Source organism: Plectropomus leopardus, chromosome 6 (assembly GCF_008729295.1).
Source record: "Plectropomus leopardus isolate mb chromosome 6, YSFRI_Pleo_2.0, whole genome shotgun sequence".
NCBI lineage: Eukaryota > Metazoa > Chordata > Actinopteri > Perciformes > Serranidae > Plectropomus > Plectropomus leopardus.
Window position 1 is genome coordinate 11,653,857 of NC_056468.1, and position 275,478 is coordinate 11,929,334.

Sequence of the window (275,478 nt, forward strand, 5' to 3'; positions counted from 1 at the left end):
TCCTCCACATGTCAAAACTGTCAAATTGCATTAAAATCAACATTAAAGCACTTGACCCTCTGGGTCAGTTAATGTGAGCTGGGACAGAGGATCACATTCACAGACATGTTTACCTCGCTTAACTGCAACATGATTAATAGTGTTAAATCTATGGTAGCCTATATCCATTTGATATATTAACGATATTTGCTTTCTACAAGCTGTTTTTAGAGTTCTGATCAACAGAAAGGGGCAACATGTTTCATTTCTATATAAACAGTACAAGACAGAAAAAAATGTTTGGTGGCAAGTGGTCACGAGGGAGCATAAGAATGCAGTTAGTGCAATTAATGCATGCACATGTAATTAAATTGTATTAATGTAATGCAATTTTAAAAAATGTCAAGAGTCACACATAGAAGTAAAAAATATGTACGTATAAAAAAAACGAATATCTAATGCTACATTTATGATATAATGAAAAGAACGATGAAAATGATAAAACCCACCAGAGTTTGGACTAAAGCCACCAAGGTAGTGTCAACAGACACAGCTGAAACTGAAACAACCTCAGATTCTGTGTCAGTCCCATGCTTAAGTGCAGGAACTTTTGGGAGGAAGTAACCAGTGAGGCAACGCCCTTTATAATATAAAACCCTCTACATATCCAGCCTTAAGGCCAGGAAAGCAGAGCCATTATCCTAGTGGTTCTTCGATCTGCTGGGGATTGCCAAAACTTCCTTTTTTTCTATTCATCGCAGCTTCATTATTTTGACAGCAGATGGTACTGCTGTCCCATTGAGCAGTATTTTACATGAACCTTTTCAACTCTGTTACCTACAGTATACAAAACACCCTGAACAGACAGACCTTAGCATCATTTTAACATGAAATTTGTACAGAATGCAATATCACAAGCAACAGTACCAATATCCGTTATCCATGAAATTGTCTATGAAATTTTGATTCAGACATTTGACCGCCCTGCTGTCTTTAAAAGCATCTGCGATTAATTCAGAAAAATGTATCGTTAAACTAAAAAAAGGCACTGAAAGCCAGGTCATTTTAAGACGACCATTCAAATTGAATACAAATTCAAATAAGATCATATCTGATTTAAGTATTAGACTGTTATCTTTTCCAACACCGCTGAACTCATAACGACAAGCAGAAATACCACAAATTAAAAATCTATGACTCAAAAAGGCATAACTTAATGTTCTGCAATGTTTTGATCATTTCTTTTTGACATAGCGTTCTTATAGTTGCACTTTATCAAAATTTGACGTTATGATGCCCCTGTAAACAAATTAACAAGTGAACAATTTTATCCATGCTATCCCCATCATCCATTAATGGAAATAAATTGACATCTATGATGCTTTGTGCACAGACCAGTCAAAAGTTATGGACAATATTTCCCTCATGTCAAATTTTTAATGTTAACACTTTAGAATTTCTTTTAAGTAATGTGGAAAACTTAGTTGGTACAAACGTATTTGTATGGTTTTTTTTTTTTTTTTTTTTTTTTTTTACATTATTTAAAAGAAAGTGTTATAATGCCGGTCATATTATCTGCCCATAGACCTCTAGTGGCGGAAATAAATACAAATACATTGCTGTTTTTGTTTTCTTGTGTAGCATAAAGGAACTATAACTGCATTTAGTTTGCAACAGTGTTGTGATTGACAATAAAATAACATTGAACCCTAATTAGGTATCAGTGTTATTCACAGTTCTTTCAGCATTTATTCTATTTTGCAACAAATAAATCAGCACTCTCATTTCAATTAGGTAGAGTTGAACAAGGACCCAGAGGGCCACATGTTGATCTACTGAGGTTTAATATTACAATGGGGTTTTTTTTTCATACTTTTAGCTCTTCGGAAGACATATCAACACAAAAAATAAAAAGAAATGGTGTGTATCTAATGTGAAGGCTATAGCCTATAGCCAAAATACCTAAACCGAATCATGTCTCCTTGATTATCTATTGTGAAAATTTTAAAAAAGGGTATTTCCCCTCTAATATGGTCACAATATGTAAGTTATTTATTTTCTTCTTCTTCTACTTTTTTTTTTCCTTGTGTTTATATTAGTAGGTTACCGTAATCAGCAACTCCTCATTTAGTATCAGCAGTTGTTCCATGAAATCATGTGTTAGAGGGGATTTTATTTTGAAATTAGTCACCGGAAGTCGTTTAATTTTATTTTGATATAATTAACGCTTTTGGAGATTTTCAACGGCAATCCATACAGGTGCGCCTGGACATTTTCGCGTAATTTGCGGGCGGCATGAAATGCGTGTTTACTATGTGAATGCACGTTATTTGGCGTTCCAGGCAGAAATGCGCGTGGACAGCGGAATGGCTCCGCACCTCACACACTGAAAACCGTGCAACTGGGACATGCATTCACTTTAACACAGCGGACCAACAAGCTGGTGTAGTCTGTGTAGCAGATTCACGGGGAATAAAACGACGTCTTGGTTTCCCTGCAATAACATTGAATTACTGGAGCTGCGGGAGGTGGCTCTGACGGAAGATTTTAGTTTAAAGGATAAGGGAAAACATACAAAATCAGATGTGAGAAGACAGGTGCGTTTCGCGATTTGCACTCGTTTTTTTTTTCTTTTTGCAGTCTGATTTTCGGCCGGAGCCTGTCAAATGCAGCCTCTACCTGACAGATGTGTGGCACCACAACTGCAGCCTACAGGTCTGTATCGTCAGAATGAATTTTGCATGCCGTGAAAAACAATCAGTACTAGCGTTAAGATCTAATACTCGTGAGAAATCATAGAAGCAACAGAGACAGTGATCCTTGCTCTGCATCCACTGCACCTGAACAGCTTTCTGTGTGGAAAATGTCTGAGTGATATTCTGTCTGCTAGGATTATGATAGCATCTGTCTGTTTATGCACACTGCTCTGTCCCCTCCGCACAAATCTGATGACAACCACAATTATTTTGCTGCTGAACCAGCTCATATACATTTTTTTTGTCCCTGCACTTTAAGTAAACAGTATTGCCAAGAGGCACAGGCCACACTGGGACTATAGCACAGATTTGGTTATTGTTATTTCCTCTGAAACAGAGCCTGACTGTTCAGAAATAACTCACAGGATAGGCTAAATCACAGCTTACAATTGTGTTTCTGCTCTTCATCTTTTGTTCAGAGAGCGTCTCTTGTCTATCTGCTGCTGATCTGCTGTGGTCGGCTGTGGAGGACTGAGACTGCCACAGCTGCAAATCTCATCATCATCATCCTCAACGTCTGCCACTTCAAACACGACAGGACACAAGAGGACAGAGGCTGCTTTTGGCTAATCAAAGAGCCAGCGGTCACAAAGCACCTGTGGACGATGACTCCAGCAGAGCTGCATGCATGAAAGCAGCATGAGATAACTGAGGAGTACCACACTAAACGCTGATTGAAGCTTTTTCTGTTTGGCGCTGATGAAAATGTTCCAGCTGACTGACAGGGTTGCAGTGCTGTTCTAGCCCGGGACATAGCCAGCAGCTGAAGCACAGACACCACAGAGGAGATGGCTCGTCCAGGATCAGGGTTGCTGGTGCCTGTCAATGGGCTGGGGTACCCCCCTCAGAACCTGGCCAGGGTGGTGGTCTGGGAGTGGCTGAACGAACATGGACGCTGGAGGCCCTACAGTGCTGCGGTTTGCCACCATATCGAGAATGTACTGAAGGGGGATGCCCGGGGTACTGTGGTTCTGGGGCAGGTGGATGCCCAGCTCTCTCCTTACATCATCGACCTGCAGTCCATGCACCAGTTTCGACAGGACACGGGTAAGAGAAATGTCAATTTCTTGTTTACTGACACAGATGTCAGGGAAAAAACACATGACGTAAATAGAAAACAACAGTCATCACTACATTATGGGGATGTTTACACAGTAGTTCTATCATCTGAAATAGGTAACTGAATGAATCATTTCTGACTGTCCTCACCACACATGATGTCATATTATCACACTGGGACCGATTAAAACAGAGCCAGCCTTGATCTGGTTGCTACACAAATCTTATGTAACTTCCAGGGGAATAAATGAGAGTCCTGAATGCCCTGTCTGCTTTGGGACTCATGTAGATGAGCCACAGGTTGAGCTTAGAGATGTTGCAACAAACAGGACACAAAGATGACAAGTGTTGCGATGATTTATTCATTCAGGAGCGCCTTTATGCGGCTGCTGGAATGCCATGACCTTCCCAAAGGTCACCATGTTGGAAGAGCTGTGCATTCATCAGGCAAATGAGTGCTGGAGCTCAGAGTGGTGCTCCTCACTCTTCTCGGCTGATTGTATCTATCAAATGTGGTGTCATTTAGATGTAAGAATGGCAATCAAAATAGCGCTTGGTGATACAATAACTATACACAGTTCTCACAGTGCTCTTTAACCATTAATTCACCTCAACTGATTTCACGCCATATGATGGACAGATACAGTAAGTGGTTATACATGAGACGCTAAAGCAGTAACCTCACAGTGTATAAACTACTGAGTGGTAATTTAAAAAGTTTTGATGTTAAACGTGGGTTCTACAAAACAGCATGGGATCAACATTATGTACAGTGAGCGATTGGTTACCTCAGACCCTAATGTGCTAACGGTAGTATAATAATAGTGAAAATAATCTTTGTAATAATATGCCCTTTTTAGTAAAATCCACCCGGCACAGCCTCTGTTTGGTTGACTGTAATTCTCTCTGATGACTGCTACCTTTTTAAACAAGACCAGATGTTTTTGTGCTCCACCAAGGCTCAACAGACTCTCTGTGTTCATCTGTGTGTGTGCATTCACCTTCCTGCTGTCCCAGTGTTTGAAGCAAAGATATGGGGGAGGTTCTAGACATCTGTTAGAAGCAGCCTTGTAGAAATTTCAGCTGCCTGAATTATTCTTCTCCTCTGATTCAGCTACACCGTGCTAGAGCTAGTAATAAATCAAGCCACTGATTGTGACTTCTGTGTCAGATGCTCCAGGGACATGTTGGGTACACAAGAAAAAAACATGTCATCACCTCATTGATTAATATTAACAATGAGAAAAACTCACTGTAAGTCAGTGACAAGTCTCCTATTTGAAGGCGTTATGTAACATCGGAGCATTACAAGTGGTACAGGGAAATGATACAGAAGGTGACCTCTCTGCATGCGGATTTGCATTATGTCACCTCTCATTAATTTTCAATGCGTCTTTCATATTTCCATACATGCATATTTGTGGATTTATTTGACACTGCTACTCAGAATACAGAATAATAAGGAATAGAGCTCAAATTTTAAAGGTCACTGGAGTAACTGTTAGTCTGCCTGATTATGGAAAAAAAAAAAAATAATGTAATGAAACGTTTCTGTAACTGGTTAAAAACTGCAAAAATACCAACAGCTGTGATGAGTTGTAGTCATGTATGCACTTTCTACATGTGTTTTTGTAATAACCCAGCTACAGATGGGCGTTTTTAACAAGCCCTGGCAATACATTTTGTGGTATGTGTCACTGGGCGAAGCCATGTACTTGCCCCTTTAAAAATAAATGTGAACATTAAGTAATGAGAAAAAACAAAACAAATGGGCAGATTGTTTTTAACTGAGGTTTTTTAAAAAAAAAAAAAAATCTCATCCTGTCCTCCTGATATCACGAGTGGTGTACTAAAGGGTATATACAGAATTATGTGGTATACCCATCTCCTCTGGCAGTGTACCTTTTACCCACCTATCAGCCAAAAAGCTATTGGAATATATCCACAGTTTACACACTTCCTCCACAGTAACCCACCAATCTACCGAGTAATACACTCACCTCATCAACTACCACTACACCACTGGATATCACCCGTGACGCCATTGTTGAAATATTAAAGGTTCCCTATTATGCTTATCTTCAGGTCCATGCTCGTACTTTGGGTTTGATTGGTGATTGTTGCTGGGTCTTACACCTCTTGGCGTCTCTGCATTGTTATCGCAGTTGGGGAGATGACTGTAACGGCACAATATTGGCACTTTCTATCTTAATCGATAGATCTATCTTTCACTGAAATTGCTTTGTTAGGCAACAGCTTGAGTCTATGTTTACTTCCTGTCAGCTGATGTCATTCATATCCACTCCAAAACAGTCTATGTAGTATATTTCTGACATCACAAATTTGCAGAGGCCTTGCAGCTTTTAAGGGCACAATTTCTTAATTCAGACTGTGTGCATTTCTCTGCAGATTGAACATTTTGATTCTTTCAGTTTTTTTTTTATATAGTTCCTTCTTTATATATGAAATAGAAACAGAAAACTCAGTTTTTACAATACGGGACCTTTAATGCCGCACACACAGGAAACAGGCTTTATTACTCACTAGGCTGATAAAGCATTTTTTAAAGTGCTTTTTATAATTACATCATCAGAAAAATCCCAACATGTAGACACCACCAGCACTATTTTAATCACTACAATATCCATACATAACAGAAGGACTATGAAGTAGTCAAAACTGAGTGTGAAGGCTATAGAAGGGATTGAAAAAGCCACAAACCCCACATGACAAATATATTCTGTATTTATTGTCTATATATAGCATTTAGTGTACATAGCACTTGATATATTAAGAGTTTTTTTTTTAAATTTTGTATTGTAGAGTAATTTTCTTTAATGTTTGAAATGCTGAATAAGAGAGCAGCATTTCTGCCTGACTGTCAGGAGGGTTGTGGAGATGCCGGGCTGGACCTCTGCTCTCCTAGTTGGTGTCTTCCCTTCTGATAGAACATAACACAGAGCAGCACGCGTGTCTGAGGTTGACTGGCTGCGAGATGAGCCACTGAGCCGTTTGTCAGCCATTACCACAGCGCTGGGGCTAGGCCTGACGTTTATCGGTCCTCATTGTGCAGGTCGGTGTGTTACCTTCCCCCTTGGCTGGGATAAACCTGTCACAGTGTTGCCTGACGGACAGCAGCCTGCACGCCCGCTGCCTCCTCTCCCCCCTCTCTCCCCCTCCTCGGCATGATCCGGTCCTGTCCCCAAACATGGGCAAACCACTGCCGGACCACAGCCATCGATCCGTGCTCCCATGAGGCCTCGCTTCCAGGCTGCTGTGATGTTGTTGCTCACACAAAGGGCCTCAGTGAGTTTGTTTCAACATGGATTGTGATGCATCTGTTTCACATCGGATGTTTGCTATATTTGTAGCTCAGCAGGTCACCCGCAGCCACTTGCTCTGTTGCAGGCTTATGGAGTGTCCCTGTGGGGAAACCCCATTTTGTCGTGGAGCCAGTGAGCTCGTCCTCTGAGGCTGTTTTTTTGGCAAGAGTTGGAAAGAGAGTCGAGAGTGTTTGGTGTCCCCTGTGTGTTGATATGTCCTTGTTTCTGTACATCAGTGAGTTTGCTGATGACGGTGCACTCTGCCAGCTGTGGCAGCTGTGGTGTTTGTGTCCTGTCCCTACAGGCTTTGTGGGGGTGCCCTGCTCCTCATGTGGGTTTGGGAGGAGCTCCTGTGGGTGGGAACCAGGCAGAGTTACTCCAACTAATGAGACAGCAGCTATAGTTTATCTCCATGGCTCCCTTTAATCAGAGCATCATGACGACAACACATGCACCACAGGCGATGTGGCAGGGCCCCTCTCTGTGGAGAGCAGCCTAAACACATCTGTGTTTAGTTGGCATTCAGAAACACAGGGCACAAAGTTCATAATACAACTGCTGGTGAAGAACACCAGTCTGTGGTGAAGTCCTGAACCCCAGTGCTTTATATATACAGCATGACTGAAGACTTAGAGGCTTATATATAGTGTAGATGAATATCTGACTGAAGGCAGGGAGAGGATTGGCTCCCAGCCAGGGAGGATCGATCTGTTCTCCTCCCCAGAGGGGCGTTTGAACCTCTAAACACTGCTGTGGACTGATCCCCTTTCACTACACCCACTCCCATAGCCAAACACATAGGCTTATCTGCCATCTCCATCATATACCAACACTTGTGGTCTGTCAGATGGATTTCACACTGCAGCTATTGCTTCTGCTGCCTGGCTTTTAAGCATTTACTACTGTATTTTCTCTTATGATGGAGAGGTGGCACAAAGCAGAGAGACCATTAAGTGAGCATTAGTGAGAGATAGTTGAATCAGTGATGTAACATCAGCACCTTTCAAAACTTGAATATTTTCCATAAATGAAGACAGATTCTGTTGGTTACCATGGTCATATCACTGCAAGAGGATTTTACCTTGTAGCAGGTAGTCATTAAAGGCACAGTTAACAGGTTTAAAAACCTATCACAACAGCAGAAACATGACATTGTCTTACAAGGTGATGTTTTTATTAATGAACTGACTGGCAGGAGTAAGAAACTCAACCATTTTCTCTATAATTCAACCATGACAAATAATTATTAATATCACTAACAATACAAGTTACATGATAAATACATATAGTGTTATCAGTGTTATCAATAAACACATTTCACCTTTTCACCTGATATCCCATCCCTGCAGTTATTGGTGCAATGAAAATGGTGCAATTGAAGCTCGAGCACCATTTTTGCAATAACTGCAGGGGGGAGGGGTCAGATGTGCAGAACACACATGTGCTGCTAAAGTAAAGGTGTAAAACAAACATCAGCCTGACTGGCTAAGGCAAAATGTCTCACAAAAAGTTATGAGCCCCCCAAAAAAGAAGCCAGAGTACAGGTAGAAAAAGAAAATGAAAGGAGCAGAGAGGCAATGGCCATATTTCTGGCCAAAACAAAGCACCAGTTATGACAGGTGAAGCTGAATGTGGCAGCCTAGCAAATACAACCTGCTGTAGCGAGTTCAGTTTTAAGCTACAGACAAGAACTAGTATCATATAAAACTAGACACTAAGGCATCCTTCCGTAATTGCTGGATGCAAATGCATGCAGACAAGTTTGCCATAATAACTTAAAAAGTGAAAAATGTCAGGAGTGCTTTTATTTCCCCTTAGTGTCCCAAAAAATGAGTATTTGCAGGTTTAAATGGTTAATAGTTGATGAAGGGGAAACATTGCTGTTCATAGGTTATACAGGGCTGTGGCGTGTAGTAGCGCACCACAGAAGTTGATCTCCTAGCAACACAGGCCTGCAGATGTCAGTCAGCCATTGCCAAGGGAAACACCCACCCAGAGGCTCAAAGATGAGTTTTTTTTTTATCATAAATATGCTGAAGAACTTTTTAATCCTCATTTAAAGAAATGCAAAAGCATCTGCAGCATCATTGCAGCTCATAGGTCCATCAACAAAATTTCAGTTCAACTTAGATCAAAGAGACAGCATGGTGTGTGCAATTTATGTCTGAGTCTATTATCTTTGTGCTCCTGACGTTGCAAAGGCCATTACAGTTGCTCGGTGCTCACTGTTGTTAGATGGCCCATGTGTGACTGCAGAGATAACCCCTATCAGCGGCTGCTGGCTGCTGTGTTGCCGGAGCAGGCTTTTGTTTGTATTGGTTCCACAGGCGTGAGAACCTCCTCTCCTCTGGCATATTTCCCTCAGCTAACAGCCCTCCCTGACTAATTACGGTGAAAAACACCAGAAAACAAAGACGAGATGGTCATGTTCTCATGTCTGTTTTGTGTTAAGCTGACAAACAGCAGTAGCTGTGGTTGTGGTTTGGACACTGCCTGTAAACTTGCAGTGTGTGTAACACTGCAGATTGTCAAAGAGGGCGGCGCTTCAGGTTTTTGTCTTTAATGCAGTTTTGTATGTAGTAAATGTGTGTGGGAACTGTTTTGGTGGTCTGTGGGAGGAAGCTGTAAAAAGGATTCCCGCTATGTACGTGCTAAAGGTCAGGTGCTGTATGCATCAGCTCTGACTGTGAAATCCCACTTGCGTCAGAAGAAAGCAGAATGAGGAAAGAGTGGCGCCCGAAGGCTCAAAAGTGTACATTTAGAACAGAGACGTCAAGAAACAAATAGGAATGCAAAACAAGACGGAACCAGGGGCTTTTATACGTGTCTACAATTGGAGCACATGTGCACACATCAGCAGCACTGTGATGTTTGCTGACACGCTGAGTTGTTTCGCAGTGTATGCTGTATGCTTTAAAGGCCTGGATTTTGTAGGACTCCTGTTTGTCATTATTCTAGATCTTAGGAGGTACCATGTTCAGCAGGCCTGTGCCCGACTCAGAATTCTGCCAGTCCAACTGGATGTGTATTCGACGATTCGTTTTGTTTTCCATACAAAGTTTAAAGCCTGAACGGGATCCATGGGGCATTCAGTGACAGAGGCATTCATGTAAACAAGCTAACGGTGCCAACGATAAGTCGAAAATGTGCAACAACATTTTTTGCTGACATTAGATATCAAACAAAGCCAGAGATTGCATTGTATTAAGTTGCTATGAGCTTTAAATTCACCACTTCTTGAGAATGAGGTGCATTTTTTGTTTTACTGTCCTGCATACAAAGATATAAGGGATGTACTTTTCAGTAAAACAACCTCCATTTATGTTGCTTTCTTTTGGTTGGATGATTATGAAAAATTGAATTATGTTTTTGTGTGGCAGAATTTGTTTATCGGGCTTGGGATAGAAGACACAGTTTTGTTTGGTGACTGAGCAGTGCTGGATTGATCACTGCAATGATATTGTAATGGTGTCTTATAAACCCATAAGGGCTGGGCACATGTTTGTGTGCATGACACAGGGTAAAGAAATCAGTAAAATCAATTAAACTAAGCAGACGGTCTCTCCTCTCTCTTCCTTTGTGTCGCTGCCTGCATGTCCGCAACTTTTTGTCAAAGAGTAGAGTGAAAGTCAAGAGCACTAACTCTGCAGCAAAATCTGGCGACCACAACGTCCCCAGAGGTACACTGCAGAGCAAACTGACTAGCAGTCGACTGAGGGGTCTCCAAGTGATGATTCATATCTCCGACTTTAAAGGGGGAGCTCTGATATCTTTAGATATTCAGCAAGTCACCTTCCGACTGCACTTTCAGTCATGTGAACTGTAGACAGACATATTGTGTAATAACCAAGTTCTTTTCTGTTCGACGTTTCTGTAACCTTCATCTGTCAGTGAAGGTGTTTAGCAAATTCAAAATGTTGCTTATCCAAGGCGACTTTAAGGTGTCACTGTACACAGGGGTTCATTATAGCTCGAACCAGCTGGCTGAATTCCACTCAGATGTCGGCAGGAAAGGGATTGGAGTGGCGCTGGGGTGAGGGAGGAGGAGCGGGGGGGCTGACAGAGGTGAGGAGAGAAGGGGAACAGAGGGAGAGGTGGAGCGTTTTCCTGATGGAAAGTGACAGTCAGGGTGGAGGGAGGGATAATAACACTGAAAAGACCCTCAGCTGTGCACATTCCCCTGCTCTTTCGCTCACACATACAGCTTTTGTTTCAGCGCTGCAAAGTCTCAAATATAAGGCCTCAAAGTGTGCCGATTTTAATTATCTATTTAACATATTTTTGTCAACTGTCCGACTGCATGTCATATATTGTAGTAAAGAACAAAGGCAGATGCCAGAGTCCAAAGTGGGTTTTTTTTTTACCAGCAACCATCACAAGAAATATTACAAGATTCTTTGTTTATACTGACACAAAATGTAGAAAATTAAAGGGATACTCTGCCGATTTTCAACTAGCTTTGTATCATAACAATGGGAGTATGTACTGTGGTAACCCCCCCCCCCCCCCCCCCCCCCCCCCCCCCCCCCCCCCCCCCCCCGACACACACAACAAACACACACTGAGCAAAAGTCTGACTGATGATGCAAAACATGTAATTTGGTGCTATTTTAGTGTACTGTTTAGTTGTAAGAATGTTTGTGACCGAGCCGCTGTGTTGGAGAAACGACTCAAACTTGCGACCAACTAGCTCAAAAAAACAAACAAAAAAAAAAAAAAAAACTCAGATCAAATTAAAAAATGAAGTAAACTAGATAAAACTAGGCAGTGGTGATAGAATATAAACCAATATATTGTCACTACACTGCCTATTTCTTTCCAATAATGTTTTTCAAAAACATATTTTAATGTCCTGTTTTGCTACAAGCAAGAGTTTGTAAACAGGAAGCGGGCACCATGATTTTTTCTGTGTGGTAAAAACGGATGCTGAAAATAATGTGATCAAACAGTAAAAAAAAAAGTGCTGACAAAATATAAACCAAGATTCTGCATTGCCTATTTCTCACCTCGGATGTTTTCAGAAACATCTTGTAGCTTAAGGTTGCTTTAAGATGAGATTGTTTGTCAACAGCCAACCACAATATTGTTTCCTGTCAAATTACATTACCTCACCCACCAGTGGGAACGTTTATTAGTCTGTCATGGTGCAATGCATTTGGGTAGTCGTAATGTTTTTACCTCTTGAGCAAAAAAATTGCCACAGTCACTTTTCTCTGGTCATGTAGCACCAGTTTCAAAAGCCTTTGCTTCTGCATAGACATCCCAATCTCATGAAAAAAACCCACATGGTTCTACCTGTGAAACACTTCTTTTAGTAAATTTCAGCATTTGAAGTTCAAATGCACCAATTTTTAAAAGTATACATTTACTTTCAGCGCTGCAAGTTGAAGTTGCAAGTTATTTTCCTTTTTCTTTTTTTTTAAACCTGGCTGTCAATCATTCTTTTGATTTTCAACATTTAGTCTGTGTAAAAAATTGTTAAATATACCCACCTTAATTATCCAGAGCCTATTTGACATCTTGAATTCACATGTTTTGTCAGATAGTCAACAGTCCAAACCCAAAGATATTTGATTTACAGTAACCCAAACAGACAAAAGGAGCAAATCCTCAGATTTTAGAAGCTGGTAAGAACAAATGTTGAGTAAACAGTCGTCGGAATGAATCTTCTGCGCATTCATAAATTGAATAATAATTTTAGCACCATACTTACTTACTAAATACTTTGTAAAACATCAGTCAGGGGACTATTTCAACTTCAGAGCAACCTTTGTTCCCAAGGTTGTAGTGCTTTGGTCGGCTCTGTCCACATCCTTATTGCGTTGCAGTGATGAGCAGGCTGTGCAGCTTCTGGCAGCCTGCGGCAATAGTAGCAGAAGCGTCTCTTCACATCTCCTTTTAACTTCTGATCCAGTGAGTCACCACTTTTAACTTCTAAAGTGGATATCATACTCCTTTATCAGGGAAGCAGCTTTAAAGCTGCTCTCTGCGCCGCTTGCTTATCAGGCTGGTCTGGGAGGTCAGTCAGATTGTGGCCTGTCGTCTGCCTCGGTCCAGTCTGCTGCTCTAGAATAGGAATGAGGCATCATCCCTAAACTCTTGCTCACATGTCTTGACAGATTGCTATTTGAAACATGTCTAGGATGTTAATCAAAATTTCAAAAGTATTCAAAAGCATTCTCACACTCCTCTCCCAGTAATGTGATTCACTCAGGAAATGTTGACCCAACTCTTGTGCTGAAAGAAAAAAAAATAGCTTCATGGCACACAAGCTCTTCAGTATACAAACCAGATGTTTGGGAGCTGTCATACTGCAAAGGGACAGAGTGTTCCTACTGTAACAAATGTGGTGTCTTTGATCTACAGGAGTGTGTGGTCTAACATTTACAGAAAGCATCATTTGACTGAGACCAGAGCTGCACTGATGCAACTCGGGCTGCCAGCAGTTGCAGCGAGCTCCCTTGATCAGTCTCGGTGAAACGCATAAACACAGCGCGGGACTTTTTTGTTTTGGTCTCAGCATTTTCACTCATTTTATAAAAAAACGCACCCTTAGCCTACTTTAGCACAGCAGCGGCAGCATGACAAATCGCTAAAGCTGAAACTGGGATGGCTTTCTCAAAAGCATCTTACTGGTAAGACAGTCGTCATTGTTCCAGTGTAAGCCACTGTAATGGCCAAGAAAGATCTTCCTACAGTCTGAACACACAGGCAGGAGTCACAACTCTGCTGTGATCCAGTTACTCAAACACTCTGAGGGAACAACAGAGTCACTTTTCCTGTCATTAGCCTACATATGGTTTTTCACAGACTAAACTGACTGTATTCAATACAGCTTTATTTTTTTCGCGCAGTGCCATTTAAAATTAACATATTATACACACAAACCACATGCTAAATGACAAAGGAAAGGAAAATATAAACACTAATTGACCACGTGAACATGCACATTTTTACTTATCCTTATTAATGCACAGGGTTTAAAAAAAAAAAAAAGAAGACATTTTTAGCCACGCTTGTGTCATGGCTCTAAGGATAGCGACCCCCTGACTTTCCATCTGTTACTATTTTAGGCAGCACGAGGTAGAGTGGGTGGTCCACTAATATGAAGATTGGCAGTATAATCCTTGGGTGAGATACTGAACCCCAAATTGCTCCTGATTGCTCCTGCTGCTGTTCCATTTGTGTGTGATTCTGTTTAAGCTCAGTAGCAGGTGGCACCTTGCACGGTAGCCTCGGTCACCAGTGTGTGAATGGGTGAATGTGACTTGTAGTGTGAAAGTGCTTTGAGTGTCCTGAAGATAACTAAGGCACTCTGCAAGTGTAGGTCCATTTACTGTAGTGTATCATTATTTAAGAACTGTTGTGTTGATGTTCCCATTAGCCTCAGCTGTATTTTATATTTAGTGCTATATAGCAAATGTAAGCATGCTAACACCAAGATGGTGAACAGGGTAAATATTAAACCTGCAGCATGTTAACATTGTCAGTAGTAGTAGTAAGTATATAGCATGCTGACTTAAGCCTCCTTTGCGCAAAGCACCGCCTTAGTATAGCCGCTATTATGGCTGTTGACTCCTTTAGTAGTTTCAAAACATATTGGTTAGTGCTGCTGGAAGGATTAGTTGATCAACAGTATATCTTAACAACAATTTAAATCAGCATTTTTAAATAAATAAAAAAACATTTAAGTTGTTATATCAATAAATGTGAAGATTTGTGAGTTATTACAGGCCTGTCACTGTGTATTGAGTATCCATGGGCTTGTACATTGATCCATATTTTTTGTATGCTTTTAAAAATTGAATGTAAAAAAAAAAACAAAACCCAGTTACACATAGCAATCTTGTAAACTAACTCCAGTTTGTTTCATTCATTGCAAAAATGTGCATTACAAGGCGAAATAGAGAGACTTCCTTGGCTTACCTTCACTGGAGGTACCTCCCTGGCTGTTGCTGGTCACTACCTGCATCTCGCTTTTGGCATTATGGCTACCTGAAGGGGCTGAGCTGTCTTCCCTTCTTGTCTCCACATTGTCACTCTGTCTTTGTCTGGTCCTCATTCTCTATTACATCCTCTTCCGCATCATCAGCATCCGCCTGAATATTACTATGTGATCGGTTGAAATAGGTTATCTGAGTCAGCACTGGGCAATATATCAATATTATATCCATCTCGTCATATGCGACTAAGTATTGTGTTAGATTTTGGATTTTTTAATATTGTAAGTGTCGTGTTTTCCTGGTTTTAATGGGTGCATTGCAGTAAAGTGATGTATTATCCTGAACTTGCAGACTGGTCTAGCTGTTCAATTATTTGCCTTTGCCCACTTTGTCATTTTATTCATGTTACTTATGATTATTTATCAAAATTGTCATGGTCATATATTGATATTGAGATATTTGTTCAAAAAATATTGTGATATTTAATTTTCTCCATATTGCCCAGCCCAAAAAGCTACTGTGCGCCCTGCCTTCACTGCCTCTTAGTCAAACAGCTTTTGACGAATGAAGGTTTCTGCGTCAGTTTGTAAACATGATTGACACAAGAGGTCATATTTATTATTAAATGTGTGACAATTTTGGATGAAAAATACAAGCTCTGTGTGCACAGGACTTCTGATGTCTGACTAAAGAAGCCATTTGAGGACTACACCTTGTGCCCTTGTAACTTGTAATGGACATTTTTTTCCACTGTTTTCTGAAGTTCTATGGTAAAAAAAAATTAAACATTTACTAGTTAAAACTAATTCTAATTAATAAAAAAAACTATTCTAACTAACTATAAAACGATCACTTGCAGTCCTAATATCAACTGCACTGTAATGAATAAATGGTCGAGTAACTTCAGCTGTAGATTATGATATGGCAATATCATAGATAATGCTTGTGGTTGTTTGTTCTGCTTGTAGTACAGAGTGACTTGCGTTCTGAATGCGCAGTCATTGGCCGTTCAGTTTAATGGAAATGAGAGGAGGAATTACTGCGACAAGGCACGGGACGAGCACACGCATGCACATACCAGGCTGACATTCCCTCACACTCCTACTTTGAGCCATACAAAAACAATCACTTATTTTGATTGTTTGCAGCCCAGGCGCTCAGCTGAATATCAATGTGAGTCTCTCTCACTCACCCTCCTCTACTCTGCTCTGTTCTTCGTGTCACCTGTAAGTGCTTCTAAATCATGGTTCCTTGGGAGAGTCCAGGCGCTGTGACTGTTCAGCGTGAGGAACGTCCCGCAGTAACCTGTGAGGTGAATAATACTTGAGGCCCCTGTAACCTCCACTGTTGCCTTCCAACAGAGCTACTAACACACCATCGCTTTTTTAAATTCTTTTTTAGACATTTACTTATTAATGAGAACTTGCAAACTCTCTAGGGATTTATATCACTGGTGCCTCAAGGTGAATTTTTATCAGACTTCAATGGTAATTGCTCCTACTCTGTTCTGTCCTTTGTATGGATGCTCTCAGTCAGAGAGACATTTGTCAATTCAAAAGGAGATGAAAGTCATTACAACAATGTCTTAGGTAAAATGAATGTTTTTTTTAAGGCTATTTATTTAGTACTTTAGATGGAAGTCCAAAGCTTTAAAGAACCAATCAATTAAAAAAAGCCACCAATACCATTGATACTTTCATCAGAAAAAAACGATACTTGGAATGGCAGGAAAAAAGTTTAAAAAGAAATAGAAGAAGAAAAATAGCAGAAGAAAAAAAACTCGGGGAGAAAAGGGAAAGCATGAGATGGAGGATAACAGGTATGTAATTTAGCTAATATGTAAAGGTGAAAAACAAAGAAAATGTAATGTGAAAATGATGGATGTGTAGCCCAAGTTGTCACTTTCATCCATCTTTAGATTATGTTAAAAGAACAGACGATAGAAAAGCTTAAAATGAATTGAGTGAGCAATTATGTCAAATGAGCTCAATAAACGCATGAAAGCTAATGTGGGTAAATAGCAAGCTCCATCACGGTCTGCGCTCAGCAGCTGTCATGTGAGACATTCAGGTGGACATTGAGAGCAGTTGCAGAGTACAGTGTCTCAAATTATTAACTAAAAAGTTCCCCAAAATATTATCTAAGTCCTGCTGTGAGAATTTCACTCATTATATGAGATTAAGCAGCTCCAGAAGATGTTGTATGTGATACAGTAGGTATAAAAAAGGGCTTAAAAAGGTTGTGGGGTTTGTTTAGACTGAAAGTACAACTTCGATATAGCATGCTTTGTGTCTAATACAGGACCCCAGAAAAAAATAGATGAGTGAGTAAAATAATAGATAAATACATTTGCTTTTTCCAGAGAAACCTTTGCGTTATCTTGCAAATATTTTGCACTCAAGAAATATAATTGTGGTACTCAGTCATAAGCTGTTTATTAATAAACCATGGTCAAGCCAGCAGGCAGCCACCGTCCATCTGAATTATTATTGTAATTATTAGTATTGTTGTTGTTGTTGTTGTTATTATTATTACTATTATAATATTATATTATTATAACATGAAAGAAAAGTCTCTCCCCCATAGTCTGATACAATTAAAATTTAAATAAAAAATGTAAAATTAAATAAGTCGATTACCTTTTTGAAATTGAATCCACTCCTCCCTTATTGAAAAATCCAGAATTTTGAAATATACAAATATTTTTTCATTTCTAAAGTTTAAGTGCTGGACAGACGATATCTCCTGCTGAATAATAACCCATTCTCTGTGTATATTCTCTGGAGGTTTCAAGTTTCCACATCAGTTTGTACATCTGTGTTGACTCAGATTTAAAGTGAGCATGGCACATTTTTTAGTGAGGGAGGACTTGAAAGTAACAAACACTCTAGTTGGCTTGAAAGGTGGGTGTTAAAGTAGATTCTATTAGTGACCAGATTTAACACGGTACTTCGAATTCTCCAACTACTACTGCGGGATATTCTGTGCTTTCTAGTTTTATGGTCAATATGTTCCAAAGTGTGATCATTTTTTCCAAAGTACGGTTAAATACACTGCCTCCAGCTGAGCTTCAGATCTTTAAAGGTAGCTCTTAGCACGTCTTTTGGGTAGTGTATCACGTTAATACCAATAATCCCACTCCTTACACCCTCTATGTGTGCAGCATAAATTGAATTTCAAAGTTGACCCTCATCTGTTCTAGAGTAATTAAGCATTTCCAGAAAATCATTAATGATTTATTCACCATAGCTCCATATATATTATGTATGTCTCTTGCAGCTATTAGAGCCTCGAGAGCATGAAGTCATACGCTTGATCTGATTCTATGCTGTAAACAACCTTTCATTATGACGCAGTATCAGAGTGACAAAAGTGAGGGTTTTACTTACAATACCTGATTTCCAGGAACAGTATCATTTCAGCAGCTCTCTTCCACCTCTCTCTCACCGCAACCAAACTGATGACTCCTGAAAAGTGGATTTGTGAAATGAATTTCTCCACAGACTTTGACCCTCAAAGTCAATGTACCCCTGTTACACCTCTGTAGGCTTTGATAAAGCCCATCGGACTTGTGTTCAGGCTTTAAGCTCAATAAAAGCTTTTAGTGATACAACAGCAACTTTCCAACGAGGACATGACCCTGATTTTATTCCAGCCACTGACATTTAGCCTCGAAAAGCAAGAGTCGGCTCCCTGAATATCCTGTGTTCCTCTTTGAATAGACTTTGTAGTGAAATTTATGAAAAGTGCACATGATACAAATATTGCAGTAAAAAATAATTGAGCTATTAAGATGAGCTATTAATGCTAATAAAATGAGCGCCTCTACATTAATTTTGTAGCATGAACACAGAGAAGATGTGATTACACTTGTGATTCACCAGGGAAAAGGTGTGGGACTAATAATAAAAACTCCTTTGGAAAGTAGGCTGCTTAAGGAGAAGTTGTGTTTGTTACAATATATGGATAAATCATTTCTGTCCCCGTAGGGTGGTCAGATGCCCTCTGACCTCTCTCACACTGTGTCCACTTTAGTGCTGATCAAAGCTGACCAGTGTAGTCTGGCACAGAGACAATTTACTGTAATGTAGCCAGACGTTTCCTCTGATAAGACCTGACTGTGTCTGACAGCCATGAAGTAGGTTATAAAAGCCTGTCTCAGCAAACTCATTTACTGCATGCTGTTCATCTCAATGAGTCAGACTCCTTTTATTTGTCAAATGTAATATTCTGAGCAGTTTTTCCCCTCTAGGTGCCTCCCACGAACAGCCTTGACGTTATGATGTCATTTGGTAGAAAATGGTATCTTTGTTTTTCTATATCTGGGTATAATATGTGGTATTTCTGGCTTTTTCCAGAAGATTCTTTACGATCTAATGCTCACATTTTTGTGTATGATAAGTATAGAGTATGCACACAATTGCCCACAGGTCATATAGAAGTGAGTCAGAAGTGTGTGACGTTCTGACAGTGTGATAAGAGATGAGCTGGTGGTTATGCATGCATGAACATATCTTCCTTTTTTCTAGAATCTGACCTCACTCTGCCATCATTTGCTAAGTTCAGTTTGTGTGCAGTGATGGTGCAGTGTACATAAACCTCATCAAGTGTGATTGATTCATGATTCAGTCATGTAGCAGTTAGTGTTGCATGTACAGAGTGGCAGAGGTCACCTCATGAAGAACTGCGTGAGCTCTTTCTCAAAGCCTCCGCTGATGTCGTGCCGCCATCAATCAGCTTTCCGCTGAGCAGGCAAAATGGTTTCACTGATGTACAGTCTGTCGTGCTGGTGTGACGGCTGACATGAAATATCGTGTTGTCACAGATGAATACTGCACCATGTTGGGGTGTGGGTTTTTTGTAGATGTGTGCGTGTGCATGTGTGTGTGTATGTGTCACCTTCTCTTGTGTTAAATAGAGGGAGGGAGCGATGCAGTCTGCGGTACAAGGTTAGCTGTAGGTCTAAGTGATGTGTTGGTAATGAAACATCATGATATTTATACTGACATATTAATGCCGCACCACAATATATTTATATGTTAGCGATAGAAATTGTGTACTTTTTGATGTTGATATATGTTACGATATGTCAAATATACACATAAATCATAATTTCATTGTTTTGTTAAAAGTTAAATGCTAACTAAGTAAAACTAGGTTTTCAGCAAGAATACAGGATTGGTGTAATGTTATTTGTAGTCAATCTGAAGAAGCTCTTTACGAGGATTCAGAGGTTGATTGTACATGGCTCCCAAGCCGCCATGGGGGCAGAGCCCACAGCTAATGGTGCTAATCGTGTGAACGTTGCTAACCGCACGAATGGTGCTAACTGCACGAATGGTGCTAACTGCACGAATGGTGCTAACCGTATGAACGGTGCTAACAGTGTGAATGGTGCTAACAATGGCATCAGTGCTGAGAGCAAGCCTTTTTGACCTGGGGGGGAATAAGGGGGGTGGGTACTACACTTCTGGGACAACACCATCACAATATTGGCGATAACCAATAACCGATAACCGTTTGGGGACATTTCAGCCCAGCGGTGATTGTCTAGCCATTTGGACACATTCACAGGAACTCACATGCACTAACATGCACATGCTGCTGAACCTGCTGCTACGACAGTGAATAGAGAAACTTGGATTACAACACACACAAGGATGATGTTACTTATAGTTGTTTACTGCTATACGACTCCTCTGAATGTCATACAGAGCTCCACAAATAGGATGCAGTATCCTCTTGCTCCAGAAGTTCAAAATGAAACATAAAAATGAAAATTTGGCCCAAATGAAAACACCCTGGCAGATTTCCACTTTTCAAATGAAATGTTCACAAAGTCTGAAGAATTGCAGCTGACAGTTACAGCTCAGTGATACATGGTAAATACAAAAGTTACATAGTCTTTCTCCAGTAATTTTGGCATAGTAAACATCCGTGTGCAAATGTCGTTTTTACGATAGAAACCTCAGCTTCATGTGACTTGTATAGTACACTCCACAATATTTGCGTTTTGAATGCTTCATATAACATATTGGTTTGTTTTGTCAATCTGGTTCATGCTACAGGCATTGCATTTTCACGTTTGAGAAACAGTCTTTAGTTTTTTAATATGTTGTGCTGTGCAGTATTACTTGGCAGACCTGTGTTCACATTGGACTGATGCCAGGATAAGAAAGCTCTGTAGCGCCCAGGCATAAGAAGTCATCAGTTGGCAGCTGTCGGGGATGGGAAGAAATGTTGTGATAACATTAAAAAGCCTCTGTAGTGCACGGGGGATAAGCAGGCAAGAATCCCAGAAAATTAGCAAATGTCATACCTCAGAAGAAAATGTTGAAATGTTGTCAAGAGCTACATCGACCAAATAAGCTGTCGCTGTTTTCAGTTTTGTCATACTACGAGCCAGTTCTGCTGTCTTTAACTGGAAAAATTAACAACGCAGAATTTTGTTTTCCATGTGTGAAAGTGACTCTATGTGCTAACAAGAAACCTGTTTCACTGTAACCCTGACACTGCTGCTTGGCATTGCTGGCCTGTGTCATGTGTAGCCAAAGCTGCAGGTTTGGGAGTGTGTGTATGTGTGTGTTATAGCCAGTGCCTGGAGCCGTGCCTCCTACTCCCTTGCCGTGGTGACGGCACGGCATGGTGCTGACACACTAACGAGGTTCCTGCTGGACGTGATGAGGCTAAAGTGGTGTGAAGTGTATGCGATTGCAGTGAAACACACAAACGCGGACACACTTACCTCTTCAGTTTGTACCACTTCTGGTACACACACATACACACACACGTGCACGGAGTGATTACACACACAAAGTGAGTCAGAGAGCATCCTTGGCAGAGCTGAAGCTCCTCAGCTGAGGACGGTCACGACATCCACCGAGTCAGAAGGTTGTTTCAGGGTCTGTTGCTTCACTGCGGTAGAGTTGCTGGCAGGTGGACAGGACTATAACTTCATTTTCTGAAGATTTTTTTATCCTCTGTATCTTTTTTTTATGTTACCCCAGTAACTGCAAACTCTGCACAAGTGCACGGTAACTGGCCAGCTCCCCAGGCCGGGCTGTGGGAGAGTCTGGAGTTTGAAGGGGCTGAGGATGAGGACGGTTGCAGTGGGAGTTAAGCCACTTTTCCTCACCACTTTGTCTTGCTGGCAGCAAAACTGTATTAGCGGGGCCTGTTTTACTGCAGTGTTCACTTTCTAAGCTTGGGCAGAAGTGAGACATCCTCTTTTTTTTCTTGTTATTTGGCAGAAAACCGCCACTCATCACATGCCTCCTTCAGTATCTACTCCCTCCCTCCTTACACACTCACGTAGCATTTCTTCTCCTTCGTTTTCTTCCTCCTCTCCTTCACCTGGCCCTTCTCCATCAACCCCCTCCATCTTCATTTCCTTCTCCCCTCCTTCCTCCATGTCTTTTCTTCCTTTTTTCACCCTTTCCTCTACCTTCATCCCTCCTTTCCAATCGTCTTTTCCCATCACTTTCCTTTCCTACCCTCTTTTCCTCCCTCCTCCATCAGTGTCTCCCCCTGCCTCGCGACCAGCGGCAACTTTCCCACTTTTGTTCATCCATCACGTTTGCCGACAAAGAGGACAAGGACGCTTAAGGGAATCCACGTCGCTATTCACCAGTGTAGCTCATCATAAAGAACTGCATTCTGGGAAAAAAATGAAAGTGTCATCTCAGTATAGAAAATGAGCTTTAACGTGTGATTTTGTGAGAAAAGAGCAGGGGAGCTGCAAGATTGTAACGTATAATGCTGTTAAACCAGCTTTATGCCAGACTGTCATCCTCATTATTATGGTCTCTGATCTCGGGGTATTTGTTAATGAGCAGATAATGCTCTTACAGATCTCTCCGACTTTGATGTACAGGTATGACAACGCCTTTTGAGCAAGAGCGTTTTTACATCTGAAGCCTCTGATACAAGCGTTCAAATGAAAAGTTCACTTCTTATCATATTCATAGTATGAGATCTTTTTCAGCCAGATGTTTTCTCTCAGTCTGTGATGCATTTTTAACGGCTCTGCAGTATTCTGTCTCTTCATCATCTCTAATAGCCAGCTTGGATGTATTGTTTGTGAAGGCCTTTTTGGGAGATGAAAGTCCTTTTTTTTCCCAAGCTGTGCTCTGGGGTTTATGTGAAAACATCAAACGTGCTTCAGTTATTTTATTTCCCCCATACTGTAGAATGTATTAGCATATTCATCATGTGATCACTATTCATATGTAGGATATTATGAAAGATGTATGATGATAATTCATGGCCTGTGCATGCACTGACGCTGTGCTGCTCACATCCTGTAGGTCTTTTGTTTGAACAAAAGTTGATTATCTGTTAAAATAAATGAAGAGCACTTTCCGCTGCCTGAAAAATCTGATACTTGTGCACCAAATCACAGTTTGACAGAGGAGGGCTTATATGGAAGCCTGTATTTATGTGTGTTACCAAGTTGAGGAGGAGGTGCAGCCAATATATATATAATACTAACATAACATAATACTGAGAAATTTTTCAACAAGTCTTAGCGGGGATTCAGACTGAAAACAACCCTCCGTCACAACAGTGCAGGGTTGGGGCGTCTTCTTTAAGGTACCACTGAGACAATTGAAATCTAATCCAGGAAGTACAGTCTGGGATTTATTTTAGAATATGTCATCAATTTTCAGTTTGCAGTACAAAGTAATCTACCTATTTAAGGAATTTGTGCATGCATGTATTTGATTGTCCGACGCAGCACTTTAATGGATGATGTCACTTTGCTGCCAAATTTGATCTGAATGAATAAGAAAGGATGACTTCAGGATGTTTCATGTCTCTGATAAATCAGAGAGGTGTCCACTTTACATAGTTTTTCCACGGAAGCACAGACAAGTGTTGATTTTTACACTGTAAAATGTTCTGCTGCTGTATCTTCGTCACAATTTAAAATAAAAATGAGCCAGAGGATCCATATCAAGATTGCTTCTTTATGTAATGTGTTGTTAAAAGAATACAATCGGCCAATATATAGCGCTGGATTTTTTAACTTTCAAATATTTGTATCTGTATCAGCCTCAAAAGTCCAGTATTGGTCCGGCTATAAAATGCACCCAGTAGTTTAGATATTTATATCTGGATGATGTTGTCAACTGATTGAGTAACAGACCATTGGTGCCATCCATAAAGTTTTGCTGCAGCATGGAGGAAAAAATGCTTCATTCAATGTACATATGAGCATCTAAGTATACTTTAAGGCAGACTTGAAAAACTGAGATTTCCCTAATAAGGAGAAGCCCACCTTGGATACAATTAAACTCATTGTCACTTATCTGTTCACCATATTTATGCTTTACATTTTCTCTGCTATACAAAACCTTGGAGGGGTCCACTTCTAATCTCACAAACTACTGGATCAACTAGCCTAATTTTTTGTCTGCACATTTATGACCCTTTATGTTCAAGAGTCTCTTGTGGTGAGACAAGAAATTTGTATAATTGACTGTTTTCTTAAACAATTTTGCAGTCTTTGCAGTCTTGCTGCAACTGGGTATTGGTCCGTACCGCACAGTCATACCACACTGGGTTCGTTCAGATGAAGAGCATTTTGCATGCCCAAGTTTATAGACTTGCAAATTTTGTTGATTTTGTAATTTCTCCTTGATATTTGTGCCTCTACCATGAGAAAGCAAGCAGACTATTTGGTAATTTGATTTTTTATGTGTTGCTTTTATTGTTATTTCCTACTTTGTTGTGCTATAGCTGTAATGATGGACATAGCCACCATAATGCCATAATGTCACGCATTGGTTTGTTGACTGCCTTTTTTAAATTTGATTTCACGGACATCTGGCGGAATACTGAGTGCATTTTTCCATTTGATGTACAGTATTTTTTTTAGTTGTATTCTTGTAACTTCACCTGTCTCGTCACAGTAGCAATTTTCTATTTTACTTTTAACAGGCCTTCAGAGAACCTCTCTGCTTTATGTAGCTTTAGTGAGAGCAGTGACAGCCTAACAAACAACATAAAAGGTTTTCTGGTGAAGTAAAAGTGAGAGTAGGGTGAGAACAATGCTGTGGTGTTCCGTGCATTGTTGTTCAAGTAACTAAAAGCCACTGAAAAGAGATTTGTCTTTCACACAAGCAACAAGCTGTGGCTGCATGTCTGTGGCTAGAGCTCAAGCAGAAATGGATGTTCCTGTCTCTGCTGTCATAAATCTCTCATTGTGCGAATGTTGAGAAGTGTTGCAAATTAGTGAGTTTAGTCTGGAAAGAAGACCTCAAGTGTTGTTGTTTCTCCTTACTGTTGCTCTAAGTTTAACTGAAACTACCTACTGGCTTGAAACAGACCTCTTGTCATCTTTTTGACTACTTGTCTGTGAGAAAAGGAGAAATATACCATCAAGAACAAAAAGTGAAATAATTCAACAGTTTAAATACAGGGTGAACAAAAATTAGAACACAAATAATTAAACTGCTGATTCCCTGTGCCGTCGGACTGAAGCCAACCTCATCAACCCAGGTGTCACATCTGTTAGGGGTGTTTCGGTGTGTACCACTGGGCCTGAAAAACATTGTAGGGGAAACATTGAAAAATATTGTCTGTGTAGGTTCTCAGTCATCCAGGTCATGGTAATCCGAGGTTCTTTCTGTTTGGTTGCCACTTTAAAAGAAACCTCGGACTGAAAAATATTGATTTTTTTTTCTTTAAAGGAAAAGGCAGTTAGTTGTTCGTTCATTATAAGGGACCTTAGACTGTCTTTTTTTCTCCACTGGCCATGCTGTTGACAATGCAATGCATTGAGTACCAACTTTTAATTGTGGAAATTCAGTAGATATAGCAAGCAGGAAACTTTGCAGCAGCGCTGTCACGTGCAGCTCATGTAGGCAGTGTGTCTCGGAGCCAAAATAACTGATTACCTCATTAGGGATTGCCATCATATAACTGTTTTTATAGGCTAATATTAGGCTACTCTCTGTGATGAGTAAACGGAAATTGAGGTGTAAAATTGACTGCGTGCACATTTAATTAGTTAAATGATGGAATAAAAGTTAAACAGGAATTTTGATTATTGAAAAAAAAAAGTCATTTCAACAACAATATAAAATATTCCCTGGTTCAAGCTTCTGAAATGTGAGGATTTCCTTTTCTCCTCTGTTTTCTTGTTTTATGTTATTTTAGACTGTTGGCGGACACAGCAAGCCGTCTGAAGCTGTCACGTTGGTCTCTGCACACTTGCAGAGGGTATTTTAACTATTTTTTGTACATTTTATAGATCAAGCGTTTAATTGATTAGAAGGACAAAGTCATTGACAGTAATGTTTTAATGACAGAGGAGTTTTCTTCACTACTCAAACAGTTTTTTTCTGTTCTGTATAAGCTGTGTCTCTTCCCTGTCATGGATCCGCCTGTTCTCCAGCAGAGACCACAGATTAGCTAGCTTTAAATACCTCTCAGACAACATTGAGCCGTATGATGCTGGACCTGTTACTGGCCTCTCTCCTCCTGTAGTTAAAAGGAAAAATGCAGCACTATGTTTTAATAGGATCAACGCAGCCCCGGGGAAATTGATGAGGCTTGCCAATTTTAAGTATATATTATAGAGCTTAAACCGGGCCGCTTCTCCTCCGCCTTTCCTCCCACAGCAGCAGCATGAGAAGGAGTATTAACTACAAGGTGATGTGGGCCCTAATTCAATGACACAGATTCCTGCTTCCTGTCCAAGTGTTGAGCGTCGTGTGAGAGCAGGATGGGGTCCAGTGAGTGACAGAGTGGAAAATGTGAAGAATGGCTCAGCGAGACAGTGTTTGGTGAGGAGCCAGGAGAGACGGTGGAGAGCGAAGGGAAAGCTGGCGTCAGCAGCAGATGAGATGAGTGAGCGGAGGAGGAGTTGACTCTGATGGCGCTGTGCTCAGGGAAAGGAATAGTAGGAACGTTCACATACGGGCAACCCCCCCGCCTCTCTCCCAGCCCTAGGGACGGCTTCCATGACAACAAAACCTTTCCTCAGTGTTTCTGTGACAACAAAAGCCTGAAACTCATACATTTTGCAGCAGCTGTTCAGGTGTTACCTGAAGTAATCAGGTGCATGAATCTTTCCATTAAGAGCTCTTTCATCACGCTTTCCTATGTGACCGCAGGTGTTGGCGTGAGAAGAACACATACATCAATAGCCTCTGTGACAGATTTAAATAGGGTTTACTCCCTAGATCAATTTTAGCTGAAGAAAAGTGAATTAGGTCCTTCAATGTCACAGTTTCGCTCCTATTTTTATGTTAGTTATTTGATTATTTAAATCAGGTGTGTTCAAAGTCTGGCCCTGGGGCCAATCATGGCCCTCAGACCAATTTTAAAAAGCCCTTGACTTGTTGTTCAAAATAAACTATATGTGGCTCCATTATTTGTTCATAAAACCGGTTCACTTTTTCCGTTTACCTCATGATGGCAGGGCTATCCACGCAGTTCGTAGGAACTACGCAGGGGGAAAGAATGTGTTGTCATTAACAGACAACAAACAAGCAAACAAACAATGACCTAACAGCACAGACATTTCCTATTAGGTAGCAGACATGACCACGGCAAAGTAGGGGTGTAAGAAAATATCGAAACACTTGAGTATCACGATTTTTGAAATACCATAATCTATCGCCTTGCCTCCAGTATTTCAACATAACATTGAATCGTAACTTACGTTGTGTATTGTTTCGCTAGATTCTTGCCAACACAGAGCCCTACAGCAAAGACTTGTTAAGTTGACAGTAAATTATTTTTTATTGAAAGATAAAACAGTTGTATTTGTCTCATTTGTACACTTTATTTTTTCATATAACCCACATGATGCAAGAGGCAGCTGCCCCCCTGATATTTTCACATTTACTACGTAATGCAGCAAACAAGAGAACATAATGATATATAACAAAAATGTCAGAATTATTATTTTTGATTAATAAAAGGAGTCTGCAGTTCTGGTTTGAAGTTAAATTACATCTCCAGGTCACACTGTTTATATTTTTAAAGATACAACATGTGCATTATTGTGTTGTGATAAAAACATCCACAAAAAGGAGCTACAGAGCATCAGTTTGCCAATCTGCTCCCTCTCCCTGCAGCAGGCCTCTGAGGGCTGTCAAGGATGTTGCAATTTAATGTTGCATGTCCTTCCATTTAAAAGAGTGATTCAGACATGCCTTCCTTCACTTCCAGAGCAAAAACAAAACTGTCAAGGATGAAGAGTGGCACGGCCTCATGTGGCGAACAGACTGCAGGGAGTTTTACCCCCAGCTAAGATGTGAGAGCGCAGCCAAGCTCACCCTGAACCCACCTGGCCCTGTGCGGCAGTGGGGTTAGAGTCCCACTGTGAGGCCTGATGTGACTATACATCACACGGCTATAGCTCACCCGAGGGGAACCACGCTGGCGTTGGGCAAAGACAGTTGGAGGACATCGTGGGAGAGAGGACAAGGGAAGTGAGAGGAGGGCAGGAAAGATGGCTGCCAAAGGCACACAGGGTCAGACAGGAAGTGGCCACTCTCGCTTAGTTTCCTGATAGGAAGAGCGTAAAGGGTCACAGAGAGAACACCAACAACTCAGGCCTGGTTTTTGGCAGAGGCGGGTGTATATACAGCAGAATGGGAAGCGGAGTGCAGAGTTTCAGGCTGTATGTTTTGAATTAAACTTCCCATGTGAGGTCCAGGACTTGTGTGTTGTTGTGGACTCTGCTCTTTCCTCTCAAGGTGTCAAAGAATGCAAATATATAAAGAATTATTCTGTGTTGTTTTAACTTGTTTCTTTTTATAGTTTTTGGCAATATTTTTAGTTGGTATCAATAGTTGTGCTTATAAAGTGAGAAGATTTGGGAATGCAGCAATATCTCTAAAAAGGAGTCAAACAAGGCAATAAAGGAGCGGTCAGGTCTGAAAGAAACAACCAGATTCACCAAAGTTATTAAGAAGTGAAAACAAAGGTGCAAAGTAGCATTTACATTCAGCAAAGCTCGATGAGGAACAAGATGACTTTGTAATTCAAACTTTAAAGGAAAAGTCCGACATTTTGGAAATTTGTTTGGACCTGGAGATGATTAGCTTAGTTTAACCAGCCCGTTTTCAGTCTCAAGTCGTCAAATAGTTTTTGGCATAAGTGCACTACGCCAAAAGGCACCTTTTTCGTGCACACAGAATTTTGCTGAGCGGCGTCATGTTAGAACATGGCCATGTAGTCAGATATTCAATTTTTCATTTTATTTGAATGGTTTTAAGCCTTTATTTGCTGGGAAAATTTAGCAGTAGCATTAGCATTATCACAGTCAACCATAGCTGTAAATGCACCACGCAAACTAAAAGAAACATGCAACCATATTTGGACCCTATAGTCCAAATATGGTCCAAACCTGGTTCCAAAGAAACCAGGAAGGCAACCGCCAAAATGCCAAAGTCGAGGCTTTCGAGTTGAGGCACAAAAGCAGTCCACAAACCAATGGGTGATATCATGGTGGCTATGTCCAATATTTATACAGTCAGCGATAAATGATGGAGACAAATGGAAACAGCTAACTTCAGCACCTCTGAAAACTCACTCACTTACTTGTAAAAAGCCTGCGATGAAAATTTTGCGTAAGAAAAAGTAAGTGTTCAGGAAAAAGTACTTGGAGTATTAAAGTAAAAGTACACAATGCAGAAAAATCTAAAATCTCAAAATGAATGAAAATCTTACTTTTTTGTAATCTTTAAAAACCTGAGTATGTTTTTAATGTTTTAAATGTGCAACAGGTTCATTTTTAACCAGATGGAATACTTTCAGAACCACAGTAAGTGTTGTTAAACAACCCTCTAAACTTTCTAGGTTTTTCAAAAATCACTGGGTATTTATTTTTTGGAAAACTGGTTGTTAAGCTCTGCGACTTAAATTAATACTACATGAGAGTCCCAGACTGGGGGTAGGTCTTCAAATGCAGAGCAAAGCTCTGTCCTTCCTCACTTTAACTACAGTGAAGAAATCTGACTGCCAAACAGCCATCCCTCAGAGCCCACTGAACTCTTTATAGAAAATCTTTCAGCTGAGCACATTTCATGCAGCAGCCTCCACCAGAGCTCTCATGAACAATTATCAGCACTAATAGGCTTTTAAAGAGAGATACTGTTTATCTCTCCACACCAAAGTTGAGATGTTTAAACTGATGCCTGGTAATATCACATCTGCATATGTTCAAGCATTTATGAAGCTTGTGTTAAACCTACCACTGAGCAAGACTGTGTGGAGCTGTCACTAATCATGGCCAGAAACACAAAGCCATGCTGAAAGTGTCAGGCCTAATGTATCCCCCAGGAGCCGCAGAAATAAAGGGTTTGGACGTGTGGCTCGCTTTCCACCGCTACACTAAAAGTACAGATAAAATTATTGGCTTTCAGAAAATGAGTTAGTCTTTTATAATGAAATCCATTAAGGTGAAATCATTGTTATTTTCAGTATTATCCTCAGAGAAAATGCAAGAAATCAAGCAAGCAAGCAAGCTGTGAGCAGGCACGGACGCAACTGGCAGAAAACGTTGTGCATAGCTGACTGAGTGAAGACGTGAGAGACACAGGCAGCTGGCTCACGGAGCAGTCATCTGTGAGTGTGTGTGTGTGTGTGTGTGTGTGTGTGTGTGTATGAGAGAGAGAGAATCTCAGCAGCTCCAAATGAAATTAGCCGTCAAGCCAAGTCCTTTAGCAGCAGTCTGCAGCAGAGACTCAAGGTCAGACTTGCTGATTCTGCTGATGCATTTTACTCTCCGGAGCCAAAACGGGGCTGCCGGATGAGGGGTTACCGCTGCCCACCAACCCCTCTACTCGCTCCCACATCCATTCATCCTCTGCACACACTTCCTTCCCTCCATTATCACCCTGGTCCTCACTGGCAGGGGAGTGTGCATTTACCCGTTAAATTAGGTGTGGGGGGGGTGGTGACGGTCTCTGTCGGAGTGCCTGGATACCCTTGCCGACGTGCAGCGGGGAGATGGATAGGCTAAGGTGTCCTGATTTCCCATGTGACTACAGTAATTGTGTTATAATGGAGGTGGGAGCTGAGTGGCCATCAGCAGAGGTACAGAGGTACAAAGCTACCGGCTTCACGCCCCCATCCTTCCTGTCGCCATACAGAACAGTAGACTGCAGACTGAGACAGCAGGGGATTGTGGGTATGATGTCTGTGTTCCTGAAAGGCCATGCACGCAGTTTAATACACAGTCAGAGCTTCCTGGCAGGAGGGATCTCACTAGCTTGTGCACCCTAGCTTGTTGCAATTCTGTTTGTATCTTTAGCTGCTGACTTAATGCTACAGTATGCAACCACATCCCCGCAGGCAGGTAGTGAAGTGTTACACCTGATCCCCATCAGTTGGTCATGTTGCTTTCTCAACACTTGTTAGCTCCCTTGATGAGCTAGAAACTGAAGCAGCATTAAAACTGCATCCTGCCTCGGGCTGATGTCGCCAGAGATTAATCCACTGATGCTTTTTTTTCTTGTTATCATTTACACAATTATTCATTTACTTAATTAATTGTCAGAGAAAATGACAAATTCTCAGCACAAGTTAACAGAGTTTAATGTCATGAAATGGGGAAAAAGCAAGCAATGTACCCAGATATCTGAAATATCTGGCATTTTTACTTATTAAATTAGCGTCATCTCATTTTCCACCAATAGACCAATAAATAAAATTAATTAAAAAAATGAATTGGGTACTCAATCAATTTTACACATGGAATTAATGCAGTTTACTACCTCAGCTTGAGCTAGAGACTTAAAGAAACAATGTAAGATTTAGTGGAGTTTAATGGTGAAGATTGCAGATAGCAACCAGCTGAAACTTCTGCGGGTTAGGATTCCATAAGTGTTCATTGTTTAGGAGGTTTTTACCAGGAGCCGAATTATCTGCAGGGGTCTCTTACTTGGAACAGGAGATTAAAACCAGTAAAATAAAGCAGTTTCACGTAAAAAAAGAAAACCCTCAAAAATCTGTGTTTTTCCAACATACTTGTCACAGAGGGGCTGCTAACTAAGGTGGCCAATGCAAATTATGAATGTCCTTATCTAGAGCTAGCATTTGATTTGTCCGTTCTGGGCTACTGTAGAAACATGGCGGTACAACACTGCACTCTCTATAAACAAGAACCAGCTCCCTATAAACAGCTCATTCTAAGGTAACAAAAACATAAGGACTATTATTTTCAGGTGATTATACACTGAAGAAAACCTACTTACATGCTAAACATTTGAAGTCTGATGAAAGATGCTTTCCAGTTGCATTAAAATATAGAATTTTGGATTTTCTTGGAGCTTGACCAATATTAGAGACTAGAAGTCAGTTCCTTTGTTTTACTCTCTCTTGCAATTCCCCCAACTTTATGAAAGTGACACACCATATTGCTGTAGTAAACTTTTAATGACACTTTTAATTAATTTTCAAGCAGCTTTCAAAATGAGAACAGTTTTTTGTGGACAAATCAGTTAATTGACCTGAATCTATAATGCTAAGAGAGGTGTCAAAGATGCAGAACATAGACAGTCAGTTAAAAAAATGCAATGACTTAAAGTCTTCTGCACTTCTATCATGAGTGATGTTTTTTTTCAGTACTTTCTTCAGAGCCCTGCTCATATAAAAATGCAGAGTAGCTGACTATAAAAAATGTTTTAGTGATTATCCTCATGTTCCTTCTTTTCTGTTCTTTAGGCACCATGAGGCCAGTGCAGAGGAACTTCTATGAGCCGTCGTCCGCCCCGGGGAAAGGTGTGGTGTGGGAGTGGGAGAACGACAATGGCTCGTGGACGCCGTATGACATGGAGATCTGCGTGACCATCCAGAACGCCTACGAGAAGCAGCACCCCTGGCTCGACCTGACTTCTCTGGGCTTCTGCTACCTCATTGACTTCAACAGCATGTGTCAGACAAACAGGCAGAGCCAGCGCAAGCGACGCCTCCGAAGACGCATGGACCTGGCCTACCCGCTCATCATGGGCTCCATCCCCAAGTCGCAGTCGTGGCCCGTGGGAGCCAGCTCTGGCCAGCCTTGCTCCTGCCAGCAGTGCATCCTGGTCAACAGCACGAGGGCCGCCTCTAATGCTATCCTGGCCTCGCAGCGGCGTAAGCTCTACGGAGGGACAGCGGGCAACCCGGGCGCCACAGGAACCCTCTCTGTAGTGCGACAGAGCAACACCTTTGCTGGAACCTCCCTCTGGTCTCCGACATCCGCCTCCTCCGGCCCCAACAACAATAACATTAGTATGGGAGGTGGGCAAGCCAAAGCTGAACAGGTGCAGTTGCCTCTGTCCTCTGCCAACTTCCCATGTTCCCCCGTGATGCCATCTCTTTCATCCGCCCATGGCCACCACGCTCTCACCATCAACGGACAGAACAACCTGAACCGGCCGGGCACGCAGCGCATTTCCATGGGCACTGCCAGAGGAGCCATCCCACCAGGGTAACGATGTTTGCAAACACAATCATTCATCCCCCCTCATTTTCTAATTTGGATTTTCTAGAGTCTGCAGCAGCCTGTTACTTGTTATAGCGCGGGGATAATGCTCCGATTCGGTTGAATTTACAGTTCAGCTGAGGCAATAGGAGGATATAAAAAGCAAAGAGCCAATATCCGTTTCTGCTTGTCTGCTTCACAAAGCTTCAGCCTGCATGTGTGTCTTGTATTGTACTGTCATTTTCCGTCTTTTTCTCTCCATCTCTACTGATTTATGAATGCTTTCTTAAACATGCTGATCAGTGGATCTGTCGAAAAAGCCTTGGGTCCAGCTGATTTTACTAAGGAAGAAACCCTCTCTTTCATATGTGTGTCTGCCATGGTTACTGCTCCATAATGAGCTTATGTTGGCCCCAATAGGCGTGAAATACTGCAGCTCTTCTGGATCGTTCTGTTGCCTCTGCTTTGAACTAATTTGTTACTATCACTCCACGCTGTGGTTGTTGTGTCATGGGAAGTGAAAAGAATCTGACGCTGTATGTGGAATTTCCGTGTGTGTGTGTGTGTGTGTGTGTGTGTGTGTGTGTGAGAGAGAGAGAAACCGCATCTTTGTTTCATGGTGTGTGTGTGTGCACGGTCAGGCATGTGAAGCGGGCTCTGGTGTAGCCGTGGAAACCTATTTGCCATGGAGGCAGAGCTCCACTGGGGAAGAATGAATAATGGATCAAGGAAAAATGGGAGCTTCAACTGAGCGCTCTGACCTCAGAGCGATTCAGCGAAAGGAGCTGAGGAAAAGAAGTGTGTCTAGCGTTGTAACCGATACTTCAGTCCCCTATCCTGCTTTCTTTTACTAAAATAAACCCGCTCCTGATCTAATTTGATTCCATTTTGTTCTCGCCGCTCATGGGGGGAGACACACTTACTGCATGTTTGAATAATGCCGTCCTTCACCAAGGCACACATGCTTTAACTTTCTGTGGCCTAATTTTATGTCACTGAAAGGAAACGTATAGGCTCATCATAGCAGGCTATGACCTTGTTTTATACAGAGAGCAGGTGGGGTATGATGGGTCCCAGTGCAAAAGTATATGTGATAGAAAAAGCCAGCATGCTATGACATATTCAGGGTCATTTTCTCCATATTTTGAAGAATTCAGTGAAAGCTCAGGTGGACTTGTGGATGAAATGTGACTTTTTCACCTGGCAGCACAAAAGGGGTTTGGCAGAGACAGAGCGAGTGAGAGAGCAAGAGAGGAAGAGGCAGGAGGTGAGGTGGAGTGCGCTGATTCTCAGGCGAGTGGCTCGACACAGGATGAGTGTGGTTAACATACACACAGCAGGACACAAGAGCTCACATATTCACACACACACAAAAAGTGAAATGTGAACTCGCTCGCGCATTCCCACAGGCGTGCTACAGACAGATAACAGAGGAACCCACACAGAATGTAAAACATCGAATTTGTGTTTCACACACCCACACCCTAATAGAAGTGGTGCTGGGTGCAAGGAAGGTATTTGGCATGCTGTGGTTTGTTTACATGAGTTTATGTTGCTGTTTTACGTTCACAAACAGCCATACTCAAGTCTAATTTTGCTACATTAATATACAATCACTAATGATTTAAAAATGATGGATTTCATTTGTTCCAAAGATAACACAGCACAGTGTGTGTTTTTTATGACCTGGGTATCATTGAAGACAAGGTCTGTAGTTCAAATATTGATCTTCTGTTGTCTGAAAAAAAAACCAACAATGCTGGTTGTTGGCTATAAATGGTGGTGGTGGTAGGGGGGGAGGGGGATTGTGTTGCTCTATGCATCTGTCTTGCGTGCACAAATATTAGAAGTGGCACCATCTGCTGGTTTGTGTAAACACATCAGTTTGTCTTATCACTCGTTTGACACAATGCGCTATATCACCACCTGCCTTTACATGTTGCCTGCTATAAACTGACAACCCATTGTGAAACAAGGCCATGTATAGTGATGACAGATACAGTCTGATATAGATTTTTTTGAATTATTGAGCTCACACATTGTTGCATGTGCCAAACACAGGCAAAAGGGTCTTGTGTCTTAGTTACTTACTCCTGGCTTTACTGTTAAACATAAATAGAGCTTCAATTTCAGATAATTTTTTATTAGAAAAGCAGCAAATTTTCACATTTTAGAAGCTAAAATGATTTGATGAAGATTTCATGGATTTAATGCCTTTATGAAAGTAGTGGTGGAATGTAACTAAGTACGTTTACTCAAGTACTATACTATTATACTAAGTATAAATTCAAGGAACTTGTATTGTACTTGAGTATTTAATTTTCATGCTACGTTATACTTTTACTCCACTACATTAATTCAGATTTTGTAGGGCAAGTTCTTTTTAATAAGTTTCAAGTTTTGGTTGTTTTTTTTCCTACTTTTTACAACTTTGAGTTTGTTGAGATTTTTAATTTTATTTTACTCTTATTAATAATAATTTTGAGTTTGGGGGTGTTTTTTTTCTATTAAGTTGAGTTTGGGGGTCTTTTTTCCTTTTTTATATAATTTTGAGGGTTTTTTGTGTGTTCTTTCTTTAGCTTTTTATTAATCTTTTCGGGTGTGTTATTTTTTGTTTTTAAGGAATTTTCCACAATGGGTACTTTTACTTTTATACTTTTAAAACATTCACTTGACTATATTTACTTACTTTTACTTAAGTACCATTTTCAATGCAGGACCTTTACTTGTAACAGAGTATTTTGACAGGGGGGTATTAGTACTTTTACTTAAGTGAAGGATCTGAATACTTCTTCTACCACTGTATATAAGATAAGAAATATTATAGGGTGGAATGAGCACAGAAAGAGCGTCACAAGTTCTCTTTGGTTTTTTTCTCTTTTCTATTCAGCACAACCACTTCCTCTTGTGCACTTTCTTTGCGCACATTGCCATGAAACTGAGTTAAGACACAGCTGCATTGTCATCCGACAAAAGGAATAAGTGTGTGTGTTTGCATGTGCACGCTGCTGCGGGCTGTGTTTACGAGCTCCACTCTGCTTGTGTTAAGACTGCTCTTCTTGAGTGGTGGCTGGAGGGCTCTGTGTGGAGTGCAGAGATCATTATCCCTCAGTGAGCTGCTGCACCGCTCTGTTTCAGCGCTCACCACAGGATCAAAATTAATATTGAAATTAATGAATAAATCATGAGCGCTCATCTGGACCAAACTGATGCAATTTGGAAATTCCTGGTGTCATTATCACTTGTTCCCATGGCATTCAGGTGCAGTGTTAAGTGCATTATTTCACGTTGTAACCCTTTCTCAGCATAACAGGGATAGGGCTTGCCTCTGCCTCCCGCTTCTCACATCAATATGCAATTAAGCACTCCTGGAGTTTGCTCCCCCCAACCCCCCTCTCAATGTCTTTATGGTGCATAATAAACAGATGAGGAGATATTAGTCCTCCGTCAGCACTTTCCTAACTAGGCCTAATGTGGTCTCTCTATTTGGGGAATCACATCGCTCTCAGTCTGATTAAGTCCTTGAGGCAGGCTGGAGATTCCCCCAGGAAAGGAAGGATGATACTGAACAGGAGACAGAAGAGGGACGGCAACCTCTGTGCCCTGACCTGACAGGGGCCATAATTAATGTGATGTTAATGGGCGAAGTACGTAGAGGCTGGATTTATCACATAATTGCATCAGTTTTAGGTCAGAAATTACAGTACTAGACGGGAAAATGTACTACTATAGGAAATGGAAATTCCTCAGCAGCACAGTACAGTCCTCTGTCAATGGTATGAGTGTAGCCAGGCGTGATTGACAGAAGGGAGCGAAAACGTGATAATGGGTCATGAGGAAGAGAAAAATTAGAGTTGGCAGTGCGAAAGAAATGCAGAGGTGACAAGGTTCAGCCTGGTTCGTGGAACGTGCCTTGTCAAAACTTGAGTGCTGGAAAGAACAGTGTTGTGGTGGAAAGGCCAAAGGCGTGATCTTGTTTACACTGACAATGAGGTGTAATTGCTTGTAAGATGTGAGCGCAAGCCAACATGGGATCATTGGATACTCTCTGCATTGACTTTTTTAGCATAGAAGTAAAAGAGTAGTAAGGGACTGTATTTAGTGGCTGGGGTGTGTGTGCTTTTTTCTTGTTCTTCTTTTTTTAAGTTTGTTTTATCTTGACTTATCTTGACTACAAATATTTGTCCTTGAGCTTCTTCGAGTGACTGGAGGGAAATTTGATTGGATCGAGTTAGTTCAAGCAGTCTAATTTTGTTGAAATTTTAAATGAGATATGTAGTTCCCAACCTGGAGGTACTATAAACTGTACATATATACAGTAAGCCTATATCTCAGCATTTCATTTAATTCTGTGGAGAAAACGACATTAAATTGTTAGTTTTTAAAGTTTAGATTATTATTAAAGATATAAACTTTATAAAAACTCACAAGATACGGGCACAGTGAAGACATGAACAAATATTCACAGAGCCTTCACTCTCTGCTCAACGAACTCCTTTTGCATTAGAAAAGTTTGCCGTTAACACAACCATAGAGGTAACAGAACAATGGCCAAGCATCAGGGAGAAGAAAACACTGAGTTTGTCAAAGAGAAGTCTGTTAACTAAGTATGATTGACAGATGGAGAATTGTATAAAAAACATCCTAAAAATATCAGAAAAAAACTCATATCTGATGTATTATTCACAGGAAATCTGTTCCAAATTAATCCAAATCTCCTTTTACACAAACTTCCTGTAGTTACCGTGTTCACTATTTGTGTTATTTGTACAGTTTATCAGTTATTCTGCAGTGTTATTGTTATGCACCGATGTAATAGGAAATATCCACAAAATATGTCACTTAGTCTGGGGTCGTCAATTTAGTCAATGATAGAAAAGGGGTCCCTTAAGGAAAATGGTTGGGAACCACTGATAGATAGACTGGTAAAATTAAATGGTTTTGATTCGGAAATTTAAAAATCCAGTGATGATTTATGTTTACCAGTTTATTGCTGTGATAAATAGTAGAACTTTGGCAATTTCTAATGATAACATGCCTCTCAGACCCAGCAGCTGAATTAAGGGTTCGAAGAGTATTTGAAATTAATGCAGAATTTAAAGATGCCCCTCCCCTAAGCTAAAAAAACAAAACAAAACAAAAAAAAGCACCGACCCTTCTCCCCTCATAAATAAAGAACAGTCCTTAATGTCTGGATTTTGATGCACTCCGAATCATGATGATGGTGTTTTTAAAGACAAATGTGACGTGAGAGAGGGAGAGGAGTAAGGTGCAATAGGAAAAAGTTAGAGCCAGAGTTAAACCCTTGAAATCATCCAGCATTAGGGATTGTCAGCAGAGTGTGAGAAGGTGGCATATGTCTTAAACCTCTGCCGCTCCAGACGCAGCCGGGACAGACGGGGTCATTGCATCCAGAGGTGCACAGAAAAGAGCTTAGCAGCATGTCGAAGAATGAGATGAAGGGTGGCAGCTGCACACGGGCCACAGGTTGACTGGCTGGTTAAGAGTTCAGCCTTGTATAAGAACAATTTCTGCAGTGCATAGAGAGGCAATCACATGCTTTGCAGAAATAACGAAGTACAGCAAAGTGGGAAATAGTGTGCAAGATGTGTATCTATCTGTCTCTGTAAAACTAAACCATAAACAGAGTTAAGATAAGTGTGTTAGCTTGTTTCTTTCCATCTAGTTGATAGCGATCATCAGAAGCTGCTGTGGGTTGTTTTTTGGTGACTGTGCAATCACACAGCGTGCAGCTGTTTCACCCACATTGTTTATTTAATTTGTAATGCAGTTTCTGGCTGATGGTTGAGATATTTGCTAGAATTGGAGAGCAATGGAGATGAAAAGCATTTCTAATTAATGTTATGTTATGGATCTTTGACAGATTCTCCGTAGGCTTACTGTACGCTTATAGGAGTGTGTCGTTTGTGCAGAGTGTGCAGACGGCACACAATGAGAGGGTTTTAAGGGCTCTCATGGTGTGCTGTCTCATTTCTTCCCCTAATGAAAATTATTTGTTTGATCACAGCGCTCTCACTGAACAGCCTAAATTATACATGCACTCATAAATGGAGGCGACTTGTTCACGGTGTGTTTTGATTCAATTTAGGCTTAAGTGCATTTGTAAATGAAGGAGGAACTCTCCCACTGGGCGGCACCTTATTTGGTTTATTGAGTATCAGATTGTGCTTCAGCCAATCAAATTCTACTTTTCATATTTGCATTTGATACTGTGTTTGTCACTTTAAACATTTGCCTCAGCGACGAAACAAACAGAAAAGCTGAAACTGTTCCTTTTACTCAGTGATGGGAAGCTGAGGGCCATGAATTATCGACTGGTTAGCACTTGTTGCTGCAGAGAAGAGTTCACCTATTAATTCCTCTGCTGCGGTTGAAGGTGTGAAATCACTCGCTGTAGTCTTTGCTTGAAACTAAATCCTGCACCTAAAACGAAACCTTCCTCGGTTTCACACCCCTGAATCCAGCATGCTGACATCAGATGTTCAGCACAGCAGCACATCACTGTCCTGTCACTTATTTCGACTCACATCTGTCTAGTAAGTTACAGGAGTTATTTGATCCTGGTCTCTGGTGTGAGACACGGTGGATCTGAGTCCACTACCAGAGATGCGATAGGACACATCAGGCTCAGCCGGGCCTCGCGTCCTTTTTCGTTATTGCACTCAGCTTACTGAAGGGCTTCCCCTGGCACAGGAACAGAGGCTCGCGCTAATATCAAAGCAGTCTCTTTGATGCGGATTTGTGAAACGCCTGAGAGCTGCAGGGCCAAAGATCTCAGTTGCTTCATAGTCCAGAGATTTAGAAGTATATGTACAGTAGTTTGTGCCTGTGTGTGTTTGTGTGTGTGTGTGTGTGTGTGTGTGTGTGTGTGTGTGTGTGTGTGTGGTTGATAAACTGAGATAACAAACAAGTGGCTTAGTGAGCAGTGTCCCCTTTAACCGGGTTATTTCCCATAACCTTTATCTAGAGCTGGGTAGACACTGACTAGACAAAAACATAGAAGCCACTGTGACCTCACCAGTTGGTTTGTTGGCTCCCATTTTAAAGCCTTGAGTTTGTCATTTTGGGCATTGCCATCTTGTGTTTTTGGAGCCAGAACCTAAGGTTACAATATTTGGGTGAAAGGTGGGGCTTGGAAGAAGCGAAGGGGGGTTGAGCGACTTGAAGTAGCTGAGGTTACACCTATAGCAGTCAGCCTGTCACTCAAAGTGGCAATGCCCTAATTATGCATAACTTTAAGCCTTAATAAAATGTAAATTTGTTAAAAATTTGTAAAATTTAACCCCCGTACAGTTGTTACAAAGGGGGAATGTAGCTATAGAGACCAAAATTGTTTTTCTACCAGGCTGTAAACATGTTTATTTCTGCTGTAAAGTTGGGAATTTTATCGTGGGGGTCTATGAGGAGTGACTTGCTTTAGGTGCTATGCTCAATTGGCCATCGGAGGCAGTCGTGTGCTTCATTTTCCAGCCCTTGAGGTTGCCACTTGATCAGAATGTATCTAAGAAAATCCACTAAAGTTATTTAGTCCATTTGTAATTTGTTGTTAAGGTTGAGGTGTTAAGGTAGCCCTTTTATGCTAAAGCAGACTTTTCTTCTGGGGCTGTCTCACATCAAACTCATACATGGTGCAATTTATTTGTTGCTTCTCTGTTAAACTGTAATGTGTTTTCAAAACAAGATATTGATTGCAATTACAGTTTTATCAACCAAATATTTCCATCCCATGGTTAAAATTACTTTGTTGTTAGTTAAGTTGTCTTGTCATGTCACAGGCTTTTAACCTAAGGGAAGGAAACTTGTGCTGAGTTCTGCAGCTCTGTGGCCCTTGCTTTTGGGTGCTGGTTGAAGTGAGGCTCCGGCCTTCTGAAAAGAGTCTCACTGACTTGTATGCTCATATTAATGCCTTAAGTGCTTTTGTGCGCTCTGCTCCACAGATCTGGAAGAGTGCGCAAGTCAACTGTCTTTGTCGTCTGTGTTTGCCGTGAACTCCAGCCTCTCCAAATGTCACCCTGAATCAGACTCTGCTGCAGTGCTTTGTACATGAGTCAAGCTGTCTCATCCCATCGCAGTTGTCTCTGTCTCTGTGGTGAAGCACATGTGACATTTTAACTTGAGTGTTTTTTGTGGCATGCAGAGCAGAACGAGCTGCTGTTCTCACTTTTCTCAGCTGCGGCATCAAGGGCAGTGGTGCAAGAGCAGGACGATTTATGTTCATTTTAGAGGTCACAGAGCCATTTAAAGGAATAGGTCATCTCCAAAGTGAAAATTTGTGTATCATTTATTCACCTATTGTTACCCTGAATTTGTGGAGAGAACTGTTTTTCTCACATGCCGCTGTGTCCTGCACAGACCAGTAATGCAACTGGGCAAAGGCATGTCTTTGAACTCCATTAGATTGAAATACTTCCTCCCAGCTTGTTGATTGTCCAGGAGTTCTGCTGTCAATCACCCATGCCTGTCACTTCCTGACCATTGAACAAACTTGAAGACAGGATTTCAATGGATGCACAAACAGAATTCAAATGCAGGCACATGCCCAGGCATGCACCATGCATGAGTTTGTTCATGCCAAATTGTTTTAAATACTGCATTTTCAGCGAAAAAGCGTTTGTTTGGGTACTGAGCATACGACTGGATAAAGGAGACGTGGATTACAGTTGACCTCAACTCTTCAAGAATTTTGTCTGTTATTGGTTTCTTTGTCCTCTGTGGAGGCATGCAAAAATAAATTCTTTTTTTTCACAGTTTCAGCATAACACAGGGTGAGTCACTGATACACAGATGATAATTTTAAGGGTGAACTGGTCCAACATGAAGCAGCCATAGCCACACAGAGGAGATTATCAAGGTTTCCTAAACATCACAATGTATCCAAATAACCATGAGAGGTGTTAATACAACTCTGAATGAATGTATAATGAGAGACAGTCACTTTCTGTGGCCGCGAGGTGCTTTTAAAAACATTTGTCCTGAAAGTCTTTTTTGATCTTTCCTTTTGTAGGGTTCCTGCCCTCCCAGTAAAGAATCTAACTGGATCTGGACCAGTGCACCCAGCACTAGCAGGTCAGTCAGCATTCATTGTTAAAATCTTAGAAGACAATTAAAAAAAGAGTGCTTTTTGTGGTCAAACACTTGAAAAACATTTCAAATCAGTGCTTTTCCCACTCTTCTGTGTGTGTATGTGTGTGTCTGTTGTCCATATGCATCAGGTATGACAGGTATCCTGATGTGCGCTGCAGGTCTGCCGGTTTGTCTGACTCGAGCCCCCAAGCCCATACTGCACCCACCACCCATCAACAAGAGCGACATGAAGCCTGTGCCAGGGATCAACGGCATGCGCCGCAAAACCAAGAAAAAGCACCTGAGGAGAGGTAAAATGAAGAGAATCACTGAGAGGACGAAATTATATGAAAAGAACAAAATGAAAATGCCACCATTGCATTGTGTCTGTGAAAACACTCAACATACACTGAGAGGAATAGACCAACCACTGACAGACGTCCTCTGTCCTGCCAAGCTTTGCAGGATGTTTCTGTATCAGCTGTCAATTAGTCTGTTGTTCAGCATGCAAACTAAACCAAAGCTGTTTTTTATTGTGACCAAGGCTCCATAATTATTCTTCAGATGCCTCCCATTTAATCTCCATGAGGGTGTTTAAATAAGTCTACCCTCACCCAAGGTCACTGATGATGAGTAAGGAAAGCGTTCCTGTACCTTTCAAAAATCACCTATTAAATGTAATTATGATTGCTAGTTCAGATTTACGAGCAAATGCAGTGCAAGTGTTAGTGTAACAAATTTATAGGTGTTACACCACATGCAGATTGACAGAGGCAGTCGTAAGGAAAGTAATTAACAAGGGACTGTTGTACTGAGCTGGTGTGTGAGGGGATCCGGTGTGTAGTTGGACGGCTTTGTGCTTGAATAAGTGCTGGTCGATGGAAGCCGTGGAAACTGCCGGCCTCCCAAGGGAGTCTTTGTCCTAATTGATCAGTGAGGCTGCTGGGTTTCCATCTCTGCACTGTAGTTGTCCGCTCAAACCCTTCAGAGCAGATGATGCAGCGACACTTTATTTTATGGAGGAACTGATATGTGACTGTTAATTTAAAAGAAGGTTCCTGCAGAGGATTATGCCTCTGATTCAATGATAATTTAATAATGACTAAATGTTTAGCAGGCTTAAAATGGAGACATTCATCAGTGGAATCTCATCTAAAAAAATCAATACATTCTGAAGAACGCAATACTACTTAAAGGAGAGCTGTGCCCATTTTCAAAATATATACATGTTATTTCTATGGTCTAAGACAATCCCAAATCCAAAAATTAGAGTGCTAAAACTCAAATCTGTGATGCCATAGGGTATACGGTCTGGAACAGCTTCATAGACAATGTCTTTGTCTTCTTTGAGAAAGATTAGCTCATGGTCACAAATATTGATTTAACTTTCCCAGGCCATTAAGAAAACGTACAGGATTTCTTAATATAGGTGGTGTTTCCCTTTAATGCTAATAACACTTGGTCTATAGCCCTGTTAGCTGCTCTGTTAGGCTTAAAGGGCCCTGACACACCTAGTTTTTGTGGTGTGTCCCTCACCATCTGCACCAGTGTGCCCTTGCCAGCTGTCTTTTAGCTGAGTCAGCATGTTGAATTTGCGTCAGACAAGGCGGGGAATGAAATCTCTCTGATTGGCAGTTCAACTCTGTGCACGGGAAGAGACAGCTCAAGTCAAAACAGTATGGGGTCTAAACAAACTTGTTATACTAGGTAAGATTATTTTTTTAGCCACTGAGATCTTCAATAGAAACAGTTGGGAACTATTTGTATTATTGTTTGCTAGCACATGGTAGATATCCTTTGTTCTTTTAGTGTCAGGTTGTGTTGCTAATGTCCTGACTGGCTAACAAGCATCTCAGATCCATCCTGTCAGTCTTCCATTTTCCCTTTTTGAATGACAAATAAGAACCACCACCGCCTGCTGGTATAGAGCATTATTTCCTTCCACACAGGCGCAGAACTTGATGCTAATTGGCTGATGACTTTAGTTTTGCGTTGTATTTAAGTTTAAACATTTTGGCAGAAACAGAGGCCACATAAGGCAATACAAAACAGGGTTCCCGTGGGTCCTTAAAAAGTCTCAAAAGCCATTGAATTACTTAATATAAAAATAATCCTTAATTGGTATTAAAATGTCTTAATTTCTCAGTATTCTAGTCTTAAAAAAATAGTCTTAAAATTGCTCAGACATGGCAAGTATTATTTTATGAGTCAATTGTTTTTTTGTTGTTTTTTTGCCATTGCATTGTAATATATCAAAATAAATAGTCACATCATTTTGGAAAATAAAAAATCGAGAAAACTTGCCAACAAAAGCCAGAAATTTCCCAGTTTTAATCAGTTCTAACTTTTTTTGGCTGTTTTATGCAACAATAAACATTTTGGCAAAACTGTCCTTAACCTCAAGTTTAAAAAGTGGTTACATTTTTAAACAGTCTTAAACAGTCTTGAATCTGACTTGCCGTAAGCTGAAGGAACCCTGCAAAAGTTGGCCTTCATCTCCACTAGTTCTTTGATGTCAGTTTGGTGTGTCAGGGCCTTGAAATTACGCCGGCTCAGCAGTGGTTTTTTTCTAAAACCATGCTGCTTGCACTTTGTCTCCATTTTTCCTTATAGTTAGTGTCAAATAACACAGTGTATTTTTTACAGGAAAATAAGCTGTAAGTGATTCAGAAATTGTGGATCTTTAAAAATGTGTTACCAGTATAGACTGAGATTGAATGAAGCAGCTGCCAAAAGTACAACCTGTATGTGCTGTCTGCAGACAGACTGTGAACTCAGAGATACTGGACGGCTGTAATGGAGATGTGTTTTATTTCGCGTGCAGGGAGATTTGGACTTATCCTGCTCTGCTTCCTGTACAGAAAAAGGTCAGAAAGGCTCTTGATCCGGCTAATGAAGCCATCAAATAGCAATAGCGTAAAATGCTTAATTGAGTCTCCTCTGTCTTTTCTCCTCCTTTTTTTCTTGTTTTCTCTCCTTCCTCTCTTCACAGCTCTCTGCCTCTTGTCTTTCTTTCCCTTTATACCTTTTCTTTTCTTTTCTTTTTTTTGTACTCGGTCTGTCTCCCTCCACTGCTCTCCCTCCCTCTGTTCGCTGCCTGTCCCTCAAATGAACAAACAAAGGCTGCGGGGGAAAAGAGGTTGCCTGTAAGCGTATTAGGGGTGTAAGCTGTGGGTGTGCTCTCAGCCATGCTAGCCTGGTTGCACACGGGGATTATCAGAGAGTGTGGGGATGGCTGGGTTGTTGTGAGCCAGTTTGAAGGTGACCTCCTCTTCAGCATCACAGACATGTATACTGCATTCACATGCACACTCACACTTTTACCAGGAAAAAAAGTGGAGCTGTAGTCACGCTCAGGCCAAAGAGCCTGCTGAAACTGATGAAAGTTTGTCATCCATCAAGATCTAGCTGTTATTCTCTTGTGTTCATATGACAAGCAAATGCCATCCAGTGGTCCATCATCCCCCTTTTCATATTTACTTTCGTGATATGTGGGTGTAAGTTAGTGGCAAAATTGGCGTTTCTTCAATGGTCATCTCATCATTTTTATGCTTTATTCCATGACAAGGCAAAAACCCTGAGGACGTGGTGCGAAGATACACAGAGAAGATTAAAGTGGTGCCAGATGAGGTAGGAAAAAGACATACACACACACGCGCGCGCACACAAATGACTTAAAAGTTTTGTGCCCACCGAGAGATGCACTCTGTGACCGTTTGATGTCCCAACCGAGTGTGAAAGTCTCAGTCATGTAGAATGGCAGCTGAAGTATTTTGGTTGGATATTCCAGGACTGTACCATCTGCATGGAGAGGCTGGTCATGTCGTCAGGCTATGAAGGCGTCCTGCAGCACAAAGGCATCAAGCCAGAGCTGGTGGGCAAACTTGGCAAGTGTGGGCACATGTACCATCTGCTGTGCCTGGTGGCCATGTACAACAATGGCAATAAGGTGGGTAAAAGCTTGTGAGCCAGACGCTGTTCTGATGTCACTCTAGGCTCAAATTATAAACCCGCCATGTCTTAGTGGATGGCATGGCACTGGCAGATGATCAGGGTTCAATGTTGTTGTACACAGATGGGGATCTTATACAGTCTTATCAGATCAGTCATGTCGGTCTTGACATCTCAGTTCTTTGTAAAATCGTCATACATTCTACTCCAGTTCAGTTTATTTTCATGAAATACAAATGTAAAATTGCCACCGCAGAAGAGGCAAAAGCAAGCTGGCTTAATGAGCAGTCATAACAAAATTTTGAATAAGAGGGTGCGCCTCAACGATGGGATTCTCAGTGGTGAGCTCAACACAAAATTCAGTGAACTTACTCCCAAAAATGTCATTCTAATGAAGGTTTTGTGCTGCAATGCGTGAACATTTGTTTATTTTGACGTGAGCCAAAAAAAGTGTTATGTGAGTATTTTTTCTACCTTAACTTGCAGCTGTAACAATAGTTGGTATTATGATATTGAATTGATTTATCGGTTAAAAGGCTGGATCACACTGGATTTATTTGTCCTAGTTTTGAAATGTCTGTCTTTGAGATTTCTGCTTTCACTCTTTTTGTTTTGGTCATAGCATTGAAAGACTACAGCAACGTCAAGGATCAATGTCCCTATTGCTCCCAATAACACCCTGTCAAATGAATTTAGGGACTGTTGTTTCTGTAGGAAGTAACGTCTTGGAAAGAAGTGGTACTAGGGCTGCAACAAAGAATTGATAAAATCGATTGCAATCCATGAAATTTGTTGGCAACTAATAAAATTATTGATTCGTTGTGTCGCGCGATTATTACGTCACTCGCTGTGTCGCAGTGTTTTGAAGAGGCATGGCGGAGGCAGAGAGGACGCTTCGTAGGAAAACTTCAAAGTTTTGGGAGCACTTCACGTTATGCAAAACAAGGAAGTGTGTTAGCCGCAAAATATGCAAAAGTGACACGACAGGGCACACGAGCACGACGGTTATGATGCAGCATCTAAAACGAAAGTGAGGAGGAGGAGAGCTCAACGGCAGAGTAAGTCTCGACAAGAAAACATGTATGTTCAGTTTTAAAGTAAGGAAAGGTGACAGTATGATGTAAAAGCTGTCAACATTTAGTTTTTGAATTGGGTCATTTCATTTAGTAGTTATTTGTTATTTAATATTATTTTGACAGCTCAGGGATGTTCAAGCAACTGCCTGTTTATGCACTGAACTTTTTGCACTGTTGTCAATGATAATCTGTTTTGAACAGAGTGATGGGACGAAGAAAAGAAAGGCTTTTTTTTAGTATTATTTCTATTTTATTTTTTTAAATTCAGTTAATCGAAAAATAATCGACCGATTAATCAATTATCAGAATGAACGTTAGTTGCAGCTCTAAATGGTATTCATTTATTTATGGCCACTTGGGGACAGCATTTACATATTATCACTTCAGAAATTTGATATATCCAAAGTAGTTGCAGACAGGTACCTGTTTATCCAGCAGTTAGCCTACAGAGCAATATTTTTAGTTGTGTTTCAATCGAACAAAATTTCTTTTGCTGCTACATTTTCCACTTGGTTTGCTGGTTAGTTGATAACTTTTGTCTTTCTGCTGTTTGGTACTTGGTGTAGTGTGTGTTTATTTTTATTTTTTTTATTTTTTTTACTGAAAACAGCTGCCTTTGGCTAGACATGAGGTTGACAAGACCAATGAGAGTGAACCAAAACATTGCATTTGCAGAAACCTTTGTTTTTCTCTCATGCATCCACTGTGAACAAAGAATCCAAAGACGGAAGCAATTTTTGGAGTCATAGGGAACCGTGTAATTGAGTGAGTAATTAATATTCAAATTATCATCTGAAGGGTAAAGTATTCCTTTAGGCACCAGAACCTAAATGTCATTCATATCCGTTGTTTTGGGTTGAAGGCAGAAATCTCAGACACAGATATGTAAGTACGCAAATAAAACAGCAAACTTTATGCATGAATAACAGGTGAAGTAAAAAAAAAATTCTGACCATTTAGAGCAATATGACACTACGCAATAAATGTCAGCTTATTATGTTGTTAATGTCACAGTATGACAGTCATCTTTTCATCAAACCAGGATGGCAGTCTTCAGTGTCCAACATGCAAAACCATTTATGGAGAGAAAACAGGCACCCAGCCTCCTGGGAAGATGGAGTACCACGTCATCCCCCACTGCCTGCCCGGGTACTCAGACTCCAAGACCATCCGCATTGTCTACGACATTCCTGCCGGGATCCAGGTCAGGACTCTGTCACTTCACTAAATCCACCATGCTGCCTTTATGCCCTGATCCACTGTCTTTCCTCTCAAAATCTGTGCCCTTTCTACAACTGCAGCTTATCCACTTTAGTTTGACAGACGGTTGTCAGTGCAAGAAGGTGAGGTGTTGTCGATTTAAGTCACTGACGAAACAGATCTCTCAGAGATAACACAGTGCTTCTGGGCAGATATAGGCTCTTTACCAGCATTGATTAATTTGCAGGGCTTCTTTTTTTATAAGTAATTTGGTCATGATTTAGTATATATTAAAAGAACAAATAGATTTCAAAAATAAAACCAGTTGTATAAAGGTCATTTTGAATTTCCATCACATTTCAGGTGGAGGCGAGAGCTTGTTTTTGCAGCCTGGGTTTGGGTAGGTGAGATAAAAAGGTTTCGTATTTCATCCTGACTGCTGAGAGGAGCTTTAATAGAGTCAATAAACTGACCTTTTTCCACTAAAGGAACAGGCTTTAGTGTCCCAGGGGACAGAGAATACTGGGGGTGACCTGACCACTCAGGTCAGCACAGCAGCACAATCGCCAGGGAGCATTTCTATTGGTCTCCTGCTTCTATTTCTCCTCTCGCTCTGCAGTCCACACTCTAAATATCCTGACTATTTTAGTCTGGTTAAGCAAGGTAATACACAACTCTGTAATAGACTTAAGTGACAATCTTGAAGGTTTCAGTCCTGGTTATTTAGTGACACCTGCAGTTGCTGGTGGTAGCAACAAATATGGTTTAATACTACAGGTCACAGAATCCTGGGGGCAGCAAAACAAGCTATTGTCGTTTTAATGAAGAAGTCGGGCAATAATTGGCCTTTTCCATCATTCTGTGAGCAACCGTTTGGTTTTACGCTGCACATGGCATGAGCCTGCAGACAACAGGGCACAGTGAAATGAGCTGGTTATGTTGCTGTGTTGGAGGTTTGGAGTTGGGCTGGGCGATATGATATTTTTTTCAATATCGATATTGTGATATCAGACTAGATATCATTTTAGATTTTGGATATTGTAATATTGGTAGTTTTTCCTGGCTTTAAAGGCTGCATTACAATACAGTGACATGATATAATGAACATACCAGACTGTTCTAGCTGTTCTCTTATTTGCTTTTACTCACTTATTCATTATATCTACATTACTAGTGATTTTACATCAGATATCTCATTATGTAAATATTTGGTGAAAGCACCATTAGTCAACCCTACAATATCGTTGCAATATCAGTATCGAGGAATTTGGTCAATATGTGATATTTGACTTTCTCCATATTGCCCAGACCTAGGTTGAAGGTGTGCAGGTTTTTATTGCGACTCTTCTTCTAAAAGATGGCTATCACCCTTTCTTAAACACAGATTGCTCTTTACGGCTGCTACAAAGTCCCGCCTTTGCATTTTTACACAGCACTAAACAGTGGCGACATCATGCCATTCCTGTGTGTGATTTAAGATAGCATGCCGGCATTGTGGATCCAAATCTGCCTCTAGTGTGGCATATAACATTTGTGTCAGCAGCGCTTTCTAAACAATAATAATGGCATTAAAATGGCAATAGGAATCATTTACCGTCTCTGTTATCTCTGTGATCTCGTCCTCTGCTTAGAGGGTAATTAGCTCCCAAATGTCATAGTTTTCTCAATATGTGGACATTTACAGCTGCTGTTAATCTTCTTTGAGTTTGCCGCTAACTGCTGCTAGCTGATTTTTAAATCTCCCACAGTGGGTCACATACTTGGCCATTCCTGCCCATGATCCCTTCATAATAAAAGTCAACACATTTCACCATTTAAATGCTTTTATCATAGAGCTGCTGCAGCAGGAAATGTTTGTATTAGCAGTAACTTTATAAAGCATATTTCCATGAATGTTGCCACAGACACACAGTTTATAATACTGCAGATATATAAAAAAATACAATACTTTTATCAGTAGGCCATCGATTTAATCAACACTGTGTTACCTCATTCGGTGATAGATATTGACTTAGATATTATTACTTAAAGGGATAACAGCAAAAAATACTAGTTACAATCCCCAAATATCTCCTCATGTGTAATTTAAGTATCTTTTCAGTATCTGCTTTGCATTCACATTGTTTTGTTGGTCTGTCTCATTGTACCATTCATACTTCCCAGTGAAAAGAAAGAGGAAGGCAGTCATTTTTAAAAAGTGACATTTTAATCTGCCCCAACTAGTAGGCCTATTACAGGCTGAAAAAAAATCACAAAAAGGCTTGGAAGAGCTTGTTTGCAACAAAATGTAAACCTCACTAGAAATAAGTATCATGATGTGACTAATTTGATATGACAAATCAACTGTAACCATAAATAATCCTTCGTAAATAAGGGTGGGGCATAATCTGGTGGGGATGCGGGAAGAGTTGCCAAGCAGATGTTGGTGGTGACCAGTGCTTCCTCTGCCACGATTCACACACTCCTGTGAACTTATTAGGATTTAGCTTATTCCTAAATCGGAGCCTTGAGAACAAATTTCTAAAATATCATACTGAAAGAAATAATTGTAAATTTACAGTAGCATGCCTCTCTAATGATGAGGGTCGTTGTAAGCAACATTAACAATAAAGCCCTTCCTGTGGGTGCTGTTGACATTTTCTACACAATTAAGCCTTAATGGGAAGATAAGGAGTTGTTACTTTTGTTTTTGCTCTTGACATTTTTCACCAGACCAATGAGCACCCCAGCCCCGGGAAGAAGTTCAGTGCAAGAGGGTTCCCTCGACACTGCTACCTCCCTGACAACGAGAAAGGCAGGAAGGTAAGCTCCGACACTGGTCCAGAAAACAATGATGTAATACTAAAAGCTTGACAAGCATTAAAAGCGTGCTGGTTTCAGTACATTCAATTTCTCTCTTCACAGGGCAAAGCTTTTTTGCTTTTTCTGCAATCTGTGCTTGTAGATTTTGTTTAACTAAAACTTTAGAGCTACTTGTGTAACCTTGGTTCTTTGAGGAGCATGAGTGAGCTGTCTGACATTTGTTTTTAGAAAAAATGATATTATGAAAGAAGACCAATATTATTATTACTTTCTTCTTGCTGCATAGGGAGAATAACTTCCTGCTCCACCTTCTGTTGTGTCTCCAGGTCCTGAAACTGCTGATCATGGCCTGGGACCGACGCCTCATCTTCACCATCGGCACGTCCAGCACTACGGGTGAGTCTGACACAGTGGTGTGGAACGAGATTCACCACAAGACAGAATTTGGCTCCAACCTGACTGGCCACGGCTACCCTGACCCCAACTACCTGGACAACGTCCTGACAGAGCTGTCAGCCCAGGGGGTAGGCGAGGACAACCTGAAGGACTGATGTCCAGCTGAGCTGGTACACAGGAACACAACCCACCATGCCCTGCTGTCTCTCAGAGAACAGGACGCTGCATGACGGGCCAACAAGAAGCCGACAACTCTTTACTCCCCACAAACAAAAGTACCCCGCAGAAGTGGTGGCACAAGAGCAACAGAAGCAAAATAAATGACGTGGTTATGGTCAATATTTTGGTTTATAAAACCTAAGATTTCCCCCCTGCTGTCTCTAAATACATGCCTTGAGCATGTTGTGTTCATGCCAGATTTACTCAGAGGGTTGAAGAATGTGAAGACAAGGTGAGATTTCCATCTTGATATGGTATTTAAGTCCTTTCAGATTTAAACTGAAGCTGTTCAAGGCATATTTGTAAAATGCTCAACTCCAGAATGCATGGCCCAGACTAACGCTTCATAATTAAGGTTGGCTAAATATCAATAGCAATAGGGTGAGATGTCAATAGACCGGTTGTTGCGTGATATTGTGAAGAGAATTTTAAGAGAATATCAGCACTCTGGATTAATCTAAATGAGTTGATTATTTACATCCCTTTTTTTCTCAAATAATTAATTGTCCTGTAACAAGTGGTGACATTTGGTTTTGTGATGTGAAGGAGAGGATTTGGGGACGTGACTGTAAAGTTGCACGGGGCATCTGTGACATTTTTCTGGTACCTGAGGTCAGTTGTTCTGTAAAATGGAAGTGTGCTCTGTTGTGCATGAAGTCGATTCCAGAGAGATACAGGCTATGAAATATTAGTGTTTGGTAATAAACGTATGTTGTATGGTTAACCTTGTGGACCGTAAAGGAGGCAATGTGAAATAGATGAAACAGGCATCTTACCAGTCAGTTTGATGCTTGTTACGAGGCGTTGTAACTTGACAGGCTGAGGTTGTGAAGCGGGATTTGCTACGCTCCAAGGTTAAACTCATTTGTTTTGTTGACACACTGATGACGCTGACCTCTGTGAATATAAAGACTGCATTATTTTTCTCCCTGTTGGAGGCAAACCCAGGCGTCGGCACGATCCATCATGCTGACCATACATGAGGGGCGAGTGTGTGATTGCGTGCTCTGCAGCAATAATATGCTGGCTTGAGGTCCTTGAGGGGAAAACCTGAACACGCTCCTCGCACAAGGACACTCCTCTTTCAACAGTTCTCCCTTGGAGATCCATCTTGGGTTCGCCTGCAATCCACAAGTCTCTTGTGAGCTTGTTTGCTGCTGGGCAGTGCACTGGGCTCCACTGCTTGAACAGCGAGCAGTGAAACATCTTATTCCCTGTGTGCGCTCAGAGTTGTAAGGGACGATTCTGATGTATGGCCCTGCCCTCAATCTCCTCCTCAGCAGCAGCAGTTAATTTGAGGAACCATGAAAGTGTTGGTCTGGTATGTTGTTCGCTGGGAACTATTTTCTTCCTACGCTCCTCTCTCCCTCTCAGACTTTATGCCTGTGAGGTAAAGACTTTGTGATGGTCCTTGCTGGAGATCTTGTGCTGTTTCTTTAGAGATAAAAGATAACCCAGTGCTGCATTAATCTCCATAAATATATCTGATCAATTTTAATGAGCGGGGGTGTTGATATAAGGTTTATCGCGTGGGCACCCAGCTGTGAGCTTCATTTTGGAGTGAATCATAGTCTTCCATAGAACTTTGAGGCAACAGTATTGTTTAATCAGTCGTTTAATTTTTAGGAAAACGTCTTAAATTGCGACTAAATCTGTCTTTTTTTTTTATAATTTGTTGTTTATAAAGCGGCTTGCGATGCTTTGAGAAAATATATATGATATACATTTGCAGATGTGAAATACCTTTAAATTCAAGCTCAATTTGAGTCAATGGTGTAAGTTTAATTTATTTTTATACTCTTATATATAGAAAATATAAAGATACAGACTGGCCCACATATCTATACACAGGCACATGTTAACATGAATACATAAAATCTGGCAAAGATTAATTTGTCAGTATGTCAGGGACTGTTGAAATATGTACGACATGTTATGGACGTCTTATATTACAAGTAGTCTTAGCGTATGCTGCTGTCGTTACCTTAATGTAGAATCTGTGTAGTTGACCCCCTGGGGGACTCCAATAAATACAGTAAATGTGTCTTTATTATTGGTGGGGGAGCTTTAGCAGCATGACGATGTCCCTTCCCCCCAAACGGGCCATTTCTGTTTTTGTACTTGTCCAGAATGTGGGAATGGATGTAGTCAGCGATCTTTGTTTAGTTCGAAGGTGAAAACGGCACACCTGGGTTAATTAGAAATTACAAATAATTCTTGGTGTTTGTTTTAGCTAACTGGAGCAATAGTTTGGTGCGATTGACCAGTCAGTTGATAGTCTAAGTGCACTGATCAACATTTTTATAAATGCCCTGAAAACCAGTTGTCTCAATCATCTTACACCAATACACAATACAATTTAACCCCCTACTTTCTGGCGCCTGCTCTGGCTAAAACAGACCACAGAAGTATTTGTGATTTTGACCCAGGTGCTGAAAACAATTGTAATTTGGCCTGTTCCATCTTTAGTTTTCTCCTTCACAACGTTTTTGACTCCCTTTATAATATGGGACAGCAAGAGAGAATGCTTCCAACCTATCAGGGAATTTTTTCCATGTTAAGTGGATTTTCATTAACCAGAGAAATCCAAATGTTTGCTTCTTTGACTTTTCCTTTCCATTTGTCGGCCTTGTAGTGTGAACGATTGCAGGCCCTTTAGACTTTTCAGGTGTGTACAGACTTATAATGATGAATAAAACCTGGTTTGGTAGGCTTTTTGTCTGATTAAAAAAGAGAGAAAGAGATGGTGTTTATGCAATTTACTATTTTTAAGATCTAATACATGATTTATGTGTAGCAAGAAGGCAGATTTTTTTTTTTTTTTTTTTTTAATGACAATGGATGTTTTCTGTGTGGGGTGCCTACCTCCAGGATTCTAAATAAAAGGGGTCGCGATCTGAAGATGTTCACATGCTATGTATTAGAAAACATATATTTTTGATGTCTTTTTTTGAATGATGATTGTCTACAAGAACTATTACATAACATTGCTGTATAACTCTTATTAAGATTCATTCCATACTATTTTCCATTTGATTAGAAGTGGGATGAAGTCACTTAAATCCCAACATATGAAGTATTTAAAGTTGTACTCTCTAATGGTGTCAACTGCAAACTGTACTTCTCTCTCTAAATGATACCTTAACATTTATACATATACTGTGTGTTTCTATCTGTTTGTCTGTGCGAGTGTGTGTGAATGTGTGTCGAAACAAATCTTAGGTTCATGTCCTTTAAAGACACAGTAATGTTCTCCTAGAGGTGCATGTTAACCAAACTATGAGTGAGTTTGTCAACAACGACATAGCTTTCTTGCGTATGAAAACATCATAGCTTCTTTAGAGATATCACCCAGGTCTCCTGGTGATTTAGCACTGTGGTTTTGCATCTTACTCCAGTTAGTTAGAAAGTTTTTTTTTTTCCTCTGTCAAATTTGATTTATACAAATGGGGACGAGGCAGCGTTTGGCTGCTCTCCTCACTCTTTTTGACAACATGTAAAACATCAGAATGTTTTGCATTTGAAGTGCCCATTTTAATTGACATTTAAAAATCATGATTTCTGTGGTTTGATTTCTCTTAAGCCGTGTCTACATATTGCTATTTAAAATGGTTCACAAAGAGAAACTAAAAGCAAGACATAGAGACATTGATTAAACTATAAAGGGCTTCTTAATCTATTGGTCTTTATTGAATTGTGATGACCTTGTTGCATGTTTGTGTGTTTCTTGTGGAAAAATAAATGTGCCCTGGACAGGGGTAGTTTGTTTGACCTTTTGTCACCTTGGCTCTTTGTCGTTTTCTCCTCCACTCGGTAGCATGTCCTCTGTCATTTACCTCCACCATTTCCTTCTCCCTGAGCAGCCTCGTGCTCCACACCTCTTTATATGGTTAGAAATGAGCTTTGCTGGAGCCGTGGAGTGCAGCAGGAACAGTTCTCACTAGCAGTAAATTTTCTTTTACTGGCTGCTGTATGTTGGAGCTGTGTCGAAGAGCTGTGGTTGGTTCATACTAAAGCAGATTGTTCACCAAGGGCCTGTGGGAGATCAGCTTCCACGTCAACACACCCCTCTTCCCCTTCAGCACTGACCCAGCAGCTCTGGGGTCAGTCTCCTCTTAGCCCCCCCCAACCCCCACACCTCCTCCCATTGCTCACCTCTCAGAATGAGAAAGCTGGAAGGGATACGCTGCTGCATCACTGCAGGTAGATCATCTCTAATTAACATTTAAATAATGCTGGAGAAGAAATGGCTGAAAACATTCTAAGTGTGGCATAATTTAGCCATTTTTAGATGTCAGAATTTGAAGCTTTTCAACATACTATATAATGGCATTTTTTGGCCTTTGTTTGTATACTATGATGCATCTCTAACAGCTGTAATACTGTTGCTTTTAACCATTTTTTGAGATGCCAAAATTTGATGTTTTGGGCCCATTATGATACTTTATGTGCTATGGCTTGTCTTGGCAGGCTATTCTAAGTTGTTTTCAGTTATTTACAGCTGTTTTAAGCTGTTTTTGCAACATGTCAAATTTTGCCATTTTCGCCTTACTATAGTCTTGGATTTTTGGTCATTTTTTTGACATGCCAAATTATGGTGTTTTTGGCAATATTTGCAACTTTCTGTACTATGGCTCATCTTGGCAAGTTATTCTAAGTTATTTCCAGTGGGTTGGACCTGTTTTTGGGACACGTCAAACTTTTGACATTTTGACATTTTCTTGGATTTTTGGTCATTTTTTTGCCAAATTATGGTGATTTTGGCCATTTTTGCAACTTTCTCTACTATAGCTCATCTTAGCAGGCTATTCTAACCTCTTTCCAGTCATTTTGAGTTATTTTTGGGACATGTTAAATTTTGTAATTTTTGCCTCACGATAGTCTTGGATTTTTGGTCATTTTTTCGACATGCCAAATTTTGGTGTTTTTGTCCAATTTTGCAAATTTCAATGCTATGGCGTGTCTTGGCAGGCTGATCTTAGTTATTTCCAGTGGTTTTGAGCAGTTTTTGGGAGATGTCAAATTTTGACATTTTTGCCTTACTATAGTCTTGGATTTTTGGTCATTTTTTCGACATGCAAATTATGGTGATTTTTGACATTTCTGCAACTTTCTTTGCTATAGGCTCATCTTGGCACGCTCTACAGAGCTTTTTCCAGTGGTTTTGAGCAGTTTTTGGGACATGTCTTATTTTGACATTTTTGCCTTACTATAGTCTTGGATTTTTGGTCATTTTTTCGACATGCCAAATTATGGTGATTTTCGACATTTCTGCAACTTTCTTTGCTATAGCTCATCTTGGCACGCTCTACAGAGCTTTTTCCAGCTATTTTTGAGCAGTTTTTGGGACATGTCAAATTTTGACATTTTTGCCTTACTATAGTCTTGGATTTTTGGTCATTTTTTCGACATGCCAAATTTTGGTGTTTTTGTCCAATTTTGCAAATTTCAATGCTATGGCGTGTCTTGGCAGGCTGATCTTAGTTATTTCCAGTGGTTTTGAGCAGTTTTTGGGAGATGTCAAATTTTGACATTTTTGCCTTACTATAGTCTTGGATTTTTGGTCATTTTTTCGACATGCCAAATTTTGGTGTTTTTGTCCATTTTGCAAATTTCAATGCTATGGCGTGTCTTGGCAGGCTCTGATCTTAGCTTTTTCCAGTGGTTTTGAGCAGTTTTTGGGACATGTCAAATTTTGACATTTTTGCCTTACTATAGTCTTGGATTTTTGGTCATTTTTTCGACATGCCAAATTATGGTGATTTTTCGACATTTCTGCAACTTTCTTTGCTATAGCTCATCTTGGCACGCTCTACAGAGCTTTTTCCAGCTATTTTGAGCAGTTTTTGGGAGATGTCAAATTTTTGACATTTTTGCCTTACTATAGTCTTGGATTTTTGGTCATTTTTTCGACATGCCAAATTTTGGTGTTTTTGTCCAATTTTGCAAATTTCAATGCTATGGCGTGTCTTGGCAGGCTGATCTTAGTTTATTTCCAGTGGTTTTGAGCAGTTTTTGGGACATGTCAAATTTTGACATTTTTGCCTTACTATAGTCTTGGATTTTTGGTCATTTTTTCGACATGCCAAATTATGGTGATTTTTGACATTTCTGCAACTTTCTTTGCTATAGCTCATCTTGGCACGCTCTACAGAGCTTTTTCCAGCTGGTTTTGAGCAGTTTTTGGGACATGTCTTTATTTTGACATTTTTGCCTTACTATAGTCTTGGATTTTTGGTCATTTTTTCGACATGCCAAATTATGGTGATTTTCGACATTTCTGCAACTTTCTTTGCTATAGCTCATCTTGGCACGCTCTACAGAGCTTTTTCCAGCTATTTTGAGCAGTTTTTGGGAGATGTCAAATTTTTTGACATTTTTGCCTTACTATAGTCTTGGATTTTTGGTCATTTTTTGACATGCCAAATTTGGTGTTTTTGTCCATTTTTTGCAAATTTCAATGCTATGGCGTGTCTTGGCAGGCTGATCTTAGTTTTTCCAGTGGTTTTGAGCAGTTTTTTGGGAGATGTCAAATTTTGACATTTTTGCCTTACTATAGTCTTGGATTTTTGGTCATTTTTTCGACATGCCAAATTTGGTGTTTTTGTCCAATTTTGCAACTTTCTTGCTATGGCGTGTCTTGGCAGGCTGATCTTAGCTATTTTCCAGTGGTTTTGAGCAGTTTTTGGGAGATGTCAAATTTTGACATTTTTGCCTTACTATAGTCTTGGATTTTTGGTCATTTTTTCGACATGCCAAATTATGGTGATTTTCGACATTTCTGCAACTTTCTTTGCTATAGCTCATCTTGGCACGCTCTACAGAGCTTTTTCCAGCTATTTTTGAGCAGTTTTTGGGACATGTCAAATTTTGACATTTTTGCCTTACTATAGTCTTGGATTTTTGGTCATTTTTTCGACATGCCAAATTTTGGTGTTTTTGTCCATTTTTGCAAATTTCTTTGCTATGGCGTGTCTTGGCAGGCTATTCTTAGCTTTTTTCCAGCTGGTTTTGAGCAGTTTTTGGGACATGTCAAATTTTGACATTTTTGCCTTACTATAGTCTTGGATTTTTGGTCATTTTTTTCGACATGCCAAATTTTGGTGTTTTTTGTCCATTTTTGCAACTTTCTATGCTATGGCGTGTCTTGGCAGGCTGATCTTAGCTAATTTCCAGTGGTTTTGAGCAGTTTTTGGGAGATGTCAAATTTGACATTTTTTGCCTTACTATAGTCTTGGATTTTTGGTCATTTTTTCGACATGCCAAATTATGGTGTTTTTGACATTTCTGCAACTTTCTTTGCTATAGCTCATCTTGGCACGCTCTACAGAGCTTTTTCCAGCTGTTTTGAGCAGTTTTTGGGACATGTCTTATTTTGACATTTTTGCCTTACTATAGTCTTGGATTTTTGGTCATTTTTTCGACATGCCAAATTATGGTGATTTTCGACATTTCTGCAACTTTCTTTGCTATAGCTCATCTTGGCACGCTCTACAGAGCTTTTTCCAGCTATTTTGAGCAGTTTTTGGGACATGTCTCATTTTGACATTTTTGCCTTACTATAGTCTTGGATTTTTGGTCATTTTTTCGACATGCCAAATTTGGTGTTTTTGTCCAATTTTGCAAATTTCAATGCTATGGCGTGTCTTGGCAGGCTGATCTTAGCTATTTCCAGTGGTTTTGAGCAGTTTTTTTGGGAGATGTCAAATTTTGACATTTTTGCCTTACTATAGTCTTGGATTTTTGGTCATTTTTTCGACATGCCAAATTATGGTGATTTTTGACATTTCTGCAACTTTCTTTGCTATAGCTCATCTTGGCACGCTCTACAGAGCTTTTTCCAGCTATTTTGAGCAGTTTTTGGGACATGTCTTATTTTGACATTTTTGCCTTACTATAGTCTTGGATTTTTGGTCATTTTTTCGACATGCCAAATTTGGTGTTTTTGTCCAATTTTGCAACTTTCTTTGCTATGGCGTGTCTTGGCAGGCTGATCTTAAGCTATTTTCCAGTGGTTTTGAGCAGTTTTTGGGAGATGTCAAATTTTGACATTTTTGCCTTACTATAGTCTTGGATTTTTGGTCATTTTTTCGACATGCCAAATTTTGGTGTTTTTGTCCAATTTTGCAAATTTCAATGCTATGGCGTGTCTTGGCAGGCTGATCTTAGTTTTTTTCCAGTGGTTTTGAGCAGTTTTTGGGGAGATGTCAAATTTTGACATTTTTGCCTTACTATAGTCTTGGATTTTTGGTCATTTTTTCGACATGCCAAATTATGGTGATTTTCGACATTTTGCAACTTTCTTTGCTATAGCTCATCTTGGCACGCTCTACAGAGCTTTTTCCAGCTATTTTGAGCAGTTTTTGGGACATGTCAAATTTTGACATTTTTGCCTTACTATAGTCTTGGATTTTTGGTCATTTTTTTCGACATGCCAAATTATGGTGTTTTTGACCATTTTGCAACTTTCTTTGCTATGGCTCATCTTGGCACAGCTGATCTTACAGAGCTTTTTCCAGCTTTTTTGAGCAGTTTTTGGGAGATGTCAAATTTTGACATTTTTGCCTTACTATAGTCTTGGATTTTTGGTCATTTTTTCGACATGCCAAATTTTGGTGTTTTTGTCCAATTTTGCAAATTTCAATGCTATGGCGTGTCTTGGCAGGCTGATCTTAGTTATTTCCAGTGGTTTTGAGCAGTTTTTGGGAGATGTCAAATTTTGACATTTTTGCCTTACTATAGTCTTGGATTTTTGGTCATTTTTTTCGACATGCCAAATTATGGTGATTTTCGACATTTTCTGCAACTTTCTTTGCTATAGCTCATCTTGGCACGCTCTACAGAGCTTTTCCAGTGGTTTTGAGCAGTTTTTGGGACATGTCTTATTTTGACATTTTTGCCTACTATAGTCTTGGATTTTTGGTCATTTTTTCGACATGCCAAATTATGGTGATTTTCGACATTTCTGCAACTTTCTTTGCTATAGCTCATCTTGGCACGCTCTACAGAGCTTTTTCCAGCTATTTTGAGCAGTTTTTGGGAGATGTCAAATTTTGACATTTTTGCCTTACTATAGTCTTGGATTTTTGGTCATTTTTTCGACATGCCAAATTATGGTGTTTTTGTCCATTTTGCAAATTTCTTTGCTATGGCGTGTCTTGGCAGGCTCTTAGAGCTTTTCCAGTGGTTTTGAGCAGTTTTTGGGAGATGTCAAATTTTGACATTTTTGCCTTACTATAGTCTTGGATTTTTGGTCATTTTTTCGACATGCCAAATTTTGGTGTTTTTGTCCAATTTTGCAAATTTCAATGCTATGGCGTGTCTTGGCAGGCTGATCTTAGTTATTTCCAGTGGTTTTTTGAGCAGTTTTTGGGAGATGTCAAATTTTGACATTTTTGCCTTACTATAGTCTTGGATTTTTGGTCATTTTTTCGACATGCTAAATTATGGTGATTTTCGACATTTTCTGCAACTTTCTTTGCTATAGCTCATCTTGGCACGCTCTACAGAGCTTTTTCCAGCTATTTTGAGCAGTTTTTGGGACATGTCAAATTTTGACATTTTTGCCTTACTATAGTCTTGGATTTTTGGTCATTTTTTCGACATGCCAAATTTTGGTGTTTTTGTCCATTTTGCAAATTTCAATGCTATGGCGTGTCTTGGCAGGCTGATCTTAGTTATTTCCAGTGGTTTTGAGCAGTTTTTGGGAGATGTCAAATTTTGACATTTTTGCCTTACTATAGTCTTGGATTTTTGGTCATTTTTTTCGACATGCTAAATTATGGTGATTTTCGACATTTCTGCAACTTTCTTTGCTATAGCTCATCTTGGCACGCTTTACAGAGCTTTTTCCAGCTATTTTGAGCAGTTTTTGGGAGATGTCAAATTTTGACATTTTTGCCTTACTATAGTCTTGGATTTTTGGTCATTTTTTCGACATGCCAAATTTGGTGTTTTTGTCCAATTTTGCAAATTTCAATGCTATGGCGTGTCTTGGCAGGCTGATCTTAGTTATTTCCAGTGGTTTTGAGCAGTTTTTGGGAGATGTCAAATTTTGACATTTTTGCCTTACTATAGTCTTGGATTTTTGGTCATTTTTTCGACATGCCAAATTTTGGTGTTTTTGTCCAATTTTGCAAATTTCAATGCTATGGCGTGTCTTGGCAGGCTGATCTTAGTTATTTTCAGTGGTTTTGAGCAGTTTTTGGGAGATGTCAAATTTTGACATTTTTGCCTTACTATAGTCTTGGATTTTTGGTCATTTTTTCGACATGCCAAATTATGGTGATTTTCGACATTTCTGCAACTTTCTTTGCTATAGCTCATCTTGGCACGCTCTACAGAGCTTTTTCCAGCTATTTTGAGCAGTTTTTGGGACATGTCTTATTTTGACATTTTTGCCTTACTATAGTCTTGGATTTTTGGTCATTTTTTCGACATGCTAAATTATGGTGATTTTCGACATTTCTGCAACTTTCTTTGCTATAGCTCATCTTGGCACGCTCTACAGAGCTTTTTCAGCTGGTTTTGAGCAGTTTTTGGGACATGTCTCATTTTTGACATTTTTGCCTTACTATAGTCTTGGATTTTTGGTCATTTTTTCGACATGCCAAATTTTTGGTGTTTTTGTCCAATTTTGCAAATTTCAATGCTATGGCGTGTCTTGGCAGGCTGATCTTAGTTATTTCCAGTGGTTTTGAGCAGTTTTTTGGGAGATGTCAAATTTTGACATTTTTGCCTTACTATAGTCTTGGATTTTTGGTCATTTTTTCGACATGCTAAAATTATGGTGATTTTCGACATTTCTGCAACTTTCTTTGCTATAGCTCATCTTGGCACGCTCTACAGAGCTTTTTCCAGCTATTTTGAGCAGTTTTTTGGACATGTCTTATTTTGACATTTTTGCCTTACTATAGTCTTGGATTTTTGGTCATTTTTTTCGACATGCCAAATTATGGTGATTTTCGACATTTCTGCAACTTTCTTTGCCTATAGCTCATCTTGGCACGTTCTACAGAGCTTTTTTCCAGCTATTTTGAGCAGTTTTTGGGGAGATGTCAAATTTTGACATTTTTGCCTTACTATAGTCTTGGATTTTTGGTCATTTTTTCGACATGCCAAATTTTGGTGTTTTTGTCCAATTTTGCAAATTTCAATGCTATGGCGTGTCTTGGCAGGCTGATCTTAGTTATTTCCAGTGGTTTTGAGCAGTTTTTGGGAGATGTCAAATTTTGACATTTTTGCCTTACTATAGTCTTGGATTTTTGGTCATTTTTTCGACATGCCAAATTATGGTGATTTTCGACATTTCTGCAACTTTCTTTGCTATAGCTCATCTTGGCACGCTCTACAGAGTTTTTTTCCAGCTATTTTGAGCAGTTTTTGGCACATGTCTTATTTTGACATTTTTGCCTTACTATAGTCTTGGATTTTTTGGTCATTTTTTCGACATGCCAAATTATGGTGATTTTTGACATTTCTGCAACTTTCTTTGCTATAGCTCATCTTGGCACGCTCTACAGAGCTTTTTCCAGCTATTTTGAGCAGTTTTTGGGACATGTCTTATTTTGACATTTTTGCCTTACTATAGTCTTGGATTTTTGGTCATTTTTTCGACATGCCAAATTATGGTGATTTTTGACATTTTGCAACTTTCTTTGCTATGCTCATCTTGGCAGGTGATCTAGAGCTTTTTCCAGCTATTTTGAGCAGTTTTTGGGAGATGTCAAATTTTGACATTTTTGCCTTACTATAGTCTTGGATTTTTGGTCATTTTTTCGACATGCCAAATTTTGGTGATTTTCGACATTTTTGCAAATTTTCTTTGCTATGCTCATCTTGGCACGGCTACAGAGCTTTTTCCAGTGGTTTTGAGCAGTTTTTGGGACATGTCAAATTTTGACATTTTTGCCTTACTATAGTCTTGGATTTTTGGTCATTTTTTCGACATGCCAAATTATGGTGTTTTTCCAATTTTGCAACTTTCTTTGCTATGGCGTCATCTTGGCACGCTGATACTTAGCTTTTTCCAGTGGTTTTGAGCAGTTTTTGGGAGATGTCAAATTTTGACATTTTTGCCTTACTATAGTCTTGGATTTTTGGTCATTTTTTCGACATGCCAAATTATGGTGATTTTCGACATTTCTGCAACTTTCTTTGCTATAGCTCATCTGGCACGCTCTACAGAGCTTTTTCCAGCTATTTTGAGCAGTTTTTGGGACATGTCTTATTTTGACATTTTTGCCTTACTATAGTCTTGGATTTTTGGTCATTTTTTCGACATGCCAAATTATGGTGATTTTCGACATTTCTGCAACTTTCTTTGCTATAGCTCATCTTGGCACGCTCTACAGAGCTTTTTCCAGTGGTTTTGAGCAGTTTTTGGGAGATGTCAAATTTGACATTTTTGCCTTACTATAGTCTTGGATTTTTGGTCATTTTTTCGACATGCCAAATTTTGGTGTTTTTGTCCATTTTTGCAAATTTCAATGCTATGGTGTCACTGGCACGTGTCTTGGCAGGCTGATCTTAGTTATTTCCAGTGGTTTTGAGCAGTTTTTGGGAGATGTCAAATTTTGACATTTTTACCTTACTATAGTCTTGGATTTTTGGTCATTTTTTCGACATGTTAAATTATGGTGATTTTCGACATTTCTGCAACTTTCTTTGCTATAGCTCATCTTGGCACGCTCTACAGAGCCTTTTCCAGCTATTTTGAGCAGTTTTTGGGACATGTCTTATTTTGACATTTTTGCCTTACTATAGTCTTGGATTTTTGGTCATTTTTTCGACATGCCAAATTATGGTGATTTTCGACATTTCTGCAACTTTCTTTGCTATAGCTCATCTTGGCACGCTCTACAGAGCTTTTTCCAGCTATTTGAGCAGTTTTTGGCACATGTCTTATTTTGACATTTTTGCCTTACTATAGTCTTGGATTTTTGGTCATTTTTTCGACATGCCAAATTTTGGTGTTTTTGTCCAATTTTGCAAACTTTCAATGCTCATGATGGCATGCTCTTGGCAGGCTGATCTCAGTTATTTCCAGTGGTTTTGAGCAGTTTTTGGGAGATATCAAATTTTGACATTTTTGCCTTACTATAGTCCTGGATTTTTGGTCATTTTTTCGACATGCAAAACTATGGTCATTTTGGCCATTTTTGCAATTTTCTTTGCCATGGCTCGTCTAGGCAGCCCATTATATGTTTTCTCCAGATGTTTTGAGCTGTTTTTGGGACATGTCAAATATTGACATTATCGCCTTACTATAGTCTTGGATTTTTGTTCATTTTTTCAACATGCCAAATTATGGTGTTGTCCATTTTTTGCAACTTTCTTTTCTTTTTGCCATATTTTTCGTCTTTATTTGAGATTGGATAGTATGACATGTTCCTATAACCTATAATTTGTTTTTTTCAGACATTTTTTTAACAGGTCAAAATTTGACGTTTTTTCAACATACAATGCTATGGTGTTTTTCGTCACGCTCAATTCTCATGTGTGTCTCTACAAGATATGATATGTCTTTTTTAGTCTTTTTTTTTAAACGTCAAAATTTGATGTTTTTCGACAAACTATACCATGTTGTTTTCACAGATTTTTTGACATACTATACTATGTGATATTCAGGCATTTTTTCGTAATGCTATAGTAAGAGGTTTATTGCCTTTTTTTCCTCAACATTGTACACAATGACGTGTCTGTACAAGCTATTATATGATTTTTACATCCAAAGTTGACGTTTTTCGACATACTATATGTCTTTTTCAGGCATTTTTTCAACATCCTGTATTATGATGTTTTTGGCCTTTACTATACTATACTATGATGTGACTGTACAAGCTATTATTTGTCCTTTTCAGCTTTTTTTTTTTGACATGTAAAAATTTGACACTTTTCAGGCATACTATACATATCGTCTTCAGCCGTTTTTTTCAACATGATATATCAGGCTTTTGGCCTTTTTTAACGACTTAGTATACCATGACGTGTTTGTACAAGCTATAACATGACGTTTACAGCCACTTTTTTCGACATGTCAAAATTTGATGTTTTTTTTCAAAATGTTGTTTACAGCCATTTTTTCAGCATGCTAGATTATTATGTTTTTGGCCTGTTTTTTTGACTTTGTATACTTAGACATGTCTGTACAAGCTTTTATATGACATTAACAGCCACCTTTTCAACATGTCAATATTTTTCGACTTACTATATGTCGTCCTACATAGCACCTTGAGTGTGCTTTTTTTGAGCCTAAGTAGTGGGTGGAATTTGCAACCAATTTTGCTAGTTTTTTTGAGTTTTTGTCCAACAGTTTTTAAAACACTGAGAAAAACAGAGGAAAAAAAATAAGAAGAAGGAGGAGGAAAGAAGAATCTGTGCAAAAAACAATGGGGCTCCAGCAGCGAGCAGAGTGAATGTCATTGTCTGCGTTGAAATACTTAGTATAACTTCTGCCCTTAATGCATTTGTAATGAGGTATCATTTGTGTTTTCCTGTGTAAAAAATTTGACGCAAGACTTCTTAGCTGAAATAATAGTTTACTGAATAATACAGTTGTGTTTAGTTCACAGTAACAATTTCACTTGGAACACACCATCATGGTGTATATTTGCAAAATAAAATACAGGCAGTTGTGTGTTTTTTTCTTTTTTTCCAAAAATAAAAGCCCTCATTCAGGAAATACATCAAGTTCACAAGCAACATGTTTACTCTACTTCTGATGGTGTATGAATATCAGTTGTGCACTATAGTGTTATATCCTAAGGGCCGGAAGATTGTTAACCCCAAACATAAATATTGAGTGGCTTCTCCTCCAAAAAGAAAGACAGACACTGTGGTGTCTGTACCAGGATATATAATGTAAACACTGCTCCAGAGGCGGGGTGGCCTGCTGAGGCTATCTGATAGATCACAGATCTGATCTCCATTAGGCTTGCTAACCTTCTCTGTTTAAGGGAAACACACGAACACTCTTCGCTCTCAGGAAATAGCTTTACAACATGTCCATGTACAGTTCGTGTTTCTCATGGATACGGTAAGAAATTGTGTGATTTGAGTGCTTCAAAATAATTTAAAAAAAATCATTTTTAAATATTATTTTTACATGTATCTTTTTTTTTTTCAAACAAAATTGGCATCTCAAACATGTCCTGACATCTATGAGCCAAACTTAGTGGCACCAAACTCAAGAAAATGTAAACTTAACAAATGGTAATGTAATTCACATAATTGTTATTTTCTATTGTCTCAGTAAAGGACATTTATTGGTGAGAACCAAAGGGGCATAAGTGACACTAGACCAATTTTAAGGGCAAAACCAAAAAACACAAAAAATTAATGTATTTTGTTTCCAACTTTGTTTATTGATATTTAAGCTTGATCTTTACTATTAATACTTCATACACATGTGGATGATAATATACTTGATTTTATGTGAGTAAGTGCACTTATGTTCTTTTTGGCCCCAAACAATTTAGTGTTAAGTCGTTTGGTTTTTGATCAGGGATTATTTATGGAGGGGAGGGGGAGTTGCAAAACATAGAAAGGACATATTTTTTCAAGCACAAGGGAGGGAATTGTTTCATTGTGGGTATGGGGGGGGGGGGGCAATCGACTTTGAATGGTTGTGTTTTGTATTTTTTGTATTTTTTTTATATATCAGAGTTCAAGTGATCCCTATTAAATGGGCATGCCGTTTAACCACCACAAAATGTAGCCTAAGTTTGGAGCGCTATTGCGTCCCTTTACTGAGAAGCTAGCATGACATGAAAGTACCACTGGATTCTTTAAGTCTTCTAGTTTCATATGATACCAGTGTCATCACTGATTCATCACTGAAACTGATTCACTCAAAACTCATTCTTAAAGACAGGAATGTTGGCCAGAGATTAATGCGATTATTTATATATATATTTTATATATATATATTATATGTACAGTCCTTTCTAACTCTGGTTTTGTATATGGCCTACACACACACACAACACACACACACACACACACACACACACACAATACATTTATATATATATATATATATATATTATATACACAACTCTCTTTCCCCCCAAAATGTCACTTAAGCCCCTCTGGTTCTCACGCCTCATATTAAGAGGTGAATAGTGAATATTACCCTAAGGAATTTAGGTGTGGCTACATCAAGTGTAAGGACATTTTAAATATCCAAATGACACCAGAACCATTTAAGATTAAACATTTAAGTTGACTGGCCATAGCACCAAACAAAAGCACATTGTTTTGTATAAAGGGACCAAAGCAACAATTAAATTAAATTAAAATTAATTTAGCTCACTGTACAGGCATCATTACACTGTGGCATGTGCACCAGCGTTTCATAAACTTATAATAGTATGACCTTTAGCATTAATTTCACTGCTACATTGCGACCATGGTGACAAATTTTCTCAATAAAATACAAAACATTGATAAAAGCAATATCAAAACATCTTACATTCAGGTACTGTATATTACACTACAACAAGCTTTTTGCATAAAAATGTGTGACCCTGACTGAAGTCCTGTACAGTATCTCAAAAATATAAAAGCTTCTTTTCACATTTCACAAGTGGATGCAGGTCATGCAAGTGATTGCTTGTTATCTACATTAAAAAAAAAATCATGCTTCAAAGTCACCACCTCCAATCGCCAGTGTCAGCTGGTTGTCAGTTGGTGAAGTTGGTGGCACTCAGAGAATACAAAAAGACTCAAAAGTGGCTGAATTCCCTCTACTTTGGGAAATGTACTAAAAAGCTAGAAGAGGTTGCACCCTGTGGCCACTTTCTCTCTGATTATCAAGAGAGTGAATATGTGGTGTTTGCTCATGTTGGTTCAGGATGCCCCCCCCACCCCCCCCCCCCGTTTCAGGCATAAGTAGTGCATCCCAGTCTATGTGAAGTCTAAGGATTCAGAATGACACTGGTACCGTCCTCTTTTTCTCTGCGCTGGAAGGTGGCGTGAGCCTGTTCCAGATCCTCTATCACAGCTAGCAGCCGAGCAGCAACAGTCTGACCTGGCTTTATTAGCTGAGCATTGCACTCTGCACCACCTATGAGACAGAAAGTGTACCATGCCATCAAACAAAAATAGACCATGTCGATAACATAAGGACATGAACATGAAAAGCAATCCCTCCACCATGGCAGAATATAAAGTTTAGATGCAGCCTCACCTAGGTGAGAACTTTCTTGACTGCCGGACGTCTGATCAGCATCTGGCATCTCCATATACTTTTTCCTACAGTATCAGTCAGAAACATAATCATATCAAGGGCATAAGTTTTGTGTTAACATGGGGGTGTGGGGTCCTCTGCCAAGAAATTTTGAGCATCAAAAACTTTGTGTCCTGCATTCTGATACAGTTTTACATACCAATTTATGATGAAAATATATTTCTTTTTGTCCAAATAAGAGTCCTCTGCTACGCTGATGTTTTTATTGAGGGGGATGAATGCACATGTTCTAAATACTGAGTGTTCAAAAATCTATGCCTATGAATTCTACGATCATCTAAAAGCTGCTTTGTCTTTTGACAAAGTCAACATTTGATTGTATTGTCAAGCAGCAGCAGCAGAGCGGTGACTTCCTGTGCTGCAACATTGACCTCTAGTGTACAGGGAGTGAACTGCATCCAGGCTGAGGATGACTACAGCATATTTTCTTTACCTACCTGAGTTTGTCTTTGCCCTGGAGCAGCTGCTTGAATATGGTCTGTGCCTCTACGTCGGGATCCAGCGGGTCGCTCCAGTCACCCAGAGTCACAGCTGAGTGTGTTCTGCTGCAGCCTGTAACTGAGAACCAGCCTTGTATTTAACAGTGATGCTCTATATATGAACCTCACACAGGTAAACTTAACATATACGTCAACTTCACAATTTAGAGCAAGTCTTATAGTACCACAAGTTTGTACATTTTAATGCAAATAGCAGCAATCAGATCCCAAAACCTGGTATTACCCTGGGAACACACATCATATAAATAATGTCTGATGAAACAATTCTGTTGTTTACAACTGTGAAAAAGCACACAAGAAATGTAATCAGACGTAGCCTTCAGACAGTGACTAAATGTAATTGGTCAGAGAAAATTACATTATGACGCAACAAAAACATGGCAGCTACAAATTGAGGGTTTAGTCATTAAATATGGATCGCCAGAAGCTCAGTTGCTCTTTGAAGCAAGCTAGCTACAAGTCAGTCAAACCAAAAGTGAAGTTAAAGCATGTTGAGGGACAGCAAGACTTATGACTTGGATGCTGTTGATTCCTGATGATCCTTCAGGGGGTGTCCTGGGAGTTATTCAACACATTTTTTGTAAATCTAAGCTGCATGTTTTTACATGTAGTGTACAATTTTAAAAAGTTAGATAGTTACACTACATCTTCAGTCGTAATAATAGAATTTTTAAGTTTGTGCAGCTAAAAACAAAAGCACGCATTACCAGCACGGTCCGCCTGCAGGCAGCAGGTCCACTTTCCACTGCGATGAGCCCCTGGGTGGAAAGAGGGCAGCATGCGCTCATTGTAGATGCTGACTTTCCTGATTGCCGACAGCCACTGGTTCAGCTCATTCACATTCTACATAGACACAAATGAACCATGAAACATTTAAATCTGTGGTCTATTAACCATCTGAAACCTGAGAAAATTGGTTTGATTTGGAGAAGGCAATGAACAACTTACCGAGACAATGTCAAAAACAAACAAGAAAAATGACATTAAAAAGTACAGAAAATTGAAATTATAAATATATATTTTTCTGGACAATTTCCCTAGTTTTAAAATAATTTTCATTCAATTTTCTTTTTCTGCCCTCTTTTTTTAAACTATTTTTAGGTAATTTTCTTGTCCCTTATTACTAATTTCTTGCAATTTGTGGGATATTTCTTGCAAAGTTGATCATTGCCTTCAAATCATTTTAAAAGGGTCATACAGCTTGTAAAAGGTGCCTGAGCTCAAGAAAACTGGTGTCAATCCAGGTTTCAAAAGATTTAGGTCATTTTGAAATCAAAGAAGGAAAAATGTTTCTGTTTAAAAGTTAACCGATAATCCTTCAAAAATTAAGGTATATGAATCTATGTTTTGCAATATTATGCCTAAATCTTCTTAGAGTGTTAGGTGAATTAAATGAGATTCTATTTTTTCAGTAAAATTATTGTCAGCAAAATTGTAATTAATCTCAACAACAAAATGTCAACTGGAAAAATAAAACAATTTTATGTCTGTGCCAACACAAGTCACACATTTACACTGCAAACTGCAAAAGGGAGAGAAGTTTGTTGGTGACTGGCTGGTGTCAGTACCAAAGCACCTTGCACTGGATGTACATGGTGAGCAGCTGCCCGTCGTTGTCCTGGGTGATGACCTGCATTACATTCTGCTGCTGAAAGGCATTTTCATCCACCCTCTCCACGGCACACACACACTGAATAGGGATCGAGGAGCGCACCTGCAACAATTCAGCCACAAACCACCGCACCAATTAACACAAGTATGCAGGCTGGTAATGATGGATCATGCTTTTGCCTAAGGCGGTGCAGACTACTGTAAGGTTTAAGTAAAAAAAAAAGTCGTATTTAATCACAAAAAAAATGATGGAGCAGTGTCTAATACTGAGATATTTTTGTCACATTAGGCCAAGAGGAACTGTGTGAGACAAGGAGGAAGTGAAGATGAGATCAGCGTCGCAGGAAAGGCCACTTTAAAGTGTAAATCAGCCACTTCCATTGGGAGCTCGCTTCTCTGAGACCAGAGCGCTCCAACATTGAGGAAAGGGGCCAGGACATTGTCTGCAATCTGATTTGCAATGTTAGCATGAATATCCACAGCCTTCAATTACCCCTCGCCTTTATTCCAGTCACACAAAGCCGAGACTGGCTCAAAGAGGGAGCTTTTTACTGGGCGAGAGAGAGCCTGCTCCCTTCTCTTAGTCTCTGGCTGGTGAATGAGAGGAGATCATTATCACAAGGTTAGGCACCACATGGTTATACCACTAATGATGTTCTCACAAGGAGATCAACAAAAACACAATACAGTGAACTGGGGATGACTGAAATGTTTCCTCTTTTTCTGAGCCAAGTTGATAAACGTCCGTAGAAGAGTAGACACGCTGACTAATTCATCAACAGAGAGCATATCAGCCTCTAATAGTGGATGAGTCACTTTCACATGACTTTTATTCGAAGTTTACTCATCTATTTTTGTCTTGTTTATAAGACAAGACAGAATAAATAGGCATTTATCTGGCGGATATTATGTTTTGATCCAGATGTCACAGCAAAAGACAAATTAAAGAACATTACTTAGCCTTCTGGCCAAGTGATAAAATCTTGAAACAGCAGCTGGTTGCCAAAATGGCGAAATATAAGCAATATAAAGCTGTGACTCACTGGTTCAGTACCAACCTGCCAATCAGGCGTCTTGGCGTAGGACAGCGTCTCACTCGTCAACCAGAAGTAGCGCTTTTTAAACGCAAAGCGGGATAGCAGTTGGGGTCCTTCTGCCTTGTGTTTGTGGAGGTACCCCTCTTTAACTGTGACGGAGGGCATGAACACAGCTCTCTGAGGCACCTCAGACACTGCAAGATGTTAAAAGAAGTTAAAAGAGTTAAAGAGTTGTTTTTTTTAACAGCGAATGCAGAGACACACTTTGTAATGCACACTTTATGGTAGGGCTGGTCAATAAATCAATGTTACATTGATTTCATGATATGAGAATAGGTTTTGTCTTAGAGTTTGGATATCATAATATCATAAGTGCTGTGTTTTTCTGTGTTTTAAAGGCAAATGTAGTAAGCAGCCCCTCCGCAATAAGATTAACAGTTTTGTAAAAACATTTATTTTTAACAAGATAGTGCTTTCTTTGGGGTTTTTTACCAGTTTATATTACTGGATTTGCTTGTTTTGGAGAGGAAGAGACCTCTGCTGATAATATGGTTCTCGGTAAAAATCTCGCTAGTGGTCCTATCTGTGATGAACCAAACAGCGTCAGAGAAACACTGATTCACAAGGTGAAACTGCTTAATTCAGAGTTTTTCTAATTTCTAAATAACCTGGTCCATTTGCCTTGAAGAGATAGAAACCTTTGTGGATAACCTGGCTCCTCATAGAAAATTTCCTGAACAATGAATGCTCAAAGAATCCTACCCGAGTTCATGCTTCAGCATACAGAAGTTTCAGCTGGTTGTAATCTGTAATCCACCATTAGAGGACACTGCTCCTACAAAGGCTGCATTACGGTAAAGTGATGCAATTTTCTGAACTTAGACTGTTCTAGCTGTTCTATTATTTGCCTTCATCCACTTGGTTCTTATATCTACATTATTACTGATAATTATTTATCAAAAATCTCACTGTGTGACATCACCAACAGTCAATACAATACAACAATATAATATTGTTGTAATATCAATATCAAGGTCTTTGTTCAGAAATATTTTTCTAAATAACCTGGTCCATTATATATATATATATATATGGAGAGCTTCAATATTCTCCATATCACCCAGCCCTGTGTTATGGTATGTTCATCAATATACACACAAGGTGGTGCTGCAACAATAAACAGTGTGCTTTATTGTTAAACTACAGTCCACGTCTTCATTTTCAGCCTCCTTCATCACCATGTGAAGGAGAGCTTCAAAGAGGCATAACAAGCATCCATGTCTGTCCAACAAATCCACCTGAAGAGCACTAAATGTCAAACTGGCCTTTAAGAGAAAAGGGTGGGTGTGAAGTGCAAGAGGCGGCTGAAACATGATATATCAGAGGGGGAAGAAGTTTCACAACAACAGACTCACTGACACATGACGGTAAGAAAGCAGCCCAGACATGTTGGGTAACCAGTGTGGCGTGTACAAACGCCTGCAGGTTCTCACTCCAGCTCCCCGCCAGCTCGTTAACCATGTCATCTCTCTTCTAGGCTTGCAGCTAGTTATGAATATTTCACCACTACGGTATTGTTTTGCGAGGTCCTGATGTCAGCTGGGAGCTTCTACGCTAGCAGCTGGCCTGTGTCTGATTAGCTCAACACCGTGACCTGCTGTCCTTTATAAGTTATGTGGTGTGTTTGCTATTGTCAGCCTTACCGATGTCATGATCTATGTCGATCAACTTGTCCAGGAAGTCTTTGACGGAGGACACACTGCGCAGGATGATTGGATGAAGAGGCTCCATCCACTGCTCCTTTCCGTGACCCAGCTGAAGGCCCAAGTTCCCGACACTTTGCAACGCCTGGCGACCATAAAGACACAACGACCAGTACACACTCACATCTTCAGCACATCAAATCCCTCAGTAACTGACAGAACTCAGTGTGAGTGACTGCACATCTCAAAGTCGGAGATCAAAAGGGTCCCTGAGGCCAAGCATGCTGTGAGGCCCTTTGTCCAGCCCACACCTGGCTTAGGGCGAGGAGGAAGTCCCTCTCTACACCCCTCTCTGATGCTTGGCTTTGAACCGCAGTCTGGTCGCTGCACACACTGAGGTAAAAATAGCCTGTTGCCTTTCTCTTTAGAGGACCCATGGCAACAGCACTTCAGCACCATGGACAGCAACCACTGAACCCACACGTGTGAGAACGAGGTTTCACTTTTCTTCTGACTATGACACCCCTACTTTTAATGATATCGAAGGTGTTTATGCTGGTGATAATCAGGGGTCACTTCCACTCAAAAGCATGGTGAGCTGTCAGCTTCCGGTTACAGGAAAAGGATTTTTGATTTCTTTGATATTTTGATTATCAGAAGCTGAAGATCTGAATCATCAGTCGGTGACCCCTAAGTCGACTGATATTCTTCAAATCAAGCAGTCAGGGTTTTTTTTGTCAGTCAGTGTACTTGGGGACATTTTGGCCCCCAGAATAAGCCGCAGAGCGGGCGCTCCTCGCTCTCACAGCATGGGAAGCTGCAGGCTCAGACCCAGGGGGGTGTCTGAGTGAGATGGAGGCAGCTGCCTGAAGAGAGGAGAGAGAGGCTTTGCCTGGTCGGGTCTGAGATAACGCTATCCTTTGCTTTCTGCTGAGAAGTGGTGAATTTGCAGCTAACAGCAACTTTTTATAATACAGTCTCTGGCTTTTGTTTGATATGTAGTGTAAAAAATGTTGCGCATTAACATTTACACTTTAGGGTAGTTAGTATGCATTAGCATGGAGGGCTAACTTGGCTTGGCTTGGTTGTTATAAGAACATTACTCTCACTTTAACTGTCCGGCAAAACCCTGTTCAAACTCTCAAACTCTATATGGAATATAAGGAATGAACAGTTGAATATTCTTATTAAACAGAAACATTTGATTGGCTGGCATAATGCGTTGGATATGGCCCTAGATTTTTTTTTTTTTTTCGATTATATTTTTGGGCTTTTAATGCCTTAAATTGATAGGACAGAGTCAGCGTGAAGTTGGGAGAGAGAGAGGGGGCGACATGCAGCAAAGGGCCGAGTACGGAATCAAACCCGTGGCCACTGCGGCAAGGACACAGCATGGGGCGCCCGCTATAGCCACTGAGCTACCAGGCACCCCAAATATGATTTGATCTATTTCCACATGAAACATGATGATTGAGTGGGGCATTATGTGAGACGGTATTGTTTAAAGTTAACGGCACACAACGGCATTGAAAACCACTGGATACATTGTATAGTTAATAAAGCAATCCAGTGTGAGATGTGCTGTAATGGATCTTGAGTTGGCGCAATTTTTATTTCTACAAAATAAATCAATCCCAACTTTCGACACAATGAGGCAATGTTAAAAGGAAACAGGATATTTTTAGGTTAATATTTATTGTTAGAATTGATTGTATGAATATTCATAGTTTACCAAATAAATCTCTATTTATATTGATATAAAAATAACTTAGTTACTTGTTGATTTAACAGCATCGTGTATTGTAATTACCTCACAAGGTATTAAAGCAAGGCGCAGCTCAGTGCTATATCTGCAGTTATTGGGCATTACTACATAGAAAAGCTCTGCTGCCTGCACATATAGTACAAACACAGCATGTTACATTCCTGCTTCATATTTATTTGTTACACTTGCAAATTCAGATTCCTCACTGTTGACAGGCAGCATGTGGCCCCGCATCTTGTGCATCCCTCTCTTCACAGTTTTTTTGTGCTTAAGTGTGATGTCTTGAATAAGTTATTCATAGCAATGTCTATGAGTATGTCCGTGTTGTGAATTTTACCTTGGCCAACAGTAGAAGCGTTCTGCTTGTACGCGTATCAGCGTGCTGATCCCTCAGCTGGAACAGTTTAGGTGTGAGGATGGCAGGAGCAAAGAAACGCAGGAAAAAAAATCCACTGATAGCCAGATACTTCACATCCTGTAGAAATAAAGTGAAGAGCTGTAGCTGAGTATATAACAGGTAAAGATAACATAAAAATGTTTACAGGTCCAGTGTGAAGGATTTGGTGGCATTTAGTGATGAGTGCCTAGTGCGTTTGAGAACTACTGTGACCAATGCAAAGATGCAAAAATGCAAAAATTGAATGACCCTATCTAGAGCCAGGGTTTGATTTGTCCATTCTGGGCTACTGTAGAACAACATGGCAGACACTGGGGAAGAGGACCCACTCCCTATGCAGATATAAACTGCTTATCCTCAGGTAACAAACAAAAAAAAGATACCCCTATTTCCAACACACTGGACCTTTAAATCTCAAAGACAAAAGCTGTCCAGATACATTAAAAAATGTGTTTCCAGTAGTTTATCTTCCATGTGTTTTGGGGACTGACCTCATTTTCAGGTTCAGCAAATTGTTCCTCTACTCTCTTGTGTAGCTGTTTGAAGGCCACTCTCATGACAGAAGGACACTGATCAACTGAGCCCACGATTGATTCAATGATGCTGGTTAAGTAGCTCTGCAGCATCTCCACGCTGCTGTCCCGCACCTCTGCCTCTGACACTGCACCCTTAAATGAAATTCGTCTTTGAAGAAGAAGAACAATAGTGTAAATGACTGAATCCCTCTGTCAGACATCTATAGAATATACACAATCTAAGGACAAAGCACCCCGTTGTGTGTATAGATTTTGCTAAAATATGGTCAAGTTTACAATACCTCTTGTAATATAACTGATAACTCTCTGTTCTTGGTTATGTCATTACATGCGAGCGCATGCTGTGAGATTGAAGATGTCCGCAGAGATATATAAATAGAAAGCGGATACAACAAACAAGGTGACGGCAGGCAGATCTACAGCAGACACAGAGCACATTAGATCCTTGATCTCCCTCTATGTCAAAGATAGACATCTCAGGGGGCTCATAGCAGTTGCCAAGCAACAGCCCTCCCCCTTTTTAAATTCCTTTTTTTCCATTTTCTCACATTGATGTCTTCCTCTCAGGGGTGAAGTATAGAGGAAGTGGAGAGTCTCATGTGACAGCTTTTCCATTTGACCATTTTAACACAGTGATTGTGAACTACGCACATGGACCCACGACCCCCACTTGTCATATGTGGCTTAAGACAATCACCTGTGAAGCAGATCTGTACTATTATTATGATCATAGTATTTTGAGATCCAGCAGTCTCAGGTCTGTTTTACCTTGTGCGGTTCAGGTCGATCTTACACGGGTCCAGCTCAATATACTTCTTCTCATCAAAGATACGGTTAATGATGGGTTTTAGCACCTCGTGCAGATACAGCATGCCGACAGCCTGACAGCAAAACAATACCATATGCTGAGTACATCTCATTTGCATCCACACTACAGAGATTCTTTTCTAAATTTGTAAATCTGCAGGCTACAAAGAGTAAGCAAGGTACAGTGTGATGCAGCGAGGGGACCATAGTAAGCACAAGTACATTTAATAGGATTAGGGAATGTTCAGGGAGAAATGATTGACTAAAAGGTTAGAAATAATTACCAGTGAAATCATGTGAAGACACAGTAGACAAAGAACAATCTGTTACTTACAATTTCTTTTAAAATAGAACAACGCACCTTCATGAACTGTTCCATGGCCTTGGAGGAAAGTGAGTTGGAGCGAAACAAAGTGTTTGGATCAGCTTCGAGAGGAGAAAGGAGATTGATTAGGTTTACAGTCAATAATAACCTAAATAATACCGATATAAAATAGCATCCTTACATAGTTTTTAATTTAAGAAAATGTAAATTAAAGGAAAAAAAACACAGGAGCTTACCACAATGTCCCTAATATAAATGTTTGTGTGTCTTTCTCCATTTCTTTCACCTCTCATTTCCTGTCTTTCTCTACGGTCTGTCTGATAATGCCTCAAAAATGCCTAAAAATAGACAGTTTAATGTGTATCTGAGAGCAGAGATAGAAAAAGGATCCAATCTCTCTATTAAAAGATCCCAGTGAATGTAATGAGGCAACATTTAAGCATTCAGAGACCCTCATCAAGCACATAATCATGCTTGATGAAAATCTCAGACGTTGCTTCATTAAATTCACTGAAAGTTATTACTACAATGTGTGGATCCTTTGTCTGTTGCTGCCCTCAATTCAGGCCTTTGGTCTGGAGTGTTCATGCTTTCTGTCTATTTGTTTTATGTTTATCTGCCAAGAATTTATTTGCTATGGAAACACAGAGCTCAGTGTCACAAATAAAGGCTAACTGACCTTGCTGCAACATCACTTTAATCCTTCAAGGTGGAAATACTGAAACATCCACAGTGACAAGAATGAGAAGTCAGGTAGAATTTTGGTTTTAAAGATCAGGATGTGTGGAGAAATGCTGGCTGGGTTTTGATTGCAGCCCAGTGGGAGTACAGTTCATTTCTTTACCCCTGTGCCCAACTTTAAAGTCTGGCTGCTTGCACCATCTATTCCTGATCAAGCAGTTACAGTTCGGCTCGTGTGGAGTTGCTATGGAAACATAGGCACTATGCTTATTATCTCAAACTACACCAACAGAACCCAAAGACCAGAGCACAACTCTGTGTGAATTAGCAACGGGGATGTGGTGCGGAGGCAAAAACATGACTAATACAGACCACAGAGAAGCCATGAAAAGACCGCTGGGTGAGTAAATAATTGGCATCGGGGACGTAAATATAGTGCTGGTAGACTTAAACTGCCCACATACAGAACGTGATTGTTCAGGGACCTTGATGTCAGTTCACACTTTTAATAGAAGCAGCTCTCATAAGGTCTCTGGAGATAAACTGACATGTCCAAACTCTGACTAATACGAATACTGACTAATGGGGATAAACTTAGGCCTTACGCACACTGTGTATTATGTAATCACAGTCTATATATGTAAAATGTTTTGAGCTAATATCTGATAAAACACTTTAAACAGTGCTAATCGTTCAATCTTACTGGTGTGGTTGACCTCGCGGGTGTTGAGGTAATCCAGAAATGGCACCACCAGGCCCTGGCCAAGGTAGATCTTCACCAGAGTCATTGCCACATCCTGCCGGCTCTCAACCGTGTTCACCTCCTCCAGCATGGTCAGAGCACTGCTATCTTCCACCTGGTGAGCCAAAGTGCCAAAAATGTAGTTCCTTGAATGGCCACTTGAGGCTGGCTCCAAAACAGAGTCAGTGCCCATAGAAGGGCTGTCCCTTCAAAGTTAAAGATTCGAATCAACTGACATTGCTTTAAGTCAAGCGGTGGTATTTTGTTTTTTTTTTTCATTAGTCAGTGTGCTGTACAGTGTACTTCTGAGGACCTTTGGGGTCCCAGGTTTTGCTGCAGAGTGAGCGCTCTGGACTTTGACGCTACTTTTAAGTACAGGCTGCTGGGGACATGCAGGCAGTGACATGGAGGAAAAGAGAAGGGAGAAAACATCATCTTCTCTCTTTTCCTGCGAAGTGGTAAATTTATAGATCACAGCAATTCAATAGGACACAGTCTTGGGATTTTGTTTGTTATCTAGTGACTGCAAAAAGTGTTGTTGGATATTTCCGACCCACCGTTAGCATAGTTAGCGTCTTTAAAGCTTTATAAATCTTTATATGGGTGAAAAGGGTTAACGTTGAATATTCGTATTTGTCTCTTAAGCTTATTTCCATATTCATGACAACTGTACATGGCATTAATTGTTTATAGAACTCAACTGTTTACAGTTTACTAAGACTAAAAATGATGTATATTTAAGGGCAGGGCCGACTGAGTAACTGTTGGCAAGACGTCGCTACAGTCCATGAGTCTCCTTCATAGTGCCACCCTCTCGTCAAAATAGTCACTTCTGGCTAACAAAACCAACAGTGACGGCCAAAATGCCACACTTCAGGTCAAAAACAAGTGGGTGCCATTGTAGTAACTACATTTATTATTCTATACAGTCTATGGTCATGACAAGCTGCTGACACAGGCAAAGAATTGTTTTAAGCCATCTGAATGCCAACACAGCATTTATGTACTAGATGGAGACAAAAAAATGTTAGTAGTGTAGAAAAACGGCAATACTTACCTCTGTAGGGGAGATGACTGACTCCACCAGAAGGTGAATGAGGGGCTGATAGTACACAGACGGCAAGATCCGATCCTCCACCAGACGCACCTTCAGACGCAGCGCTCCCAGCTTGCCACTGGCAACAGAGAAAAATACCACAGAATCAAAAAAAAAAGAAGCAATTTCAGCACACCTTGATCTAATCGTTATGTAAGCTCCTATTAAACATAACCTGGCAAAGAAAAAAAAGGGTCTATAACAGCAACCAGAATATTTATGAGGAAAAAATGAATATTTCAGAGAAACATGAGCTTCTGGATTACTTTGTTTTTCTCTAAGGGAGGACAAACAAGGATACCTGATTTTCTGTGGTTTTGTTTGAAAATTGCAGGATCAAATGCACTGTTTGTGCACTAGACTTTGTTAGAAATGTAGCCACTACGTAGACTGTTATAATACATATAACTGCATATAATTCCTTCTCTTAATTATCTTAAAGAATAACTATATTCTTGTAAAGTGAAACACTGAATCAATAGTACATTAATAATAAATTGTGCGACTGATCGTTTAGGAAATATCTGGTTTACCACTGGATGAATGATGTTAACTGTCAATGGGTGGTTTTAACATGTAGTCCCCGAGGAAATATCTCGGCCTGACTTTTTTTTTTTTTTTTATTGTGGCGAAAGCAGATCTTTTACCAGCTTCTGCTCAGTAGTATGCTCCCCTCACAAAACCTTTACTGTAACACATTTCCTTGTGAACCTCTTTGACACTCTATGCTTTGGCATTTCACTGAGTTTTCTTTGTTCTAAAATTATCTCAAAGAGCGGGTGCTATCAGACACCCGATAATATTCATTTAAATGCATGAAGGGAAGCACAAAGGGGAAAGGAACAAATACTTTCCTTTAGAGCATGTTAAAACGATAATGGCTGCTCCATTTGAGTCTTAAGAAACTCCAGAAGCACAATGCTTATCTCAGTCATATACAAACACACAAAGTTACTACATTAGACAAACAAGCACACCCATAATCCTCACCCAGCATCAACCTCATTGTTTCCCAAGGGAAGCAAACGAAACCAGCCTTCTATCGGAGGTGTCTTGTGCAAACAAGCAAAAGGGATTTCCACCTACGGAAAGAAAGAACAAACAAGATACAGTATCAGACAAAAATCGTAACACATTAAGGACTGATACGGTGGGAAATACTGTACTTCCAGATGAGGCATGATCTGTAGTGATCAGAAAATGAACTTGTAATTAAGTCTGACACATTATTATAATGATGGGATCCTCACCTTTCCCAGAAAGTCATTCTTGCCAACCATGTCCCAGTCCCAGACCTCCACAGTGACAGTGCCCTCCTCTCTCAGCTCCTCTGGATCCAACTCCAGCTCCAGGGTCTCTCCCCAGTGGGGGAAACGGGTCTTCTTAATAATCTAAAACCCAGCAGGTTGAGGTGTCAGGAAATCAGTGGTATCGAATAAAATGTCAGACAACGAAAAAAACATTAATAACAATGACAGAATATGCACCTCTGGCTCCACTGACACCAATACAAACGCATGCACATAGAGCTCACCGAGGTCTCTGCACTGTGGTTGTTGAAAATAACTCTTGTAAATGGATCAGAGGTTCCAGAGATGTCTCTTGGAGCCAAGTCCCTGTGGGTATATCGCCACACCAAAAGACAACCGAACTGATCAATGCAATAAAATGCTTAACAAATTCCTATTAACCTGCTCTGCAAATTAAATTAGTCAACAAATAAAAACAGCAAAAAAAACCCACAGTTTTTCACTTGACCTTATTCCTTCAGACTTGATTCACATTCATCCAAGCATGTTTGAATAACACAGTGTCAAGCTCTGATTGACATGCTCATTAGTGCCCTGCCTGAGAGGAAGAGATTGTAGCCTGGGACCCACAGATGGGGCAGTGAGTGGTGTGATAGTGACAGTATGACTCAGGAAGAGAGTGTGGAGGCCTGCGGGGTGATGGTGATAAGATTTCAGCACAGAGAATAGTGATGACACTGTCAAGTTTGGCTACAGTAATTTAACTTCTGACTGATGACCAGTTTAATCATCCTAAAACTACATATAAACATGCCTTCAGAGTCTACATAAGTTTCTGGCAGCACTCCTGCTACTGTAATGCTGTTGTCCATTGTTACAGTATCTTTAAATGATCTAATCTCCCTCTCTCTTTTTTTTTAAAGCTGTTACAGGATTCAAAGCTCACAATTACGTTACCTGGCTTCAAAGACTTGACACCGCAGGCTGATCTTCTCTGTGTCTTTCAGGAGCTCTAGACTCAGATGGATCTCTCCCTGGACTTCTTCATCAGGGTCGACCCTCGTCAAATTCAGCCAACAATCTATCCCTGACCATGCCGTACAGAGAGACATTAATTATTAAAAAAACACTCCTGTCAACTCTAAAGCATGAAACATTAAAGGGAAAATTCTGTATAATCCAACCTGGACGGTGTGTTCCCATGTTGTTGTGTCTGAGTGACTAAAAGGAGCAACAATTTTTGAAATCCAACTGATCCAGTATTGAGGAGATTGCTGCAGAAGGTAGCAGCAAAACAGGCTGCAATATAACCACAAGGGGCATTTGTTCACTGTCAATTTATGTCCTCTAACAGTGCTTGCTTTTGCCACTGACAGGCTCAGATTACTGTTATGAGTATCTGACAATTTATGGAAAGGAGGGAAAGAGATACACAGTTTTGTTAAAGAGTAAAATCATTTTTGTTTCACCAGACACAGCGTCAAAATTGCTTTTGCCAGCCTCCCCAGACTCCATTTAAACAAACCATATAGCATATAGAGCTAGCATGTTTTCACATCTAACTGGGTGAATTGATGGTTTATTTCAACCAAACTTGTCAATGACAAAAACAAATACTTTTAGAGGACTAAAATTGACAGCGCACAAATACCCCAAGTGGTTACAATGCAGCCTGTTTTGCCACTGATGGCTGCAGCGCTCTCTCTCAATACTGGACCAATTTCAAAAAATGTTGCTCTGATTGGTCAGTTAGACACGAAAAAATGGGAAAATAGGATTAAGGTTGAAAATTATAGAAATTATCCTTTAGGAGTAAATAAGAATAAACCAAAGATGCAAATCAGAGTAAAACAAGAAAGGTCTGAAAAATCTAGAGCAGATATTAATGTAGAGCTGACACTTTAATGGATTAGACAGTAAGTTGATTGTCAGAAAAATAACTGAACAAGTACTTTGATAATCTATTCATTTTTGAGGCAAAAAATGTCAAAATTTTCTAGTTCCAACTTATTAGTTGCTATTTCATTTTATTTTTTTTTATAGTATTTCTAGGATATGGAGTGTAAAAACAAGCAATTTGATAACACTGCCTTGGGCTTTATTTGTTTTGTTTTGTTTTTTTTTCGTTTCTTATGTAATGATCCAATTAATTAACTAATTGACAAACATGTATTTGAGTGAGTACATATGCTATTATATTATAGCAAATGTTGGGCAAAAATGTTTACAAGGCTGAAGATTACAAGATAAGGTGAAGGCATGCAAGGTCAAACAGAAACAACAATATAGTCCTTGATAGTCGTAGCAACATGTAAATGATGTGTTAATGTTTTAACAGTTCTATCACATTCAATGTGTTGTGTTTTACCATTTCAGAAATATCACACATAAGCGAGGGCACAATGTCAAGGCCAGACTGTGAGAATAATACTGTGAGGGAGTAACTGACTCAGTGTACCACCATGTAGCAATGAATCACATGAGTGAAGGCCGTGCCAGGTGGCTCTCCAGAGAGACACATCAGTATGCAGCAAACATACCCCGGTAAACACTTTGGGCAATTTAATAAGACTACAACATCATCACGACGTACCATATTTAAAATGCCGTATGTGTGGCCAAAAGAGTACAGAAAGGGTGAGGGTTCATGCTGAGGTAAACAGCGTGACTAATTTCTTGAATGTGAAAGCTTCTGTAAGAGAGCCAGACATTAAATGGTTTGAAGCTATTTGAAATGCTTTGGTTGTTTTTTCTTTCACAGCACTGCAGGTCTCCACACAAAAGGATAGTTTGTGATGCACACAGTGAGAAAGAAAACAGAGTTTATGCAGACGAGCACCAGGAGAGACATCATAAGAGCACATGTATCAATGTGAATGCTGATTTCATTGCTTGTTAGTTTAGTCAACTAGCAAGTAAATGTAAGCAAATAAAACTGAATGTGTGAGAGAGTACTGAGAAACATTCCCAGAGTCTCCGTCTCTTCATCACTCTGACCTTTGACTCGGTCATGGGACACCATGTATGTTTAACCTCTGAACTTTGCTCATGCACCCATCCTGTGACAGATTTTTCCATCATACCTTTAGCTTGAGATCCAATGGCTTCTTTGGTCAGAGTTATCTTTCCAATAACATCATCATGGCTGTAGAGCAAGAGATAAAAGACCAGGTTATCAGATCAGGAGTTATTGAAAATCCTATCAAAGTTTTTTGATCTTGCTAATGTTAAATGAGGTGAATTTGAAGACAAACTGATTAGAGTACTGCAGGTCACGAAATGAGGAGAAAAACAGCGTTTAATCACTCAGTCTGGGCGACCATCTGTCTGGTGATGTTTGTTTACTCAAAGCTTGGAATTTTGTTTTTCCCAAAACATTTAAACTGTACATGATGCTCGTGTTGGCTCATTCAGAAGCCAAGGTAAGCAGTCATGGCTTAGAGGACTATATATCAACTCTGTCAGTCAAGAGTAATGGCTGAATATGGAATCATTTTGATACAGCTATGGATGACAGCGTTACCCAATCGTGTCCTCGTCCATGACAAGAAAGGAGAGTGAGTGAAACCCCATCGGGAGGTGCAGTGTGTACTCTTCACCCCAGAAGGGACTGAGGTTCTTCCACACTGTGGCGGTCCTGAAAGGAGAAGTTTAATTTGCTTAATAACCACCTTACGCAGAAGCGTCACACAAATGTATGCAATAATAATAAAAAAAACAGTGGAGTAATGGCAGAAGTCAGAAATCACTGTAAATGTGTTTTTTTTCTACCCACATTCAAAGTGCACCGAAGGGTAGACAATTATACACTTGTCAAGCAATATTTTAAAAACACTGTTGGAATCCCTCCAAGGGATAACAAGATGATTATCAGCAGTAGAAAGAAGAAAAACATAGGGTTCCTTTTTTAGTCATCTAAATTTGGCTCTTTTGTGAAATACTGGATACTTTTGCTCGTTTGGGCCCTTAAAATTATTTTAATGAAACAATCTGTGAAATTCCTTTTGGTGGAATGCTCAAAACATCATGACATATTCCCCGTTGCAAACAGGCATTGCTTCATTTTAAGAGATCATATAAAAAAACTGCTCTTTACCAGTGAACACCAGGTTAAAATGTCCTGTTTGAAAGTTATAGCAGGCTCCAGGCAGGAATCAATCAGTTTTCTGGATATATCATTTAAATAGTTCTTAAAGGGATACTTCAACCACAAAAATCAGCATTTGTATATCAATTACTCACTGCATGTTACCTTGAATATGTGAAGAAAACATTGTTTTTCTCAAATATAATGGTGAACAAACAATACAAAAAAAGAAAACAATCTCCATAAATGTAGGTAACTGGGGCCCACATTTGACGACAGCAAAGCAATCTCAAAACATCTACAAACTCTTACACAACTAATGCAAGATAATCCAAGTCTCATTTATCCAGTCATATGCTGTTCTTCCAAAATGTGCATTTTTTGCAAAAACCATACAATATAAAACACTTTCGCCTTTGAGAAGCACACCCCAAATGTGCATGGGCATGCCCAATTTGTTAAATGCTGCTTAAAACGGACTTGTGTGTATGACCAGGCACACTTGTTCATGCATTCCAACTATTATACTAACCTTTTTAAAAGTCTTAGTAAAAATATATGTGTTAAGGAAGTACTACGCATACAACTGTATGAAAGAAACTTGGATAGTACTGCAAGAGTTGTGTGAGTTTGTAATCGACGTTTTGATATAGTTCTGCTGAAGTTAAACGGACTTTGAATACTTAAATGAATGTTTGCTTTTTTGGATTCACCATGAAGGCATGCAATTACAACAATGATTTCTTCACAATTTCAAGATAACATGCAGTAAGTAAGTGATTAACAAATGGTCACTTTGCAGGTGTTTGCAAGTATTCCTTTAAAGCCGAAAAGGGTTCTTCTATGAGGACAAGCCGGACTATGTATCAGATCTAAATACCTTTTCTGATGTCAACTGAGATGTGTCAAAAACACCAAGTATCAAAAGATGTCATGTACTGAAAGTTGCCGTTGAATGCCTGGTCAGATATGTGGTACTGGTTCTAGTTCCTGATTTAAATCATTATTTTCCCTGTTTTATATCATCTAAACATTTAAGGAATGTAGAGAAAAACAGGCATATATTCCTTAGAAAAGTACCAAAAAAGTGATGTTTTAGTAGCAACATCAATCATATACCATGTTGTTAATAGGGTCAAAAGATTTTTTTTTTAAAAATAGCCTACTACAATTTTGGAATCCTGTATTTAAACCCCCTTTGTTTCTAAGATTAAATTGCACTGATTATTTCCCACTATAATCTACCAGCCACATCATCCATGAACATCACACTCGAGGAGTCAGTTGGCCAGTAACACTACAAGTGCCAGATAATTAGTGTGAGTGTCTGCAGTGAATCACTGTGCTGTTTTCCCCAATGTGCCAGATGGAACAATGGCAACTAAATTCACCCCATGCTCTTGCACACAACTTTTTTTTCTAAATAAATCACGGCTACTGTCAAACAGCACCATTTAGAAATAATATTAAGCATCCATTGAAAATGTGTCTCTTTTATTTGAATACTTTGGAGGATGAAATCATTTGCACTCTTGCACTCAAACTGGGAACACCTCTGAACCAGCTCAGGAGCTCCCTGTAATAATTGATGCACCCTCTCCATGGTTACCTGCGGGTGTTTTAAAGGCCAGACCAGTATCAGGTTTTCTGTGTTGGAGGAGCCACGCTGTGGGCATCACCACCCTGATCATACACACTCCGCTCGGGTTTACATGCAGAGTAGCGGGAGCTCAGCCAGAAAACTAACCTACTGCAAATATCCCAACTGTGATGAAAGGTATTCACATATGAGCACTTAGACTCTAGGCAATAGATAGCTTACTCAACAAGTGGAGCTCTTGTCATGCAAATATTGTGCACATCTTTATTTATAATCAAACTCACCTGGCCACAACTTCATTGTCAACTTTTACAATGCAGTATGGATCACTGGTTCCGGAGCTATAAAATAACAAGAAAAAAAGATATGACTGCGTGAGACAAATTAGCATGGTCAATTTGCCTGGTGATAAGCTTAATTTAATTCTCTGTCTTCACTTATGCTGAGGTCAATTGGAGTAGACAGACCATCTCACCACCAATCCCTTCAATTAATTTACAGAAGACACCGTACCAGAAATTGGCGTTTCACATGTAAACGGAACTTTTCTCGCCCCTAATTAGCCTGATATTAGCTATTAAACAATGTTGAGGCTGTATATATTCCAACAGATGAGACTTGAGTACAGAAGCACATGCCATTCAGAGATTACTTACACGTCTTTGGCCGGGAGGTTCCTGCCCTCGACGATTCTAAAATAAAGAGATGTGTTTCTGGCCATTTTCAGTCGAGTAAGATAATCCTCCTATGGTCCCATACGCGCTCTTATAAATAATGCCCTTCCCCTCTGTGACTGAGTTTTCTTCATTTCATGGCACCTTCGGCGCGCGTGACAGCGCACAGCCCACCAGTAGCGCGCGACACAGGCGCGCATGCAGCCCAGCCAGTCCAGCAGGTCGAGCACAGTGGGCCACACTGTGGGCAGTCGGACTCTGCTCAGGTGTTGTCAGTCTTGTCCCAGCTCTTCTTTTAAACGAGCCCAATTGATGAAGTGTCAGAAATTCCGGAATAAATATCATCGAATAAACTGCAGTCACAACGACGGCGCGAGATATTTTAGGTTTTCACATCTGACATCGTCCAAAATCTGTTTAGAATTCACGTTATTTCCCTTTTTAAGATACGCCGTACAGCTAATTTATATTGGCAGTAGGCTAAATGTATGGTCATACCTGATAGGTATCAGGTCCCCAGGAGCGTCCTTTCTGTGATACTATGCGCCACCTGGCGGACGAATTGAGGTACTGCACGTGATATTTTTTCGACAGGCATCTTGACAGCCAGCAACTTGGGGTCCTCTTCGGGAGTAAACGTAAGCTAATGGCTAAAAACAATCATTTTCTTTGAATAAAGTTGATATACTAACTCTGACCGAGTTTTATTAACTTAAAAACAACTTAAGATGCTGGCTAGATTCCGACAGATAACCTACACATCTGGTTTCTGTGAACGTCTGATTGTAAAATAGTCAAGTTAGTCCAGCTTGGCACTTGTAGCTAACGTTAGCTTAGCTGAATGTGTTGACCAGTGTCCAGTTGCTGTGTTCATCTTTCCAGTTAAGGAAATGGATGGTTATCCCGGAGTCGTTGGCAGCGATTCTACAAAACATCAAGAAAGACATTACTACCTGTTATCTGAACTGCAAACATTAGTCAAAGATCTTCCCAGGTGATGTTACATCGTCCTCAGGGGAGCCCTCTTTCACTGAGGACTGGTTATCACTTTTAGCTGAAACAATGGAGCGATTTAAAACTACATCTCAATGACTAGTGTTTCGTTTTTCTCTGTGCTTAGCTCCTTCCAGCAACGCCTGTCCTACAGCACGCTGGGTGACCTGGCTCTGGCACTCATTGATGGGACGGTCTACGAGATTGTGCAAGGGCTGCTGGATATTCAGCATCTGACAGAGAAAAACCTGTACAACCAGAGGCAAAAACTGCACTGTGAACACCAAGGTCGGTGCTCTGCTCTCTCTGTGGGTAATTATGCAGTGCCTAATGGGGCCTGTTCCAAGAAGCAAGCCCATGTTACCTGGATAATTGCTGATTAAGATCAGGAATCCTTAAAATCAGAAACTATGTCAAGTACTAACCCTATGTCTTGGAACAGGCCCTCAGTTTGAGGTTTAAAGTTCAAATTTCAGTGCCACACTTTACCGTTTTTTTTCTTTTTGCGTATGTAGGACTCAAACAAGACCTTGTACGAAAACACAAAGATGCCCTGCAGTCATGCAAGTCTCACAATCTTGCGCTTCTCAAATCTAACCAACAAGCAGAACTAGAGGTAAGGCATTGAAATCCCAATACTGCTGATGACTCAAAGGGCTATGATTGTTGCTTTATGCTTTTTCGTGCACCAATAGCTGTGTGTTCTGTTTTCAGGCTTTGGAAATCCGTGTGCGAGAGGAACAAAGAATGATGGATAAGAAAATTGTAGCAGAAATGGATCAAAAAGTGATAGACCAGCAGAACACTCTGGAGAAAGCAGGAGTCCCTGGATTTTATATCACCACTAATCCTCAGGTTAATGTCTGCACCTGCTTAATTAGTGAAGTTGAAATGCATACTGCCACCACAAATGGTGGAGTAGCAGAGAAAATATGCACACTGAGATGCAGACAAATGTCCAGCAGGTGGTGTTGTAGGTCTTAACTAATGACTTTTCCTCTTTATATGCCATTTCAGGAGCTGACAATGCAGATGAACCTGCTCGAATTGATCCTCAAACTTCAACAGAAGGAGTCACAATCTGGGATCCTTTGACAAAAGGCTTCACTTTGTCAAAATATGGGGGATTAATAATGCAAAGGCCACAGAATGCTCATGCTCACATTTCAATAATTGTGACATTCAGCATCGTTGATTAAGGAGTGGCATTGCTGTCTTTAACAACTTGTGCACCACAGGTTGTTATAGGGGTAACATTTACCAGAAAAACCTGTCGGGGAAGGCTAGTTCTCAAGTGTACAAGTAAGATGTTTCCAGTTCTGGAGGAGAGCCGTAGCAGGTCGTGACACCATATATGACATCATATATTGTAAAACAATTAACTGCTGTCACACTTTGTTAAATTAAGAAGTTAATGTGTTGCAAATCCTTTATAAACACGTTTAAGCAGAGTTGTGAGAGAGCAGACTGCCAGAAAACAAATAGTAGATGGTTAATATGTCGCTAAGGGATACAGAGACCGCTGTAACTGGAATTACTTTCGCGACCCCTCTGCGGTGAGATATTCTCTCCATAAAGGACTCCTGATGCCTTTGACTGAAATGTTTTGGGTCTGCTTTGGCCATGTTATTGTTTATTTATTTGAACAATATTGTAATACATTTACTCCATTTTTTTTCTCATATTTTTTTCTACTTTTTTGCGTGTAATATGTTTTATCTGTTCATTTTGTTTAGTTGTGTCAGTACTAGGGCTGCTCATGAGATCCTTAGCTAAACCTGTCACATTTATGTTGATATTTATTTAAATGTCAGTGTCAGTTAATGTTTGCTGTCACACATAAATAAACAAATAAGCAACAATGAACAACTGAATTAATGACATTATATACATATGAGCAAAACCAGTATGGACAGTAGCATTAAGTATTTGTATTGATGTTTTCATTACATAAACATTTGTTTTCATAAAACAGAATTGAATTATTGCTGTAATCTTGTGTAACAGAGTTCCAAATTATTTTACTGCTTATCACTCCACATAGAGCCAATTAAAACATGCACCTGTTCACCTACCGAGTAATACTGGCATTCTCTGGCCTGTTCTGTCTTTGGCTCAGATGGATAGGATAATGTATGGGTTTATTTCATTTATAATACTTTCTTTATTATATCAATCATTGCATCATAGTTGAGCCATAAGAGGTCCATAATGCTGCTGCTGCTAAGCCCCTGTCCCAACAACAGCTGTAATACATTATCCATCCTCTTTCCACCAGCCACTTCCCAATTATGAGAGTTTTCTGTTCACCTATAAAGGCTCTTTAGCCAGATACCTGATTTGTGATTTACAGTGCCCGATATTTCTGGTTGACCTCGTGGTTTTCCTAACAGGGATTTATGGCTCACGGGGGGCCAAAATGCAGGGTCAAAGAGACAGTGGGCTCTCATCAATGTGATAAGCAGAAACTGGGCCTTTGTATGTGATTGAGATTGCCACCTTGGAAATAAACTTGTTTTACTGAGAATTTAGATGAAATTAAAAATGATGCAATTTGCCGTGCTCATCTCTTCATGATTTTTATTTTGTTTGGTATAATGGAAGCAGTCTATAACAGACTTATGTGCTCTTTTGATATCTAGAAAAAATACAAATTTACTATAAAAACGATTCAATTAAATTAATAAATAGAATTATTTTCGTTGATACGTTTGTTACACATGCAATGATGATAGCTGGATAATAGGTTTGTTGATGTTGTCCTATGTCAAGTGTTTAAACGATGGCTAGTTTAATCACAATCTGCGTCATAACTAGTTGCGCTGCATGCACTTATAATAGCATGCACACGAGCCTATATCGTGATTTCCTGACGCCACTGCTTACCTTTGGTCATGGACATTGAGGACACATCTGTCCGAGCTAGCACTTTTACCCTGTTTTGTGTTGCATTCGCACTGTTTGATATTATTTTTGTTCATATGATATTCATATGTCACTTGAACTACATACTTAATATATTAACTTACATACTTACCTACGTATGATTCTCAAAAAATATATATATTGAGCGACCGCATACAGCGAGGGTCCAAGGAGCCCCTCTGGGACCACCGGCTCCCATCCTGCTGTAATATGGGTGGGGCGCAGCGGGGAAGCCCTCTCAGTATGCAGGTGACTGTGCCTTTAAGAAGCAGCCAGGCAGCGCATGTTGGTTTTATTCCTCGGTGCACCTTCTGCTCCATCACCAGACGATGCAGCCCGGCAACTTCTCAGCACCGGACCTGCAGCACAAATGAGACACTGTCATCATCATCACCATCAACAACAACAACAACGGTAAAGCATTGATTAAAGCCTATTTCTTATGTTGTTCCTGAGGTTTCCTTATTACGGTAACAAAGGGAATCGCGTTAAATTATTATACCTGCTCATGCACGAATTGAGAGTGCGATGTCGCGGTGCGTATCTAGTACATCCAGGAGAGGAAATGCACTAACGATCCTCTGTTTGCGCCTGTTTCCATTTTGTTTTAAATTATTAATTTGGCATTAAAACAACGTTTACTCGCGTCATTGCCCGTTCTTTCCACGGTACAGTTTGTGGCCGCGGATGTATCCTGAGAATGACCATGTAGTGGAAACGAATCGTGTAGTTTATTGCGGGGTTTTATTTCTAGAGGGGAATAAAGCGTTACGTAATTACAACGGAGGCGTCCTGTAGTCGCCATATGCCCATCGAGGGCAGGAATCGGATGTTGCACCGCCCAGACCGGGAGGATGAAGACTGGGTCTCACTGATGAAAAGCCTGGACACGTTGTTGGCAGTCAAGCAAATCAAACATATATCATCTACGTCCTCAGTTACAGCATTTAAAGCTATTGTTTTACACATCAGCGCACCGGCTGCTCTTTAGATGACGTGGACAGGCTGGCCTCGTACTCATTGATGAGTGTGCCTCACATGCAGGCCTCGTTGCCAAATCTAGATAAAATACTTGATTTAAGTGCTAAAACGCCAAGTAGACTATTTCTTTTAAATGGCATTTTGAGTCGTGTGGGATTAGTTTATTATTTTCTTATTTCTATTATATTATCTGCAGAGTAAATATATTGCTTTTAAAGCAAAATATTACACTGCAAAAATAAAAATAAAAAACAGTATCAGGGCATTAAAATTCTAAGTTGACTGAATTTGAGAAGACAAGTAGAGGAAGTTTTGTGAAGATTCCATCTTGTGTCCTCATCTTTTGCCAATTAAAAATTAAGGCAGTCTGTACACAAAGTTTTTTTAAAGTTAAAACATTTTTTTACACTGTACTATGATACTGCTATCATATCAGAAATGTAACATTTGGGTTTACTGCATAATAACAGTTCATGGGGTCCTATTTAACCAGTTTATTATTTTCAGTATAGCTATCACTAACATTTTACAAAATGCATGTTTATTTCTCCACGCTACATAAATAAAACAGTCTGTCCAGCTAAAATATGAACATAAAATGCCCTCAGTTGAACCATCATTCTGTGTCTCCTGAGGTGACCTGAATGTGGAATAAACAGTGTAAAGGAAAACATGTCAGACCACAAATCTGCAGTAGTTTTTCCTGTTTTAAGGTATACTGTGTTTGTCCTCTGTCTTGCAGGTCAGCTTCATTGTGAGGTAATGGATCCAGTGTGACTGTTTCATTGCCATCCTGCCCAGCTGGCCTGTCTATCTCTGTAGCTATGGCAACTTGTCCGAGAGGCTGCACCCCAGCGGTGCGCCTTTGTCAGAAACTGAACCGACTCAAGACACTAGAAGATGACATGATGGCCACGTCGCTGAAACGTTGCCTCTCCACCCTGGACCTGACTCTGTTGGGAGTTGGTGGCATGGTGGGCTCTGGCCTTTATGTCCTGACAGGAACAGTGGCTAAAGACTTGGTTGGGCCTGCTGTCATCATATCCTTCCTTTTTGCAGGTATTGCTTCTCTACTGGCCGCCTTTTGTTATGCAGAGTTTGGAGCACGCATTCCCAAAACAGGATCTGCATACATGTTTACCTATGTCTCTGTGGGAGAGGTCTGGGCCTTTCTCATTGGTTGGAATGTGATTCTGGAGAACATGATTGGTGGCGCTGCAGTGGCACGTGCTTGGAGCGGTTATCTGGACTCCATTTTCAACCATGCCATCCAGAACTTCACGGAGACACACATTATGCAGTGGAACGTGCCCTTCCTTGCCCATTACCCTGACCTCCTTGCAGCAGGGATTCTAATAGTTGCCTCGTTCTTCATTTCCTTTGGAGTTCAAGTGTCTTCTTACCTCAACCATATCTTTTCCACTATCAGCATGGGTGTCATCATCTTCATCCTGGTATTTGGCTTTATACTGGCTGAGCCAGCCAACTGGAGCCAGAAAGAGGGAGGTTTTGCGCCTTTCGGGCTATCTGGAATATTGGCAGGGTCAGCCACATGCTTCTACGCATTTGTGGGCTTTGATGTGATTGCATCCTCAAGTGAGGAGGCGAAGAACCCACAGAAAGCTGTTCCCATTGCCACTGCGATCTCCCTTGGACTTGCAGCCACAGCTTACATCCTGGTCTCCACAGTGCTCACGCTAATGGTACCCTGGCATTCACTGGACCCCAACTCAGCTCTGGCAGATGCTTTTTTCCGCCGGGGTTACAGTTGGGCCGGAATAGTTGTCGCAGTGGGATCCATTTGCGGTAAGTGACAACCTTTAACTGAGGAGTATAATTCAAATGGCTGTTAGACTAAGTTTAATAATGGTAATGCATTATGTTTAGCAGTAATATTGACTTTACAGCAGAGGTGGGGCCTCAGGTCATCTGACTTGGACTTGAGTCAGACCTGTGTCACAAATAAGTCAAGACTCAACTTGACAAAATCAAAAACAGACTTGCAACTCGATTTGGTGTTTAACTCCAATAACTAGTGGCTTCACTTGGACTTGGGCCTTTTGACTTGAAAATACCTGTTACCCTCTCCCATGCCCAAAGATTATAGAGTATGCTATTTAAAAAGTTTGTCACAAATCAGTTAATTTCCCTTCATTCCCTGGATCAACCGACGTTAACGCTATTAACTCTTAACAAGTCTGTATTTGACTCTCCGGATCCACTTCGTTTGAACCAATCTGACAGCGTCTAATCAAGTTTCAGGAGAGATACATGAAGAATTAACATTATGCTGCTAAGCGCCAGTTGGAAAACGTTCTACCAAACTTTGTTCATATACAAAAACTATGCATTGGTCAATGAACAAATGAATTGCAATATGCAAAACCTGCAGATTGAAAACATAAAAGTAACAACTTCTTTCTTTCGTTTCAACAATTTCTTTTGTCCTTTGAAGGTGCATAAAGAATGGTAAGTCAAAGGTACTGCTTAGCTAACATTACTCTGTTGTTAAAATGGCAGTACATTTGGTAAAGAGCGCGTTATGACTTGTTTGGGACTCAAAACTCAAAGTTTCTCAAAAGGACTTAGAACTTGCCTGTCTTGACTTTGGACTTGACTTAAGACTTGAGTTCAAAATATGCAAAACAATGGCTTGGTCCTACCTCTGCTTCAGAGTGCCATATTCTGACTAATGTTTGGATAATGACTCTGTGTTCCCATTTTTAGCCATGAACACTGTGCTGCTCTGTAATCTCTTCTCCCTCCCTCGGATCGTCTATGCCATGGCGGAGGATGGGTTGTTCTTCTCCATTTTCGCACGGGTCAACCCCGTCACCAAAGTCCCCGTCAATGCTATATTGGTGTTTGGGATCCTAATGGCCACCATGGCTCTCATCTTTGACCTTGAGGCCCTGGTTCAGTTCTTGTCCATTGGCACACTCCTGGCATACACCTTTGTGGCAGCAAGTATTATTGTGCTGCGCTTCCAGCCTGAAAAAAACAACTCCAAGGGAAGCACTTCCACAACCCCCAATCCAAACGCTGAGCCTTCCCCTGCTCCCTCAGAGTCTCAGACCATAACAGAGGACAGTGGGGAGCTGAAGCAGTATGAATCCTTCTCTGACAAACTCCAGTTGGTGGAGAGGCAGGCAACAAGAGAGCGGCGTGGGGTTGGGCAGCTGAAGGCCTACTGCGAACCGTACCTGGGCAGGCTGCTGGGGGACTGTGAGCCAGGCGAGGTGGTGGCCTTCTGCGTGCTGATTCTGATAGTGAGCTCAGTCTCCTTGTGTGCCGTGCTCGAATTTGGAACCAAACAGCTGCAGCTGCCACTCTGGAGCTTCACAATGCTGCTGGTGATTTTTAGCTTGGCGTATGTCCTCAGCCTGGCAATCATATGGATTCACGAGCCACAAACTGAGAGCAAAACATTCCAGGTGAGCAGCTGTAGCAAAACTATGTATACTGTGGTGATTGAATCCCGCTGTCGTTCACTTTTTATTGGCCCTCAAATAAACTTGTGTTTGCTCCCCATTTTACTGTCCTGGCAGTCACATACATTTATTTAATGCTCAACAGACAATCTCAAGTGAATTGATACATTTATTTGACATCAGATGTTAATACCACGAAAACTACATTAATTATGAATTGATTTTGTTTTATTATTGTACAGGTACCTTTGGTTCCATTGACTCCAGCTGCCAGTATCCTCATTAATGTATTCCTCATGATGAAGCTCAGCCCTCTAACCTGGATTCGATTCACCGTATGGATTGCAGTAGGTAAGAAGGCACCAGCGGAAAACAGCTGACGAAAATCTTCTCCCCTCTATTGTGTGGTGTGTCAAACATATTCCTGCAAAAAAAGTCTTTTTTTTTTCTCAATTTAAATGGTGACACTGTAGATTTATTGTAGGTATTAAAACCTCCTCCCTACACAAACACTACCTTGCATTTAGTTTGGTTCATGTTTGTTACTTAATCAGGGTAATCCACAGTACACACAAGTGCTGACTTTGACTGCACTGTCATAAAACCCCAACAGCTGTTGCTACTGACCTTAATGTACACAAGTGTTACATCAACACATAAGACAAACATTTTCTGCACTCTGAGGGAAGAGAGAAAGTTTTCCTTTTTGTCAGCAACCCTCTGAGGATTTAGATGGTGGTCAAACAGTGTTAATGCCCTGACAGTAAGAGGGGATCACTGGGGAAACATGATTAGCTCCATTAGGTTAAGGCTTCTCTGGAGCAGTAAACCGTTTAAATACTGCTGTCAGACTGCTGCAAGTTAACAAGATGCACACACATGGAATATTACACTTGACAGGGTCTTAGGCCGGGCTCTCTCTCAGATAGCATTTCCCCAGTGAAATTAACGGCCACTTGCTTTCTACAGCAGCCAGTGAAGGCAAAAAATGTGGGATTTTTTTTTTCATTTGACTCAGAATTTAGATGGATTTAAAGCCAAGTGATCCATATAACATCTAAGAGATGAGACAAATTGCTAAAAGTACAGGCTTTATAAACATATTAGTGGCCTGACTTTTTATCTAGCACCATCATCAGTCAATCTAAGTTGTAATTTGTGTTTACAGCTCATTAGCAAATGTTAGAAAGCTAGCACACTAAATGGGATTGTGAACGCTGTAAAGATAATACCTCCCTAACATCAGCATGTTTGTCATTGTGAGTCGGTTAGTATGTTGACTTTAGTTTATTTATCTTGAAGTGCTGCTACGCCACTAGCATGGCTGTAGGCTCTTAGTCTTGTTGTTTAAAGGGGCAGTACCCCCCAAAATCAAAAATACATCTGTTTTTGGCTCTTACCTGTGGTGTTTTTTATCAGTCTAACGTGTTTTGGTGCAAGTTCCCAAGTGCTGGAGATATAGGCCGTAGAGATATCTGCCTTCTCTCGAATGGATCTAGATGCCACTCAGTTTGTGGTGCGCAAAGCAGAAAAAATAAATAAATAAAAAAAATAGCAATGTCATTTTGCAGAAATCATGACCAGATTACTCAAGATAATCCACAGACCTTGTTGTGAGCAGTTTCTTGTTGAAACTATTTTCTTTCTATAAAACTACACCCACCAACTGGTTCACTGTGCAGGAGGAAGCGTGCATCTACTGCTGTCCCACCTACCAGCACTGGGTTAGCTACTACTTATGGACAAGAGGCTCATGCTCATGACAGCGCAAAAGATGGACATTATTGGCGTTCTCCGTGGCTGAGCTGTAACTTTCAGATAGCCTGGTGTTGCCATGTGAGCTGGGGGTGAACTGTCCCTTTAGCGTATAATAAAAAACAAAGTAACCTAAAAAATGTGACATCAAACCTATAATAACAGTCTGTTTATGGTGTTTTGGAACGAAAATACATTGATTTTGCCCATAGAGAATAAAATATGAAAGCCATCAATATTTCATAAACCGAGAACACTTTTCTCACAACTCACCTGTATACAGCGTGCCATGTCTTTATTGTTGAGTCATTACTGTTACAGATGTTTTGTGCTGTCCCTTTCCCAGGTCTCCTTGTGTATTTTGGCTATGGAATCTGGCACAGCAAGGAGGGCATGCGGGAGCTGCAGCCCACAGACATGGCTGCCCGGTATGTGGTGTTACCCAGCGGCAGCCTGGTAGAAACAGTGCAGTCTGTCCAGCCTGATGGACAGGTGGACAGCTCGACGCACCACGTCACGCCCTCCACTGCCTCGACAGCTGAAGAGAGCACAGGAAAGAGATGATGTGTGACCAAACACAGTTATTACTACTGCCTGGTATTGTCTGTTGTCTCCCACTCATACGCTTTATTATTACTAGTGTCCTCTCTGTGTCTCACTTCCTTTAGCGTGTGACTGGCCTGCCACAGTCTGTACTCGTTGCTCTGCAAATGTAAGCACACCACAGGATGGGATGCACGCTCTCGTCTCGTTGTGAAACATATTTGTATATCTTGTAATACTCGAATGTACAATAGAGAGCTTTATTACTGTCTGGTAAAATCCTAGCATCAAAGTTGTTTTAAATCCTTTAAGACCAGCTCCTCTCTTGCAACCTTGCCAGTTTGTCAGAATTCAAGTGGTTATAGGTTATATATGGTGCTTTCTTTGTGACACACTTTTAGTTAAGTATACTCAGCAAATGACTTTTATATGCTATCACGGATCAAAAATCAACAGTCACCAAAACCTTGCTCTTTTTTTCCATCATTTTGAGCATATTAGCAATCATATGTTGTTGTTTTTTTTATTTCACGAAGCAGAGGAATGCACAGGTTTTTGTGAGTTCACATTTTCTTTTTTTTTCTCATATTCTTCTCTCCAAAGCCTCAGGAGAAACTACAAACTTTTTGGATCCTCTTAGTCCATCACCTCCTTTAGGTACTCATAGACTGCACTAAATATAGTAGTTTCTGGGGAATTATTTAATCCCTTATTCTAAGATATGTCTTTATTTTTCTAGTATTACCATTGATATTTTGCTTTTATCGAGATTTCTGAGTTTCCTGTTTCTGCCTCTGTGTCACAGTATCAGTGTTATATATATTTTGCATGTACCTCTATTAGTCTCCAATCTGTGTTCACCTTTTAAGTGGCTGATAACACTCCAGTGCTTCATTTAATCCTCTGAATCTCATCCCATGACCCTGTTCTTTTTTTGTGTCACTGATTTCGCTCTTGTGCAGTCTTTTCTCACGCATACTGAGACAGCAGACCTTTACCCTTCCTCCCTGTTGGTATGAGATTAGAAATGAGAGCACATTTCATATCGAATTTTATCATGATTTCCTGAGATAAATTTAGAGATTATTGGATATATAAATATATATATATGGCAAGCACAAACCTTCTGAATGGGAATCTTCACACACAGGGTAGAATATTGGCCGGCAGGGCAGTCTCTGGTTGTTCTGTTAAACCTGGGCTGTGCTCCATCTTTCTGAGGCCTCCGTAATCCCAACAGATTTGCATTAGTCCCTGTCGCCAGTCTGCAGTTTGACCTAGATTAGAGAAAGGCACACATGTGAGCACACTCCTATTATACAGATAACATTCCCACAGACTACATTTGTAAACAACAGTGTCAATAAGTGAACGTGAGGCTTTATTTTTTTTTACATAATGTATTTAAAACGATCCCAATGATTTTTAAAATTCATTTGTTTATGTTTGCATGTGTTACATAAGAAACCGATGGCCTTAAATGTTTCTGATCCACAGATTTAGTAGTTAAATTTATTTGTCTGTTTGATAAAGAAAAAACACTTACATGCAACTCCTAATTATTAAACCAAAACACAAATTATGGAAGAGAATGTAGAGTAGGAGGCATTCTGGCATATGGTAACATCAGATATATATATTTTTTTTTTTTTTACAATTTTGCACACTGAAAACTATTGTCTCAAAATTTTCTGTTTCACAGTTATGCTTTGGATGTCAGGGCCAGTGACAGATGTCGATACTGTGGTGCTTTTCTAAGCTCAACGTTCTCTCACCTCTTTCTCTGTATTTTTTTGTGCCAGGAAGCACAGTGAAAGGATCCAATTTGTTTCTCACTTCTGAATATTATCGTACTCTGTACTTGCACATTAAGTTCTGGAATCTTTCTGTTATAGTGTATGTATTAAATGCAAACGACTGTGTTATAAATTAAAAATAAATGTTTTGAAGCAGCATTTACAAAAAAAATAAATTGTGGAATAATTTGACTGCAGTATCACCTTGCGGAATAACCTCCTTCAAAATTTTGAAAACATAAATTGTGAAAATTGTTTCTAAATTTCATAAAGTCTCATATATCACACCTATCTTAATATTCACATGAAGGGGAAGAAAACTAAAACAAAAGAAACAAATTATTCAACTTGGAACATGGACATACACAGAGGTAATGGAAGTTATGCATAACACTCAAAAATGACACAGGAGAAAACCTGACTAAATAAATGATGTGTTTGACTCCAACAGCTCTGACACAAGTTAAGTCTCTTGGGATCCATATAAGACTCAGTTTACACGACTGAGCTGAAGGCATCTCAAATTACCACTGCAAAACAAACCCCATGACGTGTGGTGCAAAGATGACAAGGGTGTAGCGTTTACTCACATCGATCATATGTGTTATCTTGACTAATAAGCACTAAAAAGGACTTACTGACAGAATATCTTGGACTGAAATAAAGTTCAGTAATGATTCAGCAGAGCATGAATCCTCTGAATCATGTGAGCAATTGTGTTTCCATGGAAACGTCCCATTCCCCACCTTTGCCAGATGGCACTTAAAAAGCTAAAAACACATTTGTCTGCGTGTCATTGTCTGTGTTCCACTTAAGGTTGTACAATCCACCCATTTACTCGCCATGTCACTCATCTGCTTTCAAGGCTACCTATTCATATACATTCAGGTCTCTTTGAAAAGCATCATGTATCCAGAAACTTAATATGCAACAGCCACCAATGCCCTATTTAAATAGCAGTAAAGCGGCAGTCCTCCTTCTATAGATCCACAGTAATTTTATTCATTTATCTATTAATTCAACTTAACATACTGTACATAGTAAGACAAGACAATGTAAAACTACAAAAAAAAACGTGCATGGTAGAATTTACAATAAGACATCATGACATATAAATTTAGGAATGCGCCTTTTATAGGTCGTGTAGTTGTTGCCACATATCCTCAGCTGAAGCAGCATCTTTTCTCTTTCCAACTGCAAAAGGGCCTTTTGTTTGAGTGCTTTACACGTTCATGGTTTCATTTTTTTCCTCTGATTTGAGCTTCTGGAGTGAGACAAGAGAAAACCAATGCGTGTTTTTGCATGGCTTTTAGCAGTGGTGGAGCCCATGTTGAGATGGAGGGTTTGCAGGTGAAGTTGCAGGGATGAGGGGGAGGCGACAGCAAAGGACACACGATCCTCTGACCCCACTGGCACCAAACCACTTTCCCCTTGTCTTGCTTCCTTCCCTCTGTTTCCCAGCCCTGTTGCACTGCAGCTCTGCCTGTGACACAAAGAAGAAGTAAGGCAACACGAGGCAATTATGGCAACAGGTACACTTAAAGGTCCATGGTGTAGGATTTAGGGGGATATATGGACAGAAATACAATAAAATAAAATAAGTGCTTTCTTTAGTGTATAATCACCTGAAAATATTACTTGTGTTTTTGTTACTTTAGAGAATGAGACGTTGATATCTACATAGGGACTAGGTCCTCGCCTCCTATCCCGCCATGTTGCACCACCGTGATTTTACAGTAGCCCAGAATGGACAAGCCATAGGTCCATTTGTGTTTTCACATTTTGTCACTGCAGTTAGCAGCCCCCCCTCTGTGGTGAAAGCATTGGAAAAACACTGTTTTTTGTTTAATCACGAAACTGCTCTTTTTAGTGTTTTTATTGGCTTTAATTACTTGGGCTGTTTGTTTTGGAGAGACGAAGACCTCTACGGATAATATGGCTCCTGATAAAAACCTCCTGAACAATTAAAACCAATTAAATATTAAACAGGAGAAGTTTCAGCTGAAAGATGCAATCTGCAATCGCCACTAGTAAATGCCCCAAAATGTAACACACTGTTTCCTTAATGCTAACTGTGTTTGGGAGTAAAAATCTACAAATCTAACTTACAAAGAACTCTCCTGCATTTCTACTGGTGTGCTGGGCAGGGAGGGGCTCTGCTGAGGTGAGGTTTCCTGTTGATAAAAACACATGGTTTTAATATAATATTCTACATCTACAAAACCACCATCTAGCAGCTGAATGTGCTAGATGTTTATTCATGTGTAATACACATCAATTCACATATTTTCACTCATCTTACTCTGATGGCATTATTCTGTGCTCTTTCCCTCAGTTTCACAAGGCTGGTGTGCAGTGTTGTGTTTTCCTGCTCCAGAACTTTTATACGAATGCTATTTGCCTGCAGTTGTTGCTCCATATCCAAAAGCACGTTTCCTGTACCTTGGAAACATGAAGTGAACAACATGTAAACACTTGAGTGCAGCACTCAAAAAGGAAGCAGCCGGGAAATAAATGACTGCATACACTTTTCCTAGTAATGCATTTGGGTTCTGTGTGTATTCCAGAGACAGAGCTGATGTGCTAGAGGAGTACTAACAGTGCTATGTACATCAGTTAAGTAATGACGGTCAATTGATGATTTGTGCAACACAATAATATTGTACAGACACATATTTAATAACTGCTTACTCTGTGGTTGTGCCTGAGCAAGAGGGCTGAGTTCTGGGAAAGCTACCAACAGCTTCTCCCTCTCTCTTAAAGCTGCAATGTGTTCCTTCAGCTCAGCCGTGCTGTTATTCAGCTCGCCTACACACGTTTCTAGTGTCTGCTTGTCCTTTTGGAGCTCCAAACACAGATCCTGTTGGGAAGAAGCATCGCAGCATGAGCTACTGGGTTAAAATGTCTATTATGAAATGCTCAGTATGGGTGCCAAAGAACTCCAATATACCTGCTGTTGAGCGAGCTGAGCCTGCACCTGTTCCCTCTCCTCTGACATCTGCTGCAGCTGACTGTGAAGGTCGATGTGTCTCTCCTGCCTCTCTCCCAACTGCCTCTGCAGCTCTTCACACTCTTCGTCGAGAGTGTCAACTCTCTCTAACAAAGATTTCTGTTTTGCTTGCATTGACTGGATGCACAAAAACAGTATAACTCTATCTGAATACTTTGACTGATTCATGGGTGAAAAACAAGCAAAAAAAAGGTGTTTGTCCTGACACTGACCTCTTGCTGACGACAGGCGCTGTGGTACTTGGCGTTCTCTTTGTCAAGACGGAGTTGAGTTTCAGAGATTTGGCTCTCTAACTGCTGGACCGTTTGCTGTAGTTTACAACATGCCTCTTGCTCCAAGTGCAAGGTTCTCACTTTCTCCTGCAGCTCGTTCTTTTTACATTCTAACACAAAATTAAATAAACCATCATTCAGCTTATCGGGTTATTCCATGTGTGTAGAATAAGTGTATGTCATGTAATTCTGCAAAAATATGAATATCATGTCCTTACCAAGTGCCTGTAATGAATCTTGCTGTGCTGATAGTTTCTCTTTCAGTCTGGAATTACTCTCCTCCAAGCACATCATTTCTGTAACAAAGATATTAAACATATAGAAGTAAATTCAATATCAGTGAGTTCCCATCATATTTAGTTGTGAATTTTCTGCACCTCTCTTGAGCTGTTGTAGCTCCTCATGTAGCCTTTGCTCAGTTTCCTTCGTGGATCTCTGTTCTTTTCGCAGTGAAAACTCCAGCTGTACTATGTTCGCTTGGTGTTTTTCCATTTCTTGCTTGAACTCTTTTTGCGTTCTTTCAAGCTGAGACCGGAATTTATCCCGCTCTGCTTCGGTTTCTTCCAGCTTGTCTTTAAGAGGCTGCACAGTACTCCGCACATCCTGAAGATGCTTTGCCAGCCGTCGCATGTCTCTGAGCTGCTCACTGGCCCACTGGGCAACATCGCCTGCTGTCATATGTCCCAACTCCAGGGTCTCCTCCACAGCTACCAAGAGCGGCTGCAGAGATGAGGGCAGACCCTCACTCTGAAGCAGTTCTACCAAAGCATGTCCTGTTCTTCTCAAAGTGGACTGCACTCTGTGACATGCATCGCAAGGAGCAAGGGAGGATTCAAAAGTCTGGCAGCCAACATTGTGGCTGCCAACTTTAGGAGAGCATGTTGTGGCACTGGAAGGTGAATGATTCTGTGGCAAAGACTTTAAGGAGGTTGTTGAAGACCAAGCAGATAGGAAATATCTGCTTGTGCTCATCTGGGGGGAGACCAATGACTCTGTCTGTGTCTCATCACAGTCAAATGTCTTTGTTGTCGTCTGTTTCTTGATGTCTTTGCAGGTCCCCTTACAGAAAAAAACAAGCAGGTAATCAGATATACACGTTTTTGTGTGTTGTTGTCAATATGTTTCCATTTCTTTTACATGTTTTTACTTAAAGTAATTTTCCTACCTTAGGGTTGGCAAAATTAACTAAATTACTCCAATAGCTTCTAACGACAAGACCCACTGACAGGCATCCTCTCTGCTGGGTTTGTTCTCTCATGTGGCTGCACCTAATTTGCTCAACATAAGCATTGAAGCTTTGTAGAAGAAGCAGTAGTCTTGTGCGTTGAGAGGAGAGAGAAAAAACAAGCCTTATTTCACTCTTTGAGAAATAGGCTGCCTCTTAAAGTGATATAACTTTAGGCTGCGCATTACCTGTCAATCACCAGCTCCAATAGCACAATGTGGGAGTGCTGATTGAACGCAACCTCCCCATCCACAAAGTCATACTGCTCCAGTAGAGCTACCATGTCCAGATTACATGAGAGTTTATCAGGGAACTTCCAGGAGGAAAAGCGGACTGGTCCGGTTCTGGAAAAGACGTCCAGGATCGCACCTTGAAGGTCGACGAGGTCTTTGCGGAGGCTTTCGATACAGTCCTGACGACCCAACAACTGACTCATGTCTGACAAACTCACTTATATTTTTTTCTGCCTGACAAAGCTCCGAGAGCGGGTGGGTGCAGCTTGTTGACATCACGTCTCCTTGGAAACTTGCAAAAAAAAAAGTACTCGAAGTTCCATAATGCTTTGCGGCTTGTATCCGGAAGTAGTACATCTCCATTGAATTAACGAAAGCACGACGCAGTAAGTGTTGAACCACAGTAAATCCTGACTTGTAGCTGTTATAGATCTTATTCCTAGAATAATATGTGGTAGTATATATGTTCTTTAAATACATAAACTGTTCTTGTTGGCTGGGTATTTGCAGGTTACCTCCAGTTTTTCCTAAGAAGACGTAGCCATGCCGCCTGGGCCTGTTCAGATTGTTCAGCCGGAGCCCAACAACAAGGTGACGATACCGCCGCTAGTTAGCTAATGTTAGCAGTGTAGCTAACATACTGTTCCTGTGGGAGGAAACTAATGAGCAGTTAACTTAGATTTTCTTTTACTGTGAAATTTGTCTACGACTAGGTAACGTGAATGTGTTTTGTTGTTGTAATTGAAAGAGCTCATGGTTAGCATGCAGTACCAGCTCACCGAAGTAGCAAAAACCGCAGTTTCATGTTTTGAGATAGCCACTGAGACTTAAGACATCCTTCAGTAAGTTTCATCGGAGGAGCAGCGGGATTTGGTTTGTTGGGTAAATGTTGTGGAAATTCACATTTGGAAAAACTCACAGTAACGTTTGTTTCTCTAAATAACGTATTTCACAGTTTCAACTACACGCAGTTGTCACTATTTTTTTTACTTTACCTAGACAGTAATCCTCAATGAGGACTGTGAGCGAAATCTGATTATTTTCTATAACAAATATTCCATCGGGGTTTCGAAATGATAATGATGGTTTGAATGCCTCAAGTTCCATTTTTCTCAATCGTATTGGGATGATGGCAGAAGCATTGTCGAGTTGGCTTAAAACATCTGCAAATCGATATAAACCTAAATGCATATCATAGTAATGCAAGGGCTAAAAGGGATTGGTTTGCAATTTTGGCGTATCTGCATTTTAATTAGATACCAGCTATTGTGTTCATTCTGTTCAATGACTCAGGAATAATGGATATGATTTGTAATGCTTTTTGATACTGCTGCCTAACAAATGTGAACTTTGCCAACAGAATGATGCTCCAGCAGAAGAAACCCCAGCCACTAAACCCATCGTGGGTATCATATATCCACCTCCTGAGGTCCGAAACATAGTTGACAAGACAGCCAGCTTTGTTGCCAGGTTGGTTGCTACACATACAGATCCACATCACTGCAACACTGCTGTCAGGCAAAGCTCCCATGCTGATGAAATCATTGTCATAATTGCATTTTTTTCAGCTGATTTAATACATTTTAAAATATGCTACTTCGACTCAGATGCAACCCCTCTGTCTGCAGTCACCACTCTGTAGCCTTGTTCAATGTCTTGCCCACCGCTCTCTCTGATTGGGTTGCCGTTGCTAGTAATAGTCTGTCACTATCGAAGGCTGCCATACCACAGATGGCAAAGATGAGCAGTAAACTACCAAATCATGATAATACTTTGCCTTTTCATTGCATTAAGAAAAAAGATCCACACTGTCACAGCCCTTTTTGTCAATAATCTTTACAACAGCTGCAACCTGAACTGGATATTGCCAATGATTCAACTTATTTTTTTGTCATTTCACAGAAATGGACCTGAGTTTGAAGCAAGAATCCGTCAGAATGAGATCAACAATCCAAAGTTTAATTTCCTCAACCCTAATGACCCCTACCATGCCTACTACCGCCACAAGGTCAATGAATTCAAGGAGGGCAAAGCGCAGGAACCGTCTGCAGCAGTGCCTAAGGTTATGCAGCAGGCCATGCAGCAGTCCCAACAGCTTCCTCAAAAAGTAAGATATGGCATTTCAGTCTACTCTTTTTTATCAATTTCTTGGTAATAGTATTTGTTCATAATGACTAATATTTTTGTCTGCCAACAGGTGCAGTCACAGGTAATTCAAGAGACAGTTGTCCCCAAAGAACCACCTCCTGAGTACGAGTTCATTGCTGATCCTCCATCTATCTCAGCATTTGACCTGGATGTTGTCAAGCTCACTGCCCAGTTTGTTGCTCGCAATGGCCGCCAGTTTCTTACCCAGCTTATGCAGAAAGAACAGAGGAACTACCAGTTTGACTTTCTGCGGCCACAGCACAGCCTTTTCAACTACTTCACCAAGCTGGTGGAGCAGTACACTAAGGTGACCTGACAAATTGTACCTCTCTGTTATTATTGTTATTTTTTATTTAGGCGGCGATGCTAAACTGTATCTCAATATTGTCTCACAACATGTAGATTCTGATCCCTCCCAAAGGCCTTCTGACCAAGCTGAAAAGAGAGGCTGAGAATCCAAGAGAGGTTATGGACCAGGTAATACCCTTAAACTGTAACTGAGTTCTCAGAGTGAACATTTAATAGCATGTTTCCTTTGCTTATCAGCTGTCTGTCTGCACAACCATCAGGTGAGATACCGTGTCGAGTGGGCAAAGTTTCAGGAGCGTGAGAGAAAGAAGGAGGAGGAGGAAAGAGAGAAAGAACGAGTAGCATATGCCCAAATTGACTGGCATGACTTTGTAGTGGTAGAGACGGTGGATTTCCAGCCCAACGAACAAGGTAATATAACCCCAATTATTCGCATCTTCAAATGTGTAAGCCCCTAAATGTACCGAGAATAATTTACCTTTTTTGGCATCTCTATTTTCCCAGGCCACTTCCCCCCACCCACCACACCAGAGGAGCTTGGCGCTCGCATCCTAATCCAAGAGCGTTATGAGAAGTATGGAGAGAGTGAGGAGGTGGAGATGGAGGTTGAGAGTGAGGATGAAGACGATGAACGGGACGTTCGGGGCGAAGGCCAGCCCTCACAACCTGATCAAGACACACAAGTGCAGGACATGGATGAGGTAAGAATGGATTAAATAATTCATCGCTGCAACTTGTAAACTGTCCCATCCTGACCAAATGCAGGCTGATTTATTGGTTTGCTTAAATTCATAGCGATGTTACTGGTTGCCTCCTTTTGGATTATTTATTTTATTCATCTATCCAGCTAAACTGGCAACCTATGTTTGCTGACTTTTGCTTGAAAAGACATAAAATAATAAGTGCTGATACCAACGTATCGTCATATGCCACCTCCCCTCGTCTCTTCAGGGATCTGATGATGATGATGAAGGCTTAAAGGCTCCACTGCCCCCAGACAACCCAATGCCACCCCCCCTGCCCCCAACTCCAGACCAGGTTATTATTCGCAAAGACTACGATCCCAAAGGTAAAACACGCTTTCTTAGAAGAGAAAATACAACGTGCATAACAAGCTATTACTCTGTGCAGTGTGTGTTACTCTCATGCCATCTTTTCCCTCACAGCTTCCAAGCCTCAGCCCACAATTGCTGCTCCAGATGAGTACCTCATCTCACCAATTACCGGTGAGAAGATCCAAGCCAGCAAGATGCAAGAGCACATGCGTATTGGTCTGCTGGATCCGCGCTGGCTGGAGCAAAGGGACCGCAGCATCAGAGAGAGGCAGACCGAGGATGAAGTCTACGCTCCTGGTTTGGACATCGAGAGCAGCTTGAAACAGCTGGCTGAGAGGCGTACTGATATCTTCGGTGTGGAAGAGACGGCCATCGGTAAGAAGATTGGTGAAGAGGAAATCCAGAAGCCCGAGGAGAAGGTGAGCTCAGTCGTGGGTTTATATTACAGAGTTTGGAGTTAAAAGAATTTCTGAGCTGAAGTCTGTACATTTTTCGTTTTTTTTCCTGTTAACAGGTTACTTGGGACGGCCATTCAGGAAGTATGGCTCGTACTCAGCAGGCAGCACAGGCCAACATCACCCTGCAAGAGCAGATCGAAGCAATTCACAAGGCTAAAGGACTGGTGGGAGAAGACGACACCAAAGAGAAAATTGGTCCAAGCAAGCCAAGTGAAATTCATCACCAGCCTCCTATGCCCACTCAAATCAATCTGCCTAAACCCACTCCCCCAATGGCAGTGCCTCGCCCACCCCCCTCTGTGAGTTACCTAAAAAAAACTGTTCATTGGCAATTAAATTAACAAAACAATCCACTAACATGTTCTTTCAAAACAGGTGGCTCCAGTGCGCACCACTCTGCTGTCTGCTGTACCTGTAATTCCAAGACCGCCCGTGGCTCCTGTGGTCCGCCTTGCACCAGGACAAGTCATAGCATCGATGCCTCCTATGATTCCTGCTCCCCGCATCAATGTGGTCCCCATGCCACCATCAGCACCACACATTATGGCCCCGAGACCGCCTCCCATGGTTGTTCCAGCTGGTAAGGAGGTTTCCAAACACCTATTGCAAACATTCAAAATAAATATTCAATTTTTCTTGAAATTAACTAAAACTCTCACACAGTTCTCATTTAAAGTTGAAATAACTGCTTTTTCTTCCAGCATTTGTCCCTGCCCCTCCTGTGCCACAACCCCCCAGCTCTGCCCCCCCCCCACCATCCCACCCCCCCCCACCGCATGAGGATGAGCCAGTCAGCAAGAAGATGAAGACGGAGGACAACCTTATTCCAGAGGAGGAGTTCCTTCGTAGAAATAAGGTTTGTTAGTGCAGTGAAATATGTATTTGGTTTTCTTCTAATAGTTAATGGAGTAATCTGAAGACAAAATACTAAATGCGCATTCAAACTTTTTTGTCAGGTCTTAAAATATCAGACTACAGGCTAACAATCAAATAGAAGTTATGGATTGTTCCTGGTTTGTTCATAAGTAATGTTTGAACACATGAGTAAAGTAGGCTTATGCAGATTTTAATTGTTTTGGCTGAAAAACACAATATATCCTTAGATTTCATTGATAAACCAACCTCTTTAATGACAAATGTAGGTTGACCGTTATATACATGGTCATATTACTGACTGGGCCTGTAACACCAAGTTCTTTCACTCTCTTAAGTTGCTCTGTCTAAACTTGAGCCATGTTTTTTTTCTCTTCAGGGTCCTGTGGCAGTTAAAGTACAGGTTCCTAACATGCAGGACAAGACCGAATGGAAGCTGAATGGCCAAGTGCTGAATTTCACCGTCCCCCTCACAGATCAGGTATGCAAATGTCTTATATTTCCCTTCTTTTTATTGAGCGTAATTCTACCACATTGTTATGGATCTAAAAATGCAATGTCTTCACAGGTGTCTGTTATTAAAGTCAAAATCCATGAAGCTACAGGCATGCCAGCAGGGAAACAGAAGTTGCAGTACGAGGTAAACTTACATTTCACATCTTTTAACTTTCCCTTTAACCTTTTGACCTGACTGATTGAATAATGCTGTGTGGGTTTTTTTTGTTCCTTTTTAGGGCATTTTCATTAAGGATTCCAACTCTCTGGCTTATTACAACATGAACAATGGTTCAGTCATTCACTTGGCACTGAAAGAGAGAGGTGGAAGAAAGAAGTGAGCCATGCAGCAAGAAGGAAAATATTTTACTTGTGCATGTTTTGTTGCTCACGTCACGTCATTTTAGTTTTACAACAACTTTCAGAATTATAAAGTGTTTTTCATACAGTACTGTGTGAAGAGTATGTTATGTTTTTTTCTTATGTTTACTCAGAATGCTAAATGTAACACCAGTTATGGTGTCACACTAACAGTTCAACTCTTGATTTGTTTATGATAATATGCTGTATTTGGTAACTTGTAACAACATGTAGAGCCCCCCCCACCCCATCCACTGGTGAATAAATGAAATAAAGAATAAGAATATACTTTTTATGGCTTCATCGTGATATATAAGGTTAGCAACTGGTTTATTAATAACTGATTGCTGCAGGCTGCATGCTCTGATGCACAGGGGATTACAAATGTAGATTAAATACCACAGTAATTAGTCTAGAACAAAACAATGGTGTACTTGAAAATAGCAGGACTGTGCAAAAGCCATAAGCTACCATAGATTTGTTTTTAGCAAAGTTGTAATGAGGATATATATGCTTTTAGTTCTGTCCCTTTATTAAGATACAAAGAATACAGAGAACATGTGCAATGCATTAAAACAGTGTAAACAAAATGGCCTCTTAAGACTGAAGTCAATATTTAATGAGAAATATGAAATTGTACAACCACAACAAAAATGGTAGCTCAAACAATCTATGTTGAGCTTTTGACATGTCTTGAATGCAGCCTGGTGTAAATAAAGCAGAAGATTAGTATTGAAAATCTCATATTGTCTGCCAAGAGAGTTGTAGATATGCGGAGTGAAAAGGGACGTCACTGTAAACACTAGTTAGCCTGTTAAAGTCGTTAAATTCTGAGCTAAATGCATTTTTAGTACTGTACACATTTTTCCTGTATGTCCTGGTGTATTTTTGTAAAGAGACTACTGAGAAATAAATGTGCATGATTATTATATCCTTGCTAAAATAAACTTAAGGTGGCCTAAGACTTTTGCACAGTATTGTGGGTTTGTAGTAAACCCTTTGATGGATTGCAGCACAGGACAGATGTGTAGTGCATTTTTTCCAGACATAAGATTAACTTCCTACAGCAGCCACTAGGGGTAACCGTGACATGAAGACGGTAAAATCAACCGAGGACGGCAGACAGGGTCGAGACAAAATCTGTCCTGCACACTCGGGATGACAGGACAGCGAACAGACACCGTTTGCTGAGTATGATAAACTAGTCGGTTTACAACTTAACATAGTTAGTTAATGGCTGACTATGACATACAAGCTGACAATATAGCGTCAGTTTGTTGAAGGTAGGGTCACTATAGAAATAGTTTTGGCTTGTGTTTGCACTAGCAGTTAAGGCTAACTTCACGTTAGCAACCCACCATTAGCTAGCTAATGTTAAATCTGGATAAGCACTAACCAAGCTAGCTACCGCAAGACGTTTTTGATGCGGCTTTACAGTTGTAACGTAATATTGAGTAACATTTACGCAGAGAACAGGAGTCTGAAAGTTTAACTCACATCGAGAAATCATGGCGTCGATGCAGTTTAGTTCGCCAACATATGCAAAGGAGCAGTTTTGACTTTGGGCTGTCAACAAGCTCGCTGACGTTAGCTGTCGTGGTTAGCCAGCTAGCTCTCTCGCTACAATGGCCAAAATAGAAAACGGCCGTCAATCAGTGGACACAAGGAGTATCCGGACGATTAGCAGCAGTCACATCGACGATGAAAGCTCTTTGGGATCAGACTCAGAGATCAATGGATTCACCAGCGACAGACAGACCGATAAATATGGATTCATTGGTGGGGCTCAGCAGCATACGGAGGAATCGTAAGTTTGTCTCAACTCCACAGTGACTGTCATTGATTTCAGCTGTGTTGTCTTGCGGTGAACTCTCTGCTAACAAAATATGAGCTGTGTGTGTGTGTGTGTGTGTGTGTATGTCTTAATCCATTGGAGCAAAATTGTAGAGCAGGGCTGGAAGTAAATCTAGTTATTATTACATACCACACGTTGTGTTGGTGTTGTCTTGGTGCCTCTGCACAACACAGCTCCCAACCAGCTGCGTGGCACAATGTGTTTTTATGTCCAGTTTGCCTCACCCAATATGTCAGTTATAAAAGCTCGCAGCAAGCAGATGAAGATATACTATATGCATACATTTTCTTCATTTTGTCATATAAATTTTTTTTCTTATACAGATGTAGAGAACTGTGCAAAAGTCTTATACCACCTTAAAGTTAGTTTTAGTAAGGTTATAATGATCATACATATGTGTTTCTCCGTAGTCGCTTTACTTAAATACAGTCAGAACATACAGGAAATACAGATTTAGTATTAAAAACGCAAATATTTAAAAAATAAAACACCAAGTGTTTAATGTAACCTTCCTTTCCACACAACATGTCTTGGACTTTCTTGGACAGACAATACAGGATTTACTCTAATCTTCTGGTGTATTTACACCAGGTTGCATTAAAGACATGTCCCAAAGCCCAATATTGGTTATTTGATCTACCTTTTTGTTATGATTGTATGAGTTCATGTTTCACACTAAATATTGACTTCAGTCTGAAGAAGCCATTTTGTGCTGGCTTTTTTTTGGGTGTTTTAATGCATTGTACATGTTCTTTGTATTCTTTGTTGGTATCTTAATAAAGAAAGCGAGCAATTAATATATAAATATCCTCATTACAACTTTCCTAAAACAAAAAAAACTATGGTGGCCTATGACTTTAAGAACAGTACTGTATACTACCCAGTTCTTCTATAGGAAAAGCTGAAATAGCAATTCACACTATCTTGTTGTTTGTTGTTTTGATATGAATCAATTTATTCATAGCCTTTCAGGCAAGTTGCAGTGTTTTTTTGTTTTTTTTTCTAAGAGGGCCTTTCTTTCTTCCCTTTTTACTGGGGGCCCTAAGCCTACATTACAGCACTGAAATAGTGGAAGGAGTGAGTGAAAGTTGTGCCAAGCACTGGCTGGCTGGCTCAGAGCTTCCTGTTCTGAAGTTTTGGCAGACTTGGAGCCACAGCTCTGGTGCCCCGTTACTAGAGGGCCTCTTTTGGCTCACAGCTTTATAGGTGGTCACAAACCCTAGATTTAACTTACACTGTTTGGCAATGATTGAAAGTAACTAATCATTGCTTTAAGTCTTTAGAAGCTGAGGCTGGTATATCACATATTGTTGATCCCCAACATATAGCCTACAACTTTTATTTAACTGAAACAGGGCTGTCCCAAGTTTATAAAAAGCAGTCTTTGAAAATGTTTGAAGCCTACAATTACAGGCTTGTCCCTATGAGTTAATTACATACCTTAGTAAAGCATCAGACCTCATTCATAATGTAGGTTGCCTACGTTTTCTTTTTCTGCTGGAGAATATTTTGTGCACTCCCTAATTTTTCTTGCCTATAAACGTTTTGAAGTTGAATTACATCATAAGACAATCAAATCTTCACTTCATCTCTTCAAGCTTAAACAGGCTTTGCCATTAAATCAACCAGATCTGAGTTTGTGTCTTTTATAGTCTCCTCTAAACAAGGTTGGTAGTTGTTATTTTTGACTCAGTGCACAGCTTACTGACTGCACATGAGCGATGGCCACCCAGGCAGATGTGATGGTACACGCAGAAAGATGAACAGCCTTTCTGACAATGTTTTTGTCACACATAACAAACGGCTTTTAACAACTGCCCTTTTTATGTTTATCCAATTAAGAAGTTTATTTCAGACTCACCTTATTGGAAAACGCACCTTTTTTAAGCTGTTGTTAAGTCTCATTTGGAGAAACAGTGAATTCATCTCTACCTTCTTCTTCGTTGTGTCCCCAGAGCTCAAGATTTACCTCCACAAGTGCTCAGGCAAAGGGAGGTGAAGTGGCTGGACATGCTCGGACACTGGGACAAGTGGATGATCAAAAGATTCAATAAGGTCAGCACCAAGTATTACCTTTGATAACATAAAATGCCAACTTGTTTATATGTTTTGTATGGTGCAAGTCATGTGGATAGGTCAGATCTGTTTTTTTTTTTTTTATTTTCCTCTTTTTTACTGCAAGTTTTCTAAAGTCAGTGTCTCAGCTTTACCACCACTGTCTCCAGGCTGCAGCTTTTCCATGAGTGGTTTGCATACATGATCAGACAAGGCAAATTACATTGCTCAAGTATTTGACTGCACAAAGACAAGTCTTTTGCAGAGGCATTGTTTGCTGCTTCACTTGTCAAGCTGGTTCCGTGTGAAGCAACTCAAAGCTGCAACTTCACTTCATTTCCATGAGTCAGCAGCAGGGCAGGACACGACCCATCCCTTTCTCGCCTCATGCACCATGTGACAAATTGACCGTCTCAGATTCAGGGTGGGGCTGTTGTGACTTCCTATGATACAGCAACCATGTAATAAAGGTGCTGTGAGAAGTGTAACTTCACTCAAATGCAAGGCAGAGCCCCTTATGAAATGAAGAAGAAAAAGCAGTGTGTTTGAGCTGCAAGACTTTCAAATACCTGAAAATGTCAGGGTTTCTGATCCCTTATTGTGCTTTTGTTATTACAACAGATGTTCTTTGGGGAAGTGTGCCAGCTTCATATCGTAAAACAAACAAACAAAAGAAACCAGAAATGCTGATGCAAGTCAAAGCACATCAGTGTCAGTTCAATCGATCTATTGTGCTCCAGGTATCTCGTGACTCCTTATGAAAGATTATAGCTGCATCACTACGTAGGCACACTACACAAGTTATGAAGATGATGTGCAATTGCACATTACTGTACACAGTTACTACACACAGTGTGAGTTCATAAAGGCCACTATATTCACCTTTCACTTAGATTCAAAGCCAAATGCCGATTATGGGTCTCAGTATTTCAGTAGTTATAATGTGTACATGATTGATGCAGGCAATGTCCAAGTATCTTTTGCCAAAACAGTTTCCCTCCTAACTACTACAATAAATAAAAAATCCTACCTTACCTCAGCTGTGAGGCCTTGGCAGGGTAAAATTTTCCTTTGGGACTAGAAAAGGATGTTGTCATTTGAATCTAGAATTGTGACAGATGTAACTGGTCTTTGATCAAATAGTGGTCACATAAAAAGGGATAAACTTTACTTATTCCACACTGGGTAAATTCACCTGTTACTGCAGCTCAAATGTCAAAAGCAAAGGAAAAAATAAAACAAATGGCCACAAAAAGAGATAAAAACATGGCAAAATAACAAATATGATAAAATAATATGATATAAAATCTGTATACACTGTATATACCTTTCACTTACACAGATATGTCCACGATAAATACTGTGCGGCATAATTGTGATACACACCTGTGTAGCATTGTACTGGAAAACATAAAGTATGGGAAGATTACACATTAATGTAGGTGTCAAATACATTTCCAGTGACCTCAGTAAATACTTTCAGTGGGTGTTTTTCACAGCAGAAAGGCAACTGTTACCCAGTGATTTCAACAGATAACTGCATTTAACGTGTTCAAAAAAAGGAACCAATACCAAGTGATGGCTTCAGCGATTTTACCACTGGCTATACATATTGTTCCAGCCTTTTTTGCCTTTACCAAGTCATTATCACACTAGTTCTCCTTGTGTCTTACTGTTTGGTGATCCCTTGTTCCTGTGTGACTCAGGTAAGGCTGCGGTGCCAGAAAGGAATCCCTCCTGCCCTCCGAGGCCGTGCCTGGCTCTACCTGTCAGGGGGGAAGGTTAAGAAAGAGCAGAACCAAGGAAAGTTTCAGGTCAGACAGATTTCACTTACACTTCCCCCTCACAGCTGCTTTTAAGCTCAGTTCATTTTTAAATTTCAGAAATTGTTATTGAAACTGTGGCCATGCATGACACCAGTGTTACTTGTTTGTCTCAGACCATAATCTGCTCTTAAGTGGGCATGCTACACAAGTTATGGCTGCACCCAGTAAGTTCAAACTATGTCTCATAAAGAGGTTTCACAGTCTCCTCCATGTGCTTTGTCAGGAGCTGGATAGCCAGCCTGGGGACACCAAATGGGTCGATGTGATTGAGAAAGACCTCCATCGACAGTTTCCTTTCCATGAGATGTTTGTGTCACGGGGAGGACACGGGTACGCTGTCTGACATGATGTCACATTACACACTGCGACTGATGACACAGTCCTCCTGTTTGAATGCATTTGGTTGTTAAACTGCTCTGTGTTTGTGTTTGACACTCTGCAGGCAGCAGGACCTGTTCCGTGTCCTTAAGGCCTACACTCTGTACAGACCAGAGGAGGGATACTGCCAGGCTCAGGCTCCCATAGCCGCTGTGTTGTTAATGCACATGCCTGCTGAGGTACGTCCACGCACCACAAACACCACACAAACTGCCCTGCTGGGTGTGAGTGTACTGTCACCATATGCCGGTGTGGTTTGTTCTGAAGGCTTGTTAATATCTTGGCCTGTGAAAGTGAAATCCACCCATAAATAGGAATCACACATGCTGTTTCTATCACAGTTTACGGCTCCACTTTAATTTCTGACCTTGGATAAGTCTATTTTTAAACTGAACAGCTCAGAGACAGACTGTACAGATGATGTCATCGAGAGATAAATCCCGGAGCTGCTTCAGAGACTGAATAATAGTTTAGCTCTTAGAACATTATGACTGCAGTCATGGTGACTTTTCTGGGGTAGATGTTTAGATTTTCTCTGCAGTTCTCACTTTGACTCCTAAAGAGGCAAGTTTACTGGTCTTATAAAAAAGGAGAAATCATTTAAAATGCCAAAAGGGAAGTTCTCTGAAACCTTGTTAATAATTCAAAGATTGCAGGCATCATTGGAGAATATAATTAGTCACAAGTTAGGGGAGCTGTGTGCAAAATTGAACTCATTACTGTGAGTCAGATTCCTGATGTGAGATAGTCTGCACACAGTTGTCAACATGGAGTTGGATGAGCCGGCAGCTAGCGGCTAACGGTTCTAACGCAAGCAACAAGAGAAATAGTGCTTCCTGTGCTAAAATTGTTAACCGGCGGGAAACTGAAGAGTGGACCTTATGCTTACTCAGCGATGCTGCTGCAATATCAGCAGTAACTGCTGCATGAGCATAGAGGAACGCAGTGGTGATTAGCTAACCAGTGGGATAAACACACAGCTCACGCCCTAATGTATGTAATGTAATGATTTAGTTTCTCATAGTAACTTCATAACTCTTGTCTATGAGGTGTTAACAGTATTCTCTTATACCTACTGTATATGTTGTGTTATGCATCCAAAGTGCTTTTTATGGCAGATTAAAACAAGTGGCTGATTTTTAACTTTGATTATAAAAGTCAACATTTCCAGTATTTACCTGCCTCCCATGTGAACACGCGGAAATGTCCTGTGAACTGAACGGTTGCACCGAGTTTCCTGACATCATCTATGTGTGTTTCCACAGGATGCCTTCTGGGGACTGGTCCAGATTTGTGAGAAGTACCTTCCTGGCTACTACAGTCCTGGCCTGGTGAGACTGAAGCACATACAAGCATGCATGATGACATCACCAGGTGTTGGAAATAAATAGAGAGAGAGGGAATGTTACTGTACCTGACTTTGCTGTTATGACAACTGTAATTCAGATGAACTAACTGGCCTTTGGCTGTGGTTATGGTTAAACTGGAATGTGTTTTTGTTGCTGCAGAGTGCACAGTGCAAGTGTTGTAACTTACTGATGAAACCAGTGGGGCGTTGTCAGTCTTTTCATAATGTAATGGATTACTTTCTGCTTACACATTTTGCCTGGTTGTTACTGTTCAACATTGTTTTGTTGTTTGATCATTTATTTTAAATGGAAACCAGCCTTACTAATGAAGTGTTTCCTTAGAAAAACAAACAGCAACATAATGCATTTGGACCGTTTTTTTTTTTTTTTCTAATACTTATCAAGTTTCAGCCCTGACAGAGCACAATGGCTTTTGTTTTCTCTGTTAATACTTTCCTACCTGTGTCTCTTTCAGGAAGCTATACAGTTGGATGGAGAGATCCTGTTCGCTCTGCTGCGACGCGTCTCCCCGCTAGCCTTCCGCCATCTGGAGAAACATAAGATCGACCCCATCCTCTACATGACTGAATGGTTTATGTGTGCCTTCTCCAGGACACTGCCCTGGGCCTCTGTGCTGCGGGTCTGGGACATGTTCCTCTGTGACGGTAAACAGTGGCTTTATAGCACTGTAGATGCACTGGTACCATATGTTGTAGTTCTTCTTCACACTGGTACTCAATCACCGGGCTCTTCTACCTCTACCCAGGAGTGAAGATAATCTTTCGTGTGGGTTTGGTGCTGCTGAAGTGCATGCTGGGGACCCGGGAGAAGCTGAAGGCCTGCCAGGGACAGTATGAAACCATGGAGCTTCTCAGGGCCATAGAGCCTCGATACATGCAGGAGGGCTTCCTTGTCCGAGAGGTAATGGCAGAGGAGCAGCAATATGGTGTAGCGACCAGGGAGACAGCCCTTTAATCAGAATGCAGAATGGTTTTTCAACAATAATAGCATTACATTTTGCAAGGTGACATGTACAAAAGCATCAACTAAGGTTTCCAAGGACATGAACAGTCAATGACAAGAAGTCATTTTACACTGGGATAATCCTTAAATGATCTAGTGGTGTTGCTCATGAACAGTGGGTGTTCAGCAGTGCAGCCGAGGAAACAGCAGAGACTCTTAGAGCATGAATTGAAGTGATACAGAGACAAATTGAGCAGAGGGCTGGCTGGTCAGTGTCTGGTTTCCCTGCCAAGCTTTGTGTGAGTCTCTGTCCAGGCTAACAATAAGGCTCTTATATGAAGGGTTATCTTGACTGCGGGTGATCATGCATCTACATCAGTCCTGAGGCCCTTTGGCATTTACTGACAGAGTTCACATTTGAACACAATGTCAAAACATGGAAGGAACTCACTGTATTTTCCAGCAAGAGCTGGTCTTTTTCTATCAATTTCCTTAGAATCTGAATATGAATGTGACCTGGTGAAATGTCTCTTTACGTTACAGATTCTTGAGGTTCCAGTGACGCCGCAAGACGTGGAAAGGGAGCATCACACCCAGCTGAAGCGCTGGAAGAAGAACCGTGGAGAGCTGAATTTCAAATCACCCCCAAGGATGCATGGCGCTCGGATCGTCATGTTGGCTGAGCCGCCGAGGCGCCAGGACCTGCAGCAGAACCCCACCATTGTACTCGAGGTGCCTCAGCCGACCCCGCAGCTGAAAAAGGGCAAGGAGGAAAAGAAAAGCAAGAAGAAGAAGAGCATGAAGAAATCCCAGCCCATTGAGGAGATCCCTAATCCTTACTCCCTTCCCACTGACCTTCCACCGCCACCCTCAGAGCCACCAGCTCCACCTCCAGTCATCACTGAGACGCCACAGACTGTGCCACAGACTGTGCTACAGACTGAAACAGACCCACTTCACCAGCACCTAGCGCCTCCGACAGACCTTCCTCCTGCCAAAGAATCTCCTCTTCAGAGATCCACACAAAGCCTTAGCAGCACAGAGCAGGATACATATCTGTAACTCCACAGCAGTCTGTGTGTGTGTGTGTGTGTGCGCGCGCGTGTGCACATGTGTGCATGAGAGTGTGGATAGAGCACCAGCACGGTTCAGCCAACAACCAGCCAGCCTTGCCAAGGTCTATTATTCTAATGTTGGACTGTTTTGTATTCATTCATCATATGCATTTTAGACACCATTTTGCCTATGATACTATTGATATACACTAAGGCATCATTGCTAAGTGTAAAACTAGTTTGATGCTTACGCCATTTTTCCACATGAAGCTGATGTTACTTCCTGTTGATGCTTGACGCCCTTATTCAGACCTTTAAGGTGCAGATGGCGATTCTAATCCACTTCATTTTTGTCAAATCCATCAAATATCTTCTCATGGCCTGCTAGTTGTCTGTTCTGTGTTCGGGCTGAAAGAAAAAAAAAATCAGTGTTCGTACATAGCTCTGGCTCTGTTAATGGGAAACAAACCCAATGGCCCAGACTGAGTCACACAACACCATTCCAGCCAATCAGCAACAGAGCTTGTGCACAGAACAGGGGAAAGGCCATGGGATGTATAAAAAGAAAGCCACTGGGAGCATAAGGGATGGTGAATTTATCACGTTAATGTGCTGAACTCCACTCCTCAAATAACAATCTTTCTCTAGAATCGCTAACTCCACCTTCAAGTCTGATGCATAATTTATACTTTTGAGACTGTAAGCCTATACATTTTGTGTGGTGTAAGGGAGGGACCTCTTGTGCACACAGGGCATACATGATCTCACACATGCGTGTTAGGACCACAACTGTGTGGACATCTGACCTCCCAGCTCTGATGTCAAATCTTACTTCTGCAGCATCTGCAGTGCGCAGCGCATCTCTGCAGCTCTCACAAACCATTGCTGTGGAAGTTTTTCCGCAGAAGTATAAATTAAACATTAGTATTCCGTTTGCAAAGGAGACATGTTACTGAGTAATTGGGAGCAAAGTCATTTCTTCAGAGCACTGTGGTTTTAAGGTTTAAATGGGACTTAAGGAACACTGAGGTGTCACAGCTTATGCAGTCTTTTTATACATTTCCTCTCAAATTCAAACTTCTTAGTTCACTAGTAATACTGTGCAGTAGTGGATGGAAACTCCTACGTTTCAGTGTCCTCAGCCATTATATTTTATGAGGGGTTTTGTCCACTGGAGGGCAGCATGGCAGAGGTTTCATCTGTTACATTCCCTGTTAGTAAGGCTAATCACAGCAGGGATGGGATTCACTAACTTTGGGAGGTATTATTCTAAGATTGAGCTTCTGTTTTGTCCTGGACGAAACCTTGTGCATTTCATGTTTGACATATATTCTTATACTTTCAAAAGAGAATCATTAAGTCACACCACACTGTGTTCATGCCACTCTTTTCCTACAAAAGCTATTTACTTAGTTTAAACATTTAATTTGTTTCTTTTTTGTGCAGACCGCGCCAATGCACAAATGCACACTTTTTTGCCGAACCCACTGAATTTATGTGGTTTAACTCTGTCTTAACTCCGTCATTCACTGTGCCAGGCACTTCCAGCCACTTTAGAGCAGCAGTAATTCACGCTACTTTGGCAGCAGAGAGGAGAACGCTGGACATCCCTCACTGTATGACACATTCCTGCCTTGTTAAAAGCTAATCACTCTGACAACTGTCTCTTGCCAAATGCAAATCTGTAAAATGTATGTGTTTGTGCATGTGTTTCTTTTGACATCTTGGACAGCGATTGCAAATCACCTAGTGGTGCTGACCCACTTCTTAAATATCCAGTTGGTACCAAGAAGATATTATAACATTGTTGGGTCTGTTTTTTTTTAATATTTTGCTAGAATTTCCAAAGCTGATCAAGACTGTTGTTTTGAGATGACCTATGACCGCTACCTGTGACCCGGCTTATTCCGTTAGTACAGTCAAGAGGGAGCAAGTGATTTCAAGATTTTGGGGGGGGGGGGGCTCATTCCTTCCTGGCTCATTTCTTTGGGAAATATGGAGACATGCAGGCGATGTGAGCCTTTCTTTTCTTCTTCTTTTTTTCAAAACATATCGGACAATCTTTTTCGTCACAGTCCAAGTCTTTTTTCTAACTTTCATCACAATGATAAACAGTAAAGGGAGTTGCGACAAGCATAAGCGCACATGTAAGTTGTGTTAGTGTATTATTAAAAAAAAAAAAAAGTCTGCTAAAAATGCATGTGTTGGGTCAGTTATAAAAAGCAGTGGGGTTCAAAAGGATAACACATTGTCAAGCAGCCACTTTCCTGTATGCAATAGTTTTTTAGTTGCTTATATTACACACGTCACATTTCGCTGATATCTTAATTTAATGCTCTTTGTGTAGATACGACATGTAAAATAACAATTTGTTTTGTAATGAAATCTATTTTTCAATGTGTAATGCTATATATTATTAAGCAGTAACAGAAACTGCAGATGGGGCATCTCTAAATCAACTGAAGTGTAGGAGAATTCATTTTAGATCCACATTTGTAACACTAGAAAAATCTGAATTTTTTAGGTAACATTTGCCAGTGAAAATGTTTTTCTTACTCTAAAGACGGGCTGGTATTATCTTACGATCACATTAGGAATATAAAGGAGATCTTTGACAACCATGGAGCAGTATGCATCATCATGAGTTTAAATTTTACAAATAAATATTTGTTTAAAGCCAACTTTTGTTTCATGTTTTGTTGATTACCATGATGCAGGGAAATGTGTTGTATCACCAGTAGGTGGAGTTCCAGAGTCATCACTTTGCTTGCACAGTACTGTGGCATCCAGGGGTGTCTAAAGAAAGGTATAAAAGTGTGTTTACTTGCATTTTCTTCATATATGTTAATTCATAAAAAATGAGTAGACAGTTACATCGATTACATTTTTTGCAGTACATTTTCAAATGTATAAAAAATGGAGGACAGCAATAGTATGGAGTCATAAGCTTAAAAAACAAGTTAGACACCCAGTACGTCCACAGTTAAGACTGGTAACATAAGAGATCTACATTTCATCAGAATTCTAGACATAACCTATATTTCACCAATTAGTATGGTCTATATCATTGTTGTTCATTGCTTATGTTAAGTTCAATAGTTATCTGCACTGCAAATTGTACATAAAACAGCTGGCTTCATTTATTGTCCTTTAAGGCAAATATACACTGCATTTATATAATGTTTAATCTAAAGCGCTGAAAAAATTGCTTCTCATTCACCCATTCTCACACATACAGCACACACACACACACACACACATACACACACACGCGGTAGCGAGCTACCACACCAAGGTCTGACCATCTGGAGCACATATTGACATATGCATTAATGTTATTTGTGATATTAGTTTGTTAAAATAAATTCTTATAACAATACACAGTGTTGCACATGTTTATTGTGTGTGTAGGGGTATTGGGGTACCATGATTTAAAGAAACAAGTATAGAGAGTTAGATGAGAATATTTTCTCTTGAGCACTTTTATATTTGTACAGTAAATATGAAACTACAGCCAGCAGCCAGTTAACTTAACTTAGCACAAAGAGCTGTTGGGAGAAGTTTACCTGCAGAGCTTATCAGCCAGAATGGAATTTCGTGGTTAAGGTCAGGAAAAAATGGGGTTTGGGTTAAAATGAATAGATTTCTGCCAGGAAGGGCCTTCTGACAGAAGGCTCTTTTGCCAAACTTCTCACATTTGCATAGACACTACAGGACATGCCAGTCTAAAACTCAGGTAAATTCTCAGTTATTAAAAAATGAAAAATTAATTGAAGATTTTAAAAAATTAACAAAAAATAATAATAAATAAATAAAAAACAATGAGTTTGTGGTGGAGCGGGAATATTTCTTCACCTTTATTAGTGAGCAGGGAAGCTGGTAAGTAGATTTCATTACCCTTGGACCAAGTGGATATTCCTCAGGTTTCTAGTCTTTATGTTTAGTTAAGCTAACCATCTGCTACCTTCAATTAGCTACACATTTAGCGCACTGGTATTAGAGTTATATCTATTTTCCTTGTACAACTCTTGACAGAAAAAATAATTATGATATTTCCCAGGGATGTTGTGGAATGTTGAGAACCGCTGATAGTTTGATACAGTAGTATTTACCAAAATAGGGTCTGGGATTTTTTAGCTTCCCCAATACATAATGGTTTATTCAATTTCACTTTCACTGTTTTTGTAATGACTTGCACTGACTTTGTAGTGATCAATTTTGGTTTCTTCTACTGTGTAATTCTGCTCTGTCAAATCTACAACATGAGGAAATGACTTCGTAGGACTACATGGTACAGAATGGAAGTGCAGGCTATTATGACGGGCCCTTGGGCCCCTTGGTTAGGAAGCACATAGGCACACACGTAGATATGCACACACAATTAGGCGTACATATAGGCTACTGTACCAACTATGTGTTGGATTTTACAGTGGAACCGTATTACCTGGGCTATTGTATTGGCAGAGTACAGAGGTCAAAGAGAAAGTGATCAGAAGCATGGACAGTGCTGTGACAGCCAAAGTTCACAAACATGACAACTAGCAGCTGAGAGCAGAGGAGCTGTCCATTTAACTGTCTGCTGAAATGACTGCAGACTTTTTAGTAAATTAGGCATTTTTAGTACTACAACCTCATGACAACTGCACTCCTCTTGGACATGGAGGCAAGAGATTATGGTAAATAAGAAAGAAGAGAGCTGCTATACTTATAAACTAACAGCAACATGCCCTCAAGATTGGCCAGCTACAGTTGCATGCATACAGTTTACCCCCAAAAGTATAAACACACAATGAAACAGGTTGCTTGGCGACGACCTGACTCCAAAATAATAACATCCTTTGAAATAGGGGAACAGCAGCCTAACAGATACCCCAAATCCCACTGAAAAAGCACTCACCTGCTTGACTGGTTCTGTCTCTGACTGGTTAGACCTGCAACCAGAAATATATCACAGTTATCTAATGCAAGGAACAGCTAGCAGCTACTAGGCTATTAATTCGCTTTCCATAATAAATCATAGGCTGGTTATCCACCTGGTAGAGACATTAGTTTATTAGCAGCCTTACAATTTAGCCTAAATAATACACATATGCCTTGTCTTAAAATTTACATCTAACACAAAAGCCAAATATTAATAATAATTTACACGCTTGTTATCTAGCTTGCTGCTAACATTAGCCTACCTACTGTTTGTTTGTTGACACACACCTGAAGGCAGCAGTGAGGGGCTTGTCTTTGGGCTGGTGACTGTTTGTAAAAAAAAAAAAAAAAAAAAGAAGAAGCTAATTTAGGGATCTTTGTGACCTTCTCTTCCTGTTTTTTTTCCTCTCACCTGTCTTTTCTTGCAACTACTATTGTGTTTGAATGGCCTGACTGCTCCCTTAGCTTGCCTTGGTGTGCTCAGTGTTGACAGATTTTGCTTTACCTAGCCCGAAGTCTCATTGTCTTGTCACGTGATCAAATATAGACTTACGATCAGACAACAATATACAGATATTACCCAGCAATCATCATTACATCTCTTTAGAAATACCAAAGAAATTCATTTATTCATTTGATTGAGTAGTTTTTAATAGTTTGTTGATAGTTTGAAAGTATATGTAGAATAAACATATAATTTCTATATAGTTTGATGGTACTGACTTTTGTCCAAGTTCACCATGATAGATATAGGTCTGCATATTTGAGGGTGTGTACACACACACACACACACATATATATGTGTGTGTGTGTGTGTGTATACATACATGCATAGATAAAATTGGCTTTTCATTGCAGACTGCAAAAATGTCTTGAATAGAATCTATATTTTGCCACATTCATAAAACAATTTTGCCAGGGGCCCTCTCTCCATATGATGGGGCCTACTTGCACCACAGGTCCAATTGCAATACGGGCCCCAGCACAGTTGCACTGTACTTTCCCCACTGTGTTAGATGTGACCCTTGTGGGTACATGTATTACTAACCTTGACATCTTAAAGTGTAGTTAACTGTGTATCTTGTATTTCTCATTGTTTTGTGCTGTGTGCACTTATGGTTTAAACTGTATAAGGCATCTGCACTGGGGTGGTCCAAGTGGGGCACTGACTTACGCAGGTGTAGCATGAAGTATGACCGTTGCTTCAGGCATACGTGTTGGTATAGCTTTAATTTATCATTTTTGTCTCCACTACCAATAGCTACTTAACTACTCACATTGTGGTGTCTTACATTCCTGTTTATAGTTTACTTTAAAAAATTGACCACACAACAGAGTGACACCACACAAATAACGCTTTCATACTTAATTGAAGAAATTGTTCCTCCAAAAGTGAATAGTATATATATCAAGAATGAGTTGCCAACAAAATTAAATGACTAAATAAATTAAAATAAATATGCAGGTGTGAACAAAGGTTTTAACAGTTGTATCAATTTAATTGTAAAATTAGACAGGCTCTGGCACATTACCACCTCTCAGGTTTAAGAATGAATTGCACCTATAAACAAAAATTGAGTTTACTCATGAAACAGTTCAGGCTAACTGGGCAAATAGCCAATCATAATGGGGTGGCCAATCAGATTTCAGGGGTGGCCCATGCCACCCCAGGTCACTTCCTAGTCATGTCCCTGGTTAATTGCATGTCACTAAATCTGGTACATATAATTTTTTATTTCTTGTAAATGATCAATGTCATTGCTCGCTGTCCTTTTGATAAACTGAACTAAATCTTATCAAATGGGAGTCCATGGTCTGTTGTATATCTGTCTGGGCATTTTGCAAATGAGAAAAGATAGTGAAGCCACGGCAGGAGTGTAACTATTCACACCAAAAATATCTGACCTCTAAGGCTTTTCCTTCAGCTTAAACTCCCCCCCAAAGAGGTCATTCCTGGCCTCTCTGCTCATTTAGACTAATAACAGGTTGCTATTTTTCTCTTAATTCACTGTTTGAACTGCCAAATGCCTCTATTCTCCACCTTGAGGTGTGAAATATGTGAAGGTTTTGCCTCAGGCTTGAAAGAATTCATTGCAAATTGCTACCTTGACAACCTCGGAGGGCCTGCTAACTCGTTTCTAATCGTCCAGCAAGCTGCAGCTGTTGACCTCTGGTCAGCAGGGGCTCTGAAGAGGGATTGCAAGAGAACGCAGCAAGTTGTGATTTGGAAAGTGTTTTTTCAAATAGTGTTTGTTTTATATTATCATTCTAACTGCAGGTTGGCTGGGTGTGTTGTTATGATTAATATCTCAGTTGAAAGAGAATACTTGTCGATAGCTATTAATCACACTTATCCACTGTGTCATTCCACTGAGGCCATTATGGTCCATTATGGGATCTGTTGATGTTTGCCCACATGAGGCACAGCAACAGTTAACGGTCTAGGTCTCAGAGGAATGCATGCACCGTCACGCTTTCCCTCTTTGCATCGGACACCTGGCCCTCTTTCAGTGCCACCGTGCCATTTACATCTCAAAGGGGGACGACCAAGAAGGCTCTCTCTGTGCTCCCTTCCTTACTCCAGAAATGATCTGATTTATCTCTTCATCAACGGAAATATATGCCTTTAGAGGGCCATCCCGCCTCTCTCATCCCCAGCTCACTGAGATGGGAGAGGGAGCAGTAAAAAGAGAGACTTGTGGCCCTCCGTGTGATCCCAGACCCAACGGACCCCTGTCACAGTGCTTGATTCATGTGATGCGGGTGACTTTCTCTCTGCTCCCAGGCTCAGTGTGTTAAGGCGCAGAGGGGGTGGATGGCATAACGCAAAAGCAAAGGCGCCTGTGTTCCTGAGGTATCCGATTCCCACGTTTGATGGAGCATGACAGGTTGGCTCAGGTCAAATTAAAAGGCCGCAGTAACAAATATGAGGGCAGACATTGTGATTGTCCATGCAGGTGAACTTTCCATGGCAGTGGGAATAAAAAGTAATTTATTGCAGTGGGGGAAAACATTAGTCTTTGTGGCATTAAGGGAGGGAGGGGGATCCCTGTGCGAGAGCCGGGGTGGATAATTGAATCATCCCTGTTGTTCTTTCAGTGTGGACCTCTTATGTTCATCTGCCAAAGGTAAAGCCCTCGCTTATACTCTCCCCTCTTAGCATTATGGATGACCGTGCTCTTTTCCCCATTATAACTGCCCTTTATTTCTACAGCACTGCATATCATGAATACTACTTGTCTCCAGTCTCTCAGCCTTGTCATTATAGCACTCTTTCCAGACATAGCTTTGTAAATATTCTCCATCCTCTGGTTCCTGTCAACTATGTCTGACCACCCTAAACAAAGAAGACTGTTAAAACATTAGCAGGTATTTATAACATTAAGTCTGGAGCAGTGCCTTCAGGCTGCAGCTATTCAATCAAGCGATATACAAGGCTCTGTGTACCTTGGAAATGTAGTTTTGGCACCTATGCTGTTTCCACTGTGTAATTTTGCGTCCATTTATGGTCTACTTATATAAACGGCTAATACTTACCTGGTAAATTTAACACAGAATAACAACCAAATCCTCATGGGTGCATTTAGCAAAGTACTTGAAATATCATCACAGTTCTCATTCCAGCTTCTCCCAGTGAACACACGCCCAACATTAGGGACTGTGCCAAAATTATTTAGGGCTGAACTTTATGTTTGACTCTGACCTTCTTCAGGGTTATTATTATTTTCTTGCACTATCCCCTTAAATAGGGAAAATACAACACCCTAACCCCTACTTTCTCAACTCACCACTGATTTTAGGTGTAATACATTAATGGAACAACCATTTTTTTTAAGATCCCAAATCACAGACAGGTGTGAAATCAATGATTGCCAAAATGTTGGAAACACCTAACATGTTCTGTTGCTGCTCTCTTTTTTATTTTGGAACCAAGAGCTACTTAATGATAAGTAATCACCATTGCTGATGAGTAACAGGGCACTGTCTGAGGGGCTTAAGCATTGTCAAACTTTCACCTCATTCAACAGTAAAACAAGAGTTGAGTCATTAAATCGCCAGTGGTGCTCTTTAGGCTAATAACGAAGTTTTTGCTGCGTGTCCCAAAGTTTTGGTACTAGTGAACTTTTTTCTTGGCCAATTCTGCATGTTAAATCAGTGTCTGAGACAGCAGAGCCCATCTGATTGGCTGTTTAGCTTAATTCACAAGAAGAGAAACAGAAGAAACAGAAGCAAACTCTTAACAAAATTCAAAAGGGAGTGAGGTTGAAACAAGTTTTATGAGATTTTTTTTTAGCCCTGGAGCTCTTTGGCAGAAACAGTTTCCAAATGTTTGTTTTATTGTATTGTTCTCCAGGGCAGGGTAAACATAATTTGTTCTTCAACATGAGGTTGTGCTGCTGATGTACTAACTGTCTAACTAGCATCTTGAATCTGCATATTTGTGGCATAATTACATTTATGTAACTATTCAATCTTGTGATAGATCTCACAAGAAAAGTTAATGAAACACAAATCCAAGACATGCAAAAAAAAAAAAAAAACATGTTTCCTTTTGCATCATCCCACCCTCCCTCCCTTACTATTTTCATAGAGTCCCTTAGCAGAAGTTAAAAACTACAGCCATTTAGTGGTTTTTAGTGGGTTCAATTCACATGAAGCAACAAGGCCGCCTCTGTAAAGTAAGATCCAAACATGCGGGTGAGTGGTAAAAAGCTAAGTGAGGCATAGTAATTGTGTCTGCTAATCACCTGCCTGCTGCTACGCCTACAGGTCATTTTAGCTCCAAACGACGGGTGTGTGGGGGTTATGTGGGGGTAAGCGCTGCACACCTGCGTGGTTGTCATACACCTTGAGCAGTTTTTAGGCATTTCATTTAATCTCCATCAGTTGCCCCCCCCCAACCCACCCATCCTCCTGACCTCTTAACCCTTTACATCCCCTGGCTCAGTATTGCCAGAGGCATGCGCAATTACAGCTGTGAAGTCTTGTCAGGTAAATGAGGCATAGAAGCAGCAGCTACTTTTTTCCGAACACTTGTGAAGTCTGTTGACTTGACTCAGTCTTCATTCCCTGCTGGTGGTAATTAAACATATCATGCATTTTTTCATAACCTTCTGAGTGAGCTATTTCCATAATGAGGACAATGACACAACCTGAAGTTACTGGGCCCCAGTTCACAGCTGGCTCCTCATTATCCCCTTTTACCTCTCTCCACTGGCTCCTGTCTCTGCATTTTGGGTGGCACTGATAATCAGTAATTAACGGAGCCAGGTAGAGTATTAGCTGCTAAATGGCTCTCTCTCTGTTTGTTTACTTGTGTGTGTGCCTGCGGAGGCTCCTGGCCAGTGGGTGATGAGTTACAGACACAGATGGTGGGCATCAGGAGGCTGGCTGGGGGCAGATTAGCAGCCTCCCATGTCTGAGCAGCCCCGTCCCAGCCCGCTCCCACTCCCACTGAGCCCCAGAGGAGTGCCTGTCTGTAATTCTACTCGCTTTGGCAAGCCTCATGTGTTGATGGAGGCCGACCATGGGCTTATCTCGTCTCATTCCACCGTCAGTGGGACTAGCAGGCTCGGGGCTCCCAGAGAGAAGGGGTGTGTGTGTGTGTGTGTGTGTGTGTGTGTGTGTTTGGGGGGGGTGTCTGGTGGGGATGTCTGTGTGAAAACAGCCTTGTTTTGAAAAGGTAATGCTATTGCCTTTAAGTGGCAAAGATTTTGTAATTAGAAGTAACTTTACACCACTAAATGGAGCCTTATCCAAACCATTTACACACTGTAAAATCGCGGACTAGTTGGTTTTACTTCATAAAAAAAAAGAAAATCATCTCGAAAGTGAAAGTAAATATAACTATTAATCTTAATTTATATTCAATTTATATCTAATTGTTAAATGTATTTAATACTGAGTTATATTAACTTAATTTTGAGGCGTTATTGCAACTTAAAATTGTCAAGTTTAATTAAATCAATCTTTCTAAGTTTCCGCACCTTCAGTAAACCAAGTCTGTGCTATATATCTGTATTCTGCCAGTTGCAAACTAGTCAGTCATATTTGTAGTTTCTTAAACATGTTAACAAAACAGGACAAGCAGATCTCCTAACTTCATCACTGGCAAAATCCTCTTTGTGCTGATCAAATTAAGTCAAACTAACTTGGTTTACTAAAGTGGCTAACACTTAGAAAGAAAGAAAGAAAGGTAATTTCACTTGTCACTTTAAAGTTGCAACAACTTCTCAAAATTAATTAAATACAGCAAAATTTTAATTTAACTTAGAACTTAGATATAAAGTAAACGGTAGTTTTACAATAGTTACACTTACGTCCCCTCTTCAAGGCAATTAGCTTTCCATGATTATTTTAAGCAACATCAACTTGTCAGATTTTACTGCGCAGCATGGTATCTAGGTGGTGAGCCTTCTTTTTTTTAATTAACTACAAAGCCTTTAACTGATTCATAATCAAAGGTCTAAGCTTTAACCCTCTATGTGCTCATGTGTGGGATGGCCACATGTGCCACCTCCATGGAGATGTGCTGGTAATCCCCTCTTCTGCTGCATGAAAAATGCCTACAGTGCAGATTTTGCCATGATGCCACATGTATGTTACACTGGACAGGAAACACAGTTCAAACAGTCCAGGTCAAAGGTCAACCAGATGCGATGTAGAGGGCGCAGGAGGGGGGGAAACCGGGCAGCCTGTAGGTTAGCGTTCGGGGGCCTGTTTATTTTATAAACAGTGGGAGCAGATTAGTATTGGAGCCAGGCTCCCTCAGCCATATGGGGAGGATGTCCTCTGCATTTGGAGGCTCTCGACAAACTATTGTGTTCAGAGTTGTAGACATACAGTCACTGGCATCATTTCTGGTCACCACTAATGATGAGATGTTGTTCCCGACACACGTGTAGACGCAAGGATGCATGGTCGGCACCGCTTCCATTCTGGGCATAATAGAGTATCGAATGATTGTATTAGTAGCGCCTTGCAAGTTTTGAGTCATTAGTGGTGTTGGCACATGCAGCCTCTCATCACTGCTTAGCTGGGAGGTAAAAACAGGAAATGGAAGGCCCCCCCCCCCCCCCCCCCAACCTCAGCACCAGTCTAATGAATTCTGCTTGAAGATGTTTGTGTGTGGCTCATCTCCTGAAGACTCACAGCCCCTTCCTGCCATTGTTTTGGGTTTTTGTAAGATGCAGTGGCAGTAAAGTCTTTTTGATGACTCCAACTATCATCACTCAGCTGGAGCGACGGATCTCTCTCGACACTTGAGGATTTACACAAACACCCTGTTGTTTGATGGTTTAAATGCTCTCACTCAAATCACCTAACTGTTCCACAAGTAAATATTTTTTAGGATTGAAACCCCCATTGGGAAATCAAACATAAAACCTGGACAACTCAGACCCATCGACCAGCATACCATTGCCTTTCTATCAAAATCTAAATAAAAGCAACAATTTCAAAACACCATTCACATAATTTATCAACATTCCAGCTGAGAAATGTTTTCTCGGCTGGTTGCTGAAAACTGCTCCCGACAGTGATGCTGTCAGCCAGATGATCTATTTAACTGTGCCAGGACACTGCTGTGCTGCTGACAAGCCTGCTGCAGGGAAATATAAAGGGAAACAACACCCACAATCAAGATTCATGCATGTTGTTCCTATAGCCTAAGATAGTCCAGAAATATTAGTTAATGTGAACAACTCTCTTCCAAATCCAAATACTAGAGTGCTAAAACTCAAATTTATGATGTCTTATGAAGTCCTGAGATGCTCCATAAACAATAATTGGGGAAAGATGTTCTGGACGACAGTGAGAGCACGCACTGGAAATGTTCAGAGTATATGGGTACATTTTCTGTCTCTGCACTGAAAATTCTACAGTAGAACAAAGATCATTTTGGCATATAACGAAAACATGATGTGGGTACACAGAATCAAACTGCTATTCATTGTCTATGGAGCAGCTCTAGACTTATACCCCATTACATCACTAGTTTGAGACTTACTTTCCTGGTTTTCTGACTTTGAGAGAGAGTAGCTCACATTCACAAATGTTGATTGAACTCTCCAAGGCCATGAAAATGACATATTGATATTCTCTTGGTGGTACTCCCCTTTAAATGTGTGTGTGTTTGTGTGTGCGTGCATATTATTCTGTGGTAGCAGCGCCATTAAAATTCCTTGCCGAAGCATCAGTGGTTTCCAAACCAGTTCATTCTCATTCACAGGTCATCAAAAACTAACACTGTAGCCTCATTCCCACTGCACAAAAAATCTGCTAACAACCGCTAACATCTGGCTTTTTTTTAAAGATTTTTTCTGTGCTTTTGTTGCCTTTATTGGATAGGACTGATGTAGTGTGAAAGGGGGAGGGAGAGAGAGAGGGAATGACATGCAGCAAAGGGCTGAGATTGGTCTCCAAGCCAAGACGAGACTTGATCCTGCGACCGCTGCGGCAAGGACACAGCCTCTGTACATGGGGCGCCTGCTCTACCAACTGAGCCATCGGGCACCCCAACATATCTGGCTTCTTAATGCATCGAGAATGCATATGATCGGCATTCACACTAAGGTCAAATGACTCTGCAGTAGACATAGGTTTTTATCGCCTCCAGCTTCAATCAGCATTGATGGACAGCACAGTACCTGGGTGAACACGATAATTTCAGCTCCTAACCAGCAAGATGCGATGACACGCCATCACTGAACACCGTCCATCTCCTCCTAAGCAGCTAAAACACCGATCCAAATACATTTGCACCGAGACTGAAAGATGGACTGAATAAGTAAGAAATGTATAAAGAGAAGAAACCACTGAAGAGTTTTCAAAGACCTCTGTTCCTGCTGCTGTTTACTGTTCACCTGTTCTCTGGCCCGTCCCTGACATTGCACAGACACACTCACAAAGCAACCCACACACATGCACAAAAGCTGACAGAGAGGCCAACTCATGCAGTGTGTTCACTGGCAACAGGAATAGAGTCAAGTGCTTATATTTAGCGGCCTTACCCATGTTTGGAAAACCCACATGCACACACTAATTTTGGTGGTAAAAGGGTATTTGTCACACCCCTCAGCATGTGATATGCTGAAAGCACCCTTTAGTAGCTCTATAATATGCATCAGGCTTTTATCTAATTACCATGTAAACCCATCAGCAGCAATATTTGACGCTGAAGTCGTACAAAGACCAAGAAAGTTTGTGTCTGGTGGGTGTGGTGGTAGGTGGGTCAAACAAACGCTGACATTCAGCCAGGAGAGCACTTTACCTGTATTGTGTAAAACCATGGGTCAGTGCTGTTTTAATGTAACATTATGTAACTTAAGTCCATGACGTACTTAAATCACTCATGTGACACACAGTATGTATGACAACTTACGTACTTAGTTAAACCACAAAACATAATGTTTTTTCTAAACCAAATCAATTAGTTTTGTGGCCTAAATCTAACCACAACTGTTTCACAACTTTAACCATGTGTTACAACCAGAGAGTTTCACCCAGGAGACAGCTGTGGGTCACATACAGATGTTAAAGGCCTCACGGAGACACAAAGGAGTGCTTTTGTTGTGGAGCCACTCTTTAGTTTGTCCTAAATCAGACATTACAGATTCCCCTGTTGGAGCTGAGGATACCCCCTCACAGCTTGTGTGTTATAAAGACCAGATGAGCAGAAACCTGAGCGTCATCGAGCAGGGACCATAAACCAAACCAATAATTTTGATGTTTAGTTATGTAGATGGGGCCTCTCTAAAAGAACCTGGAGTCCAGTACTGAGATGAAGACAGGCATACCGTACATGAGTAGTGTACATGAGCACACACTGAAGAACACAAAGCAGGTTTTCTTTCCCATGGAAAGAGCTCGAGTTTGGCTTTTCTGTTATTTACAATGAGCTGTGGGGATGAAACAGCAGCTCGTGTATCAGCACAGAGCGTGTTGTGTCTTCAGAGCTGCGTGGACAAAGCCCCTTCATCTCCGCGCCGGGGTATGATTGAGGAGGATCAGGGTGCAGCGGTGGGACTTGTTAACACTGCTGTTATTGAATGCTGGATGTAGGTTTCCGTTTTAGCCCGCAGGCTGGATCTCGTTGCTAAATATTATTGGTTTATACTGGATTATGACTCACAAGGATTGATTGTTGATTAATTCTGTTATGCGAGCTCGTTCTCTATGCACACTGTGGCATTAGCAGAGGGTTCAGCTACAGGACAATTTCCAACTCTTTAAAACTCCTAATCCTAAATATATGCACAAGTCTTACAGGTGAAGCTACAAGCAACACAGGTTTCTTTATGTAGTACAAAACGTGTCAGTTGAGATGGAGATTCAGAGAGGCATGAGGCTTGAAAGCAATAATTAGAGGGATTTAACGAGAGTAAATGCACCTACATTCAGTTCACCCTCACTGTTATTTACTCACTAGCTATTCAGTACATCATATTAAGCAGTCGATACCAGAGGTGGGACCAAATCATTGTTTTGCAAGTCACTTTTAAGTCTTAAGTCCCAAGTCCTAAATTTTGAGTTTTGAGTACTCAACAAGTCATAATGAAACGGCAATATTAAATTTACAAAAATCATGAACGCTTTCATAATTTTCAAATATTTGTGAAAACAATATTGTTAAAAAGTGACTTAGCTGTTCAGCTAATGTTAGATAAGCATTAGCCCGCTAATTTTGTAAATAATGGCCTTGACTTACTGTTCCTTGTGAAATTTTGTCAATAAAGTTAGAAGTGTTTGCATCCTCGTCACTTTCGACCTGCACGTTTACCTATGCAATTTGTTCTTTGCTGACCACAGTGTAGTTCTGTACACAGACAAAATTATCTTTGGTATCATTTTTTTTCAAACTGGCACTCAATGACATAACTTTACTTCTCCATGGTTCTCACATGTAGCTTGATTGGATGTTGTTGGATTGGTTGAAACAAAAAGGGTCAGGGGAATTAAATGCTGACTTGCAGGCAAATAATGAATGAATTCATGATAGTAGATTGAGGAAATGAAGCGAAATTAACATATTAGTGGCATACTTTTTAAATAATATACTTTGCCATCTTTGTGCTTGGAAGGAGGTATCAAGTATTTTCAAGTCAAATGACTGAAGTCAGAGTACAGTCACAGGTCATTGTCGGTAAAGTCCGAGTCAAGTTGCAAATTTTTTGATTTTGTGACGTTTCCTCTGAAGTCAAGCAATTTGGGACTCAAGTCTGACTTGAGTCCAAGTCATGTGACTTGAAGCGACACCTCTGGTCAATCATGCTAAGATGCTTTAACATATATTCATTCCAAAAGGAAACAGAAGAAAATAATTAACTGCCTACTAATAAAGTTGACCAATTATCTAATTAGTGAAACTTTGTGTTGGTACAATATTTGATTCCCCTTGATACAGTAATTCCTGACTGGAAGTAGTTCATAGTTCACCCACTTTTAACTTAATTTTAACATACCACATCAGTGACTTTTGAACTTTACTGTAATGAAAATAAACAGCCGCCTCACAGGACAAAATGTCTTAGATGTAACTGGAGTCACTGAAGCCGTATAAGAAGCACATCTGGAGTTTGGGCTTCAGCTAAGGTTTTGTTCGTGCATTAATATGAACTCATTATGCCATATCATAAATCTTGCTGCGGCAGTGATTGCATGTGTGTGCTGTTGTCACCTGAACTCAACCCCAGACTTACATCTGCTCCGGGCCTCAGATCATGATAGATGTAAGAACATGATTGCTGCAGATGAGAGGAACATACTAATTCTTAATCACTAAGAAACACATGAGCAGAAGACTCAGAGTCAGAGATGCTTTCTTGAGTTTGAACTTTGCATTTAACTGCAATTGCAAGGAGCCCTAACAAGTAGATACGGCACATTTCTTTAATTAACTAGCAGCTGAGCGGGTTCAGATGCACTTTTTCAACGTCCATCATTTCTGCTATCTGATCTGTGCTATTTTTTTTTTCAAAGATTTTTGGGGGCCTTTTTGCCTTTAACGTATAGGAAAGACTTGTTGTGAAAGGGGGAGAAAGGGGACAACATGCAGCAAATGGCCAAGGCTGGAATCGAACCTGCGGCCGCTGCAGCGGACACACTCTGTACATGGGGTGCCTGCTCTAGCCACTGAGTCACCGGATGTCCCTGATCTGTGCTTTTGAGTGAAGGTTATGTGTGGAGGTTGGCCCTGGAAGAAGGATGCATGAGGGAGTGGGGCCCTGAGAAAGAGGAGTTATGTCGGGATGGCGTGCAGGCCGTGTCGGCCATGGAGATTAGAAAGGAGAGGAGAGAGCAAGCAGGCGCTGCCAGCGATAACAGCAGGAAAGATAATAAAAGAGAAGGTGTTTCCTGTGAGTGTTCCCTCAGGAAAAGTCCTCCTCAGTCCACTACCATGGGTTTATTGTGGACTAGATGCCGGCTAAATCCTCGGTTGCCATCTTGAACTGATTTGCCGTAGGCTTTCAAATCAAATAAAACTTTACTGATCTTTTCTATCACAGGAAGGGAGGGGACTGCAGTCCATTTAAAACACATACTGTACATACAGATGCACATACAAGCATATAAACATGCACAGGCACACACATCTAAGCTCTCAAGATCCTGTTGCGTATGCTATCCTTCACCCCAGTCAAGACAAACAATGGTCTTGGCTCCTCACACATGGCCTCACTGACTCAGATGGTTGTTGTCCCTCTCCTGATGCTATTAGCTATTGTCCTGATGTTCCGCTCGTCTCGCTGTGAAGATGAACCCATGTCTGACTCAGCTTTGGCCTCTCCAGATGTCACAGGTGCTCTCAATTTCAACTCAAATTAGATGCTTAATCACGTTACTTCTAACTTCTGTGAACCCCCATCACAGAGAAACGCCACCACCAATATGGTCTTTTAAGTCTCAGCCCCGACCAGAGCATGCTGAAGTAAGCTTTGTTTGGTGGTGCCGTGTTTCCAAGCTGTTGGTTCCAGCTGAAAGAGCCGCGAGGAACCAAAGCATGCCCCAGCTGACTTTTAATCACACTCACCCAGGCACTAGCTCAGTCACAGAGAGTAGTCGGCCTTTAATTAGATGACAATGGGCCCCTCTCTGGTGCACATATTGATGGCTGATGGGTGGCCACAGAATTATTGATCAAAGACACAGGCACAGGAAGAGTAGGGGGAGCAACAGGCCTGGTATAGATGTCTGGCTGTGTGAACAACAGGTGACATTTTACAGGCTCATATCTACTCTGGCCTGCTGTGAATAATTATATCTTAGAGAGAATTTGCCAACCAGAGAAACTATGCTGGAAGAAAGAAGTCTAATGAAAAGTTCCTTTGAGATTATAGCCTATCACTACTAGTCATTATTAAGTAGTTGTGGTGGAACCGAATAGAGCCAATAGGCTACTAAATATAAGTTGCTGATACTAGAAAGTATACCCAACACTGACCAATGCTTCTACAACTGTTAGGCTGAAGGTTTTCATTCTTGCACAGTATACAGGCTAGTTCAGTATACATTAAAAGTAGTAGATTTACCACAAAATGTTATTTTTGGAACAGTATATGTCCTTGATGTTTATTTTTTAGCTGGTAATATGACTTGAAATGATGTTAGCAGGTTTTATCAGCTGCTGCTAGCTAGCTAATTGACGTTTTCTCCATGAGTTAGTTTCAAACATCATGTCCTGCTGACTTAATAACGTTTTAGTCTTATTAGTTTCAAAATGTGAATCTTGTAAAAGCCATCGGAAATTTACCTTCGGTGCTAAATTCAATGTAGTTTGTTTGACGTGTACTTAGAGGTTTTAGTTAGGTCCACGTCCCATCTCCTAACGTGGAGGGGGTGGACTTTGACATCATCACAGTGTGTGATGTGTTTAGAGATGAGGCCAAAACAGTCTTTTACGACAAGGCCGGACATCTGATACGAGAAGCCAAGCCAAGACAAAACAAGACAGCAGTCAGTCCGGGAGTGACGGCCGGGATTACTGCAGCCGCGCACTGTGAAGGCAGCCTGGCTACAAGTGCTCGAGGTTTAATGGTGCAGTACACACAGTGGGAGGATGGTGTGCCAATGGAGTGTGTTTCATCGGAGGGTCTGAAAAAACAGAATACAGTTGCGAGATAACAAACATGCTGTAAACAACTGAGTAGACAGGTGTCAGTCCCATTACAAACCCCAAACATCGGCAGCGGAGGAACGGCAACGGGGCATACCTGAAATATGGACCACAAAGAGAACAAAGACGCCACAGGCCATGCTCACGCCAAACTGTCTGCACACCGCCAACATGGGGTCAGGCCCCGGATGAAAGGAAGTCCCATCCGGGTGAAGGACATGAAGCTAAATATAGCCTTATGCATACCAGAGCACTGTCCAACAATTACGCAGGAGGGAGGAAATAAATATCTACCCTGCTACATTAACAATTTCTAACCTAGGACTACTTTCCATATTCAGAGGGCCATATACCACGGAAGTAAACCTGGCAGCTAGAAACTTTTTCGGCACATGTGCCAGGCAAGCAGTTCCGTTGGGGTCTGGCATCCACTTATTAGGCTATTATACATTTATGGCTTGACTGCATTATGGTTACTAAGCTATGATGCTTCTTTTGGGGAGGGGTTTAGCAAGCGATCAGTAGACCAATCAATTCTTTAGATAGGATAAGATACATAAACTGTGGTCACGAGTCATAACTTGAGTTCCTTTTTGCACAAGATTAACTGCAAGGAGAAAAAAAGCAATAACATTTAGCTGTGTGTTATCTGATACTTGGAAGGATTTACTTAATTGGCCTTTAACTATTATAAATCCTACTTAGAGTTATATCAACATGACCTCTAACTTGTCTAGCCAAATCTCATCAGTTACAACTTGTTCCGCAGTCATACACAGGCTAGAATATGTACAATACAGTAGCTCATTCAAGTATGAAGTAATCCAGTGTTGGTTGGATGGATGCAGCAGCGGCTGCCACACACGTGCGTTAATGCTGTGTAACAAGGCCCAGGTGAAGTGGAAGTGGTCCAGCTGAGGCTTCAGCTCTCTAAAAACTCTGCTGGACTGTCTGCATCAGATATCACTTTGACTTCATGGGAGAGGCTGCGATGGTCAGACCAGAGGGCCCCTCCTCACCTCTCACTGGAGGTGAAAATGTCATGTGTTGTAGATAGTTGAGCGGGGGAGAATAATAAATATGAGCCAGGGCTCTTTGTCCCAGCCCTCCTCCCCAATTTCAAATTCATACATCCAGCATTCATGAAAAAAGAGGGCCCAGGTTATGAAACAGTTTTTTTTTTTTTGCTCCAACATTCCCCTAAATCATTTACATTCCTTCTGGATGTCTTGAGAGAACTATGATATAAATTATGTCTCCACATGAATTGCATCATGTGAGAGACTGTGTGTCTGGTGGGTGTGCTTTCAGCTGAATGTGTAATAATAAGTGGTTGTGTGTCATATAGCTTTGCTCTACAGACCCGGGGCCCCTCAGGAAGTCATAGGAACTGGGAATCCACTCTGTGTGACGACAGGAGCGGCCTGTCCTGCTGCTCACACTGTACTCTGCTGATTACTCCTCTGTTTGGAGCTTCAGTTTACAGTAGTGAAACAGTAGTGACTCTTCTCAAGGTCCAGGAAGAGACTTTATGGCTCTTCTGATTCAAGCCGTGACTAATCCAGTGTTTGTCAGGAGAGGAGCTAACAGTCTTTGGCAAAGAGGGAGAGTTTTTTTCTGGAGCGACCGGCAACACAGAGACACAGCGTCTCACGTGAAAGCCTTTTGAAGTGTCCCTGCCTTCACCTCCCCACACTGTGGGACAGCATATACTGTAATGCCTCTCATATATACATACATGCACTTCAGCTTGCACGGCTTTACATGCTGACACAATTATCCCCCGGTAATTCCCCTGCTTGGTAAAATACTTGTTGTTTTGGTTGATGCTTGCTGTCTGCACGCCTTGTGCCTGCAGATAAAAGCCAGTGGTTTGTTCTTTTTCTGCTTTTATGTGGGAAAACCATGTGTTTAGATCATGCGACCTCTGGCTCGAGCGCATTGGGACCATTACTCATGCATTATGTTATGTGTTTTGTTCATGAATGGTATCTCCATATCAATGCACACTCACACACTAGTGGTTTACACATCCCTCCCATGCCTTCTTTTATCTTTGAGGTATTTTTGGGTCATAAAAAGTCATTACCACCCACATCTGTTTTATCTTTGTTAACACTTTGCATTGATTTTCATGTTGGGCAGTTTGCAGTTTACTGGCAAATGATGGTTAAAAGTAAGAACTCATAACTCAGTTCATAACTTAAAGGAGAGTGGTAAAGTTGCTGCTGGCAGGGGTGTACCATCAAATTCTGGGCCCTATGTAGACTCTGTGGGCCCCTCCATCTTTCCTCTCTTGGTCCATGTCTCTCTCAGGCATCTTTTTTTTCTTTACAAAGTCAGTTTGTCTTCTTTCTCTTTCTGTTCTTTCTTTTCTTTCTGGAACCATTATTTTTTTCTGCAGGGGAAACACATGACATGGTGCTCCAGCAGCGTAAGCAGTAACTCACTCAGCTTTAGCTGCATTTAGAGACAAATTTTATAGTGCCAGAACAGACTAAACCATTTTGTGCCCCCGTATTAAAACGCCCCTGGCCACAGAGTTAGTTGTACTCTGCACCTGGATGTCCTGGGTGTCTGCACTGGCTGCAACAAATTGATGTTTTCATTACTGTACAATCTGCAAAACTTTGTCAATAATATTTTGACAAAAAATCAATTACCTATCATATATGACACAGACGACGAACAAATCTCCTGATTAGAGAAGCTGGAACCATTTTTGCAGGATAAATAACTGATATGATTACTTGATCATTAGAATAATTGCAGATTGATTTTTCATTGATCTCAAATTACGTTAGCTCTAATTAAAACAGACATAATGCACCACACAGGCTTGTGTCCTGTTGAGTAATAATATCACAGTCTATCCTTCACCCTGCTGTGTCTCTCCTCTCTTCCTCTCCATTGCTGCTCCCATTTTCCCCTTATGAAAACAGGAAGAGGGTGTGTTTGGAGAACCAGAGCCGGAGGAGTCAAGCCGTTCACCACTGACTGACCGTGTTCTTTGTGTGTGTGTGTGTGTGTGTGTGTGTGCGTGCGTATGCATGCCAGGATAATTGCTTTCAGGGAGCCCCTGAATGCCTTCTTCTTGTTTCTCCAACTCTTCAGAGAGCTGCAGTATTTGCTTTGGGCATTGTGCCCCAAAGGCAACATATTAAGCCTTGTGTGTGTGTGACATGTTACCTGAAACATGCCGCTGCTCGTGGGCCTTGCACACTTGACCGTTTTACCAACTCACAAAGCAAAGTGTGAGCAAATATTGCATGGGCATTTATCATAGTTTAATTCTCTGTACGAGGCTCAACAGGTGCTCTTCCTCTGGTCTGGCGGGGACTACTGCACTGTTGGGATGTGCAGAAATGTGAGTGCAGCTTCGCAGGCGGGGTACCAGCCTGGTGAAGCCCGATCTGGTGGGGATTAGAAGTGAGCTGTTCCTCACCAGTTCTCCTCCCAGCAGGAGCTGTCATGTCGGCCGTGGCATCCTGCCGCTGAGCTCCGCTCCCATTGGGTGTGAGTCAGGGGCCAGCGTCGGGTCACACTGCTGGCTTCTGCAGCTTTTACTGAACATGCCCTCTTATTGCACAATGTACGTCAGCCAGCGTACATGCGATCTGACAACCCACGCCTGAGCAACAAAAGAAAAGAGGAAGGCTGAGGCTCGGGGCATTCTCTGCATGTACAGTGCTGTTGGACCGTATCAGTCTGGCTATGTAATTAAAATCTGGAGGGTTTTTTATAACTAGATTTTTTGTGATTCTGAAATATTTAACCGCAAATGTTACAAATTACATTTAGCATCTCAGAGTTGCAGCAAAGTTGCACATTTCCATAGAGTATGGAATGTGCATGAGTTTTATCAAGAAAATTAACTTTGTACGAACTACATTCAGAGTTTAAATGACCTAGCTTGGTAGATAATTGCATGCTTGTGGTATTTCGTCTGATAAGATGTTTCTCTGTGAAAAGTCAACAGGCCTCCCTCCTTGTCTGCCCCATGGTGCTTGTTAGCTGAGGAATTTAGTGGGTCTGTCCACAAACAATCCAGGTCAGATACGCTGAAGTGGAACGAAAGATATGCGGTAACTTAGAGTCATGCATGGGAGGTGGAGATATATGGAGAAGAGGAGTCAGTGTGCAAGATGAGGACATACATCTGAGGGTTGTTGCGCAGTATTTTCTGGTAAATTACGATTTGTTTCTGTGCACTCCCTTTCCAGCAGTATTTGGAGCATTAAAATTTCATTGACAAATTTAGCATTTCTCTTTTTGTGCTTTTGTGTGTAATTTACTGTTTCAAATCCAGCTGTACGGATGGCTGTAGTGAGAATGAGTTGATCTGCAGGGGCAGCTGGCTGTAACTTCAGAGGCTCTCAGTCATGACAGACAGCAGCTGGATGGCAGAAAGGAAATCTAAGCGTCTGCCTTGGAGACTCGCTGTATCTGATCTAAAGTGGAGTCTCTCTGGCGTAGCGTCTCCAGAACAATAACAGCAGCAGTGGCCAGGCTATTAACAGAACCGTCCCTGCCTGGGCCAAGTGCTGCCTGCTCCTCCTCTACTATATCCACACTTACAATGTAGTGCTGTAATCCTTCCTGTTAAATTTATTATGAAGACTATAAATCTTTCCAATCCTGCCTCTCATTTCCCCCTTTAGCAGCGCAGCTGGGAAGACCCAAGTTCCTCTTTCCCTTTTTCCTTTGCCAGAACAGCAAAAATGTTTTCTCTGATGCCCATGGTGGCCTCCATTGCTCTTCTGCCGCTAAATGAGTCCAAGAAGCCAAGTTCCTCCAACATACTGTATCGCACTCTTGACCCCATACTCTGCCAGCCTGAAGGTAAACTCTAACCAAGAGGCTGACGGGGACGAAAATCTGCATGCAGATGGATATTTACTCGAGACTTTTACAGACGTTTTAGCCATGCTAGCAGCTATGGGGATGGCCGTGTCAGTTGATCAGTCTACCACTTTGCCCAGACTGAAATATTGTGACAATACTTGAAGGATTTTCTTGAATATTTTTCTCTCTAATTTATCCATGACTGATGTTTTTGGCGCTCTTTCCACTTTTTTTTAATGTTATTTTGACACTCCCTCAAAGGTCAAAGGTCACACCTGAGTAATGAAAGCTATTGCCTGCATTGATTGCAGAGTGGACCTGTTGACCTGGGCATTGTCTACGTCAGCCTCAGGTTCAATAGCCTGACAGGTTGAGGTGAGTACGGTCAGTGGTGCTCTGTCACTTACCACTCTCTGAGGAATTTTACATCCGCACAAACTCATGCCTGAAGGGGCCCTAAAAGTGATAGAGTCTAAAGTCAAAGCGTGGCATAAATTTTACTTAATTCCTTCACCTGACATGGCCAATTATGTCGTTGTTGTACTACAAAGGAATTTGTGTTACGACAAGTGTCATGACACAGTCACGTTAGAGCCAGACTGTGAGTAACCTACAGCATGTCTGCATAATAAACAGTAATTTCTACTGATTTAGATAGTGCTGAAAGGAAAGGCATAAAAGGAAAGCGCTGTTTTTTTCTTATATATGCAAGCACAATTTATCACCTCAGGGATTTCTCTATGCAAGGGAAGTTCTGAGTACTGAGACAGCAGTGCTGATGATTGCCTCACCAGCTGAGACATTTACGGCTCTTGAGCTCACTTGTTAATTCAAATCTTTCCTGTTTGTGTCTTGATGCCTTGAACTGATCCCTATTGGGGTTTCTTCCATTTTTTTTGTTAATGGCAATGACTTTAAGAGTGCCAACACAGGAGCAAAGTTTTATCTTCGTGCAAGGTCACGCTGTTTTCGACATCTATCCACAAACAAGGTCCAACACAATAGACTGTTTGACACAGTTTCTAAAACTCGGGAGTTCACAGAACTGCCTTCCAGTTGACCAGCTGACCACAGGAGAGTTCAATCTCCAGACCCTGTGTAGTTTCCTCCTTCTGACCAGGGAGAATGCTTCACTACCTCCTGTTTACACTTCACACTGGAGGCTAAAGAAAGTGATGGGGACTGGGGAGAAAAATGCCTCAACGCAGCAGGGGACACGCACGGCAGCCTGTTTTTAGACTGAAGTCATCCTGCTATTGTGGGTGTTTTACCCAAGAGTGGTATTGAGGTCCACAGAGGAAGAAACCGAGCGCAATGCTGCATGGAGCAATCAGCGCCTGCACACCAGAGCTGATGAAGGATCACGTCTGCAAAGGAGAAAGAAAGCCACTCTGACCTCTATGTGCCTGCAGGCAGCCGCTCTGCACTGTAAAACACTCCCAGTAAGACTGTTAATTTAACATATGCATGGGTTAATTTCAGTGTGTTTAGTAGCCTTTTATTTGATCCAAGTTGACCGATTAGAGTGTTGAAAATTCAGATGTTTATGAAAGAAATTAAGATAAGAGTCACTTGCAGATTTTGGCACAGGCTCCTGCATTGTTTATTGTGTGCACTTCCAAATTTGATTCAGTGAGTGCCAACTGAGGAGTTTGTCTGGCTGTGTTGTCTGAGGTGGAGGCTCAGGGCGGGGACCTACTGTAGCCCTATGTCTAAAATATGAGAGGCTAGTGAGACTGGGAGACACAGTTGACCAGTGCCCTCCTCTCTGCTCCAAGGAGGTCCAGCTGATGGATGGGCTCTAATCAGCAGCAGACAGACCTGCCACAGGAAACATCTCCCCATCACGTTTACGGAAACCAGCACTTCTCCAGAGACCTGCTGATAGCCACAGAGGGAGAGGGGGAGGGAGCCAAAAAACAATTGGATTCTCCCTCATTTTCTGCTGAAAAAAAATCAGCAGATTGTCTACTGTGCACTGACCAGAATATGATTTACAGGCCAGCTGCCAAATCATATCTTTGAACAATACAGCAGCACAGAGCTTAATTAGCTTGGAAACGATTGCCAAAATCTTATTTTGGGAATATGAGACTTGTTGATTTCCCACTGCATTGTGTGTAATATTCCTGCAACTTGCTTTCTCAACAATAGAGCAAATTTGCTTATTTGGTTTCTTATCAAGAATGAGATGAGAGGATCATTACCGCTTATATGTCCGGATGTATAGTCTATGGCCAGTGCAGCAAATATACCTCCAGCAGCTGTTAGCTTAGCCTAGCATAGATACAGGGGGGAAACAGCTAGCTTGGCAATATCATGTATCAATTTGTGAGCGTTAGAGGTGCTAGTAAGAGAATTTTATTGCCTTGGACAGAGCTAGGATAGGTGTTTCCCCTGTTTTCAGAATTTATGTAAAGTTCAGCTAACCAGCTGCTGGCTACAGATCCTTATTCACTGAGCTGACATGAGAGTGGCAACAACCTACAACTGTTGGCAAGAAAGGAAATAGGGTAATTCCCAAAATATGTATAATAAGTAATCATCTCAATCTTTTAGAGGTAATGCAAATATTACACTCGCCAAAGGTCTATTATTTATACCCTCCTCTACACTGCCTGTTCACGGCAGGACTGTTGCGTCATTATTATGCCTCAACGTTCTGTATAACTGGTATGATGGGAGAACAAAGTTGTCTCGCCTATAAGCCAGCAGCAGTTAGCAGCTAACTCGCAGAAGGAGAACCAGTGATGGGCAAAACATGAAGAAACAAATCTTTCAAAACAACTCTTTTAGTGTCCAGTATGCACCGCATCAGCAAATGCTCTATTTTTCCCACTTGCTGTTGGTGTAGAGTATTTTTCACACTGCCTACTATAGTGAGTGAACGAGAAGCCATTGAATAGGACTCAAGTTCAGACAGCCGGGCAGCTACACTCATTCAACAAGAACGAATGAACCACTCCCCCGAAGTGGGACGTCTGTTGTTTGCCCAGGGATAAAAACAAATTCACTCAGTCAAATGACATTTCTGTAACATCTATTGGGCTTACTTGGCCTGCCTTCATTTAATGGGCTTGTTACTAATACATATAAAATACACAGCTTTTTGAAGATCGGATGTTTTATTGTATATTCCAAAACATTATTTTATGGCAACACTCACCCCCTGTTGCCTTGAATACCCTATGAAAGAACTTTAGGCAATGTTTAGTGAATAGCATTAGAGCAGTTAACCTACCATTTAAACTAGAATGACGTTCTACCAGAATAGCACTCCTTTTTTCTGCTGCTCATTTTGTTGTTTTGCAGTAACCTAGTGCAGCAACAGTACAAATGAGACCAATTAAATCGGATTCAAGTAACGACTTCAAGCAAAGGCCAAGGGTGCATTCAGGTGCTACTCAACTGTTCGTCCAATAAGACTTTTATAAGTCTTGAAGTAACTGTTCAGAAAGTGTGTGAATCTCACAGAAGAGGCCAACACTACACTTGTAGCCCATCACCCCTCTTTTGCATTATGCCATTGTTGTTTGATTCTATATAAAAAAAGCAGGACAGCATAATGACGAGTCCTTGTTAGGGCCCTATCACAGGATCTCCATCAAAAAAGGGTTTATGTCATTTTAAGTTAAGCAGCAGCTTTTAATGTATGGGACAGGAAGGATGTTAAAGCCAAGAGAGGGATCATTTAGAGGCTTAAGCATAATAAAGGGAGTTTCTCCTACATAGATACAGTAGTGCATAAATCTCAGTAGAATCTTCCTGCCTCAATGTTTGCTGTAAGTGTCACAAAATAATAACCTAAACAAGGGTTGAATGTATAGCATGTGCTACTTCAGGTGAGGTTTAAGTGTATTTTTCCTGCTAAACCCCTCCGCTTCATGTGTCTACAGGAAGCACCTGACCTGTCGGATTTTGTTTTGCGCTTTGTATCCTGGCCAAAGGGCTTTTCTACCTCTGACAGGTGAAGCTTCTCTCCTGCAAGACAAATCCCCCCAAAATCCCCCCTCATTGCATGTCAGGATGCACAAGGCGATGAGTCGCCATTCACTTTGTGTATGAATAGACCGATCAGTCTGCCATGTTGGAATGCTGAGAGCTGTTTGCCTTTTGGGCCCGTGAAAGCTTGTCACTCCGTATTGTGGTAGCAAGAGATTATCCCTGAAAAGAGCACGGGTGTCCCCCACGCTCTTCTCTCTTCTCAAACTCTCTGACCTTGATCTTGCTGTCAAGCCGTCTCCTGCCCTCTGCATGGACCCGTGCAGTCACACTCGCACAGATGAGAGGGGGAGGATCTCCAGCTCTTTAATCATGGAGGTTTCAGTGTGACCACGATTAAAAGGTTTTCATCTTTTTTTAGGTCATCATGACTAAATTTTGTAATTAGGTGGTTTGTTCAGTCAGATATCACCTGTTTTTCCTTCAGCACAATTTTGCACAGAGAAGTCTGTGCAGGCTCATGAAGGAAGGTAAGAAAGCAGGTTTTGGCTTGCCCTGTCAGCCTCATTCCTAAAGGCCCTAAGGCCCTTGTACCCACTTCAACAATATGTTTAAAAAACACCCAGTTTCCATGATACTCATAAAAACAGGTACATATGTCCCTACGGGTTCTGCTCAATATACACAAGAAACACCTTAAACTTCAAGAGAAATGCAACTTACAGTGTGATCTTTCGGGAGGAACCTGTAGAGCAAGGGTCACACACAAGGGCACCCCTGGTTCATGAAAGCGCACCACCCTAAACAAAGACCAACAAAGGCAGGAAGGGCTGAGTTGCTGAACCTTACACCCATAGCATCAATCGTATGCATAGTGTGTCAGTGCAGTATGATGGGTAACGCCAAATGTTTTTCCTGTTTTAGTCTTCTCTCTCAGGGGATTCTCCCTCTGAGATCACAGGCTCACTCGAGGTCTGTGGTGAAATGTAAACACTCTCAAATCACTGCTGTGATGTGGATGTTTAGACATAAAAAATGTGAAGGTGTGAAAGTTGTGGGGGGCTGCTTATTGGATGGAGGCCATTGTCACACACTTTGTTCTTTTTGAATGCAATTGAAGGAAGACATTGGTCAAACACAGGAGGGAGGGTCCTGGTTTTAAGTCACACTAACTGCATGGCTCTAAGGTTGACAGTGTTGAATGGTTGGTCAGTTCACTACTTTGGTCCAAGTCTAAAGTGTTATCATGGTCCACAGAGGATGAATCCTAATGTATTTGGTGATCTGCAGACTTTTCATCAGGTGCCATCATGAGTGTAACATCTCAAGTTTTACGTGAAATGTCTTGACAACTATTGCCATTTCCATTAAAGGTGGTGCAGATTTCCATGTTGTCACCAGGGATGAATCGTAATGATTCAGTGGCACCCTGACTTTTCAACTGGCACCACCATGATGTCAAATTTGGACTTTCATAGGCTTCTTTGTTTTATGACCTAACAGGTAACCTGAAAAGGCTACATGGTTTAGTGCTAACTAGCTAACTCAAGAGTGCTGATCCACTGTTTTCAAATGCGCCTGTCTGTCACAGTTAGACAGCAGAGATCACATTTCGAGATGGTTCTTCCAGATTGTCCAACACGGCCATATGGAAGTCATGCGTGTAACAACATAGCTGCAAAGATTTCTGGCGAGGCATGAGATCAAATTATATTTCATATACAGGTCATTGTTAGCCATAGTTATTACGTCTGTTCCTTAGCAGCACTATCCACTACTGAGTTGTGTGCAGTATCAGTTTGATCATGTATATGAATAAGTGGAAGGTTGTCACTTCTGAGTGATTTTAAATTAAATGCTGAGAGTGTTTTTTTGTGGTGGTTAGCAGTTGATTAAAAGAGGGACGGTGTTGGGGCGGGAGAGATGTGGTCTGCAGCTGTTTGTTTCAGCTAAATCAGCTGGGCGGTGTGGGGTGCAATTATTTAGCTTCACAAGAGATCTTGGGGCCATCTAACGCATATGCTGGCATCATGGCTACCCAGACACTCAGGTTGTAGAACATCTTGGGAGCTCAAAGGATTACAGGCCACGCAGGTGCTGTCGTAAGAGTGAGAATCCGAATTTTGGCCTAATCATAGGTTATACTGCCACTGTCATGGGTAGATCATGAGACAATAGGCCCCGGGGCACCAAAATGCAGGTTGTCCTGTGTCTTTTTGTCATCATTTTGTGTCTGTTGTTTTGTCATTTGTGTCTCTTTATAATCATTATGTGCTTCTTTAAGATCCTTTGTCTTCTTCTGTCATTTTGTGTCTCTCTGAAGTCATTTTGTGTCTTTGGTCATTGATGTTTCCTTGTAATAATTTTGTGTCTCTTTTAGATCATTTGTGTCTTTTTTGATCATTTTAAGTCTCTTTGTAGTTGTCTTCTTTCTCTTTGAGGTCATTTTGTGTGTCTTTTAGGTAATTTTGTGTCTCTTTGATGTCATTTAATGTGTCTATGCAGTTATTTTGTGTCTCTTTGTGGTTGTTGTGCATTGTTTTTTGCATTTTGGAAGTTCCCTTTCATCTCCTTATTGTCATTTTGAGGGGCTGATACTTTTGGCCCCTAGGCCTGTGCCCAGTAGGCCAGTTCAGTAATGCATCCACTGTCACCTGTTTTTCAGGTGAAAACTGTGTTCTTACAAAGTTGGAAGTGTCTTCTCTATTCATTAATAATGCAAAAGGTCTTGCTAAATCCCTCAGCTGTGTTTTGAAGTCCTCAATCCTTGAGCAAGATGAAGTGCAACAACATGTGCTGAGTTCTGGGTATGTGGATCAACCCATTTTGGAGACTTAGACGGTGCAGGGCTTTGTCCAAATATTTTCTTAGAGTCCCAGCTTCTTTTTGGAGGCACTTAGCCTTCCCACACAAGGCTCAGAAGAGTGACACATGGCTTTGACATTGACTTTAGGCCTGTTTTGGGATCGTTAAAGGCCAATTTGTCAGCATTCAACACGAGGTAGACAGTGAGATGTGTTTCACGGGGCCTCACATCTGGACCTTTTGTGTTTTAACAGTGTCCCACTTCCTCTTTTAGAAACCTGAAGTACGTGTATAATGGGAAGGCCACGTTCCACAGCCAGTTGGTCTCGTTTCATTAGCGCGCTTTTGGCCGCAGACTCTTATTCAAATGCACCCTATCGCTGCTGGCCCGATCCTACCCTTCTTCCTCCAGTCACATTCAATGATGATAATCATCAGTTGTAATGAGTTAATGCAATCATCAGCTGTCTCAAACGGAAAAGAATCATATTATTGAGTGGAAAGGCTTGCTGAGTTTAAAATCAGTTCTACAGTAAGCAGAGATGGAGAGACAGGCGAGCCGAGGCCAAAGGCTGCTCTGGCAATCAGTCACTGTGAGGGCAGCTTGATTAAAGGAAACAGACAGAGTGGAAACTTTGGATGTGTGTTTTCAGTAGTGTTTTCGGCCTGTCTGGATGATAGCAACAGCAAAACAGATGCTGAAACAATTAGGGCAAGTGGGAGGATGTTTTTACTCCTAGTCTGCCCCCCCCGCCCCCCCCTCCTCGCCTTGTGATTGCACATCAAAGTTGTCGACAGAGTGTTAAAGTTGATTTTATTGTTTGACTCCTTAAAGCAGTTGTCAGAAGAGCAGGAGCTTCTGGCTGCAGATCAGCTGAGAACCCAGAAAGCCTCAGAACAGATCGTTCCCTGCAAAAGCGCAATGTCAAGTGATGGGAACTACTCAGGCCCAAACACAAACTGTTTCAGGTCCTAAAATTTTTCTATGATTATCCTTCCTTGTTTTCTTTAAAAAAAACAAGGAAGGATGACAAACAACTTTCAGTTTGAGACTGTCATTTTTTTGCATAACAGCAACAAGAGATAATTGACTAGACAATGGCACATGGAACTTGCCTGCATTTCTAAAGCTTACCTTAATTTAGTTGCTTTAAATGTCTTTTATAGTCAGGTTTCCATCCAACTGTAATGCAAATTTAAAGAGAATTTCCAGCAAGTCTGCAAAACAAAAGGCAAAATAATGCAGGTTTCAGTCAACTATGCAGATATCAGGAGTTGGACACATCAAGATAAGCATCTGGTGTCATTCTCTTTTAATATGACAAACTTGACATCCCTTGAAATGGGATAGCTCAGACAAAGGTTTTCAAATTTTCAGTGTTGGACGAAAAAGCATCATATGTTTAAAGCAACGTTTAGCTGTTCAAGGTCACCAAATTGTCAAACCAGACCAAGTGGGCTTATAGCGGCAATGCCTCACTAAGTATATCAAATTTACCTAAAACGCATAGATGTAGATTTTATCTTGACAGAGACATTTACACCATAAATGAATGCAAACAAGGCACATTTGGTGCATTAAAAAAACACTATAATGCAGGAAATTCTGGTAATGTGAAATGAAACCTACGCCCTTGCAAAGATGCAAATTTGGCCCCACTTGACCTACCTGATAGCATTGTCAGCACCACATGAAACGCATAAAGGAAGCGGACAGTGCACTGTCAAGGCAAATTCACACACACCCACACACAAACACATGCACACACACCCCCTATAGTTTGTTTGCTCTGAGCAGGGAGAGGGCCGGCTGCGTCTCAGAGGTGACTGATTTACAGTTTGTTGCTGTCTGTCAAACAGCTGACAGATGGGGAAAACAGTGCTGCCACCGCCACACTGTCGCCACTATCAGATGCTTCACAGTTTCAGCAGTGGCAAGAATGCTGAAGACCGCTCCTTAAGTTTGATGGGAAGGTTAACAGCCACCATAAAAGTGTAACAGTAGAGCATACATTTTATTGTTTTGTACCTGTGATGACCATTGAACCTGCTAAATGTCCCGTTAAAGGACGTTAAGGCATTGAATATAAACTACATGGTAAATAAACGCAGCTGCTGGGCTTTGAAAGGGCTTTTTAAAACTCTTGGAAAAACAGTTTCCTTAAATATGAACAAAAATATAACACAGTGCTTGTTTGTGATGAAGTGGCAGTAGTAGACGTCATTTTGGCTATAAATCTTCTGAGATATAAATAGTCTAGATATTCTGGACATGCTGGTATGGGACACAACTTACTTCTTATTTTAGCAGTTTTCATAAAAGGCTCCAGTGTTTGGTTGGACTTTCGGGACCTGCCATAAACCTGTTTGAGTTTTTTTGTGCCCTGCTACATAGAGCACATTTTAAAATCATATGAAGAGTAATTTGGGGTAAAAACATAACCTCTAGAGCACAATTATTGTCTGAGATTTGACGTTTATGGTTTTGGTCACCAAGCATATTTTCCATGGACTCTGTCCTGGTCTTTCTCAGTGCCAGTGAGGTCTGTGACAGCTCTTTCATTCCTGTCCTGAAGGAAATGACGGGATAACAGTCAAAAAGTTCCACTCAGACGTTGTAAGAAAAGTCTGTGGCACACCTGGTTTTCACATAGGTTGCTGTTTGGGTTTTTACTCTGACTTCTCATAACAGGGACAGGATTTAAGTTTCTGTGTGTCTAGTTTAAAGGAAAACAGGCAAGAATCAGACTGGTGTGGGTGCTTATTGATTATGGGAGCCAGACATTTCCTGTGACTTCAGAATAAATCTTCCGGTTGAAAAATGAAAAACAAGCATGAAAATTTAAAGAAATACTCATGTGATCTTAAAAAACAGGCCAGATATTATGATTCTGAATATCATATTAACACATGCAGTGAAGAAGCACTGAAACTACTGTAGCAGAGTAAGCAAAATGTGAGTGTGGAAAGACAGACTAATTTCCTCCTAATTGAGCAACGGGGTTTTTGTTTTGTCAGGAGATTTTGGGCCAAATGGAGTCAGATTCCCACAGATCTCCTGGGATGATGGGAGGGCCAGGCTGGAGTCTAACAGAGCCTGGAGATCCCAGCAGCCCCCCCGGCTCCTTAATCCCTGTCATTAACTCTACTACACAGAGAAAAGCGGCCGGCCTGCCAGACACTACCCTCTCATCAGAACTGTCCTTTGTCCCTTTATTTCTCCCCTCACATCCTCTCTTTCATTAGACTTATCTGCCGCTTAATTATTTTCTCCTGTGTTATTGTTTCCTACGGTTTCTACAGGATTTCCTTCCTATCTTTCCCAGTGAGCGCAGGTGACACATAAATCTTAAGCGTTTCACCTACACTCCTTCTTAAAAAAAAAAAAAAAAAAAAAAAAGTTTCTGATAGAAACAATTAGTTTGTCAAGTAACAACTGACAAGCTAAAAGGAGCTATCTTGTCACATCTTTTCATATAACCACCAATCTGACCTATTTTTACAAGCAATAACGAGACCAAAAAATATTTATCTTATCATTCAATCATGCCATCTCCTAAATAAATAGCTTACCTTACGCAGCTATAAAACAAAAGTCTGACACAAGCATCTCAGTTGGAGTGGACAAACTGTCCTTTTATAGCACATCCTGTGGTGCTTGCTGTTTTGTCTATTGACACACGCACAGTATAGTAAGAGAGGATGGGTTCGGGGGTGGTCCAGGGTCCTGAGAAGGGAGAGGGGAAACACCTTGTGACCCTGTTGTTCCTGACCGAGCTACTGGAAGAGACAACAAGGATGGACGAGCAAAAAAAAGCACAGCTGGACAGCTGCCTCGATGTGGGTCAATCAGTTGTTGGCTCAGATTTAATATCATGATTACCTCCTTAAATCTGTTGCATCCGCAAAGTGCTTAAAGCAATCTTATCAGCAGGTTAAGTGTCAGAAAAGTGCAGATTTAAGCTAAGCAGGGGCTCAAATGTTACAATAGCCTCATCCTCATTGTGCGCATATTGTTTTTTTTCTTTTTTTTTCTTGGCAGACGTGCTGTAAGGAAGGTAGATAAGTAATAAATAAACATTCAGGATTTTGTTTCTGGTGGCAACAACAGTAATCAGTTTGCAAACACTGCTGTAGTTTGGTCTGGCCGGGTTATGTTTGGGTTTTGATATGGGTGTCACACACAGACAGCACGACTTGTGCTTCAGATAAAGCCTCCATTTGAGGGATCCAAGGAAAACTTTGCTTCAGAGTGCAAAGCACGCACATGTTCTGTTTACTGACACAGAATAAATGTTAAAATACTGTAAAACTTCCAATTAAAAGCAGAGCCCCAATTAAACACTTTTACTAGATGTGACTACACGTTTTGACAAATCAACACCACCCTCAATTAGATGCTGGGTTTGCTTGTCATTGATGCTGCAAACAGTTCACTTTTATAGAAGTTCTTTAGAAACCTTTTCCACAGGGTCCACCGGGTCTTCAGCTACCCGACTGAGCCAATGTTAGTTAGCTGCTTAGAGTGCACATACAAATATAACTAAATGTTTAAACTTTTATCAATATGAACATGCTACACATCCTTAGCTCGGTTAGATTCCCTACAGGTAAATTAGTCATTTCATTTTACAGATGAACCATGAGAACCAAAGTATATATTTTTTTTAGATATAACAGCATGGTTAACAAGAGAGATGTTTTTTTCAAAAAAGTAATCCAACTTATGAAAACTGTGATTTGAAGTCCATTACTCCCTGACTGCTAACGTTGTTTGTCAAACGAAGACTGCGTTGAAGCTCTCCAATGATTATGCTTTGCATTCCAATAACATTTTCAGACTCACAACAGCCAAAAGATGTGTCTAAATCGATGTAGCAGAACCAGAGATAGTGCCTTGCTTATTCCACACGTGTTCTTCCTTGTTAAGAACCTGGTGCCTGCATCACCCACAATGCAACTTGACAAATGACAATTTGGGTATTTTTGATTCCACACCCCAAGTGACATCATTCAAGGCCAGAAAAGACAACACAACTTTTTTCACATACACAGTAGTACTCCATAACACCTATAAACAGACAAAATCCTGTCATAATCTTAACAGTTGGTGGCTGTGTGAAAATTGCTGTTCCGGTAATATATCATATTACATTATTGATCAATGGGGGAAAATTATATTATTTTGAGATATTATACAAATGCATTTTATAGTATTATAAAATAGTATAGTATAGTATTTTTTTCTCTTATGCAAGGATTACGTGCAAAACAAATGTATTAACACTGCACCTTGCTTATTTACTAAGAGGAACATTAAGTCCAATGCATCCACGCTCAATTGCACTTTACTGCAGCTGGCTGGTCCAAATAACCCCCTGACTCTGCCATGTGTTGAAAATGTCCAACAGGAGGCTTGTTTTTCTCTCTTAAGCTGCTATTTATTCTCGGAACAGGAATGAAAGATGCACTGGTCATTCATACAGTTGGCTCGTTGTGGGCAGCTCACACACAGCACACTTTAGGGCACGTCCCCGTTAACTGGCAACATTCAAATATAACAAAATAACAAAACAGTGAAAATAATATAGAAATATGTACCTGAATAGAAACAGGATAAGTACTGGTCAGTCATACTGTTGGCTTGTTGTAGGCATAGATATTTATACGTAGACGCCCCTTTGACTGTGTTTGTCGTTGCTGCGACATGTCAGCACGTCTGCCATAGTGGATGTGGCCCTGTAAACAAATGCAAGTAGAAGTAAAAACTGTGGGTTTAATGAATAAAGAGCACTTACATTTAAATTTAACTTATTTGGATGAATCATTTTTAAATTCAATGATTTATATTAATTTTAGAATTAATAAGGTAGATCATTGAGACAAAAAATGAAAAAAGTCTGCAAATCAAAATAAGCCATTGCAACTGGCAGTGAGTCTGCTTTCCTTTCTTTTAGTAGTGAAGTGATATAATCCATGACAGAAAATTACAGACCCTTGCAGTATTAGCCCCTATGCTTGCAGAATTGCTACTACCATAAACATGCACAATATATTATGCAAGTCAATTGTCCATATTTAGTTTGGAATAAGTTAAGTGCTTTTTTTTTTTAAAAAAAAAAAATTGAACTCGATTGCAAGACAGCAAATGCAATATAAAACAGTAAACAAAAGCACAGTGAACAACCACACAAACATGCAAAGCCACAGGTTAATTTTTAAAAAGGTTTGACACAAATATAAACTGAAAATTGAGCAATTATATATACATATATACATATTTTGAGCACAGATTTGTGGTCTTCACAGCTTTTAAACTTTTACACTAGTATTCAGCTTCCCTTTTTAATGGAATTAAAAGAGGGTTTCATTCTCAACACCCCACATTTGTGGATATGAAACTTAAGCTTATTAAGAAATATGATAAGGTTACTAAGTGCTTGAGACATTTTGACCTGTTAAACAAGTTTCCTCTTAAAAGTATGAGATGAAAAGTACTGGTGTAATTCAAACTAAACACACTAAACTGATTCAAAATTCAAGATTACTTTATTTGTCTCCATTAAGCAGACGTAACATTTGTTGCACACAGGTAGGAAGCCCTGCTAATGGTGATACGTCAAAATTAGACTGCTATGGTCCTTTAACAAAAGATTTTCTAGATAATATTTGTAAATATGTAAATAAATAAATAAATAAATGCTATCACCTCCAACATGGTGGGGACGTCGACACACGCACGAGCGTAAACAACCAGTTCACTTAGCACAGAGGCTAACTAGCTAGCTTAGCAAGCGCGTCATGGTGTTTGAACATTTTAGCACTGAAAAAGAACAGCAACCCACTCGTGACTCTCCTCGTGAACATGTCTCTGAATCACAGTGCATTTATATTCACACAGCGGTAAACTGCTTCACTCAGCAACTCACCTCCAGTACACCCCTCCTTACCTGGCAACATCCAAACACAGCCAGCGGCACACAGCAACTACCTTTAAGGGGGGCGCCATTGAGCCACACTGTTAAAAAAGGGGAAAAAAACAGTTGTTTTTACAAAAATAAAACTGTCAGTTGTGGTAGCCAGAAAAATTCTGTAAAAAATACAGTGAAGACGTAAACAATTTTACAAGAAACCCTCCAAATTTTGCAAATTAAAGCTGTGGTAACTGTCTGCAACATTTTTAAACTGTAAAATGTACACTGTCCATTTAGAAAACAAAAATAAAATTTCTGCAATTCCATCACCAGTCACCTTATATATAAAAACCCTTAACTTGAATTTAACAATTGAACAATTTTCATTTGAAAATACATTTTTTTAAATTAAATTTTAAAAAGCTGTTATTGGCCTGGCAAGGCAAGTTTATTTATATAGCACCCTTCAGACACAAAGCAATTCAAAGTGCTTTACAGAGGCACGGAAATTCATGAGATACAACACAATAAGAAAATAAGAAGAAAAATAAGAAAACATTAAAATTACATTCAAATGTAACACTCAGGTGTTTTAAAAGCTGTTGTAAAATCCATTTGTATGTTGCAAATTTATCTGTAAAGCATGACATATAAATCTGTAAAATGCAATACGCTTTCTTTCTGTAAAAAACTACTGCAATCTGTAAATTTCTCAAAGAAATATCATTATTTCAACATATTTGTCAGTTTTCTTTGGTGCAGTGCTTTAGAAAATAGTACTGTAAACTGAACACTGTTTCATTGTTTTTCTATTTATAGTTTCATGATGTCATGATTTTACAGCACTTCGCTGTTAATTTTATGGACATTTTAACAGTGCACATACACATCATATCATGGCAATTATAGCAAGCAGAATCACACACTACTGAAACACTGTTACACCTGCTCCTGTGCTCACCCCAATTATTTTTCACCAGTCTCTAAAAAATGTATAACAAGAAAACTACACAATACAGATGCACACAAAAACAACCAAATTGCTGAAAAACAGAAATGATCTCTGTAATTTGCATCAGTAGTTTCAACCCATTCTGGGTAAGTGAAGACATTTTAAAAAGCACTCTAACTACAGGTGCAATGCTCATTAAGAGAAAAGTGCTTAGAGCGACAAAAAACAAAACAATAGAGCAGCCTTATCAGCACAAACATTTCTTATGATTGGCTGGAGGTCTGTCTTCAGTTCAATGCTGAAGTCAAGAGCAGGCAGATGTGGGGGAAAGATAGCTGCTGGTGATGTGGCTGACCTCAAGCTTAAGGGTTTAATTAGGGCATACATCACAGCACAATGCCCTCTGGAAGTTATTTACAGAACTTTCCATTTCACTCTGTGTGCTTCAGCCGTGTGCTTTCTTGTGATGTTAAATTTCTTATTGCACTGAAAATGCAGACACACAGAAGCAAATTGCCATGTGGGAGTAGCACACACACGACGGCCAGTGATCCTCAGATAACCTGCAGTTTGACAAGATGCTCTGCCAAGTAGCAAAGCCCTCAGCAGGAGCGGTGCCCTCGCACATCTGAGGCTGTGGCACTGGCTCCATGGCACTGGAGTGTGACGTCGTCTGACTCAGCAGAGTCGGCACTTAGCAGGCCGACGTGAAAGGTGGCTCACAGTTAGCTGTAAGATTTGACTTGATGGAAACACAAATTGAAGTACAAAATAGTATTCATAATCAACATAAAGTGTTTTTTTGTAGGGACAGTGTGCACCAAGGGATCTGCATCTCTCAAATAACATCACATTATGACCCTAGATCCACTGTGGCCCTTGCCCCCAGGGGCCCCCAGAATGATTTGTGGGGCTTGCTGTATTGGCCACAAATCAAGGAATGGGGGTTGATCTGTGTTCCACCATCAATTTTTACACTTCAAACAAACCTCAGGTCACAGATTACACCTTCAATCACTTATCTCCACCTCTGACCAGACTGGAGCTGACACGCACCAATTACAAATGTAGCCTGTCAGACTCCAGTGAACTCTGTGGAGATGAATATCACAAACCTCCCTCTCTTTAGAATATATCGCCTGCTGCAAATCATATGATAGCAGCAACTTTGCATTGAAGGGCTGCTAAGCGTCCGTGATATCCCTCAGCTGATATGAGGCTTTTGGTCAGAACGGGACAGAAACAGTCGTATCACAGCAGCAGGGTCATTACAGCAGCAGATCAAAAGCAGTCACAGCTGTGGCTGAGACGCATGTGTGGTCCAGGCCAAACAGAGAAAACCCTGTAACACAATGCAGCTATAGATGGTGAGTTAGCTGGAAAGAATATGTGATGCAAAATAACAGCATGCCATAACTTCTGCTCAAAACTGACATTGTCTATATTTCACTTGTATTTTATTTGGAAAGTAAATCCTCACTCGCAGCTGAAGATCATCCTCCCACCCCCCGTAAAACTGAGGACTTTATCTTGGCACCTATAAAAAGCTCCGATTAACATGTGAGGAGGTCCTCTGAAGATATCCAAGACGATGGTCTAATCTGACCATCTGTTTCTTATCTACCTGCCTTTATTTTTTAAATTTGCTAATTTATTTGTCTAAGGGATACCGGGTCTGCAAGCAGCAGGCGGCCAATCCTCTCCCCGGGGAATGAGGTAGAGGTGGGACCCACCTGGTATGTGCGTGTGTGTGTGTGTGTATGTGTGAGTGCTTGTGTGTGGTTTTCTGAGAGACTAAGAGCAAGCAGAATAAACAGTTTATTTTTGTTTTATAATAATTCATTTGAGAAGTATCATCAATTTATCTCTTAAACACGTTAACAGACGCGGGGCAACAGTTGTGTCTGAGCCTCAATGTTTCCTCACCATCAAAATAAAAAGGATAAAGTCTCTGTCATGTTGGACTCCCCTCAACAGGCTCTGCTCTGTGCTTACTTGCTGCAGGCAGATAAACTGTGATCCAGAGAGTCTTTCCTTTCACCAAAGACATTTGTCAATGTCAGTGCATTTACAGTGTAATGATCTACTGTCAGGATTTATGTAGTAGCTTCCCATTATCACCACTAGGAGGCCTGTTTTGGACAGTTGATCTAAAATAGACCTCAGCATTGTCCACTCTTTGTTTCAGCAAAGGTGATTCATGCTGGTGTCATTGCTGGTATGCCAATCACAGATTTTGTGAGCTGAAGAGTAAAGTTAAATTTCCATAATGCAAAACGGTATCTTTTGGTTGGGTGTTAATGATTCTTAAAAAAAAAAAAAGTTTCTCTTTTATTTATTTATTTACTTGGTGGTGGTTTATTTTATGGTTTAACTGATAACATAAATATTATCTCATTCCTTGCCTTGTACTGCATTAACTCATTACATGATGCAATCAGCAATTAAATGAACATGTATTAACCATCAGGCTCGATGAAAAGGATTTCGAAATGGACATTGTTAACACAATGATGGTGTCAGTGCGAGGTGTCGCTTTTGTTTTTGTTTTGCGTTTGCTCGTGCTTTTATCATGGAAATAAATCCCCAGACTTGAGAATTGAATTCACACTTCCCTCGAGCTGTCCACTGACATTTAATCTAATCTTCAAACAGTTTGAGATTCACGATCTAATTACGTTGTCATCTCAAGGCGACTCGCCTGACTTGGTGATATTTCTGATGTGGAGGCTGCGGCTCATTTAAATGAGAAGGTAAAGTGGATTTTATTATCAATTAGCGTGAAAAAGAGACAAAATGTGCAGTTTTCAACAGCTTTTTTTAAGTGTTATTGTGATGTAAAACGAGGTAAGTTGAGATGTCCAGACCTGTTCTACACATAAGCATGTCCACCTTCTGTGGCCACATCTCTGGAGAACTAACGCAGCGCTGAAAAGTCAGTTTTCAAGGTAGAAGTGAGTGAGGGCGGTGCAACCTGACAGGCTGGTCTGCTTTGTTTACATGATCACACTTATTCACTAACGGTCATTAACAGATTAAATCTCGTTTTTCTAAATTTTGATTCACAAACATGAGCTCTTCAAGTCACTTCCTAGATGCGTGTCTTTCCTGCTACAAATAAAAGCTCTCACTGAGTTTACTACAAAACAAAAAAAAAAAGGTATCAAGCTTTTGGAAAACTGGAACTTCCTTCCTTCTATCCTCTGACTGAATACACTTTAAAAAAATTTTTTATGTCTGCCCCGTTTATCCTTTTATATATAAATATAATTTTATGGACATTGTTCCCATTTTATCTGTTTAATTTTTGCCATATATACTCATCCATATATGTATCTTACCTGTACTGTATTATTTACCTAATGTTTTCTACATGTTCACTTTGTCAACATTATGACCATTTATGTTTTATTTTTCTATTATTATTAGCCTACTCATACTATAAAAGCGCACTTACGATTGCTAATTGAAATGTACATTAAATACTTGATCTTTCAGCACTAAAAAAAAGTAAGAAAAAAACTGCATCGATTTAGTCTATTAATTGATTGGTGTGCAACAACCTTATGCTGAGATTCTGTGTCATTAAAGTGGAATGCCATCTTAATTAAGAATATACATGCTATTTCCATGGTTTAAAGGTCAATTACTACACATGAGCTACTCTCTCACAAAGCCACAAATCAAAGAAGTCCTACACTTGTTTTGTCATCAGATAGAAAGTCTGGAGCTGCTCCATAGACAACGAATGGAAGCCTGATTTTGTGAATCTACACACTTTTTTATACTCAAATGAGCTGTATTATACTATAGTGTTCTCAGCTGCGAAACAGAAAATGTACACATATCCCTGGCTGCTCTGAGTGTCATCTACAACATCTTTATCCACTTATTGTCTAGGGAGCAGCTCAGGTCTTTATACTTGGTTTTTTTTTTTAGTTTTAGCTCTTGAGTAAATTGCTCATATTCATATTTTTGGACTGTCTTTGAAAAAAATGAAACTGAAATTGGCCATAGTTCCCCTTCAATATGTGGAAGTGATTGAATTGATTCTGTCACTGTTTTTAGTTTCTCCCTCAAAAAGCGGATTGGCCTGACTACAAGGGGAACCCTCGTCCTCCAGGCAGAGGGACTGGCCCTGCCAGGAGAGGTGAGAGAGAGGAGGAGGGGAGAGGGCTGAGAGATGTTTTACTGGGGGGAAAAGAAGGAGGAGGGGGAGGAGGAGGGGGTCGTCCTGGGAGGGAACCAGGGGTGTGGAGGGCTGAGTTTAAAAAGGCAGACAGCGCCAACAGTCACTCACTCTCACACACAATCTGCTCTCTCCTCCGACTCCCACCAGCTCAGCAGACCCTGCAGCTCCTGTGATTCTCCGATTTTTGCTTTGATTCACCTCAGACACCTTGGAACTGTACAGGACTTAATCTTTTTTTCTAAAAAGAAAGGATTTTTTTCCCCACTGCAGCATGGAGAGCACCACTGGGGAATATGTTGATAACTATGACTATTATGATGACAATGAGACTGCCTGTGACTTCTCGGAGTGGGAGCCCTCATACTCCCTCATCCCGGTCCTCTACATGCTCATCTTCATCCTGGGCCTGTCAGGTAACGGTGTGGTCATCTTCACTGTCTGGAGATCCAAATCTAAGCGTCGGGCTGCAGATGTCTACATAGGAAACCTGGCCCTTGCTGACCTCACCTTTGTTATAACCCTGCCTCTCTGGGCCGTGTACACGGCCCTGGGCTACCACTGGCCCTTTGGTGTGGCTCTGTGCAAGATCAGCAGCTATGTTGTTCTGGTTAACATGTACGCAAGCGTTTTCTGCCTCACCTGCCTCAGCTTTGACCGCTACCTAGCCATCGTGCACTCTCTGTCCAGCAGCAGGCTGCGCTCTCGGGGCACCATGCTGGCGTCCTTGGGTGCAATTTGGTTCCTGTCCGGCCTGCTGGCTGTGCCCACGCTGCTCTTCCGCACCACGGTGAACGACCAGAACAGCAACAGGACAACATGCGCCATGGACTTCAGCCTGGTGACCATGAACCAGAGGCATGAGTACCTCTGGATTGCTGGGCTCAGCCTCTCCTCCTCTGCCTTGGGTTTCCTCCTACCTTTCTTGGCCATGACCATCTTCTACTGCTTCATTGGCTGCACCGTCACACGCCACTTCAACAACCTGCGCAAGGAGGACCAGAAGAAGAAACGGCTGCTGAAGATCATCACCACACTGGTGGTGGTATTTGCAATCTGCTGGACTCCCTTTCACGTCCTAAAGAGCATGGACGCCCTCTCTTACCTGAATCTGGCCCCAAGCTCCTGCGGGTTCCTCCGCTTCCTACTGCTGGCTCACCCTTATGCAACCTGCCTGGCCTACGTCAACAGCTGCCTCAACCCGTTCTTGTACGCCTTCTTTGACCTGCGTTTTCGTTCCCAATGCCTGTGCCTGCTCAACCTGAAGAAGGCTATGCATGGTCAGATGAGCTCCATGTCGTCCACGCTGAGCGCCCAGACTCAGAAGTCAGAGATTCAGTCTCTGGCCACCAAGGTGTAGAGTGTAAAAGGAAAGGTGGAGCGAGGCTGCGGGCCGGTCTCAGCTCCAACCACTGGAACACTTGTAAAAAAAGACTTTACGTGTCCATTTTTCAAAGCTGAGATGATGAACTTCCACTGCTCACAGTCATGAAATCCATAATATGTTCCTGCTACTCTACAGCGAGAGATGTGGATGCTCTGCGTGGACTTGAAGCAGGAGCCGGCTGGCTGAGCTCCTCCGCTGCTTTGTTCCTCAAATTCTCAGAGAAGAAAAGTTTAATTTTGTCTTTGCAAAAGTTCTAATTTCTACCTAGAAAGAGGGCAAAATTATTTTAGACACACACACTGATGTTGGTAATTGTAAATGAATTTACATGGAAATCTGTTTACACTGGATGAAACATAAAGCTGTACAGTATTTTCATACCATAGCATTTTTTTTTCTTGTTCGGAGATATTGCTGTTTTGTTTTAGAAGCACTTGTTGAAAAGATGTGCGAGCAGGGAAATCAAACAGAGCAGCGTGTCCTCTTTGTTGTTTGTGAAGGTAGAAGTCTGCAGGAGGGAGGGAGGTGGGTGTAAGAGGAGAAAAGGTGTTGTGGCTTAATTATATAGTTTGTGGAGAGGAGACAGGGGGCAGACAAGCAGATGGCAGTTGACAAATGTTGTTGGGGAACGGGGTGGGGTGGGGTGAAGGCGTTTCACAGTGTAGTCACAGCACTAAAGGGGGACAAAGGAACTCTGTAAATAAATGTTCCAATCTGATGTACATGTTTTATTTTTTTGACATCACTGTAACTAACTACTGTATTAAAGATGTGTTCTATGAACCTGATCTCTTAGATTCATTGAGAGTGTGTGAATGCGTGTGTGAAAACCAAATTCTACTTTTGTCAACAGCTTTAAAAATGCAATTTTAAAAGGTGGGAAAGAGAAAGTTCTAAATGTAAATATTAACACAAAGGGAGTCCCAAAAAGTCTTTTAAAATGTGTAGTTTCACATCAGTTTCATTACAGCATCCTGTTGTTTCTGTGTCAAGTATCTCCAGGGGCTTTGTCATGAATGCTTTGCATTTGGTTTACACCTTCAGACTAATAGATCTCTAATCTCTATTGACTCACAGCCAGTATCCAGACTGTAACCAGATTATGCAAAGTGGCCGTCATCCTGAGTGTGTATTCGATACTCAGTTGTGACTTCCATCATCTGTTTGATGACATGTTCATGTGTCTTACAATCAAAGCTTTTCACATTTGAAAAGCTGTATTTATTGATTACCAACAGAAAGAGTACTTTAAGTCACGTGTGTTTAGTAAATAGGCAAGTTAAGTTGGTTTTAAAGTATGATTCATGTAAAACAATGCCACAAAAAAAGACTATCTATCTGTAGGAGGTAAAGCCAACTGAGCCCCACATGTTCACTGAATAATAGGGTCATTACCAATGAGTGACTCTTCTGAGGGATCCTTTTATTTGACAGTAATGAGCTCTGTTGGACATAATCACCGTTTAGAGATGGCGACGGCGGGGGGAAGTGGGGCTCTAATCCTGGCAGAAGTCGGGCCACCGAACAAGTCAATATTTGTCCCCGCTGACAAGTGATTGCAGTTAGAGCGGTTGTTGGGGTGCGGGGCGGGGCTGGGAGGCGGGGGTTGATGGGAGGAAGGCGTCTGACTGCAGATGCTCCAACATACTGAGTGGAGGATTTTGTTCAGAAAGAAAGGAAAAATAGTGAAAGAGTTGATAAAGTTGGGAAAAATCTATATGATTTTTGCCTCGGATCACACTATAAAGTAACAACATGTGTGAAAGGACTTTTGGTGTGAGAGATCATATGTTAGTTATTGTCTTTCCTGCAGCAGATTTGACAGCTGCAGAGCTTGAAGCAGTTCAAAAGATGGTCATTGTGATAGATGTGAGGGCCAGACCGAAACAGGATTGCTTTAACATGCAGTAATTCTTCATATAGTTCGGTCAGATGCCATTTGGAAGGATTTATAACACAGGCTTTTACAGTGTCATTAGAAGGACCATAATAAAAGCGTTCATCCATCATCTGCGTCATCTTTAAACATATGAGTTTGACAGTAAGACTCAGGACTCAGGGTGGAGTCAATCATGCATGGCAGACTGGCCAGACTTGTTGTTGTTATTGAGATGAGCTGGGCTGACAGCTTGTCTGATGCTGTTAGCCAGCAAGTCCACTTTGGGATAACTCACCCAGAATACCAGCTGAGCAAAGCACCGGGGGTGCATGGGGGGACACCGCCGCCACAAAAACAACAGTTGTGTAGACCTCTGAATGCACATAAATGTTGTCTGAGTTCGTGTGTGGCCTGTGTGACCTGTTAGCGTGTTTGGATGTTTGGGTGTGTGGGCTTTACAGTGCCCCTAAAGTATTCTTAGAGGGAGTTCAACCATGTTAACCCACTGGCCCCTTACAATGTTTTTTCCTCATCAGGAGAACAGAGCATGAACATCAACACATAAATGTTTTGTTTTTGTTTTTTTTGTGACCAGCGGCAGCTTCAAAAATATACACATTACACACTGTGCAGGTAATTTTATCACATAAATAAAGTGCATTCACAACTCAATTCTTCTAGAATAAAAATAAACTTGTTTGAGTTTTTGAAGTGACAGATTTGTTTCAAGGTTCATACTAATGAAGGAACATGTCACCTGGAGCAACAGTGTGGTTCATTAGTGTGTTTGTAATAGTTTTTGGACAATGATAGAGCTCTGTGGCACAGAGGAGTGAGCTATATAAGGCTTTGGCTGCACAAACAGTCAAATTAATAGTTTTTTCTTTTTGGATCTGTTGAAAATAAGTATTATAAGGACTATCACCAGACTAATCTAAGTGGTATCACCATCACTCTGCATCTCCAGTCCAAGGGAAACACATTACAGCAGTGGACACAGGTGCCTGCTCCGAGTGTTGCTGTCAGTGTGAGCCGCCACACCCATATGGGACATCTGAACCAAAACACAACTGCTCGCAACTCCTCAGATCTCCCTGCTGTTCCATCCCACCCAAGCAGTAACAAATGCACTCTGCGGTGTGTGTGTGTGTGTGTGTGTGTGTGTGTGTGTGTGTGTGTGTGTGCTGTGTTCATACGCACATGTAAACAGAGATCTGACACATTCCATGGGTTGTCAGCACGAACCCTACTTTCTCTATCGCATTTGTCCACCTGTTGCCAGACCATAACACACACACAAGCACACATAATGAGCACCCCATCCCTTTAATCCCTCCCAAGGTTAACAAAATTAGCTCAAGAAATGTATCACAAAAGATGCAGTTAGGGAAAGTATCTCTCCATACAATCCATCTATTAGTTGTATTAACAAGGGCAGAGAGCGGGACAAGGTGGAGGGGGGAGAAGGAGGTGAGAGCATCACTTATCTGCCCAAACGTTCTGCCTGAAAGATCAAAAGGATCTTTGGGTGTCCCTCTGCCTGCCTGCCTGTTCATTTCACCTGTGAATCTGAAGCTCAAAGGGGTCAACTGCAGCTCCAAAAATCAGGAAAGAGGGCCTCGGGGTGGAGGGAGGAGGGGGTGAGAGTGTTGAAGTGTGGACTACATTTGTTCCCATTTGGGTGTTTGGGTGGGTTTTTCGTGGTTGGGAAATGGCCTCTACTATAAAGCCAGTTCAACATATCCAGGATATTTTTTAGTTATCTGGCTTAACTATATATGATGTAGCAGGATTTTAGGACAAATTTAAAAAAAACGACTGATAAATCTACCTTGTACCTTGTTAAGTAACTCTTACATTGCCAGACTGGATAACTGGTACAAGAAGCTGGTTATCAACTCTGTCATTCAACTCTTGGTTTTCCCATCCTGTCATGAGCATGTTCACATAAAAGAAGCAGGGTTGTTAATTACGTGTACCATCTTAAGAACTATGAAGTATGTCTTATAATATGATAAACTATGAAATGGTAATACTCTCAGCGATGTCCTGTTTCTGGGACGGCAAAAAGTCATATTGGTGGAAAATGTAAATGACAGCCAATAACCTTACAGAAGAAAAATTAGATGTACAAACACTGAAAATAATTTCCAAGTGCAAATACTAGGCCAAGACGTAAAATACATGACAGTGAATTTTTTTTTCTTCTGCTTTTGCTATAGTCAGATAATGATGAATCCACCTTAATATTTCACAGAAAACTGTTAGAGAAATGATGATGTGATTTTCACAAAGGTGTCTCCTGTTATTCGAGCTGCAGTGATGAATCAGAGCATAAAAAACAGCCACACTGTCAGATATCACTGCAGGGTTAAAACAGACTTTGCACAATCAAAATGCAGCAAAAAGCATCGCCATGTTTTTAGTGTCCTAAATGATCGCTCTGATTGTTAGAGGGTTTTAAAACCAGTGGACATAAAAAGTCTGGAACAATAAAGTGATACAACAAACCAAATAAAAATAGTATAAACACTTTTTATCTGTCAGTTTCATCACTCTGGACTTTTGTTCATGTGGGGACACTTTTTTTCAGTGATGTGATTGGTCAGAGGTGGGGGATTTGACAGGCTGTTATCTGATACTCTTAAATTAACCTGCTATCTGCTAAAATGTGAAAAATCTTCATAGTACTGAAAAACCCAGAGTAAACCCTGAAGTTACCTCGCTAACCCCAAATCCGGCTAAATAGTGCAGGCCTTGAAAGTGTGTGGTAAATGTGTGTGTGTCTTCTTTATTCCCTCTTTGAATTATGTGTAATTTCTCTAAAGGTCCTTAACGAAATTTTCTCAATATTTTTTTTTTACGATAAGCAATGGGGGTGGTACACGAACACAACATGTTCTGTCAATGTTTGAACTATTTTGTTTATTTCTCTTGACAGACTTTCAGATTTTAAATGTTTGGGTTTTTTTGTGCTTTTCTAACTGGTTTGATGTGGGTGGGGTTCAATTGGAAAAAGGTGATGTCACACATGTCCATGTACCAATCAGAGTTTGACAGCATTTAAATCAAAACTTCCTGGCAGTCGTGGGGTTGCATGTTTATCTTGTCAGCGCTTATCAAACCACACCCACCCAGTCTTCAGTTGGCTGATTGGCTGATTGTTTTAGTGTTTTTTTTTAAATCAATAATGAATTTAATTGTTATAATATAAGTATAAATATAATATATATATAGTATAAATATAATAAGTATAAGTTATAAAGAAATACTTTTCTTCATAATGTTGCCTAAACAGGTCACCATGTCACCATGTACCATTCCCATTTTACCCGCTTTATATCTGCAGGGTGGTGTTTTCTCCCTTTTGGTTGACAATATATTGCTTTTCCTTTTGTATGTAATAAGAAGCATCAATCTTAATGCCAATTGCATGTTAGAAGCATTTTATCTGCACTGGGTAGATACCAGTTTTCATGACAAACTAATTTTTTTTCTCTGTAGAAAACTAACATAAGTGAACAGGTGGGATTTTGTTTGAAGAATCGTCTTTTAAGCTCGGGATTGACAGCTTTGTGACAAGGAACTGTCGAGAGGATTAAGGCTCACACTGTACTGTTAATAACATAAAGTGTCTGAGTATGAACCCAGCACCAGTCTAGACAGCAGAGCCCCTGATCCACCAAAACAAGCCAGTTTAACCTGCTGCAGAAACCTGGAAAGAAGCAGTTTACCTCTATCAGAACTGACCCCCAACCCCTCCCACTAATGCCATGTGTCACTGCTTGTTTACAGTGTACACACCTTCAACATAAAGGATTTCTTTTTTCAGTCTTTTCTTACTCACTGATGTTACATTTCCCCTCCCAAATCCTTACAATGAAAAAACAATTTCCTGAACTGTGATGGATTGTAAGCTTCAAGACAAGCTAACATGTTACACAGCGACCCAGATCTTAAATGTCTATTACAAAAAAAACACAGTACGGTTTTAAGAATTACGATATTAAACTGGAAATCTGTAGCCATAAAAAACAATATGTATAAATGAGAAAACATATTTGATTGTTTGATTAATTGAACCAGAGATAATTAATCAGCAAGTGTTTTAATAATCGACCAAAGTCTAACAATTTTTTAAAAGTGAAAATGTTAACATTTTGCTGGTTCCACCCTCTAACATTTAAACTCTCTATTTTTCTTAGTCTTTTACAGCGTATAAGCTAAATGTTTTTGGGTTTAGGACTGTTGGTAAGACAAAACTATTCATCTTGGACTCTGGTAAACTGTAATTTTTTGACATTTCAACAGCAAACAATCAGGAGCGCAGGACTGGGGGACTGGCTGAGTATACTGGGCCCTCTGAGAGGGGCCCACAGAACACACCCATGTACAGGGTCGAGAATTTTGATAATGAATTTTTTGTTGTTGTTGTTGCAGTTCCTTCTTCAATAGAAGATATTTTCTTAAGAAATGTAATGGAGTAAAAATAAAAAGTACCCCAAAATGGAAGTATGCAGTTTCATGAGTTTCACTCCTGTCCATTACCTTGTACTCTGGTTTTCCACCTGTGCACAGAGCTGGTCTTGTGATCTATTTGCAGTTTGTGCTTCTGAATGTAAACTTAAATAAGTAAAAGCTCATTTTTTCTGCACTCAAAATAACATCACTTCCCCTTTTTTCTTGACTATGCTGATAGTGATCAATGGCATACCACAGCCCATGGAAACAGAGCCAAATCACCACAAATCATAAATAATGGGGCATTACATGTCTAATCATGCCTCAGAAAAGTGGCCGCCTGAGCATCCAATACACACAGATGCTACAATCTCCCTGCTTGACTTCTCCCCCTGTTTGATGGCTGTAAATTGTTACCACGTCTGCTCAGGAATCACTATTGAAATCAGCTTGTCTCAGTAATCTGTCTGGTTTAACCTGGAAGTGGCCTCTCACTGTAATTGTCCCGACCTTGAGAACAATGGCCTAGAAAAATACAGCATTTACATGAGATCAGTGTTTTCATGGTAATGTTGTTATCTTTTGGCACGTTTCAGGAGGTGATTAGGAAATCTGGGCTTTCAAATGGATCTCTCCCATCGTCGCCTCCCTGTCATTGTTATTCACTGTAGTTCAGGGTCACATCCACTCCACCCGTTACGCCACTAACTACATCTGAGAGGATTTGAGTCAGCTGAGAAAATATATAAGAGGATATACAGTGCACTGTAAAGACTGGGGTTAAACTTGTAACATATGTGGCTCATATGTGGCCGTGTGTGTGCACATTTCTATCCATCCATCCATCTACGCAGGAAGATCATGAACGGGCTGTGTGCTGCATAGTAATGAGCCCTGCTGCTGGTGGATATCGTTAGGCGAGAGATGCTGCTTCCGAGGACAGCGTGGCTTGGCCAGACCTGAATGTGCTGGGCTCTCGTCCCCTCCGGATATGGTCGCTCAGGGCCCATCATCCCTTAGACACAAAGCTCCTCTTCACATCCTTCTCTATCCCGTCCATTGTGAAGGGCCCGCCTTGAGGCACACGGCTCCTGTGGCTGCTTCAGGGCTAAATGCATCTCCTGTCACTGGCTGGTCCCTGTGCCAGATCAGCTGCTGGAGGCACTCAGGTGCTCAGGTCTCCATGAGTAAATATCAAAAGGTAAACGACTGGGTTCAGCTCACCTTACTCGCACAAGGAACACTTATACCTCACATAAACAGCACACTTTCTGGTGTGTCTCTCATCAGAAGATAGATGTGGCACATTTTTGCAAATGGACAGATTTCAAAACATCTAAAAGCTTTGGCTGTCCATAAGACACATTTTACTTTAGTACCAGATACTTTTTTATTTATTTTCATTTAGCCTTTATTTAACCAGATAAGAAGCCCAGATCAAAATCCCAAGCCCAAGATCTCTTTTACAAGGGTCACCTGGCCGAGAGGTCAGCAACACATGCTAGACGTGCTATGTTGAATCAGCGTCATGGTGACAATATACTTAAATAATTGGGAGGTTGGGGGGGAGTAATTTGCTCAAAGAAATCAAAAATCTTGAATCTGAGATTGTTTTGAGAAGTCACATCTAAAACAACAAGGAGTCAAATGGTGTTGCAGATTCTGCACGCTCCCCTCCATCTTTTCATCATCGCTACACATCTTTCCTGGGAGCTGATAGAGCAGCAACAGTCATCTGCTGTTTGGCCACTGGGGGGCAGCAGACTGCAGAGTTTAGTACGAGAGGGGCTAACTAACCATCCAGGTGGTGTCTAACTTCAAACTGGTGACTTCATGGGTCAGATACTCTGCACTGTCCCATCACAATTTTAAGATACTCTGATATAGTATTTCCAATTATCATCCTGTTTCATGTATATATATATATATATATATATATATATGTATGTGTGTAATATATATATATATATATATATATATATATATATAATACACACACACACACTAATACATTTTATATACTATTGTTTAAATGACTGCTGCAAAGGACAAAGATTAATGCAAACGAAAAGTTTATGTTTATGTATTAACAGTTATTCAGTTAAATATCTGCTTCATCACTCTGTTTAAAGAAGAGAAGTTCCATTCACATGGATGGGATAATTATGAGCCCATATAAATGAACTGCTGCCATCTGTTGGTCATATTGTACAATTACCAAAATATTTTCCCTCAAACCACCACCACCACCACCACCAACAACAACAACAACAAACTGAACCATTAATTAATGTACACAATATTGTTTACAGGCTCCCTGTTACCCATGAATCATTGAATCTATTGAATCTGTCAGTTATTTTAGTAAGTTAGTATTGTATGTACCCCATCAAGGTATGTGTATACATGGTACGTTAGGCTGCTCTACATGTTATTGTAGGCCCAGTTGAATATGTAACTCGTTTTGATGTATGTTGTCAGGGATCCTTCCTCAATCTCTCTTTCAGGTCAGGGGTCCTTGACCCGAAAAAAAACGCTGAGGACCCTTGATCTAAGCAAATTTCCTTCAGTCCTTTTGTGTTATAACCTAGGATCACAATTATTTCATGTTAAGATAAAGTCTTTGTTGAGACCTGAGGGATACAGACCCCCTACTGAAAGCCCCCCAGCTGAACTTGATTGAAGGGAAAAACAATGGCACAAAAATGCAATTGACTGTATTGAAGTGAATGGGAAATGCCTCTAAACTAACACAAGACGCTTCACTATTTTTGACCATTAAAATAACAATTTCTAAACTTACTTTTTACCTCTACATAAAATTAGAATTACAGCCAAAAGTGCTGTTATGGTAACAGCCCCCTCAGCAAATCCTGAACATTTGTGTAGCAGGTACAGCGATGGTGGCAACAAGCGACAACAGAGTTTCTGTTCATAAATGTGACAACTGTGACCCCAATGCTTATGATCCCGGTTTGTTCTCAGTTACAAGCAATTAAGATTTCCTTTGTCATCCAAGTTAAGTCAGTTTCCCGCTTTAGCTTTTGGCCGGACAGGCTTTTTGCGCTGATGCAGCGGTGGGCAGGCAGGGGGGAGCGGCTTGCGGCTGTGGCATGGCTTGTTGCCTGGTATGGAGAGCACTGGATCTCTCAGAAGGATTCGGGAGCCTTCACTCTTCGAGTAGGTTGTTGTCTCTGATTTGGCGCGTGGCCCAATGATGACAGGGGCGCATGTCTTAGGGATGATGGTGGTCATGGTTCGAGTCAGGACTCTTCCTCTCCTGGCCGCCAGAGAAGGAGCTGCTGAAGGCTTCAGTTTCTTGTCTGGACCTTGATTGTGGGATTGCTGGCTCTGCATCTTACACTCCAAGTCTTTCAGAGCCTGATCAGTGTAGGCTTGCATTTCTTTACGCACTTTAGAAATCTGCACCTCAAACGCATCCTTTAAGGCCTTTGCACTAGCCTCAAGCTTTATATCAAAAGCTGCACACAGCTCCTCATCTTTTAGATCCATCTCATCTTGTCGCTCATCTGTCTGCACCTCAGCTTGTTTCTTCTCCTCACTGCTGTCATCCTTGCCTTCGGGTTCACTATTCACCTGTGCAAACTGTGTTTCTCTGTCTTTGACCCTTTGCACCAGCTCCAGTATGCTGCTCTTTGGGGCCTTCATGCCCGCTTGTGATCTGATCTGGTTACGTACCTGCTGGAAAACAGACTGCACCTTTGCTTGTGCCTCCTTTTCTGCAGCTACATTGTCCTCCGAACATTCATCCCCCAGACCGTCAGTGGAGATCTGCCCCTCCACTGTAGCAGCGTCATCCTGCTGTTGTTCCCCATTCACCAGTATTTTTGGATTTGTTTCAGATGACGATTCACTCATTTTTAGTTCTTGTCTTGACAGCTGTTGTGCTTCCTTGGACTGAGCTACTACGATTGTGTGAGGAGTGCTGGCGTGGGAAGCACCTGATTCACTGAGGTATAGGTCCCTCAGGGAGACTGAATACCAGGGGATTTTTAGGCCTGTTGCGTGAGATCACGTTTTAGACTTCATGGTGAGGCAACAGCAATGCAAGTCAAACTAATTAAAATATAAAATCTATCCCAAAACAGCATTTTCAAATACATGAGTCCATTAAAAGCCTGGAAGAAAGTAAAGCAGCTCCTAAGTGTAAGTGCAACTCTCTGCGGTGCCAATAGAAATGATAAGAGCAGTAGTTATGCAAATCAGCTGATATTGTTTAATCCAACATGTTGTGTTCCTCTGTCTGCAGGTGTGTAGTTGCTTCCCATGACAACAGTAAGCCTCCTGGTAACCACATGAAAAACAAAGATCATCAGGGATGGTCGCACTGGGAGCGCTGAGGGGCGGGCTCCAAATTCTCATTAGTGAGGTGTTACCGGAATGTGAAGTGGTAACACACAACTAACAAATATGCAGTGTTCTTGTAAAGCTGTTCAGCATGTTTTCTTTGAAGGACTTGACTAATAGCGGCAACAATTCAGTTTCTGTAACAATTTTAGTTTATTTTTTAGACTATATATTTATTTGCAAGATGCTTGGATGTTGTAAATATGTAAATAGTTAATACACTTTGTGAATGCAGCTTGCGTTTGGAGTTATTGCTTTTTTTTCACAGCACCATGGTCAAATCTTTAAGTTTACTTACTTGAAATCATGAAGCAATGAAGGACTATTTAGTTAATACAGAGTAAGATAATATAATATGATTTGTTTGGGTAAATTTGAACTTTTAGCAATTTTCAATACTTTACTGAATACTAAATTTAATGATAAAAAATATATATGCATAATCCCTTCATACAGATGCAAAGGGTATATAAGCCATCACAGTGGCTGGTGCTTTGAGATCACAAAGTGCTCTGTTTGTTTGGTTTGTTGATTTAAAGGTAATCATTGTTGCAGGATGACTTTAGGTAAAAAGAGTTTTATTGCCTGGTGTTGAGATTGACGAGAAACTCATTTTTGTCCATGACTGCACTGCAATTTTAGCCGGTCTTGTCTCAGACTCATAAAAAAAAGGCTCTGGATTTTTATATTTTTTGCTAAGAAAAACTAAGATAATTTCCAACACATATAATTCACCACTGCAATGCCTTTTAATTATTTTGTAAAGACAGTTCTCACTGTACACTTAAACACGTATACACAGTGTGGCAATGAAAGAGGTGAATGAAGAGAAATCTTATTTTTATTTCTGTGGATGTTTTTATGGGAATGTGGATGTTTCAGATTGATTTGATGAATGCCTATGGTTTGCATTTAGCATTGATCTTGACTTGATCTCAACTCTTGAAAGTCTGAGTGTTGTCGCAGTCTCAACACACTCTGGTATTGGCCATGATGTGATTTCAGTTTTGGTGGTCCTTGACTACGACACTGAGGCCTTCCCCTATGTTACACACATATAGAATTGTTACATTCAATTTAAAATTATTGTTTTATCATAGAAACAAATGAAAGCAACAACTGAACATACCAACACTGTTGTGTTGCTGTATTTGTTTCTCAGGCTATAATACTGCAGCTAGAATCTGTAATTGTAAAGTTATTTGATGCACCAAACATATGGTCTAGTTTTCAAGTTAAAAATCAGCCTAGCCTTTCATAATATCTTTTGTTCTCTTATGTCACAACGTATATAGTGTAATAAATTGATATACATATAACCATGTACATTTTTAGATTAATCAGATTTTTAAAAATGTGTCATATGACAGCTTTGCATCCTCTTTTGTAACTCTTAAACTGGAGTAATCATAATTATTGGAAGACTACATGTGGAGAAAGATCAATGGGGTGGGGGCATTTTTTGGAGGGTTCACTCAGCTCCACTCCAGTGAGCCAATGAGAGTCCTGCATGAGTGAGCCTCCTCTCACCACTAAACACTAACATATGGCCTCCTTATGAAAAACAAAAAAAAAAAGAAAAGAAAAAAAAGCTGTAATTTTAAGCCTGTTTTAACAAAAAGATTTACATCCCTTTGCAGAAAAATGTGTTGTTTTGCATTTAGGTTGTATTATGAAAGATATACATTTGCAAAACACCCCAAGTCTGTAGGCAGAGGCATATTTTCAATATGATATTTAGGGTAGCATCATAATCAGCAGCTTCAAACTGACAGTGAATTAAGCAATAATGAGGTTAAATCTTAAATCTGTGGTATGTGATGTGTTTCTCCAACTACTAATCACACCGTAATCATAATCACACTATGCATCAATCATCCCTCCTCCTCTTTCCCCTCTCCTCCTCAAATATCTCCTCCTCACCGGTGGGTGTGGATTTAGGAACTTCCTTCTCAGCTTTAAAATTCAGAGGTTCACCACAGATTTCATTCTGACAGTCAGGTCAGGTCACGACGAGTAAGATGGTGAGTTACCTTTCACTGCTGAATAATTTCATATGGCTTATTTCTATTTTAAACCTTTGATAACGAGACATTTGTCAGTGTAGTTCAGTATTGCACTTCTTTTTTTTGTATAATGACTTTGTGATGTTCTTTTTGATTATAGACAACATACACGGATAAAGGCGAAAAGGTAGGTAATCTTGTCGTATGCATTGTACAACTAAGCAGAGGTTATAACGTAATGTTGCAGTAATTTATTAGTGTATTTTTGCTACAGGTTGTCTTTTCCGATAAAAATGCGTTTAAACTGATTATAAAAAAGCTTAAAATATATCAGCATGATTTCTTCTTGTCTTTAGCACGAGCAGGGCAGGTTCCTCTGCTTTGATCACCTCACATTCTGGGTTGGAAATGCAAAGCAAGTAAGTTAACTTATAACTGAGTTTTTTGAGCATATCATTATCATTTTTTTCTGACTTACTTTTCACACAGATGGAAGGGTAGACTATACACTCAGCAAGGCTATTGGTTCTCTCGAGGGGTGGAGGGGACATAGCAAGAAAACCTTCAGACCACATACTACATGTCCCGCAGCACAAACTGTGTCAGGCCTCAGTAATCACCAGGAGATGGAGCTGTCAGAGAGTTTAAGGCCAAACTTTTGCAACCATATCCATGTTAAACTTTGTATAACATTTAACATGAAACCTCTTTGTGAATTTCTGTTGCTTTCAAAAGGCTGCATCATATTACTGTAACAAGCTGGGATTTGAGCCTTTGGCTTACCAGGGTTTGGAGACAGGCAGTCGTGAAGTGGTGTCCCATGCAGTCAAACAAGGCAAGGTAAGTGATCCTCATCACCGGAAGTAACTGCACACATCACTCTTGAGATCTGAACAGTGAGAAAATGATCGGTAACGTCAGAGCAAAACTGAAACACTTCTCTATGCAGGCTGAATAAGAGTTTGACTTAGTGAGTAGACTTCAGAGAACTTACTTTAATAGAATAACAAGACTTACCTCATAATGTTTTCTTTACTAATTAAGACTGTAACACTAGATTTCAATAAATAACTTCATAGCTTTGTTCAGAGTTCATCAAATGATAGATGCAGGAGGATTTAACGTTTTTACTTTGTGTTTCTCAGATCGTTTATGTGTTCCAATCTGCCCTCAATCCTGGGAACAAAGGTAAAGCCCTGTATTGGAGCTATTTGTGTTTGCGCAAAAATTGTTGCAATTTTAAAAAATAAATAAGAAACCTGCATTTTTTTAAAATTCTACATGGAAGGTAAACTACTTGGTCATTCTGGTCATTCTTACAAAAAAAATATTTTTAAGATGTTACAATGCAGATCACAATATCTTATTCTTGCTTATATTTTGGGAAAGCAGTTTGCACTTTTATGGCTTTTGACATCTTAGATGTGCTGCTGGAAGAACATTTGGCTAATTACAATTATTCCAGTCATTCTTACAGATTTGGCAAAAAGTAAATTTATATAACATACATAAATATTTTTAAATCATTATTTTAGACAGTTAAAGAGTTGAAGATAATACTAATCATTATAGTAGTAACACCATGGTTGACTCTGTGTGGTTTAAGAATGTATCTTGTATTTTCTCAGAGATGGGAGATCATTTAGTCAAACATGGGGATGGAGTGAAGGATATTGCATTTACAGTGCAGGACTGTGACTTCCTTGTGCAGGTAACGCTACAGATTTTCATTTAAAGCGGCATTCTCAGATATTTTCTCACACACTATTCACTTTTTAGTTTAATTTCTGTTAATGAATGCAATTTTATTCATATATGCTTATAGGCATATTTCCACTTAACCATTTATCCTCACTAATAGAAAGCCAGACAGAGAGGTGCAGTTATTGTTAAAGAGCCCTTCACCCTGGAGGACAAGTATGGTAAAGTCAGACTGTGCGTGCTTCAAACGGTAAGACAAGGCACCAAGTATGATTCCTATGAATATGCATTGATTATTTTAGCCACTGTTTTTATTAAGCACATTATAATATAAGTTGAAAATAGGGTTATTGCATTGTACTGGTATTGATGATAACCATAATATTCACAATGAAAGATGAATATCGTTTTAATAATACACATATGATAATATCATGTAAATAATCACTATTCATGAAGTGTAATTGCTCCATTTTTACGATTTCGTACAGTTATGATTAAAGTTCTAAAAGTCTGTCCACCTCCATTTGCCATAAAAAGACAAAATGCATGATAACCAAAGTTAAAAGAAACATTTGAATAATAGCAATATTTTTTTCCATAAATATTGTAATAATATCATGTACTCTTAGCAATGACAACTGTGTGATGAAAATCTGACATCGTGCTCGGCCTAGTTGAAAATGTCCCAAATTGTAGACTTGCTTTTGTTTGCTACAGTACGGTGACACCACACACACGTTTGTGGAGAGGAGCGGATACAGTGGGTTGTTTCTGCCAGGATTTCAGCCCCCTCTGTTCAAGGACCCTTTATTAGCCAAATTGTGAGTGTACAAAAGTCATTATAATGTTTATAGAGCAATAAAGTCAGAATGGCTGCTAATTTATTGTGTTTTTACTCTTCCACACAGACCGAGTGGAAACCTGAACTTCATTGATCACGTTGTGGGAAACCAACCTGACAATGAGATGGTCCCAGTGGTGGAGTGGTAATGGACTTAACTATTACTTGTAGAGTTTAGAAGCGTGCAGAGTGGAGCACGTGTGATACCAGCATAGTATCTGCTCTTCATGCATCTGTGTCATGATGAGATCTACAAAGTCAAAGGGCTGCATGACAGGATTCTTACATAACTGTTTTGTAGTGATCAGCATGACTTTGCGTTTTCTTAAGTTGGTCTCCAGTAGTTTTCCACATCTGGATCTTGTTTTGACCCCATCATCTAGGCACGCAAAAGGCGGGGAAAGGCAGTTCTCTAATTGAGCGATCTCATTGGTTGCTCCTAAAAGGAGGGGTGTATCACAGGCTAGAGGGTTACAGATGTGAAGAACCACATGGAGACGGCTCTTATGTTAAAGAGTCACTCAGTCATGTTTAGCAGGCCGCATTTCTTATTCAGATCATGATACAACTGTAGCATCAAATCTGGGCATGTAAACAATTAAAAGAAAGCTTGTACACCAGTGGAAAAACAAAAACACTGAGCATTTTAAATGATTTAACATTGGATATGTTAACACTAGTGTTCAACCCACCTTATGTTTGAACTTTATCTCCTGTTTGTGATCTGACAGGTATCAAAGAAACCTTCTCTTTCACCGCTTCTGGTCCGTGGATGACAAGCAGCTTCAGACAGAGTTTAGTGCGCTTCGCTCCATTGTTGTGGCAAACTATGAGGAGACAGTGAAGATGCCCATCAACGAGCCTGCCATGGGGAAGAGAAAGTCTCAAATTCAGGCATGTTCTTTACACTCAAACAAATGCATGGACCAGAAACAATTTTCTTGTGCATAGCTGATCAAATAACAAGTATCCTTTCCCTAAATTCTCACTCACAGGAGTATGTGGAGTACTATGGAGGTCCAGGTGTACAGCATATAGCCATGAACACATCAGACATCATCACAGCAGTGAGTATACCTGACACTTAGGCTTTGTATGTGCATGCATCACAAAAGCAGTGACAATAATGATCTGATGAATCCTGTATTTGCAGATACGCAACCTGAAGGAGCGTGGAATGGAGTTCATGTCTGTGCCGGACACCTACTATGACCAGCTGAGGGAGAACTTGAAAAACTCAAAGGTCAAAATCTCAGAGGACCTGGATGTTCTACAGGTCAGAATTAAGATCATATTTCAATCAAATATGGAGGACTGATGCGGTTTGAACTATAGCTGTTATAGTTATACATATACATATACGTTTGCTCCTTCCTGATATTGATTCGGATTCCAGAACTCCAGCCCAACCAAGTACCAATCTATTAGCACTGTGTTAAAAAAAGACGAGCTGTACATCACCAACCCTGTATGGATGTGACACACTAATCATTGTTGTATGGCATGGCTTAGGTTAAGCCCTAAATTGGTAAAATTTTCCATCATAAAATTTTCCCAAATTGCTGGCATTTATCTAGTTGTTGATATTATACAATGAAATCAGTTCTTCACTGCTCTGAAACAGTAGTTGCCAGTGGCTGCAAAGCAAAACTTGCTGTGTAGGCTAATATTTTAAAGTGGCAAAGAAAAACTGTTTATGTGTGGAATATTTTCAAGTTTATTAGTAAATGCTGTTGTGCGGAATCATTGCAGTGCATTGACTTGTGAAATCGCTGATACCAATCCAGCATTTACTGGTATTGGAACAACTCCAGTATTAACTTCATGCTTTCATGTTTGGTCAAAGGAATGATTACATCTCTGTTCATATTTAGTAACCACCATTAGTAACCAAATGTAGTGCAGTGCAGTGGAAAAGCTTTTTCTTAATTTTCAGAACATCATTTGTGGCGACTTTTGTTATGAGTGAATGAAAAGATAACACACAGAGTTAACTACTCAGCTTTACAACATTCACATGAAAAATTCTTCTCATGAGACGAATGTTATCTTGTAAACTCACTCATATCCAGGAGCTGAAGATCTTGGTGGACTACGACGACAATGGCTATTTACTTCAGATCTTCACCAAGCCAGTTCAGGATCGCCCCACCGTGTTCTTGGAAGTCATTCAGAGGCACAACCACCAGGTGAGGCGCCACTAGATAGACGACAACTTTTACAAGGAGAAAGAGGTTATACAGCATATGACTCTATATCTCAGTGTTACATCTGGGCTATAGGAACAGAATTCACTTTGCTGCCAAATCAGTAACTCAAATACATAATTTATCCACAGGGCTTTGGTGCAGGAAACTTCAAGTCTCTTTTTGAAGCCATAGAAGCGGACCAGCATGCACGAGGAAATCTAACAGTCCTGACCCCAAATGGAGTTTCAAAGAACATGTGACCCCAGTGATAAATCTCAATAACTGTCAGTTTACTATGAAAACACACTGTCTGCTGAGGGTCCTGTTTATGTTACAAGAATATTATACTAATAATGTGCTACATGGATGCTCTAAAACAGTAAGAATGCACAGAGCATGTTTATCAAAGTTATTCTTTAATTTGTTGCAACTTGCATGTTTTATTCCAGTAACATTTAGTTTCAAAAAGTACCTCATTATAGCCTTTCCTGAAGTTCATGAAAGGAAGAATTTGTATCAGTTAACAGGGAGTCAATCAGACTAACCAATCACCTTCATCTTAATGCAACGCTTTCTTTTTTAATAGAATGTTAAGAAAACGAGCATCATTGATACAAGCTTGACTCAAGCAAAACACCATTTAAGCTCTCATAAATGAAAACATTTAACTTTACACTTCTGTCATCATTTGGATAATATAAGGTCAACATACATTCATTGTAACAGAGGCCCTTTGTATGATGCTTTGAGTGCCTGTTTTTCCCTCCGTGTGGGAAGAGACAGCAATTGCAATATGTGAAACAATGGTTGCCATGTGTTCATAAACTATACTGTTAACCCAAATGTCATGTCTTGTAATGTTTTTTGTAATGTTGTTATTTTTACCAAAAAAATTGCATTTTCTTTTAACAGTGGTTACATAATTATTCCATACCAGACATCCATTGATAAATTGAAGTTCAAGGAAGTTCTCTGTCCTGCTCTTGTCTTAAGTGCTTCTTAGGACAGTTTGTGACATCAGTACTCACCGAGCAGCACCACCACTCATCTGCAGAGCTTTTACGAGCTCTGGTAAGGCCTCCAGTTATTGGCTGTAAAGTTTTGAATAGTATTTAAATGTCTTTTTTTTTAACACATTCAGGGTCTGTGTCTATATTGTACAGTACCTCAGGGAAATTTGGATGCTGATATAATCAGGGCACTTGATTAGAGATTAGTTCAAGGAGCCCCGGCAGCTATCTGCTCCACACAGACAAGGAATCTTTGTTTCTTCAATGGGAAACTTGTAGTCGTATGTGATCTCTTCATTGATGCTTATCGGCTGCCGGGAGTATATCACTATCTTCTTCTGAGACTCCACAGTGATGATCTTTGCATAACAGTTAGGCTGCAAGACAGAAGGGTTATTTTGCATTAAAGGGACAGTTCACTCCAAAATCAAAAATGCTCTTTTTAACTGTGGTGCCATTTATCTGCATTGTTTTGGTGTGAGTGTTGGAGATATTAGCTGTAGAGATGTCCGCCTTCTCTCAAATAGAAAGGAACTACATGGCAATCAATTTGTGGTGCTCAAAGCACCGACAAATACATTTGAAAAACTGTGTATGAGCAATGTCTCCAGGAATCATGAGCTGGTTACTCAAGATAATCCACTGACCTTATTGTGAGCTGTTTCATAGAGGATCCCTCTATGTTAGAGGCCCGCCACAGTAACATGCAAACATTAGTGGCGTCCTCCTCGGCTGAGCTGTAATGTTAGCACTAGATGCACACTTCCTTCTGTGCAGTGATACGTTTGTCAGGTGTATTTCAGTAGAAATAAAAAAGTTCCAACATGAAGCTGCTCACAACCAACTCAGTGGATTAATTTAAGTAACCAGCTCATGATTTCTGAAAAGAGACATTACTGTTTAGTTTTTTTTAAAGGTATAGTTTTGGCACTTTCTTCACCACAAGTCGAGTGCCATCTAGTTCCATTATATTAGAGAGAAGGCAGAAATCTTTAAAGCCGATGTCACCAACAGTTAGCAACTCACACCACAACGATCTGATATAATAAATAGCACGGCAGGAAAGAGGAAAAATCTGTATTTCTGATTTTGGGGTGAACTGCCCTTTAAGAATCACATGAAACAAATCTTGAAGTTATTTATTATCATGTCCATCTCCAGCCACGGTACTCACATTGCAACTGTGGTTTATAAATCTGGCTAAGTTCCCACATTTGGTGGCATCAATGATGGTGTCTTGATCAACCCGAAACAAATAGCTGCTCCCAATGCCCTCCTCCTCATATCTCTGCTCCCTCATGTCGGCGATGACCTAAGAAAAAAGAAAACAAATGCACCCATCCATGTGAGTGTTGTTTATCACTGTCACCCTACTCACACGCCTGGAAAGTACCCAGAATAACCAGTGGATCCCAGTGGGCCACTGGTCCAATTCAAGGGAAACAAACATGGGAAAGGGCAGCTTGTTTAAAACCTTGTCAGTGGCATTTGTTACAAATGGTTTGTGCATTCCAGTCTGAATATATTCCAAAGTCTTGTCATTAGAGTGAGTTTGTCTCACCTGTCTGATGATTTGACCCACATATTCAATCACCATCTCATCTGCCGCTATCGGCTCCATTGCAAACAGGCCCCACTCATGAATATCACTCCGGCTGAAACGAATCCTCTTCTTTCGGAACTAATGTATATTGTGACAAAAAGAGACACGAGCCATTTGTTAACATGCGCTCCAACTGCTGCAAATACTGACATGACAGTTGACTACTTTCTGATATTTTTTCAAATGATTGTGTTCAGCTCAGGTATAAAAAATAAAATGTAATTTAAAAAAGACCACAACAAAGTCTGTGCAGCTGAACAGGTACATAATAATATTGAGGTTTTTAAATGTCTCACTTTACAGTGTTTTGAGTAAAACAACAGATCACATTCACCACTTCTGTATGAAAAAGACTGCAAATAAAATTAAACTGTGAATGGCTACAGCAAGGGCTGATTTGAATAGTATCACCCTCGTGAATGGTATTCATTTGACAATTTTGTCAATTTAAGTATATGGGAAGTGCAGTTGTAATAAAAAAGTTACATGCAAGCATACAAATAGTACCAGATTAGACAGAATCTAACTTATATTTACCAAACTGTCACAAACTGGCTCAGTGCGACAAGGAGGGAGTCCACACAAGAGATTAAGTAAAAACTATCATAATTTATTACACTAAGACATGCAAAAACGAATAAACCAAACAAACCAAACCCAACAATGCAGGGTGGATGTCTGCTGGAGGAAGGGAGAAAATGAGTCGACACCTGGGCCAGCTTTTATAGCTGGGTAGGCTCAGGTGAGCTTAATCAAGCTAACAACCCTCCCATGTCAGCAAGCTACACACTGATAACAGATTGGTTGTGTTTTATTCAGATAAGTAGAGAGAGATAGCAAGCGACAACAAATTCATATCAAATTGTTTGGACATCATCCAAGTTTAAGTTAGGGTTTTTACAGATGAGTATACATTTCTTCACTTATCATTTTCTCACCTTCAGCTGGTTGAACTTGACCAGGTCACTATCACAGCTGAAAGAGGACAGCAGGCGACGCTGTTCACACCTGAAGTCAGATCCAGCACGCAGTGAGGTCGACTGCTGGGCTGGATTGCACATTCCCTGCTGGAATATTTGATGACATTAAGCACTAAATGGAATTAACTGGGCACTGAGACCATCACAGTTTCCCCTCGTAAAAGGTGTAGGTGGTAACTTTTACAAAAACAAGGTTTTTTTTTTTACATTTAACTGTCTGTATATTCACATAGCAGTAGATGAGACAGAAAAAAGTAATGTTTCTCTGCCTCCTCATAGTGCTTCTAATGATATCTGCAGGAATTTTACAGCTAAGAACTATGAAAACACATGCTTCTGATTCAGTCTGACACCCTTTTTCAAACAATGACTTACATGATTGGCAGCTGCGTTCGAAACTCCTTAGCTCTGACTGTTCGTTTTCATTGAGCCACAGTGGATTAGCACTATGACGAGGAGGAGCTGCATGATTTTGTTCCAGATAATCTGTGTCATGTACTACCATCTGGATATGGTAACGGTTTCAGCAAATGTGACAAATATGTATTTTTATAAGAGCTACAAACTGTAGCTTTATTACCTTATTACTTGTGGATGGAAGCTCAGCAGTGAGCTTTGTGTTGTTGAGGTATTTCATTTTATCTTTCCTGCTGATTTTGTAGAACCCTTCACTGCGAGCAGAGCCGGTAATGTGATTTGGCAGCCAGGATCTGTGCTCCTCACTCCTCTCTGTGAGGACTTTAGTCAGTGATCTGCAGTTAAGGATGTCAAACACAGAATATGATCTACAGACATGTGTATCGAGTAAAGTAGATTACTGAGGTATCTGAAGTCATTATACACAAGGTTTAATTGAAGGGTTTTAACTTCTTCTAAAATATTAGAATTTAATTATAACTTATATAGCATTACAGACTTAATGTCACTCTTTTGTTTATGGTACAGTTCAAATTTTACACTTATTCATATGTTATCAGTTACTTGGTGCACAAACTGTAAACTCACTTTCATCTTATTTAATTTCAAAATGACACAATTAGAAAGGATATGAGGGTGAGGTATCCACAGGGTGTCACTGATCCACCCGAAGCCATTATCCCGCGCCTGCAGCCTTTCATATGTCCACTGCAGCAGCCTCGCGTCTTCTTCATCCAGGCCCTCCTTCCAAACACTATGCAGTATCCTCCTCTCCTCAAAGGGTGAACGCCACCTGTGAGGACGACTCTGAGAGGAGAGAGAACCAGTGATTCTTTTAAGTGATCTCCGCCGACGATGCTTTCTCCACCTCCTCCTTAACCGCCTCCAATGTTTCCTCCTTAACGAAGATTTCTCTGTCTCTCTTCTATTCTCCTCATCCAGAAGCCCAGGCACGTTCTCCAGTCCCTGCAAGGGCTTCATTCTCACACCTGAACTGATCCACATGTCCCTCCCATCCGCAGCATCAGACTCAGAGAGGCTGCATGGGGAGGACACTGAGATAGGGGAGCCTCCGAGAGAATCAGACAACAGGGGCTGTAAAGTCGTCACCAGACGTGTTTTCCTCCTGTGGACTATGGCTCTTTGAGGTATGATGATGTCTCTTCCAGGAGTCTTTGGGGCTGTGATATATGGATTACTAGAAAGGCATGGCACAGGAGGTGGGCTGCTAGCAGTTGGGCACACCGCTATGCTAACTTCTGATGTGATCGTCTCTCTGCCCGGCGTTGCTGGAGCTCTCCCAGAGCTGTATTGAGTCCACTCACATCTATCCTCTCGACCAGGAGTTTTGGGCATATCCTGGTATGATGGGTACAAGGGCGGGAGATCAGAGGGCGCTAGAACATGCTCAGTGCCTGCTGGAGAGAGGGAGAGGACTTCATCGGCAGAGTCCACACTTTCAAATTCAGCCACAATCCCCTTTCCCGGTGTTTGTGGTCGTTCCACCTCCTCAACAGCTGGGGATGTAGGTTTGCTTCTTATCAGTTCAGGGTCGCTGTCCAGCAAGTAGCCAGTAGGAGTGAGAGGCCTCGGGATTTCTATGTACCTGAGGGACTCTTCCATCCATTCAGGGCTCCCCATCTCTACATCAAGGTGTGGCTCAACTGCTACACAAATAAATAACAAGAAAATATTACAAAATCGTACTTTCACCAACATTTTTGTCAATACTTTCTCCCATTTCTCACACAAACTATTGACACAGTTGTGCTCCCCAGAGGATCAACTGTAATAACTACATATTATTACAGTACTTGCTCAACAACACAAATGCCGTCCCACCAGCCTCAGCAGTAGTTTGTGTTTCATGCTAATTGGCAAATGTTAGCATGCTAACACACCAAACTATGAGTGTGAACATGATAAACATGATACATGCTAAGCATCAACATGTTATCATTATGTTTGTGAGCATGTTAGTGTGTTGATTTTAGCATTTAGCTCAAAGCACCACTGCACCTACACACAGCTCACAGAGCTAGCTAGCATAATTATAGAAGTTACTATGATGATCGGTAAATATGAAAATCATGCATGGGGAGGATAAATGCCGTTTACCTCTGTCAAACAATATCTGTAAATCATTTTACTGGACAAAGAATAGGGATGTAATGAAAATGTTTTGATTGCCATTTTAGCATACAATTACCATCAAACAACAAACATTATTTGAACTGTCCTAATGCTAGAAACTATTTCCCTTTACTGCTATAAAGCACGCTGGATATATAACCTGGCAGTCCTATAGGCGATGGAGGCTGCAGGTGGTCCTGGGGTTCACTGGTTTGGAGCTCCATCGTGACATCCAAGTCACAAGTGTCTCGTTGACAGGATGCGTACTGGTTCTCTTCAGTTCCCTCTCTATGAAATGGATCTGCCCAGTCCAGCTGAGCACCAGGGGTTAGCGGGGCTGAGGGGGTGACGGGAGGCTCCAGCTCCATCGACTCTTCATCTGATGATATGACGATACACTCGCCACTCCTGTCACCGTCCTCCTCCATATCTTCATCTTCAAGACTAAGGTCAGAGTAGGACAAGTCCTCAAAGCTCTCGGAGGAGAATGAGTCAGTGGAGTCGAAGTCTGACGAGTAGTCACTTTCCTCTGAGGAGCTGCTCTCCGAACAAGCCTCTAGAATTGAAAAAAAGAAACAAAGTATTTAGGATACACATTGGTATGCGACTACTCTAATTCTTAAATATTGCAACTATATGACCCTTTAACGTACCGCTATCTGAGTGCTGCACTCCATCACTGGTTGGGAAGATGACAGCATCCTCATCCTCTGTGTGTTTTTGTGCGGTCTCCTTTTCTTCCTCAGAATGATTCCTGTCATCGCCATCATCGTGATCATCTCTGTCGCACTGATTAGAGCACAAGAAAGAATTTCATAGTACTTTAAGCATATAGACAGTTTATCATATCAATACTTTGAATTGATTCTGGAAAAATTGTATGAGGAAACTATTTTCAAGTTTTTGCAACCCATCACAGCCATTTAAGAGCTGCCAGTGAAAACACATGCAGGACTTTTATATAAAGACATGATTTAGTTTATTTGAAAGTTTTCTTTGAAAAACTGAAACAGAGTATTTGAACCACACTACAGGCTTCTTTTTCTGATTTAACAATTACTTTTTGTGCAAATTCTCTAATTACCAGGATTTGAGGTTGATCAACTGTAACAATAGCCTCCACTTTGTCTGATGTTATTTCTTCCTCCTGAGGTGCGTTATCTTCTTCCCTCCCTTCATCATCATCTTCATCACTGTCAAGCTCATGTGGTCTTGCATGTCTGCGTTTGGCTCTCTCGGGTGTCATTTTATCATCCCCCTGTTTCACATCTACATGGAAAGAGAGCCACACAGCTGTTCAAGCAACAGATATTGATGAGTTATTTATAAAATGAGGATTACTTGCATTATAAGCACTGACCAGAGCTTTTATTATTACAACACGACACATTTCCTGTCTCTTCTGATGTAGCCGTATCATCAGGTCTTTTCCTTTTTACCTGCATAACAATATGTTATTTTACATTACTCTAGGTTATGCATCATTCAGAGGTCAAAAGCCGATGTCTTCTATATTACAGTAAATATAATAGTTTACCTTGAAGGATGGCAGTGGAGGTTTTTTGCCCTGGCCACTGATGCGATTGAGGGGATTAATTTGATTTTTCCTCACTTCAGCACATGTTGCTCCACTTTTCAAAGGAGAAACTTGTATCTTGTGGATAAAAAAAACAATAACAATGAATCTAGTGGCTCCAACAAGACAGAAATGTGAGATAATGAAGGAGGTCAAGAGCTTACTTTCGTTGTCTTCTCTTGACAGTCCCACCAGTCCTCAAATGCCTTGAAAGCGATTCCTTCCACCATTCTACGTGTAATGTCCTTTTTAATGATTGACTTCAGTTCATCCATGATGACTTCTAAAACTTTTTCTACTGTGACCTTATGAGGGTTTTCCCACACAAGTGGGTAGTCTGGTGGTGGCACAAAGGGGTTAAACCTGGGAAAAGAAGGAGCAGGCCAGGGTGGTCGCGGAATGGTTGGGAATGGCAAAGGTGCACTGCGATGCCTTGGAGGATTCCCCTTCTCCAGAGAGCCTGCCGGCAGCGTGGGTATGGGATACGTGTGCACAGGACGAGGAGCAGAAGGCTGCACAATTAAAGGTGGAGGTGGTCTGAGAAAAGTTGGTGGGGGAGGTATTGAAGGAGGAGGAAGAATAGGGGGAGGAGGAATGGGAATTGCGGTGTGATGGCCTGGAGGTGGGATCCAGCCTGGAGGTGGGATGGGGATGGTGCCATTTGGCAGGCGAGGTGGGACAGGTGGTGGAAAGGGAGGAATGGGGAAAGGAAAAGGGATGACTGGTGGATGGGAGCACCCAGACTGGACAGCAGGAGGAGCTCTGGAGGTAGTCAGCTGAGTGGTGCTATTGAGAGAAGAAAAGGATGGAGGCTGAGGAGGAGGGGTGATGTGTTTTATAGGTGTCAAAGCTGAGTGCTCCTTGTCTTCATTTGCTGCAGGATAATCCTGAGTAAGACAGAAAAAAATCTGAATGACTAATTTGCAGCACAACATACTTTAACACAGGTACCAACATAATAAATGCTCATTTCATTGTCATCATGGTGTATATCCAGATCTAAAAGGATTTACCTTTGGACGAGAAAAAGACTGGAACCTCTCTGCCTCTTTTTCATTTAAGTGAGCTATACTTTCAGTGTGTGTGAAATCAGACGGAGACTGGGCACTTCTTGTTAGAAACAAAACAGCTTGTGCCGTTTCATCTTCTTCATTTTCAACAAGTGTTGCTGAACTGACATCCCCCAGATAATTGCAGGAATGCTGGTGACTGTTTGTGAGGTCACAAACAAGCGAGTCATCTGAGAAAGCGGAGCAAGGTGAAGTCGGGCTGTCCTGAGAGTGCACATCAGCCTCAAAAATCTTTCTATCAAAGTATGAGGGATCACTAAACTGGCTGCTTGTCAGCAAACTTTCAATCCGGGAGTCCAAACTCCCCCCCTCTGGCGGGGGGCTGCTAGGTGAACAGTTACCAGCAGATGGAGATAACTCTGTTATGCGTGCATGATCATCAGGTGGGGAGGATGCTGCTGTCTGCCGGTCAGCTGTGAAATTAATGCTCAGGATGCTGAAAGAATTGCAGTTCTGTTGTAAAGGCTTGGAGGTAGCGGTGACCACGTCCCTGGACTCCTGGCAGGAGGAGGCCAGGTCAAATGAACGTTCCGCAGTATTTTGAGAAGAGGATTGTGCACCGTGATCCCACAGTGCAAGCTGCTGGCTGCTACTTTGGATGGAGAGGGGATGTGGTGGCTGTGGCTGGCAGTGCTTCAAAATTAGAGTGACATCTGATACTTCGCTAGATCCTCTGTGATACCTCGCAGGTTTGCGACGACAGAACTCTCGTCTCAAATGTTTGTGAACACTGTAAGTGGAGGGCTCCCCCTGGAGGACGGGAGTTGCCTGAAGACTGGAGTAGCAAGAGTCCTGGGAGAGAGGAGTCGCAGAGAAGCAAGGCGTGCGGGGGGTTCCCTGAGAACGTGGCGTAAGCCCAAAGCTGCAAGGTGTGTCCTGCCAAATACTGGAGTAGGCTGTGTCCAGAGAGAGGGGTGTGGCGATGCTGGTGGGGCTGGAGAAACTCCCCTGTCGCTGCGTGGCTGTGCTGCCCTGAAAGAGATGGATAATATATAGAAATAAAGATAACAGCTTAGAGATAATATCCTTAAAGCACATTAATTCAAAATATTTAATATACATAACTTCACCATAATATGCAACTTTAAAAACGCTTACCAGCAAACTGTCGATTGAGCTTTGAATAGCTCGCTCATTGCTACCCACTGGTAGAGTCCAAGGAGTACAAAGGCCCCGTAAGAGGAGCTGGAGATATTGTGCCCTGTTTTCACCTGAGAGAGGTTGCACATTACAATTAATCAACAAATTAAACAGTAATTGGGTGGTTTAATGTCATTTTACCATACATCTTTGTCCAAGACAGAATGAGAGAGTGTTTCTCCTGGATTAAGGTGCAACATGAACAAAACCACAATATACAAGAACACAAACATTTTTACAACACAACACAGTCCCCAAGCCTGCATACCTAAGGTGTATGGAGTGCAAGTTAAAAAATAATATAGAATAGTTACAATAATTTAAGATAAACTAATTATCTTCTGTAACAATTTTACCTTAACTACAATATAAATAAATAAATAAATATATATACATAAGATATTTTTGTTTCCTTTAGGATCAATTTCCACATGAATAACATTTCCCATCACTGACGTCTGATGGAGGTGCTTGACAGTGTCTTTTGCGGCCTTCACTGTGTCGAAGACGACCTTTGCAATCCCTAAATGCTTCTTGTTCTTAGGATTGTAAAATATTTCCACTTCTTCAAGGTTGCCATATTTATTGCACATATGAGTCAAGAACGCCTCCCTCACATTGTCGTTCAACCCAGAAAATGTCACTTCTTTGGGAGGAACAGGACCAACATACCACTCATCAACCTGAAAAGACATAGATAAACAACTATTTGTATTATTATTACTATTATTAATATTAATATTACCATCATTGTTATATTCAGTTTTGTTATTATGATTATGATGTTGACTATGACCTTAAATTTAGAAATCAGCAGATCAGTCTTGTTGCATTTGCTCCAGAGGCGGCAGATGCGGGGATCTCTGACTGTCTCCACAGGAAACAGACCTAAGTCCTCAACCTGTTGAGGTAAACGACATCCATCATTACAATGGAAAACGTACGTGCTTGTTTGACACAATATTATACAGGGGAACTGTGTTGACAGGCGGTTATCTACTGAAGACAAACAATAAGCAGATTATTTAAACGTGCTCACGGGTATGTTAAACTGTTGTCCATCATAACGGTACACTTTGTACAGTCCTTTTGTCAAAGCAGGGTCAATAATCAACTTGCAACTTGTCCAGTGCTGAGGCGGTGTCTCTCTCTCAGTAGTTTGTTTTTCGCTTTCCATTACATTCGTCAAAACCTGGAAATATAACACAATAGGCAACATATGCTATCATTTGTAGCACGACGAATACAGCTGTTTGCTAGCTTACATTAGTCCGTCACTGGAGGTTAACACGCCCCAACAGGTGATGGAGAGCATCACCTGTAACCTTATCTCTCTCTGAAATATAACAAGCTACAGCATGAAGAATGTCTAAATACTTAAAGTGAAGTCTAACGAAACGTTTTCAACTCGCTTACCTGAACCAAAGTTTTATCCTTTGATGGAGCAACATTGTGGAAAAGCTGCGGTGAATTTCGGTGTTTTCACAGTGCGTCGCCCAGGTTGGAGAATAGATCCATCCGCCAGGAGACAGACACGGAATATAGATCCGTCAGCGAGGCGGAAGCACACAAAAGGTTGGAGGAAGGTGAGTTAACAGGCGTCTGGTGTGTTTCTATGCATCTTTTGGGTTTTTTATAATACAATATGTTCTTTGGTAATTTAAAACTAAAAAAGTAAATTATTTTTAAAAATTATTTAAAAAAAATGTAATTTATATACAATAATATACTGACTACATGCTTTAACTTGATCTTTAATGCTGTTCATGGTCCCTTACAAATAAAATAAAAGAAATCACACACACACACACACACACACACACACACACACACACACATATGTTTTAGATAATAATTAATGTCTGGATACATTTATTAAAGATTGGTCCCGCTTGGGGTGGTATATCCTATTGTCAGCTGAAATAGGCTCCAGACACCCTGCAACTCTAAACAGGAAACGCTTACAGCTAATAAATGTATGAATACTTTGATTAGATACTCATCAGAGTATTGTGATGTGGGCCAATACAAGTTATATTTTAGGTTTGAATATTTGAAATCTTCAGACAGAGGATAGAGCAGTGCATTTAGGGAAGGCTGCACTATTTGTAAGTGAGTTTTAAGGTGTGAGTTTTTCATTTCCAAACCCTTTCATCTGTTCATATTTCCCCCTCCATGCTTGTGCACAAAATGACATTTTTTTGAGTAGCTTCTGCAGTTTCTGTTTATCTCTGGGTTATCTCTACAGTATATACACTTCCAGGACTAGCACTCACTGTAAACATCCTTCCTCATCTGTCTTCGCAAAACATGACCCACAAAGAATCAGAAGCAACAAATGTAACATCAGCCAGCAGGAGGAATTCAAGGTTGTTATTGTAGGAGACGGGCTGTGGGAAAATCTTGCCACTCATCGTTTACACTATAGGAATCTTTCCAGAGGTCAGTAACGCACACTGTGGCTCAATTATACATGGCTATTGTCCACTGATTTAAAGTATTTTCTGTGTTTTAATGTCAAAGTAGGCATGGATGCAATTTAAAATCCATTTAAATGTAAAAACTACAACAAATGAAATGTGACCCTTTAGTCTTTCATACAAATAATCGTAACACTACAATGTTGGTCAGAGTGACCTGAGAGTGTCTCTGAATTGTTGTTTTATTTATTTATTCTCACTAAATTCTAAAGTTGTGGCAGTCATGAATTGACCGTGATGGATATTGTAATTTCAGACGCAGGTTTTGATGTTTCCCTATCAAGTGAAGAGCGCTGTCTTTGCTTGCAACCTCTCTCCTATTACAACGTTAACGCTGTGCTGATCTGCTACAATATCATGTGCTGGTCATTCTTCAATAACATCATCATAATTGTATTTCTAAGTTGGGTCTTCAATGTTTGTTGTTCTGGTTGGAGGAGGATATCAGGGCTGGTGTAAATTCACTTTCATTTCTGTGGCCAAATAAGAGAAATTACATTTTCTATGTTTCTCAAAATCGGACTGAGATGACGTCCCATCTTATTAACCAATGCGTTATGATCACTTTACAGTTAGTGCTCTCCGAAAGTACCATAATGTAACTGTGTTAAATATCAGGATACCAATATTTGTATTGGTATCCTGAGATGCAACATACAGTATCTGTGATGGTGTGCTAATCATGCTTGTTGGTGCAAAACAGACCTAAAAGAAGACAAATTCCTAATCCACACAGAATGCTGTCACATATATCCAGGTATATTTAGGCTCACACAAACTCTAGGATCATAGTGAGTGTGTATTCACTGGATAGAACAAAAGGAACATTTTTACTTCCAATTCCTGGGAATAAAACTATTCTGATAGAGCGCAGAGGCCACAGGGAAAACCAATGCTGTGTAGTGTTCAGCTAAATGCAGAGGAAATGTGGACAATTTACTCATAGCAGCAACAAAGCAAGGGCTAATGGAAACAAGAGTGTCGGAAAAAGTCAAAGAGTGGAGGAGTTTGTGTGTTTAGCTGTTATGCTGCATGCTCATGGCTCTGACTGACTGATTGTGCACTCAAACTGCACTTCTGGACACATTTCCTGTGTGGTTTTCCTTTTGACATCAGAGTTAAAAATACATTTAATCCAATACACTTATAGTGTTTGCTTGTTTGTATTTTTTCCTTTTTTAATAAAAAAAAATCAGAAAATTAAAACAAAAATTGATAATTATGTTATATGTGTTTTATTCCCACACTGGCAACAATAAAAGAAGTCCTGGTGACTGTTATCAGGTTAAAACACCACACATAAGCAAAACTTACAATACAGTATTTACTAAAAAAAAACAACTTTAAAGCTGTGCATTGCAGTGAAACCTCTATATATACACAGTAACATACACAGGGTTAAATAAATAAACCACAATATGAACCAAAGAAACATGCATTTCATTTGCATGCATCTGTTTCTAAAGCTTGGCAGTTCTTATCAGAAGTGTCCCAGCTTGTGTGCAACTAACATGAATAAACTTGTCTTCATTTCATTTCTTCTGAATAGTCTTTAAGAAACACCACCATCAGTGCTTTGGGGAAGCATAGCAACTGTTTCACTAAATAGTCCATAAATTACTGACTCCTTATTGCCTACTTGTTCTCTGCTAAATGTCACAGAGATATTATTGTCTGGCTGGGACCATATGAATGCAATTTTGGGTGTTTGATGCCTAAAATGAGCACCCATACATTACCATGACTCAGCAAAAACCATGAGCAGAGGGTGGGCAGTAAAGACAGTTTTGATATTGCAATAATGAGCACAGCATTACCTTGATATAACTACGGTATGTTACAATTATGCGATATACATATATTGTGAAAATGCTGACACACCACCATCACATAAGTGAATAACTGATAATAATGAATTGCTCAACACCATCCAGCTCTAAATATGTGCACATTTGTCCTCATTTGAGTTTGGATCGAGTTTTTGTACCAAGTTTACAGTAAAGACGATGAAGGAAAGTAAAAAAATGTTAAAAACCCAAGTAAAACTATTCAGCCATGTGCCACAGGACAAAGAGAGCATGCCCTATAAACCACAAAACAATCTGTAACCTAAACAATGTGTGAACACGCTCAAACTTGTAAACCACGAAAAGTACAAAACATATAAACACATTTCCAATACATGCATGCTTTGCAGTAATACATTCAACAATACTTCATTTTTATGGATTACAGTATATTAAAATCGAGCAAATTTCTCAATTTTTTTCTGAATGTGAATTTTACAACACTTATTCCTGCTCCACAACCAAAAGGGCTCAAAATGTTGCCCTTAATATCTCATTTTTTTTTCCACTTTTGGTTAATAACCCTTGCTAAAATATATGTATGTGCACTGCATTAACACACTTTGATTAAAAGCAAATTTTTATGAAGTTTTCTATTGCCTCAGATTGTACACAAATACTGTTGGATTGTTTTGTGAAAGACCTAAACAATGTTTTGCTAAAAATATTTCTATGCAACAAGGTTTCTGGATGTCATCAAAAAATGAGGATTTTTCAAAATAGAAATTCGTTTAGAAGACTGAAAAACCTAGTTATGGAGACAAGAGAGGAGCAAACACCTGACAAAATCTAAAACAATTGATGACAACCATTTAGTCCGCTGAGTATGAAGATAAATCAAAACAAACAGAAGAAGCAGTAAGACCTTGTAAATGTTTAAAAATGATTAAAGCATGCAGACAGTGATTGACATACAACTGATATTTCAGTCAGATGACTGACACCTGGAAATACAAAAATCTGTATTAACAATAGAGGCTTGGTAATGCTCCCTACAGAGCCTAATTCAAAACCTGGTATATGTGAGAACAGAAAAAAAACAGTGCAACCCCTCAGTGGGACACTAAAAGTCCAGTGTGTAGGATTTGCGGAGATATAGTGGCTGACATGGAATATAATATTCATAACTATGTTATCATCGATGTATAACCACCTGAAACTAAAAATTGTTACACATACGGAGCGGGTCCTGTTTCACAGAGTCTGCCATGTTGTTTCTACAGTAGCCCAGAACAGACAAACTAAACTCTAGCTCCAGATAAGGCCACTTGCATTTTCACAGTTTTGCATCAGTAACTGTAGTTCTCCTAAACACTTGGCACGTGGTAGAAGTTTCAGTTGGTTGCAATCTGCAACCTCACCACAATATGACACTGAATCCTTCACACTGGACCTTTAAAGCCGCAGGTGGATGTTGCAGTGATGGCAAGTTATACAGTATACCTCCAAAAACAGCACAGAATAAACTGTGACAGCTCAAAAAGATCAGTAAAGTCCATATAGGAGAGTGCAGAAAGAGCAGCACCACAGCCTGTGTACCTGAATCAAAAACAGGCTTCACACCGCAGACTTGTTGAGTCATATTCAAACAAGGAAGTGCACCTTTAATTTAGTTATTGTTTTGATCTGTTGTGGCGTTGCCTCAGGTCAAGAATTTGACCCAGATTTTCCATGCGTAGGAGATACTAGATCCTCTTCTAAGATACAGCACCACAACGAAATATTTTTCATCACTATAGTCAATCTGCACAGTAATTTGGCTATTTAGCTCCATGAATTGGTATCATTACAGTTTCTTTGATAGTACACTCAAGTGCATGTGTTTTTAAGTGGCTATAAAAATTTGTGATGTTACATTATGATTTGATATGTCATCACACGGGTCACTGAAATTAGTTCCTGAGAACAAAAGATTTACAGCCAAGTTAAAGGTAAAACAGTTTTTCCTAATATATAATGTGCAGAGGGTTATGAACATGCATCAGTCGAAACCTACAACACTGGACAGATTAAGCTTGCAGTCCAAAAAAAAAGAGCATCTCAGCACTTTTCATAAACATAAAAAATAAAGCTTTCAAAAGAGATTTCACAATAAAGGCACTGTTGAATGTCCGCTGCTGCTGTGTGCTGACCAGCAATAATTAAGGGAAGTGGATGGCAGCCTTCAGGTCATCATTCTCAGCCCTGTGGTCCAGCTGGTTCTGGAGCTGGATGACCTGCTCGAGCTCTCGGATCTGCCGGTCCGTTTTGTGACTCACAAGTGTGCGGTAAAAGTGGACGGCGAACATGATAAAAACTAGTCCAAAAGGCACCATGATGCAGGTGGAAGCGATGGCTGCGGCCTCCCCGGAACTTATAGTGCCGTTGTTTTCGTCAGCTTTGCTTTTGAGGGGTAAGAACTTCACCCAGCACAGGAGCATCACCTCCGTCAGGAAGAGGAGCGTGCCGATGACCGTGGAGAAAGCCCAGGCCAGTTCTATGTGGCGATGCATGCGCTCGTGTGGAGACTCGTTGACGGAGTTGAGGTTGTGAACATTGCTGACGGCCTCGAGGTTAGGGAGGATGCAGGTGCTGATCATGAGGGCGAAGAGGTGAACTGCAACCAAAACAGTGGTGCAGGCACTGAAGGCTATCAGCAGCCCTGGAGGATACTTATGATCCCGCTCCAGCTGAACCTCCACCATGGCAACCTGCAAAAATCATACAGGAAAAATGTCTTTCTGCACTTGATGATTGAATATCCACATATGCACTTACCGGAAGCCCACTTAAACTAGACTGCAAGGGAGTAACACAATAAACATGGCTGCTTTATGTACATTTCTGTGCATGTTGGTTCATGAAAAAATACAACTTAAATCACTGCTTCCTTTCTACCCGTTGACGTCTCCACCATCGTATTAATAAAATGAAATGTAATAATAAAAATCTTCTCAGATGTGGGTTCTTTTTCTACATCTTACTAAATACCAACTTGTGTTCAAAAGTTTAACTTAGGTGTTATCATAAAAAGATCTGAGGGTCTCTGAGATGTAATAAAAACTGCATTATCGCAACTGCATTACTTAAAGATTGTGAATAAGTGAATGGTGAGATAGAAGAGTAGGAGACAAACCCATGTATGATTAAATTAATCAGCATGTCCATTATATGCATATAAGACAGAAGATAAGACGCTTTCAATCATAGCTGTCACTCTAAAGTGTTTACTGTCAAGAGAGAGGAGCATAGGCGACTATTATATACAGTATATAGACTTTTGTTACTCTTTATTTTTCATGTAACTTAGTCATAGTATTTAATACTTGTTCAGTACTTCATTTTTTAAATAAATATGGCTACCTATTTTTTTTTCAAACAGGGTGTATATGAGTGTATAAAATTTATGCTTTATAGGACCTTTTCAAGATAATTTTTTACCAAATTTAAGACTGATTTTGGAACAAATCATCTTTTTCTTATTTAAGCATTGCAGGTCATTAAAAAAGTTAGTATATATTTAGTCCAGTGCAGAGGTAGGTTTTATGTAGTAATACGGTTATTTGTTAGGTTAATCCACAGGTACAGATTAACAACAGGTATGTGCAAGTATACAGTATACAGCGTGAGGTTCTGTGACAGGTTTGAAGATTTGTAACATCAGAAATGTGGATTTAACGCAGAAGAGCTTTACTCATTGTAACGGGAAAAAAAGGCAATCAAAAGCTGGTCAAATGGTAATCAGTGGTGGACTGTAACAAAGAACATTCAAACAAAGTATGGTACTTCAGTAGAAATTAGAGGTGCATGTACTTTACTCGAGTATTTCCATTTTAGGCTAACTTTAAACACTACTTGAGTAGTATCAGAGGTGAATATTGTACTTTTTACTTCACTATAGTTATCTGACAGCTTTAGATGACAGATTTTCATCTCCTTCCCGTCCAGTAAAATCCATGGAACTACATGTATTGATTTTGGATGTTTGTAATAAATTGAAGGATGTAGTGGTCCTTTATGTGTCCTCCAACTTCTTAAGCTGAATAAACAGTTTTAAAAAAAACCTTTGGATCAGCTGGAAGTGCATCGTCACAAAGCTGAAAAAAGGGCTGTTTTTTCTGGGATCATGAAATGTTACTTTTTAGAGACAGTGGTTGGTTCTCACGGGACAGCCACACCACAAACATATGATGATCTTACATCTACAGCAGTAAAATGCAACATGCATATTGACACTCACGTTTTCTTAAATTAACACTGAAAGGCAACATTTTGCTGCACAATGAATAGCCTACTTCTGATATTTCAAGTAAGCAGCTTGCTGATAATACTTATATATAATATAATTTAACTTAAGTGAATTTTGAGTGCAGAACTTTTACTTTCAGTGGAGTATTTTCAGAATGTGTTATTAGTGCTTTTACTAAGCCTAGGTAAAGGATCTAAATATTTAGCCCAACCCTGCTAGCAATTAAGACCTCACAAATTAAAATGTAAGTCTATTTTTCTGGGCAAGAATGTATAGCTATTTAAGGTTAGACTTTTTAAGTAGCTGCAGACAACCTATTGAGTATATGAAATTTGTGTTGATTTGCACACTGTAAAATAATTTAAGAAACAACAAGAGAATAATTTAAAAAAAGCCATAGTAATATTCTGAGTTGATGCTTCAGCAGGGTTGCTGTGCGGTCTACTTGTTCAGGCGGATGATTAAATAGGACTTGAGGGTGTGTAAACAAAGCTTTTAAATTTACATTAAGTGTTTTCCTTGATCCGTTATCATTGCACTGCTGCACCATGACATACATCTCCAGCAAAGGCACACATGACGAGCTCCTACCGTTTATTTTGGATATTGTGACCTTTCACACTCACGCAGTTCATTACAGCGTCCTTAAGGAAATCAGACTGTCATTAATAGTAAATATTAACGCAGGGGAGCCGTCATTGGGCCTGTGAAGTATCGCCACAGCCATGAAAACAATAATCTGCGTCACGTATTTGCGTTTCACATCGACGGCCTAAATTGCATCCATGCAGTAACATTGTGTGTAACGGGAACCAGTGAAGCAAACTTACCATCGCGAACCCGGACAGCAGAGCTGAAGTGCGGCTGGTGGCTTTTAACTTGGCTCGACTCAAGTAGAGTTTTCTCCATGACAGAGCCTGCAGTGAGTGCTCGTTCAAACTCATTACGAAAGTTACTGTACCACTTACTTTTATAAATATAGAGTTATAAACTGGATTAATTTACAGGCAGGCACTCGACGAAGTAAACAGGTGAAAACCAGGCGCAGTGAAACCAGTTCCGACAAGATAAAACATCTAATAAACACCAAACAGAGAGCTATCAAACTATGTCCAAACTTTCCTGCAACAGCTGACCGACTGTCAGAGTCGATCAGGAAACGCCAAATACCCACAATCCAATGCACCTCAGGCGCTGCAGCAGGCTGCCTCCTCGCGCCAGTAATGCGTCATGCACCCAAACTGTGCCATCCAGTTCAATGCAACTTTTGATAGTTTGTCCCAGCTGGCAATTTTTGGCTCTAAAAACGTTCTGAGAATGGTACAATGTAACCAATGCAATGTTTTACTAACGTTGAAAACGTTACTAAAGTTTTCTTTTAGTTCTCAGAATGTTCTTCTTAAAGTTAGGGTAATATTCTCTATATACATTAAATAAATGTTTGTTTCTTTTGGTAACATATCACATTACATTACATTTTACTTAAAAAAAAAAGAAAGTTCAAACATTATGTCTTAGTCAGCATTTAACCTTACATGAAAGTTATTTGAAATGCTAAACATTCTTGAACATTATTTGAACATTAGATTAAAATGGTGGTTATTTTTAAACATTATTGCAACTTGTTGGTAATGTTAGCCAGTGTTATGGGAGCATTCCCTGCTAACTGAGTCTTTGCTGCCCAAACTGGCCACTGATTGCGATTGATTTTCACTTACAGCAGTTTTGAATAAATCTGAAGAACTTTTCTTCTTTATGTTTTATGTGTGCTATAAAGACAAAATATATATGAATCTAACAGAAGTCTTGCAAACAACATTGAATTTTTTTTTTTACAATTAACACATGTAAAGAAAATATTGGAATGCATTATTTTATTTTATTTTTTTTAAGTTTGGTTGATGAGTACTACTTCACGTGTAATTTTAAGAAAATGGGTGCTTCTGGGCTTTTTGGATACAAGGACAAAAATGACCAAAAAAAGTAGGGAGAGGTTAGAATTATTATTTCTCAAATGTGGGGAGAACAAAAAAAAAAAGAAAGAAAGAGAAAATCGAGAAATTAAGACACCACCATGGCCAAGCATTATAAATGAGCAGCATGGCTGTAACCCAGACTCACTCAAAGCAGTGGGTATAAAGGCCCTGGAGATGTCTGAAATGGCAGGAGATAAAGAAACATTTTGGATCTTCTGGTTAAGGGCCACTATGAGCCCAGGCCTGAATGAAGAGCCGGACTATGTTCCATATCTGCAATAAGTATGTTTGGATGTAATAGTTTGTAAAAGAGTTTACAAAGAGTTTATTAAGACAAATAATACAAATTTGACAAAAGAAAAATAAATGTAACAAAAAAAGAAATAGAAAGATAAACAGGACGATAGGCATACAGATAATATGTGTGTGTGTGTGTGTGTGTGTGTGTGTGTGTGTGTGTTCAGTGACAGGATTTGGAGAAAAAAAGTTGAAGGCTTTCCAAAAGTTTGACACTTTTTCTTTTTTTTTTTAATAAACTGAGATACTGGAAAATTGTGATCATTCCCTTTAGATTGATACTGAGTCTCCACACTACAGTAGAGCAATAAATCTAAAAGGGAATCTCTGTTGCGGTGCTGCTGCAGCACTCACAGCAGAGAGTCTGAATAATCTGAACTTTCTTTCATCACTTGGAGGATTTGCAGGCTCTCCCTGTGTGGGTTTATTCTACTAACCACTTCTTGTGGAAACCACTGAGAAGTGAGTAAACGGGACATGCAAGAGTCCTCCTGCAGCAGCAAGAACTGTGACATCATACATCATAGCAATTCTCCACCACTTGAGGGCAGACAAAATATCTCAGGGAGAGAAAGAGAGCTGATATGTATTTTTTTTATTTAAAGAAAATAAAAAAGGACAAGCAGTCTAAAACCAGATTGTGCTTTATGTTTGCTTCCTGTTACCCTCATGGAAACTCTGCTTACTTTCCATTTAAGTACATAGTTGAATCATATGAGGCACATAATGGCCCCACGTCAAAGCAGAGGTTTGATCCATCATACGGTAACATAGTTTCTTATAATTTGTGGTACACATTTGCAGCAAGTACTTTACAGATAAAGCACCTGGGTTGTAATGGTGAAAAAGCACTCACTCACCACCACAGAGATCAGGGTTTGATCCCTGCTCGTGATGTTTTTGGCTTTGGCTAGGTCAGTAAGGTGCTGATGTTAGATGGATCTGTTAGTGTTTTTGACTGCGGTGCACTCTGATCTTAGTGATGAGAGAAATCATACTATTATCTGGAAGTATTCAAAGGCTTTGAATGTTTTGGTCCGTGGACCAGCAGCCAGATAAGATTTAGGTGTTACTCAAGACTGCAAAAATCAGTTACATGTTTGAAAACACATAGGCCTATGTCCCTGGATCATAACTGAAAGGTACGAAATCCACACTGTCCCAAACATTGATATGTTTTTATATAAATATTGAATTGAGAACACTGAAATATGATCACACATAAATCAAGTTCTACATTTATGTGCGACACTCATGAATCTGTCCCAGCACAGTCAGAAATTTTAATTTGAAGTTATCGCAGGAGGCAACTCTTGAATCGAAGGGGTTGTAGCCATAAACATTTATGGGGCCCTTGGAGCAAACAGAGCGTGCATGCTTTGTCAGCCTACCCTATAAAATAAACATAAAATAAGCATTCATGGCTTTGCAAAATATCAACATATTAAGACAGAAAATCAGTTTAGAATATCATAGAACAATTCCTGAAATAAATTGTTTAAATCGCCTTTATTTCAGCTATAATACTCCCCCTCGATATGGGGACATACAACTGAATACTCTTATTAAAAACACAAAACAAGAACAGAAACAGACTGTGCTGCTTTCCCATTCTGTCTGCTACTGACTAATTCTTGACCCTTCCACTGACTGACGCCAGAGTAAGACATTTAAATATGTCCTGAGTCACGTGACAGATACAGATAGTGGCTTTTATGATTCATATTATATCAGCGTGGTTATATCATACAGTAAGAGTCTAAATAAGCCTGTGACACATTTTTTGTTGTGTTGACGCAAGTACATTGGATCTAAAATAAAATAAAATTATAACTTTAAGGTTAAAGCACTGTCTCTAACCTTTAAGACTTTGAAACCTGAGCAAATTGGCTTGATTTCTTTCAAAAACATGTAAAGAGGGCAATGAGCGATAACAGTAGAAAAAAAAACAAATTATCAAGAAATTAGTTGTTTTTGTTTTTTAAAAAAGGGACAAGATATAAGAAAGAAAAAATAGAAAATTTACTTGAAATATTGTAAAAAAAAAAAAAAAAAACGAAGAAAAAAGTTTTTAAAAAATACTTAAAGGAAATGACCTTAAAAAGTGCATAAAATGTAATTTTGCTACATTATGATAATTAGAGACATAGTTTTCCTTAATTTTTCATCTTTGTCCCTTGACATGTTCCCTAGCTTTTGCAAAAAAAAATTTGGATATCTACAAATTTCTTGCCAAGTGGCTCATTGCCTTCTTCCCCAGTTTTTGATAGAAATCGCACCAATTTGCTCAGGGTTCAAAGGTCAGAATACTTGAATACGTGAAAGGCATCTGCAAGCAGCACGGCACCAGTGATGTCGCTAACATGTAGAACATTTAAAGGCTTAATATCTTACACCAAAACTGTTTTAGTAAAACGCGTGAATCTCCCTGTACTAACACATATGCCACAGAAAAGCTGTGTAGGAGTGAACCATCTTTTGTTGCCTGCTGATCTTCGTTTCCTGTTGCACCGGTGTTGCTATCAAGTTGCACGTTAATAATCACTGAGACGTTTGTCAATGTGCCATGCAGCGCCAAGATTTGTAAATCTGGTTTATTTTCTACCTCAATTTACCCTTTTACACACTCTTCTAAATTAAAAGCACGTGTATAATCACAGTCATCTTCCCTCACGTGTTTTTGTTGACTGTTTTTTTACTGACAAGGTGCATTAAGTAAGCAGGAAGTCGGTGTTTCCCATGTTTCCCATGGTCCGTGAACACAGCGCGGTGAACATTGGTAGCAGCTGCCGTGTGTGAAGGAGGGGGATGATCTGAGCTGGAGGCTTGTTCAGCCATGTTAGTTTTCTCTACTGTTCACAAACGATGAGAGAGAGGAGCCATGGCCTTGTCATTGAGCGGAGACGATGAGGAATATGATTCAGAGTCTGAGCAGGTCAGAGCTCTTACACTTCATTATGTGACCTCTGTGTGTGTGTGTTTTTGTCAAAGTGTGAAAGACAGAAAGCCTTTTGTGAGCGGAGTGGTGTTTTTCTTCAGTTGCTTCACCCGCTCTTCTTCTTCTCTGTGTCCAGTCGGGTTGAAAGGAGAAATGTGTCTTTTAAAAAGAAAAAAAAAAACTCTTTTACAGTTAACCGGGTGAAAAAAAGGTGAATAAGTCAGTTAATATTTAATCTAGTCTAAAGGACTCGAGCTTCTTGCCAGTATTGATACCTTGCTCCTCCAAACACACCGTGTCCTGTCCTCCTCGGACACTCTCTATCATGTTAGCATTTTGTGCTGACCACCTCTTAATACTCACTTTCATCCTGTTTATGTCACACTTTCGTGGCTTTTACCTCAACCTCAGTGTTAGCATTAGCTATGCTTCACACTGTGATTCACACATGTTCTCTAACCTCTATTATGTCCTGTTAAGACATTGCATAACATTACTTCTGATTAATTTCATCACACTTCCTAAACTTGCCCCTTCACTCTGCGCCTTTAAGAAGGCTTTAGGCAAAGTGTTGTCTAGGCAGGGACCAAGGAGGGGGATGGGGGTGAGGGAACAATGAAGTGGCTCTACTTATGTTGCTTGATAGTTCCCAAACTGGGGTCCAGTGACCCCTCAAACATCTGGCTAAACAATGATCGGTTTCATTGCAGCAGTATTTTGTCCACTTGTTTTGCACAAGGAGGAGAAATATACAGCAATAGTGATTTTTGTCAGATGTCACACTTCTTATATTGTCCCATGTGGTCTTAAGCGTAAAGTTTTGGTTTATGTGGTCCACTACAAGAACACTTTCTAACACAGCTTATTGCACAAGTCCGCACAGTTTACACTTGCAGCTCAGGAGTAATATGAGAAGTGCTGACATAAGAGCCAGGTCCTTGTGCTTACACAATGTTTACACCTACAACACCCACTAACACATTCTCAGAGAGGGTATTTTGACCTCTTCTGTAGTGACACATTGTTGAAGATGGTGACACACGCACATTTTTATTTGTCTTGAGGACGACTGTACAAATGACGAGCCTTGTGACTTCCTCCCACTGAAATCCATGCTGAAGCTGAGTCAGAAGACGGCGCTCAGAATATAGGCCATGTTTTTGTTCACAGACCTCAGGAACCGATCCCAAATTCCTGACATATTACTGCATAGAGTTACAGTAAAGACGGGTCAGCTGATAGTTGCTGTGGCAGCCACGCTCTACAAAGTGCTCTGATTTGTTTGTAGACACAATTTCACGCCACTTGTTTAATTGTAAGCAGAGTGACTGACAAGGTAGAGGTCCAGGATGTCCGGGGAAATTGAAATTGCGGAGGATAGCTTTAAATATGATATTAGAAAACAGTTTGGTCAGACAAGGTCAGGAAAATAATGAAGGTGTTTAACTGTAAAAACATGGTGTGATGATGACAGTCACCCTGCAGCAGCAGCAGCCCGTCCTTTGATGTCCCCCTCCCATATTTCCACGGTAGTCAGATGGATTTATGAAAAGCTGTCAGATGGATTATTATTCCCTATCTCGACTAAATTCACAATCAGCAACAGTGGGCGCTCGGAAAAAAACATACAATTTAAAAGAAGCTCAAGTATAGAGTAAAAAAAAAAAAAAGTCCTGCTGAGGGGAAATAAAAATCAGGACAACAATAATGATCTACAGAGAGGTTTTCTTTGTCTGACTTCTGGTTCTCCTCTCTGCCAAGGTAAAATCACTCGGAAAGCATTAGTTGTTAACCTGAATGTCTTGTTCTATTTCCACCCTGTATTACCTGTTAGACACATCCATAGCATTGTCATCTAGAAATGAAACCAGCGTGTGCTGAATTGCTGTGCATGAGTGGTAATCAGTAATAGAGTAAGAATAAATGACATCAGTGTAAAGTGCTCGCAGCCTCACACTAAATTATAACCTCCTTCTGTGAGCTTATTTTTATCCATCTCTGGCAGTCCTCTATTCAAACAGTTGCCACCAGCAAGGCGAACGTGTTGCCAAGGTAACCTCTCCTACTAGAACAAGAATCACTGTAATGGTCGATGATTTGTCTTATTTTCATAGTGCTTCACAGTTCTGCCATGGCAACAGGCGAGAAACTAAAAATAACAGTGAGAAAATCACAAACGTGATATTAGGATCATAGATTCAAAGCTGAGGTGTGTGCATGTGTGTGTGTGTGAGTAAGATGAGTTTAATCACTGTCCTACCTATTTTCTTTCATTTACTCCCACGAGTCACACTGTGGGGCAGGAAGCACTTTGATTATATAAGCACATGGTTTTGATCTGATAACTTCTGCAGTCATTTCATTAAATAACATTTCAGATTCTCAAATTAAGAGCTGAAACAATCAGACAGTTGATTGATTACGCCATCATCCACAGCAAATGAATCTGAAATTAATCTGGAAACTGTTTTGATTATTGATTCATCCATGAGTGTGATTTACATGGACCTGAATAACCCGTTTATGAGGCGTATCCTGTTTATAATTATATTCTGGATGTTGTGTTTACGTGAGCACAGAGAAATCGGGTTTTTGATTTCCCCTGTATGCATTATGGTTTTTATAGGAGCACTCCAGTTGGCATATTCAGGATTTCATGAATGTAATATGGTGCTTGCATGCTCAAACACATAAATGGGATACTCCAAAAACCCAATCATAAGCGGGTCATTCATGTCCATGTAAACGCACTCAAGCATTCACTTACTTGCTGATTTTCTCCTTTTTATATCTTTGCAAGAAGAACATTTTTGAGTTAAGACTTTGATCCAACAACAACTGTAATTTGAGGGCATCTCTTTGGGCTCTGCGATATTGCAATGGGCAATTTTTCCACATTTTTGTGACATTTGATTTTATGGACTGAACATTAAATTGATTGTCAAGAAAATATCTATTTGTGTGTAGCTTTGGCAAATGCCAAATGAATAAATTGATCAACAGAGTAACAGAAAATGCAAGTAATAATTTGATTGAGCCCCGAAAATGTCATGAGTTTCACTGAAAAGCCAGCACATGCTGTAACAATAACGCTGGGTGCAGATGTATGGCTAGTAACTGCCAAAGAGCAGCATGAAACCAGCCTGTTATAACCAAAACAAATGAATCAGCCGCATATCGTGTTGATGCAACATATCTGGCATTATATTAATCTGTCCTGTTGCTCAGCTTCAGCTACTCAGTACAAATAAGCTGACTAATATACAGTATGTGTCAGCCATTATTCTGCTCGCAGACCCTTGTCACAGTGGCCGATTCATTTGTTGTTTCCGGGTAGAAACTTCTCACCTGCTTAATTTTGTGGCCTTCATCTAACCTTTCACCTGTCACTGTTGGTCTTGCAGCAGCGTGCGGCCAACCGGCCAAAACCCAAAGTGGGGACGTCGTCGGCTGTTAAGCTGCCGTCCAACCGCAGCTCGTCCGGAGCCAGACGCAGGAGGACACGATGCCGAAAATGCGAAGCGTGCCTCCGGACAGAGTGTGGAGAGTGTCACTTCTGCAAAGACATGAAGAAGTTTGGAGGGCCGGGGCGCATGAAGCAGTCTTGTATTATGAGACAGTGCATTGCGGTAAGTTGGTTGGCATATTCAAAAGTTTGCACTCGTGTTTTTATAAAGCATTCACACACATATTTTCAACAAATACAAATATTTTTGCAGTTTACAACAGCTGTGTATCAAACAAAAACAATGTGCCTTGTGGCTGCTGCTCTTTTGGAAAAGAAAAGAAAAGTCGGTATTGTAAGTTAGATTAAATACATGTGTTCCTGCATGCTCTTGATGTGTTGCTCTCAATCCCTGCAGCCGGTTCTGCCTCACACGGCGGTGTGTGTGGTGTGTAAAGAGGCGGGTAAAGAGGACACACTGGAGGAAGAAGAGGATAAGTTCAACTTCATGCTCATGGAGTGCTCTATCTGCAACGAGATCGTCCACCCCAACTGTCTCAAGGTAACGAGGGCGAGGCTGGGAACTGCTGAGCAACTCCACCTTAGTCGAGTGATTCGCTGTGTGACTCATTGCTGTTAAAGTAGAGTGCCAGGAATCCCAGGTCATCCTAACATAATGCGACTGACTCAGACATTTGGACTGTAGTCACTGAAGGTAATTAGATGTGGTGGTGTTTATATAACACTGAGCACACTCATCATCATTATTATGTGGTTCAGGAGTGTCTGTGGCTCAAGTGTGACACCACTATTTTTGAAGATTTGATTCCCACCACATGCTCAAGAATACAAGAGATCAGGGATAAGCTAAAACATTTATGCCCCTTCTCAGAGGACAAAAAAAAAAACCCCAAAACAATAACACCACACTAACACCCACTGACATCTGGCTTTTGGTTTTAGTGGGAAAGGATACAATCGACATTCATTCCCTAGACGAATCAATCTGCGGTAGTCATGAGAATTAATTGGCTCCAGCTCCGAATGTCTCCATTTGGCACTAATCAAAATATAACACCCGGGTAGATGCGCTTATTTTTGTCTCTTTTTTTTTTTTTTTTTTTTTTTTTGGTGCAATGCAGTGATGTGCCACCACAAATTACATATATCTAGAAATTTGTTCCAGTAGTCATTAGTTGACACTTAGTTTGAAAGAGGGACTATTTGAGTAGCAGGCTTCCTGCTGGTTTCTACTGTACTCACCGTTTTCTGGTGCATTTGTGATGTCAAACATGACACTAAAGTAAAAAAAAACAAAACAAGGTATCTTTTGCCTATTTTAACCAAGTTTTCCTGTGTTTAAAAAACCTGCGTATATTTTTGGTGGACAAAGGTTACTACTGATTGGAAAAAAATGAACTGTGTTGCTTCAGAAGGATGTGAGACCTTACTACTTTCACTGCTCAACACATTTGAGGTCAACGCAAACTAAAATGTAAAGCAGCACACGCCCTGTTTGTAACTGTGTCAAATACACAACAGATTGTTGCTAGCACTGACTTGGTCAAACCAGTTTTTCAGACAAGCGCTGTCTAGTTGTTTTGCAGCATCCAACACCTTAGGTGTGTTTCTTTCATTTTTTTTACACAACAATTTGGACACGAAAGCCAATCAGAAATGCACATTTAAGCTCCTTAAGTAGGTGTCTTTACTCTACTTCCCATTTCTATGTAATTCATGAAGCAAGAGTGTGCCTGTTAGCTGAGTTTGACCTGCTTGACAGCCACGTCACAACAGTCACTTTCACTTCCCTTGTCTTGTTTGTGTACTGTACATAAGACGCCGTTAAAGCTTGTTGTTCTTGTTGAAACCCAGCACACTTTCTCTTCGGTTTTATCAGGTGAGCGATGCCTCAGGAGTGGTGAACGATGAACTCCCTAACTGCTGGGAATGTCCCAAATGCAACCACGCTGGGAAAAGTGGGAAAGTGAGTACAAATATGTGTGAGTCAGAGGATTTAGATTATGCAACAGCTTGCTAAGGGTGTGTCAAGTGTTTTCACTGTGAAAACAGTAAAACCACCTACTACTAATGATTTCTTTAGAGACTGTTACTCAGAGATAACAGTTGTTAGTCTTGTTCAGCATTGCTTTCAGTATTTTATTTTATGTTATGTGTGTTAATTAGTTTGCCACTTCCTGTTTATACTTTTGTGAAAGTCATTGACATGTGACCCTGTTTGTCACAGATGCAGGAAACCACTCACATAGCACATGTTTTGTGTTTTGATCACAGTGACACTTTATTAAGCCTTGTGTACTCTTGTAGTGCAGCTGCTTTTCCTGGTCACTTTAGGCTTAAGGTATAAAGTTGTCTCGCAATTTTTGTCCCCTCTGGTATTGAAGCAAAAAAGGGGTCCAGGGTTCAAGTACGCCTCCAACCTCCCTGGCTCTCTGCTGAGGGAACAGAAGCCTGTGAAGGAGGAGGGGGACGTTTCTTCTGCAGCCAAGAGGAGACCAGACAGAGAGGAGACACCCAGGTACAGACCCGAGGAGTCTCTGCACCGACAGCCACCACTGCTCTCCCCAAGCAATCTGACCCGGCCCAGGCTTGAGGACAAACTGAGGAAGAAGAGGAAGCTGTTTGATGATGACGAAGAGGAGGATCTCAGCGTGAGGAAGAAGGTTTGTTATTGTTTTTTTATGATTCCGGTGTGACTTATTTTATTTGACATTTTTGGATGCAAGCGTTAGGGGATGATGCCACTTGTATCCGAGTATTGTAAGTAATTCTCATACTGTTTTTTCTTTGCAGGAAAAGTCAGACGATCCTTATTTTTCCAAAATTCTGCACCAAATCAAGACAGAAGAGGAGGACGATGACGCATATGAGGAGGAGGATGAAGAAATAAGGGAACCTCACTTTCGGGGCAGCGTAGAAAGGAAAGGGCGTTTTGGAGACGTTGAAGAAGACGAGGAAGAGAAAGACTCCAAGAATGCACTTTTGAATCCCTTCATTAAAACTCCGGTCGGAGACAGCGACCAGTCGCACTGCAGCTCTCCGCAAGCTGGCCCCAGCAGCGAGGGCGGAAGTGAGACTCAGGAAAAGGGGCCGCGTCCAAAAGCTCGCCGCAAGCGACGTTTACCTAACAGAGAGCTGAGCCGAGAGCTGAGCAAAGCACTGAACCAGGAAATACAGAAGACGGAAGACTGCCTTGCCAACGAGAACCGCCAACCCCTCAAGGTAGAGCCGGAGACAGAAAACGAGGAACCCAAGAGGTTGTTCCGCAACGGCAGTGAACTCGGGGATCAGAGGCCTCACCTCAAGACCAAAGAGATGAACGGGACCCCCTGGGAGCTGCGCCACTTCTACCCGAGTCAGATCACTCCGCTGGGCTTCAACAGGAGCACGCCGACCAACCGGCCGGTGCCCCCACACTCCCCGCCCAAGTGTGTCCAAATGGAGCGGCACGTCATTCGGCCCCCTCCAATAAGCCCGCCGCCCGACAGACTGCCTCTGAAAGATGGTAAAACACACGTCATACAGCGAGAGGTCTGGATGAAGATCTTTGGCTATCTCTCACACCAGGAGTTGTGTGTCTGCATGAGAGTTTGCAAGACGTGGAACAGATGGTAAATACACAGCACACATGCATGTTAAGATGTTGACATTTTTTTTCCCACATCACAGGTATTGCAGATGAAAAAAAAAGAGATATTGCTGCACAGAAAATCTTTGAAGAAATAACATAAAACAAATCTTTTTTTTCAGGTGTTGTGATAAGAGACTGTGGACAACGATTGATCTGAGCCGCTGCACCTCCATCACTCCTCTCATGCTAAGTGGGATTATCCGCCGACAGCCAGTGTCCTTGGACCTCAGTTGGACAAACATTTCCAAGAAACAATTAAGCTGGCTCATTAACAGATTGCCAGGTACCTAACAATGACTGATTGTTGATCTACAGACAAGAAACATGCTCTTTTGTTTCACTCGTCCTGCATCGGTATTTGAAAGGGCTCTTGTGTCTTTCAGGTCTGCGAGTGTTAAAGTTGTCGGGGTGTTCGTGGGCTGCTGTTTCTGCACTCTGCACCTCCAGCTGCCCTCTGCTGCGCACCTTGGATGTCCAGTGGGTAGAAGGACTCAAAGACGCACAGATGAGGGACCTTCTCTCACCGCCCACTGACAACAGACCAGGTAACTTGTGAGTCACCAAAGAACAAGCACTGCAGTGGGTGGGGGTTTATTCCTGCCTCATATGCTAAAATGTATGAATGCACTGAAGTACCTAATGTATGACAACAAGTGATTAATTCACTTTTTGTAAGACAAAACACAAAGCCAGCGAGTGGCCAGAGTTGTGTTGGATGCAGGTGCTGGATCAGTCATAGCAAATTACGTAGCACATTACCAACGCAGTTCATTCTCCAAATGATTGCTCCTTTTTTAAAAATAAGATAGTGATTATTTTCCCTGAAAAACAGCTAATGATCAGATTTTCTCCTACAGACCTCCTCTATGTGTAGGTCTTAGGACCAAAACACAGCTTAAAGTTTATTATTTATGAGTTTATTCTAAGTAAGCACATAACATGAGGGACTCCTCACCGGTAGCTTTTAGACGTCTTATACAGCCTTGTAGACCATCATGCACCTGTTGAAAAAATGCATAAATTCATCATTGATGTTCTTTATGTGGTCGACCAACAGGTCAACTGGATAATCGCTGCAAGTTGCGAAATGTAGAGGACCTGCGGTTGGCAGGGCTTGACATCACCGACACATCCTTGCGTCTCATCAGTCGACAGATGCCGTCTCTGTCCACGCTGGATCTGAGCTACTGCAACCACATCAACGACCAGTCAGTCAACCTGCTGACGGCAGCAGGGACCACGACCAGAGACTCCCTCACAGAGATCAACCTGTCAGGTGAGAGCTGGGACCTGAGCAACGGCAGCACAGGAATACACAGGCACAATGAGGAGGCAAAGTCCCTTTCCACTGCGCCCCATGGGACCTTATTCGGGAAAAAATTACGTACTGAAGTGAACTGCAAGGAACAATTTTTTGATCCAGTTTGAATTATGCCATTAATTACACGTGATGTTTGTCAATTTAACTGATAATTTTGTAAGTCAATAAAGTACTTTGTTGTAGCACCCCATAGTTTGGAGTAAAACTGCTCAGTATACGCAAGTAATTGCAATATACATCAGCAACACAAACATGGCCATTACCTTTGCACAAATGTTGCATTATCTCATCTTATGTGTTTTATCCAGAAACTCATAGTCTTTTTATGAGCAACGAAGCGAAAGAATAAGCAAGGTGGTGATGAGAGTACAAAACACGGCCGTCATAGCTTCAGCAAGAGAGAAAGTCATGACATCACTTTCGCAACTTGTGTACTTTTCCTAATAATGTATTTTCAAAGTCTTGTACTTTAATTGTTTTATCACATACTGTGAATCTTTAATTTGCAAAATTATCTTTTAAGTTGACATCATGTGTAATTCATCGCACAATTCAAACATTGTGAAAAAATGATTTCTCTCACAATTGTTCATATTTTTCGGAAAAATGGTCCCATGGCAGTCCACTGCAAGGGGAGGGACCTCATGTGCAGGAGCAGGCTGTAGTACGTTAGATGCTTCACCACCCTCATATTTTTCAGGGGAATCAGCCACTACGTTGAGTTCTTTTTAAAGTAGACCAGGTTGTGTGCATTACATCCTCAGTAATCTGTGAAGTCTGCAACAGATAATGGCTGGAAACGAGAGTTGAAAGCTTAAAGAACAAAAATGATCAAAACAGAAGGCAGGATATGCAAAATCACAATCTAAAGGCATCAGAATAAAGAGTAAAGCAGGTCTGATTTCAAAGAGAACGAAAAGATGCTGAGCTGTCTTGCTCAAGTCACTAGTATGTTTTTTTTCCATACATAGCAAATTTGTGATGATCAACTGAACTTTACAAATGCCACAGAAATACCACTACATTCAAAGACAACATAGTTAAAGGTGAACGTTGTAGCTGTAGCTGTAAAAAGTCTGTAAACTAACTCCTGGGGCCAGTTTCGGCAGACCCCGCAGGGAAAGACAGGGCTGTGTAAGATTTAGACATTTGCTGCATAATTAGCATTTGTCCTACTTACAACATCTACATGCACTTTGAGATCTTGTGCTTTTCTTGATGTTAAGCATCATAGAAAGAGGAAAAGAGAATTGCATTTTCTACACACATTTCAAAGGTCAAGCCTGTGATTATTGTTCTCTCTGCTTCCCTTTAGTTTGTAACCGGGTCACAGACCATTCCCTAAACTTTTTCAAGCGCTGTGGAAGCATATGTCAGATCGACCTTCGCTTCTGCAAGCAGGTGACCAAGACGGCGTGCGAGAGGTTCATCGCAGAGATGTCTGTGAGCGTACCGTTTCGACTCAAAGAGGACAAACTGCTGCAGAAGACGAGCTAGTTACTAACAGGACAAAAATGATTGAAAAACTGTCTTTGCACTTAATAGAACAACATTTTTTTTTCTTTTTAAACTGGTCCTGTGATGAGTCTCTGAATCAATGGTCGCGTAAACGAACTGAGATTCCTGGATGGAGATCGTAGACAGACTGAGGAGGTGACAAACATTCACTGGACAGATAAAGAGGAAACAGCATGCATGTATTTGTGTTGCGATTGTACTTTTATAGAGACGTGCTTGTAATTGACTGTTGGGTTGTTTATTTTTATTCTTTAAATATTTGAGAACGCAGTATTTTTATACAAGCATCATTCCACGAGTTTACAGTGTCTCAGGAGCTAAATATCACAGAGACTATACGTGAACTGAAGAGTGTCCCCTTCCTCAGTTTGCCTTCATACAACAGTGTCTTCTATGTGCCAAAATCTGTATTTGACATTAATGTAACCTCAGTATCAGACAAAAAATAACTTGTACAGAAATAAAATATCTGACTAAATTATCATAAATACTTTCCGAATATTTAGAATGTATTTCAAGGATGATAAAACGGAGTAAACCCATGTCATACTCCTGTTACACCCTCATGTCCCCACTTACCTTAATACTTTTATGACTGTTGAGTGTTGCGTTCGCCGGGCTTTTCTTCTACATTTCAACATTAATTTATTGATTTTTTTTTTAATACAGTTTGTATTTATTCATTTATTCAGTAACTTGACATGGATGTCTCAAAACTGGGTCAAATAATGCTTGCAGATTATTTATCGGGGTGCTTTGAGCCTGTTGCAGCATCCAGTTTGTGGAGGTTAACACCCAAAAGCCAGTGGCAGGGAATTGCGACTTTGTATCTGTCATAGAAAATGTGTGACTGACGATTTATCTGACACTGACTTTTTAAAATGCAGTCAGCCCCACACATCTGGTCCTCCGTTCAGGCTTAAGAGAGACTTTTGCAAATAACTCATTTGCATATGTTTAAACTCCATATTAAACATGCAAATGTTAATAACTTCATACAGTAGGTGTTGTGTGTATTTCGGGGTGTGTTGTGTTGTAATCTATCACCTCAGGGTGAATGTGATAATGTTTATATTTGTAAATCCAAAAACTAAGTGCTAATATGCATTAAAATAATTTCATTTGTACCATCACTGAGTCTTGTCAGTTTTCATGTGCCAGGAAATACAGTGCCTTGTGAAAATACCCACCTCCCCCTTGGTGTTCTTCATACATAGAAAAGGCTGTAGCCACACCTCCTGTTAAATTGACACTCCCCATGCTGGGTGTCTCTGCCGCCCTCTGAATCCTGATGAATCTACCCCACAGCTGCATTTTTCCCCATGTTAACGGGCTAAAGGACTACACAAAGAAAGATGGTATGGGCAAAGCATGGCAGTTGCTCTGTTTTAGGCTGCAGAAAGAAGCACAAAAGTCTTAACCAACTCCCACCATCTGACCCAGTAAAGACCCAGTGGATTCATTTTATTTTCAATGTTAATGTCCACACAATACTTAGTAAAGTGTTGCATGTGTGCACTAGCCATTTCACTTTGGACTGCCTCCTGCTTCGACGGCCTGTACAAAGCAGGATTCACTTCAAAACTGAAGCTCATGGATGGATCAGTACCAACTGTCTGTGACCCAACTTCGGTCCCAGGACTGGTGAGTTTTGTTGCTTCACTGTGGAGTGTACTGGGTTACAGCTCAAAGTGGTCCTATGGACAGATAGTACAGTCTCTGCTGTGGAGCTTCCCAGCGCCTTTGAGGTCATCTTTGGTCTCTTGTTGTCTCTCTGTTTAATGTGTTTCTTGTCTGGTCCTTGAGTTCAGCCCTCTTGTGGCAGGTTTGTTGTGGTGCTGTATTTCTAACATTCTGTAACAATGGATTCAACCAATACTCATTGGGATGTTCAGAGTTTCAGATATTTTTTTTAGTACCCAGCCCTGATCCGTATTTCACAACTTTGTCCTCAACCTGTCTGCAGAGCTCTTTGGTCTATATGAGGCCACTTTCTTGGTGGAAAACCTTGCTCAGTGGTCCTGCAGAACAGATCTATACAAACTAAGGTCATGTGACACTTTGCAGACAGGTGGACTTTTGAAGGTGATTTGTATGTGTATGTGATTTTATTTTTCTGAGTCTTTTAAAACATTTTTTCCTTTTCACTTTATTAATTTGACTATTCTGTGTAGGTCCATTACAAAAAAAAACTCAATAAAAATCCTTTAAATTAGAGGCTGTAATGCAACAAAATGCCAAAGACTCCAAGAGGGATGAACACTTTTGACAGGCACTGTAGTGGAGAAATGGCCGTGCTAGTGGCCTTGGCCCTAGGAATGGTAATGTGGATCTGTCTGTCAGTCCACCTCTTTGCTCCAGACTTAAATATCTGACAAAATATCGTGACATATTGCAGAGACAGACCTGCTTCACAGAGGAAAAATGCCACAGGTTATCCTCTGACTTCCCCTCTAGCGCTACTATGAGGTTGACACTTGTGGTCTTGGTTGAAATGTTTCTACAACTACTAGATGGATTGCCATTAAATCTGGCACACATATTCATGCCCCCCTTCAAGAGAAACTTTAACAACATTGGTGATCAATTAACATAAAGCAATAATCATGTCAAATTTTCAATTTGTGTGGTGGCTTTCTTGAACAATACCTGTGACCAAATGCCTGTAAAACTAGTGGCATTCTCATTTATTTACGTGTTTATTTATCTAGCATTTAATAGCATGCTAACATACTAAACTAAGAGGTTTGGTGGGTAATGTTAATAAAAATAACTGTTTGTCATATTTCCTGTTAGTCGTAATATCCTGACAATAATATGTAAGACAGATAATCTGTGAAAAATGTTCCTCTTGCTCTTCCTAATGCTGCCAATGGTTTTTTCAAGAATCCACTGAACAAAATAATCATAGCAAGGACTCTTAAAATGCCACAGAAACAACAAGCAGCAAACACAAATGGCCTTTTGCCAACAACAGCATACATGGCTGACAATGTAAAGCATGCTAAAAAGAGAGAATTAAACTGAGCTACTGAGATAAAACCAGTAAACATCAGAGTGGCTTTTCCAGGGTGAAGAAAGCTACAGGACCTGAAAGTATTCAAAACCAAAACTGAAGCTGCTTACTTAAGATACTGAATGCACACAAGCAGTGATTGCTGTGGTAGAGACTCCTCGACTCTGATTGGTTAGTGTTTTCCAGAGGTGGTTGATTTTTGCAAGTATTATTATGAACACTGGGAGGAGCCAGAGGAACATTTTTTTTGACAGATTATCTGTCTCATGTACTACTGTCAGGATATAGTGACAGTTTCAGCAAATATGCCAAATGTTTTTGTTAGTAGAGTTACTGAACGTTTATATGGTCAACATGATAAACATTATATCTGCAGATAAACAGCATATTAGCATTGTCACTTGATGCTAAAAGCACAGCTTGCCCAAAAGATAGTCCAAACCCCCCCAAAATCACAATGATATGAAACAGAAATCCTGCAAGACTCACATTTGACAGGCTAAACCAGTAACTGTTTGGTGTTTCTGCCTTGAAAATGATCTAAATAGCTGGTTAACTAATCAAATGATCATTACAGCATGCATTAGTACTATATCTAAGATAAAAGAGGAACATTTCTTGTGATGCATGAGTATAAAAAACAGACTTTAATTAAAATCTTTAATTACCAAAATAAAAAGTTCAACATTCCCAAATACAAAGACCAAACCTTGCACACAATTACACCCTCTCTAAAGGAAAAGTGCAACCTGCTCCGCTACTGTTCATGATTGTTGGGGACATCTTTACTGTAATAGCAGCAATGTTGACTTTGTGTGGGTACAGTTAAGAGCCGGATTCTTCTAAATGAGCAGGAATAGGGCGAGAGAAAATAAAACAGGAAGTTTTATAGGTGAAGATGAGAGGAATAACATAACTGGTGTCATACAGGTTCTTGTCATGCTCTGGTTCAAGAGGGACAATAAGTTCAAGCAAACCTATGCAGATCAAACACTTTTTTAACCACTTGACATGAAAACAGAACTCTGTAATAATAAACTAACCCAATCCCAGGGACATTTCAATTATCTGATATTACACAATTTAAATCAAATGGAAAAAATATAGATATATACATCTCATATGGATCATTATATGCAAATGTACATTAGCAAGTCATTATTTCTATATACTTTCTATACCACAGGTGTCAGTAAACTCAAAGCTAAGTCATTGAATAGTTAGTTCAATACATTACTCCTACATGAGGGAAAAATCAACCAAAAAGCATTAAGACACTTCATTCCACTCATGACAATAAACAACAAAACAAACAAACAAAAAAAAACATTCATAGTTTCACATCCACAGTTCAGCTGGAAAATGGGGATGGTGGTTGGATGAGTTAGCACCGGTTTTTGTCTTTTGTCTCCACTAAGGTGCAGACACAGAGGTGACAGCGGATGTTAGCTATTGCTGTAATGACAGACTTTGTATGACTATTTAAATGTGTAATGCAGTAATATAACACGCATCTATAACAAAATAAGTGATTATAATTAATAATGCATCGATTTCATTGTAAATCACTAATATCAATCAGCAAAATCCTCGAGCCACAACGACAGAGCCGCTGCCCATTTGTGTGCTGAGTAACACTTTAACTTGAAAGAAACACAAGATCAGTGATTTCACCTTTTCTCCCTGACAGAAACAAAGTTAGTTGCCTTCCAGATTTAATCCCTCAAGCTTAAAGGGTAACTTTGGGATTTTTCAACCTTGGACTATTTCCATGTTTTTGTGTCAAAGTAACTAAAGGGAACAACATTTTTAAAAACTGGTTCAGTATTGAGCGAGAGAACTGCAGCCGGCTGCAGCAAAACAGGCTGCAATGTAACAACTCAGGGCAATTATGAATTGTCAATTTACTTCCACTAAAATAGTTTTTTTTTGCCACTGACAGGCTCATATTATTATTCTAAATATTGGACATTATGGACATTATACAGAGATAGACCTTTTTATTAAAGAGCAAGATCCAGAAACATCGCTATCACCAAAGCCACCAAACTCCATTTAAATAAACAGTTTTGAGCTTGTATAGAGTCAGCATATTTTCACATCTAACTGAGTGAATTATGGGTTCATTTCAGCTAAACCAGAGTTGGCAATTGTCAGAATAGTGGAATGATGAACCAAGACAGTTTTATGAGTTTTATTTTGTTTCTGTTGACTTTAAATGTAGTTTATGATGATTAAATTACTATTAATTTCTATGGAATCTGGTAGGTTTTGCGATAGCTTTTTAGGGGCTTTTTTTGGTTACACAAAAAGGATCTCACTCTTTAACCAAGAGGTCTATCTCTGTAGGGATCCCTTTTGTGGTTTTGTCAACACTTTTTGAACAATCTAAGCCTGTCAGTGCAAACGCGAACACTTTTAGTGGACGAAATGGACAGTGGATGCCTTGGGTGGCTACATTGCAGCCTGCTGACGGCTGCTTTTCCATCACTGAATATTGAACCAATTTTGAAAAACTCTTGTTTCCACTGGTCATTTAGACACAAAACATGGGAAAACGGGGTCCTGATTGAAAAATACCTAAATTAACCTTTAAATTTGGACAAGTATTTGTCCATATGCTACCTCAGCTACCATTACTGGTTATAGTTTTCAGTGGGTTGTGAGTCGTGGTGCGTTAACACACAGTGTGAACGAAGTGCTTTCTGTTAAAACATGCTGAAAAATTAACAGCTGCACACTGACTCACACAGTCGAGAGGGGAAAAAAATGGGTGAGAAGCATAAGGGCATGACCCATTATTTGGCACCTTGTTTACTCACCCTCTCTGCTGTGGTCAGGTCAGGTGTGCACCTGTCCTCGGTGTTACTAAGATATGTAGTCGCTTGCAGCAGTTGTAAAGAGAGGTGCTCTTAAGCTACAGTTTATAGGCAGATCTGAAGGTGATGAGTTGTGTTTAACAGGACTGCACGCGGCTGAGTGCCACACATTCTTTGCTTTGAAAAATTGCGAGAAAAAGCAAAACAGACACTTAGGAATGAACACAGATTAGAGATATGTTTACTTGAGGAATGACTCATCGGAGGGTACGATCCTACGCTTTGCCCACTGGTGAAACTGAAGTCAAATTCTTAAGAAAAACACATCTCTCATAATATTTCAATGTGCAAATAATGTGAGTTTTAGGGAATACAAACATGGAACATCCACAAAATAAGTCTTTTGGGGATTCAAAGGTTATGAGCTGCATGGTTGATTCACGGTACAGTCTCAGTCTGAGCTGCTGCTCTGAAGCAGGTGCTGCGGTGTTGCAGGGGTTTATTAGGATTTAAAGACGTGCACGGCCCTCACAACATACTGCCTGCAGATCGGACACTCGTTCATCCTTTTGCCGCACTTGGTGCATGTGACCATGTGACCGCACTCCAGGAGAACGCAGTCGATCATAGCGTCCATGCAGATCCTGCAGAGGTTGTCGTCGTGGATCGTCAGCGGGCCCTTCTCGCCATCTGACAGAGACACAGAGAGGTGACTGGAAATGTTAGGGACCCCCTTTAAGCACATCACAAACAACAGAGTGATTTTTCATGCGCTGCGGAGGTACACGGGGCCAACAACACACTCAGCGGCTTAATAAAACACCTCATCTTATCGAGTGTGCCTTATCTTGCTAAGGTCATGCTCACAATCTTCTAAAAATGTCAATGCCTGACAATGGCAATGTGTCAAGGTGTTTCTATGACGACCACACAGTCTTTATCACTGGAAGCGTGCTGCTGAGAGAGTGAATATACACGGCTTCACACGCTGAAGCACATGAACAGATGACAGAGGGTGATTGATCTCATGGTGGATCAATGTTTCTGGAGCATGACACAAGAAACTGAAATGTTCAAATTTCTGTTCTTGAGCGGGATGAATGATTCATTCATTTACACCCTCGATAAAACAGCCTTCACAGTGAATGCCATTCCACATGAGGACCACAAACAGGAATTTCACAGAGAGGAAAGTTGGACCACGAATGAGAATGGGTTCACGTTGAATACAGATGGCAACACTGTTTGTATGTTGGAGAGGCGAGTCACAGGTGGTGCATATTACCACGGCGACAGTGCGGAGGAATCTGTGAGCCTTACCTCCGATGGCACCGTTGCAGATAGGAGGGGGGAAGGCCACCACTTTAGTTGTGGGAGGAGTAAAGCAAGCGAGAGACATTTCATCATGACTCTGAATGAGAAAACTCATCTGAATGACTCTGCTTGTGATCACTGCAACTTATCGTAAATTATTGTTATTACCTAAAGTATGTCAAATTGACAGAGGAAGCACAGATATTAGATTTTCTTGGTTAAAAACAGGATGTGGTATCTATTACTGATTTTCGGGACAATGTGCACAAATATGAGAGACAGCTTACCTGTGGTTACAGTACTGCTCACATTTTCCACTGCAAGAAAGATTACATCTGAATTATTATCTCAGAAAATATCCATATCATGCTGATGAAGTACAGTTATTATTATCAGTAATAATGACCCTTAAATGAACTAAAAGATACAGGTTGTTTAGTTGAACAAATGCTTTACTTTAACTGAAACCATTTTCTTTAATGGTGAGATTAAGTGATACTCTCAACTCAGTTGCATTTTTTTTCAATACTGTAGATAAAAAATTATACATGATAATGATAATGATTAATTTTTATACCACAGTACACTGTAAAACCAGTATATTGCTGAAACACTATTCTATAGAAGTAAAATCTAATTAATTAGGACATTTTTATAGCCAAAAACTGCTAATCTAAAACACCCAGTATTCACTCAGATTGACAGAGAAAATACCCACATGATTTCCTGTTCTCCTCCGTCTCTCTGTACAGCCTGCTGACACGCTCCACCAGCTCCCACTTCTCACAGCACCCTGAATAGTTTACAAAGTTCCTGGCCAGGATCTCCTTCAGCTGCCTGACAGACAGGCCCTCGATGTCCCTCAAGCTGGAGATGTCTGAGAGGGATGCCCTGGCCCGACGTCGCGTCTGAGGACTAACCTAAAGAAGCAGGAATCAAGACATTAGGGACGACAGAAAACGGTACGTTGAGATTCCCATAACAAACTCAGCAGTTTGATTTGCCTTAATATTTAATCGTGTAGGAAAAAGCCTCGTGCAAAACAGTGAAATGGGGTAGCAGCACATCACGCAGTGACAACAATTGCACTCAGGGATCATTAAAAATGTAAGTAGTCTGTATAAAGGTTGGATTAAAATAGATATTTCCCAGCGTCCTCCATGTCTTGTATTGAGAGAGAACACGCCACCTGATGCTTCTTGTAACCGGAAAAGCTCTTTTTTTCACTGTGCATCATAAATGGGTTTATTACTGCTTCTTCTCTGCAAAAGGCACTTTTTTAACTTAAATGTAAAAGTTTGAGTAGAGTAGAGCAATCTGCATGACACTGCAGTTTCTGACGCGTAGGGGAATGCAGTTTCAGAGGGCATGCTTAGCAAAACTCTCTGGTATGCAATAGAACTTAATGTAAATTGTAATTGTAAATTGTGTTGTATTGGTTTTTTTTTAATTATTCAATTTCAGCATTAGAATCCTATTTTCAGCCCTATATTACACTCTGCAAGTTAGGACAAAAAAACTCTACATACATGGCCATGTCACTGATTATTACTGCTTATACTCCGGCGTCAACACTCTGTAAAAGATGTGCATTCATCAATACTTCACATATGAATGACTACATAATGACAGCAGGAAATCTGATCCGTGAAAGATCACCTCAGGGGTGTGTTCACTGGGGTCCAAGTTGAGGAGAGACACAGATGTGGCATCGCCTATATCCTGCAACACAGCGGCAATAACACACGTTAATAGCGTGCACTGCATGCGAGGGACAAGCCAGTTAGCTGGGGATCAGGATTAGGCACTCTTTAGACAGCTCATTGATACCTTGGGAACAACAATGCCTCATACCTTCCATTCATAGAAAAGCTTACTGCTCCCTAAGCAGGCCAAGTACAAGTATTTATAGTGGATCCTGGCCGCTTGAAGCGGAGTTCCTTCTTCAGTGCCAGTGGTACTTATTACTCTCTGTTTTACTTTTAGCCTCTCTGAAATCCTGATCACTTTCCTTTTAGTGAGCTTACAAATGGGAGTAAAGCTAGAGAGAAAGGATAAACAATAAAATTCACTTTACTATATTTGTCTTTGGTGGCAAGTCAAATGGTGCCCATACACTCATTAGTGACAGCTCAATAACCCGAAGCCTGAAGTGATGACATGATGTATTAGATCTGCACAAATAACCTAAAGTCCTGTGCAAAAACACAAATGGGAGCTTTCAGGTTAATTATTTTACCCGCCAAAATCATTAAGACCAAACAACAAGTTGCAGGTAATGACCAGTTTCAAAACTGAAAGGTTTGTAGACATACTTTTCTGTGCCTCAGTGAATAATTACTAGGACATGGCTGAGGTGTGGTGCTGTTAAAAAATCACAGATGGTTTATTAAAGCCGGTTCTGACCTGATTGGTATCAGAGCTATCACTCCTGCTGAGCCGCTCCTCCTGAGAGGCGACGAAAGCTGACAGCTCTGAGGCTGACTGCGTGGTGGAAGGGGTCGGCGTATACAGCGAACGTGAGTGGAGGCTGCCAGTTTCAGGGTCCTCCTCTTCTTCAATGCCTCGGTGACAGAGCACCAAGTCCACCAGGTCTTCTTTTTCCCTGCAGGTGTCGGTGGGGATGTTACGGAGCAGCAAGTACTGACGCAGGTCCCTGACTCGTAGGCGCATGAGCCGCGGCCGCTGAAAGGACGTTGCCTTCAGCAAATGACATGTGGCACAAATGCGTAGATTCTCCTGAAGCACGGAGCACAACGAGCAGAAGCTCTTCTTGCAGTCGCAGCAAATATACTGCAGAAAACAAAGAGTGAAAAAAAACAACAACATGATGAAAATAAGGGAATTTGGGAAAACTCCTACCGTGTGCTGCTGCCAAAATAAAAGAGTGCTGAATTTGACATAAAATATGGCCAAATGCTTCTCTTTAACCCTTACTTTTAAATTTTAACATCAATTTGTGATATGACGAAAAAATGATAAAAATGGGGAAAATGGAGAGACAACATTTAACAAATTACTAGAAGGCTAATCAGTGCCAGCAGATCTTTCCTGCATTTTTCAGTCACTCACATCTGCTCTACCTCTCCAGGCACGAGGCAGGAGGCAGCTCATTTCTTTTAAGTGACAAACATCAAACAGTAATAAATGCAAGACGTGGGGATTCGACTGGCACGGTGAGCGAGTGAAGCACAGGGTTCACACAGAATGAGACCCTGAGCCATACATGAACATGAGCACTCAGAGTGAAGATATTACAGAGCAAGTGTGGCGTCCATCTGTCTCTGCAATCAGCTCGAGCGGCACCGCGTTTTCATTAGAAATTAGTAGCCTCTGGGTGTAAATTAAATTAACTTTTGCCTTTCTGTTTCCACACAGAAAATATTGTTTCAGCTCTGTAGAAGTGGTCAGCTGTGCTCTTATCTACGCAAGTGTTTCACAATTTGAGGATTTACTCTGTAGAAATCGCTTAGATTTAAGAATATCTTTTAAAAGACGTATAATTAAGGTTTGGGGCTTATACAGTTTTAATTGATTCCACTTTTAATTTAAAGTCCATTGGCTGGACAACATAAAAACTATGAAGACTATCTGCACTCTATCTACATGCCAAAAGCTAGATGACTCAGTTTTCTGCAGGGAAGTACATCAAGTAATCAGTCCTTCTGTCTAAAATATACATCCAATACCCCCCTCTGCTTCTACACATGCACCTTTCCCTTTTCATTAAGTCAGCAGACCAGCTAACATGTACTGGCATCACATCCAGATACCCACCTTCCTCCTGAAGACTGAGAAGGCCTGACCACAGGCCTTGCATACAAGACTGGGACTCCCTGAGCTGGTGGGCGGGTATGTGGAGTATCCCGCACTGGGGGCAAATCTGAAGGGTCCAGCACCGGCTCCAAACCCTGGCTGCTGGCCTCTGACGGCCCCAGTACCCATAACTTCATTCAGCAGACCACAGCATGAAGCCCACATGGACGAGGCTCCTGCCTGAAGTATAAATACACCCTCACTTCAGTATTTTCAACCTTCACATTGATGCTGTTGATACTGGCAGTAAATTGATGCATAATTTGAGCAAATTGTTACCACGGAAACAAGTTCCATTCTTTGGCCAAACATGGGTGGTTATTCTAGTGCACTACTTATTAGGGGTCGACAGATTATTGGCCTGGCCGATTATTGGGGCCGATATTTGGCTTTTTGCCGATTATCTATACCAGCATTTTATTTTAATGATCGGCAATAAAATTAATTAAAAGGTGCAAAGAAAATGTCAGCATGGGAGGAACTTTTACTTTCTAAAACTACAGGGAGCTATTTGTATTATTTCATTTTTTATTTAAATTTTACCTTGACTATATATATATATATTTTTAAAAAGTTGCTGGGAATTTGCTGTGTATGATGTTTAAGGTTTCAGTTTTGAATAAACATTTTCTAAAGGCATTTAAAGTTTTGTGTTAGAGTTTGTTATATTCCAAAATCTTAACACTGATAGAAGGATTTTCAGTTTTAATGTAAATGCAAATCGGTTGTAAATATTAATTATCGGTCTCATTAACTACTAATTATCGGTATTGGCCCTGAAAAATCAATATCTTTCGACCCCTCGTGCTTACTACATATGACATGACTATACTCTGATGTGAAGATGCGCAGTGTACGTTGAGCACAAAAGACCTTTTTCACAGCAGATATTTTCACCTACCACAGTAGAAAAAAAGCCCAGGTAAAACTGATTACCTTAACAATGGCTCAGTGCCATTAAGCTACTGCAAATAGTCAGCATGCATAATACCAAGGCCTGTCCCAAGCACAATGCAGCTAAATTTAATCTAATTAAACACACCTCTGCATTTCCAACTGACATGTCAAATTGTCTGCTGTGAAAAAGGACAATAAAGTACAAACAAAGACAGCAAACAGCTACTGTCAAAACACTGCCACAACACAGACAATTAAGCTAGCTGCATAGTTTAAAGATTTGTGATAGGCTAATCAGCCGACGTTCATGCAGCAGGAAAGCAGAAAAACAACTCAACTCATATTGAAAAACGCACTTAAATCACGGCAGGCTAAAGATTACAGTGAAGTCGGTGTTTAGTGACAGCTGTCTATCCGACCGTCATGATAATTAGCTAGCACAGGCTAACAGGTAACATAACGTCAGCGACACGGAGCTTTCATTAGCTAACGCTAGCTAGAGGCTGCTAGGGACAGTCTCAGCAAATGTTACATTTCAAACGGAGGATGTTTAAAGACAACCGCACCTTCATTGCAGCTCCGGCGTTTCTGATGTGAAAGAGGAGGCTGACGGTGTAAACATCGCAGTGTGAAGCATCACTCCTTTAATTGCCTGAATGCGTCTTGATGTGACGAGAGTAACGATGTGGACCCGAGCGATGCTGCTTCTTCTGTCTGAGGCTGCTGCAGCCCGCACAGCGCCACATCCGTCTGCTGCCCCCTGCAGCTCATCTGCGGGACTGACTGCGCTCCACTCCACCCACTGTTTCTATTGGTGTACTGAGGTCATGTCCTCATTCCCAATTATTTTGGGGAGGATTATTCAAACACAGGCGTCTAAGTCTTCAAATTATAACCCTAAACATAGTGGGTATTTTCATTCCACTGTTTGTTGAGTCATCAAATTTGGCTTTCTCTGAATGGATTCATTATGTTCACAGTCACACCCTACCAGCAATCAATAAAGAATCAATAAACAATCTCATTTTGCAGCAACCTTCCTTAACCCAACACCCAAGCCTCCGTTTTTATCTTTAACCGTTTGAGACCAGGACACAGAACAGAAGAAAATGACCAAAAATGTAGCAAGAAATTAGTTTAAAAAATAAAACGGTAGAAGAAAATTACCAAAGTTGAAAAAAACAAAGAACGAAAGAAACAAGAAAATGATATAAAAAAAAGTACATAAGATAATCTGTATAAGAATAATATTTTTTCTAAAAATAACTTTAAATCTCATGTTTTTGAAAGAAACAACACGTATTTACTCAGAGAACAATGATTTGAATACTTTAAGTTTTCTAAAGAAAATAGTTATGAAAACAGCCTTTATTTACCTCTTTTGTTGTTTTTATTTTTCTGCTTGGTGTTTCTCATATATTTTTGGCTGTACAGTTACATTCTGATACTATATCTTTAAAAATGTTGACAGCTCACCTTAGATGTATTAAAAGATAATAAACCATGTCATAACCAGGCCTGGCGCGCTCCCTCTCCGTGAGCGCGCCTATAACAAACGTCTCCACCTGATGACGTTAACTGACGCGTCACCGTGTTTTGAGTTTCAGCGCGTCTTCAGCTCAGTTGATCTGAAAGTTGATCTAGTTTTCTGGTTTAACGATGGAAACCAGCACCAGTGTCAGCTTGATGATCATGTATGAGGACGAGTCGGTGGATGTTCGTTACGCAAACGGAGCGCAGTTACAGCTGTCACCGTGTGGCTGCGAGTTCATGCTGGTCAAACCCACGGAGCCCTCCGGACATCCTGTGCTGCCCCCCGAGAGAGTCCGACAGAGGACCAGATTCACCATCAGCTCTTATAAGGTGAAAACATCATCTACCAGCTTTTCTTCGGCGTTTGTTTGTGCCCGCTGTGTATTTTAAGAGGCTCAGATTGGGCCTGCAGTCTGATGTTTGCTGGGATAAGTGCACACGGTTTGGTTTTCTTCTGCATTGCGAATAAAACCTCTTGATTCAAAAGGATGATGCCATTTTACAGGAGATCATGGTGGCTGCTTTGGCATTTAGGAATGAATATGCTAATCGACCATATCTGCCGGAGGAGCTCATCCCCGCTCACCACAAGAAGGTACTAAGTGCATTCATGTAATGTATTGAAGTAATAATACTTTGTTACAGTTTTCAAGTATTTTTTTGGGCAGTATCTGTACTTTACGTTTTTATATTTTAGTCAACTTTCCTTTTTACTCCACTACATTGCCCAAATAAAATGTGTACTTTTCCCCTAAACACCTTAGTTAGTTACTACAAAATAGGGACGGAAGGGAGGAAGGAAAGAGATGACAGGAGGATGATTGAAGGAATTTGAGGGAAGAAAAACTGTATTTTGTTCTTTAATTCCTTTAATTAAAAAAAAAAAACAAACATTGTTTTTCTTCTAGTATAATACAGGCTCCATTTTGAAGGTGGTATATAAACTTTATAATTCTCAAAAATTATGACCTGCTTTTATTTGTAATTTTACTTTCAGTACTTAAGGACATTTAATGTCATCAAATTACTTTTGATTCTTAAGTACAGTAAATATTAGATACGTTGAGACTTTTACTCAAGTATGTCTTTCAGGTGCTTTATCCACCATCTGACCAAGAACTATTTCCTAACCTGCTGTTAGTCCCTAAAATTATATTTACCCAGTGACATTTGTATTTTTTGCATTTCCTCCTGCAGCCTTTTGTCAGCATCGACTCAGACGTTCAGTGGCCTGATTGGTCTTCATGTGATGCTAGGCTTGGAACTGGAGGCGAGACCATTATAAGGTCGGAGGAGGGAAGAGCGGAGTTGATGCTGTCGCCCTCAGGTGAACAGTTCACCGTGGAGTTCACATGCAGCCTCAGTCAAACCCAAAATCAGCGCCGAAGCATGCAGGCTGTCAGCAGAGACTCTGAAAGTCAGCAGCAGCAGCAAGTTATGATCTGTCAGACCACCAACAATGAGACCAAGGAGTTTCAGGGTAGAGGAAGCAGAAGGACTGAGTCGACCAGAGCGAGGTCTTGTTCTCCTCGACTTATCAGCACTACTCAGCCAAAGGTAATGCTTAGTATTATTTATCTTATTATATAACAGCTTTGATTAAATATCTTACCTCCCTTCGCAGCCAGAGGAGATGCACCAATCCACCACAGTGGTCCAGCATCACTCCTGCTGTGCCGTTGACCCCATCTGGTGTTACCCTCTCTCCTTGGCTCACCACCTCTGGACGGCTCGTCTCTCTAAACCTGAAGAAATCAGAGCTGAGGGAAACGGCGATCTCACCCAGGAACACAGGAGAGTAAACACAACAGACATCTCCATCACAGAAAGACGGTCTCTTCTTCCTCAGGCGCTGCCTCTCACCTGTCCATCACCTCACTGGCACAGGTTGAATGATCAGCTGACTTGTATTTAAAAAACAACAACAACAAAAAAACAGAAAAGTGGAGCAGTATTTAAAAATTTGATTTAAATTTCCTTTTCTGTGTATTTAAGGTGGAAAGTGAAAGACCCCCTGGCCAAAAAAGAACATCTAGACCAAGATCATCCCACAGAGCTGGTAAAAGTGATGTGGTGTCAAGGAGTCACTCACCGGTAGGTACAGAGGTTTTCAAGGTTAACAAGGACCTTAAAGATCTTTGACATTTTGTGTACGAGGATTTTGAATATAATCCTATAATTTCATATTTTATAAACCCTCTTCCCCTGTCTTTTTCATCCCTTGTTTTATTGTGATCTCATTTGTTATATTGTTATTATATTGCATTTGCACTGTGTTTATTTATATATTTGTTTTTCTTTTTTTTATCAGGAACCTTGTATTGCAATTTTGCACGAAAAGCGCTTTATAAATAAAGTTGAATTGAATTGAATACAAGGGCTGTAGTCACAAACATTATGAGAATATTCCCAAAGAGCTCTTAACTTCTAAAATTAAAAAAAAAAATTCAAACAAGGACTGATTTTGTAATATTCTCAGAGCAACTCTTAGCAAGAAAGAGACAAAAACTTTTACTTTCATGGCGCATTATTTTGTAAGATGTGATTGGTTGTCCTTTTGTGAGCCTACAAAGTGTGGACACCCAGTGGAAATAAAATGAACTGTGTCACAATATGAGACAGTGAAAGCACTGTAATTGTTTGTAGGATCGTTCTGCTGATGGACGGTTGAGACAGTCGGCACTTCTACACTGTTGCATTTCTTTAGCTGCCCAATTTCTTAGTATTCGGATCACTGGGCGTTATGGCGTTTTTGCTTTGGGAAGCAGATGTAAGCACATCTCTAATGACATAGACCAAAAAACGTTATCCTTGCATGATCTAGTGTGTTTAGTGTTTAGACAATATTTCTCCCACCTCAGTTCTTCTGACATTTTCTCCTCTTCTGAGGAATCTCTTAAGCCTCCTCAAGGTCCCCCTCCTGCTCCTGACAGTTTTTCATCTTAGAAGCTCACTTCACCCACAAAATGACCATTTATATATTAAGTAGTAATGCCGTGTTATTTTCAGTTTATGAAGAAAACATTATACCGTAGAGTTCGTAAATGGATGTTTTAATATAGCTCACTGCTGTATTTATGGTCACCAATCAATCAGTCAATCACGTTCAAGATTTTCGGTGGAGGCCTGCAAGAAAAAACAAGTTTTCTTCACAAATTCAAGGTAACACAGCATGACCAATTGACCTACACAATTCATAATAATAATTTTGTGGGTGACGTGTTTCTTTCAGGACTAAGATGCCTTGTGGTTAACTTTCATCTTTACCCAGATCTCGTCGTAATTTCAAGAGGAAATTCTGAGAAAACACCAAGAATTTTTGTAGGATTTAGGAGCAGCTCTTTGTACAAGGAAACTGTGAATGATGCCCCAGGACTCAAAAACAAGCAAAACACTTCTCATTTTGAATTTAAACAGCTTGTTATGCCAAACTGTCATTAAATAAAGGGATACATAGTATATATATATATATATATATATATATATAGTGACATTGTATTTACCTTATGTCTCCTGTGTAGGATACTGAGCGGAGTGGTCTCAGTGATAGAGGTTTCCCCAGGAGATGGATCAGTCATTCGGTCTAACGGTGTCCTTAACACCTATTTTACCCATCATAAACCTGACCTGCTGTCAGGGCAGGTAATTTTCTCTCATTGTCTCTCTTCATAAAACTGCCATGAAGACTGTTATCATACTGTCATACTGTCATACTGTTTGTTGTTGTTGCTGTTGGGTTTTTTGGGGGGATTTTTGATTCTGTTCATCTAACAGGTTAAAGAGGTAAAGTACCATCTGAACAGCCTTCCACCTGATGTCCCTGGACAGCTGTACTCTGTGCGCTCTGTTGTGAGTCGAGCAAGTAGGTGAGCCATGGTTGCATCACAGTCTGATGAATTTGACAACTTTATTGCATCAGTCCCTGTCTTGACCATCACATTGCTGTGTGACAGGATCCTCACTTGCTACAATGAGACCAAGCAATCACTGAAACTCCCTGCTGCACCCAGCTGCTTGCAAGAGGTTAAAAAAGTAGCCATAGCTGATGATATCTGCAATGTTCACTCAGTATTTGTGCAGCTAAATTTATTATAATTTTGTTTCCAGGCGAAAGATTTTTCTGAATCAGTGAGGAATGAAGAAAATCTGTTTAATCTTTTGTCTGTTGGTGAGTGCGTTCATGTCACGCAGACAACAGAAAGTCGGTGAGTTCAGTTTTTTTTTAATCACTTCTTTGGGGTTTTATTAATAAATGTAATATTTGTATGTAATGCTATATAACTCCATTCCATTTAGGTCAGATCTTGTTGCTGTAGAGCTGGAGAAGATAAAAAGATTCAACTGTATCCTTTGCAATAAGTGGCTGTGGATGTCAGTACATTGAATATTGCACATTATATTCTCATGTCAGCAGTTACGCGTACCTGTCAGTGTACATAGATAATGCTCAGGAAGTTTGTGCATGCTCTTTAACGTCCTGTGGCCAGTTCTTCTGGAGAACAGCCACCTGCTAAGAAGTGAAAGAGGATGTGCAAAACTGGAAGGTAGCCCTGCAGAAGAGTCAAAGAGTCAGACTCAAAAACCAATGAATGAGGACTGCATCGCCGAGGCTCTTCAGAAAACATCCAAAGCCATACAGGACATCGACGCTCTCGTATCTGCAGCCACACTGACTTAAAAACATCCTGCTTCAAAGAAACATTTATGAAGAAGAAGAAACCCCAATGTATGAGTGTGGCACCTTAAACATGTAAAGCTGTATATGTGTAGAGACTGAAATAAAGATGTTTCTCTGTCGATACAGGCACATGCCTTTTTGTTATATTTGTATTTACTACTATTTGTTGAAGGTTGTATTTAACCACCAACACACGCTGGCATGACTCTAACTATATTTGTACAGAAAGTGATTTCCATGTTGCTAATTTATCACCACACAGTCCCTTCCTGTTATTGCTCAGAGATAAGCTCTTTCAGTGTTGCAAAATGGCTTCAACGCCTTGATGTTTCCTCACTACACCCATGACTTTGTTATACTATACATAGTGTGACTGTTTGTAAAAGGGTCAGTATGACATACAATATGAAATTTTTGGGGGTTGTGAAATAATGTAGGTTGCTACTCAAACAAGCTTGGGTAACCACAGCCTCACAGGTGCAATATATTTATTAGGGCAGTGTTGTAAGCCCAAAATGGGCCAGAATTTTGTCATTTCTCAAAAACATGTTTAATAAGTGAATACAATTGTCAATTTGTGTTTTTCATTTCTCAAACTCAAGAACTGTATCTATACCATTGTGCTTATGCTTAAATTCCTCCTCTGGCAATAGAATCTAGTATCAAAAAATGTAAGGCATCCATCGTGGTCCTTTAGCAATTTATATTGTAACCAAGGGACACATTTTAGTGAGGTAGTATATTATTTTCTATTAAATTACTTTTACTCACTTTATTTGAATTTTTACATTTCTGTTTCATCTCAATGGTTGTTTTTTCATGATTAATGTTAAAACATTTGTTTATTTTAAAGATGCCTGCATGAACACATTCTGCCAAAACTGCAAAAAAAAAAAAAAATGTCTTAATAAACAAATCATTCATTTTAAAATTCTAATCAACTGGTGGGTCAATTGGTAGGTTTTACAGCCTGACAATCATACTAAGCAGATGGCATCAGCTTCTTCTCACGCAGTTAAGAGTCAAATACTTCCTTTATAGGTGGAGCATTTTTCTGTAGCGATCGGCTGTATCACACAACCTCTGGCCACACAGACTTACAGGGCACCTCATACCAGAATCACACATCAGGTGAGAGGTTACTGTCAATTTATGCTCACATGATATGCTCTTTGTGAAATCCTTATTCATATAGTTCTTGCATCTCTGTGCCTCCTGAAACTGTAACTCTTCACTCTCTTTGTGTGAAGGACAGTCATACATCTGGCAACTAATGGATCAAATCGTAAGTAGTGGCTCTGTGCCAGTTTCTTCCTTTGAATCAGCACTTCAACAAAAGCAGGCCGCTGGATCGTCTGTTCGAGCAAAAATAGCCGCCATTGAGGGGAATCTATCAGGTGCTGCCAACACAAGCAACATGCTGAAGCTTGACTTTGAGAGAAGATTTACAGCTACACAGAATCTGAAGCCTTCATCACTGACAGTGCAATCACTTAAACCTGCTGAAACACAGATTAACACCGACACCTCTGGATCTTCTACTCCCTCTCATCAGAAAATCATGAAATATGTCTCTCTTACTCCCACGGATGCGGAACAGATTTATTATAATAGACTGGAGTCTAGCAAAATGCTGAAACCAGAAACTCGGCAACGACATGAGCCATCCTTTCCCAAAGTGTACCACGGCACCAAACTATCTGTAGGAAAACAAAACAATTCTACCAAAGGGCAAAGTTTCACAGGCAGAAATGGCTGGGTGGAAAACATCACCAGCACAAAACCTCTCAAACCTGCAAAAATGCAGAAACCTAACTACATAAGAGCAACAGCTGGAGCCAAAAACAAACTCCAAAGAGAGAGCAAGGACCCCTGCATCAGTTTGAATAGGCTTCCTGATATTCTCGGAAACCCTCCTTCGAAACCTAAAAGGCCTCCAAGTGTTGACATTGAGAAATTCGGAAGGAATCTCAAAGATCGGAATTATGGTGAGAAACTATTTTAAATGCTGCATCATTCTTACATTTGATTATTTCTGTTTCAGATAATGTGTAAACTAGAAATACCACCATGTGGTTGTATGCCTCTGTGCACCAGTCAAGTTGCACTTACAGTTTACGTCTATGTCTGTGAAAACATGGGTACATCACACAAATTCTCAAAAATTCACAAAAGCTCTTTAAAATCAGCAAAGATTTGTGTCACCAGTTCAGTATCAGAGATGTCTCTCCTACTGTTCCTGAGTTATAACACTGACTAGTGGCTAAATGTTTTTGATGATTATGATGTCACAGTGAAGATGATCTTTGACCTTTTGGATATAAAGTGTGATCACTTCATCGTTATACATCATTATATCTTATTGAACCTTTGTGTGAAATGTTGTGATAATTAGTGCATGAATTTTTGAGTTAGAGTCAAATGCATGTTTTGTGGGGTCAAAGTGACCTTGACCTTTGACCTTCGACCACCAAATTCTAATCAGTTTATTCTTGAGTCCAAGTGGACAATTTGAGGAAACTCCCTCAAGTCCTTCTTCAGATATGGCGTTCAAGAGAATGAGACAGACACAGTGACTTAGACCTTTGACCACCACATTGTAATCAGTTTAATTTTAAAACTAAGTAAATGTTTGTGTCAAATTTTTTAAAAATCCCTCAAGGTGTTTTTGAGATATTGTGTTCCCAAGAATTGAATGGACAACCTGAAAACATTGTCTTCAATGTATCTTTTATGTATCTGCACCTTGTTGGTCTAGGTACATTAAATTGTCATAGCAGAGTGTTCAGTAAAAGAGTATTAATTAAGATTTTTTCGTAACAGGACGGGGGATGAAGACGCCACCTTCTGATGCTGCTCCGCCTCAGCGTCCACGTCCATGTCCATCATACGACCGTGCAGCCGTTTTGTAAGTGTAGCTGCTGTATTGTAGCAAATTATTAGTGTTAACATTTGGTTTTGATCGTCATCAAACTGTGGATTCAGGCTTCACAGTTGCAGCACTTTGCCTGCTGCTTCTCACAGGAAACTGTTTGTCAGATCCTCACTGATCTCGACAAAACCCTTTAAGAAATGTCATTATGCACAGTTACAAAGATAAAGTCTATTCCAGTCTGTCGTTAAAATGTTTGAACTGATATAATCTCTTTCTGACCATAATCAAGGAGTCAGCAGTTAGACGAGGATCAGAGCTATGATAATGTTGGCATGAGGAACCCTCCACCGCTCCCCATTCAAGGTCACAGCTGCTTTCATATTTCAAGTTTACCAGATAAATCCACCATTATTTTAATCAGTCAGATGGTCAGTGTCTAAAATTTCTTATTCCACACATGCAAATAAAATCAATTGAGGGACAGGATTGCTGAATTACTTGTTGCTTTGTCTTTGCAGTACACCCCTCAAAGAGGACAGAGGTAATCCATTCATCCTGCCAACGCTAGTGTGCTGTTAAAACTAATGGTGGCTGGTGCAGTGAAGAGATAGCATTCAATGGAGTTGAGCTAAATACTCATATGTAGCGAGTATACGGTACAGATAACATAGTTTTTACAGATACAATAATTTTTCCAAGTAAAACGTGTTAATATCTGTACTCCTGATGAAGAATGATCCTCATTTGGGTAACTGTGTTCAATCTCTTACTCTTGAGATCTAAAATGTTTTGAAGCTCAATCCTAAGGTTCCTCTGTAACTAGACTTCTAATAAGTGATTAAATTTAGCAACTTCTGATCAAACCATATCAATTTCAGGCTTAAAATAATAACTTCTGGTTGGACCTCACCCATGTGCAGTTTAATTCCCAGCCAATTCTATGGTTTCAACTCTGCCCATCCCAAGTAAAGATACAGATATAGTTGATTTATTTTATTGAACAGATACAGATAGTCATCCTTAGTATTTATGACTGTTGTTGTTGGAGTTGTTTTTTATCCATTTGACTTTTTTGGCTCTACAGGCAGATTTGAGTGAAGACATCTATGAAGAACCTGATGATAAATGGTAAGAATCAGACAGCAGTATGACTAATATTGTATTGTCTACATATATATATATATATATATATATATATATATATATATATATATAGTTTTTTTTTTTTTTTCTTTTAATCTTGCCATAGGATGGAACAAGCAGGGAAATCTAAAACACACACCAAGAAAGAAAAAGTGAAAAAGAGGATGCAAACCAAGGCAAAGTCACACAGGAGAAACAGGCAGTGAGTGATTTGTGTAAATGTGTGTAATATATAAAGGTTATACTTATAACGTTGTTATGATGCAGTGATAATTATGATGATCAGGAGCCGAAAGGAACCATCAGCCTGCAGGAAATGCAAGGCCAAGGCATAAATGCAAATAAAGAGAAGAAAAAGAATTTCAAGGTAGAGTCATTTTATCTTAATGTACCAACACATTTAGAAACACTTCCACTGTGAAATCGCTTATTTTATGCATTGTGCAGAGCAAACCACAAACATATTATTAACTGAGATCAGCTAACTAACTGACATCTCCATATCCTCAACTAGATTAAAGGACCTATTCATGCAATGAAGAAGGGAAAGGCACTCTTTGATTTTAAAGGAGGAAAATCAGACTTGTCTCTGAATCAAGGTGAGCTGATTAACCCAGAGGGACAACTGCGCTCACTAACAACAACAACAACAACAACAACACATGTAGAAGAGACAGAAGAAGAGAGGGTGACTGGGATAAACTAGCATAACTCCCAAGCACTGATCTATGCTAATATTCTTTCAGATGTCTACAGGAACACTGAGTCTGTCCTACAGGCCGTGATGATTTAAAAAAGGAGGAGACAGGACCTTTGATTAACCAGACTGAAGCAGACATTTATGATGACATTGGAGCACCAGATGGAGCTAACAGGTATGTGCCTCTAAAATAGACAGAAATCAGGAACACATATTATGTCTTACTTATTTTATGGTTCATCTCCTTTTTAGTGGGCTTGGCACACAAAATTGTAAGCTGTTTTAATTGTTTTTGAGCAATTTTTTTAGTGTGACATTATTATAATAGTGTCTACAGTCCCTATTTCTTTTCTTGTCTCTGAAACAGTTGGGAAGGATGATGTTTATGTTTACATGGATAATCCAAAAACAAGGTTGTATTCTTTCTATATTTGTTCTGAATGAATCAGTCAAATTTGATCATTCATTACTGTAGAAATGGCAGTGGATGCATATAAAATATATGCTATCAGTATGGGAGACATAATGGGTCAGTATTTAAATATCTATCTATCTATGTATGTATGTATCTATCTATCTATCTTTTTTTTTAAATCACTATGTGTCGAGTAACCAGTAAGTATAGCTGTCATATAAAATGTTTTGGAATAAAAAGAAGAATACAGCTCCCTCAAAATTATACTCAAACACAGTCACTATTTTCCAACACTGGTCTATTTTTTGAGTTACCAAAACACACCTTCTCCGAGATCATCATAACAAACTTCCTCAAAATATATACAGTATATATATAAATATATATAATATACAACCTTCAGATCTGCTTTTCCTGACCATCAACTTTATTTAAAAAAAATATATACAGTATATATATAAATATATATAATATACAACCTTCAGATCTGCTTTTACCACACTACACTGCATCTCTATAATGCTTTTTCTCTTTTCCCCAGGGTTTGTCCTCTGCCACAAGCAACCGCAGATGGAGGTAAATATGTCAACTTTTCTCCCAATGTTTTTGACATTTTGGAGATCAACATTATGCAGCCTCCTAAACATGAACTGTCTTTGTGCCCACAGGTGATGTTTATGTTGATGTTGTTTATGAGGATGATGACTATGAGGAAGTTTGTTATGATGATCTCGGAGAAGGTGTGTTTTGGTAACTCAAAAAATAGACCAGTGTTGGAAAATAGTGACTGTGTTTGAGTATAATTTTGAGGGAGCTGTATTCTTCTTTTTATTCCAAAACATTTTATATGACAGCTATACTTACTGGTTACTCGACACATAGTGATTTAAAAAAAAAACACAACAAAACAACACATGCAACTTCTAAAACCTGATTTGTTTGTTACATTGAAGTCCATTTAAATGATAATAATTCTGTTTATAACTACAATTTTGACTGCAGGACTTGAACTTGCAATGAAGTCCATTTTACATTGTGGGATTTCTACTTGTACTTAAAGATCCTCTTAGTTTGTCATCTACCACTGCAGATACTGTATATAAATTCAGTTACTTTAAATGTTTTTTTTTTTCCTCTACAGTCTGTGTCTATGAAATGGACTAATCTGCAATAACGACTGTAACTATATGAAGGAATTGTGGGTAATTTTAATGCCATACATTGGTTGAAATGTTTATAGCCTGCATTGTCGATGAATCCATTACCTGTTTCTGTTATCAGTTGTTCAAATTATTGCACATTCTTGATGTAAAAGCATGCCTTACAAAGATACATTATTACATGCATAACATGATTTATGGTTGATACGAGACAATGATGAATACAATGTTGCATCCTGTTCTAACTGCTACTATATGATTAAATTACATAGTGCTGAGCTTTTGGATATTCTTCATTGCAGTGATGATGTGTTTGTAAAGGTACAGACAAATTATGTTTATCTTTATTATGTGTATTGGTTGGTAGATTATTTGGTTTGAGGGAAAATTCTCCATTCAATTAAGAAACAATACTTTGTGAATAATAGTAATAATATCTATTGTTGTATGATAATATGATATAGATGTATTTACTGTTGAATTCAATAAAAAAATCCATAAATTCATGAGGGTTGTGGTGAAATTAATTTGGGTGTCTACTTTGACCTCTACTTTAAATGACAGTGTTATATCTGACATAAAAATTATCTGGTGCAGAGCTGTTTAATAGCTGCTTCTTCACTGATTATAAAACAGGCGCCAGGTCAGATTTATGGTTTCACCCTTGGTAATGTCAAAGGGATTAAGGAGGATCCAGCTGATCTCAGGTCTGCGGGAAGTTTGCTGCATCTATGTCGCGACGTCCATCGTTGCCTGTTTTCTCGCGAGAAGCCGCGAAGTTTCCGGTGTTGTGTATGTTCCTGGAAACATGGCGGCCAGCTTCCGCGGCCGTCCTATCCGGAGTCTTCGGATGCGAGGTAAGCGTGAAAAACTCGATTCAGTGCTGAGTGAAATTGAGGAATATTGCAAAACTAGATTTTCTCAGGCACGTGATGACCCAGGAGTGAGCCCTCACCATGTCCTCGGTGTGTGTTTTTGACAGGTCGGAATGACAGCGGGGAGGAGAACGTACCGCTGGATCTGACCAGAGGTAAGCAGAGCTTCATCACATCACCCTGAACGCGATTATTGTTCAAAATGGATGGGGAGCTCTTCTGAAAACACTAGCCCCGTGAAGTGAAAAGCTCGTTAGTCCGTGCACTTGTCCTGTCACTGCTGTTGTCATTTCGTCAGTTTTCCCTTTCTGCTCCGCCTAATAACATTGCTAGCGATATCATAACAGGCGGTAGCGAGCTAACTAACTAGCTGAGTTAGCGTTAGCTAGCTGCCACAGCTAACCAGCCATGACGACGCTCTGTTGTTTTGATTGGTGTGAGTGGGCAATATAGCCTGTTATTTAGCCAACCGACCACAAGTGCTGTAGTCATGCGTTGGCCATCGCTGGCTGTATGAGAAATTTGGTTTCAAGGCTGTTAGCTGAGGAGCATTTGGAAAGCGCAGGATGTTTTTTTTTTTCCAGTGGCACACTGATACACAGCTGCACACCCTGGTCAGATGTACTCCTGCAACAGCAGCACATACCAGTTTGTTTACATGAAGTCTCTGTCCCAGTCTTTGGGATCCATGCACCGGCTGATTATATAATCTGACTGTGTACACCATTGGGCATTCTGCACCCAAAATGGCAGATGAATTGCAGCATGAAAAGACAACAGTGTTTTAGGCCCATTGCCATGATACGATCACCATACACCAGAATGGGGTACGCCTAATCTGTGAGCTGTTTCATCAGGGATTTGCAAAATAACAGTGCGTTGGATATAAATCAACCTTAATGTTTCTTTACAGGTCAGGGAGTGCGTGTGCATAACATTATGGTGGGGTGTCACAAGAGTTGATGTACAACCATAAACCTCAGGATTAAACTATGTCTGTGCCCAAGGGTTCAAAATCACGAAGCCCTAAATAATTATGCAAAGTGCATGACGACTTCATTGCATGCATATTCTCACATTGGACACATGCTCAGACAAGCACAAATCCATTTGCAGGTGACTGTTGCTTGTAAAGATAGATTCCCATCACTGCCCTGTCAACGAATGGCTCTCTGTTTATATCTGATCGGCCGAATGTGCCAATCAGTGCTTGTTTCATCCGTTTAAATCACAGAGTGGATGGGTTAGTCATTTTCTCTGAAAGAAGAGCATTTGTACATTTTGTACTGATTCAGGGAGAAGTGCTTAACTGCTAGAGAAGTTTTTTGCAGTACTCGATTATTTCTAAGCTCTGAATTGTTTTTTATGTGTTCAAGTTATTATTTTGAATGATGGCTAATACTGATAGCTATTCAAATTTGAGAGATTGAAACTTAATCTGGTTTGTCCTCTAAACTTTGTTGCTGAGGAGAAAATATTTTATGTAATACACTAAGTTGGTGTATTCATGTTTTTTTTTCAAGATTTTTTTGTTTGTGAAAATGCAGTGTCTGGAATTGGTTTCTATGCAAACGGAACCAGTGTTGGTCCAAATTATTTTTGCCAACTGTTTTAAAAACCATATGTCTTTTGTAAAGACCATATGATGTTACAGAAGCACGAAATAGTTGAAAGGAACTGATAACAAAGAAACACTTCCCTGCTCATGTCTTGCTTTTACTGCCTGGACCTTGTTTTGACTGTACACACTACATTAGTGTGACCAGCTAAACCAACTTCCTTCCTGCAACATATAAATTACGGTTCATTGACTGATATTATGGCAATATGGCTTAATGCTTGTCTTAGTTACATTGTGTATCCTTGTCTTTCTCCAACAGAACCATCAGAAAACTTTCGTGAAATCCTCCAAAATGTGGCCAAACCGCATGGAGTCAGTAACATGCGAAAATTGGGCCACCTGAACAACTTCATAAAGGTATTGCTTTCAAGTTGTAGTGCATGTGCCGCCAATGTTTTCTTTGTTAGTCTATGCAATGTTACTTGTTATCTACAGAAAACCAACATGCAGACCCTGTTGAAGCTTTTCAAGAAGGTTGACTCACTGTTTAGTTTTCTGTTTAGACTGACTAGCTGGGCCCCCTCCTCTGTATTGTCACCACTAACCTCTCTTTGGTCCTCTCCTCTTGGGTGTTGCTGCCAGCAGGCCTAGCTGTGCCTGTCATTGTGACGCTGACATTGAATGTAACAAGAGCTCCAGGGATGGGAAAGCACTCTGACCTAATGTGCTTCAAGAGCAGCACTTTGACTTTAGAACCTGAGATTCCCAATCTTAAGTTATTGTTCTTATAAACCACAGAAACTCCAACTTAATTCTATTAGTCAATTGAAATGTGAGTGCTTTATGCATGGATGATCAATGGCTAGTCTTGTCTCAGCCTTGCGCTGCAAATTGGATGCAAAAAAGAGACAATTACCCAGTTTGAACTTGCATCCGAATTTCTGGCGTCAACGATAGCAACTAAATTGTGTGTGCAGGTAAAATGAAACATAAAACAAGTGATCATGGACAAAAGGAGGCATCAGAACAGACATTTAAATTTTGAGACGCGGCTGAACAACTGGGCTTTATCTGTCCCACTTAACAGCAGGTGACGGCTGTGATGCACAGATTTATTGTGTGCAAGTGCATTAAGGAGGAAGAATGGTAGATTTAGTTATTTTTTGTTATTGTTTTGGCGTTTCAGTCTAGGTAGAGAAGTTTCTTAACTCTAGTTATTTTCACATGTAAACAGTGGTTTTAGATGTGTTTTTCTTAGTGTGGACATGACCTGTACCCATCCTGTGATGGACTGGTGACCTCTCCAGGGTGTTTTTCTGCCTTTCACGCAACACATGCTCGCACAGTCCCAAGCCTTCCTGTTATTTTGAGCAGGAAAAATCAGTAAATGACTTGCAAAACTGAAAGCCAAGTATGAAGAGGAAACATGTAGTTTGTTGTGTTTTGAGCACATTATTTTTGCTCACCATTGCCTCATTGAGAATGTCAAAGCCATTTCCGTAACCTCGGCCAGTGATTCCTGGCCAGACCTTTGTTGATTTCTGCTGAGCGACCCGCCACATTAATCCAGGTCTGCCCATCCGTCACAGACATATTTTGACCAGTCGTCTGTGGCTGTGTAGCCAGTGAGTGCTGGCCTTCAGAAAACTGCAGCTGGCACCGCAGCAGGCTGCAGCTACACCTAACTCTCTTGTTTACAATTGACAGGAGGGCAGTAGCCAAGACGTACGTGTGTATACGTCTGCGAGAGCACCGTGCCTCTGATTCCTTATAAGGGTTCCAGGACAGTGAGGGTGACCTAATCCCCCCCAGAGAGTGTCACATGCCCCTCTCCCCTCCTCTTGCCTGCCTGAGCTCTGACATCACAGCTGGTTTCAAACAACCCCCTACTCACCATGCCTCTCATCACCCATCCCATCATGCTCCATCTCTCCTCCTGCTCTCCTCTGTGATTTATGATGGAGAGAGGAGATTTACGTCTACCTTTAAGGAAGAAGTCAAGCAAAAGTGACCTGTTTAATTCACTCATCGGATGCTGCTGCATTAGGACAGGCAACGGTGGACTGAACTGCTGTGATGGAGTAGCACTGACTCGTTGGGAGCACTCGGGTGCCTCAGGGTGCCTATAAGAAAGGTGGCAGCTCCAAAATGGCAGCATCCTTTGCCCAGGGAGCTTGTTGCTTTGTGCATATAATGAGTTTTAGACTGTGCTGTTGTTAGCTTTGGCCTGCCAGTTGACACAGACTGTCGCTGAAGGCTTATTGTTTTTAAAATGAACTGCTTTTGTTTACATAGAATTTGAAACTTGTATACACTGGCTGTGTGTGGGCCTCTGTTAATGGTGGAGGACCTGTGGTGAGGAAACTGCTTAAAGTGGCAATTCATTCTAAAAACAGGGTCCATCGCCAGGCCTGGTAGGGTACAGTAAACAGGAATGAATAGTCAGGTATGGGCAGAAGATTACAACAGAACCTATGGCCTACTTTCTCTTATCAACTTCTACTTTCATATTTTTACCATATATATTCATACACGCACATAAACTAAACATAAACTCACTCATAAACAACAAGCAGTGGACGTGACACAAGCTGACACCTACTGCTGAACCTGTACCCCAGTGTTTTCTTAATTCTAACCTCCATCTATTACCAGTGAAAGCACAACATTATCCAGTCACAATTCACCCACTCTACACAAGTCAGCATGTAACAGACAAGTGGAAAAATACAACAAACATACCTGCATGGCTCCTGCAGCAACCTGCAGGAAAGTGTTGTGTTGTTTGTTTGACTGGGTATTCAATCAGTTTGATGCTTCTTTGACTCAAACATTATTAAATGGTGAGCTTCTCAAGTGAAAGATGGTGTCATTTTGGAGATGCAGAACTCACTTATAAACAAACGTCCATATGGACTGTAGTTCTACTATGATATCTGTGCTATGTGTAGTATTTTCCTTGACCAAAACCACACTGAAGTTTAATTTAGTTCATCAGTTTATTAAACAGGGGCCATGCACAAGGCACAATCAGCCATACAGCTGATTTGCATCTGCAGTCCCCGCGCAAGAAAATATTAAAAGACAACTTAATACAATACAAACATTTCAAAGCAAAAACAATTAGCAAATTACAAACAATACATCACTTATAAACACTATACAAAATATACACTATATAGTCCTTGAAAACATTTGATTCCTTATGATCAGTGATTACATTTATTGTTATTCTTGATCCATCTTTTAAGAATTGTTTAAAAATATTGAACTTTGGGCATTCTCTGAAATTGAGTTCCATATATCTGCTGCTCTCATGCTGATTGTCCGAAAAGTAGTTTTCCTAAATTTAGCAGAGCAGTCATATCTGGCTAATGCCTTCCTTGTATGAACCAATGCATTAATTTGTTGTTCTGTCTCTGTGTTGTAGCTGCTATGCAGCATCAACCACCGTGAGGAAAACATTGGGTTTACATACGAAGAAATCATCATTTGGTAAGTGTGGTCAGCATTCAGTTCTTACTAACTTTTTAATGATGTGTGCTCTATTTCAAATTCATTGGCTTGATTATTTACGTAGCCAAGTGAAATTGTTGGTCAGGTCCTGTGCTTAATCATCCTGAATGTCTTGCATGTTGATGAATTTTTAAGTAAAAAACAGCAGGGGTCAGAAATTAGTGTTCTTATGACAGAATTCATGAAATAACAATAGTTTTGAAAGTCTCAGTAAATCATGCGTCATGTCCAATTTGCAATGTTGGACTCACCTCAGTGTTTGTTTTTTCACCTCTAGTCTGCGACTAGCTCTACTAAATGAGGCAAAGGAAGTACGTGCTGCAGGGTTGCGGGCCCTCCGCTACCTCATCAGAGACACCACGGTGCTGCAGAAGGTCCTCAGACTACAGGTGGACTATTTGATAGCAAGGTGAGATCCCACTCAGACCATTATCAGTCCGTTGGAAAAGTGCCGTCTGACTGGTTGGTTCGTGTTAACAAAGGACACGGCTAATTATGCTTGTGTGTCTGTTTAGATGCATTGACATCCAGCAGAGCAATGAGGGGGAGAGGACTCAGGCTCTGAGACTAGTTCGAAAGGTAAGATTATATGTATTTTTTTTTTTTTTATTCCTGTACCTCCGTTGTCTTTCTTTAATTGATTCATTCACTTTTGTATTGCTAGAGAAATGTGCTGTCTGGCCTCACTGCTCTGCCATAATGCCAGCAGAAAGATCATTGGGTTAGCAGCAGTGTCAGTGTGTGGATGGTTTGCACGAGTCTGCAGGCGAGGTTATTTATAGCCCTTTCTGTAGTTTACTGTAAACTCTCTTCACACATACACACGCACACTCACACACCACACATACGCACATAGAGTCCGGGTCTGGTTTCAGAAAAGGACTGTTGGCCATCACGACAGTAATACAACCCCTGTGTTCATTCCATGACATATAGCCCGGTCTCTAATCGTATCTTACATTTCTGTTATCACATCTCGGATGGTAAATTCCGAGCTGTATACCCCTTAGTTATACATTCAAGTAATGGTTTGCATTTCAAAAATAAATCTTCTTTTGCTAGAGTCCCAGAAAAAGTGGCCATAAAAACGTTGTAGTCATTTTTCTTTCTCTGTTTGTCCGGACTTGTTTGATGGATGACTCATGTTTTCCTCCTCTCCCTCCCTCTGTAGATTATCACTGTCAATGCGATGCTGTTCCCCTCCTCTGTTGCAAACTCTCTAATTGCCGTGGGTACTGATGGACTACAGGAGAGAGACCGCATGGTCCGCGCAGCAATCGCCATAGTGTGTGAGCTAGGTGAGTTGCTTGCCTTTTGAGACGGAGATACACAACACGGTGGCTTTGTGGCTCTCAGGAAGTGATGATGTTAGTGGACAGAAATAGCTTGCAATATGTCTAGTTCAGGGTTCCACGGTCGTGAAAGTTATGGCAAAAGTATGAAATTAGAAAAGCTGTTTTCCAGGTCTAGATTGGTTTGGAATTAGCGGAATATTTAGGAAAAGTTTTGAAGAAACATTGTTTTGGCTTTTGTTTAAAATATAAGTATTCACTGTCAGTACTACTAATGGTTAGCTAACTTTAGCTTGAGTGGGAGGCTGCTGCTTTAATATTACAGTAATATAATATCCCAGCATCAGATTGTGGTCTTTGACTACATTGCTGCCTATAGATCAACAGTTGACTATTAACAGGTTGATGATTTACAGACAACACGCCTAATGATAGCTGGCAATTCAATAAAACATTTGATTCCATCACTAGGTATGGTGATCCAGAAATCTGTAATATCCGTCTATAGTAAAAGTCTTGAAAATTCATTGGTACACATATTTGGGAATCCTGCTGCTTTGCTATGAAGAAATCCTCTAACAATCTTTGTTGCCTGTTGTAGCCCTGAAAAACCCTGAGGTGGTGGCCAAACGCGGAGGCCTCAGCACCATCCTGAAGAGTGTGATTGACTGTCAGCTGAGTCGCATCAACGAAGCTCTGATCACCACCATCCTCCATCTACTCAACCACCCACGTACCCGTCAGTACGTGCGGGTTGATGTCGAACTGGAGGTACGCACACACACACACACATACATGCACAGATATGAATTGAGGAGAAGCTGCTGTTTATAAATGAGCCAGTGTGCTGGGAGTCATTCCAGTCAGGATTAGCGGCCGCAGGTTGCTCGTCTCTTTCCCATGGAGCTTACAGTAATCAGTTACCGCAGTTCTCTAAAGCCTCATTGTCTGTAAACAGACACCTGGGACAGAAGCATCTCATCACCACCAGTCATAACAGCTACATGAATCGCATATGAGATCTGAAGCAGGTTCATTATTACAGCAAGATGTTTCATCTGGATATTTAAGAATGCTTCAACTTAATTTAAACAACTAATGAAGAGCTCTAAAGTCTGTTGTGTTTTGTACTCATTAAGCTCTTGTTTCTGTTCCGTTTTGCAGCAAATCCTCGCACCTTTCACAGATTTTCACTACCGCCACAATGCAGACACGGCTGAAGGGCAACTCAAGTGAGTGTGTGTGGAGGGGATATGAAGAGGGACAGTGTTACAGTAGAAACAAAAAGATAGTGTTCTGACATTTCCCTCTGTTTACCGTTTGCTGTGTTCCCTTATTGGTAACACCATGCGTTGAGAAAGTTGAGGGCTTGTATTGTGTTTTTGTGATACGACCTTTGTGATCAGGGCTGCTTGACTCCAGCATGACTTGCCTGAGGATGTGAAGCTGGCTTAGTCATGATAATCCTTTAAGTCACTCTGAAAGATTTGCTTTTATATAAAAATATCTGTCTTTGTGACTCTCCCTTAGTGTTTTGCTTTTTGTCTTGTTTTTATGGCGTTGTTTGATCCTTTTTTAAATGCTTTTTATCACCCAGTGAAAAGTGCCGTGCACACAGAGATCATAATTATGCTGTGTGTATGGAACATGATGTCCTGTTTTAATGTGAGTGTGTGTGTGTGTGTGTGTGTTTTCATACAGGGAGGACAGAGAGGCCCGTTTCTTATCGAGTAGAATGGCCATAGTGGCAGCCTTTCGCTCCTGGTCTGGTAAGGACTTTGATAAACTAATAAATTTAGATATGTAAGTGAGTTTGTTGTAAATTGTGAATTGCACATTTTTAGACTCAGGGTTTTTTTGGTTTTATTTTCATTGTTGAATGTGACTTCATGTCTCATCTTTTCTCTTTTTTTTACTCAGGGATTATCAACCTATGCAAGGCTGGAAATTCTGGGATCCAATCTTTAATTGGCTTACTTTGCATACCAAATATGGAAGTTAGGGTGAGTATTGAAACAGCTGCATAGAAAAAATGAAGGTTATAGATGCCAAACCACTGAAAAACTTTTGTTAGTTAACTTAGCAGTAAAGGCCTAATTCTAAGACTTTGTCCCACCAGTCTTCATTTTACAGTCTAAAGATTCAGTAGTAATGAAGGCATCTGATGTGAGCGTCTTGAGGTACACCTATTGTTTTAAATAGCTGAATACGCTTTCATGAGGCGCATCAAACTGCTCTGACGTCTCTTTATGATTTTGTGGCATCAAATGAGGATGCAGATGTCAGTGAGGCAGAGTGGAGAGACTGAGAGGCAAAAGTGCAGTAAGTCTGCACAACTGTTTTGGGAAACAGCTGGCATTAGCTCCGTTAGCTTAGCTTAAAACCTTATGAACAATATTGTGAGGATGGGGACCTCAGGGAGACACTGGTTTAGGTGGGACAACTATGGAGCAAGTGATTCCTGCCAGAGAATAAGGTCGGAGAGAATACTTTAATATCGGAAGACAGGAAGTTTACAACAATGGCCTTGTGTGTGTGTGTGTGTGGTTCTCAGTCACTCATGCACACACACTCTTTTGGAATGGAGGAGGAAATAAAGGTGTCAGTTGCCGTGGTGAACTAACTGGAGCTCTCACTGCTCACCATTGCTGGCACATTACTCAGCCGAGGGGGCGCTCGGGGCTTTTGTACAATGTAGTTGTAATTTTGAGATGCTAAACGAAAATACCCACCAGTGCCAAGAGCTATACCAATATCGCTGTTAACTGTTGTGTTGTCACATGTCAGATGCTAAAAGTAAGAGAAATAAAAGCTTGGACCCTTGGTAGTCAGGTTAGCATAACAGTCCCAACACCGTGTCATCATGAATTTTTACTGATATGTACTGGTCATGAAACTTAACTTGCTATATAAACCTAACAACTGCTATTAATTAACACAGTATAAAGTTTTGATTATCTGTGCTCAGTGTGACTGTTACCCACTTAGAGACAAAAATAAAAGATTAAATTAGGGGGCGCTCAGTGGCTCACCTGGTAGAGTTGGCACCCCATGTACAAAGGCTACATCCTTGCCTCTCACCCTTTCACGCTAATATCTGTCCTATCAAATAAAGGGAAAATCTCCCCAAATATTCTTAAAAACGGGGATTAAATGAGGTGTACTGTCCCCAGTGGCTTTATTGGTGATGTACTACCAACCAGCTGACGAAAGCAGCAGCATGCACCCAGCAGTTGCCCTCCTGTGCTACGTAACATCACAGGCTACTCAAAAAGAAATATGAAGAAAATTAAGAGTGTATCTGGAAAGCATACAAATGTGTCCCTGCCTACATTTAAATACCAATATTTTCCCAAAATACTGCTGGCTCTTTTGTGTTTTAAATCTGCTGCCTGCAGTGTGACATAGGAGCATCAATTGCTGTGCATCAAATGAGGCGCGTCAGTTATTGCTTTCAGTATGTTTGGGCCTTTAATGTAATTTCTGTGGTCGTAAGCCTGAACTCCTCCAGTACAACTAATACTGGTAATGACAGCAGCCATACAGAACTGTGTTTTTAAGATGTACTGAAAATGGAAAAAAACAAGGACTGCACCTGTTTTTGGGTGGAGTCTGGTGGAGTATATAGTGAGATATATCTGAAGGTTGTGCTGCGACAGATAGATCAAATCAGATACTATCAATCTGTTTCCAGTTGATTCAGAGAAAAACTAGGGCTTCCCTTAAGTAATTTGAGTATCGTGCTACACAGCCTCAACACTGAGATATTAGAAGCTCTTTTGAGTGCTCGAAAATGTAGTTTGTGCTGTATCATACGTGTATCTGATCGCTCTAATGTCATTTGCCCTGCAGAAAGGCTTGTTGGAGGTGTTATATGAGATATTCAGGCTCCCTGTGCCCATTGTAACTCAAGACTTCACGGAGGCTCTTCTAAGTGTTGGTGAGTGAAACATCTTTTGTATCCTCAGAGTTCATTTTTGTACTTCCTCCCAGCATATAAGTACCTTTATGTATTTATTTTATACACAGTACTTGATATGTAATTTGCAATTTAGCTATGCAGTCTTTTATGATCATGACGGAAAGCGTACTCCAAAGTTTTACACTTAAAGTGCTTTTGGCACTCTTTGAACCCAAATAAGTCCATGTGTAATCTTTGCTCTGGTCTTCCTCAGACCCCGCCAGGTTCCAGGACACATGGAGACTGTCAGATGGGTTTGTTGCTGCTGAGGCCAAAGTCATCCTTCCCCATCGGGCCCGCTCTAGGTGGGAGATGATATTGCAGAACAGAGATGGAATAGGATTAACAAAAATTGACAAATAGCTGTCTGTTCAGTGTTTCCAAGAACGATTAAATGACTTTTTCTCTGTTTGCCTCATTAGGCCTGATCTGATGGACAACTACCTGGCCTTTGTTCTCTCTGCCTTCATCTCCAGCGGGCTGTTAGAGGTGAGCTGATGCACACTTTTGCATCAGAGCTCTCATCTATAAAAAAAAAAAAATTAGCCTTAATGTTTTTTAGGACTATGACACATCATGTCTTCTCTGATTATGTTGTGTCACAGCTTGACACCATCTTGCTATTAAACCATATCGTCACCTTCTGTCACTATAGGGTCTTGTCGAAGTTGTGACCAGTAGCGATGATCAGCTTGCTGTGAGAGCCACCATCCTCTTGGGAGAACTTCTACACATGGTAATGTTAAAATCCAAAAAGCTCCTCTTTTACGTTTATTTTTGAAAGCTGAAAAAGTTTTGTTTGCCGCCCTAATGCTAATGTTTGTGTTTATGTGTCGCTGCAAAATAAACATTACATAAGTCTGGAAGATTTGTGTATTTTTAAAAGCTGCCTGCTGCAGCTGAGTTAATCTGATTCTAACTCTAAATGCATCTTCTCTTCTTCCTCCACCTGACCCTCTGTTGTTTAGGCAAACACCATTCTACCCCATTCCCACAGTCACCACCTGCACTGCCTCCCCACCCTCATCAACATGGCAGCCTCCTTTGACATTGCACAGCAGAAACGACTGTAAGTACACTCAGACATGGATGTCTGCTTTCCCCTGCAAAAATCATTTTCAGTTCTGCCACATTTATTTTGCAGAACTACAATATAGTATATTAATATTCAAACTTTCTCTCACAAAGGAACAGTGATACAGTAGCACTCTATTATGGACATTTCAAACAGATTTGTGAGAAATCCAAACATCCCCATCATGTTTATTGTTGTTCCAGTCGGGCAAGTGCAGCAGTCAACAATCTGAAGCGTTTCCACGAGAAGAAGAAGAAAGGTTTGAAACCTCACAGTCTTTACCTGGACCACATCATCCGCAAGTCTGTGTCTTCACATAGCCGCAGAGAGTCACACTCGCGTGTCCACAGGGACATCTATGTCATTAAGGTAAATATGAACATGCTTTACAGATTCTGGATGTTAAATTTAGCTTCCCTCTGCACCTCAAAGATGTTAAAGTAGTTTAAAGGAATACATTTTTGGAAATATGCTTCTTTGCCATCTAAGATAAGATAAGATCTTTATTGTCATTGTTTATTGCTTAATTACAGTTGAAATCAAATTTATCTCTGCTTAGCACAAATGCTGACAAAAAGGGGAAACAGCTAAGTTCCATCACAGATTTAAAAAAAAAAAAACCTTGTTTCCAAAATGGTCTTATTTACAAGTAATATTTTAGCGAATTAAGTAGGGACCATTTTATGCAAGAGTGCCCTGGATGCAGGATGCAAAATTAACTGCTTGGTCCACTGGCTATTGTATGTTCAACCTTAACCAGCCACTCAGTAGATTACCATTACTGTTTTAGCTCGTGACTCAAGCAAATCTCTCTGCCACTTACATGTTTTTGGTTGGTGGCAGGTATTCATTTGTAGCCTGGATGTTCAGAGTTTGGAAAATGTGCAAACACATCTGTCTTCGGCTGGAGATGCTAGTCAGTATATGGCTTTAATATTAGCTGCCCCTGAAATTCCAACTGACAAAGCTAGGTTAGCTGTTTCCCTTAGTTTTCAGTGTTTGCGCTAAGCTTAGCTTAACACACCTAAGATGTTGTAGTTCACTGTAGTTTTAGGGCAGCAGTACAGTTTTACACAAGGTAAAGCAGATTACTGGTATATAAAATTGGTACAAAGCATTGCATATTAACATTGCACAGTAACCAAATCAATGTCTTTGTATTCATATTTTCACATTGTCAAATCAATTATATCTGTGTTTGTGTTCAGGACACAGAAGAAGCACTGATGATGAACCTGAGAGACAGTCACATCCTCAACCACAAACAGAACCTGGAGTGGAACTGGTTGCTGATTGCCACCATCCTCAAGGTCAGGCTCCTCTCATGTAGCACCACAGACTTTATGGTCTTTTTTCCCCTGTCTCATGCCTTATTTTGTTTTTCTCTCTCCCAGTGGCCACATGTAAACCTCAGGAACAACAAAGATGAACATATGCACAAGTAAGACTCCTTCATATCCTCAACAACCCAGTGCAACATTTGAAATAGTTTGATCTATTTTTCCAACATATTTCTTTAAATAATTGTTTGTTTTCTTCAGGTTTGTGCGAAGGCTGCTGTACTTTTATAAGCCCAGTAGTAAATTGTACGCAGGGCTGGCGTTGGATCACCCAAAGGCCCGACAACTCACTGTGGTTGGCTGTCAGTTTATTGAGTTTCTGATGGACTCAGATGAGGTGGGAGAAGTGTAGACACGCACACAAATAGGCACATTCCTGTTTTAACTATTGCTCTTTTCTGACTTGCCTCTCCTGTTGGCTGTCCCTCTTTCTCTCTCTCCCCTCACACTGTCACCAGGACGGCCAGGGTTACCTGGAGGACCTGGTGAGGGACATGGTGTCATGGCTCTCCTCGTCCTCAGGGCTGAAGCCTGAGCGCTGTCTGCAGAGCAACGGCCTGCTCACAACACTCAGCCAACACTACTTTCTCTTCCTGGGGACGCTTTCTGCGCACCCACAGGGAGTCAAACTGCTGGAGAAATGTGGCCTGTTTCAGTGGTGAGTGTATCGACAGAGAGTGAAAGACTTTCGTAAACGTTTGTTCCATAAATTGACACATTTTTAACAACTCTCGTTTTATGCTTTTGCAGCCTGCTGAATCTGTGCTCTGTGAAGAACCAGGATGCTGTGCTGAAACTTGCTGTATCCACACTGGACTACAGCAGAGACGGTCTGGCCAGAGTGATCCTCTCCAAGATCCTCACTGCTGCTACTGATGTAAGAACGCCACAACAACAAGAGGGCAGACATTCATGTAGAAAAATACTTGAAGAGCCACAGTTTCAGAAGTTTTCAATTACTCCAAATCTTTTAAAAACTTTAGACATTGCAGTCAGTAGATACAAAATTAAGCACTCATCTGTGCATTGTTCCACCTGCAAGATCTCCATCCTAATGTCCCACAATGCTTCTTTTCTCTCTGAGCAGACGTGCAGGTTGTATGCCACCAAACACCTCCGCGTGCTGCTGCGTGCGAGCGTGGAGTTCTTCAGCAGCTGGGGCATGGAGCTGCTGGTCACACAGCTTCATGACCACAGCAAGGCTGTATCCATGGAGGCCTTGGACATTCTCGATGAAGCCTGCGAGGACAAGGTGAAACACTTGCGTTTGTCAGATTAGGAATCACCCTTCTCTCACTTAAGTGAAAAAGAATCACTAATTGATACTTCAATATTGTTACTAGATAAATTAATATTAATGTGGTAAAATTTGAGATGCATGACATTGGAATTTTGCTAATATCCGTTATGCCGATTTATCAATTTATTTTTTGCCAGAACTGATTTATGCATATAGTTTTTTCCAACTAGTTGCAGAGAGCATCAAGTCTCTCCTGTAGTGGAATCAACATATTATGATGACTGCTCTTAACATGATAGCCCACTGGCTGATGCAGACATAAAATACAGTGCTTCTGAAAATGCAAGCTGGACAAAATTAGAAAACTACATTTACTTCAATGACATGTAAAACGTGCAATATTTATTTTTTGTAATATTTCTAAACAAAACCGTAGAGTTCATCCTGCTTTAACAGGCTTGGTTGATGCGCTCCCTTAGGCAATCCTGACAACAGGCACATCGAGGGGATATTTGACCTATTTCAGCTAATTAAAGCGGCCAAATTAAAGTGGTATCTTTTCCGCCTCTTCTTATTGAGAGAATCTTAATAAAACATCTGCCGATAGCAATGAGATGCAGATTAGCGTGCATCCCCAATTATATTCAATTAGACTGAGTTAATGGTGTTTGTCTGACAGTGATAGTGTATGTTTACCCTTTCTGTTGTCTCACTTGGCATATTTTGATGGTTCACAGGCAAACCTCCATGCTCTTATCCAGCTAAAACCAGCTCTGTCCCATCTGGGAGACAAGGGCCTCCTGCTGCTCCTCCGGTGGGTGTTTACTACGACATCACTTCTTACCAGACACGACTTAGAGTATATGATTTGTTTCACAGTGTTTACGGCAGCCTTTTTGAATACATGACACATCTTGCTTTTGCTGTTCAGGTTCCTGTCCATTCCTAAAGGTTTCTCCTACCTCAATGAGAGGGGTTACGTCAGCAAACAGCTGGACAAATGGCAGAAGGTATCATCAGGATGTTGGCATACGGAAAAAAAAAATCACAGTTTCTATCCCTGTTTAATTTCATTTGGCTACTATATATTAATAAGACAACACTCAAATAGAGTTGTTTTTCTTCTTTTTTACTCTTTGACCTAAATGCCTCTTTAATTGCAGGAATACAACCTAAAGTACGTGGACCTAATAGAGGAGCAGCTCAACGAAGCACTAACGACCTACCGCAAACCTGTCGATGGAGACAACTACGTCAGACGCAGCAACCAAAGGTGAGAAACTGGAGTTTTTCATCACCTGACGAGTCACAAGACACGCTGCAGAGAGTGTACCTAATTTCTCTGCTTGTGTCTCCAGGTTACAAAGACCAAATGTCTATCTCCCTGTGCACTTGTATGGTCAGCTGGTCCACGATAAGACGGGCTGTCATCTGTTGGAGGCTCAGGTGATGTCTCCAGCTTGTTTCTAGGCTGTTCCACATCACACTCACACAATCTCTCAGTGTTTCATTTTCTACATTCATTTCTCTGGGGAGCAGTGGGTTATGCAGATTTAGCAGCCTTTCTCCCTAATGTCTGTCTTTTTTCGTTTGTCTCCAGAGTGTGGTTCCTGACCTTAGCTATACAGTTCGCTCCCCGATGCTGGACACCTGGGAGGGTATTAAACAGCTGAAGGCTGCTCTCTGGGCCCTGGTCAGGATCATTTGCTATAATTGTCACTTTGCTCTAATTATAATAATGGTTACAAAGTCATTACTGTAATTGTGTGTGTTGTTTTCTTTGCAGGGCAACATTGGCTCTTCAAACTGGGGTCTGAATCTCCTGCAGGAGGAGAACGTCATTCCTGACATCCTCGCATTGGCTCAGCACTGTGATGTGCTGTCAGTAAGAGGGTGAGCGTATCATTTCCAGTTTTTACAAAAACACCCTAATTTTATTTTTTAAAGGAGGTCATAATCATGATGTTCACGTAAAGTTAAATCCCCATGCATGTCAACACTAAACAGGGTTTTCTGGTGGTTAGGACAATATAAAATATAATTGTGTTAATAAACCGTAAAAAACAAAAGGCAAAAAAAGAGCTGCCTATTCTGCATGAATAACTTAACAGGTACACAAAATCCTTTAAATAAGCAAAATGAAAGTGAAAAAAGTTCTCAAGCCGAGGTTTTTTTTTTTGTGCTATTTTAGCGCCAACTTTGCATTCTCAAAAGTGATGTGGGGACTTTCCTGATCACTCAGTCTCAAGAATATAATTTAAATGCTCAAACTATTGTAACACTTCAGCTGCCCCTCAGAACTTTGACATAAGCAGCGGCTCATGTTGGTATTAAACATCTCTTCTAGTATGTTTTGGGCAAACAGAACTGTACATTCAGTATGTTTACTAACCGTCCTCTCCCGTCCACAGGACATGTGTGTATGTGCTGGGTGTGATCTCCAAGACCAGGCAGGGTTGTGAGGTGCTGAAGCAGTATGGTTGGGATGCGGTCAGACACAGTCGCAGGACGCTGTGGCCTGTCACTCCAGAAGAGGTCGACGCACAGCTGACCTCTGAACTCTCCTCAGTACCGAGCACGCTCAGTCTGAACTCTGAATCCACCAGCTCACGCCACAACAGCGAGAGCGAGTCTCAACCAAGTACGTTGGACTTATTTTGTCTCTGTTCAGAAAACTGTACTAGTTGCTTTTTGTAGTATTTTGATGGCAGTTAAAGTAGCCATTAGCCCTCTTATGCTTCCTCTGTGGTAATAATTCACTCTGTGCTTTCAGACATGTACATCCTGGACGATGACAAGTGTGATGTTCTGGACCAGTCAGACGAGCCCTCTTTCTATCTACACTCCAAACCAGTCAAGGACCGCAGCCCCTTCACAATCCTGGCCTCCACACGCTTTGTTCGCACTCGCTTCCTCAACTCGCTGTCCCTTCCTAGCAAGAAGCTGCGCTCCACCAGTGACCCCAAAACCCCATCAGGCTCTCGCACGCCTACTGAGCTCAAGACGGGGAGTATGAGGCGGAACAGGACAGTGACGGAGCCCTCTGTCTTCAGCCCAAACCAGGGGGACGTCTTCACCCCTGTCTTTAATGGCAGGGGAATGCCGAAGAGTCCCACAGTCAGCCTGGAGACATCCTTTGTTGGGACTAGGGGGGGCTCTGAGGAGCAGCTTGTTGACGGCAGGCTGGCCAGGGGAGGAGGCTCAGGCCTCGGACTAAGTGGACTTGGAGGGCATGGGGCCGTGGAGCACCCCAGCCGGGAGAGGGAGCAAAGCAGCCGAGAGCGTCTAGCGGGAGACGGCGGCTCCTCGTCTGGTGGAGGCAATGTGAGCGGGGGCGGAGGAGGCGGCGGAGGTACGCAGTTTAAAAGCCGCAGTCAGAGCTTTAATACGGACACCACAACCAGCGGAATCAGCTCCATGAGCTCAAGCCCTTCCAGGGAGACGGTCGGAAACCCCGAGCATCCCGATCCCGAACCCGACTCCTCTGACTGTGTGAGCCTAAACACTGTGGTGTCAGCCAAGACTGTCAAAACGCTCTCTTCCCTCACCCCCCAGTCTCAGACCAACCACATGTCCACGTCTAAGTCCTCCACTGTCTCTCTGGTACCGCCCGGCTCCTCGCACACTCTCCCCCGTCGAGCTCAGTCTCTCAAGTCTCCTTCAGTAACCACCATCAAGAGCCTGGCCGACTGTAGCTTCATCTACACCAGCCCACGAGACGCGCTGGGCTACGCTACGCTGAAGAGGCTACAGCAGCAGAGGATACACCCGTCTTTGTCTCACAGTGAAGCGTTGGCTTCACCTGCCAAAGACGTGCTTTTCACCGACACCATCACTATGAAGACTGGCAGCCTGGACTCCAGATTAACGCCTCGCAGGTAATAAGCCATAGCTTCGGTGACATTATGACTAAAAGCATCTGCGTCTATTTTTCTTTTAGCTACGTTATGACTTTTTTTCAAATTTTATGTTTGTCACATGAATGTTTACTCATCCGAGAGAAAAACTCTAAACTTGTCTGCATTTGTGCTTCTGTAGCTAAAGCAGCGATGTGCAGGTTTTGGTTTCTGTCTCGCTTGGCAATGACGAGCGTGAGTGTGTTTTTGTGCACCTTCTATGTCTGTCAGGATATCAGATAGGAGGGGTACCTGTCCAGAGCCCAGCATCTTAACTCCATACCGCAGGCTGTCCAGAACACTTGTACCGCGGTGGGTGGACCTATCGAGTGTCCTCCTCAGTAGAGACGTAGCTTCTAGCACCAATCCAAACAAAAACGTTCTTGCTGCTTTAACTTGAGTAGAAACTACAGCTCTGTGTTGGTAGTTATTTGCCATTGCTTTGATTCCTGCAGCCCTGTAGTGTGAATAAGCCCCATGTAGATTGATCAGTTTTTGGTTGTTCCCTCCTCTTAGCACACAGGTAGAGATAAGTGTTATATTATAGATGATCATGTGGCTATACTCTTTGCTCTGGTATAAAAATGGATTTTAATTGCCCAAACAAATGAACATGTCTGCTGGCGTGAGGAGGGTTTAAGAATGTGCTTTAGCTCTGACACAAAATTGTCAAAGTGGAAGCACATTAGCTCCCAACTCTCTTTGCATTCACTGTGAAATTTATCATCTTAAATTAATAATTTAAAATTTTAGCTGATCAAACAGTCATGCACAGCATTGAAATCACATACTACAGGAAAGATGAGAGGAAAAATTAATCAAATGAACAGTGAATTATTTTCGTGATTATTCTTTTGGTTTTTTTATGAAGAAAAAATAGTCAAAAATGTGTATCACAGTCTCTCAGAGCCCATTGTTTAAATAGTTTGTTTTGTCAAAAGCCCAAAGGCAGTCAATTATATAAAACTGAGAAAAGCAGAAAAGCTTGAACCAGTGAATGTTGAGATTTTTTTTTGTGAGAATATTTTAAAAATATAAAATAAATATTAATAAATATAAAAAACAAGGTGATACATATAATGTTTTTGTCCACTATTGGAAATGTACACTTGCATAAAATTTTAGGTCAGACTGACTAGGGCTGTGCAGTTATTGAGATTATTTTCAATTACACTTTTTGCTTCAAATGACAATGAAAGCAAGAGAATTAAGATAAATAATTGACATAAATTATTGTGCCACATTCCGTTTTCATTATGTTGTTGAGATGCAACACTGCAAAATCGTATTTATTTTAATTAAATTTACTTTTTATTTAATTTTATAGTATTTATTTAAGTATGTAATGTGTGTGTGTGTGTGTGTGTGTGTGTGTGATATTTCATTTTTTTTTTTTTTTTTTTTTAGTTGAATTTTATTTGAACTTAAAGGAAATTCCATGTTAAAATACATTTTTTTAAAGTTCAATTAAAGTGATGACACATCATGTTAAAGAATCATGACCTCAATATTCACCAAAATTATCGTGATAATGATTTTTTCCAGTCTGAGCAGCCCCAACACTGACCAGCTCAAACACCTTTTTTCCAAGGACACCAATTATTATTATTTTTCCTATCTAATGAGCTTCCATTTAAATCTTTATAAGGTATGCTTTTCTGCGCAAATCTTTACTTTCGTTTTTTTAGTGTGTTTTATCGATCGGTACTTGACGTTGCTTTAAGACAGTGATATCACACCTTAGATGCTCGTGTCCTCTGCTGCCGCCCTGATTGGCTGCAGAGCCGTTGTGATGATTCAGACTTGCTTCTGACTCTCTGTTCACTAAGTCTGTGTCTCTGTGCTTTTATTTTTTCACTTACTCCTCATGATCCTTTTCTGCCCCAGTCTCTCCCCCCGGATCCTCTCACGCACCTCTCCTCTTGCCCTCCCTAGGTTTCTGAAGGCTCTGAGCTTTGCCTCTCTGGACAAAGAGGAACTTCTCAGTCCCATCAACCAAAGCACTCTACACCGCTGCTCTTCAGTGCGCTCTATGGTTTCTAGCGCCACCTACGGGTGCAGTGATGACTATGTTGGCCTAGCGCTGCCCATGGACATCAACGACATGTTCCATATTAGAGACTCTGCCTACTTTCAGCAGAGGATCAGTCCACCGTCGGAAGAGCGGAAACGCTTCCTCTTTGGCGATGGAGACGGTAAATTCAGTGTGATTAAATGATAATCAAACCAAAGAAACGTAAAAGAAAAAGATCTTTTGAAACAGATTTGTTGCGTTTGTGATCACCATGGTTTCGCCCTCTGTAGGTGACCGCCCTGCTCTCCCAGCACTGAAGCAGCAGTTCAGCATCTCTGAGCTGATCGTGTGCCGAGGCGACGCCCAGAACCACACGGTGGGTTCAGAGGAGACGGGACTGCAGGAACACACTGAAGAAAACTGCCTCTACTGTGTAGGAGCCATCGTCCTCGGATACCCCACACAGCCACAGATCAACAGCACACACCCTCGGACAGGTGAGCACACACACACACACACACACACACACACACACACACACACACACACACACACACACACACACACACACACACACACACACACACACACACACACACACACACACTTAGTTTTTCAGTCATTCACATGGGCATTCTTAAACTATAACGACGGATCTTTTTATATATAGTGTATAACGACAGATCTTTTTTCTCCTCAGACTATGTCGACTTCCCATCATGGGGAGGGCAGAGCGGCCATCGTCTGGAGGTGATGCCTCAGTCCAAGTTTTCTGGGGTGTCGGGCTGCAGCGACGCTGCCGTGTCACAAGGCTCAATTTGTAGCACGCCTACACCTGCTGACATTGTCATAGGTAAGAGCATGAGTTACCCAAACCTGCAGGGATGAGTGTTTTTCAAGACCTTATCAAGATGTCATGTTTTAAACGACAACAAAAACTCACTGCATTTGTGAAATTACTCCTTTGTTATATAAACTGCTGTAAAATATGTTTAATTCTTACAGTCTGCAGTTTTGTCATGACATCAAAAGTTAAATATTACATCATTTCCACAACAAAATAAACAATTTATTCACGTGTCATGTAGGTGGCAAGGCCATATCAGAAGATGGCCCCGCCTCCCGAGTCCTGCTGAGGAAGGAGGTGCTCCGCCTCATCATCAACCTCAGCTCCTCTGTAGGAACCAAAGGCCACGAAACAGGACTACTGACGTAAAGCTCTCTCTTTATTCTACGTGCACTTATTGAGATAAATGTTGAATTGCAAAGGGTTATTTTAAGTCCTGTTCATTTTCTCTCTTTCCCACAGGATAAAGGAGAAGTTTCCCTATGCGTTTGATGACATCTGCCTGTACTCTGAGGTTTCCCACCTCTTAGCCCACTGTATGTTTCGCCTGACCTCAAGACGTTTTATACAGGAACTCTTCCAGGACGTGCAATTCATGCCGGTAAGACATTACACCACCCCTTCCCCCGCTGTTATTATACTATTTTCTGAAACTCCACATCTGTATGCCCAGACACACCAAAGCAGCATCAAGAACTAGTGGCAAGGAAGGCTGACTGTTGTTGCATCACCTCATGTTGCCTGTGTCACAGCCAAAAAGTTGCACTCAAACACACTAAAAAGACTACAACCATCATCCAGCTATAACATGTACGATCTGCACCTGCATGAGAGGAAATAACTCTTCATACCAGCAGGTGGCGCTAGTTTGTGTTCATCATTAAGAAAGAGAAACAAGAAGACCACAGGATGGATTCAAGGCGCTATAGAGTGATGAAGGAATGATGTATTTTCGTAGGCCAACCAGGAAGTAAGCTTCGCACTGGTCCCTCTTCAAAAACTTTATGGGATTTTGAATAGGATTTTCGGTTAGCGCCAAAAATAAGCTCTGTGACGAACACAAGTTTATGAGACTTACACGTTTTGTTCATCATGATAATCTTCACAGATGAACACTACTTTTGTGTGTTTTAAAGCGTAAATTAAATCACCAGAAGCAAAAAGCTATTGTTAGGCTATACACGAACTACATCGCGGTCGCACGTATAAAACGTCACAACCACACAACTGTAAAAACACTGTAAAACACGATCGAAAAATATAGTAAATAGATAAATCTACAAGTTTGAGTGCGAGTCTGTAAAGCTGTGAAGGCGGACAAGTGGATTTAATGAGTTTCTGTGTCCACTGTGATGATGTCTAACGTCCCCGACAAACACTGTAGTCCCATTTAGCCACTTGTTAGCAACCGCTTTTTTTAAGACGAGTAAAACTTAAAAGTTCAAAAATTGTGTTTAAGCGGACGTATATTTTTATGTTTAGCCTGTGTTTACCACAGACCTTATTTAGGGCATTTTACCGAAAACCCATTAAAAAAAAACCCACAGACTTTTGGACAAGGTAACTGGGAATGCTAAGAAGCTAATGGACTTCCGCGTTTTCGGACTCATTATTTCACCACTCTGTTTATCCAGATAGATAGCCATTAACAATACAACTCGATGTTAAAATAACAAAGGTTATTTACTGCACTCCAGGGAACAACAACATTAACAATTCTAAACTATTTCTGCAAAAGAGTGCAGTGGCCGAAAAGTAAAATCAGTTAAAAATTTTTTTTTTTTTTTTTTATCTTGCTCTCTTGACTTTAGTTGTTTGTTTTTCTCTGTTTCTCTTCTTGTGCACTGAGCTGAACAAACAATCAGAAATTTTATTCACAGACTCGCTCCACCGTCTCTAATTCCGATTGAAGATGCTGACTTGGCAGAAAAAAAGCCGACAAGGGCTGCTGCACACACCGTAAAATCTAGGGCAATAGACACTCACGGACGGCCCAACATTGACGGTCATCTGACAGTTGGCTTGATGTGTCAGAGCCTGTTGTGTTTACCATCCCATGTATAACGTTTCCCTTGACTTTTTTCTCAGATGTATGAGGAAGCAGAGGCAATCCTGACAAAACAACCAAAACCTGTTGAAGAGGATGGTGACCCTCCTGCAGAATCCTGATCATCCTCCCCCCTTGTGTTACCTGCACAGCCCCGGTCCTGCCACCTTACGAACATAAAAAAAAAAAAACGACTGAGAAAATATAAGAAATAAGGTTGGGGAGGCATCTGGCATGTTTCTGTTGCTTAAAACAGAGTACTATATCCAAGGAAGAGGAGGAGGTGGTCATTGCTCGCCTTTCTTGGAAACAAAAGGCTGTCGGTATCTGTAAACAAAATTTAACCGGACTCGCCTAGTGCTGTTTCAGACTTTTTTTTTCAAACAAGAAAAAGGGGGAGCAGTTTAACCAAATACTGTTTTCAGATGGGTCGGCAATCTTGAACAACACTCAATAATGCATCAACACAATGCTAAAGGACAAGCTGGAACATTAAGACAAAGACTCACATTGTGTTCAAAAGAAGAAAAAATAGTTCTATCAGCATTTTATCTCTTTCCAGAGGTGGTGTTTTTCTGTAATGAAATGAATAAGGCATGTTGTTGTGTCTACCCAGTGATTCCTCTGACCCCACATTCTTTTCTCCGTATGAAACAAAACACTACAGAAGGGTCCTGCTGTTTTAAAAACTTGTCCGGAGCCTCCCTGGTTCACGTCCCACCCTGACTTGTGATCTGTTCTAGCCAGGTAACGTGCTTTTGCTTCTCTTGCCTCACCACTTCCTACAACCTGTAGCCTCGTTTCAGCACAGACAGCCAATTACTTTTCTATTTCTTGTATCTCAGACAATCAAACATCACTAGTATTGTATTTTCTAAAGCACTATATATGCCAACCTTACACAATACATGAGGAGAATAGCATGTAATTTAATGCTAGTTTTATGCCATCCTTTACTTGCTTAGGACCTTTGGTGTTTTTCTTCAGCCATCGCATCATTAGTAATCTTATCAGGAGATGGGTTGATCTTTTGGAAAGATGCTCTGTTGTACAAGTTAATCTTTAGAATGATTCATTACAGATTTAGTACCAAACTCTACTCACAAGACATCTCCAAAACCTGCATAAGCCCAGCAGCCCCCCAGCTCTATGCCTTCTTACCTCTGTGCTTCACTTCCACTGCATGTGCAACAAGCATGGCAAAGTCGTAATGTCACCTTAACGTGTTTCTTGCTTATTAAAAAAAACAAAAAAAAAAAAGACAAAAAAAAAGAAAAATAGGTTGCCATTACATGCTGCCATTACATTGTAGGAATATAATTACCCCTGAATCTGTTTCCAAATGCAATATCACTGTCTGTCATTGGCTGAGATGGAGGAGGGGGGGCGGTGTGATGACTAAAGGATTTGTAAAAGGTTTCCAGGGAAACGGGGGATCTCTGTTTCCATTGGCTTGTTTTTGCTATAATGCTGCTACACAAATGGACTCATAGAGAGATGATTCTTAGATCAGCTGAGTGATGTCAGATCCGATCTATTTTATTATATGTCTGTACCATAGAGTGAGCTCAACCAGAGAAGAAAAAAAAAAGTTATTTATATTTTTTCCTCAAGACTGTATTATAATTTAAAAAGTTTTTTTTTTTCTTTTTTTTTTGCCTGAATCGTGGTTTCCCTTGTATAATGTGTACAGTATGTTTTTGGGGGCATTGATGACCTAAAGAAACATACAATCCTATCAAAGGGATGCATTGTTAATAAAACAAAATTTGAAATACCCAACATATTTGACACGTTATTTTTTAATTTTCTATTTTTTATTTTGAACTGTACATCCAGTGTTGGGGAGGAAATACTGAAATGTAACAAAGTTAAATATGTGAACTCAAAAATGGTTATCCATTACAGTCAGGGTCAACTAAAAAATTGTCATTAAACTCCAAATGAAAGTAATGGGGAGCTATTTCCGATACCTCTATTTCCAATACCTGCAATGCTGTGATTGTTACAATTTGGGAAAATTCAGGCAATACTGTAAATTCATGACAGCCTTGCAACCTTCTCAAATTACTGCAACTTTACTGTAACTTTGACTTACTTCAATATAAAATACATTATTACATTAGACTACTGTGGCACCTGTCACACACACAGTGACAGGGGGAGCTGTTAGTTAAGCTAATTTTGCCAAAAGTTTAGACAGTTTTTACTGATTAAGTTGGGCCTACCGCAAAAATCCGTGCAAAAATCTCTTAAAAGGTAGTCACAGTACAGTATGTCATCCAAAATAGCATAAACAAGTCATAGTATCCTTTGTCATCCAAAAAGGCAGAAAAAAGGAAGAAGTCATAGTATAGTATGTCATCTTAAATATAAAAATAATGGATGGTATAGTATGTTATCAAAAATAGCATGAAAGGGGCGCCTGGTGGCCCAGTGCATGGTGCCCCCTCTCTCTCTCTCCCCCTTCACACTTAAAACTGTCCCGTCCATTAAAGGTAATAAACCTCCCACCTAAAAAAATCTTAAAATAAATAAAAATAGCATGAAAATCAGGACAGAAACAACGGCCAGAAAATGCCAAAACATAATAATTTAGCATGTCGTAAAAAAATGGCCAGACATCACATCCTGTAGTATGGCAGAAATTTCAAATTTTGACATGTTGCAAAAATGGTGAAAAAGGACATATTATAGCTTGTCGAGACATATAATAGTATACAAGACGGAAACAGTGGCAAAAAAATAGGCCAAAAACGTCATGATATAGCACGTTGAAAAAATAACGAAAAATCGCATACTATAGTATGGCAAAAATGTCAAATTTTGACATGTCCCAAAAATGGCGAAAAAGGATGTATTATAGCTTGTAGAGGCACATCATACCACACAAAGTGGAAAAAAAAGGCCAAAAAAGTCCCAAAACGTCACAATTTAGATTTTGAAAAAATGGCCAAAAATCGCGTACTATAGTATGGCAAAAATGTCAAATTTTGACATGTCCCAAAATTGGCGAAAAAGGACATATTATAGCTTGTACAGGCGCATCATAGCACACAAAGTGGAAAAAAAATGCCAAAAAAGGCCCAAAATGTCACAATTTAGCATGTTGAAAAAATGGCCATAAATCGCATACTATAGTATGGCAAAAATGTCAAAATTTGACATGTCCAAAAAATGGCCAAAAATGACATATTATAGCTTGTAGAGATGCGTAATAGTATACAAAGTGGAAAAAAAAGGCCAAAAAAGGCCCAAAAACATCACAATTTAGCATGTTGAAAAAATGGCCAAAATCGCATACTATAGTATGGCAAAAATGTCAAATTTTGACAAGTTGCAAAAATGGTGAAAAAGGACATATTATAGCTTGTCGAGACACATAATAGTATACAAGACGGAAACAGTGGCCAAAAAAGGCCAAAAACGTCATGATATTAGCATGTTGAAAAAAAATGGCCAAAAATCGCATACTATAGTATGGCAAAAATGTCAAATTTTGACATGTCCCAAAAAATGGCTAAAAATGACATAATAGAGCTTGTAGAGATGCGTCATATCATACAAAGTGGAAACAAAATCCACAAAAACACCAAAAAACGTCATTATTAGTAGCATGTTGAAAAAATGTCCAAAAATCGCATACTATAGTATGGCAAAAATGTCAAATTTTGACATGTCCCAAAAATGGCAAAAAAAAGACGTATTATAGATTGTAGAGGCGCATCATAGCACACAAAGTGGAAAATAAAGGTCAAAACAGGCCCAAAAACATCACATTTAGCATGTTGAAAAAAATGGCCAAAAATCGCATACTATAGTATGGCAAAAATGTCAAATTTTGACATGTCCAAAAAAAAATGGCTGAAAAAATAACATATTATAGCTTGTAGAGATGCGTAATAGTATACAAATGGTAAAAAAAAAGGCCAAAAAAGGCAAAAAATGTCACAATTTAGCATGTTGAAAAAATGGCCAAAAATCGCATACTATAGTATGGCAAAAATGTCAAATTTTGACATGTCCCAAAAATGGCAAAAAAAAACGGCATATTATAGATTGCAGAGATGCGTAATAGTATACAAAGTGAAAAAAAGGTCAAAAACAGGCCCAAAACATCACAATTTAGCATGTTGAAAAAATGGCCAAAAATCGCATACTATAGTATGGCAAAAATGTCAAATTTTGACATGTCCCAAAAAATGGCAAAAAAAGGACATATCATAGCTTGTAGAGGCCCATCATAGCACACAAAGTGGAAAAAAGGCCAAAAAAGGCCAAAAAAATGTCACAATTTAGCATGTTGAAAAAATGGCCAAAAATCGCATACTATAGTATGGCAAAAATGTCAAATTTTGACATGTCCCAAAAATGGCTAAAAAATGACATATTATAGTTTGTAGAGGTGCGTAATAGTATACAAAGTGGAAAAAAAAGGCCAAAACAGGCCAAAAACATCATAATTTAGCATGTTGAAAAAAATGGCCAAAAATGCATACTATAGTATGGCAAAAATGTCAAATTTTGACATGTCCAAAAAATGGCTAAAAAGGACAACATAGCTTGTAGAGACGCGCATCATAGCATACAAAGTGGAAAAAAAGGCCAAAAAAGGCCAAAAAAAAATGTCACAATTTAGCATGTTGAAAAAATGGCCAAAAATCGCATACTATAGTATGGTAAAAATGTCAAATTTTGACATGTCCCAAAAATGGCTAAAAAAATGACATAATATACTTTGTAGAGGCGCATCAAAGTATACAAAGTGGAAAAAAAGGTCAAAAAAGGCAAAAAACATCACAATTTAGCATGTTGAAAAAATGGCCAAAAATCGCATACTATAGTATGGCAAAAATGTCAAATTTTGACATGTCCCAAAAATGGCGAAAACGGACATATTATAGCTTGTAGAAGTGCATCATAGCATACACAAAGTGAAATAAAGGCAAAAAAGGCCCAAAACATCACAATTTAGCATGTTGAAAAAAATGGCCAAAAATCGCATACTATAGTATGGCAAAAATGTCAAATTTTGACATGTCCAAAAAAATGGCTAAAAATGACATATTATAGCTTGTAGACGTGCATAGTATACAAAGTGGAAAAAAGGTCAAAAAAGGCCCAAAACATCACAATTTAGCATGTTGAAAAAATGGCCAAAAAATCGCATACTATAGTATGGCAAAAATGTCAAATTTTGACATGTCCAAAAAATGGCTAAAAAAAACACTATTATAGCTTGTAGAGATGTGTAATAGTATACAAAGTGGAAAAAAGGTCAAAAAAGGCCCAAAACATTATAATTTAGCATGTTGAAAAAATGGCCAAAAATCGCATACTATAGTATGGCAAAAATGTCAAATTTTGACATGTCCCAAAAAAATGGCTAAAAATGACATATTATAGCTTGTAGAGGTGCGTAATAGTATACAAAGTGGAAAAAAAGGCAAAAAAGGCCAAAACATCACAATTTAGCATGTTGAAAAAATGGCCAAAAATCGCATACTATAGTATGGCAAAAATGTCAAATTTTGACATGTCCAAAAATGTCTAAAAAACAACATTATTATAGCTTGTAGAGATGCACATCATAGCACACAAAGTGGAAAAAAAAGGCCAAAAAAGGCCCAAAAACGTCACAATTTAGCATGTTGAAAAAATGGCCAAAAATCGCATACTATAGTATGGCAAAAATGTCAAATTTTGACATGTCCCAAAAATGGCTAAAAATGACATATTATAGCTTGTAGAGATGCGTAATAGTATAAAGACGGAAACAACGGCCAAAAAATGCCAAAAACATAATAATTTAGCATGTTGAAAAAATGGCCAAAAATCGCATACTATAGTATGGCAAAAATGTCAAATTTTGACATGTCCCAAAAATGGCTAAAAAAACATATTATAGCTTGTAGAGATGTGTGTAAATAGTATACAAAGTGGAAAAAAGGTCAAAAAAGGCCCAAAACATTCATAATTTAGCATGTTGAAAAAATGGCCAAAAATCGTATACTATAGTATGGCAAAAATGTCAAAATTTTGACATGTCCCAAAAATGGCTAAAAAAAGGACATATATATAGCTTGTAGAGATGCGTTCATAGCATACAAAGTGGAAAAAAAAGGCCAAAAAAGGCAAAAAACATCACAATTTAGCATGTTGAAAAAAATGGCCAAAAATCGCATACTATAGTATGGCAAAAATGTCAAATTTTGACATGTCCCAAAAATGGCTAAAAATGACATATTATAGCTTGTAGAGACACGCATCATAGTATACAAAGTGAAAACAAAGGCCAAAAAAGGCCAAAAACGTCACAATTTAGCATGTTGAAAAAATGGCCAAAAATCGCATACTATAGTATGGCAAAAATGTCAAATTTTGACATGTTCCCAAAAATGGCTGAAAAAGGACATATTATAGTTTGTCGAGACACATAATAGTATACAAAGACGGAAAAAACAAAGGCCAAAAAAGGCCAAAAACGTCATAATTTAGCATGTTGAAAAAAATGGCCAAAATCGCATACTATAGTATGGCAAAAATGTCAAATTTTGACATGTCCCAAAAATGGCTAAAAATGACATAATATAGCTTGTAGAGATGCGTCATATCATACAAAGTGGAAACAAAGGCACAAAAAACCAAAAACGTCATAATTTAGCATGTTGAAAAAATGTCCAAAAATCGCATACTATAGTGTGGCAAAAATGTCAAATTTTGACATGTCCCAAAAATGGCAAAAAAAAGACGTATTATAGATTGTAGAGGCGCATCATAGCACACAAAGTGGAAATAAAGGTCAAAACAGGCCCAAAAACATCACAATTTAGCATGTTGAAAAAATGGCAAAAAAATCGCATACTATAGTATGGCAAAAATGTCAAATTTTGACATGTCCAAAAAATGGCTAAAAACAACATATTATAGCTTGTAGAGATGCGTAATAGTATACAAATGGTGGAAAAAAGGCCAAAAAAGGCCCAAAAATGTCAAATTTAGCATGTTGAAAAAATGGCCAAAAATCGCATACTATAGTATGGCAAAAATGTCAAATTTTGACATGTCCCAAAAATGGCTAAAAACAACATATTATAGATTGTAGAGATGCGTAATAGTATACAAAGTGGAAAAAAAGGCCAAAAAAGGCCCAAAACATCACAATTTAGCATGTTGAAAAAATGGGCAAAAATCGCATACTATAGTATGGTAAAAATGTCAAAGTTTGACATGTCCCAAAAATGGCGAAAAAGGACGTATTATAGCTTGTAGAGGCAAATCATAGCACACAAAGTGGAAAAAAGGCCAAAACAGGCCAAAAATGTCGTAATTTAGCATGTTGAAAAAATCGCCAAAAATTGCATACTATAGTAGTGCAAAAATGTCAAATTTTGACATTTCCCAAAAATGGCTAAAAATGACATAATAGAGCTTGTAGAGATGCGTCATATCATACAAAGTGGAAACAAAGGCCACAAAAATGGCGAAAAGGACGCATTATAGCTTGTAGAGACGTGTCAAAGTATACAAAGTTGAAAAAGAGGTCAATAAAGGCTCAAAGACATGTCCCAAAAATGGCTAAAAATGACATAATAGAGCTTGTAGAGATGCGTCATATCATATAAATTGGAAACAAAGGCAAAAAAGGCCCAAAATGTTACAATTTAACATGTTGCAAAAATAGCCAAAAATGGCAAAAATGTCAAATTTTGACATGTCCCCAAAATGGCTAAAAATGGCATATCATAGCTTGTAGAGACGTGTCAAAGTATACAAAGTGGAAAAAAGGTCAATAAAGGCCCAAAACGTAACAAAACGTAACAAAAAAAATGGCCGAAAATTGCATAGTATAGTATGGCAAAAGTGTCAATTTTTGACATGCCCTAAAAATGGCTACAAACCACACATTATAGATTGTAGGGAGGTGCCATATCATACAAAGTGCAAACAAGGGCCAAAACAGGCCAAAAACATCATAATTGGCAAAAATTGCATACTATACTATGGCAAAAATGTCAAATTTTGACATGTCCCAAAAATGGCTAAAAACAACATATTATAGATTGTAGAGATGCATAATAGTAAACAAATTGGAAACAAAGGCCAAAAAAGGCCCAAAAAGTTACACATTAGCATGTTGAAAAAATGGCCAAAAATCGCATACTATAGTATGGCAAAAATTTCAAATTTTGACATGTCCCAAAAACAGCTAAAAACAATATATCATAGCTTGTAGAGATGCGTAATAGTATACAAAATGGAAGTTCAAAAAAGGCCCAAAAGGTCACTATTTAGCATGTTGAAAATTGGCCAAAAAATAGCAAAAATGCCAAATTTTGACATGTACCACAAAAGGCTAAAAAAGACATATAGCTTGTTGAGGTGCTTCATTGTATAAAAAGAGGAAAAAAAGTGCAAGAAAGGCCAAAAATGTCATAATTTAGCATGTTGAAAAAATGGCCAGAAATCGCATACTATAGTATGGCAAAAATGTCAAATTTTGACATGTCCCAAAAATGGCTAAAAACGGCATATTATAGCTTGTAGAGACGTGTCAAAGTATACAAAGTGGAAAAAGAGGTCAAAAAAGGCCCAAAACGTCACAATTTAGCATGTTGAAAAAATGGCCAAAAGTGACATACTATAGTATGGCAAAAGTGTCAAATTTTGACATGTCCCAAAAATGGCTAAAAATGACATATTATAGCTTGTAGAGATGCATAATAGTATACAAAGTGAAAAAAAAGGTCAAAACAGGCCCAAAACGACACAATTTAGCATGTCGAAAAAATGGCCAAAAATCGCATACTATAGTATTGCAAAAATGTCATTTTGACATGTCCCAAAAATGGCTAATAACGACATATTATACCTTGCAGAGACGCATAATAGTATATAAGACGGAAACAACGGCCAGAAAATGCCAAAAACATAATAATTTATCATGTCGAAAAAAATGGCCAAAAAATCGCATACTATAGTATGCGATATGTCCCAAAAACGGCTAAAAACAACATATTATAGCTTGTAGAAACGCATAAAAGTATACAAATTGGAAACAACGACCGAAAAAGGCCCAAAACATTGTTGAAAAAATGGACAAAAACGCCATGCCAGAAAATTTTTTACATGTCATAAAAATGGCTAAAAATGACATAGCTTGGAGTGACGCGAAATCGAATACAAAGTCGAAACAAAGGCGAAAAAACGGCATAATATAGTATGCCGAAGGAACAGCTGAAAACCACATAAAATAGCATGTGGAGACACATAAATGTATATAATGTCGAAATGATATTGCATTTCCAAAAAATGACAGAAAACGCCATACTACTGTAGAAACATTTCAAAATATGGCATATGCAAAAAACAGCTGAAATCCACATAAAATAGCATGTCCAGAGATGCCATAATATTGAATGTCGAAAAAACGGCAAAAAAATCTAATATAGCATGTTGAAAAAATGACCTAAAACGCCATAGTATAGTATGTCAAAAATGTCAAAATATGACACGTCCCATTAACTGACGTGCTCTCCAGTGTTGCATCAGCTGTTGGTATGGTGAAAGTAAGACTCCAATCCTTTTGTGTTTAATGCTGTTTATTTGTCACCATCTTGGTGTTCACTCAACCCGCAAGAACTCATCATCATTGTCAAAAACAATCAAAGCACAACTTCTTACCCTTGCACTCAGCATGCTCCTCCGTCTAGCAACAACACCTTTTCCTGTGTCCATTTGTGCGCCGTTTGCGTCGCCAGATTGCGCAACAGCCTCCACGGGCATGTCCACGGCATTACGCGCATCCATAGTTCAGTTTCCTTTCTTTTCCAAACGTTTGTACAAGACGCACACAGTCTCTCAAAGTTAATACGGTCGATTGTAATACGACTTCGACCACCAGTGCATTGGATTTACGCCCTGCGTCAATGACGAGCAGTGTGCACACAAAACATGAATGGCCATTCATAAAATTTGTAGCGCTAAACATACCTCCTGCTGAGCGCCCTGATGATACCGGGGAAAGACTCATTTATGTTTTTGCTGCCACACGGGTAGATGATATTGATGCGTGGGAAGAAGCGCGTTGGAAAACTTTTAGCAAGTTTCGGCGTCCTCATGTAGAAGCTGGAGGCGAAGACCAGTAAATTCCTTTTCCTTCCTTTTCCAGCATAGCTCACGCGGATAACTTTCGCCGTTTACATGGGCTACTGCCGCGACGATGAAGCTCTTGAAGCAGTTCAGCACAGTTTTTGGCTGAATATATGGCGGCTGAGCCTAAACTTAAAGCCACTGGGGACTGCATAGACGGGATATTTACTGACGCGCTCTTCAGTCTTCCCTAAACTGTTGGTCTGGTGAAAGCATGACTCAAATCTTCTTGTGTTTGATGCTGTTTATTTGTCACCATCGTGGTCTTCAGTCACGCGCAAAAACTTACCATCTGTGTCCACAAACTATAATCAAAGCGCAACTTTTTACCATTACATTCAGCATGCTCCTCCGTCTAGCAACAACACCTTGCTGCATGATGGTTCCTGCCTAAATGAACACACACCCAATTCCATGACAGTGACCCCCAAAGGACAGGTGACGTCCTACATGTATTCACATGGCTCCTATAACCACATACAATAGCATGTGGACACACGTAATAGCATAGAATGTCGAAAAAACGGCCAAAACATCATAATATAGCAATTTTTTAAAAAAAATGACTGAAAATGCAATAGTATAGTATGTCGAAAAATAGCATTGAAAAAGCTTTAATGACTTTAAAAGTTATATCATTTTATTTTTCTGTATTTTTGCATTTTCATTTGTTTTTCACTGACAGTCTTTTATTCAAAGACAATCTGTGTTCGTCGTTCAAAATAGCGCAAAAAAGTCATAATATACCATGTTGTTCAAAATTGCACCAAAAAGTCATACTGTAGCATGTTGTCCAAAATACCACAAAAAAGTCATACTATTGCATGTCATTCAAAATAGCGAGAAAAAAAAACCAACTTTAGCATTTTGGCAAAAATAGTGCAAAAAAGTCATACTATAGCATGCCGTTCAAACTAGCCCATAAAAAGTCATACTATAGCATGTCGTTTAAAATAGTCAAAAAAGTCATACTATAACATTTCTTTCGAATTAGTACAAAAAGTCATACTGTACCATGTCTTTCAAAATCGCTTGCAAAAAAAATCATACTGTAGCATGTCCTTCAAAATTGTGCAAAAAAGTCATACCATAGCATGTTGTCCAGAACAGTGCAAAAACGTCATACCTTAGCATGTCATTCAAAATTATGCCAAAAAGTCATGCTTAGATATGTCATTCAAAAAAGCATAAAAAAATCATACTATAGCATGTCTTTCAAAATTGCTCCAAAAAGTCATACAATAGCATATTAGTCAAAATAATGCAAGAAATGCCATACTATAGCATGTCATCCAAAATAGAGCAAAAAAGTCATACTATGGCATGTGATTCAAAATTAAGACAAAAAGTCATATTATAGTATGTCGTTCAAAATAATCCCCAAAACTCATACTGTAGCATGTCGTCCAAAATAGCGACAAAAACTCATACTATAGCATGTCGTCAAAAATAACGCAAAAAAGTCATACTATAGCATGTCATTCAAAATAGTACAAAAAAGTCATACCATACCATAAAGTATGTTTT

At 40.3% G+C, this 275,478-nt stretch overlaps 16 protein-coding genes across 24 annotated transcripts; 11 read left to right on the plus strand and 5 right to left on the minus strand.

The window, feature by feature from the left end:
* Nucleotides 1-2,158: 2,158 nt before the first annotated feature.
* dtx1 (deltex 1, E3 ubiquitin ligase) lies at nucleotides 2,159-55,989 on the plus strand. Of its 2 annotated transcripts, none has more exons than XM_042487712.1 (10): nucleotides 2,159-2,694; nucleotides 3,155-3,782; nucleotides 32,749-33,496; nucleotides 42,516-42,577; nucleotides 42,754-42,885; nucleotides 46,143-46,204; nucleotides 46,365-46,523; nucleotides 48,644-48,805; nucleotides 51,514-51,603; nucleotides 51,930-55,989. In XM_042487712.1, exons 2-10 carry the CDS (start codon nucleotides 3,524-3,526, stop codon nucleotides 52,152-52,154), a joined length of 1,899 nt encoding a protein of 632 aa, XP_042343646.1. In that variant the 5' UTR covers nucleotides 2,159-2,694; nucleotides 3,155-3,523; the 3' UTR covers nucleotides 52,155-55,989. The 2 variants fall into 2 exon arrangements, with proteins under 2 accessions (XP_042343646.1, XP_042343645.1); XM_042487711.1 differs by having other exon boundaries at nucleotides 2,165-2,694; nucleotides 42,724-42,885.
* A 12,261-nt stretch (nucleotides 55,990-68,250) lies between these two features.
* On the minus strand, nucleotides 68,251-88,807 carry LOC121944367 (rasGAP-activating-like protein 1). Of its 4 annotated transcripts, none has more exons than XM_042488138.1 (21): nucleotides 88,779-88,807; nucleotides 87,891-87,947; nucleotides 85,443-85,556; nucleotides 85,003-85,064; nucleotides 82,877-83,006; nucleotides 82,204-82,285; nucleotides 81,920-82,060; nucleotides 81,660-81,751; nucleotides 80,631-80,748; nucleotides 79,535-79,688; nucleotides 78,187-78,251; nucleotides 77,787-77,899; nucleotides 76,974-77,166; nucleotides 76,423-76,560; nucleotides 74,321-74,465; nucleotides 72,624-72,811; nucleotides 71,546-71,683; nucleotides 70,677-70,812; nucleotides 69,907-70,027; nucleotides 69,410-69,474; nucleotides 68,251-69,286 (listed from the first exon to the last, which is right to left on the minus strand). In XM_042488138.1, the coding sequence occupies exons 3-21, from the start codon at nucleotides 85,490-85,492 to the stop codon at nucleotides 69,138-69,140; spliced, it is 2,280 nt and encodes a 759-aa protein (XP_042344072.1). In that variant the 5' UTR covers nucleotides 85,493-85,556; nucleotides 87,891-87,947; nucleotides 88,779-88,807; the 3' UTR covers nucleotides 68,251-69,137. The 4 variants fall into 4 exon arrangements, with proteins under 4 accessions (XP_042344072.1, XP_042344071.1, XP_042344070.1 ...); XM_042488137.1 differs by lacking the exon at nucleotides 88,779-88,807 and adding an exon at nucleotides 88,263-88,746 and having other exon boundaries at nucleotides 72,639-72,811; XM_042488136.1 differs by lacking the exon at nucleotides 88,779-88,807 and adding an exon at nucleotides 88,263-88,746.
* Nucleotides 88,808-88,874: 67 nt separating this feature from the next.
* dgcr6 (DiGeorge syndrome critical region gene 6) lies at nucleotides 88,875-91,139 on the plus strand. The gene is made up of 6 exons (XM_042488140.1): nucleotides 88,875-88,918; nucleotides 89,163-89,274; nucleotides 89,401-89,561; nucleotides 89,789-89,889; nucleotides 89,988-90,128; nucleotides 90,291-91,139. Exons 2-6 carry the CDS (start codon nucleotides 89,171-89,173, stop codon nucleotides 90,366-90,368), a joined length of 585 nt encoding a protein of 194 aa, XP_042344074.1. The 5' UTR covers nucleotides 88,875-88,918; nucleotides 89,163-89,170; the 3' UTR covers nucleotides 90,369-91,139.
* Nucleotides 91,140-92,449: 1,310 nt separating this feature from the next.
* slc7a4 (solute carrier family 7 member 4) lies at nucleotides 92,450-100,857 on the plus strand. The gene is made up of 5 exons (XM_042487476.1): nucleotides 92,450-92,612; nucleotides 93,922-94,985; nucleotides 95,907-96,613; nucleotides 96,853-96,961; nucleotides 98,712-100,857. Exons 2-5 carry the CDS (start codon nucleotides 94,004-94,006, stop codon nucleotides 98,927-98,929), a joined length of 2,016 nt encoding a protein of 671 aa, XP_042343410.1. The 5' UTR covers nucleotides 92,450-92,612; nucleotides 93,922-94,003; the 3' UTR covers nucleotides 98,930-100,857.
* Nucleotides 100,858-101,684: 827 nt separating this feature from the next.
* Nucleotides 101,685-105,658, minus strand: ccdc157 (coiled-coil domain containing 157). Its single transcript, XM_042489019.1, has 10 exons — nucleotides 105,400-105,658; nucleotides 105,152-105,302; nucleotides 104,364-105,045; nucleotides 104,205-104,282; nucleotides 103,927-104,096; nucleotides 103,655-103,831; nucleotides 103,396-103,564; nucleotides 103,007-103,146; nucleotides 102,814-102,878; nucleotides 101,685-102,187 (listed from the first exon to the last, which is right to left on the minus strand). Exons 1-10 carry the CDS (start codon nucleotides 105,645-105,647, stop codon nucleotides 101,935-101,937), a joined length of 2,133 nt encoding a protein of 710 aa, XP_042344953.1. The 5' UTR covers nucleotides 105,648-105,658; the 3' UTR covers nucleotides 101,685-101,934.
* An 89-nt stretch (nucleotides 105,659-105,747) lies between these two features.
* sf3a1 (splicing factor 3a, subunit 1) lies at nucleotides 105,748-111,430 on the plus strand. The gene is made up of 16 exons (XM_042489018.1): nucleotides 105,748-105,830; nucleotides 105,955-106,035; nucleotides 106,805-106,914; nucleotides 107,347-107,551; nucleotides 107,642-107,899; nucleotides 107,995-108,069; nucleotides 108,162-108,312; nucleotides 108,406-108,602; nucleotides 108,853-108,970; nucleotides 109,068-109,375; nucleotides 109,471-109,713; nucleotides 109,790-109,994; nucleotides 110,116-110,270; nucleotides 110,667-110,768; nucleotides 110,856-110,927; nucleotides 111,022-111,430. The coding sequence occupies exons 2-16, from the start codon at nucleotides 105,988-105,990 to the stop codon at nucleotides 111,121-111,123; spliced, it is 2,349 nt and encodes a 782-aa protein (XP_042344952.1). The 5' UTR covers nucleotides 105,748-105,830; nucleotides 105,955-105,987; the 3' UTR covers nucleotides 111,124-111,430.
* An 812-nt stretch (nucleotides 111,431-112,242) lies between these two features.
* Nucleotides 112,243-123,304, plus strand: LOC121945023 (TBC1 domain family member 10A-like). Its single transcript, XM_042489020.1, has 9 exons — nucleotides 112,243-112,949; nucleotides 114,953-115,052; nucleotides 116,759-116,866; nucleotides 117,102-117,208; nucleotides 117,321-117,435; nucleotides 118,522-118,587; nucleotides 119,081-119,270; nucleotides 119,372-119,526; nucleotides 120,112-123,304. Exons 1-9 carry the CDS (start codon nucleotides 112,768-112,770, stop codon nucleotides 120,628-120,630), a joined length of 1,542 nt encoding a protein of 513 aa, XP_042344954.1. The 5' UTR covers nucleotides 112,243-112,767; the 3' UTR covers nucleotides 120,631-123,304.
* Nucleotides 123,305-163,415: 40,111 nt separating this feature from the next.
* aplnra (apelin receptor a) lies at nucleotides 163,416-165,473 on the plus strand. The gene has a single exon (XM_042488337.1). The coding sequence runs from the start codon at nucleotides 163,578-163,580 to the stop codon at nucleotides 164,661-164,663; it is 1,086 nt and encodes a 361-aa protein (XP_042344271.1). The 5' UTR covers nucleotides 163,416-163,577; the 3' UTR covers nucleotides 164,664-165,473.
* An 11,885-nt stretch (nucleotides 165,474-177,358) lies between these two features.
* On the plus strand, nucleotides 177,359-183,099 carry hpdb (4-hydroxyphenylpyruvate dioxygenase b). The gene is made up of 14 exons (XM_042488479.1): nucleotides 177,359-177,422; nucleotides 177,565-177,591; nucleotides 177,761-177,823; nucleotides 178,140-178,244; nucleotides 178,550-178,592; nucleotides 179,033-179,115; nucleotides 179,266-179,355; nucleotides 179,826-179,929; nucleotides 180,017-180,094; nucleotides 180,681-180,843; nucleotides 180,945-181,016; nucleotides 181,103-181,225; nucleotides 182,022-182,138; nucleotides 182,288-183,099. Exons 1-14 carry the CDS (start codon nucleotides 177,420-177,422, stop codon nucleotides 182,396-182,398), a joined length of 1,182 nt encoding a protein of 393 aa, XP_042344413.1. The 5' UTR covers nucleotides 177,359-177,419; the 3' UTR covers nucleotides 182,399-183,099.
* A 125-nt stretch (nucleotides 183,100-183,224) lies between these two features.
* On the minus strand, nucleotides 183,225-193,244 carry LOC121944108 (histone-lysine N-methyltransferase SETD1B-A-like). Its single transcript, XM_042487786.1, has 17 exons — nucleotides 193,107-193,244; nucleotides 192,864-192,968; nucleotides 192,462-192,750; nucleotides 192,026-192,138; nucleotides 190,871-191,899; nucleotides 190,022-190,744; nucleotides 189,819-189,935; nucleotides 189,642-189,720; nucleotides 189,366-189,550; nucleotides 188,935-189,070; nucleotides 188,442-188,837; nucleotides 186,781-187,815; nucleotides 186,312-186,478; nucleotides 185,690-185,815; nucleotides 184,710-184,829; nucleotides 184,323-184,460; nucleotides 183,225-183,525 (listed from the first exon to the last, which is right to left on the minus strand). The coding sequence occupies exons 1-17, from the start codon at nucleotides 193,242-193,244 to the stop codon at nucleotides 183,352-183,354; spliced, it is 5,070 nt and encodes a 1,689-aa protein (XP_042343720.1). The 3' UTR covers nucleotides 183,225-183,351.
* A 2,515-nt stretch (nucleotides 193,245-195,759) lies between these two features.
* Nucleotides 195,760-201,769, minus strand: LOC121944888 (calcium release-activated calcium channel protein 1-like). Its single transcript, XM_042488833.1, has 2 exons — nucleotides 201,453-201,769; nucleotides 195,760-199,084 (listed from the first exon to the last, which is right to left on the minus strand). The coding sequence occupies exons 1-2, from the start codon at nucleotides 201,564-201,566 to the stop codon at nucleotides 198,536-198,538; spliced, it is 663 nt and encodes a 220-aa protein (XP_042344767.1). The 5' UTR covers nucleotides 201,567-201,769; the 3' UTR covers nucleotides 195,760-198,535.
* A 3,913-nt stretch (nucleotides 201,770-205,682) lies between these two features.
* On the plus strand, nucleotides 205,683-216,902 carry kdm2ba (lysine (K)-specific demethylase 2Ba). Of its 2 annotated transcripts, none has more exons than XM_042488095.1 (10): nucleotides 205,683-205,830; nucleotides 209,238-209,462; nucleotides 209,697-209,840; nucleotides 211,179-211,265; nucleotides 211,675-211,962; nucleotides 212,093-212,910; nucleotides 213,050-213,213; nucleotides 213,314-213,475; nucleotides 213,988-214,206; nucleotides 215,567-216,902. In XM_042488095.1, exons 1-10 carry the CDS (start codon nucleotides 205,777-205,779, stop codon nucleotides 215,746-215,748), a joined length of 2,343 nt encoding a protein of 780 aa, XP_042344029.1. In that variant the 5' UTR covers nucleotides 205,683-205,776; the 3' UTR covers nucleotides 215,749-216,902. The 2 variants fall into 2 exon arrangements, with proteins under 2 accessions (XP_042344029.1, XP_042344030.1); XM_042488096.1 differs by having other exon boundaries at nucleotides 211,684-211,962.
* Nucleotides 216,903-219,417: 2,515 nt separating this feature from the next.
* Nucleotides 219,418-228,329, minus strand: rnf34a (ring finger protein 34a). Of its 3 annotated transcripts, XM_042488455.1 has the most exons (8): nucleotides 228,198-228,329; nucleotides 226,696-226,914; nucleotides 225,325-225,711; nucleotides 224,578-224,640; nucleotides 223,637-223,838; nucleotides 223,206-223,235; nucleotides 222,925-222,966; nucleotides 219,418-222,294 (listed from the first exon to the last, which is right to left on the minus strand). In XM_042488455.1, the coding sequence occupies exons 1-8, from the start codon at nucleotides 228,201-228,203 to the stop codon at nucleotides 222,107-222,109; spliced, it is 1,137 nt and encodes a 378-aa protein (XP_042344389.1). In that variant the 5' UTR covers nucleotides 228,204-228,329; the 3' UTR covers nucleotides 219,418-222,106. The 3 variants fall into 3 exon arrangements, with proteins under 3 accessions (XP_042344389.1, XP_042344391.1, XP_042344390.1); XM_042488457.1 differs by lacking the exon at nucleotides 226,696-226,914; XM_042488456.1 differs by lacking the exon at nucleotides 222,925-222,966.
* Nucleotides 228,330-229,243: 914 nt separating this feature from the next.
* On the plus strand, nucleotides 229,244-234,357 carry c6h5orf34 (chromosome 6 C5orf34 homolog). Its single transcript, XM_042488650.1, has 11 exons — nucleotides 229,244-229,494; nucleotides 229,670-229,759; nucleotides 230,362-230,721; nucleotides 230,789-231,051; nucleotides 231,160-231,258; nucleotides 232,686-232,806; nucleotides 232,939-233,030; nucleotides 233,118-233,187; nucleotides 233,272-233,369; nucleotides 233,461-233,507; nucleotides 233,652-234,357. The coding sequence occupies exons 1-11, from the start codon at nucleotides 229,291-229,293 to the stop codon at nucleotides 233,840-233,842; spliced, it is 1,635 nt and encodes a 544-aa protein (XP_042344584.1). The 5' UTR covers nucleotides 229,244-229,290; the 3' UTR covers nucleotides 233,843-234,357.
* Nucleotides 234,358-234,913: 556 nt separating this feature from the next.
* On the plus strand, nucleotides 234,914-238,432 carry LOC121943909. Its single transcript, XM_042487509.1, has 9 exons — nucleotides 234,914-234,973; nucleotides 235,093-235,830; nucleotides 236,666-236,750; nucleotides 237,007-237,080; nucleotides 237,236-237,258; nucleotides 237,802-237,845; nucleotides 237,967-238,062; nucleotides 238,147-238,227; nucleotides 238,375-238,432. Exons 2-8 carry the CDS (start codon nucleotides 235,116-235,118, stop codon nucleotides 238,193-238,195), a joined length of 1,086 nt encoding a protein of 361 aa, XP_042343443.1. The 5' UTR covers nucleotides 234,914-234,973; nucleotides 235,093-235,115; the 3' UTR covers nucleotides 238,196-238,227; nucleotides 238,375-238,432.
* A 2,501-nt stretch (nucleotides 238,433-240,933) lies between these two features.
* Nucleotides 240,934-264,733, plus strand: LOC121944140 (rapamycin-insensitive companion of mTOR-like). Of its 2 annotated transcripts, none has more exons than XM_042487827.1 (37): nucleotides 240,934-240,992; nucleotides 241,118-241,165; nucleotides 242,891-242,988; nucleotides 246,002-246,066; nucleotides 246,365-246,496; nucleotides 246,603-246,666; nucleotides 247,259-247,385; nucleotides 247,981-248,150; nucleotides 248,544-248,611; nucleotides 249,081-249,148; nucleotides 249,300-249,382; nucleotides 251,232-251,319; nucleotides 251,555-251,645; nucleotides 251,763-251,829; nucleotides 251,996-252,076; nucleotides 252,309-252,409; nucleotides 252,619-252,784; nucleotides 253,624-253,725; nucleotides 253,810-253,856; nucleotides 253,957-254,092; nucleotides 254,214-254,413; nucleotides 254,506-254,632; nucleotides 254,843-255,007; nucleotides 255,733-255,809; nucleotides 255,927-256,005; nucleotides 256,159-256,268; nucleotides 256,354-256,441; nucleotides 256,596-256,688; nucleotides 256,782-256,888; nucleotides 257,407-257,636; nucleotides 257,769-258,873; nucleotides 260,779-261,086; nucleotides 261,196-261,402; nucleotides 261,606-261,758; nucleotides 261,994-262,117; nucleotides 262,215-262,353; nucleotides 263,841-264,733. In XM_042487827.1, exons 1-37 carry the CDS (start codon nucleotides 240,944-240,946, stop codon nucleotides 263,919-263,921), a joined length of 5,244 nt encoding a protein of 1,747 aa, XP_042343761.1. In that variant the 5' UTR covers nucleotides 240,934-240,943; the 3' UTR covers nucleotides 263,922-264,733. The 2 variants fall into 2 exon arrangements, with proteins under 2 accessions (XP_042343761.1, XP_042343763.1); XM_042487829.1 differs by having other exon boundaries at nucleotides 260,827-261,086.
* The last annotated feature ends 10,745 nt before the right edge of the window (nucleotides 264,734-275,478 follow it).

Excerpts from the sequence above, each read along its gene's own strand:
- dtx1 (XM_042487711.1), top strand. The coding sequence starts at position 3,524 with ATGGCTCGTCCAGGATCAGGGTTGCTGGTGCCTGTCAATGGGCTGGGG. Across the intron at positions 42,886-46,142 it reads GAAAAAGCACCTGAGGAGAG|GCAAAAACCCTGAGGACGTG; the intron begins GTAAAATGAAGA and ends TTCCATGACAAG. Across the intron at positions 48,806-51,513 it reads ACATTCCTGCCGGGATCCAG|ACCAATGAGCACCCCAGCCC; the intron begins GTCAGGACTCTG and ends ATTTTTCACCAG.
- LOC121944367 (XM_042488136.1), bottom strand. The coding sequence starts at position 88,327 with ATGGCCAGAAACACATCTCTTTATTTTAGAATCGTCGAGGGCAGGAAC. Across the intron at positions 70,813-71,545 it reads CCATGTACATCCAGTGCAAG|AATGTGAATGAGCTGAACCA; the intron begins GTGCTTTGGTAC and ends GTGTCTATGTAG. Across the intron at positions 69,475-69,906 it reads CAGGGCAAAGACAAACTCAG|GAAAAAGTATATGGAGATGC; the intron begins GTAGGTAAAGAA and ends CTGATACTGTAG.
- dgcr6 (XM_042488140.1), top strand. The coding sequence starts at position 89,171 with ATGGATGGTTATCCCGGAGTCGTTGGCAGCGATTCTACAAAACATCAA. Across the intron at positions 89,562-89,788 it reads ACTGCACTGTGAACACCAAG|GACTCAAACAAGACCTTGTA; the intron begins GTCGGTGCTCTG and ends TTGCGTATGTAG. Across the intron at positions 90,129-90,290 it reads ATATCACCACTAATCCTCAG|GAGCTGACAATGCAGATGAA; the intron begins GTTAATGTCTGC and ends ATGCCATTTCAG.
- slc7a4 (XM_042487476.1), top strand. The coding sequence starts at position 94,004 with ATGGCAACTTGTCCGAGAGGCTGCACCCCAGCGGTGCGCCTTTGTCAG. Across the intron at positions 94,986-95,906 it reads CGCAGTGGGATCCATTTGCG|CCATGAACACTGTGCTGCTC; the intron begins GTAAGTGACAAC and ends TCCCATTTTTAG. Across the intron at positions 96,614-96,852 it reads CTGAGAGCAAAACATTCCAG|GTACCTTTGGTTCCATTGAC; the intron begins GTGAGCAGCTGT and ends ATTATTGTACAG.
- ccdc157 (XM_042489019.1), bottom strand. The coding sequence starts at position 105,647 with ATGAGTCAGTTGTTGGGTCGTCAGGACTGTATCGAAAGCCTCCGCAAA. Across the intron at positions 105,303-105,399 it reads TTGGAGCTGGTGATTGACAG|ACTACTGCTTCTTCTACAAA; the intron begins GTAATGCGCAGC and ends TCAACGCACAAG. Across the intron at positions 103,147-103,395 it reads TGCTCAGGCACAACCACAGA|GTACAGGAAACGTGCTTTTG; the intron begins GTAAGCAGTTAT and ends CATGTTTCCAAG.
- sf3a1 (XM_042489018.1), top strand. The coding sequence starts at position 105,988 with ATGCCGCCTGGGCCTGTTCAGATTGTTCAGCCGGAGCCCAACAACAAG. Across the intron at positions 108,070-108,161 it reads CAAGAGAGGTTATGGACCAG|GTGAGATACCGTGTCGAGTG; the intron begins GTAATACCCTTA and ends CACAACCATCAG. Across the intron at positions 108,313-108,405 it reads TTTCCAGCCCAACGAACAAG|GCCACTTCCCCCCACCCACC; the intron begins GTAATATAACCC and ends CTATTTTCCCAG.
- LOC121945023 (XM_042489020.1), top strand. The coding sequence starts at position 112,768 with ATGGCCAAAATAGAAAACGGCCGTCAATCAGTGGACACAAGGAGTATC. Across the intron at positions 117,436-118,521 it reads TAATGCACATGCCTGCTGAG|GATGCCTTCTGGGGACTGGT; the intron begins GTACGTCCACGC and ends GTGTTTCCACAG. Across the intron at positions 118,588-119,080 it reads GCTACTACAGTCCTGGCCTG|GAAGCTATACAGTTGGATGG; the intron begins GTGAGACTGAAG and ends TGTCTCTTTCAG.
- aplnra (XM_042488337.1), top strand. The coding sequence starts at position 163,578 with ATGGAGAGCACCACTGGGGAATATGTTGATAACTATGACTATTATGAT.
- hpdb (XM_042488479.1), top strand. Across the intron at positions 177,824-178,139 it reads GGGTTGGAAATGCAAAGCAA|GCTGCATCATATTACTGTAA; the intron begins GTAAGTTAACTT and ends TGCTTTCAAAAG. Across the intron at positions 181,017-181,102 it reads CATCAGACATCATCACAGCA|ATACGCAACCTGAAGGAGCG; the intron begins GTGAGTATACCT and ends CTGTATTTGCAG.
- LOC121944108 (XM_042487786.1), bottom strand. The coding sequence starts at position 193,244 with ATGGAAAGCGAAAAACAAACTACTGAGAGAGAGACACCGCCTCAGCAC. Across the intron at positions 192,969-193,106 it reads GACAACAGTTTAACATACCC|GTTGAGGACTTAGGTCTGTT; the intron begins GTGAGCACGTTT and ends TTACCTCAACAG. Across the intron at positions 187,816-188,441 it reads ATCGCCTATAGGACTGCCAG|CAGTTGAGCCACACCTTGAT; the intron begins GTTATATATCCA and ends TTATTTGTGTAG.
- LOC121944888 (XM_042488833.1), bottom strand. The coding sequence starts at position 201,566 with ATGAGTTTGAACGAGCACTCACTGCAGGCTCTGTCATGGAGAAAACTC. Across the intron at positions 199,085-201,452 it reads TGCTGTCCGGGTTCGCGATG|GTTGCCATGGTGGAGGTTCA; the intron begins GTAAGTTTGCTT and ends TGATTTTTGCAG.
- kdm2ba (XM_042488095.1), top strand. The coding sequence starts at position 205,777 with ATGGCCTTGTCATTGAGCGGAGACGATGAGGAATATGATTCAGAGTCT. Across the intron at positions 205,831-209,237 it reads ATGATTCAGAGTCTGAGCAG|CAGCGTGCGGCCAACCGGCC; the intron begins GTCAGAGCTCTT and ends TTGGTCTTGCAG. Across the intron at positions 213,476-213,987 it reads GCCCACTGACAACAGACCAG|GTCAACTGGATAATCGCTGC; the intron begins GTAACTTGTGAG and ends GTCGACCAACAG.
- rnf34a (XM_042488455.1), bottom strand. Across the intron at positions 225,712-226,695 it reads TCTCAGTCTTCAGGAGGAAG|TATATTTGCTGCGACTGCAA; the intron begins GTGGGTATCTGG and ends TGTTTTCTGCAG. Across the intron at positions 222,967-223,205 it reads GAGCAGTACTGTAACCACAG|TGGTGGCCTTCCCCCCTCCT; the intron begins GTAAGCTGTCTC and ends CCACAACTAAAG.
- c6h5orf34 (XM_042488650.1), top strand. The coding sequence starts at position 229,291 with ATGGAAACCAGCACCAGTGTCAGCTTGATGATCATGTATGAGGACGAG. Across the intron at positions 231,259-232,685 it reads TGTCAAGGAGTCACTCACCG|GATACTGAGCGGAGTGGTCT; the intron begins GTAGGTACAGAG and ends TCTCCTGTGTAG. Across the intron at positions 233,370-233,460 it reads ACGCAGACAACAGAAAGTCG|GTCAGATCTTGTTGCTGTAG; the intron begins GTGAGTTCAGTT and ends CATTCCATTTAG.
- LOC121943909 (XM_042487509.1), top strand. The coding sequence starts at position 235,116 with ATGGATCAAATCGTAAGTAGTGGCTCTGTGCCAGTTTCTTCCTTTGAA. Across the intron at positions 237,081-237,235 it reads TCCACCGCTCCCCATTCAAG|TACACCCCTCAAAGAGGACA; the intron begins GTCACAGCTGCT and ends TTGTCTTTGCAG. Across the intron at positions 237,259-237,801 it reads ACCCCTCAAAGAGGACAGAG|GCAGATTTGAGTGAAGACAT; the intron begins GTAATCCATTCA and ends TTGGCTCTACAG.
- LOC121944140 (XM_042487827.1), top strand. The coding sequence starts at position 240,944 with ATGGCGGCCAGCTTCCGCGGCCGTCCTATCCGGAGTCTTCGGATGCGA. Across the intron at positions 251,320-251,554 it reads GGAGGCTCTTCTAAGTGTTG|ACCCCGCCAGGTTCCAGGAC; the intron begins GTGAGTGAAACA and ends GGTCTTCCTCAG. Across the intron at positions 255,810-255,926 it reads GGCCTCCTGCTGCTCCTCCG|GTTCCTGTCCATTCCTAAAG; the intron begins GTGGGTGTTTAC and ends TTTGCTGTTCAG.